The 288,358-nt window shown below is 39.9% G+C and overlaps 4 protein-coding genes across 6 annotated transcripts; 2 read left to right on the top strand and 2 right to left on the bottom strand.

Annotated features, from left to right (window-relative positions):
- The first annotated feature begins 42,965 nt into the window (after positions 1–42,965).
- On the top strand, positions 42,966–216,682 carry LOC124166040 (mucin-4-like). Its single transcript, XM_046543624.1, has 7 exons — positions 42,966–43,170; positions 156,675–156,731; positions 182,002–182,078; positions 203,738–203,843; positions 207,512–207,544; positions 208,586–208,704; positions 211,969–216,682. The coding sequence occupies exons 2-7, from the start codon at positions 156,701–156,703 to the stop codon at positions 216,217–216,219; spliced, it is 4,617 nt and encodes a 1,538-aa protein (XP_046399580.1). The 5' UTR covers positions 42,966–43,170; positions 156,675–156,700; the 3' UTR covers positions 216,220–216,682.
- A 48-nt stretch (positions 216,683–216,730) lies between these two features.
- Positions 216,731–220,795, bottom strand: LOC124166041 (dehydrodolichyl diphosphate synthase complex subunit nus1). Its single transcript, XM_046543625.1, has 4 exons — positions 220,340–220,795; positions 219,990–220,115; positions 219,558–219,849; positions 216,731–217,196 (listed from the first exon to the last, which is right to left on the bottom strand). The coding sequence occupies exons 1-4, from the start codon at positions 220,635–220,637 to the stop codon at positions 217,106–217,108; spliced, it is 807 nt and encodes a 268-aa protein (XP_046399581.1). The 5' UTR covers positions 220,638–220,795; the 3' UTR covers positions 216,731–217,105.
- Positions 220,796–220,952: 157 nt separating this feature from the next.
- On the top strand, positions 220,953–240,225 carry LOC124166042. Of its 2 annotated transcripts, none has more exons than XM_046543626.1 (5): positions 220,953–221,041; positions 221,358–221,442; positions 221,967–222,102; positions 222,206–222,261; positions 239,993–240,225. In XM_046543626.1, the coding sequence occupies exons 2-5, from the start codon at positions 221,368–221,370 to the stop codon at positions 240,116–240,118; spliced, it is 393 nt and encodes a 130-aa protein (XP_046399582.1). In that variant the 5' UTR covers positions 220,953–221,041; positions 221,358–221,367; the 3' UTR covers positions 240,119–240,225. The 2 variants fall into 2 exon arrangements, with proteins under 2 accessions (XP_046399582.1, XP_046399583.1); XM_046543627.1 differs by having other exon boundaries at positions 221,039–221,281.
- A 6,340-nt stretch (positions 240,226–246,565) lies between these two features.
- On the bottom strand, positions 246,566–249,319 carry LOC124165758. Of its 2 annotated transcripts, XM_046543247.1 has the most exons (3): positions 249,142–249,319; positions 248,647–248,805; positions 246,566–248,506 (listed from the first exon to the last, which is right to left on the bottom strand). In XM_046543247.1, the coding sequence occupies exons 2-3, from the start codon at positions 248,787–248,789 to the stop codon at positions 246,685–246,687; spliced, it is 1,965 nt and encodes a 654-aa protein (XP_046399203.1). In that variant the 5' UTR covers positions 248,790–248,805; positions 249,142–249,319; the 3' UTR covers positions 246,566–246,684. The 2 variants fall into 2 exon arrangements, with proteins under 2 accessions (XP_046399203.1, XP_046399204.1); XM_046543248.1 differs by lacking the exon at positions 249,142–249,319 and having other exon boundaries at positions 246,566–248,517; positions 248,647–248,737.
- Between the last annotated feature and the right edge of the window lie 39,039 nt (positions 249,320–288,358).

A 288,358-nucleotide genomic window follows, 5' to 3' on the forward strand; every position in this document is an offset into this window, starting at 1 on the left:
CTATTGTTGCCATATCCACTCATGAATCTGAACTAATGGCACGATGTGAAGCATGCAGTGAATTTTTGCGGGTTGGTTCAATGCTAAGGGACCTTTTTATTCTTCCTTAATATCAATTCTCTATCTACGAAGACAATCAGGCATGCATCCATTCCATTCAAAAGGGTAAAAAGAAAAAGGTAAAACGTGTTGATATCAGGTATCATTTTGTAAGCGATTTTTTTCCGAAGAATGCCATTGGTGTAAGATATATTTCTAGCGAATACCAAAATGCTGGCATATTGTCTAAAGTTTTAACTACTCCTGTATTTATATTTCTTAGAAAACTTTTGAGTATTTAGTAAAATTCAATATTATGCCTATTATATTGAGAAATTGAGGCACAGTTTTAAGTGAAACATTAAAGCATTAGGATGGCCGCTTTGAACCATTTGAAAGATCAAATACTTTCGATGTTTTCTTGATGATGGGGGGCGTCCCTTTGCAATTTTACCGGCCTTAGAGAAAATTCTTTCACAAGGGTCGGATTACTTTATCATAGGCCAAGAGTAACGCTGCTGAGATCAAAAGAAATGGTCAATATTGAAGTCGAAAAATCCAGTTTTGATCGAAACTCGATCTCAATTTCCTTGATATTTGACATTTAAAACTCGATTTCCGATTTTAATCGTAATCGATTTTTGCATCTCTGTTCACGATATACCCCGCTGAATTTTTCCATGAATTCCCTATACACGACTGATTTGCCGTGGATGTAAAGTCAGGGAAATTGGATTGGAAAAGTTATGGAAATCGAAAATTGGGAAAGGTGGGAAGGGGCCTGTTGTAGTGGTCATTGACGGCGACCGTTTGTCAGTTCTACGTGTGTACAAGTTGTTGTTTATTATCGGACGCTGGTCAATGCCTCCTCGCGGCTCAGCGCTGTACTTCTAGTGTGCATTTTTTAAATAGAAATTCATTTGAGACGAAACGCTCTTCTCATTTTTATTCTTTCTTGTGAGCTGACGAGATTCACCCGAGTGTTTTGGATTATAATATTTTTCGGTCAATAAATTCTGGCAGTGACTTTTTATCGCAAATCTCAGGGTTTTTTATTTTGAGACCCTTCTTAATCCTTTCCATTTTCGGTTGTGCCTTTAGGGTCGGGGCCTCAATTCACTCCTCTCTCACTACCCATTGTCCTTTCCACCTTTTAATATTTTATTTTGACCCGAGCCATGGGGTTTGGGTGACTCCTATCCAATTTTTTAATTCGCGCAAGTTTTTTGAAATCCCGGATTTGCTTCTTTCACAGAACTTGTAGCATCTAACACCTAGCTTACGTTGCATCGAATGAGTGACTGTATATATTTCGTTCACCAAGTACGTGTCTCTCACCCAGTGTACATGCAATAAAGATGTAGCGATATCCCACAAAGAAAAAAAACATTTCCTCGTCTTTGGCCTCGAATCGTAATGCTTCGAGGCTTCTCTAGATGCTGCGCTGGGCCTTTGTAGTTTGCGTGGATTGGCTGAGTGTATTGATGAAGCAAGGGGTCGTGACCACATAGAAGTGGCCTCACTTGAAGCTTGATTTATGCTGACGGCAGTTCGGCCCTATTTTAATCGGTTTTCAAAAGTTTCCTCAGAGCGGCCATGAGAACAGAGGTATGCATTCTAAAAAAAATTAATATTTTCAATCCTGATAATTAGCCCTAAAAAATTAGGAATTTAATGGATGAAAGCGCCATGAATATAACTTTTCGTCGGCTTCGCTTTTAACAGCCTATATTTAACCTTTATTTAGCTGAAAAATTCGGATCCCTTTGCCCGTCAGAGACACGAGTTGCGACTTTTGTAAACCCATTTCAATGCGCGTAGAGGCCGATTGGTGAATCCTCTATCGCAGCATCCGCATTTGGAAAGCTCTGTTTTGGAATACAGGAGGAAGATGATTATCTCGCCGATGATTTTCAAAGAGCTCGTGCATATATTTATGAAGCGTGTATGTCAATTGTTTTCGTCACACATCAGTTGCGCGTATTGCTCGATTTCATTATGCTCCTTGTTTCGTGAATTTTGACGTAGCCATCTTATCTTTTTTGTCCCATTGCTGCTCGAGATCCGTTTGATTACCTTTTGATGAAATCGAACCGCGGAGGAGTTCTATGAAATTTTCTGCGTCATCGTTTTTCTTCTCCGCAGATGTCCGTTCAACTGGAACCAAAACAAGCCGTCGAGTTTGACCTATGGACGAGTTGCAAAATAATTTAGAATACGGTGTTGTAACGTGTTAACCTTAAGTTTGGGATTTAAAATTATTCTGCTCCTTTGAATTCGTATTGTTCTTTTGTTTTGAGCGTGAACATTTACGAAAGGGAAAGAAAAAATCTCATTTGGTCCCCGCAAGTGGTTGGACAGATCAGTGAGAATTCCATTGAGAGGTTGTGTGGGAGGATTAGCGAGAACATTTGGCGTTGTTCGCCTCGTCACACTCTGTCTTTGACGGGACAATTCCTCGGCCCAGTCTTCTGCGGATGAGGCCAGAAATTATTCGTTCGACTACTTTTCCCTCTCGTGATCTGTGTTTCCTAATACCTGGAAATTCATTCCTTCTCCAATAGGGTGGTTTCCTATTCTTTTTTTACTGCCGAAATCGAAAGATTATTACTCCTGGAGTACGAATTTCAAGCTTTTAGATTTTTAAATGACGATATCTTATTTTTCGCAATTAAATGAAAAGTGAAAATTTTCAAGCGCGCGAAAACGCGACGGCTAAGTATGAATGCTGGGAAAAGCCCGGTTCTGGTTCTGGTAATTCTGGTTCCCGCTGCCGTCATGTGAGGTGACCTTGGGGCGAGGATATGTGCTTCGCTGCGATGCAGGCTGCTAACAGGAAGCAGAGTACCCAGCTAGCAGGTAGCACTTGGCTAAAATAAGGATTATTTATACCTTATCAAAGGAATGAAACTTTCCGACCTTAGGCAGTTTTAATAGGTGATTATTAAGAGATGTTTCGCTGAGCTCTGTGCCTCATGCATGCATTGGTAATCTCAGACGATGTAAAACTCCTACCTACTCGTATAGAAACTAGGTCCCTGTGACGTCACGTGGAGTGGCATCGCATGGGCGCCAATCTGGCGAAAGATTATTACTCCTGGAGTGCGCATTTCACGCTCTTAGATGTTCGAATGACGATATCTATTTTTCACGATCAAACGAAAAGTGAAAATTTCAAGCGTGCGAAAACGCGACGGCTAAGTACGAATGATGGGAAAAGTCCGTGTGACGTATTTCTGGTTCCCGACGTCAAGAGGAGTGGAATCGCATGGGCGCCAATCTGGCCTTTTTCAAATGAGATTAAAATTGACCATTAACATTCGTCTAAACTGGGATTTCTAAAACCAAATAATTTCTGTATAATGAATACACTAATGGTGGATAACGAATCTCAATCAATGCCTTTCGTTTTCTTTGATGAAGGAAACTACCCTATTCTAAGATGGGTACGCATACTGCAGCACATCGTTTTCCTAGCTAGTTCCTTCAATTCCCCCATGATCTTATTGCTTATTTTCTTCTCTATCTGCCCTCAATTCGATAATCAAAAATAATTGGTATCTAACCCTGTTCCGATCACTTGATCGTTCGAATTATCCGAAATAATGGTAAAGTAGCTGGTTTGAAACGGCAAGCGTTCGCAGTGCATAGGATTTCTTAACTGGAGGAGATTGTAACTCGCCCAACCCCGTCTCCGGCCCACCCCACTCACGCCGACTATTCATGGGCGCGGCTGGATAGTTCGGCTGAAGTCTCTCCCCTTCATTGTAATACTTCACATAAAGTACTATTGAGTATTGTGCGTGGTTCACGGTTTATATTTTAAACTCCATGAAGGAATTATATTAGTGTGTTTAAGGCTTAGTCATTAAAGAAAAGAACTGCACTGTAAATAACAAATGGTTAATTTTCTTTTAAAACAATTTCGTCCCGGAGCTGTTGGGATTGAGACGCGTTTGGATCAGATTGATTTTGTCCTTTGCGCATTGGTCTCTTCCTCCCCGTGGACAATCCTTGGTGGCCTCCATCCCTCTTCTCTTCATCACATTTCATACGCTACCTTAACATTGTGCCCCATGAGATGACCTCAGGCCCGGAAGTAGGGTGGGGCAGGGGGGGCACGTTCCCCGGGTGGCAGATTTCAAGGGGGCGGCAATATTTGAAGTTTTTTTTTAATTACGTAACTTTAGTAATTAAAATTTTAACAATAATTATTAATTTATAAATTATTAAACGATAGTATTAATAAAACTCCTTAGTAGTAAACATACAAAGTTTAACGTCAGCTACCGCATCTCAAAAAATAGCTTACGGATGTATTCTATTTTAGTGGTGGGGAGGGAGCAAAGGGTGGGGATGAGGGGAGGGAGACAACGACAAACTGATCTCTGCCCCCCTTGACAACCCTCCTGCATGGCCTATCCACCTCAGGGTCTTTTCCTGGCGCATGGCGCTTCATAGTTTCATGCCTTCTCCTCTGTTCTTCTTAGACACATTTCTCTCGCCCTATCATCCGCCTGTTAAATTTTCGTCTCCCGCCTCCAGATCCGGGTCTCGAAGGCCTCAGCTCTTGTCTGTGTCTTGAAATGTCTTGAAAAGGTGAAGCGTATGCGAAGTATAACTCAAGGAGATAGCATAAGTTATAAGCGAATTAACCGACCCAGAAAAAATTAAGCGATTGAGATGGCGAAGAAATTCCTCCCGTTTCAGTTAACTGCAGGTACATAAATAATATTAAAACTATTGTGTGTATTCCTCCTGTGAAACTACCCGTCGACCAGGGGTTTGCTTATTCCGTAGGGGTGTTCCGCATAAAGAAAAACTTGCCAATTGTTTCTTTACACACTGAAGATGAAACCCATAATTTCCGTGGAGCATGCATAATCAGCGGATTAAATTTTGCAGAGTACAAAGTATTTTAATTTTATTTTGCGTGTTCATGACCAAGTTGCCTACGCCGGAATCCGTGCACTTTATGAACAGTGGTATTAGGTTGTCAGGTGAGTCATTCGCTTTTCGTTGTACCGCTGTTTACGGTTGGCAAAACGCATCGGGCGACGGCTCTTATGTTCGCTAAACCGATGAGGCTCATTTTAAACTGCTACTTATCGGATTGGATAGGGATCACACGTTCCTTAAATTTCTCGGAGAGCAATGCGGTTCGTAAATGCCACCAGCGAACCGTATCCAGAAACTTTATTTTGTTGGGTATCTTTCACAATTACGTTGGAAACAGCTATATCTGGAAATTGAATCTTCGGAATTAGATGTTTAAAATATGATTGCCTTCGAGATACTTGTACACACTTAATCTTTCAGGTTTCATGTATTTATCACAAAACGAGCTCATCTGCGAAGCAAATTTAAAAGTTCGAAAGTAATTCAGCGAAAGCGTGGCACCAATCTTTAGATTGCAAGTCATGACCCGTGCGAAGAACAATAACACGCCCTGTTTCAATTTTGTATCGTCGGAGTCAAACCCTAAGACCGCCATACGTACCCTCAAATGGGGAATTTTTTTGCAAGCTGGGATATTGATTTCAACCATCTATATTTGATTAAAATAGCTTCATAAATCTTATGCTCCATATTTCGTCAATCATTATGACACCAAAGTTGGAAGGAAATTTTGGATTTCTCTTAATAAGGAATACGCTCTGTCATTTGTCGAGGCCGTTTTAAGAATTGATTTTCATAAAAATACTTGCTGGTTCCAGTAGCACTGCCGCTGGTCTTCTATATCATATTACTTACTTCCGTGTGTATAAAATACATAAATACGTATTATAAATCCCAGTGGCGGATACAGACAGTACGCTCTCCCCCCCCCCCTTATGGGGCCGCCCGTATTTCCAAACATTGGAGAACCACAATAGGGTAGTTTCCTTCATCAAAGAAAAAGAAAGGCATTGATTGCGATTCGTTACCCACCATTACTGTATTCATAATATACAAATTATTTGGTTTTAGAAATACCGGTTTAGACGAATGGCAATGGTCCATTTTTATCCTCATTTGAAAAGGGCCAGATTGGCGCCCATGCGATGCCAATCCACATGACGTCACAGGGACTTAGTTTCTATACGAGAAGATAGGAGTTATACATTGTATGAAGTTACCAATGCATGCATGAGGCGCAGAGCACAGGAAAGCCTATCTTAATAATCACTGATTAAAACTGGCTAAGGTCGGAAAGTTTTCTTCATTTGCTAAGGCATTAATAATCCTTATTTAAGCCAAGCGCTACCTGCTAGCTGGGTACTCTGCTACCTGTTAGTAGCCTGCATCGCAGCGAAGCACATATCCTCGTCCCAAGGTCACCTCACATGACGGCAGCGGGAACCAGAATGACGTCACACGGGCTTTTCCCAGCATTCATTCTTAGCCGTCGCGTTTTCGCGCGCTTGAAATTTTTCACTTTTCATTTAATAGCGAAAAATAGATATCGTCATTTAAAAATCTAAAAGCGTGATATTCGTACTCCATGAGTAATAATCTTTCGATTAAGGCAATAAAAAAATAATAGGAAACCACCCTATTGTATTTTTTATACAATAAGATGGCATTGTCTTGTTTTTTTTAATGCAACCACTTTAATTAAAGCATTTAAATTTGCATGTCACATGATTATTTTTTATTACGATAAAATTAAAGGTAACTCAAGGTATCTTATGCGCCCCCCTTGAGTTTTTTTCTGTATCCGCTACTGATAAATCCACGGGTACATACGTGAATATATATTTATTATACATTTTTATGTATAATACATATATATCCGCGTACTAGATTGAAATTTTAGACTAAAATAAATCAATATTGCATACTCGTGCATATATCGAATGTGTAAATATGTTAATAAATCGAGAGTCGTTTTTTGACGACATTTCTTGTAGCATCAAGAGGAAAATCTCTGTAGCCAACCTCAGAATAAGTACTCCTCCGATAAAAAATACTAAGTCGATAGGTGATAGCACCAGCCGTCAGTCTAAACTAGGATACAAATAAACAATAGAAATGTATGGTACTCTTTCACACAATTACAAAACTCAGACGATTTCTGTTCCTGTAGATGTCGCCTCTGCGACGAAACCGGTCGTCTTAGATAAATTTTGTGAAAAAGTACCCTACATTTTTAATTGTTTGCAATGAATTTTAACAGAGTTACGCCTGCAACAATCGAGTTTAGGATACAAATGTATTTACAAAATACCCGAATAGCATTTGTTTGAGGAGTTAATTTTGAGAGGTCTTTAAATAAGTTCGCCCGTGCTGCGTCGGTGATTGCCTGATTCTCTTCTGGGCGGGCGCGTGCCTTTTTGACCCGTGCGCTAGTTCCCACGCCTTCACCCCCGTGCCTGCCAGCTTTCCTTCTTTCCCCTCCCCGCATCGGAAATGACGTTCCGAGCGGTGGGGGGAGGGGAGGGGGAGGGCAGAGGATCCGCCCGTATAATACGGATCGAACTCTCACTTTCCATCTCCACTCCAAGAGCCTCCTCCTCTTGGATCCTCTTATGTTGGTTGGCCTCTCACCCCTCTGCCCAGCGGCGAGATCCCCTAACGGTCCGCCTTTTTACGTCAAAGGTGACGCAACAATGGTTTCCTTCACGCGTGGCGGACCTCCCTGGTCCGGAACATCATCTTCCCATGCACGAGCTGGGCTCCGGGAGAATATAATAGTTCTGCACGTGCGGCTGCTGGGTCTCCACTTGCACGAGACGCAATATTACATACATTAGAAGAATACATTTCCTCCCAATAGCTGGGAGATTTTTCCCTCGACGAAGGCTCGTTTCTCGAGCTGATCAGTTCCAATTCACGCAGAAATGCGGGGCTATAATAATGTATGTGGTAGACCAAAATGCATGATGCACAAATCGACCAGTTTTAATTTTTTATGAGTTATTTTTTCAGGAAGTGACAGCCATTAAAAAACATGAGAAACGGCCGTTCAGGCAAAATAGGGGAAAAAGTCTACTTTCTATAGTTTAAGCAATGATAAGGTAAGAGTCTTGAAAATTTCTTTATGTCGAAGTTATTTCTTATAATATTTGTAAGTCATTAAGATAAAAATCTTTTAGTATAAAATGAAGCGTTATGCAGTTTCACATTTGTTGTAAAATCGCAAAAATGTGTTAACTGTTTGAATTTATATTACAGCCATGGAAAGTGCGACATGAGCAGAAATCGTCTGGATATTTATATATTAATTGCGCATGCTAATACCTACTTATGTTTTAATACCTCACAGATTGTATGATTTTGAAATTGACATTATGACGAAAAAAATAGAAATTTTTGCATAAAACAGTGTAGTCAACACTAGAGGTGTCATTCATGGTGCCGGAACGAGCCGGAACGCCGTTCCGGCACTGGATAACAAACGACATAATAATCGTACGCAGGTTTCTGCGGTGATTACTTGAGTTCAGCATTCTTTCGGGCTGCATCCGCGTCCGTTGTCGAAGAACCACAACAGTTTCGCCAGCTCTCCTGCCAGCGTCCTCAGGTGAAGGGCATAATAATCAAATAACACTTTTATCAATTTTGTTTCCTCAAAATTTCTAATTTATGCATTCGAAACCTTGACAAAAAATTTTGTATTAAAATGTAAATAATAACTTGTAATAAAAACATGCAGAGTAATACCTCACTTCTAAAAAAGTGAAAGAAAGTGCGTTCCTGAAAAAGTGCTCATTTTTCTATGACGTCACTGGTCAACACCTCATAAAACCAATCTTAAAATTTCCTAAATGTGGTCGCGGCATCGTCGTATCCCCTCGGTCAACGCATGAGATGCAATATTACACTATAAGAACTCAATTCCTCCCCTTTCGCGGAACTCCTTTCTTTCATTTTCCAAAATGAATGTTCAAAGAAGGGAGTAGATGCTTAACTCTTTTAAGTAGTAACTTCTAATTTCCTTTCTTGCCTAATTTGCTGAGTGCCCGTTTGAGTCGAAGTGGTATATTTGGCAAAACCGCCGCTAGTGTATGACCAACAAATATAAAGTAAATTCGAGGCGCATCCAGAAAGTTAGCATCATTGTTTTCTTGCGCTGGTTTCCGTTCTCCCTGCACGCATTTCTTGGTTCAGTGGCTTCTGTTAACTCCTCTCCGCACTGTCTTTTCTTGATTGTGTGGTGTAAATTGAGTGACATGGATCCTAAACGCGCCGGCTCTGACATTTGTCATAAGACTCGGTTTGTGAACAGTTAAGGAGAAGACTGGCCAAAGATGTTTTAGGTGAAAATATTGCAGTAATGATGCAATATTGCAGTAAGAGCAATATTTTATCGACTTTTTCCTATCTCTGATCTCAATAAGGTCAGAGCTTGGTGAACTCTAAATCTGCATAGTGCCCCGCAAGCCGCCTTAATTAGTGTCAGGGCGCCAGACGATCACACGCTCGTAAGCGAGTGCATAAGACATGTGAGAGATTTGTTCGCCTGACCTTGACGTAGCATTTATTGGAGTGGTATGATATTCGAAGGAGGCGATCCACAGATTAGGTCCTTTCCGCCATGACGGAAGGATGGAGAGAAACCTTGCGTTTGCATTACCCTGCTAATAAAGGAAGGCACCAAGGGAACCGCGGCTTAACGTCCCATCCGACGGACGGAATGTTGCTCTCTGCATGGGCGCAGCTAGGAATTAAGGCTGGGGGGGGGGGTTTAGATGCAAGTAATACCGGGGTTTGTCGGGGTATGGAATACCCACCAGGAGAAGCGGTAGGTGCAATATGAATAAATTGCGGAATTTTAAGAAATAATTGTTCAAAATGGTGAGTTTTACGGCTTTCTGAGGGATATTTCATTAATCCTTACACTGTTTTATTAGTAATATGAATCCAATTAAGTAAAATGGATTAAACTTAAAATTTATCTGAGCTATGGGGTTTAATTTTAATTAAACCCCATAGCTCAGATAATTAAATTTAATGGGGAGGGTTTAATCCCCCAAACCACTGCGCCATTGGCTCTCTGGCCATGGATCGGGACTCTGAAAAGTCTCTTCCACTGCCAGGAATTTTAACCCGCGCCGGAGAGGTGCGAAGCCAACACACTAACCACCACATCAACCCGTAGCATTTATTTGAGTCCTTTGTTTTTTCATAGGTGTAAGAGAGGAGGAGTGACTGAGGTCCAGGAGTGGTCGAATCGCCACGAGACGCGAATATTACGTCATCAGAATACATTTCTCAACTCCGAAGATGAGAGATTTTTCCTCCGCTGTCCTTTTGAACAATCCGCGTGGAGAATAAAAGGGAGTCAGTCTAATGCCCAACTCTTCTCTTTAATTTCCTCACCCGCATTTTCTCTCGCGTTACGACAGTTTGTGGGCGTGGGTTTTTCTTTTAAGCGGGGATGGTCGCGTTTCTTGCGCAGGTACTCGAGAAACTGGAGCATTCGTGCCTGGAGCATGATTTTGTGACTCCTTCCATTCTCATCGAATTTAACCTCTGCGAAAATGAAGGAGGTTGCACCAAGCCATCAATCAGTTTCTCATTTTTGAGAACTTTTCAAAGTATCCTCTTCTTCATGAATATCTTTCATTTGCGAGGAAAAAATCGGCCTCTCCTTTCTCGAAGTAACTCAGAAGTGTTTGGAAATCCATACGTTTTGTTGGGCTGTATGGTGTCGTCTATCATGTCGTTGATAAATGTAAATAACAGCTAAACGTAATTGCCGTTGTGACGACCATATTGATATTGAGGGGTTAGATGGACGATGGGATTTTCTAGTCCCTATATCGCCCAATAAAGACAAATTATTATTACCATATTGAGGGCCTAATTACATTTGAAATGTGATTGATGAAAGAGAAATGTGGCAAAATCCATGTTTATTTGTGAGTACGGTCACTCGGTTGATTTCGATATGTTAGGGTACAGCTCACCCAAACCTAACCCACAGTCGATTGAATGCCACGTATCACCATTTACTAGGTCATAAAATGTAATTGCACCAAGAAAATGGCACTTAAGGGCAACTTAAGAAAGGGTATTAATTTGCCGGAACATAGGTCGATTTTTATCAGAATTAGAGTGGAGTTTACAATAGGGTAGTTTCCTTCATCAAAGAAAACGAAATGCATTGATTGCGATTCGTTACCCACCATTAGTGTTTTCATAATATACAAATTATTTGGTTTTAGAAATACCGGTTTAGACGAATGGCAATGGTCAATTTTATCCTCATTTGAAAAAGACCAGATTGGCGCCCATTCGATGCCACTCCTCGTGACGTCACAGGCACCAATAGTTATTGTTTCTATACAAGTTGATGGGTGTTTTACATCATCTGAGGTTATCAATGCATGCATGAGGCACAGAGCTCAGCGAAACATCTCTTAATAATCACCTATTAAAACTGCCTAAGGTCGGAAAGTTTCATTCCTTTGATAAGGTAAAAATAATCCTTATTTTAGCCAAGTGCTACCTGCTAGCAGGGTACTCTGCTACCTGCTAGCAGCCTTCATCTCAGCGGCACACATATTCTCGCCCCAAGGTCACCTCACATGACGGCATCGGTAACCAGAATGACGTCACACGGGCTTTTCCCAGCGTTCATGTTTAGCCGTCGCGTTTTCGCGCGCTTGAAAAGTTTCACTTTTCATTTAATGGCGAAAAATAGATATCGTCATTTAAAAATCTAAAAGCGTCAAATGCGTACTCCAGGAGTATTAATCTTTCGATTTAGGCAATAAAAAAATAATAGGGAACCACCCTATTGTGTTCTAATATGAAGATACTAAGATAAAAATACTGCCACTAAATATCGTTGGAGTTAATTACTTAATTAACAGTTATATTTTTTCTGAATCACAAGTATTAAATTTTTCCATCCCAGAAAGTAACGAGGCAAAAGTTTCAATTTTGATAGGGATCGGATGCATATACAGTGATGCGATAATAATAGGGAGACAATATTTCCACCATTTTGGAGGCGCGTGTTTTTGGTTGTCCTGGCTTCAGGTCGATTGATTTTGTGGCATTATTTGTATGACATGATTATTATTTGATTACGCGAATCATAGTTCCCTTCATTTGTTTCCTCCGATTTGTACCGTAACACTTATTAGTATGTATGGTGACATGGTAATTCGAAGATTTTCGCTATTTCCGATCTTATCACCATAGAAATAAGATGAATTTAAAATGAAAACAGCCTTCTAGAGGACACGAAGATAATGAAAAAAAAAACGTGGAGAAATGCTGTTTACGTTGAGTTATATAAATTATGATAAACGAAAGGTATTGTGACTTTACCTCGCGGTTAAACATATTCTTTTCCGGTATATTGTCTACCGAGGAGGTCGCTTTTTACTTCCATGATTATATTTTATATAACTTGACATGAGCAGCATCTCTCTACGCCATTATCTTCGCGCCCTCTGTAAGGCTGTTTTTCATTTTAAATCCATCGAATTTCTACAGTGATAAGATCAGAAACAGCAGTAGGGTAGCTAGATTGCTATTCATTTTTAAGATTTCATCATTCGTTATCTCTCTTTTTCAGGAGAAATAAATTAGCAAAACCTATGACTGCCGAGGTCCAGCCGTTACGTCACTCGACTCCTCAGCTGAAATCGAAGATATCGCACCGTCTAATTTTTTCCCATCATCGGTGGTGATGGGTCGCCTGCCAGACCGTGAGACGCGGGTTCGAGTCCAGCGTGGGTAGGTTGACCCTATCCAAGGAATGGGTGTTTGAGATCGTCTTGCATCGTTATCATTTATATTATCCGCTGTAAAGGCGTTGAAGGCGCTGCTTTTGTGGCGATGAAGAAACATGGCAGAATAAAAACTTTAGCTAATTCATTTGGCATGATGGCATAGCCAAGGTTACCTGCAAAACAAATGTTATACGCTCGACAGTATATTACAGTACATTATATACTACATTATAGTACAGTTAGTATATTGGCTATAATGAAAACGTCATTTAAATATTGAATATATTTTAAAAATGTAAATAAAGAAGTAAAACATTGTATGGTTCACTATTATATTAATATGAGCACGACCCGGGTTTCGTAACGTAGTTATATCTTCAGGTTAGTACCCATATTAAGATAATAGTTAACCTGACAAAGTTTTATTCTTTGTTTCCAATATGGAGAGGTTTCACAAAGTCAAGCCTGAAGTTATCAGTAATATATTTTTAAAATTTGAGTTTAAAAACGGAACCTCGGTGTTTTCTTCTACTGATCTATATCTACATCTACATAATACCCTGCGAGCCACCTCTAGGGTGTTTGGCAGGGGGTGATCAATCACCAGCATGCAGCATGCATTTGGACTCCCACATGCACACCACACCGTCCAAAAAACGTCCCGTATAATAACAAACTATACTACTATATGCTGTTAGAAATAGAATATAGAATAGAAATTCAGAAACATGCTTTAAGTTTTACATAGGTTAGTAGGCTACACTACAAGTCATGCAATCTATTTACGAGGTCTATTGCTGCCGTTATAATCTCTTATTGATCGAGGAAAAAATGACATTCGGAATCTGTCTGTTCTGCAATCTATCTCTCTTATTTTATTTATATGATCTGATCTTCCGTAGTACGTTGGCGTCCGCAAGATATGGTTAACTTCGTCAGAAAAGACACTGCTCTTGAATTTATCTAAAAGGTTTAGTCTATTTTTCAATCTACGGTCCGACAGAGATTCCCATCCGAGTTTATCTAAGAGGTCAGTTACACTAACGAGACTATCGTAACGACATTTCACATACCTGGCAGCTCTTCTTTGCACGCGTTCTAACTCTGTTATTAAGCCTTTTTCATGAGGGTCCCAAACACTGGCAGCGTATTCCAAATGTGGTCTAACGAGGGAAAAGTAGCTAATTTCTCTCACTTTGTCGTCGCACTTTCCTAATATTCTTTTAACAAAACCCATTTTACGATTAGCTTGACCGATTATTTCTCGAATATGTTTATTCCGCGATAGATCATTATTGAGTCTAACCCCTAGATATTTCACGGATTCAACTGCCTTTAACTGGGTGCCCCGAATGATATAGTTACGCTGTAGGGAGTTATTCTTCTTCCAGAAATTCATTACGACGCATTTTTCTAAATTTAATTCTAACTGCCAAGCATCGCACCAAGCTTGGATAGCAGCAAGGTCATTCGTTAGTTCATCTATATCTTTGCTGGAACGGATTTCTCGGTAAACTACAGCGTCGTCTGCAAATAATCGTAACTTACTCTGCACTACTTCGCCAATGTCGTTTATATAAAGAAGGAATAGGAGTGGGCCAATGACACTACCCCGAGGAACGCCAGAAGTGACTCTAACCTCATTGGAGACTGCACCGTCTAATACTACTCTTTGGACGCGGTCGCTCAAAAATTCTCTAATCCAGGAAATGACATCTTGGTCTAGACCATAAGATTTCAGTTTTATCATTAACTTTCCGTGGGATACTTTATCAAATGCCTTTTTGAAATCAAGAAAAATCGCGTCTACTGGAATGTTGTCTTCCCCGGAGACTAAAATATCGTGGGCGAAAAGCGCTAACTGAGTTTCGCACGAGCTGCTTTTCCTGAATCCATGTTGAGTTCCCATTAATAAGTTTTGCGCGTCTAGGTGTTTCATTACCGAGCTGACTACGATGTGTTCAAGGACTTTGCAAGAGATGGACGTTAAAGATATCGGCCTGTAATTAGATGGCTGTTCCTTGTCTCCACTTTTAAATATAGGCGTTACATTAGCGATTTTCCAGTCATTAGGTACTTCGTGTTGCTTGATGGATTTACTGAATATTAACTGCAAGTAATGGGCAATTTCTGAGGCTAGTTCTTTATATACGCGAGAAGGGATTTCGTCTGGACCAGGTGATTTATTTGGACTAAGCGATTTCAATATATTTTCTATTCCGAGCGTACTAATGTCAATAGGTGGCATCTTATGTATACAGGGATTGTCATCGGTCTCGGGTGAGTTTTCGAAAGGCTCCGTGAACACGCTCTTGAAGTAGGAATTTAATAAATTGGCTTTATCGTAACTGCTTGTCAACACATCTCCATTGTCGTTTCTCAGCGAACATACGGTAGATCGTTTACCTTGAACTTCCCTAACATATGACCAAAATGCTTTTGGGTTATCCTGTAACTGCTCTACTAGTGTTTTTCTTTTAAAATTCGTGGACGCATTCCTGAACGCTTCCTTCGTGGCGGCTTTAGTCATCCTATATTTTTTTAATTATTAGCTCGCGTTCATTAGCGGATAAATCCGTGCTGACTTTTTTCATTTTAGCATGACACGCTCTCTGTCGCCTCAATGATTTTCTCACTTCCGCGTCGTATCATCTCGGTTCGCTGCCTTCTTTTACTATTTTACTAGGGATGTAGCTATTTATTCCCGAAGTTACGAGCGAAAGAAAAGCTTTCCAAGTATTCTCTACATTTAACTTTAATACTGATTCTTGAAATTCGGGGAAAGCATTTTTCATATGACTCTTAAACCCATCAAAATTAGCTCTTTTAAAAATGAAAACTTTACGCTCTTTTTTAAAGTTTACAGCGGTATTTAGAGAAAACTTTGCAGTTACTACCCTATGGTCACTTATTCCTTCGACAGTGCCAACGTGTATTACCTGATGTGGTAAATTTGTCGGTAAGAAATCAAGAATATTTTCTCCTCTGTTTGGTGCGGATGCTATTTGAAACAATGAATTAGATGTAAAAGTGTGTAATAAGGCCTCGCAGATCACTTTATCCCTCCCACCAGGAATGAAGCTATAAGTCTCCCAATCTATAGAAGGTACGTTGAAATCTCCACCCACAATCAAGTTTCTTTCAGGATACTTGGATGCTACGCTGTTGATTTGATTTTGAAAATCCAACATTGACGTTATATCTGAGTTAGGTGGTCTGTAATACGAACATAATAAAATAGTTTTGAATTTTGGACATTTAATTGAACACCACGAAGATTCAACGCTGGTCTCAGTTACCGTTATCGCTTGGCTGACGATTGAATTCTTTACAGCTATAAAAACTCCGCCCCCAACTCGATTAATTCTATCTTTCCGATAAACAGTGAACGATTTTGGGAAGAACTCATTGTCTGAATCATCATCTGTTAGCCAAATTTCTGTTCCAAAAATTACGTTACACTTCGTACTATGAATTAAATGGTGGAATTCGGGAATCTTATTTCTTAAACTACGGCAATTAACCACAGCCACGATTAAAACTTCGGAAGTAGTATTATTCCGATTCGGGAATAATTCTGATTTACTTTTGTCGAATAGACTATTCACAGGCTCTATACCGCTGATAAATGGAAATGCATCTCTTATTGTCTCACTATCAAAATGACTTGAGCCTTGACTGCCTTTGAACGTATTGCTCGACTGACGCTTCTCATGCTTAAATGTAATACCTGAAACGCTGATTTTTCTTTCTACTTCTCTATTCTCATTTCTGGAAGAATTTTTGTCTGTGAAAAGTTTTGAACTTACCCCTTTATTTTTCAACCCACTACTATATCTACACTCTGCCCTACTCTCTACTCTAAAAAAGACCTACAGTGCTCAAATATGCTACTCGCTACACGACTAGCCGACTCGGCCGTGTAATGGACTCCCGGTTGAGTTTGATCAGAGCTACATGAAAGTTCTCGGCTTGGGGGGGCAGGGGAGGTTTGGAAGAGTTTTCCAGCCCCCCCCTAAATAATTTTTCATGCGACAATGTTATTCAGACCCATAAGTACCGTCTAATGGTGGTGAGGGTAAAACATTAAAGCAGTAGTAGGACCTTCACCCGAGCGTCATGTCTAAAATAAAATATTACAACTCGTAGGTCATCCGATTCCTCTGCAAGTTCGTGCATTTGTTAACTTTTTCACAAATGTTGCTATTATTGGAATTTATTTTCCTGATCGTTCGTAGAAAATTTGATACTCTGTACTACAATTAGAAGGATAGTTATCGGTCACTTTGACTCATGACCTCTCCCAGCATTCAAATCAACGTACCTCATTTTTCTTCTCCTGCTGACCCCAGAAATTTACTTGTATGAATTATGACATATTTATACGTATTTTTATATCAATATTTGAAACATTTTCATTCTATTAGAATGCTTTTCATCTTTTGAGGTGCGTCCCTTGTTACACTCGTCCGACCGCACCTTGAATATGCGGCGAGAATATGGGATCCGGTGCTGAAAGACTTAATTCGTGAACTGAATAAAATGCAAAGGAAGGCTGCGCGTTTCGTCAAAAACTGCCACGGGCGTACAGACAGCGTTACCCAGATGTTAAGCGAATTAGGCTTAGAGCCGCTGGAGACTCGAAGGCTGCGCGCTAGGCTTAGATTGCCTGGACAATTGAGAATGGATATCTTTAAGAGCGACACAGAGAACATAATATTAGAGCCACACTATATTTCCGGGTCCGACAGAAGCGATAAATTAAGAGAAATGTTGAGATGTTTTGCCGAACGGATAGATACGGGAATTCGTTTTTCCCCCGAACCATAAAGGATTTGAATAAATGAAAGTCGTAATCTCCTTAGAGCACTTCCTTTTTATTTGTAAACGGCTGGTGTCCTAACACCCCCTGCCACACCCCTTTTAGGCGGCTTGCGGAGTATTATGTAGATTTAGATGTAGATTGTTTTCTTGACCACAGTAATTTTCATATTTCTTTTAGCTCAAATAAAACTTTCTTTTCTGAAGAGCATAATTTATGGCATGTATCAGAGACTTAAATTAACAATACATTTAAAAGGTGATGAATTAAATAACATCAGGAAGACTTCATTAAATTTATTTCGTCGCCTGATGAATCGTTATCCGCAGCTGCTCTCGAAGGCTCCCGATACGCATGACTCCTGCTGCGAAAGCCTACGTTTCATCTTATTGTGAGTCATTTTCGTACTATCATGGCGTCAATAATTTTGCTTTGCTAAACTGTGCCGAAAAAGTAAATTTTAATTCCATAAGTACGCATGTATGCACAAAGCTAGGAAACTTCGAAGTAAATGACAATTGCCCAACCGTGAAGGTTGTGCGGAATTCACCTCCACAGAGTGTAAACACTTAATGGACCAGCGTCGATCATACACCTTGATGAACCATGACCTATAATGACCTTGATATCCTTTACATTTATTCACTCCTGGTTGGTCATTAATATTCGTAAAATCTTGCAGCATAAAAGATAGCTGAACTATAGATTGTATATATTCGTTTTAAAATGATGCATTTTCACTTTAAAAGTTTTAAATAAGGAAATGTCGTTTTCAAATAAAAGTGAAATGTATTGTCGGGTATGTTCACACATTTTATGCATATTCATCTGTACTCTCATAATTTTGATCAAAATGTAATGAATTAGATATCTAATTTACTGAATATATCAACATTGCTGTTATAACATAAATTTAATGATTATTAGTACATATTCGTCGGAGTATTTGAGCAAATCAATCAAAAGTCGCACTTTTACGTGTTGAAAATTTTTTATTTTAAATATTATTACCTAGTAAGAATGGATTGAATCGGCAAAAATATTATTATCCTGAAATAAATTGGAACCATGCTAAAAAAATGTGAAGTTTTTTGAGAGTGGTGGCTAATCATTAAAGTGACGGGTTCAGTACTTCTTTTTTTATTTACGTGGTATTTGGCGCGTAGTCTCCGTTAACGGTAGTTTGGTTGCGAGGGCATCAGCGTGACGCAACAGCCCGCTTCTGGCGTGGCACGTCACTGACCGTGGCCGTGTGAAGTGACGCGACCTCCTGGCTCCCTCTAGCCACCAATGTTTTGGATGGATTTTTCCAACACTCGAGCATAAGGTGTGCAGCCTGGAAGTGATTCAGGAACCTGGAAGAGAATACTCTGGTGAAGTCAGCATTTTTTACATTTCGGAATGAAACGGAGGAAATCACCCCTTCCGACACCAAAATCTCCTTATTTGGATGAAGGAAAGGAATAGGGTAGTTTCCTTCATCAAAGAAAACGAAATGCACTGATTGCTATTCGTTACCCACCATTACTGTATTCATAATATACAAATTATTTGGTTTTAGAAATCCCAGAGTAAACGAATGGCAGTGGTCAATTTTTAATCTCATTTGAAAAAGGCCAGATTGGCGCCCATGCGATTCCACTCCTCGTGACGTCGGGAATCAGAAATACGTCACACGGACTTTTCCCATCATTCCTACTTAGTCGTCGCGTTTTCGCACGCTTGAAAATTTTCACTTTTCATTTAATCGAGAAAAACAGATATCGTCAATTAAAAATCTAAAAGCGTGAAACGCGCACTCCAGGAGTGCGCGTTCGATAATCTTTCGATTTAGGAAATAAAAAGAAAATAGGAAACCACCCCATTAGCCCCCGTACCATCGAAGCGTTGGATTCGCTCGCCAGTTGCTGAGTCTGTCTGGGGTGAGCTCTCCCCTCACCTAACCATAACAATCTTCGGGTTGAAGCTCTTATAGAGTGAGCAGTTTAGTTTACTGCACAGAAAAATCAGTGACATGACGTGCAAAAGTTGCGGTGTGATGAACAAAAATAGCATTTCTCTTTAGTTTGAATGATTCTAAATGGCAGAATTAAATGAAATTCAAGGAATTAATAAGAAATAACAGACAGTTGGTTTAATGGTGGTTAATGCTTTCGGTTTTTAACTGAAAGGTCCTGGTTTCAAATCCCGGGGGAAGGCTTCGGAAGCCTCAGTCGATTTTTCTATTCGATCGATAATCCATATTTCCAGGTCCGACAGGAAAGATAAGTAAAGACGGATAATTTGCCAAAGGGATGGTTATATGATTTTCTCGCCCCCAGGGAAAAATACAGGCCTAAATGCACGATGCACTAAGAATACCCATCACTCCCGTTGGAACAGTATTTCTGCTGGACTAATCACTCGTTTATCATTTGCGGTTTCATCTCGAAATTATCAGATTATACCTATAGAGCATACTTTTGCCTGGTATCTCAAATTTGAATAAATGCTGGATCGGAAACGGAAAAAAACTCTCACAAAATTCAAAAATGCCTTTTGCAAAATGCCTTTTTGATTTAAGCCTGAATCACACGAACATTTTTCACAAACTATGATCAATTCAGCCATACTTTTAAGTGATCGGGAAAATGATTGCGTAAGCCATCATTATTATATTTCAAACGGTCAATGGAGGCGTCCTTTACATTTACTATGATCGTTATCATAATGCTCAGTGGCGTCGCCATAATATTTATTTGCCCTAGTGTTGGCTGTTGGTGTATTTTGCCTACGTGTTCAGTGATTGAGGGTGCGACAGTTGCAATTGTTGAAAATAATGGGCGGTGATCCCTATAATTGCTGTCCTCCCTAAAAACGATTACATGCGATAATGATCACTTGGGCTGCCATTGCCGCCATCCCTGAAATTTGTACGTGCAAAATGATCGTTTTGCTCAGGATTTATTTACATTCGGTATCAGCATTTTGCAACCTAAGCTGTTAATACTTGCGGTGGATCAGCCCTACGGCTGAATTTTTTGATTGGCATCTAAGTGCCTAATGGAACCTGCCGTGAGAACGTATACAATGCAGGTTGCATCGGGGCTGATTTGATTTCTGAGGTAAGAGTCGGGAAGGAGAAAAATGAGAGGTTGGTCGCGGAATATTCTAACGCTTTACTCTCGCCGCTAAAAAATCGCCGCAGTGGGAAAAATGGGAGGGAGGCTGGGGAGTGAATCGCTCCTTTCCCGCGGAATGCCTCTCCATCTGAAACACGCCACTCTGCTTGCGGCATTACCCGCCGTTCCGACGTTCTCGCGTCGGGAGAACTTGGGGCGGGGTCCCAAGCCTTCTTCTTCTTCTTCTCAGCCTAATGAAATACTTCCGCCCTCTAGATAATCCGACTCTATCCTCTGATGAAACGCGCACCTACCTACCCCATATCTTTTTTCGTTTCAAAGTGTTACACAAATATTCTCAAAGCATCTCTCATTCCCTCCATCTTTGAATCGGCAGGGAAAGATTATGTGCAAGTTGAGATCACGCGGTCAGGGGGGCGCGGAGCGTAGCTTCTGAGACGCTGCTGGTAGATTCACTAGTAAGAGCATGCCGCCGCAGCCAGTTCATGTCCTCAGGGGGTAGGGCAACCAATTATGTCGGGGACGGGTTGACTTCGTAAATTTATTCGATACTTAAACGGTTAATGTCTACATTATTAATTTTAAAAGGATTTTTTTGGTAAGACGTTTTTTAAAGACGGTTACTTCACGAAAAGAGAAAAAAATCCGGGAGATGGAGAGGCTATGATACGTTGATCCTGTTGAGGAAGCTTCGGTCCAGACCAAGCACTTATTTCCAACTCATTTGTTGTTTCGTCTTCTTATTAAGGTTTTCATGAGGCTTCTCTTCTCTCCTGCTCTTCTTAAGACTTCCGCATTGCTCAGTTGGTCGACCCAATTGATCCTCATCATTATTCTGTAGCACCACATTTCGAAGGCCTCTATCCTTGAATTCTGGGCTGCTATCATTGTGGACGCCTCGCTTCATACTCCGAATTTTAAGTTCTTGTAAATTGCTTCCTTACGTCTGTATTTAAATTTCCCGCTGCAAGTAGATATTTCTTTTGGTGGAATTCTCTCTTCACTTGGTCTCTGATAATTTATTTATATCTTCTTAAATCGGTAGTTGTTATGCTTCCCAAATAACAGAATTAAGGTCGTCACCTTCTTATGGAAAATTGGCAACAAATTTGGCGTCTTTTTAGTCCATGTGTACGAGAGAATGGCTGAGAGAGGAACACTGACACTTTTATTTCGTTCTTATCTCAGTACCGAAATCGTGATAGGGATTGCGATTTTGAATGAATGAACGAACCCCAATTCAGGACTTACTAACTACGGGGACCGCTCCTGCGGTGAAAAGTGGTCCAGAGACCCCGAAAATCAGTCATACTTAGGCCAAAAAAAATGAAATTTTTTCTTAAAAATTTGGCAGATTCAAGAGGTAGTGGTACAATCCCTACTACTCTTAATAAAGGTAGAGCATTTTCCTGTCAGTGCACTAGCCGACGAAGGCCAGACTTAACGTGAGCGCACTCGAGACTGCCGTTGTATTCATAGTGCAAAGCTAATAATCCTTCCACTTAAATTTCCTAATTTTCGTGTTTTAATTAAATTTTAAAGATATATCTAGTACTTGGATTTCAGAAAGTGAAAGCTGGGAAAAGTGTCTTGCCATTTAACCAACATATTCCTGTGCAAAAACAACTATTTTAGGTATTTTCCTGAGTTTAACCTTTAAAATGCATGTTCTTTACCATGCTGTGATTTTCAATGCGAAAGTAATGCTCACAATAAAGCAGCCTTCGACTCTACTCCTGCTGACTGCCTCTGTGTCTTGAGTAAAGGCATAACAAGGAACTTTCAACAAGGTAATTATTCATAAGTACCTGGTAGATATCTATTTTTCAAGAAATCTTGTACACGATATGAACGTAGCTACATTTGTTGCCGCTGCAAGAATGTATTTATCAAATCTTTTAAACTGGATAGAATTTCCAGGTGACAAATTCTGCAAACACAATTTCATATTTTTAGTTTTTGGAAAATTTTGATTTTTGTTGAAGATCCGAGGTGCAATTCCTAATCAGCGACCTCTAAAACTTAAAAGTACTAAATTCTACGGTTTCGTTGAGTCGCGGCGTCGCGCTTTTCATCATTCTGGACCGGTGGTGTATGGGAAAGTTAAACTTGTGCATTCGCGGCGGCGGCATCGTCCGGAGCTCTCTTTTCCGGTGAAGTCTTTTCCGGTGCGTCTTCCCCGCCCCTTCCTCCTTTTCCCAATTTCTTCACCTCGGAACTGCGAACGCCGCTGAGATTACACCCATTGTACCGACACTAGAATGCTCCTGGAAGTGAATCTCCCTCCCGCATCCTCCGCCGGCGTTTGCGAACTCTATTCGCTTTATTAATTGCGGATTTCGCATTAATGCGGCCAAAATGAGTCTCGGCTTATGAAATCACCACCATTTTTAGGAAAAGCTATTTTTTTTACAATCTCGCACTTTTATCCGCCAATTTTATGTTTTTTTTCTACTTAACCACTGCGGCAACTCCGTCGCGTGTTTTCTTATCTTGCTCGTAGCTAGCTAGTAGTTAAGTGAGTTGCACGCCTTTCTCTTTGATGACGGCCTGACATAATGGCAATCATTTTGTTTGAGTGAGTTAGTAGCTGCAATAATACGGAATATTGTCTATCACAGTATTATTGCATAAAATTGGCTTCAAATTCAGAATGGCGGTTTTCGAAGATGAGTTGATGACGTCAGTGGGTAATGCCAAGCCGCTTCTCGGCCTGTGCGCTCGCGTGGTTCGCAGTTGTTTTTATATTTACACGCAGTCTCCCGGGAAACTCACCCTCCCTCGCTCGATAGAAAGTTCACGCGGATGGAGTGAGTGAGAGAGAACTCAAATGACGTCACCGACTCGTGAAAAGTGGGCAGTGGCAACTTATTTTTTACGCTTTAAACTCACGGGAATGGCTGCATGGGGTTGTATTTTTTATTTCGTTGTTTCCCTTCCATTTATTGTGCGTACATGCATCGTTACATGTTATTCTACGTCGTATTCCGGTTGTCAATCGCCATTCACCACCATCCTTCCGCTGTTCTTCATCCAATCCTCTTACTTTCGACCATTTCCTCTCTCTCTCTGCACTCACCATGTAATACGGCCTTTCCTTGGCCTGTCCTCCCCTCTGGGATCCACTCCAGCACTTGCTCCAGTCTTTCATTTCCCATCCGCTCCACGAACCAATTCAATTGCCGAGTTCTTATTTCATCCACCATTATGCTTCTTACATTCACTATTTCCGTGGTTTTCATTATTCGCCGCCTGCCTGTCGCCAGCAGTTCATTTCCGTGATCACTAATAGTAGAATGTTGTCTGATTTATCAGTTAGTGGCCATACTTCACAGCAAGGTACTTTGATTTTCACAATTGTAATGTGCATTCTTCTTCCTTTCATTCCTGTCTAGTTCCATAATGAACTGTAAGCCATCATGATTTTCACTATTGCATTCTCCCAATTTTCATTACACTGTCTGGTCCTATAATACGCTATTAAAAAGTGCTGTTGCCTTTTTTCCCTTTATTTCTCCTTCATTCCCTAATAGCCGCCTCCATCGTTCTGTTTCCTGCACTTTGCAATCCTCGGTACTGATACCCTTCACATTGTCCCGTTTATTTCCCTCCTCCTATAATAAGTTGCTGTTGTATTCTTCACACATATTTTTTTTGTCGATACAAATATCATCATCATCATTAGTCAACAATCCTAAGATTGGTTTCACGCAGCTCTCCATTCTCTCTCTCTCCTATCCGCTAGCCCTTTCAAAGCTAAGCATTTCTTCTCTTTTACATCCTTTATAACCCTTTGTCCTATGTAACTCATTTAGTGCTGTCCATTGCTCTTCTTCCCTTCCACCTGTCCTTCTACGATTGTCTTCATCAGGCCATCATATCTCATATTGTGGCCAACTAATTTGTCCCGTCTTCTGTTTAAGGATTTCAGAAGACTTCTCTTTTCTCCCACTCTTCTTAACACTTCCTCGTTACTTACACGGTCGATCCATTTTATCTTCATCATTCTTCGGTAGCAACACATTTCGAATGCTTCCACACTTTGACTTCTCTGCTGCTTTCTACCTCCAAGCCTCGCTTCCATAGAGAAACATACTCCATGTGTATCATCTAATGAATTGTTTCCTTGCTTAGTTTTACTAACTATGCTTGTAGTCTTATTTGTAACGATACTTTCGTAGTCTTGTGATATAACAACTGTGTCGTTTGCATAGCATTACATTCTCCATTTGCCGGATTATTTTTTTTTCCGATTTGGGTTCGCAGTTGGTGACCCCCATTGACCCCATTGACCCCATTGACCCCCCTTTAGTGCAACCCGGTCGTCGTTCTCTCCTCAGCCTCACGTGACGGCCGAAGAATCTCTCACGTTGTCTGACTGGGAGAGCGTGAACGATGGAAAGTATCGATCCATCGATTGATTGATTGATCGATTCTGCTTTATTTCTTTGTATTTTTTCACGAGCCTTCGCTCGGATCTCTTCCGGCACATAGATCTCAGCCAAATTACTCAACTCCTCCGACAGAAATGGGGTTGCTATTTGTCCCAAAGGGGAAGTTTGCTAGGCAGATTAGAGCACGCTACTAAACTATTTAGGTGCCTATCCGAGTTAATGGCGTGACAGGACGTCGAAACGGTCTCCTTTGTTGAGAATTTCCGGCTCGTTTCTCCATGATTTAAGAAGGCTACGCGATTCAATATAAATTTCCACTTCTTGCAGATGTTATTTATTTTATTATACCATCAATGACGACATCCACAGAGGTTTAAAATAAGGGCAAAATAACGTTACATACGATGTGAATCATTCAATCATCCTACTTGTAATTAACGCCCACTTCACGTATATAGTGCCATTTTATAACGTCAACTGTCTTCCAATTCGGCGTCTTAGTAAATCAGCATGTTCTGCGATATGAGTCTTAATTCTATATTTGTTATTATTTTAAATGCGTTACAAATTTTAAAGCGGTTCTTTTTCAAAACGACTCATAATTTGATCTTTTTCGTATGCTTAGACGATTATATTCAAAATAACCTGTGCGAAAATGTGGATTTTCTGATGCAATTTTGCATAGTATTTGAGCAATTTTCTTTTGCACGCCAAGCCTGTGTGTTGTGGCCTCTATGATTGCAAAAAAAGAGCATATTTTGAACTTTCGTCAAAATAAAATTTGCTTCGTTTCTCGCAACAAACTTCTTCAACAGATTAAATTTCTCTTTGAGTAGGTTGGTCTCAACTAATCCTATCACTACCAGTGTGATGTAATGTCCCTAATAACTTCATTCCTTAACTGCTGAATTAAAAAACGCTTGCGCGTGTTACACTAATTACTTACAACTGCAAAAGTACCTTCAAAGCTAGCGTGATGGCGTTAAGTCTTTAGAAGTAGTTTGATACGTTCTTTTCTAATACTGATATGCGTGTTCTTTAGTAAATGATACGGTGAAATTAGTTCCCAACGCAGGCAGCGTATTTGGAAGTGGTGGAAAACAAGTGAGCAAAAAATTAACGCAAATTTCGGAAAAATTTTATTTAGGATGGCAATAGAAAGTTGAATAATTGTGAAATATCGAAATGATGTCGATGATGGACCGGTACAAATGCTAAATACTGAGCATGTAAATGAAGAACTCGCAAAACATCGAGAAAAAGCATCAACGGATAGAACGGTTCGAGAGAGTTGAGCTCACTGAAAAAAAAGCCACGAGGAAGAAAGTTTAGGAAGAAACAGAGGGCACTTTTGTCGGTGCAGTGAGAACAACTAAGAGCTGCACAGCATGGTTGAAGAAACAGACTTCCGAATGAAGAAGTTCACCCAGTCGTTTGAAAATTAATAATGCTTTCAACTCGATGTCGACGCATGTATGAAAGTTGGCAAAAAATTGACGTAATGAAGTATAGAGAAATTGACGGAATTCGAAACAAGCCTAGCAACAGAAACGCAAAGAGGAAGAGTGGAGGATTTTATGGAATTTATTGGAAAAAATACTAAAGGTGAAAGAATACTGAATACTCATAGTGGATTAAATTGACTTGAGAAATGGATGCCGTCAGCGTTTTCTTATGTCATTGGTAAGAAAATTATAATTGAAAATAAATTACTCGACCTTTCGATATTGCCGTAAAAGGTTTAGATATTACGTTTGAAAGATGTATAGTACTCTCGAGGAAGGCAGAATATAGGCCCCATGTGTCCCAATTTGACCTTTGATCTAACGTTGTCTTGCAAACGGCTTGGAAAATTAGGAATAAACTGTGTCTCGTGTTCAGTGATGTGGAAAAGACAAACGACAGTTTATGTTGTGATACAGAAAAAAGGGAAATGACTATCTATGAATTTCATATCTCGATCACTAATACAGCGAATAAAAATCAATCTTTTACGATCGAAAAACTGCTGAGAAGTCGATTCTAGAGGATTGGCTTACTGAATCTTTACAGGACGTACCATCAGATGCATTATATCATTTCTGTTGATTCGGGTCGAGGCGAGAAAACATATTTATAAAAGTGAATCAGAAATATCAGACTCCTGCAACCAATAACGATGCTATAAAATAATAAATGTCTAATCGTAAATCAAGTAATCCTTAAAGAGATCCTAATTTGAAGTAAACGCCATCCATCGAGCGGTACTGAAGTTATCCAAAGGCAGTAAGTAAATTATATTTCTAAGCCATTCAAAATCATGGTAATTGAAAAATGAAGGAAAAGTCATTACTTATTGTAGTAAAACATAAAATGCATACACCCCTTTTTCCATAATTGAACGACGCGTACCAAAATGGCTTCTACGTATGTGAATTTTACTGGCAACGTGGATCGCAAGATTCTTCTCCATGTTCTGTAGAGAAATAAAAAAATGATAAAGAAAAGTAATTCGTAAAATCATGATTTTACTTTGTGCAATTTTTTCTTGCGTTTGTGCTAGAGAGTAAAAATTGCGTATCCGTTACATGTAATTGGCTGCCTTTCGCACGCAGGCAACCAGGGATGCCGACATAAAAGAATATTGGGGGGGGGGAGGCAAACCGGGGATCTTGCCCCGGGAAATTTCATACGTAGTGAGTTTTAAGTATTTTTTAAGCATTTTAGAAGAGTTATATGATCAGCATTAGAATCCTGATAACTCGAATCTCGATATCTGGACACTCCGGGGAAAATCAAAAAGCCTGTCACATTTTTTCCTCACATCCTTAACGAATGTTTTGAGGGGGCTCGGGCCCCCTCAGGACCCATGGAGTCGGCCCCACTGCACGCAACTTTATTCTGTGTGATTGAATCACTGTGATTGCGGAAATGATGTTATAAATGGGATTCTTTAAAGGTTTTTATCATCGTGCTCATTAAAACTTTAAATGTGATATTTAAAACTATTATTCTTGATTGTATCATTGCAAAGAATGTGCGCGAAAATTTTGAATACTCTATTTAGTTAAATGGTACTATATGAAACGATATTTAATGCTGAATTATGGGAAGGCAGTGAGGACGAAATATCGCCGAAAGAATTAAACAAATGCCTGGTTTACATAATTTTACCCTGCATTATTTTACTTCAGCGTCATTATTGAAATATATAATAGTATGTACACTTCACTGAAGAGTCTTCTTATTAATGTAAATATGCATTTATCAGAAATTGCAGATTTCTGCTAATATCAAAACAATTCAAACTGGCTCATGTTCAGTTTGATTTCGAAATGGCCCAAAATCTCATCAATAGTAGGTATATCCCGTCAGGTAAACAAGAATTAAACCATTTTTGGCGAAAACTAGTCATTTCAATAAATACACTATCCCTCAGAGATATTTCGTTTTTTTAATGAATTTGACGTCGTAATTATTCCGATTTATATTTCCATTCCGCATCTATTATCTGTATATGCGACTCTAACTGCTTTCTTCTTCATAAAACATTCTCCGTACAAATCCACTTGTGAAATGGGCTCCTTTTCCAACATATTATTTGGGTTGATGACATTTTCTTGCTTTCTATCTTGTTTGTGTTTTTTATAGTGCCTAGCGATACGATTTATTCAGTAATTCTGTGCGCAGATGACGTTGAGATTTCTCCCGGCTTAAATATCGAACTTGATGCAAAACATTTGAATTCATTCGCCCACAGTGTATTCTTGCTTGAGGTTTCTACCCATCGTAACTCCCTGGTATTTTCGATTTCAACCATGAAAGATATATCCCGATATAATATTGCATATAGATCGACTCGTGTTATCTGCGTTGCAAATGAGTTTTTTTCCTCTGCATGCACGTTTTTTGTTCTCATCTAGAGAGCATCGGCAACAAAAAAGTGAAATTAGTTTGAAATGGCAGATGAGTTGATGATATCGCATTGTGATAAATGAGGCAATCGAGGCGTAGCTGTGTTCTCGTGGGGTTCTCCCGCTTGCGTACTAGGAATTATAGAAATGCATCGACCTTTCGCATTAAGAGAGATTGCTTTACTCGATCAATCTATTCGTTCGTTGTGAGGAGAGGCAGAAATAAATCAAGGGGCAATGAGGGATAAGATTCGAATCGCGATCATAATTCATTCAAATTTCACGATGGGCTATCAGCTAGGACCGCTTCGTACCCGTTCAAGCCAAACGAACGTCAGCTCATTGGGTCCTAAATGCGATTACATCCATCACATTTTATGGCCCTTTGTTCGATTTCGTTTCATAACGGAAGCCGTTTTCGATTTACGAAGCCTTAAGTCGCTTCGGTTGTTGAGGTCCCTCTCTTTCCTCTGCTACCATTTACCTTTTATGTCTCAATTCCTTCAAATTTTCCTGCGCCATCATTTCCCTCTCCATTGTAATTATTGCTTTTAATAGGGTATCAACTTTTTACGGCCCACAATAATGTATTTTAAGTAAATGAGTTGAGCTACTAATTGGAATAAGTGGATAAGTACGAAGGCAGGAAATGCCAATGGCCATCCACTAAAAACCAAAAGATTTAAGGAAAAATATCTGGGAATCCGATTTTCCTGGGCAGTCGTCAACAGGGAGGACAGGCTTCTATGCGCCCTCCGTGGGTTTACACTTTCATTCCCCCTTTAAGGTGATGATCGATTTAGACAATCGAAAAACCTTTTCAGAGATACTTTCCCTTAAAACTTTAATTGGCACTTACATTCCATGTCATCGGACGCATTCATTCATTTTTAGGACTTCTCCTAAACGTTTTTCTCCCTTTTTATGTCACTTCGTATAAATATTCCAGTTATAATTAATGGATTAATAACATAGCCTGCAAAGGTCGAAACTAGATGTGTGCTGCGACTATGAGCATTCAATGGAAACTGTATCCGAACGTATCGTTGGTAAATTTTTCTCGGGATTACCACCGGGTTACATTCTCCATTTTGGTCTACGTTTGGAGCTTCGTCTCGGGGCTCATCATAAGGGCTGCTGAATTTAGCTTTATTTGTCTTTCTAACAAATAAAACGGCAATTTTTTGAAAACTAAAAATTATCAACTTTTTTTTTAACAAAAAAAATTGTTAAAGAAAAAACAAACGAATAAAACGACATTCAGCCGCCTTGAGGATTTGCTCCGAGTCGGAGCTCCAAACGTCGGCTAAGAGAGTGCTTTTAACCCGGTGGGAATCCCGAGAAATGTTTACCCGCATTATTGGCCGGGAAAGCATCGAATCTGATTTCATTCGGACGCATTGCTCTGAAACGATGGTCTACACGGCGCACATTGGTCACTAACGATTCAAAATTCGGGGAGGAAATCCATGGGATGGCTTCATTTTCTCTGCGCATGATTTCGCTTTTATTTTCCATTTTTTTTCATGGGTTAATTAGTCCAAAACTGAGAGTAAACGTTGATAGTCGTCTAGAACTTTTTTTTCTGTGTCGGCGCTCACATCGATGACAGAGTCCTCTACATTGCGATTTTTTAACCGCTTGGTGGAGACGTCGCAGTCCAATGTTTTCCAATGAAACAATATTCATAGAGAAAATTATTAGTGTGATGCTGTGATTAATTTCTGCTGCTGATTTCATCACGTCCAATTGCCTGAAGTGCAACAAAGATCGCACAACGCCCTGTAATCAAAGATTTCGTTCCCCAATAAAACGAATGAGGACAATTTGCACCGAAAGTAGCCGAGATCGCTATCTCGATCAATGGCTTCCTATGCGACGACTCCACCCTGTGAAGTAGTTTTGTGAGTGGCGTACAGAGGACTCTGATCGAAACACCGTTCCTTCGATACGATGTCTATTGACAGAACTGCACTTGAATAAATACGGACAATTCCCACTAAAAAGGAATTAATACGAACGGTTTCGATTTTTACAGCAACTTTATCAGAAAAATCTTTCATGCACTCAAACACTAATTCGCACGCGTCAATGTAAACAGACCTTTAGGAAGCGTTCTGGTATGATCATTTATTTTGGTACATTTAGGGAATACTTGAGATGCAGATAAGATTTTTTCAATGACAAGGTATCATTTAAAGCAACATCAATTCGGGGAGGAAATCCATGGGATGGCTTCATTTTCTCTGCGCATGATATCGCCTTTATTTTCCATTTTTTTCAATCTGCTCAATGAGTCCAAACGTGAGTAAAAAACTAAACAAGCAGTCAGTATCTCCTTGAAATTTAACTTGGACCTATATATATATATATATAAGGATGTCGTGTGCCCCAAAAACCCGAAAGCCCGATTGTACAAGAGGACGTTGAGTAGAATCTCTTTATCGGCCTAATCGGTGGGATTTCGGCGAAATGCAGTCGTACGTATTCGAGTGGGAGGGGATTAAATCGATGCTTTGCGCAACATCTTTATGTTATTTGCGGTAATAAGGTTTCGATTTGACCTCGCGATTGCAATAAATAGCCCAATTTCAACCCTCGGTGCATAAATGCTGTTTACGTAAGGAAAGCGTGCCAACCTACTGTTGGCGACAAAATGATGTGCCGCTGTACTTTGCAAATTTATAACTGGACTTCAGTGCATGCCATAATAATGAATAGTACGCCATTTTAAAGCCAATTTTATCATCAATTCTAATTTTATTTTTTTTAATGAAAATTTCAAAAATAGAGCAATAAATGACTCCGCGCACCATAAAATTAGCCGTTTTGTCAACTTCATGAACTTTGTAACTCAACGCAGGGAAAACTACAACGTCTACAACATTCATCTTCCACAGCAAGTTGCAAACATTAATGCAGATAAATAAAATGGTTTTGCGTATTTTTGTAACGCATATATTGTTGTAAAATAACGAAAATATTTAAACAGTATCTAGTCTTATAGTTTACCCCGAAAGAAAAAAATAAAATTGATAGAAACACACCTTAATTTATTTGAAATTTTTATATGATTCACAATCTGTAAAAATATTATACTTATATTGATGCCATGTTGCCAAATGGGGCCGCGCCGGGCCTATGCCTGTAACCGGGTAGCTCAGTTTCGCGCGCAAGACGTGGCAACGTGGCATTCGTTCGCTCCGGCGTATTTTTTTAATGCCCATATATAATCTATACTACATACAAATCCTGTATTTTCGGATCATAGAAAAATTGCAAACAAATCAAGAAGTCTTTCTATCAATTTTATTTTTTCTTTCGGGGTAAACTGTAGGACTAGATAATGCTTAAATATTTTCGTTATTTTGCAACAAAATGTGCGTTTTAAAAATAGGCAAAAGCCATTTTATTTATTTGCATTAATGTTTGCAACTTGCTGTGGAAGATGAATGTTGTAGAAGTTGTAATTTTCCCTAGGTTAAGTTACAAAGTTCATGAAGTTGACAAAACGGCTAATTTTATGGTGCGTGGAGTCATTTATTGCATTAGCGTGTCTATATTTTTGAATTTTTCATAAAAAAAACAAATCAGAGTTGGGAAATAAATTTTCTTTAAAGTTACGAATTATTCATTAATATGGCATGCACTGAAGTCCAGACATAAATTTGCAAAGTACAGCGTCACATCCTTTTGACGCCGACATTAGTGGCTAGAGCGCTGGCTTGGCTGCTAATTTTAATGGCCCTGGGTTCAATTCCCAGCTGAAGCCGTCGGAAAATCCCAATATAAAACACAGCGACTGTAAATATTACACGGAGAGGACAGCTCCTTGAAAGTGAGTAATATTCTCGAATAGCCTTCGAATTAATTTGGGATGAGCTCTACCTTCAGCTTTGAAAACCAATACCAACAGAGTAAGCGGTTGCTATGTATAGATCGTTCGTTGTAGTACAAGATAAATGTTGGAAGTATTGCCCACTCTCATAAATTTCAATTGCATTCAAAATTCAACTTCCTTTTTTTCCTTCGTAAGGAGATGAATCATCATTTGAGCTTGAATAAGAATGGGAGATATACAATTATTATTTCAACCATGCATGGTAAAAACATCGCGTATATATTCTCCTCTATTCAGTTAGATGTATTCTCCGATGGTAGCTACCGATGTAAAGGGATATATATTTAACATCGACTCATACAGTTTGTGATTTAGCTGGGTTAAAATATTGCCCATTTATTATCCTGTGCTGTCCTATTATTCTTGAACTCTTATTCAATAAATATGTATAAAAATAATTTTACATAATAATCGCCCTCTAGTGATTTAAAAAATTAAAAAATAATCGTTAAATAAATTAAAAATTATCAAGTCCTGAGGATGTGAGTTATTAATGTCTGAAACATTGGCTAAGAATAGTAACTTCATTAAAGGGCCAGTACTCACTATCAGGAATAATATATTCTTATATACGTTCAATCGATTTAATTTTGATATTGCGCAAGTGCGACATATTACAATAAAGGGTAGTGACACTTTTCCACAAGTATTAATAATGATATTCTCAAATATTCTCCTAGAGTTGACCGAGTAACGTCTAGTTTCTTCAATGTAATTTTAAATGCTTTGATATATTATGTATCATTTGGATACGTATTATTTATATTTTTACTTGGATTGTTGAATGTTTGTTGATGTTTTCACGTGGTAGCCAAGGGGAGGGAGTTTTCAGAAAAAGACGAAGAAGAGGGAGGAAGCAAAACGAGTTGGGTGGCAATTTGGTCGTCAGAAGTTTATTTTATTGTGGAAATAAGAGTGAATCGAAAGCGAGACAAGAGCCTAACGTTACAACGGCAATGACTATATTCACTGTGGGCTCTATCCTCCGAAGTAGGCGTACATATTGACTTCAAAAAAGTGAAGGAAATTGTATGGGAAGCCGTGGGAACTTCTTAACTTTGATGGGCCTAATAGATGGGTATTCTGCCGAAAAGCAGTCATCAGTTGCGTAATGGAAATGCTTTGCGCAACCTTTTTTAATGCTGTTTGCGTTTACCGCTCTTTATCCGTGGGAATTCGGAACGGGAGAGTCAATGAAGAGGAAAGAAAAGGGACCCATCCGAAATCTTCAAAGGAGGATCTTCTCTCGCGAAATCTTTAAAACCGTGAAATCCGTGAAGGACGTTGCGTTGCGAATCCGTCTCCCAGATGGCTCCCCTTGCACGGCAGTCCGTCCTTGACCGCGATGCTCTTTTCATTCGCGCCCGACGATCGTCTCTTTTTTATATCACCTGACTCCTCCCCCCACCCCGAAATCACTCGCGGTGAACATGACTCGCCACGAAAGAGGAAAAAATGCCATCCGGGTAAGCAGGGGGGATATTCCCATCAAAAAGGTCGCCGCTGTCAACTCGATCGGCTGCGTTCCATCCCACCGAATTCTTCACTGAATCACCTCCCACCCGCTGACGTACCCACCCATTGGGGATGAAACTTATACTTAACTTTGATATTCCCCAAGACCAGTTCATACAAAAAATCATTGCAATAAAGAAAACATAGGGTGCTCCTAGAAGTAGATACCGTAGCTATACGCCAATTCATAGATAACATTAGCGTGGGACCTGTCTTAATTAACGGGGAAATTAGCGTAAAACTTTGGAACGCGCATTATCCCAGTCGTTTCTTTATTCATTTTATGTTTGCACAAACCGAGAATCATGGAAGAAGGCATTTCGGAACAAAGAATAACGTGGATATAATTAGGATGAAAGATAACATGAATATGAGATGAAATTAAAAAGTGAACTCCGGAAAAGATAGCGATGCGGCCGAGGAGCAACTCAACACAATCTCAATTAGTTCAACTAGTTTCCACAGTGATTAAATACGTACTAGCCGAAACGCGACTTACGCATTATGTCATTGTGGCTAAATACAACTAGCTTTCCCTGCAACTCATTTTCAATGCCTTGTGTGGGCGATTGTTTGCTGTTGCTGGTAGATGGCGGCGAGTACGCTTTAAACATTTTATATAAACACCCAAAAGCTGTGAAGCTAATTTACTATTCGATGCTTAATTTAAATTTGTTGCTAATTTTTCTATAAATTGGCCTCTCTCGTTTTCGCTGACTTTTACTCATGAAGTTCAACGATGTGCTCTCTAGGGCGGCAGGATTGCTGAATACGCGGTTGACATTTAAGAAAGAGCTTGAGGCTTTCTCAATTCAGTAAAAATTTAATGAAAAATGTCTTTTTTCTATTAATTGCTCCTCGTATGTAGGTAATATTACGAAGAGAATAAAGCTTTTGTTTCTGGAGGACGACCTACATGAGAGCCTTAATTAACTGGTACCTGACTTAAAAGTGCGAATATTACCTCTAATTCTGTGGACATCATTTACTAAATTTTAAATCAATGAGCGCCTCTTGATTTAGGGGAGAATTGATGCTATGGGATGCGATTATTATATGAGATTCTATGTACCCCTATTTATATCCAGATAATACTCTCTTTATCGTTTTTTTTGTTTTATTATTTGCATTCAAATACTAAATTATTTCGAAGTATCAATGTGTTAGTGAATCTATATCACTTGTTCTTTTTTTTGTAATCCCCTGGTATATCATGTATGAGCGACCCCATTACGAATTGATTAATGAAGCGAGTACGGATTTTGTCCACGAATTTATGCGATTGTAAAATTTGCTATCGGAAAACGGTGGTTTCTAGTTTCTGGTGGTACGTAGTACATTTATATATTTAAGCACTAAAATTTCCGACAACCAGAACTTAAAACCGCAGTCATGGTTAACATCGGCCAGGGAAATTTCAGGGATGTGAAAACTGGGACTGGAAGTCATGGAAATGTCATGTAAGTTGATGGAGAGATTATGTATGGTCAGTGAACAATTCTAGCTGCGCAGAAAAAAAACGTAAATTTAAAGGTGGGATGAAGCGATGCTGACTTTGAACATTGAGGTTTTTGTGTTTCATTGCCACTGTCGTTGGCTGGCCGGCATGGATTGGCACTGCTTGAATCTATTTCTGCTACTATTACCACCGCTTAACTTTATTTTACAGTACTCCTTATTGCATTTTTCCATAAAATCTCTAAATATGAGTGATTTGTCCAGGAATAATTCGAAAGAGGATGTTCCAGTTAGTCTGTAGAGATTTTGTCGCCCACCGCTCATTTAAATGCGTTTACAAAAGTCGCCACTCGCGTCGCTGACCCGCAAAACGATTCGAATTTCACGGAGAAATAAGGGTTAATTAGGTCAGTAAAACGAAACTTATATTAGTGATGATACGAACTGTTAAATTGGCAATATTCAATTATGTCGATCGTGGCTGTAAATGTGTATTATGTAGTAAATATTGAGAATAGTAAGCGGATCGCTTTGAAATCATCGCAACGCCGTGAACATTTTTGAAAAGCCATTGTAATGTGCCCACAGTGGCAGCAGCAAAAATCATGCTCCATCGGGAAGGACTTCCACGTAATCCTCTTGGCTTTGCTATTGACATAAAGTGAGAGAAGCTTTGAATACCCTGAATGGATACTTATCATGGAAAAGTCAGGGAAATTGAAAATGGAAATTTGGTGATGGGAAGGGAAATTTGACCACAGATCGGGAACAAGCAGTGAATCCTCTTTGAACTTTGCACTCCAGTGGCTTGGAAAGGAAAAATGCGATCTCATCGATCAAAATTTAAATTTAAAGCATTCAAATTAGCATTTGATGCATTGATAACTGTGGAACCGATACCTATACCGTATTCTGCTCTAAGTTTGTAGTTCGATCCGCTTTCCAGTGCCGCGTCGTTTTCACCTTCATCTGATCTATTCGCTCAACGCTCTTCTGCTTTCATTTGTCCTTTTCCGCTCTCGATATTTAAATATGAAAAGCGCGGATTTGATTGTCATTCTCAAAGGGACTGCATAAGGGAGGTAACACTTCGTCCCGTTGTAGCTTCATTTTTATTGTTTCTTTGGAATCTTTTTGATCGGTTTTGAATGTCCGAAGTACGACGGTGAGTGTAGAACGATCCAATTATTCTCAATATTAATTATGGAATATATAAAATCGCGATGTATAGCACTGAAAATTTATGAATTTGATGGATCACTTCACCTCGAATATACATTCTGGATAAAGCCCAAACTGTGCCTTATTTCTCGGTGGAATTCAGATCGCTCCGCCCTTCAGCGACGGAGGTGGCGACTTTTGTAAACACTTTGAAATGCGCGATGGGTGATAACGAACATGTCTGAAGACCGCGACTGGAGAATCCTTCATTTTAATAATCGCGGATATTCCCAACTAGGCTTTTCTCTCTTTACTCTTTGGTATGTGAGCCGGTAATTCTTGGCAAACCGTCAACGATGAAAATAATTTGAGTGAAAATGAGATTATACAGACGAAGATGGCATGAGATTTATTTTCCCTATACAGCGATAAATTAAAACCTGTGTAATTGAACAGAGTGTAATAGCTGATGTAATTTAAGCAGTTGGTAGCCAGTAGTGACACCTGCATTGATGTGTAACCCCGCCTGACGCCATGTCAGTAGTGTTGCAGGGGGTGACGGAAGCCTAGGAGAATCTTGAATAAAGTTAAGATTCACTTCCCATTTCCCACCAAGCAAAGCCACAGGCTTACTGAAAAAAGAAAATTAAGTTTTCTATTAATGAAATGGGACGCATTCACTTTGGAAAAACATATGCTTGCACCCTTGGGCGTTATATTTTTATATTTGTAAGAGTCATTAATTCAAGCTCTTATATTATTTCCCTGAATGTAGTAAACGTTGTGCAAACATATATTTTTCCGTGATAAAATAACGCCATGCTTATTACATTAACAGGAGAATCTCTGCAAAATCAAAATTTCAGAGTACTGTTAACTTTGATTCCAAAAAGGATCACCAATGATTCATGAAATATTCGGTTTTGTTTGTCGGTGGTATCCTAAGTGTCAGTTATTTTTCGATCAACTCACTTTCCAATGTTTGCAGAAAATACAATACGGGTGACGTAGTTAAATTACGGAAAAAAGTAGTAAAAAGAACGTAGTTATAAAAAAGGCATATGTAAATAAGTTTTTAAGGTTTTAATTTTTCGGTAATATCTGGAAATATCGTGTAGTACCTTAATAATACTCTCCAAATCCTGATCGCAGACAATGAACTACACGGCGTATTCTGATCAGATCGGATCTGATAAAGATCAACGTAACGCTAAATACATAAGTTTTAGCTCCACCACCATTCCCAAAAGAAACAGATAGGATAGTGCTCAGATATTTGACTGAGACCCTCCTTTACCCTTTATTCTTAATAATATTTACAATAACAGGGAAATAGTCGAAATATGTACTTCACTGTTAGCTGATGAACTGTTTAGAATACTGAAGGATTCGCTCTGCATCTTTCTTTTATTTTATCATTTATATAAATTACCGAATTTATTGATTTTTTTGGTGAAGCCCTTACCCGTCTGCTATTTCCTTCATCTATGAATCAACTTTTCTTTTCCATGGATTACAACTTTGCCGGTCTCGGCTGTATCTAGTCCTCGCCTGCCAAACGGAAAGTCGTCCGTCGTCGCCGAATAACGACAAAACAGGATTTTCTTCTCCACCAATGGCTTATTGCTAGCAATTACGACCTCCATCGCATGCTTGGTACAGTCTAGACCTGTGACATCGACACCTTATTCCGGTAAAACCCATCCCGATGTTTGCTCTGAGGAAATAGTGGTGTAACAAGCCTGATCGGCGATCGGGATATCCGGATTCGAATCTCGGCTGAGTCAAATATTTGTTCATGGCGAGCTACATACTTCGTATTTATACGGCAGCGGAAGTTTCAAACGAGTGATACACGATTAAAAATGGCCAGTCGACCGATTACACTGTACTGCATTTATTCACAGTTTGGGGAGCGGTTGCATCAAAACATTGGCAAATTGGAGAGAAGGTTTTCAGAATGCGGGCATGTTGGCTGAGTACTGCTGGTTTTCGCCACGATAAACTTCTATCTCAGGGTATAAAACGAAACCAAATTCCAAATTAAAGTACTTATTCATCGCATATTATTTCACCCTTTATTAATGCGCGCGAGGTATTGAGAGCGCCAGCGTGGTAGCGTATCTTCTGAACTGTTGCTACATATTTTCATCATTGCTGCTATGAATTGTTCCAAAATATTTTAATTATAGCTGATATATATTCTTGATACATATTGATATCATTATGGGATATTTGGTGGAAGGAAAGATGGAATAGCAGCTGAAATGTGAGAGAAATAAATGAACAAAATTGCGAAAAAAGGAAAAATTGATAATTTTTGAACCATTTGTTTAGAATTTACGTAGACTAATCCCCCCAAATCTACCCCACTGGCATGAAATTTCATATTTTAGGACTCTTCACCTCTCTAAACCCTTAGAAGAAATGTAAATGAAAAAAATAATCCGTGTCGTCCCTCCAAATTATCTAAAAGGGATAAAAAATTGGAGGGGGTATCCCTCGAAAATAGTGGGTGATGGGGAAAAACTGATGTCTCATTCGGAATCAGGAGGTCATTTTACATGGGAATCAGCAGGAATGGTGTCGGGGCGGGGCTCGAGAAAAAATACTTTTTTGCCGTTCAGTGTTCCATTGGTTTATACAAAACATTAGCATTGCATTTAAATGCAGCCGTTAATGAAAAGTTTATGGAAACAATTAACGCGCACTCGACCCATGAAAAAATTATGCGACTCTGCCTGTTCCAAAGTTCCACGCTTATTTTCCCCTTAATTCAAAATTTTCTTAGATTCTCGTTCATTTAGCCAGATTACGCGCTTATTTTTCCCATGAACACCGCACATGGAGTAAGGATACTGGAATGTTACCAAAATGTAAGGTAAATTTATTGCTAACTTCCTCTCTAAATCGGTCTTAAGCGTATTAGCTTGCAGGGCAGAGCGGTGGGCAGCTGGTAGACGGGTTCCTACTTCAAACCTGTGGTGGGAGACCCTCAGCGAAACTCCAGTATTAGTGTGAGGTTGTGCGGTTAAAGTATCATTAGCCACCAATTGCCTTGTCTACACTATAGACTTAACTTAAGTGACTTCATTTAAGTCTAATCTTAAGTGTGGTGCGGTAGCTACACTTCAGCTTTAGGTCGACTTCAGCGCCGTGATTGCCTGAATCGGGAAACAGTTACACAGTTATGTTGACAGATGAATATCTAGGAGAGCAATTAGTGATTCTGTGATCCAAAGCCATGGATATTTGATATAAACTTCCAAACTGCGTGAATTAACCATTTTCTATTTAGAAGGTGAAAAGGAAAGACCGATTTCAGTCCCTGAGCAAACGCTATTTGGCGAGAGGTGATGGAGCCAGAGGAATTTAGAACTGCTAATGTTGACTTCGTGGAATCAGTGGAATGGCATATTCATAACGCAAACGAAAACACTTAGAACTAGTCAAATTTCACTCATTTATTAAAACCATTCATGTTAAATTTTAACCTTTAATTGCTTCCACGTGTAATTAAATCGCCATATCTTATCCCCCTCGGCATCCCCAGGACTAAAATTGAAGCCCTATTAAATGGTTTCAATAGCAGTAAGTGGGATTTTATTAAGTGCATCCGTTTACGTTATTTTCGATTATGACACCATGGAAGCTTAAATGCTTCACCGGATACTCTGCCGTTGTCTGAGTCTTAAATTCCTTAAAACGTTTCTAAGTTTTATGAAACGGGTGTCACCGTGAGCAACAGGCATAGCATTTAGTTTTCACGGAAATTAAACCAACAATAAGATGAGAAACTCCACAAAATAAATTCGTCGAATTAATAACCCCAACACTAGAAATTAACTAACGAAATAGAACGCTCAATAACCACGTCATAGAATACAGCACAACTTAGAACATTATCAACGGGATGATTCAGGGGTGGGATGGGTACTATCATGTGCCTTTTATAACACTTGAAGAGCGTCAACCGTGCGGAAACAGTTGCCTACGCAATTTAAGTATGGGTTCCAAATGACTTAAGTGGAGGTGTACTTAAAGGAAGCTGGTGACACCTACACTACCACCTTAAATAGAGAGCTAACTTAAGTGGTCACTTAAGGTACTAGTGTAGACCCCTGCAAATCCCTAGGTACCCTGAATGTGAGAAAATCACTCTGTCGCCCGAGTGCACTACATAGAGCAGGCCCCATTCCATCCTAAAAATATTGTTAATTTCTGTTTCCACTTCGGTCGGTCGCCTTATAATCGGTTTTCAAAAATGCCCGCGGGGCAATGTTGAGTGCGGAGCAATCCACTTTTTCTTATTTCGTATTTTGCAGTGTAGGATTGGCGATTTCGAAGAATAGCATTGAAAAGTTATGATGTTGACTGATCAAATCATTAAGAATATAAATTTTGATTATTAGCCCTAATTTTAGCTTATTTCTGCGTGACATTGCGATCGCTTTGCCCGTCAGCGACACGAGCGGCAAATTTCGTCAACCCATTGAAATATTGTTTAAAATTAAATTGTTGTTGCAATGCTCTTGCCCTCGCCATAGTCTTACTCTGGGGTGAGCGCTGCCCTCACATTCCTTATCTACCCTATGACGCACAAACGTAATCATTCGCTCGGTGTCTTCCTAATCTCCTTAATCTCCAATCTTAAAATATTTCATTTTCAATGCTTTTCCTTTTTCACAATAGTTTAAACCTGTTGTTTGTTCCCACCACCACTGTAAAATTTGTGCTCTTAAGGTCATTATACTCAGAGCTAATATTTTACTATTATTATTTGTTATTATTTGTAACTTTCAGTTGTGCTCTATAATGATCTTAAAATATTAAAGTTCTGTGAGTTTAGGCCAAATGATTCAAAAGTGATTTGCCTACGTTTCAGTTTAATGTAACCCATCCTCAGGGCTTTATATGAAAAAATTTTTTGTAAAATAGTGATACATAAAAAAAGGTTACAAGCAATATATTTTCTACAATAAAATAATATAAATAAATAAAAAGAGGGAAGAGACAAGAATTTTGACCTACCTTATTTTCACAGAATTGATTATTTATAGTAACTAACAACTAGTTGTATGTCATTGTAACTAATTGTAAGTTATTACCTAATTTAGTTACCATCAATTTCCATTAATTAAATGGGAATACATTTTACTTAAATTCTCTATGCCTGATCTTTTATTACAGCTGTTCTTGGATTTAGATGCATACTATTTATATAAATATTTTTTATATATTTATTTTTTTGTTCTATATTCAAATCTTTATCGCTGATTTTTTGTCCTCGTTGATTGGCAACCAAACATATTTATTTATGTACTCTCAGCAATAATACGATACCTCCACTGCGTAAACGCTCAACAATCGCGCACCGAAATGAATCCGCCCATCTAGTACTATGAGTAAGGGCTATCCAGATGAGCGGATTTGATTCGGTGGGCGATTGTTGAGCGTTTACGCAGTGGAGGTATCGAATACCTTCTTATGTGCTGGTCTTTAAATGAAGTGTCAATCGATTTGAGTTGAAGACTTATTATTAATTTGCACTGCAACCAGTGTCTTTCAGCGGGAATATAAGTTCACGTCAAGGAACTAACATTATTACCCTAACCAGCCTTAGGGTTGAATTACTGATGGAGAATGAGTGAGCCTTCTTGCTGCATAAAAACATTATTATCCGGTGTGTTTACGTGTAAATCGTGGAATGTTTTATTTGACATGAAAAAGAGAGAGGGAGAGACACGTCTTCATACTTACGAATTCGAATGCCACCTCACACCACACCCGCCTTCCCCAACCGCAGCCCACCCTACACCCATCTCACTCGTACACTCCCACGCGAATTGTTAAATGCGGGGCTCACGCGGGGGGGTTGGGGGGGGAGAGGTGTGGGGTGGGGGAGAGAAGACCTCTGGGAAGAAGACGAAATCCGCACCCCCTCCCAGCGGAGGCGCCTTTCCCTTTCTCGGCGTTTCATCTGCCTCTTCCACGACGCCTCTACCCGCAGTCACTCTCCACATCGCCTCCCGCGAGGATTGCTACCAACAGCCCCACGCTTCGCATCCGTCCGCACAGAGGAGAGTTCAACCGCTGCGTCCGCGAGAAGAAGACCTCTCTCCCGAGGATATATTCCCCGCGTCCTCCCAGGGATTCCCTTGGTCCGTCAGGAGCTCAAGTTCCCGTTCGTGGTGAGTGAGCCGCCGGACTCCGCTGTTCCTCTCTCATACCTCTTTAGCCCAGTGCAGTGAAGGGATGGTTGAATCTTTCGAGTGCTTCTGGCGACGCATCGCAAAGAATTCCGAGCGTTTGGTTATCCTTATTAAGAAGCTAGGATTTCTCCTCGAAACTCGATTTTGGTGTGGTACACACTGTGCTGTCAATGGAAACGCGTCGAAATGCCATCGAGGTTCAACGGAAATTATTTTATTCTTATTGCTGCTCATTACCATAAAATAAAAACCTGTGCTTTATTCATATCGCACCCTCAACAAAATTCGCCCCGATCTGGTGGTGGTGGTGGTGGTGTATGGTAATTGGTACCCCTGATGTAGTGCAGTTTCTACCGATTCCTATTGTTGTTGCGAACGACTTCTGCCTTTGTTGAAGATGTTTGTCTAGTCTCGTTGAAGCAGTGGAAACTGAAGCTTTTTCATCGGGAATCAGTGTCTTTTCGATGGTGTATGAGGACTGGTGTTGCGTTTTAGATTTGACCGTCACCTCCCGCTGTTGAACAGACACTGCCAACATTGAAATCTTAGGTCCTCTTGCTGTCATCGAAGCATTCCGCGATTCCACTGGGGAAAAGTTGTGCGAGTAGTTGCGCGGGAACTGTGGGTATATTTGAAGTTGTTTTGTCGCAGATCGGAAATCGACCAATGCTACAATAATTTCGCCAAATTGTTCTATTTTTGCAAATGAAGAGCTTGAAGTATTCTCCCCAAAAACATCCTTACAGAGGTCAGGGGATGAAGGTTTTTCAATATTCTGGAATGGTTTATCTGTCTTTATCAAAGGCTTGTATTTATCCTTAGTTTTTCTCCAATAATAGCGGCTGAAGTCAAATGTTTACTTCTTCGAAAAATATCTGTCTAGCTGTGGTGCACAGTGGCGTAACTATGATGATAGATCCCCCCCAAAGCCTCAGAGAAAAAAAATGTAATCTATTGTCTAGTTCTGACATATAATAACTGCATCTACTCAAAGTTAAATTTTAAGCGCCAAAACGATGTAAAATGTATTTCCAGGCATGTAATTTTCCAAATATTTTCCCGGACCCCCTGTTGCTCGAAGGGGGGGCCACAACCCCAGACCCTCCCATCCCTCCCCAAAGAATATTCCTAGTTACGCCACTGGTGGCGCATGTAACCACACTGCATATTTAAGAGTATTCACCATAAATACGGGTTCGTCGTTCGCCCGAAAATTACCGAACGTGTGGTTTATTTTTTCATGTGTTGCGCACCCTGCTCTCTCTGTCTCAGAGTTGCAATTATGTATTTCGGAATGGCTATTTCCCACAGTTGAATCGCATATTTCGAAGTAATAATTGAATATAGTAGTTCTGTCATCGGCCACACTTTAAAAGGTATTTTCCACAATCAAGTAATAGAAGTAATTCCCGTTAGAGAGACTATTGTGGTGGTGGCGCGCGAGTCCTAGGTTTGAGTGAGTTCGATGCCTCTAAAAAATAAGGCAGGTATACTTGAATTCAGCGTTGAGTGTTGGGTTTGGCAACTGGCGCCCTTTCATTGTGAAGATTTTCCGTCGAATGAATGGGGAGGTTCCCGAGCCAAGGGCGGAGGGAAAATTTGGACGATGGTATCTGGAGGAAGGCGCTTTGCCTTGTTCACAGAAGCTACGCCAGTGACTGTTCAAATGAACAGGCTGTCCCAATGGCACAAATGCGAAACTTATTTCTCAGCTGATTTTTCATGTATCCCATGCTAATGCCAAGTACAGTTCTAGGAATTTTATTAAATTTGCCTCGCTATTTTATATAAAGTACACCAAACATATTCTCCTTATTAAGAGCTTATTTCTTAAACAAGCAGTCACCCGTGAGCAGTATAAAAAATATCATGTGAAATGGAGGACATAAATGTGGCCTAAAATGTCAAGACTTGGGGGCAAAGGGATGATGCTTAATATTGGCAAAAAACCTAAACTCTACGTGTAGGTATAGTAAAAGTTGGATTGGGAAATTATTATTTTTTTAATTTGTGGTATGCTTACGGATTATGTGGGGTGTTCAGGTAGTTTCGTAGCCACCGAGTGGAAATCTAAAACTGTGCTCTGTCCTGTTGGTGTTCCAGATGATACCCATTTCACAGGCATTCAAGTCAGGTATATTAAGGTGTATTGAGGTCCGTGGAGGTAGATAAAACTCATACATATTCTCAATGACCATATTTTATAGAATCTTGTGGTTATCAGTCCGGAAACTGCTTGGGAACCTTAATTATCTAATGGGAGAATTTAAAAATACCGTATCTCAGATAATATTTAATGTCATTTACCTTTTCCTCTCTCAAAATTTCTCTCACTTATCAATATTCACTCTCACTCAAGTTTTCTTTTGATTTTCTTAGCCATACACTCATTTAGATCCTCTCAGACACAATTATCCGCGAGGTTATTTGGTGATTCTTCGATATCTATCCTATCAAACTAACCGCTTATTCGTACCTTGATAAATACCCTTTAAGAAGATACAAGCAGCAGTAGTAATTCTCGTACCACGAATGTTGTATCTTATAGGAATAAATTTCCACTGACAATGAGTGAACTCGTCGGCAGTCAATCTGCACCCTCTAAGACACATTGTCGACGAGTGAAAATTCCTTCAGATGTGCTGAGTCCCAAACTCTACTCATTCCACGAGCGTTCAAGTCTCCAAGGGAGAATTTAAAAATAGCATAACGTACTATTATAAGGTAGCTTGCTTAGTATACGATTGTCATTAGAATGAAAGTTTTCTCCTTCTTTTCTCGCTTTTTTCTCATTTGGACGCTCACACCAAAACAATTCCTCGCATTGAAATAAAATTGCCCCCCGTCCTGAATGTGTGCACTTCAAGCTCTTGCGGCTTAGTCTTGGGCGAGCTAAGATTTGGCATAGTTGAAGAACCTGCTCCATTTCAACACGAATGATATTGCCGCTACTGCTTTGCCTCAATGCCGTCCTCTGCACGTGAACTTGAACTTCTCTCGAAAATGGCAATAAAGCGCGTTACACTGGTTGTAATGCAATAAATGTTATGTCAAAAAATAATTAGTTACTTGCATGAATTTTGCAAATGTATTGCATATTCTGTCATGGCCTACTATTTCAATGCAATTATTTATACTTTACTGCAAAATCCGTGCCTTCGACTTTCCAAACTAACCTTCACGTTGAAGTACTGGTTGAGCCTCCATTTTAAATTCTGGTAACCTTCATTTTTGGTTCATCTGGAAGTTGATGGATAAAAGTAGCAAAGTTGGTATGCAGAAAACATTGCCGTTGGAAGTGGGTTGCGAATGCGAAGAAATTTAATTTCATTAATCTCTTATTTAATCGGAGGTGATTTTTAATAAGGTTAAGTTCAATCAGTAATTTATTAAGATTTGAGCAATTTTTTGGGTCCGTAGAAAACTAGAAAGTGAATTCACAAGAATACGTAAAACTTTTGGGCGGGGCCACCGAAAATGAGAATAAATGCGTGTTATTGTTCCTTACATTTTTAAGCATTGGCAGTCAGCTGACATCGCTTCAACTTAACGTGCCTGATGGGAATGGTTTTCTTATTAAAAATTCATATCCACATTCATTCCGATTTGGTGACTGAAGGAAATCTTTAAATCGTTGGCTAATCTCTGGGATCGTAGAAAATATCGAATGGATAATTTCATCAGAAACATGGAAGCTCGTGTCAAGCTTGGATTGATGGAGGAGCTAAGAACATATATCGTATAAATTTTAGAATATAGTTATCTTTCTAGAACCAATTGGAACGAGAAATGTTTTCAAAATGGATCGGTATTGGAATTCGTTTTTTCCTCAAACAATGAAATACTTCAATAAATGTCAGGTGAGGTCCAGGGTGCCCGTTTCCTTCATTTTTTTTTCGTTTTCTTGTCGATGGAATTTTTCCTAACATCCTTCGCCACACGTCTTTAAGTGCAGTTCAGTATGTAGATCTCACGGGACTTAGTAAACCAAGAAACGTCACTCGTGGAAAGACCACTCTTTGTGTGAAGGATAATCACTCGACAACACATTTACATCGTGAAATATGCATAGCTTCGTAACATCCACCTCTTTTTTTCCTGAAATATATTTACGGGTAATTTCAAAACGATCTTGGAATCGTTCGACGCTATTAATTTTTCTGATCGACTTCATGTCGTCATGTTTTTGTGAATTTACGTCGAAAATTTCAGCATAGCGTGGGAACTGGGTTGTAATGCAATATATGTTGTGTAAAAGTATCAAAGCTTCAGTTGTCACGTCTTGCTTTTTCAGAGTCACTGCACCGACTATGATCTTTTTGATATGATTGACTATTATGATTGACTATTTACAATATTTGTTTGATTTTTATCTGTATCTCAATGCAAAATACATAGAGTTAGTCGTATTAAACGATTTATTGGTCTCACGTCTATTCTTCGCGCCATATAAATTATAGCTGAAGCAAACACTGGCGTGTTCGTCATGTGTGTGCTATTTATAGGTACAGTATGTATTTCATTGAATTCTCTGTTGGAATTTGTGGTTTATGATGGCTCAACAACGGCATTTGAATTTTCTGCCAGTCCGGATATTTATATGATTCTGTACAGCGGCATCTTACCTTGGCCTTGAAGATGATATAAAATAACACCAGCGAAATGTCGGCCCTCGTGAACCATCTGACCCGGTGTATAACCCGATAAGAAGCCAACCACCGGGAGAGCGTGAAATCTTTTATAGGATTTCACCGTTTTGATTGTGGCTCGGTTTTGCCACCGGTTGGTTGTCGCTCTTGTGTACATTTGCTCTTTTGGGGTAGGCCAACTTGCTAATTCGACATCACTGCTTCGTCGCCCACATGGTACGTTGATCCATCTTTCATCAAGAGCATAAAATCGCCGGATTTCTCTCCTCCGTTTCTTCCCTTCCCTGGATAACCTGGTGGTCTTCCTTCTGCTAAAAACAACCAGCCATCCAAAAAAGACCCTACATCAGACTGAAAATAATACTTTCGTGGCATAGCATGCTCTGACGAGTTGATGCACTTCAAGCATTTAGAAACAGAAAATAATCGAAAAAAAACGTCGCAAGTGATCAAGTACATTGGATTCACTCCGTCTTTGAACTCAGTCACCTAATAATGAATCATTTATTATTGTGCCTCTTAATTTTCAAGATTATCTCCGGAATTAGTGAGAAAATGAGCCCAACTTTGCATTAGAAAGTTGTTTGGGAGGGGAGAGATTGTTTCCTTCTCGTGAGCGAATCCCCGTCCTCCCCCAAACTCATTCATTCATTCATTCATTCATTACCTTCGCGCGCGCGCTTCTCTCCCCACGTGCTTATTTCGCTCAAGACAACCGAACCCGCTCTGAAATTAGTTTTCGAATATGCTTTGAATTGAGCTCAGGAATTCAGTGGGTCTTTTGAAGAACATTTTTAATAGTTGGACCGAATAGATGTGTTAATCAATATTCTCATTTTTGGAGCATGGGACGTAACACAAAAATAAGAATAAATGGAATACTCGGGCGCTTAGCCACGAAATTTTCTTCTGGAGGTGCTTTGGTGATAAGCTGCTTGCCTCCTCGTATGCTTCATTGTCAATTCGCACGAAATGGAAAACCATACACTTCTATGAGTCAGCTGTACATTTCGTTTGCTTAATTCCGATAGTGAAATTCATCGGTCGTTACTGCTAGAAATTATGAAATGTAACAATATCGGGAAATGGAGTGTCATAGCGGTTGGATGCCCTTGGGGTAATGGTCTCCCCAGCCGATATATCGCTGGTAGTGGCCACAAGGGAAAGAAATTCGGGGGGGGAGGGGTCGCGTTCTTCCAGTCCCCTTGGCTGCTCACATGACAGAAAGGGAGTCTCACGTTCGGAAATTTCTCAGACCGACAGCGAACCCTTCTTCACGCCGAACCAGCGTAGAAAAGGATTTGATTTTGTGACGGTTATTTCTTGAAGATGAGTCCGTCACTAGCACGATATTTTGCGAAAACGAGTCTCCCTTTTATTATTTGTCTTCTTAAGCTTTTCATCAAGCATTGTCTGTCTTCATGTTGATCTTATTGCCCAATTTAATCTTCCTGAAATTTAAATCAATCATTATTACGGCATTTAATAACCAAAATAACATGGCGGATAACTGTTAAAAATGGCTCTCTGTTACGAGAACGGATTTTTTTTACATTAATGATTATTAGTATGTATTTTCGGTTCCAGATAAATTTGTGTATCGTTCAGATCATTACTTCATCTCTCATCCTTGGATGTATAATTATTTGCTTTCCCCATTCTCCGTCTGAATATGGCAATTCTTCAAAGATATAGTAGGTCGTGTTTTTCTGTAAACCCTTGTGGAATGGTACCGTAGATTTATTTAGGGTAGATTTCCACTCTTGTGCTCTGAAGAAGGTCTAATCTGTCGTAAATGTTGACCTCGCTCGAGTGTCTCCCAGAGTACGTTGTACGTTCCGTTTTGCTCAACCCTTTGGCGTACGGAGCGGGGCGTTGGGGTGCGGGTGGAAGGAAGGGTTCCGCTTCAATCGCGGACTGAAGCCAACGGATGCCCTTGGCAAAGATCCTCATAAGTTGGGGAGCTGGTACATATCAGCACACCAACTGCCCAGGAAGATTCAATGTCGCCCATTGGAAATACTAATAAGCGTGCTCCCCTGACATATCCCAAATGATACTCATCTTGCAGGCGTTCAATTCACCAACCAAGACGGAGACAAATTTCGCATTTTAAGGATCACATTTGAGGGAAATTGCATTGAATTTGATCGTTTTTATGCGGGAATTCGTAATGTTCGATCAGAGATTTTAAAAATCTATATTATTTTTCTTTGTGTTATTTTTTCGCTAGCACTCCACTTTTCTCATTCTTGTTTTTTTCTCTATTGGTCTCATTTGAACGCCCCCACAAAACAATTCCTCGTAGAACTTGCCCTCAACCCGAAATTTGTGAAATTTACACTGCCTTGGATTAGTCTGGTGTGAGATTTACCCTATAATATCTAAAATAGCCATTGGATTAAAATTCTGAGTGAGTTTGCGCACTGGCAGTGAAAGCCGTATGAGAACACACAACGAACAAAAACATTCGTATGTATTTAACCAAAACTTTGATTTTACATACTCCAATGGTGTATACATTTCACATTGCAAGCTATGAGTATGTAACAGTAGTTAAATGAGATAAAAAAACAATCTCTAGATTACTAGTGAACAAGACAGATGATTTAATTTATCTTACCTTTCAATAATACGGCTTCTTAACTCTGGGCCGAGGAAACCCTCATTCCCGCAGAAGAAATCAGCGACCATGAATGAATCTACCTTAGGAATATTACCAGAATGCGCCTTTACGAAGTCGGAGTCTGGTATTTACTCTGTGGGTACACCGTAAAACCTTTAAAACTATTCACAATTGTTTTTTATGTAACCTTCAGGTCATGAGTCACAGTATCGCCGTTACTATTTGTTATTGCCATGGAGCGAATCTGCTTAATAGCATTCGGACGTCATAACAGTCATAGGACGTTATTGTAGAGCGATTTTTTTATTTTGGGGAGCTCTGAAGCTTTGTAGCTACATATTGAAACTTATGAAGTCATATTTTGCGTACGGTAATGACTTTAACTTATCTCCTATCAATACATTAAAAATATTAATATTCCAATTTTATGAGAGCGTATGGCGTTGATTAGACATGCTCTTACGTGCTAAAAATTTCTTCTGTTACGTCTGAATCTATTATTTTTATCGGGGTAAGATGGGGAACATATAAAGTCGTGGAAGGTTACTGGGGAATATAAAGGTCAAAGAGTAGGATACTTCTTACAATCGCACAGCAAATCATTCAGCACTCTTGGCGTTTCAACATGCAGATTGGTTTCGAAGGGCGAGTGCATAGAATTATTCACCCCGGATCAATCCACATACTTACCTGTCCTAAAATCCTCGGCAAGTCAGTAAATGAAAAAGTAAATCCTTGCAACGAAAACCTCTAATAACACGAAAATCACATGCCTACATCTAGGAAGTTACGTTCACTCTGTCAATTTAAAAATTTAAAAAATCTACCGATTCGATCGATGGATTTTTCTTCCTCATAGGAAAATCCACTAGGATTGGTAGAACATTAATAGCTCACGCTTGGTTTCGCTAATTAGTAGGGCCCCCTCCGCTTCTATAGCGTTGGGGTGTTTTTCCCTCGTCCCGTCCCTTCCGCTCCTGTCCTTTCCCAGAGGCGTCGGCGGGCTCCCATCGCGGCGGCGCCTCTTTCCTTTTCCCTTCCTCTCCTCCCCCTCCCCGGGTGATCGGGCGTATAAGCCACTGGCTTGGTTCCCGGCCCCGGTGCGTTGTGACCTTCGAAGGGTTCGCCTTGAACCCTCAAACTCTTTGTCAATTTTAAAGAGAACGCTTTTGGACATAAAAGTGCAGTGGAAAAAGAAAGAAATACGACATTTAAAAAATTCAAAATCGACACTTCAGTACCTTCTCGTGCATGTGTGTGTGTGTGGGCTGTCGTGATTGATTTCCTACATTACCCTGCCTTAGCAACTGGGATTGCAGCCTAAAATGAGTCCTGAGTCATTCCACTCCATAAGTATCTCTAGCGACAGCAGTGGCGTAACTAAGAAAATGCCTTTGGGGGGGGGGGGGGTAAAATCTGGTAAATATAAAAAAAAATGACATGCCTGGAAATACATTTTACATCATTTTGGCACTAAAAATTTCACTTCAAGCGAATGAAGTAATTACATGCCAAAGCTAGACAATAGTTTTATGTATTTTTTTATTCCTCTGAGGCTTTTGGGGGGGGGTCACGGATCCGGGGGTCTATCCCCCCATAGTTACGCCACTGATTGACAGCATCTCCTCACTCCAGTTTGTTTCCGATCACCTCCCAAATCAATCAGCCACCTTTTTCGCGGTCGCCTCTCAAGTCTCCCCCTCTCCGACCTCTTGGCTAAATGTACGCCGTATTTCCAGGCATTCTTTTCAGATGACCGAACCACCTCAGTCTGGCACATTTGATTTCATTCATCAGACTAGGTTCTTCTTACAGTCTGTTTAGCTCAGCAATAGTTTGTATTCGCCATTCCAGTTGAGTTGTTCGCGTGGATGGGTCCGTATATTCTTGATTCAGGATCTTGCTCTCTAATCTGTTGAGTATACGTTCATCCCGGCTTTTCATAGCCCAGGATTCCCTGGCATGAACGGAACGCAGCTCGGAGAGGAACCATTCCACACGCGTACCATGCAGTAACGTTATGTAACGAAGTAAAAGTAATAGAATTATTGTATCTGTTTGCGTGAATTTTAGATTTATCAGTGATAAATTCTAATAAATAGTAATTTTTATTCATAATCTTTTTCAAAGGTTGTGAGTGTTCGTTACATTTTAGTAAAAAAGTAAAAATTATAATTCGACGCGTGATGATCAAGTTACATTGAGCTCATCCACTGGTGTAAATTTTGTAGAACATGTTTACTTATGCTTAAAGGGCATGAATTACGTGTATTAATTATTATTTTAAGCAATAACATTTACGTCCTGGTTTACGTATTAGTACCCCGTGTTTGAGAAAGTGTTTAAATTGATTGCGTAATGTTTAGGGACAAAATAAAAATAATTTTAATCCGGATGATAACATTTTCAAAGAGTAATTTCAAAATGTAATTTATTAAAAATTTGCAGTGTAATTGTAATTGAGGCTGATTAATTTTTTTAATTCTTTTCTCATTATTTGTGACAAATGAATACATTTAGGGTCGGAGGAGGAATTACTTTCATGATCCTTTTACCACTAACAGTAAGTGGAATATTTCGTCGTGTCCAAAACCATCATTAAGTAACTATTTGAGCTGGGAACACTTCGTTCAATAGTCTCACATACTGCTCATTTGGCCACAATGTTGGCATGATAAATTTTTGTTCGTGTTAAAAAATATCCAAGGAGCGGAAAGATGGCTGTAGTGGGTACTCCCTCCCCCCAAACGTTTTTGGGAGATAGTTTGAAGATGCTCCCCCCGAAATGAATCGCTCGGAAATGCGTTCCCCCTTTCACAAAACCCCGCCAAAATTTCCTGGCCACAGCTTTGTGTATATCCTCTAAGGATGAATGCATATTACAGAAAAGAAATCAACCCAAATTAAATAATGCTCAAAAATTTTCGAAAAATGCTCAATGAATAAAACTGAAAATGTCTTTTGTAACTTAATGTAAATCGATTAAAATAGCAAATTCCACATGAAAAGTAATAACGCCTAAAATGAACAGGTTAACGGGTCGGAAAGGACACATTGTTTGGACGCAAAAACCTGAATCATGCTTTAATATAATTTCAGTTAATTAACGTTTTGCCGGGATGAATTATCTGTAAATTGTTACCTTCGAATTTCTTAAATGTGCACATGAAGAAACTCACACAAGTATTTTCTAATGCTACATTTTTAGCTAGGAATTGTGGGAAATATGAGGGGATTTGGCGAATGTCCAGGAAAATCAAGTTTTTGTCGCATTCAGTGAAGCTTCTCTCTCTGTATCATTCATAGTCTACTCTGCAGTAAAAGTGTCACGTGCAAGTATGATCGAAGCACGAAAATTCCGCTGTTGAAAAGTCATTCACCTTGACCTGACCTCGACCGAGGACCCTCTCAAAATGCGCACACAGTACTTAAACGTCTAAAACGACTGACTAGATAAAAAGAGGCTAATGTAGGCACATAATGCATATGTATTTATTATATTTTCCATGTGCTCTTAGCTTTGAATCAGAAAAATCACTTTTTTAGTGGAATCATTTCGTTTCTTTGTTGGAGCGTGTATAGAAGGATCAGCACTTGGCTGCTGATGATAGAGGCCGCTCTTCAAACATTTCTCATGAAGCCTTTGCCAAAACCCGCGGAAAAAAACTTCGGAGCGTGAGATGGCCTAGAGTAATATATCCCCTCCATTTTACCATAAATATGTATAAATATGTAAAAAATAATTCATGTGATTCTGGCTAAGTCTGGGGTGAGCTCTACCCAAACCAACCACCGTATTGAAACTCCGAGAAAGGAATTTCTTCCGAGGACTCCTATTTGGAGAGATAACGGTATTCTGCATAATATCATCTCAATCTAACAAGTTGACCCAGAATATAGGTATGACTATAATTCACTTTTTGGTTCGTCATTGTGTAGGATTATGAATCATCCGCCTTGCCCTGGCCCGGAGCCGCGATCTCAGCAGTGATTTAGCTAAATAGACTACCAAAGGTCGTTTTTTTTTCTTGTACAATTTCCTCACTGATTGGACTTCACTTTATTTTATTGTTTTTTATGTAAGTCGCCGTAACTTGTTTCACCTAGCCCGTCCCGTATTCATGCGAGAGAATGCTGATTTTTTAGTTAAAACTTTGAAGTCTACACTATGGGTCAAAAAATAATTCCTCCTCGACGTAAATATTACCGTTCTTGCGTAGGAAATACAGGTGAGGCCGACAGAGAAACATCGTTAGTTTGGAAAAATAAAGGTGTTAGGATAGAACATTGGATAATTTAGAAAAGAGAACCTTAAATTGTCCAAAAACCTTAGCGTCTCTTTCTATTTGGAAAAATACGCTCTAATGGGATGGAACTTCTAATCAACAGTTTTCCCTAGATTATCCGTATAGTACGCGATGCTTTAAGTTCGATGTCGCCTTGGCCTAGCCTAGAATTCCCCGGAGTCTCATCTGGTAATTCAGCTGCCGAGAAGTAAGCCTACGCATTTTAAAATTTCCCCTGCGGATTCAATTCAACATGTGCGATTTATTTTTCGAATACAACTCGTCGCAAGCGGCGTTCATCCTTTTGCACCACGCATCCCCCTGTCGAAACACTCACCCTCAGAGGAGGATGTTTAGAGATTCTCTGCTTTGAGGCGCCGACGCGTTCCAGCCGTTGGTGGCGGAGGATTTTTTCGTAATGCAGAGGGGGGGGGGAGGCGGTTTCTTCGCTCCGAGATTTCTCCTCCGCTCCTTCGGCCATCGCCTCCACAACATCCCCTTCCGTACACACAAACACTCTCGCGCCACCCCACCCCCAGCAGCACTCCACCCACCCACCCGTCCTCATCGTCTCCCATTGCGCTGCTGAAACGACGAGATTATCTCGTCATGAACTTCCAATGCCAAATCGCGTAATGACGATTCTAGCTCGTCATCAGATTTCCATAAGTTTATCACTATTTACGGGAACAACTTATATATTTTGAAAGTTAAACGATGTTAAAACATCCATAATGTAAATAAAGAACTTGAATTTCATTAAACTTGATGTATTGGAAGGAATAAATGACTTTATACTACGTAGAAGCGACATCTGTGATATCGATGTATTTAATTGGATACTTAACAGTATGAAATAATAATAATTTTTTATTTCACTGTTCTGCGTTAATTACAAACTACAATGTACAATTCCCTTGCCTACCATCTCATATAAAAAGAACTACAGAAAAAATAAATAGAGGATAGGAGAATGACATTCAGAAAATGAATGGAGTTGGAAGGGGTTAATCCCTCCCTACTCCCTTGTGGATCATCCCTCCTGCACTTTTCCTTCAACGCACGCCCAGCCACAGTCACACCGTCAGCGCCTTCACGCCCTCATCCCGAATAGTCACAGCCACAACTGTTCATATTGCTCCCCAATAGGGTAGTTTCCTATTATTTTTTATTGCCTAAATCGAAAGATGAACTCCTGGAGTCCGTATTTCACGCATTTAGATTTTTGAATGACAATATCTATTTTTCGCGATTAAATGGAAAGTGAAAATTTTCAATCGCGGGAAAACGCGACGACTAAGTATGAATGCTGGGAAAACTCCGTGTGACGTCGTTCTGGTTCCCGCTGCCGCAAGTGAGGTGACCTTGGAGCGAGACTTTGAGCGCTGATACGACGCAGGATGCTAGCAGGTAGCAGAGTACCCTGCTAGCTGGAAGCGCTTGGCTAAAATAAGGAGTTTTAATACCTTATCAAACGAAGGAAAATTTCCGATCATAGACAATTTTAATAGGTGATTATTAAGACATGTTTCCCTGAGCCCTGTGCCTCATGCATGCATTGGTAATCTCAGACGATGTAAATCTCCTATCTACTCGTATAGAAACTAGGTCCCTGTGACGTCACGTGGAATGGCATCGCATGGGCGACAGTCTGGCCTTTTTCAAATGAGGATAAAATTGACCATTGCCATTCGTCTAATCTGGTATTTCTAAAACCAAATAATTTGTACATTATGAATACATAAATGGTGGGTAAGGAATCGCAATCAATGACTTTCGTTTTCTTTGATGAAGGAAACTGCCCTATTCGGTCCGCCCCGTCTTATCTAAAGGCTGTTTTACACGGGGCACGCAATTGCGCAGGTTAGAGCTGCATTAATTATAAAATGGCGTGGAAATGCACGAATGCATGAGCTAAATTAGAACAGGGGCTATTTTGCCGTCTCGCATCCACGCATTCTCGCATGTGTTCTAGCAATTCACCGCATTACACGACGCAATTTTGATTGCGCCTTCGCACGTACGTCAGATTGCGCAATTCCGTGTACCGTGTAAAAAGGCCTTAAGATACTTTGATTACTTCCCTCACTTCGTTGCCAAAATAGTCAGACGTAGAGTCCCACATTGACGCAATATGACCTCTGATACTGTGCTGTCTTATCTTTTCTTATCTAGCCTTCAGAACCTTAGACTTAAAACGGATGTAAAATTTCTTCATAATACCCTAAACTCGACTTCCGACTGCCCTGAACTCCTTTTTCTGTTGAATTCTAGAACTCCATCGACTCGATCCCCCCACTCGCTCTCCTTATTCTGTCATCTGCCCAATCTGCCATTCGGATCTCCCCAACCAAGCGCTCTTCACCTTCTTCGTGTCGCCTCTCCTCCCTTCTAAACTCACTCACATCCGTCCTTCTTACTCATAATGCAACAATTCACCCGACAAACTTTGTCCCGTCTGTCAACTAGTTAAATATTCTCCCCTCTTCTATTGTTTATTATTTGTTAGTGTTTATATTGTTATTGTATTTTGTATCATTTCATTATTTTTTTAAATTATAATATATTTTGATGTTCTTTAAAGAAACGACGGACTTGCATCTACAATTGGTAGGCACTGACACCGCAACTTGCTTGCGCACCATGACCACGGGATATACGGCGAAGACAGTGGCCACCCCGTAGTATCAAATGGACGTGGTCGTTGCTCACCCCCTCCTAATCTCTACTCCGCACATTTTACATTCCCCAGCAGATGAAAAAAAATTCGTTTTCCGCACAGTTCTCAAAGCTGCCTTGTCCACATTCCTCACAGTACCCCTAACCCAACTTTCCTAACTGCGAGACTACAAACTTCGCATATTGCTGCTATAACAACGTCAATATGTCGTCTCTCGGGTCTTAAATAGGTATACACATTGTTACGAATGTTTGGCCACTATAGAAAACATCTTTATTTGTGGTGAAAAGAAGTTGACTGTTAGCTGGTCGAGGCATACATATCAGACATGACTTACCAAACCTAAAACCAACTGCAGGGGCACCAGCTCGTTGATTAAGCGTGATTATCTCGTGAGGATCCCATATGCCGGCAGCGCACTATAAATGAGGTCTCGCTAGGGAAAAATAGCCCGTTTAAAAAATATAAATAAAAAATAGCAAGGGAAAAATACGTACTTTGCCCTAATTATTCTTTATACTTAAAATTAACTTAATTTTTTTCGTACGATCGTTATCTCACAATTAAGAAATGGGTAAATAGCAATTCGTTTCAATATTCTCTGCTCGCGAATGTAACACAACATTGACAATTGCGATGCATAGGCAATCGTGGGGTCCTGCTGAGATCAACATGTTGCCAATGGAAAATGGATTCGTAAAATCTTGAAAGTGAATTTATTTTCATACGCTATTATTGAACGGCTATGGCAGTCAACTTCGAAGTGTGAACCTGTGTGTCTTTACGGAATGGAACAATAATTAAGGGGCGTTTTGTTTATAATAACTTAGCAATGCATTTAAATTAGCACTTGACGAAACATTAGCTTTACTGCTTAGTGGCGTCATAGAAAAAGATTGTCTAGACTATAAGCTATAAATAATTCTACGGCAGAAGTTTAACTGCCGCACTAACTGTTTTCCAATTGAATTGAACGGTCCATATCCATGTTAACTTTCATGCCAACATGTCTTCTTACGCGATTCTCGGTGTGAATGAGCGATGCATGATTTTTTTCTGTATAGAAGCCTTGACGCTGTGGCTGTTCCCGTCTACTTGACCGCCCTTGGCCGCCAAGCGCAATTCCTCTGCTCTAGATTGCCAGCGAATTGGGTTTGCATTAAAGATTCAATCAGGATGTTGCTTTTCACAGGTGAGGGTACAACTCACCGAGACTGCACACAATGTGCCAGGAATTCTTCCGTGTTTCTTGTTATTTGGCTTGAAGAGGCATCAGTCACACTCGACGGGTCTTCATTTCAAAGGAGACTCAACATATTAGTACCTCCCCGCTGGAGACGAATCATCTTCAATAGGGTAGTTTCCTTCATCAAAGAAAACGGAAGGCATTGATTGCGATTAGTTACCCACCATTAGTGTATTCACAAATACAAATTATTTGGTTTTATATATACCTACCGCTTTAGATGAATGGCAATGGACAATTTTATCCTCATTTGAAAAAGGCCAGATTGGCGCCCATGCGATGTCACTCCATGTGACGTCACAGTGGCCTAGTATCTACACGAATAGATAGGAGTTTTACATTGTCTGAGATTATTAATGCATGCATGAGGCACAGAGCTCAGGGAAACTTCTCTTAGTAATCTCCTATTAAAACTGCCTATGCTCGGAAAGTTTCCTTCGTTTGATAGGGTAAAAATAATCCTTATTTGAGCCGAGCGCTACCTGCTAGCAGGGTACTGTGCTACCTGCTGGCAGCCGGCATCGTATCAGCGCTCAAAGCCTCGTCCCAAGGTCACCTCACACGGCGACAGCGGGAACCAGAATGACGCCACACGGTGTTTTCCCAGCAGTCATATACTTAGCCGTCACGTTTTCGCGCGCTTGAAAATTTTCACTTTTCATTTAATCACGAAAAATAAATATCGTCATTTGAAAATCAAAGAATGTGAAATGTGTACTCCAGGAATAATAATCTTTCGATTTAGGCAATAAAAAAATAATAGGAAACCACCCTATTCCCACATCTATCCTTTGCAACATAATCTATCAAAAAATCTACTGTTACTGAAGGTTCACACATTCTCGCCCCAAGGTCACCTCACTTTGCAGCAGCGGGAACCAGAATGACGTCACACGGGCTTTTCCCAGCGTTCATACTTAGCCGTCGCGATTACGCATGCTTGAAATTTTTCACTTTTCGTTTAATCGCAAAAAATAAATATCGTCATTTGAAAATCAAAGAATGTGAAATGTGTACTCCAGGAATAATAATCTTTCGATTTAGGCAATAAAAAAATAATAGGAAACCACCCTATTCCCACATCTATCCTTTGCAACATAATCTATCAAAAAATCTACTGTTACTGAAGGTTCACACATTCTCGCCCCAAGGTCACCTCACTTTGCAGCAGCGGGAACCAGAATGACGTCACACGGGCTTTTCCCAGCGTTCATACTTAGCCGTCGCGTTTACGCATGCTTGAAATTTTTCACTTTTCGTTTAATCGCAAAAAATAAATATCGTCATTTGAAAATCAAAGAATGTGAAATGTGTACTCCAGGAATAATAATCTTTCGATTTAGGCAATAAAAAAATAATAGGAAACCACCCTATTCCCACATCTATCCTTTGCAACATAATCTATCAAAAAATCTACTGTTACTGAAGGTTCACACATTCTCGCCCCAAGGTCACCTCACTTTGCAGTAGCGGGAACCAGAATGACGTCACACGGGCTTTTCCCAGCGTTCATACTTAGCCGTCGCGTTTACGCATGCTTGAAATTTTTCACTTTTCGTTTAATCGCAAAAAATAAATATCGTCATTTGAAAATCAAAGAATGTGAAATGTGTACTCCAGGAATAATAATCTTTCGATTTAGGCAATAAAAAAATAATAGGAAACCACCCTATTCCCACATCTATCCTTTGCAACATAATCTATCAAAAAATCTACTGTTACTGAAGGTTCACACATTCTCGCCCCAAGGTCACCTCACTTTGCAGCAGCGGGAACCAGAATGACGTCACACGGGCTTTTCCCAGCGTTCATACTTAGCCGTCGCGTTTACGCATGCTTGAAATTTTTCACTTTCCAATTAATCGAAAAAAATAGATATCGTCATTTAAAAATATAAAAGCGTGAAATTCGTACTCCAGAATTAATAATCTTTCGATCTAGGCAATAAAAAATGATAGGAAACAACCCTATTCCCCTATCAATTGTGCCTTCAATGCTTCTGCTTTCGATCGTCGCAGTTTATGGAAAGTATATTATAAATGAATTAGCGTAAGATTCCGTTCCCCATTGAGGCACGCGTTGGACTCAACCGAAAGTATCACTGCATGGTTTGATAGCATGTGATGCACCTATGTATTAACTTTGTTCGTAATCCACGAAGCCGTGTGGAAACGCATAGCGGACAGACAAACAGGCATCCTCTTATATAATATACTAGCTGACCCGGCGAACTTCGTACCGCCTAACAATCAATGAACTTACAGTTTACTTACACCATTTATTAATCAAGAGCGGCTGTATCGTTTTTAATCATGTTTAATTTATTATAATAAAATAAGGATACAAATTCAATAAAACTACGTAAATGAGTACCAAAATTGCTTGTCAGAAAGACATTTTCTTTATTGAATCTACATAGGGTGGATCGGAGCACGTTTACGCGGATTTTTTTCAACAAATTTTCTTACGTTTTAGCTTAAGAAATTTTGGGCATTGTGGTTTAATAAAGCAGTTCATGAAATAAAAAAATTATACGCATTCAGTTGTTGGCTATTTGCGTTATTAGCTGTAAAAAAATGTTTTTAGGTCCAAGTCTGTTGCATACACTTGGCCCATCCAGGGGGCAGGTTGACACAACCCCAGACCGACGCTTGATTGACGCTTGACTGACGCTCAAAATCGTGCATGAAAAGCCCCTATGAAGCAGCATTCGCATTAAATGACTTAAGGCGCGCCAGTTTTAGCATCTCTGTTTGGAAAAATGCACTGCGTAAACGTGCTGCATGCGTAAACGCACCACGGTGAGCCCTACACATTCGGGTTTAATGTCTTGCGTCAAGCACCTTCTGATAAACAACAGTTTTTGTTTTGTTATCAGGCGCAAGATGAAGCGGATGAAGCTAAATAAATATAGCGAAGCAAAGCAGTGACGCAGTGAGGGGGGCTTTTGGGGGATAAACCCCTCCCCCCCAAGAGCTCAGAGAATTTTTTAATGAAAGATTTTGTTATTAATATTAGGGGGACGGATGACTAACAAACAAAACATATTTAACTATTCACACAGCCACAAAACCCACTATTTTGAACCATTTATCTTAAAAAATGTCTGGGGGAAGTGCCCCCACACTTCCCGCTTACCTTAGCGAGTTTTCTATACCCTTCAGACCCGTAGTATTAGCTGCGCCCAAAACCCCCTATCCTAGCTGCGCACTTGAAGCGAAGGAAGAAATACAGAGGATGGTTTATCGACTCGTGAACATAGCACGTTAAATTGACCATGAGAAAATCATGGGTTTTCATTAGCACATGAGCACAAACAACACAAAAACTGAAAGACTGACCATGCGATTTTTTAATCGTTATCACGAATGCAACACGAATTGGAAATTGAATACGTTTAAGATCAAAAAGGCATAGAGTTGAGATCATGGAATCTTCGGAATGAGGACTTCCTCACCTTTGAATTTTACTTTGAGTAAAGTTGCGTGAATCACATTCATAACCAATTTTTTTAATCACCAAACACGTTCCGTTGGATAGCTATGGTTGGTTTTGGCTCCGAAAGAACATGAACACAGAAACTACATTTTGCTGTAAATCGTGCCTTGGTAAGCCAGGTACGTCCAGGGACTTAAAATATTCAGATAGATAGTTGGTGATCTCGTCTTCGTTTGTTACACATTTAAAAGATTCGAATTCATGCAGAGTACGAACTATTTGAATTTACCTCGTTTTAGTCATCCACATCTTCGTTCTTGCTCGCTAAATCAACCATCTTTGATTCTTTTGGTGATCAATCATATTCTGGAACTCTTTGTTGATGAGCTCACTGAAACTAATTTGCAATCATTCCAAGGAAATGAGTTAAAACTACTCGATTCCTCGACAGGAACACGGACATTACCGTTTGTCAACAATTGCTTGGAGATTTGTTTACAAACACGGTAGTGAAGTGTCAACTCGAGCTGGACCACGGCTGGGCTTACAATTAGCTCGAATTAAATTTTTTAAATGTAATTTCAATTTAATTAATATTTTGAATATATTTAGTAATTAAAATGTTATATTGTTACGACATTCAGTTATTTAAGTGGTAAAAACAAAACAAATTATTTAATTTGTAGTTTTGACCGACTTATCAATTTTTGTGTTACTATAACTCCTAAAAGCATGTCCATAGGTCCCAGGAGACAGCTGCAAAGCTGGGAACTGCGGAAAACAACAACGAGAAATATACTTGGACTTGGACTTGGATGTCCATAGGAAAGAGATGAATTTTTTTGTGAAATTATCCTTTTTTAATGGCCTATATGTTATCCGGGCCTGAGACGAATCCAAAGAACCAAATCTCATTGAAATCGGTGCAGCCGTTCTCGAGTTATAAGTGTTCTAACTAACACGATTTTCGACTTTCTTTTATATATATATATATATATATAGATAGATATATGTTTATAGAGATTTTCCAGTAAATCGGCCTTGACTCGTTTAAAAATTACGGCATCATTTGAATTGTCAATTTTAGAGTCATCGCCACGAATGCGCGATGCAATGTTGAATCGGTGAGGCCAAAGTTCACTCCAACCAGTCAATTGACGATGGAATTGAATTTTTTGTGCATGTGCTTGCGTTGATTGTAGGTATAAGTGAAATATTTGCGTGGAATAAGTAAATATTTGAAGACATTTTATAGGAGTATTTAAATTGGCAACAGAAATACTAAATTAAATAACGTTCTTTTTAACTTATATTTTTTACTATTTTTTCCCCTAAAATCATATTTTTTCACTTCTTTCGTTCCTTTTTTGCATTTTATTTGCCTTTCGTTATAAAATGTCACTACTTAATAAGACTGAAGTGGCAAGACACCAGAAAGGTATGGGGAGGGCTCACAAACGAGTGACTTACATATATAGACTCTGGTGAAGTTTTTAACATCAGTTTTCTATATAAAGAGAAAAAAAAACCTTTACCGTTTGCCGGGACATCTTTATAGAACAGAGGGAGACCGTGGAATGGAGAATCAAAAGTCGGATTTATATTTTTTTTCATCATTTAGAGAATGAGGAGAAGGAATTTTTCAAATTTTCAGTGTTAATAGCACTGCCAGGAACGTATGCGTTAACTCGAACATCCTTATTTTAGCCGAGAAGAAGTTTTCTGATGAAATATTCTTATTTTGTCTCAAAATATTCATATTTGAAATATATGTTATGCCAGCCGAAGTCTACGTTACAAATCCTGAAAATCTTCAAAATTAAAGCGATATAAAAATGTCGAGAAGGTAAAACGTAAGGAAATAAAGATGAAAGAGGGCCGTCGAACGGACCCAAAGCGAATGGTCTTCTTGTGATATGGGCGATGATTGTGCCAGTCGGTGCTCAAGGTGAACTGGTTGAAGGAAGGGCATGCCTTCGCTGTACATCAGTCGCATCCTTAAGAGGACGCGATGCATCGCCGTTCATTTGTGATCCCCAATCGTCCATTACTATTAGACTGCAATTATGGTTCCACCAACGAATTAGATCTAATGGACTTATGACCAATTAAAAGCACTAGTTTTTTAGTTCCTTCGGCGGAGTGGGATGAGTAGCTCCAAACAATAATATTCACTGTTGTTTTTCACATTTTCATGAAACCTCAGTTCAAAGGAAGCAAAAACAAGTTATTATGTCTTTAATTTCAGCTGTCAAACCAGAAAAGAATTCGTATACGTATGTCATTGCAATCAAATGCCACACGGTGTACGATTATGGGCGAAGTTTATGGGAATTATTATTTTCAGCCTCAATTATGTCAAGAAAAGAACTTGTATATCCAATAAATCTGAACTCTTAATTACTAGTGATAATTTCAGTGAAATGGTGCAAGTGCACGAGCTATTTCTCAAATTCTACCCCCCAGGTCTACCGTTCTTCCTCGTTGTCATCCTCTGACCGGATCGGGAAACTAAAACTGTCGTCAAACATCATTTCTTACTCTTATTTCTTACACCATTACTTACTCGGCAGACATTATTACTTACGTATACGAATTCGTAAAGTTATATCTCTATGGTATTTATATATGTTATTTAACGATTGATATTGATTACCATCGCTAATAAAAGCTCACGTTTCCATATACTTAATAGCAGCGGGCGTAACTTGAAGGAAATACTTAACAGTAGGAGTTGAAGGAATTGAATACGTGGTGATTTATTGCGACCGACCATGGTTTCGTTACAGCGTAACAGTTTCAAGGTGAGGAGTACAGGTTAATTTAGCAGTGTATGTTTATAGCGCAAAAAGGTGGAGTGGGAAATTTTCGGTTGCTGTTGGTTAGGGTGAGGTGGCGGTTTGAGATGTGGACACCAGTCACCCGTCCATGAAATAACTGACTGCTAAAGTACAGCTAACAAAATTAAATTGTAATTTAATCAACACATGAAAATGGATAATTTTAATGCTGTAAGAAATCACCTTCAAATGATGGCAATCACCTGTGGCTTGCGCTTCTGTCGAAACTAATGCATTCTGACCAGTTTATCACCCGCACAAGTTATTGTGACTCAGCCTCTATAAAATGAAATTTTCTTAGAATTACAAATTCACTAAAAATATTTATATGGTGAAGAATCCATCATATATGCAGCTCATGTTTTATTTCTACTTAAATCGCCTCTACGAGGCACTATTTCCGTTTTCTTCTGGTATATTTCGAATGCTTTGTCGGACTTGTTGCACAATGAAGCAAAATAGGTATAAATAGTGTGGGTTTGTATGTTCCAATTTTAACGTTGTCGACAAAAACCATTTAAGATGTAATTTAAATACGTTAGAGTATTAGAATGATATCCATTCAATCGAAAGTGAGTGCCTTTATACTTACGAAAATGTGAAGAACAAAGTGCGAGTGAAAAGGAAATTCATACTGCAACGAGGAATATGAGCACCAACAAAAGAGCAAAAACAGTTGATAAATACGTTCAAAAATAAAAAATAAATGAAATTACATTCCAAAGGCCGGTGTCTGAAGATTATATGAATGGAAATGTAAAAGTAGTCGTGTAAAGGTCGCAGAATTATGCAAGGTTTCCTCGGAAATTTTATGTATCAAATAAATATTGACGGCATCTGCTCGCATCTCGATACCTCACTCCACTTTATCCAACCGGCATCTATAGTCTTCACCGATTGGGTGTTTTTTAATGGCCAAACGATCTAATCCCCTGGAAAATTCTATAAAGAAAAGTTAAAAAATTTAGGGGAAAATATGCAGAATTAATGTTTATCAAACGGTCCGTTCCAACTCCGCCTACGAAAGAGCTTTTGTGTTTGAATTTCCAGTGCTCGTGATTCTTCCGTTATAAAAATTGACAGCTACTTAGATGAATGCATGCGACCTCTGAGATCGTCTTTTAAAGCATTGCCTTTGATTCACCCTCTTCTCCTGCGGTCGTAAAGTCACTCAGAATGTCGGGGTCGTGTCAGTGCATACCGGTGAAACCCAGGCGTGCGCGCGCTTTTGTGCGGATCGGATGATGGCGTTAACTCTTTATTCGTAGATTAAGTGGAGAGAGAGTAAGGATGGCTTGCTGAGTGTGTCGCGGCGGCCGGGAACATTGAATATGCACCGGGAGCGATGAGAAAGTTACATAAATCACAATCACTCCGTCGAGGCCTTCTGTCTACGCGAGAGGATGATATGTTCTGTAGAGGCATGGTATAGCACGGAAGGGAATGTAGCTATGAAGAATTTCATCCAACGGTATTCAATTTACCTAGTTGAATTCGAACATATTTTATGAATAAAAGCACTGCTTTGATGTTCTAAGATTTGACCCTATGGTTGGTTATTGCCATGAATTACGGATCACTGATTTGTGTGGCTGAATCGCAATATATTATTTGAGTATTTATCTTTTAGTTAGACCTTCAGTGCATGCTAGCAAAAAATAGCGCATAATAGGAGCATTATAGGATCTCGCATTGAGACATTTTGCGATGATGCACGTAGATGTAGCATTTAAAAAATTGATTTTTATTATGCTGTAAAAGTTATCACATGAGAACTTTCTAAAAATGCTCCTCACATGAAGTACTTTTAAAAATGCCAACCATAGTTTTGATCCGCGTGGCTATGGTAGCTTCCAAGATATTTCAGTCATGACTTTTCAAATCCTTTTCCAAAATTTACGCTATGGTTACTTTCAGCCATTTTCAAATCACTTGCAACACTTTGAAAAGATGAGTAATGAAAGACTAACATATATATGCAAGTGCCATTATCGGGATGGCGTTTCGTGGTGAAACCACGTTTTCTTTATCAAAGTATGTCTACTTTTAGTGATGAAACAGTGCTGACAGTTTCTATGGTGCTGATTTTCTCTCTATAGACCAATAAATTTTTCCACCTAATCAAGACTGGTGTGGTGTTGAATGTTCACGTTTAGACATTGAAATGGAAACCCCAGACCTCAATGGGTTGAAATGCTCGATTTTTTCTGTTTCCTTGGTGGTGTAATGCTCTAAAAAACGCAATCAATTTACGGCAAATAATTAAGGTAGTACTACGAACTCATACAAAACCCCACTGTTTATTGAATTCCCAATTCTAGGAATTTGAGCAATGTTTTTCGCAATGTCAGGGCTTTTTCCCTGAAAATCGTGCGTTCTGTTTGGTTGTGCTTTGGGAAACCGCCCCAATTTTAGCTCGGCCCTGTGTGTGAAAGATGAAATTCCGTCGAGCACAGAAACGAGAGCAATCTCACCACCGCCATTCTTTCGCACTATTCTTTCGTTTGGAATTCTGAGAATGAAATTTTCTTCTCTGCTCACGCTCATTTTGAGATTTTTCGCGACGGCGGCGATTTTCCCGGGAGAAGGCACACAATCACTTGGTCCACTCCAGCCCCCGTCATCACTCGTGAAAACATTCCGACGCCAACAAATTTTTCCGGAATATCGTCAGAGGAGGGTATTGCCAATCTGTCTTTGAGACATAACTGAGACGCATATTAGAAGGGTCCTTAGAATTTGATTAAGAATATTAGCCCGGAATACGAACGCCAAAATTCAACTTGAATTACAAATCTGACAGCGACATCTACCGTATTTTCTTCTAAGCAACATAGAATGTATATTTGTTACAAAAAATATCCTTTACGTAGCAACAATATAAAAATGATTGGATATAAAATTATAAAATAATGAAGTTAGAAATATTAGCTAAATATAAATGAAGCTAGAATTGTGTGTATTACATTGCTATAATTAGGTAATATTAACGGGTTTGCGATGGTCTTTTGGCCCGGGATGTTAGTCGTGGTGTCTGAGTGAGTAAAGAAATTGGCTGCTTATACGAGGGACCTTGGTTTGATTCCCGGGTGAAGCTGCCATACGTGCCTTCAAAATAATCCACCAAGTGCTTCTTTTATTTTTCTCGAAATTTCGACGTCTGGTTGTGTTGTGAGCTAACGCTCCAGTTACAGAAAGTCGGTAAAAGGATCTAACCCCCGACCCTAAACTGAATACGTGATATTCACACTCATGGGGGTACGTTTAGGGTGAGCTCTACCCTCACCTATACAAAAAAAACCTTCGGTCGTATCACTGCGTGAGTGATTGCTTGGCCATAATCTGAGATAAATTTCTCCGTGCCCTCTTGCAGGATTGCTTGCCGAATGAGCTTTTCAATATGTAGGTACATATATACATGCAGAGAACGGATAATTGCGGGATTTATTTCGTGAAAACCTGCGCGACCGCTTTGAAAATAAGAGCCCGGTCGAGTTCATGTCGTCTGATTTACAATTTTAATGCTTTCGCTGTTCCAATATCTCGTACCATATGAATAGGCTATACCAAGTTTCTGATGGATCTCTGACTCATGCTCTAGAATGTATTATATATGTTTCTCACTTGAAAATATAACTCGATATGGGAATGCGAATTCTCGTTCTTGGGGTAAATCCAGTGCTGAATGGCGAGTGGTAATGTTCAATGTATCTGGTATGAATGCTTGTTCTTCAAAAGGTGGAATGCCTAAATGTATTCAACGTTCGTTAGTTTTATTTTATTCATATCATTTGCTGCTAAGTGTTTTGTATATCATTCTGGAATTTGCCGCATGGTATATATGTGACCATCTAAAAAGCCATGCGTCTCTCAGAGGGACCGTGTATGCTAAACGCAATAAATGGATATAGTTAGTTAATACTTCAAATTATCTGCGTGAAAGCAATTTCTATGCACGTCAAATTTGTTTTTGGTTAACAATCACTTTTTGCTTCCCAACATTTAGGTTGGAATATTGAAGCCACTGGTGAGGGAACACCTCGTGGTCAGCTGAGCCTCAGCACCTCCTTATTGAAAGGGAAAAAAACCTCGCCTGAGAACGAAAACAATCCGCTTCGGAAGTCTTATACGCTTTGATTTCGCATGCTGACAACAAAATCTCTCCGTTGGATTTTAGGGTGAAGGTTGAGTCGCGCGCGTTCCGTGTGTGCAGTTGTTCTCGTGCACCCTCGGCCTATCTTCCGTAAATCACCTCCCCTACACGCGACACATTACTCTCAATCCACGAATTTATATTATTATAAACAGACTGTTGAACACAATACATTGAAAAGGATTAATTTCAGCCTTGAAGTATTTTATTGCCTTCGACAAATTTTTACTTACCACTCCGACTCGACTGCGCAATTTCAACTTTATGAGGAGCTTTTATGAAATGAATCGCGGAAAATATTTAAAATTTTAAAAATAAATTAAGTTATTAAAAAAATCCATATTATCGTAGGAATTTACATCATTAGTCATTGGAATAGGTTCTCCGAGAATACCAGGTGGTGTGTTCATATTTTAGGAAACTGTGTGAAGTAATTTGATTGAAAAATGTTGCTAATCTCGTCACAAGTATTTTAGCGTATTTGCGTAAAATGGTGTGAATTTTGTGCTCTACGTTTGAAACTCTTCTAGTTTTTCTTGGGAGTTATTTCCCAAACAAAGGTGTGAAAATGATCGCTGTAGTATCATCCATCTAACCAATGTTAAACTAGAATTATTTGCATTTCTCCCGGTTATTTATTTACTCATTCCAAGCAGAGTTTTAGAAATGGGATGTGGTTCAAGGAAAGGGGTGTAAGTAAGCAGAAGTAAAACTGTGCGACGATCCTACTTTCATACCTATCTGCACAAAATAATGATGGTTAAAAAAGAATATATTGTAAACGAAGTTCAAACTACATCTTTCTTCCCTTGGGTGCGATTTTATTCTACATAATTCTCTGCGAGCCACCTCTAGGGTGTTAGGCAGGGGGAGTTTTGACTATCCTCGCCAATCTGTCTGATCTGGCTCCAAAACTTCATCATTCACGTACTTTAAAATTTTGCAGTGTTATGAATTTTCCTGTTGGAAGTGCTGCGGTTATTAGAATCTCGTTGATGGCACAAATCTTTGTAAACACTCCATTCAAATCCTCATCCGAAACAAGTTCGCCAAAAATGATAAATGAATTCAAGGAAAGGGTGTGGTAAATGGGATAAATTATCCGCGAAGATTAATCAGATGTTGAGGTTGGAAAGGAAAGTACTGTTGACAAAATGAGTCTTCATTGCGTTTTTTTCCACGAGTCCATTTTCCGAATCAATCTCTCTATTTCGGCTCTAAACACCTACGATTTGGAAATTGGCTGTTGTGTAATTTTTACAATCGTTTTTCGACAATTTTTAGAATCTATTTGATGCAAAGATTTCTGTAAATATCCCATTAAAATCCTCATCCGTGACTGGTTGTTTGCGAAAAAAGCTCATTCGCTGATGGAAAATAACACGCTGGCGGTGGAGCAGAGGCGACATGATTGCGGTTATTTACTTTTGCACTCCTCGTGGTGGGGAGGGCCTTATCTGATTTCCTACGGGAAAGTTACGAAATGTCCGGCGGTCGGAACACGTTAAACGGCGACCTTTTTATGAATTCTCGTTTTTGGTCATCAGATTAGGATCCAATTAGGCCGTTGCTCAACTCGGCTGTGCGTGCGTTCGTGCTTACTCGAGCGCCTCTCGTCCAAGGGCAAAGGCCGGCTCAATCCATCCATACTCCCCGCATCATCTGCGACTACTAAAGGCCGCTTTACACGGTGAATGATCATTGGAAAGATCATTCGAATGACCATCAATCACCGTGTATAACGGAAATTTCCTGCACTCTAATGAAATTGCAGGCCTGTTCTAATTTGCTTGAATGATTTCCATGAATGATATGAGCGCACGGCGTCCATCTTGCAATTGGCATCCACCTCGGAATTTTAATATCGCATATAAAAACTTTGGAAGCATTGTAATCCATGAAATAGCTCAAATAAATAATATTTTCTTTGAGAGAACATAAATTCACAAACGTCAATTGTCTAAAGTGGGTAATTCGGAGACTTCAATGCTTTTGCTTTCGATTGCCGCAGTTTATAGAAAGTATAGTAGAAATGAATAATCCATACGAAGCGCTTAGCCTGCGATCGCAGTACCCATTCGTTCGTGGAAAAAATTATCGTGAAGGGGTTTGGTCGATTTTGAATTAATTGAAAATTAGCGTTACATATTGGGAAGGTGCAGTGCTGTAGTCATTTGTTCAAATATTTCATGCGAATTTTACCATGCGCGTGTTTTGATAGTTAGAATCGCACTCATAAATCAGGCCGTACAACTATTCCGTTCATTCAATGCATTCGTATGTTTCTTCTTTGCACAATGCAAAGTCCTCAAATTTCTTCACGATTGTGCAGCTCAAAATTCAAAATATTACACTGGTGTCTACTTTCACTTCAGACCTAACGTTAATTACTCATTAAAGAAATTACTATTTGACTCTTGAACTAGAGAAACATTATTTGATTCGTTTTATATGATGTAAGTATAAGAATATTGTTATATACCATATTTTTTCTGTTTGGGGCATAAGTAGGAGACTCGACGACTAGAAAAAATTTTTTCACTCATGACATGACAGGAGTCGTGAGCGAAAATCCCTATGGTGCTCTCTTGTCATCATATAAAAAACTGGTGCAAAATCATTACATTTTTTGAAAATCCGATAATGTGAGAATTCAAAATTTTCCATGGGTTTATTTCCATGATAAAAATTTTTTTTCCATGCTTAGAAAAAAAGGTTTTTAAACGAAACAGTTTTAATTCGTTGTACACTTGGTGCAAGCAGATTTTCTCATTTCCTTTCATTGCCGTTTGTTCGAACTTTGGATTGGTTAGTATTATTTTGCGTCTGGCAGCCGGGTTCGCCAGGATTTTAGGTGCATAAACTTTATAATAATTTACCAAAGTATGCAATTGAAGAGCGTTCATTTGAAATTAATAATCAGAGTAACTACTCGTTTCCTACGCAACAGACCGATATGGCAAGGAAACTGGTTCGTAACTGTTATCGTTAGAAACAAGCAATTTATAACAATTTACCTACTAAATAAATTTAATATTATCAAACCAATGCATAAAAGATAGCAGCGGAATAAAGTCCTCGCCCTCGCCTCACCTGGTTCGATTCCCACCTGGGTCTTTTGTCACTCCATTCAACCCCTAATGTAAGGTGCGACAATTTTTTGGCGACAATTCAATGTTTCCATGGATGTGGGAAATAAAAATCAAATAATTAGGGCAGAACAAAAAAGCGTTTAAAATGAATAAATATTTTTTAAATTTGAATCTTCGCCTATATTTTCCTCCATCGCAGACTTAAATAGGTGTGCCCCTTTGAGGTCATAACTATTGAAAAATTTGGTCCCAACAAAAATGCAGACTAAAACACGATCTTGGGAAACTTTGTGGTATTCCATCGCATACCTCTTAGGTGAGGAAACTTTTACTAAACCACACAAAGAAAAACTAGAACACGACCCAGGATTCAACGTCTTAGCGTCATCATATCATGATATCACCAATTACCTATTATGTACGTATCACCACCTGATGATGACGCTAAAACCTTGAAACCCGGGTCGTGTTCTAGTTTTTATTTATGTGGTTTAGTAAAAGTTTTCCCACCTAATAAAAAATTCCGTACCATCAAGTCACCCCATTTATATTTTCACCTGGGGAACCCAATCATTACATGAATTGCTGTTTCTGGTTTCGCATTCTCAGCACGGCTCACGAGGTGATTAACGCTAGTAATCCACGAGAAGCTCCGCATGACTCCTCAAGAAAAGTTTTTGATGCTGAGACCAATGATTAACCCAGTAACATATGTACCGGAAATGGACCATATATATTATATTACGGCATTTACCGGAAATGGAATATTTTGACAGGGGAGCATTAAGAGCCGCATTTCAGAACCTTTCGCTGAAATAGTAGGAGACTGAGGTCTAAGCCATCGACTGGCGACTCAACATTGATTCAGGCTCTGGAATACGGACCTAGAGTCGCATTTTCTCCTTCCCTCGGATTGATAGCTCGAGCGATAGCTTTCCAGGGACCAAAACAGACATCGCTCGACATGTTCAGTCACTTTCAAAAGTTTTAGGACAAAGACTGTGGTGCCACTTCTGCTTCTCGAGAAGTTTTAGCTTCCCTTTCTCTTTTTGTTTTCCTTGGTACTCACCGAAAGTATTACGTTTGCGGGTGAAGATATATTCCCTCGGAGGGGGATGCTTCTAGGAAATCGATCATTCTGTTTGGATTCATGTCGGATTTAACGATTATTTCGTATCCACTGTCCATTTATCCCGTACTTTCCCCGCTTTTCACTGTCGTTTAGTATTGTAAGTAATATAAAACCTTCAATGAAAGCAGTTGCGTTTGCCAAGAGAAGTCAACGTCCGATTGTGACGCTGGGGATTATAATATATCTTCTATATTATAATCCCTTGGATTTATTATTCCGTCACTTTCCGTATTTACGACTGTCGTTAAATTAAAAGCAAGTCGTGGCGTAACAATCGCTGTTAGCGGCCGTGCGATTTGATTGGCCGAGAGACCGTGCCAGAGATGCTTTTGCGACAGAAAAATGGATGTGGTGGGTGTTGTAAAAGGGATGGTATTCTCATCCTTGGAACCATCGCGGAAAATGATAATTTATCGTTTGAGGAAAATTGCTCGATGGGAATGGAAAAAAATAACAGTGTGATTTCAGTATCACTTTCAACAATCGCGACACCATCCGAGGCGAGAAATTTTTATGAATAATCGCCCAAGCGTTACTGCGCGATGAACTTCCCTCAGGAGACACGAGTTAAGATGAGTGCATGCGTATCGTAGGAGACGAAGCGCTGAGAGCTTTCTGCGCGCGTCACGAGGAAAGGGTTTGTCACGCGGCGAAGATGCATTGCGAGGCCATAAATTGATGGGCTAGGGTTGCTGCGGGGAAAGGAGGCAGGCCACTCGACGTCCCCTCCACGACTAATGAGGAATTCCTCGCCAAGGACGCTCTCCCGGTCACGACTTGATAACCCGGTCACAGGCATTTTCCCTCGCTCCGGCACGCGATTCCATTCTCGCGGATCTCAACCGCTATCAATTCGTCGGCAGAAGAACGCTGCGTCACCATGGACGGAATGAACTGTCGCTTTTAACTTCAAACCAATGGTTAGTTTGGGAAGGTGAGGGTATAGCAGAACTGCGTCATTTGTGCTGGCTAATTAGTATTTGGGTCGTCTAATCAAAAATTAGGTTTGGTGAAAATAAAGACAATATTTTCCGGAATGAGGTCGTGGAACAACATATCGAATGAAAACGAAAACATCGCACTATCCACCAGGGGCGTAGCTAGGAATTAAGGCCGGGGGGGGGGGGGTGTTAGGTGCAACTATACCGGGGTGTGTGGGGGTATGGTATACCCACCAGGATAAGCGATAGTTGCGAGATTAATAAATTGCGGAATTGTAAGATAAATAATAATATATAATAATAATATATAACTTTATTCCATTTACAATCAAATATATTACATTTTAGAACATACTTTAATAATTATGGAATATATAGGTACCCCTTTGAATAGTTTTGGGGCTACCATCTTAAACATTTTACATAGGTCTGGTGCTAGCACACATGAGAAGTAAAATTTCTTTGCATTCAGTTATTTGTTCTCTTGCCGATTGCATTCATTTTTACAAAATGTATTTCAAATATTTGCACAAGGATAACTATTTTTATTGTATAAACGCATAATTACATACTTACATAGAATATACAATATACCTTTTATTGTAAACTTTTTAACCCACCTTTCTTAGTAGAAACTCCACTTCCTCACATCTCATAAGCCATTTCAAAATGTTGAGTTTTACGGCTTTCTTAGGCATTATGTATTAATTCTTACACTATTCTATTAGTTATATCAATCCAATTAAGTAAAATGGATTAAACTTAAAAATTTCTCCGAGCTCTGGGGTGGAGGGGTTTATCTCCCAAACCTTCCCCCCGCCCCCCGCTGCGCCACTACTGCCCACTACTTTTATTTGACATATTACCTGATGATGATGCAAGGCCATTGAAACACGTGTTGTAATCTGTTAAATAAAGGCAGTGGGCAGCAGGAGATATTTGTTTATCAATCATTGGTGAAGAGAATTATTGGGAAGTTCGGTAACAAAGTCAAAGAAACGGGCCACTTCGTCTCTCTTGTGAGACTTCATTTGGAGTGCGCACGACACCAGTACATACAATCTCCACGAGTTAAAAATTGATCAATGAAGTGGAACGCAAGGAGCAGAGGTCGACAGGGCTTGTTTAGGGTCGATATGATACCTTAACGATCGTTACGATTAATCCAATACAACAAGGTTGGTTAAACCTCGTCTGAAATCGTAGGATAAATATTTTGAATAAGGTCCAGGGTGAAATATTTGAAGACGAAGTCAATGATATTTTGAAAGACCCCCCTAAAATCGGGTGAATCGAAAAGACTAGTTGACGCTCTATTACTAGATTTTAAGAAAGCTTTCGACACGGTACGTCACAGCAAACTTTTATACAAATTACAGTCATGCAGATTAAACGAAACAGTGGTAAACTGGATACGCGACTTTCTCAGTGATCGTAAATAAAAAGTAGTTCTTGACGGAATTAGCTCTGATGTTGTGAAACTTACATCAGGTGTTCTACAAGGAAGCGTAATCGGCCCCCTGTTGTTCGTTATATACATTAATGATCTCAGATGCGGATACTTTATTTACTATGTGAGCACCTGAATAGCTCAATGAATACTACACAGTCATCTGGATGAAGAGCGCTCTAACTCAATTTTTTTTTCTCGGTACTGAAGTCCGTAAACGTGCACATGAATCCTTGAGTTCCGGCAGACGAATGCCGCGTCACGAAGGGGCGGAGACTGGTCACAGCTGCCAAGTTTCTTAGTTTGAAGTTTTGTTTCGAATACGCGCGGGTACAATGTGCACCAAATGTACTGGATTGCAGGTATCCGATTTCTCAGATAGTGTTAGAGTGCCCACATAGGTATTGGTGTTCTCAAGTATAGTATTATATGCTACCCTTGTATACTTCTGCGAATGCGAAGACCCAGGAGATTACCAGAATATCCAGGCGATTACATTAATGTCTCCGACCTAAGATAGAGGCCTAACTGCTCCTTAGTCAGAAGTCTCTTGTGATATTATTTTATCATCATAAGAGATAAAAATATGCTTCTTAACTTTTCGACTGTCATATTTATGTCAGTTATATTTTCGTTGGTTATTGAATGCGAATCTCCAAAATCTCCTTAATGATATTGACGCCCTCATCCTATATAATACTGTTTTCGCTGTATAATTAGAAACTGCAATAATGTTGATGTAAAAAAAGGCATTCACAGCGAATTAATCTCAAAATATGGATTACTTGTAGTGTTATCCGAGTTCAGAATTGATTTATTTTTCGCCTGAATGAATTCGTGTGTGAAATTAAATGCCAAAATTGCTAAATTGCGAAAAGGAAATACCCAAATATTATAATGGACACTCGTCGTCATAAAACTGTTTTGAGGGAGGGGGTTCTGAGGGAATGAATCCATTCAGGAAATGGGTGTTGAATAACCGCTCCAAAAATGTTCGAAGGATTGCTGAAGTTCTCCGTTACACATTTCGTAAGTGATCTTTCCTCACCGCGTGGCATCCTGCCTTTGAATGAGTGGATGAGCTGCACGGACAAAGGCCTTCTTCACGCTCCTCGCGTCTGAAGGTGAATGAAAGTGCTTTTCCATATGATGCATATGATTGAGATGGATTATGTGAAAATTAAAGCACTAGGCCTATTATTCTGACATCACTGTAGAAAAGGTGAAATTGAACGAATCGTGTGGTGTAATATTTTGTATCTAAATGGATGAGTGCACCCGAATGAAATAATGGGTGCAGCAGGGAATAGGAGCGAACCGATGAATTTATTTCTCAAATACATGCACTTATAGAAAACACGAGTATCACCTAATTTTACCACGGTACCCATTAAAGTCTTTAAATTACTTCCTTTTAAGAATGAAATGCTAAGTTATTAGTGGCAGCGATTGTGGCACAAATCGTGGGAAACCTCAGCCCTTGACGAGGTAATTACATACTCGAGAATAAATCTTTTCTAATCCTATTGAGATTTGTGTGCCTCCGCCAATTATTTCCTGTTTCGGAAAACTTTCGCTCAATAAAGTGGAATTTAAAGTTGTTTTTTTTAGCAGAAATGCTTAGAGTCAAATCTGGTGGCAACTGAAATAGTAAGTTACATAATAGATCTCAGCTTAAAAGGCAAGCGCCTAATTTGATCTTCAAGACGAGTTCCACTGTCAAACGCAATCCGATATTATCAAAACGATCGCTGTCATAAAGAAGGAGGTCAAGGTCACTCACAGCCAAAAATAATGCGGTCAAAGTCAGTGTTAACCGAAAAGATAATTTTCGAATAGGAACGTTGAAATAACGGCAGGTGTCAAAGTTGATCATAAAAGAAGAAAATGTAGTAGCTCAAATAACCGCATCGAAATAAACATGCATTTAGTCGATTAAGAGTCCATCAAAATCGAAAAGATCAGCACAAACACGAATTTAGGCAAAACGACTGGTGTTAAAGTAGATCATAATATAATAAATTGGTCAACCCTACCCTGTTTTACCCTATGGTTTACCGAGGGATGCTGTTAGCTAAATCCTTTTTTATGTATGTTTTTAAATACGGGATGCAGAGAAATTAATGGGAAATAATCCAAAAGCCCGTTAAGACATAAAAATCTATTGTTTCTCACCTCTATGCTAGCAGCCGTTGTTAGCGAAGACTTTGTCTTTCGGAGAAAACCTTTGACAGTAACTAAAAGTATCTATCCAATTTGCAAGCTAATGCTAAGTTTTTTAACGCGGCGATAACCACATGATGTCTTATCCGTTGGAGTTCGTTCGAAGTCTCTTATATGTGCAGCATATCAATCGGACCCCGAAGACGGTGATCACATATACTGAGGCCTTGTTTTTTTGCGTATTTAAAAATTTTCGCGAGTCATTCATGTTTGCATTTTTTGCTCTATTTTTAGGGTTGACGGCGTTTTATACGATTTTGTTCTCACACGAGGAAAGTACGTAGGTCTCACGTAAAAGCTATAAACAGATGTGAAATCGAGGAAATTCGCATTCGCGAAGATCAAGTAAGTGGCGGAATAAAGGCTCGTTTAAAATCTCTCGAAGGGGCGATAGGAATAAAGTCCGATCAATAGAAAAAAATAGCGAGAAATTAAAAAGAGCTTACAACGAAAAATTTGGTTTGCTGCTATGGGGCGTTTGTAAACAAAATTAATGCGTACTGGACGTCATCTATAATTCTTCTGAAGAACTAGCAGCAAACTGTTGCACATTTGATATTGGAATTGAGTTGTTTCTTAACTGTCTCGATGTCTTTCCCGGAGTTAACCCTATCATCCCAGATTATATTCATGTTTTACTTCATCGAGGCATCTCTTCTTTCATCATTCACGCCTTGAGTTAACAAAGCAAGAGCGAAAAGCCCGTGAAACAAATGACTGCGACACTGCCTGTTCCTCAAATATCATTCTAATTTTGTCTTTAATTCAAAATCATCTTAAGCCCACGCTAATTTTGTCATGTAATCTCCGCGCTCATTTTTTTCTGTGAACACATTCATGACATCACCCCATAGCAACAAAGCAAATTTTTCGTTAAAGGTTCTATTTGATTTTTCGTTATTATTTATTTCTATAAAACATTCACATATTCATATCACACCACTTCGGGAGATTTTAAACGATCCCCCCCCCCCCCTATCCATTGAGGTGCGGGCACTGGAATCCATCGCGCAGCGGTTGATTCCTTCGGTTGATTCATTGATAATTATTCTCTAAAGCGCCGTTTAATCCTTTCCAAATGGGTTGGAATTCTTCCTCTGCCGTCCTCTTCATTCCCGCCATTTATTTCATGAATTATTGCTCTAAAGTGTCTGATTACGTGTGCAATATATATTTTAATTTTCTTTGTTTTTTGCGTGCGCGTCAGCACCTTTTTCTCTCCCCCTGCTAATTCGCTGGTCCGGCCTGTGTGAGGTTCGGGCGTGTAGCGATCCCCTCGGAACTGCAAAAGGAAGCCATTGCTCTTCGGCTCGCTTCACCTCTTCCCCGGGGAGAAATGCGCCGTCCACTGCTCTCCCCCCCTTCGCCCTGGTCTCCAAGAGCCCGTGTTTCCCTTGCACGCCTTTTAGGCCCTTTGAACTTCCACTTGCGCAATGGCCCCCAGGATGCGTTGGTTGGTCCGCTGCCGTTGCCTCACTTCCGCGCCCATAGGGCAATATTCGGGGATCATCCGGGCGTCCGCTACACTGTCCGCTTTTGTGTGTATTAAGGCGAATCCGCAAAGGTGTTCTGGATGGGGAGCTTCCCTGCCAACCTCTCCTCCACGGCACTCTTCGGCTTTAGACTATTAAATTTTCGTGAGCACGGCAATGAATGCAGAGTGGCCACAATTCTGGCAAACTTGGAAAGTCAGGGATATTTTTTGTGACTTTAAAGTCCTGAAATTTCGGGTGCATTGAAAAATAAATGTGAAAAAAACGAGTTATTTTTAGGAGTAAAATTTTTCTCATCCACGTACGGATTTTGAAAATCACTTCTCCAGCGCAACAGATCGTGTGATGCTACATAGTTGTCAAAATACCTTTTATACGGTTATTTTGCATATTTTTTCATAGGGTTTATCATTAACGTCATTAGGTCATATTTTTATCATCGGAAAAGGTGAGAATTTTGACTAATTGTGTAACTATTTGTGAAATATGTGAAAATTCTGAAACTTAACTGAAAAAGTGATGAAATGTCTGTTTGATGCTAGAGTTGCCGCCTGGGAGATCTAGATTTTCATTGTAAGATGGCGCCACTCGCGAATGACTGATTCCCCATTCATTTCCACTCTTACGCGTAATTTGTAACAATTGGCAGGACATTTTTTTAGAGTGTAGTTGTACTCAAGTTTCTGTCGGTCATTACATAATAATTTCAACTGCCGTAGGTATGACAAGTAGCCATAAATTTTCTTCGGGGGAGCATGGGTAGTGCGTGGGTTACCTTTATACATATCTTGCTGTCAATTCCCACGCCTCGGGAAGCTTTTAATTTCATTAAACCATCTATATCAGTGGTGTCATGGTGCCGGAACGCACTGGTTAGCAAAAGACATAATAGTCAAAAAACATTTTTACCAATTTTGTAGCAACAAAATTTCTATTATATACGTTCGTAACCAAAATTTAAAAAAATTGTAATATAATGTAAATAATATCTTGTGAAAAAAACACACAGAGTAATATTTCACTTCTAAAAAAAAGTTAAGGAAAGTGCCTTTGGGCACTGCTAGTTTTGCAATGACGTCACTGATCGGTATGAAATGCGCTGAAAGTCAAAATCGTCATTGGTTATTGCCAGACATCATGAAATGTCACCATTTCGAAAAATAGAGTGTCGCGGGGGAGTTGTTCATAGGCTAGGGATCCACCCTCAGCACATGCGTCGTGGGTTATCTCCATAAGGGAAGACATTTCGGGGAGCCCCCCCCCCCCCCCCGGCTACGCGCCTGTCGTAGGGATTGCAAATTTGTATGAAAATGGCTTAGTTGTAAAGTCTAGTTAAAAGTTAAAATTTGAAAAAGTGTAATATTCTGTTGACTTCAGCAGTGGGTTTCCTTAGAAATGAGTAAACTCAGCGCCCATCAGTTTCACGAGGACGACCGAAGGAAAGAATATCCGTTTTGATTTTTCTAGGTGAGTTCTTCCGAATGACGAGCGAGAAAGTTTTCGTAGTATTTTTCTCGGAATGGGAAAAGGCGAAGAGGAGATCCAACATTTTCGGGCTATTGTCTATGGGAGTTTAGAAACGGAGATGATGGTGCCGCCTTCTTTGTCTCCCTGCCCCTGTCTTTCTCACCCAAACGTCCAAATTTTTTGTTGATGTCTCCAGTATGGCAGCAGTCCCGTGTTTTTGGGAGTCCTACTGTCTTTTGTCTTGGTAGCCGTATGGCGCCTACAATTTACACGAAACAATGCCTAGTATCGTTTTCTCCGCGAATCCCTTTCCACTTTACTAACTTTGCCTTGGAGAGGAGTAATTTTGCTTTTGCTTATCGGACTGTCGCTGGAAAATAGTTATCACGACTTCACTTCCAGGACGTGATTCGCCCTGGGTTATCGCGAAACCAAACGAAGTGCTTGCCACCTTGCGGCCAAATATCGAAGCTTGGAATAGGTGATCGCGCGAATATGACTTTTTGAGCGCGTGATGTGTTTTTCGGGATTTTTTGACGGTGTCCTTGAAGACGGCAATTTATGTTATCTAATTTCATTGAGATGGGTTCCAATTACTATGCTCTCATAGATGATTGTTGTCGGAAATAAATTTTTATCGACTAAGGTTACGTCTGAAGAGCATTCGATATGGGTGCACTTTCGGGGACCGCCTGGAGACAACATTTTTTCACAGTCTCGCACCAGAATTACGCGGCAGAGTTTCAGAAGATATCGCCAACAAGATCGACAATCAATGTAAAAAAAACTCCTCATAGGTAAATTCATTAGGGAACGTCGTGTGGTGTCCTGATGAATTTACCTATGTGGAGTTAATGTTTGTAAAATTAGTCCCCCTATAGCTTAACTTAACTTGAAGAGGCGCATATTTTGAGTTGTGAACAGGCTTAATCTAAGGAAATCCTAGCATATTTGTCAATTTAAATTTTACGGAAATTTTCCACAAATACTGTACTCTTTACTTCACGACCGGTTTCAATACATTTTGTAAGAATTGATCTCGTGAAGATAACAATAGCATAGCGAGGATTTTGAAATGTGGGGGGGGGAGGGAGTTTACCGGAGATTTCGGTTCCCTTCCGGGGTGTATGGAAACACCTCCCCTTCGCCCCTTTGGGAAATTTTCGGGATTAATGTAATAAAGTAATTAATCCTCGTGGGTGTAACCCGGGAAAACCTCCCCCGTGGCTGCGCCACTGAAAGGTAATGTAACATGTATTGGAGCCGGTTTTGAGGTAAAATGAAAATAAGCGTGGAAAATTGCTAATAGTAAGTTTTAATTTACAAACATTTAAAGAGGCACGATAAAACTAGGAAAACCCTTTTTAAATGATATGAAGTAAAATTAAAGCATAAGTGGAAAATTTCCAGTTAATTTTAATTTGCTGACATGGTAAGAAGCGCGAAAATGCTAGGAAAACCCTTTATAAATGATAAAACCGAAAAGGAACACAATGTAAACTATACCCTTTATTTTTATCACAGTTTATCTTGAGGATAAACTATAGTATTCCACTTTTCATATCGACGGCGATTCCCCGTGATTTACCGCAGAAGCACACGATGCAATGATCACGCTTAAAGCTACAGTGGTAAAACCACGAAAACATTCTACAAATATTTCCTCCGGTTTGGTTGAGAATCGTGAAATCTAATCAAGTTTGCATTTCGAGCCGTCACGAATGGAGTTGCGGCTCCGAAAAATGAATAGCGGTAATGATGAGGGCGTAAAAAAATGAGACACCTCGATTAACCGGTTCATAACAAAAACAATTTTTGTCTGAGGCAAGCTTTTCATTTTGATCGCTGAGCGAGGCGGCGTAGAAAGTAATCACTTCTGTAAGCACAACTCCAACCACCCGGAAATTCCATGACCTTCCACCCCGTCATCACATTCGTGAGTTTCATTTCGCAATAGTATCTGGTCGCTAATCACCGCTTGGGGAAGATCATCTTCGCTCCGCGTTGCCATGGCTGCAATAATTCGGAGGAAACAAGAAAGTGTATTTTGGAGAGGGCTAAGAGGTGCCGGAGGAAAAAGTGTATTTTTGCGGAGGTGAGGAGTCGACAGGATTTGCTTCCTCCTTTCGCTTCTCGTCGCTGAGATGTTGCTGCCTCACCTCTCTCACGTACGGCCCTCGAGATCTTGATCCCGATGCGATGAGCTCCTTCTCATCACAAATGGGACGGCTAATCCTCAAACTCATCGCCCGTCCTCAAATTTTCCAATTAGCGCTCCTATTGAGTGATTGATTGAAAGGTTATCAACAGAATAATATCGGCTATGAGCACGGTGAGGGAATCAATGGGAGTTTGTGGCGAAAGTGCAGACGGGAATGAGTTTCGACATGAAAAAATCATTTGGCTTAGCCTGGATTCAAACTCGGATCTCCTGAATAGCGGTGAGGAATGCTGCTAATTGCATTGCAGAGTCGTCTTCCTCCAAGGAGAATTTCAGATTGGGTTTAACGAACTAAGAGTTGACGTGTAATGTCCACAGGAGACAAAGGTCGTGCTTGCTAAGCCAAAGATCTTGCAAAGCCGTGGTTACTGTCGGAAGGAAATACCATACCGACTTACTCCCCGAGATCAGGTTAGTCTCTCTGGCTACTCACTTCTAAGATCCGAGTTCGAATCCAGGTTAAGACAAATGATTGTATCATGGTGATTACACCCCTACATGGCGTACAGAGTTACTTGTGAAATTCAGTGCTTTACACACCCTTGAATTGGGATAAATGATCTTGAAGTTCCTGATAACACAAAAACGACGATCAAGGCGATACATGATCTGGATTCTGTGTTCCGTAGTGAAATGTGTCTTCGGTTTAATAGGAAATATAATTTTAAAAAGAATTCATGGGCTTTTAATATATCTGTGGACTATTTTATGGAGTTTAGGTCTCTTGGTATTTTTTTTATTTAAAAGATATGCAAGTTGAACTTTTCCGGAACTAAATTCCAAGTTCTAAAATTGTGTCCATATTCCAATTGCCTTTCTGTTTAATTACTGGTATATTGCCTCGCCTGTTTACTTTTCTTGATTTTTTTGCACTCTAAATTATTTTGAGAGATGATTACAGTCTTGTGAAAAAAAAACTAAATCACTAAATATTTAAATATTTTTATTCAAGAGGTGATAATGGTGCAATTATGTCCCGCAAAGTTGGATGCTTTTAAATTTAAAAAATAATAAAATGAGACCTATACCACTAGAAATAGCCTACATATATTATATTTCTCTGACAGCAGAGGGAAAATGTCTATATTTGCCTTTGTTAAATTAATACCATATTCATTTCGGTGCATTTTACTCCAAGCCTCGCATCGGCGTATCCCCAGCGTAAAATTGTAAACCCAAAAGGGTAGGAGTGCAGCAGGTCTTGAGCACAACATCATTTCACAGAGAGATATAGAGTGAGAAGAAGCTTGGGAAAAATTTACTTTTGATCCCAATCGCACTCCGCTCAAATTATTCAGCATTATCTTTGTTAGCCAAATCTTTTGCCACATAAAACCTACATTAACCACAGTAAACTCGGCACAGAGCGTCAAAAATTTCAATTCCATTCGAAGAACAATCCATCTCACGTTCCACGTTCCCCTGATCGTGATCCAGACGCGGTCGATTCACTTTCAGAGAAGAGTCATTGTGCGAAGACGAGACGGCTAATCCCACGACTCATCGCCTTTCCTCAAATCTTCAAATCAGCGCTCGTTTCAAGTGATAAGTAGAAAAGGCCATCGAAAAGTAACCTCTAGAGACAGCGATGGAAAGATAAGCATGTGATCGTGGAGAAAGTACAATAGATATGTAAGGGGACACTCAAATTTCCTAGTTCATTTCATTTCTCAGAAATTTCCCTCCCGACGATGCGTGTGTACCTGATCATTAATGGCATCATCTTTTTACATGGTAAGAATAATATTATTCTGTGAATGATCAATTTTAGCTGCTCTCCTTGATATCATGTCACCACCATTTATTTGCTAAGCCGGAAGAGTCATTTTCAAACAGCACTTAGAAATAGTACCATTGCGATCAAAGTGATACTGTAAAAAGATGATGCAGCCCTTAATAAATGATTGCATTTCATAGTAATAGTATTTCCACACACAAGATGTCGGGCGTGTTCGAAAGTGCCAAAAATCAAGACGAGTCGATTTTAATTTTACTTGATGACGAGGGACAACGATCTCATGTAACAAATGAAGAACTATCTCCGACGGCAGAGACATCTAGCTGCCTTAGCCGCGTAAATCACTTCGATACTATTGCCGGGTCTACACTAGTAACTTAAGTGACTACTTAAGTTGGCTCTGTATTTAAGTTGGTAGTGTAGGTGTCACCAGCTTCATTTAAGTACACCTCCACTTAAGTCATCTTAGAACCCAACTTAAATTGCGTAGGCAACTGTTTCCGCACGGTTGAAGCTCTTCATGTGTTGTAAATGGCACATAAATACCCATCTCACATCATCCCGTTGATTATGTTCTAAGTTGTGCTGTATTGTATGATGTGGCTATTGAGCGTTCTATTTCGTTAGTTAATTTCTAGTGTTGGGGATATTAATTCGACGAATTTATTTTGTAGTGTTTCTCATCTTATTGTTGGTTTTATTTCCGTGAAAACTAATTGCTATGCCTGTTGCTCACGGTGAAACTCGATTTATAAAACTTAGAAACGTTTTAAGGAATTTTAAGACTGACAATGAGACGACGGCAGAGGATCCGGTAAAACAGTTTATTTTCCGTGGTGTCATAATCGAAAATAACGTAAACGAATGCACTCAGTAACTTCCCACACACTGTTATTGAAACTATTGCATAGGGCTTTAATGTTAGTCCTAGGGATGCCGAGGGAGATAAGATGTGGCGATTTCATTGGACGTGGGAGGAATTAATGGTTGAAATTGAACATCAATGGTTTTGATAAAGCAGTGGAATTTGACTAGCAATAAGTGTTTTTGTTTACGTTATGAATATGTCATTCCACGAAGTCACGCTCAGTAATTCTAAATTCCTCTGGCTCCATCACCTCTCGCCATATAGCGTTCCCTCAGGAACTGAAATCGGTCTTTCCTTTTAACCTTCTGAATCCAAAATGGTTAATTCACGGAGTTTGGAAGTTTATTTCAAATAACAGTCGCTTTGGATCAAAGATTCACTAATTGCTCTCCTAGACCTTCATCTGTCAACATAACTGTTTCCCGATATAGACAATCACGGTGCTCAAGTCGACTTAAAGCTCAAGTGTAGCTACCGCACCACATTTAAGATTATATTTAAGTGAAGTCACTTAAGTTAAGTGTGTAGTGTAGACAAGGCATAGGAGTACCTTTGGAAATTTAATGCTCATTTGTTTTATTAACTCGGTGACGGGCGCTAGATGTCTCGTGCGTTGGAGATAATTCGTGCATTTTCATTTGAGATCGTTGTCCTTTGTCATCAAGTGAATTCTACATCGAAGTACTTGATTGTCTATTGCTGCTTTAAGCTTTAATTATCTCAGTCACATACTAAGTTGTCTAATTAACTAATATGGGGTATTTGAAGGGAAAATTATATACATTGGGAAAATTCTCTTTCTATTCGTGTCACAGCATATCTCAAGTATCGCGCTCAAGATCTTGATCCCGATGCGATGTGTTGCGTGTGGATAATTCCGATGGGATGGGTTATTTGCTGATTCATCGCCTTTCCTCATGCATCCTGATAAGCTCATGTATCCAGTGACTGGTTGATAGGCCGCCTACAAATACGAACTGTGATCCAAATGTGGAATGGACGTGCAGGTCGTGACGGAAATGCACTGCGAATGAAAGGCGGGGGTTGTGCTTTTTTAAATTCGTGTGAAATCGAAAACCTCGAGCCAGGTGATCTACGAGGCCGTCGTCCCCGTACTGTTAAATTTTTCAAATGTAACATCAAGAGGACAAAACAATCATCTCCTGCTCGACTGCTATTTTTTGGTTCAGTCGGATAATTCGCCTTAAAATTAAGGTATCATCTTGAAATTTTCATGGTACCTAAATGTAGTGGGCAACATTTTTCCGAGTGTCTAATTCGACAAATAAAACTTTAATCTTTTATAGATCTTCTCAAATGTAATTATTTAAATATTTGTGATTCAGGTAAACGCTGAAGGTAGTTTACTCTGCTTACTCTGAATATTACTAGATGAAAGTATAAATGTCATCCGAGCAATACGTCAGCAAAAAGGTAATAACATAGGGGAGTACAAGACTCATCTTTAATCTTACACGCGACGCGCTTGCGGAAATAGTTATTTCTGAATCGGGATGATTTGAGCCGTGTTTGGAATGTGGTATCGCTATTATAAGTGTCTCAGCTTTGGATGGTGATCTTGTTGGAATAACAATTTCATTTGACAATTTTCGGTCCTATCAACTGTCATAACAGGTTCATAGTTATGAGTTAATTTTATATCACATCTGATAAGCCGTAAGATACCTTTGTTTTTTATCGCATTCAGTCGAATTTATCCGCTTAAAATAAAGTTCCAATTCTAGAATTATGTCTGCTCTTGTATATCTCTTTAATGTACGATAGCGAAATATCAGAACCGGCGCGCCGGATTCATTATCGTCGTTTTTCTAACGTTCCTTTTGTTTTCGTTACATATCAACATCTATGTATACATTCTACCGCGCAAGCCGTCTAAAAGGCGTGTGTCAAGGGGTGTTAGGACACCACCCAAGGACGAAACGCGCAGCCTTCCTTTGTATTTTATTCAGTTCGCCGATTAATTCTTTCTGCAACGGATCCCATACGCTCGCTGCATATTCAAGGTGCGGTCGGACGAGAGCGAAATAGCACCTTTCTTTTACTTTCTCATCCGAAAATCTTTCCACAATGCGCTTGACGAATCCTAATTTCATATGGGCTATGCTACAGATATTCCTTATATACGTCCCCCAAGAGAGGTTAGAGGTATCTTATCTCCAAGGTTACTCACTTATTCTGTTGCCTTTATGTTATTACTATTCACAGCATAAACATGGTTATAATTAGACGAACTCTAAAAAATGCACCGACACGCCTTTTCTCAGTGTACCCACTCTTGGCTCCACAGATGAACGTTGTTAAAACCCGACCATGGGATTTCATAGTCAAAGTGATCACTAATTTCACGATAGATGACAGCGTCCTCAGCAAATAAACGTATCTTTTTGCTAATTCGGGAGCAGAGGTCATTAATCTATATGATGAATAAAAGGGGGCCGATTGCGCTTACTTGTGAAACACCTGATGTCACTTTTACTACATCAGAGCAAATTCCGTCAGGAACTACTTTTTGTTTACGATCACTCGAAATGTTCGTCGCGTATCCAGTTTACGACTGTTTCCTTTAACCCTCAGGACTGTAATTTGTAGGCACACAGTTGGCAAATCCGTGTCAAATATCGAATCTTCGGTCGAAGATTTTCCCTAGAGCTCTCTCGCATACGATCAAAAAGATTTCCTTCGAGTAATTCACCGAGTACTTTTTTCTTGAACTTACGCAATGCAGTTTGCGTTGATTTTTTGGTTATTGAACGTTATGCATTTTAACTTTCTTTTGCTTCAAGTTCCTTCGATTTATTACCTAAAGTAATGGACTTTTTGTACAAGTTGTGTAGTTTTCTTTGTTTCCTTAGGTCCCTTATGACATCATCGTAGTACCAACGTGGTTCTTTATTATCACGTTTCAGTTTTCCGAAATGTGTTCATTGATTCCTTGGCGCAGAATTTCAAATAAGTGTTTCCATGTTAAATCTGTGCTTTTATCCTGTGTTTTAGCCACGAATTTTGTGTAAGAGTCATGGACCATCTCGCCAAATTTAATTGAAGTTGCAGTAATCAAATAAGTAAATATTGCGATTTTTTTTACAGCTGACACTACATCAATTTTTAACGTTGAAAAAATTACTCTGCGGTCATTCATACCGTCAATAATATCGACTTGTTTTATCAACTAAGGATGGCTTACTGCGAAAAAGGTCTAATATCTTATTTCCTCTCGAAGGCTTGTCACCTACTTGGGCGAGAGTGTAATTTGAAAGTGCGTCGAGCAAGATCTCGCTAATTTCTCTATTCCTTGACTTCGGTTTCACAGTATAAGTATCCCAATTTATAGATGGAAGATTAAGATCTCCCCTAATAACTATTACGCTTTTACTGTCTCTCTGAGTAAATTCAGATACTTGATTTTCTAGAAGGTACATAATATCGACTTCGGAGTTCGGCGGTCTATAAAAAAAGCAAACATGAAAAATCCTTTTGTTTTGTTGTTTAATTGTTCAGCATACGCTTTCTATTTCGTTCACGAGAATGAAATAAAATGGTAAATTTCCACACAATTTTATTTACAATTGTGTGGAAATTTACCATTTTATTTTATTCTCATGGATATAAAACATTTCCACCAGATATCGCCGGACACTATGAATTATGTTCTATTTCGTTGTCAATTCTTTCGTGAGCAGCGCTTTGTAAATGTGATTAAACTGATATAAATACTCCGCCACCTGTTCTATTGAGTCGATCGCATCTGTAAATTATATATCTATCCTGGAGGAAAAACTTCGCTGTCGCTACATCTTCCGTAAGCCAGCTCCCTGTCTCCATGACCACGTCTGCGTCCTGAAGGATATGCTCGATTTCGGCGCGCTTGCTTTTTACGCTACGGAAATTAACTACAACAAGGTTAATGTCACATTTTGTAGATTTTTTCGGTTGGTTCTTTAACAAGCTTTTGTGTACTGGGTGGGTGAAATTTGCTGATAGTGCTATTTATATTTAGTACGTTTTCTTTCTCTGGAACACGCGTTTTGGGAGTATTAACGCTATTGTCCGGTGTTACCGCTCCCAGGTTTTCTTTTTTGTGAACATTTTTGCAGTGCGATTTCCTCGGAGGTTACTTTTAGTTAAATAATTAATAATCACACTAGATGACCTTCCCTTTAGTCTAAAAAATAGCCTCAGAGCTCAAAATTCCTACGAGCACATGTTACGAATACGAATGCGTACTGAGAAAAATCTGGTAGTTTCACGCGTTTTTACTACAATTTGGCGGAATCGTCATTTCTCAGCGGAATTAAAACCAAAAGGAGTTACATCTTCCGTAAGCCAGCTCTCTGTCCCCATGACCACGTCTGCGTCCTGAAAAATATGCTCGATTTCGGCGCGCTTGTTTTTGTGTGTTATCACTAGTGTTAAAACTTTTTTTTCAGGTTACCATCACGGTGCGAAGGGAAATAATGAAATCCTTGTGCGCGCAATTCGATTTCTATCATCATTCTGTAATTTCGTGAGCGAAATGAAAGGAAAGCCGTGAAAACCGAGCTGCCCTCTGTGCTGTGGCTGTCCAATTAAAAAGACCGCAGCTGCTGCAGCTCTGAGACAAGTGCAGACTGGCTTGAATCTAGTGCTTAATCTGAGACGAAGGGAAATTGATGGAACGGCAAAGATAGGAAATTGAATCCCCTTATCACATCTCACTTCTCTCTTATGATAGAATCTCAAGGACTATACGCACGCTTGCGTTTCATTTTTCTCGTATTTTTCTAATGCTTGACCTTTCAAGCTTCTCATACAATGCATTTCCTCGAGTACTCACACCCGACTTTAAATTATGAAGGTACCGAATAATCATGAAAAGAACTTCCCTTATTTATATCCAGTGCGAGTATTCCCTTTATTCCCACGGTATATTCCCTCGTATTTCAGCCAGTGAGATAAGGCGACCAAGAGGATTGAACAGGTGTACTTGCAGATACCAGGATCGATTTTAATCAACTGTGTGATTTATAGGAATTAATTTTTTTAACCTGGATTTAATATTATTTTTAACTCTATACATATATCATATATCTCATGAAATAAGGCGGGTTTAAGATTTTTTAATGGGATTTCGCAGATTTTGAAGTAATATTTCTGCCCGTTAAATATATAAATAGTCTAACTCCATATCACACTATTTATTTATTACAATATTTATTTCTAGTTTAAAGAGTATCTACCAGAACATTGCTATTTTATCACCTTTCTATGCTCTTTTTTGTAAACGACATGAGCTTATGACACCAGCTTTTTTATTTAAGTTTTCGTCTGGCTTCTGTCGGCCGGTTCCGTGACTCGCACATTTCTTCCGCTGTGGACATTTTTATTCCTCTGCGTAGGGCTATAAGCTTGATTTTGTGGCTTTAATCAGAAGCCTTGAATTATGCTTAACTCAACAGTTGAATTACCTGTGATGGCAGTGATTATGATATGAAGGATTCCTTTGTTCAGCAACTTCCATGTAGTAAAGTAGCCACCAAAGTCGATTCTCTACGAAATGACTAGCATTGAAGTCGATGGCAATCGAAATGGCAATGGCAAATGGCAAATCTGAAGGCAGGTTCGCTCGCTGAAGGAGACTTCTATGGCTCAGGAACGATATCTCACTGCTATTATCCGCGGAGGAGTGTCCCAACAGCGCCAATACGCTTTATGTTATCGTGAGTATGAAAACAAAAGCAGTAAATTAGATAAATAATTTCATTTGTGGGAAAATAAAACCAATTTTTGGCTTACATTTGATTCCTTATACGTAATGAATTGAAACAAAGCCATCTGCGATCATGAATTTACTTTTCCCGCGTAGTTACATCAATAATTGCCGCTTGAGAGATACATTCGAAGCCATCGACTTCAACTGCATTCATATTAATCGATTCGATCAATTAGCGAAGATTAGATATTTGCAGTCGCTGACCACAAGTACGACTCGACTGCTATTACAGTCAACAGTCCAGATTAAAAGTTAATTTCTCGATTAAACTGAGCTGCCTTTAGCTTGGTGACACTCTGGGATTACAAATGTCCGTGTGCTCTACGAGAAATCAAGAGTTTGATATGAATCTGGAGCTTTTTGCGGAGACGAAGGAAAGTTGGTGGAAAGGGGATGATGGGAACGCCGCCTCGCCTCCTGCTTTTCAGGCGAGCGCACTTTCTTCTCCGCGAAAGAGTGACTGACTGTTTTTTGTTTTTGGCGAAGCAGCTGCAGTTTGGCCTGGAACCATGGAAACCAGGCACTGCATTCAAATTCTTTTGACGCGGGATCTACCTGTCGGATCTAGACGGTGTCGTGAGTTCATACATGACCGAGAAACCTCATCAAGGCACGAAAATGAAAGACAGGAAGGAGGCGTTGAGGTTATCACACGGATCTATCTATCAATTGGGGACTTTCGTCTCCGGAGATTTACTGCAAGATTATCCCATTGTGTCCCAGCAGGCAGTAATGAAACTGAGTGAGAAAGGATAATGCACACGAATATAGACACCTGCAGAGGATCTTTTTCCGGAATGGATGACACTGAACATCCCCAGTTTTTCCCACAAACGTTCAAAGCTGTCTTTTCGTAGACATTTTCATGCTACTTTGATCTATTTACGAGTCCTCCCATTTGTGCATTAGTCATTCATATCCTGTTGTATATTTTTGAGAAAGCATTTCTGTTACAATTTCTCAAGCGCATTGAATTGACGTTGTATTCGTATGTAAATACTTAATAAAAAATGTACAGTGGGTATTTATTGGATTGTTTAAAGCTGTTCAAATTTCTAATTCCTGACTGATATTCAACGTATGCCCAAGGATAAGCTGGAAGAAGGGATTTCAAGTATCGAAGTCGCATTAGTAGTGACGTTTCATTATTGTTATTACGAATGATTTTAGACCAAACTTAATTGGTAATCCAAAACATTACGCAACAATTCACGCTCAATCATATGTGAAATTCAGCCATTGTAGCACCTCGTATACGAGATCTTGGTAGCTGCGTTTTATCAAAATATGGCTACTAGCGTGAGGATCATTAAAATCTCTTATTGCTTACTGTGCTGCATTTTTCCTTTGTGGAGTCTCATTTCTCCCTTTTGAAAACTAAGCTCATTTGCCGATTGGTGTGACGACAAAGAGGGTGAGTCAAAGCGGAAAATAGGACTTTATCGTGAAAAAAATTGCTGCAGAGAAAAAAATTAGCAATATGAAATACTTCATGTGATTATTCAATAACTACCCAGTGCATTGTGTAATATTTCTAAACCTGCCGCGTGAACGGCGGTGTGGTTTTTTTCTCATGGCAATTGTTGTATACCCAGTGCATTGTTGAAATCATAACTGTGAACGAGGGTTGTTTATAAGGGAGGAACAGGGCCCTTTAATCCTCGCAATGACGACAATTTGTGGCGTTTAAGCTGTCTACCACACTCGCTTACAAATATCTTGGAGTTTCCTATCCATATTTTAGTACCATACTCTTCGTTCTTAGTAATTTTAATTCTAAATCCATTTTTAATATAAAATATCATTGGGTGTCTTTATTTAAATTGCTTAAACTGAACCTATATCGATGGTGTTATCGCCCTCACCCAAGGCAATAATCGATTTTACGCTAATGCTGCGAACCCATATTTTCTATAAAATAACTTCTTAATCTCGTCACTACGAAGATGATCGTAAACACTCCTCCATCCTGTAATGTGGCAATAATATCTCGTCTGTCTTCTGGTTCGAATGTCCGCGTAGTCATCGATAGCCACGAAAACATTTCTCTTTCATCATCGCAGTCGGTTTGTGGCATTCTTTATGGACGCAATTTTTATCTCAATGAAAACATTTCGGTTTCATTTGAATTCATGTTCAGTCATAGATACCTCGGTAGTCTCGATTGTAATTTCGCTTCGAAGCACTGTGGCTTGGTACCATACATTCTGGTGTATCTAACAACCATTTGGGGGATATAGGTCAAGTTAAATGTGTCAGAGAATGTCTTTCATTGGTGTTAATCGACACAAAGGTTGACTTGAAATGGGTTGGCAGTGGTTTTAGTTCTGCATACGTATGTGTAGCCCCACCGACTGCAAGGCAGGTATCGGACAGTAATTATTTTGATCTAAGCACTCGCGTCGTTTCATCGCTACCGAAAAAAGCCCTTGCGGTGGGAGTGGAAGAGCTAAAGAACTTTGTGAAAAACTGCAGTTCCCGCAGTGAAAGTAACTGACTCTCATTTAACGAGAGTGTGTGTGTGTGAAATTCTCACGCCTTTGAGCTGACAATTGCCGTGAGGCGAGGTCTTCCCTCGTAAATTATACCCAACTTTTGGAGTTAGAGGCTAAATGAAGCGCACTTTAGAAAGTATCGCTCTCCTTTGCTTTCCCATTTTTACTTTTTCTTCGGAACTAACCAACAAAGCATTCTGTAAATATATATTCAGATACCTGGCAGTTAAAAATGGGTTTTGTGGAATATTTTCCTCATCAATTACGTATCCTTAATCAACTTGTATGGTGACCCATCTCTATTACCCCGGATGACAAACGCCTACACTTTGTAGACGACTTACGCCTACGTTATCTCCACCATTCCTTTTCTGAAGACAGATTTCGAGATTTCCCGGCGAATAGACTTAGTGAAGAGTTCTCGGGATCGCCACCGGGTCAGGAACTCCATAACTGCCGACGTTTCGATGTCCGACTCGGTCATTGTCGCCATGGCTGTGAGTGCCGAGTGAGAATTTTAACTTGCTTACATACAGTCGCTCTGGTGGTCAGGTGACTACTGATTGGCCGTCGTAAGCGGCACGCTCTGATTGGCTGGCGTGATGTTTTTGCCTAGCCTTTTCTATAGTCTTGAGCACAGGTTTCCCAGTGTTGCTCAATGCATATCCGGAATCTTTGTTGACGGTATTCTTGGCCAGTCTAATTTCAATAGGATCATTGATGAGTCGATCCCAAAAGCCATTGGATCGGCAGAGCATCTTGGTGTCGTCAAGCTTAACACTATTTCTGCATTCCATCCAATGCTCTGCGATGGCTGACTTTTCGGGCTGTCCTAGGCGTCGGTGGCGCTTGTGTTCTTTGAGCCGTGTATCTAATCTATAGTGCGGCCCGTCTCACCAATGTATATCTTCCCCCACCCTCATGGCACTTGGTAAACGCCAGGTGTCTTCAATCCTACCAGATCTTTTGCTTTGACGAGCATGTCCTGGATCTTTTTTGGTGGTTTGTGGATGGCCTGCATGTTGAATCTCTTCGGAATTCTCTCCACTTTCCCTGACACTGAAGAGATGTATGGTAGACACGCCTTCGCAGCTGGTTCTCCTCTTTCTCCATCTTCTCTCCTTGAGTTGGTCTTGGATAAAGACCTTTTCAGGGCCTTGGAAATTTGTCTCTCGTCATATCCATTCTGTTGGAAGGTTTTTCGCAGGCGCTTTGGTACTGGTGCTAGGCTATATTATTCCTTCTCTCCCATGGTGGTACGTTTGACGGGTGGTAGCTGAATGAGTTGAGGGGTTGATTGTGGTTGAAATGTTCGGATCACGGGTCTACATCTACATCAACATAATACTCCATAATACATATTGGATGTTGAGGGAACGATGAAAAAACCCACCCCAACCCTCCTCCCAGGAAGCGATCCTCTTCAAATGCCTCTTATCATTGCTTAATTAATGTTATTCGTGGTGATAAACTGGTTTACCTTTGGTCTCCAATCTAGATATTTAAACTGTTCAGTGAGAATACCGATGACATTCATACCATCTGCTGTCAGAAATATTTGGATTCCCCTGTAGTTATTCAGACCAGGATGTAATCCATCCGGGATTATTATTTCAATGGAAATTTAACACAGGTTCATTCTGATATCTGGTGATTTTTCCGGGTATTCTTCCGCGTTCATCCATTTTGTAGGACAATATTTCGCCAACGTTCCAGTTGGCTTCCTCAGGTCCACTGAAGTGACCTCTACAAAATGGATAAACGCGGAATAATACCCGGAAAAATCACCAGATATCATCATAATCTCCGCGGAAGCCTACTTGGAAACAGGTTCATTCTGCCAAATGTTTCGCCTCCATCGTTCACCAAAGTACCTAAAATTACCTTGAAAACAATGTGGCTGTAGTGTTGTCTTTATAATGTACAGATTTATGTGAAACTTTCCACACTTAATTATTTTTTATTACCTCAGGGTGAAAGCGAAAATATATTATGCTTAACTGAGTTAGTATGGGCCAAGCATCTGCCCAAAAAGCAGGTCGGCGGTTCGATTCCCGGTCGAGGTGAAAATTTTCTGTGTGTTTTCGCCTATCATTCCATCTCTACGCCAACACTATATATATATATACTCTTAAAACTCTCTTTTTCAATTTAAACAGGCAGTCTCTTGGAGTACGATAAAAATTACTCCATATATCAATTGTGGACGTACAGATAATTTTCTAAGGAGTTAACATTAGTTAGAATATGATTGTAAAGGGTATGTGGAAAATCAAGGAACCTTGTATAAATAAATGTAATTACATGTATCGAGAAAAGAAAACCGGTTTTTTACCATTTTTGCCGACATTTCGGGCCAGTAGTGAGTGAAACATATTAGATAAAAAGATTATAAAAGTCAAATATAACATTTATGAATCCGCGATAGTTTTTCATCTATTCTTCCATGTAATACAGGCTGAAACAAAAACTTACCACTCTGGTTGCAGTACACTTTCCTGACGCGAAAACGAAGACGTATTGTTGCATATGACCAGGCTTTGCGGGGCTGGCATAGATTACTCGAACAATTGAGAATAGATGTCTTTTATGGCGACACGGAAAACATAATATTAGAGCCGCACTATATTTCCTGGTCCGACCAAAGCGATAAATTAAGAGAGATGTTTTGCCGAACGGATATATATGCGAATTCGTTTTCCCCCGAACCACAAAGGACTTTAATAAATGCTAATCGTAATTTTGCTTGAACATTTGTTTTTCAAACGTAGACGGCTGGTGTCATAGCACCCCCTGCCACCCGCCTTTTTAGGTGGGTTGCGCGGTAGAATGTAGATGTAGACTTTGGGTGAATAAACGATTTGTTTCCATTTTACACGCCATTTTCTTCAACGACGTAATCAGGAGAAACTCGCAAGAACCGAACGTACCAGCATATCACGTGCAAATTCTCTCTCACATGAGATGGTCAGTATGCCCTCCGTGACAGTGGCGAAACTATCTGGGGGTGATGGAGATATAACCCCCAGTGTAGTGGAGTAAGAGACTTTATGATGTGTTTTCCACTTCTTTCTTTATCGTTTGCGGCCACCGATCCAAGCCTAGTTTTGCCAGTGCATTCCATTCAGCCAAACGTGTATTTCTGCCTGATCCTTTCCTTTGAAATCCTTTACGATTACGTCTCTGTGTTCCATCCTTTCCATATATAATATTTCCTCTTCCATTATTATTTTTCTCAAGAGGCTGTTGCGTTGAAAAGTGTACGCAATAAGTTTGCCTCATCCAGTTCACAGTTTCATCAAGCAGCGTGTCTTTCACACTCTTCGTCGGGTTTCTTCATTTGACTCTTGGTCCATTTGATTTTCATCACTCTTCGATAAGTTTACCCATCCATTGTTCCCCATCTCGTCGCATGAACTCTTCCAGCTCTCACTCACTGCGCTTACAAGAGCGCCCTTCAAATCGGGAATGAGGGCACTGTCACGCGTGCAACTTCTGGTGTGGGTACATATATCTATGCACAGGCGCGGACGTTTCTTCTCGTTTAAGCCACTTCGGCGCACGCCCCTCGTGGCTCAAGATCGCTCCAGCCAACTCACTCATTTGCCCGCGGGGCTGCATGCGTAAGCACCTACAACATGGATAAAATTTGTTCATCATGCTACTAAGTCTCATTGAATAGACAGTTTTTTTTACGAGTCCAAATATATTAGACAAAACTCTCCTAGTACTTCACTAACGTAGTAAAATGCTAATTAAAAGTTCTGGAATATCGCTTGAAGACACGTGACCTGAAGCGATTTCTGACGTCATCGCACGGTATACCATTCACTTCGCCAGCAGAGTAGGGCCTTGATTGCAAGAGATCGAAGTAAAAATCATCGTCGACCTCTGTATTATTTTTTCTAAGGTGAAATTGAATTAAGAGGGATTTAAAAAGACACAATACCTCAGTTTACCTTTAGCCGTCTCCCTTACGGCGCGGCGGCTGATTTCTTGAAAAACAGTGATTGTTTCGTCACTTCCGCGATGCGTGGACTAGAAGCAAGAAGGTAAATAATTATGCGATTAATTAAAACGATATTACGATTTTTTAAAGTAATTATTTATTTATTGCCCAGTAGGATTTAATGGATTCATTGCTGGCTGAAAATATATCTTATATATTTAATTAGTAATCTACCAATCGGAAAATAGATAGTTCTCCCCAATCGGCCGGAATCGACATCGTTAAAAGGTAATGAAAAAGTATTTGATCGGCATTGAAATAAGTTTCAAGGGCTGTTTACCCTGCATTTACTCGAGTTCTGTTTTGAACCCGAACCTCGAGAAAATGTTTTGAACCCACTGCAAAAGTGAGTCGAAATTTCAAGTTTCACGTTGACATACAGCGAACGATATGGGTATCACAGTAGCAAATATTGAGTTTACTTCCCTAAAAGCCTCATATTACTCGTGTATTCCTTACATTCTCCCTTGGATTAATCGCAATCAATATATATATATTCTCTTGAATAGCCACCTTTCTTTATATTTAATCCTACATTAAGTAAACTAATAGGTACATTTCTAGGGCTGTTCACAAAGTGAAATAAGTGATACATCCAAAATTTGGAGGCCATGCGAGAAAAACTGACGACTCGATAAAACCGTAAGGTAATCCTAATTCAAGAGTGTACTTACGTTGAGAAATATACGTTGACAATGTAAATAAAGTATTTAACTCCATTCTGTAGGTCATCAACCACTTTCTTCTCTTATTTTTATCCTTTTATCCGCTAATGCAAAATTGCGTGTCCAGAATATAAACTCCGTTATAATTTCGTGCACGCATTTATCCAGCTACGTAATTGCATGGGAAAATGCATAAAAGTGTAAACACGGCTTCATCATAGAAATATTGGAGAAAGATGTCCCCAGGAGAATATCTGTGCGTTCACAAATGAATTTTTGTTTCATGCATCATGCTCAATGCTGAATGTTTCAACTGCATTATGTTTTTATGAAACTAACTCAGTGAATCTTATCTTTTTGCTTTTATCCTGGAATATCACAGAATGTTTTGAATGTGCGAAGTTTCGCAAAATATGCATATTATATAGAAAACACCCTAGGCTCCTTAAGACTTGATATGATTTTTTGTTGATGAAACATTAGATTTTAGTCAGAGATATTAGAATTATAAGTGCATAGAGTAACTAATTTTTGACCGATATTAATGTGAACTCACGTAGTGAAATTTAAATTTTTAGTCAGTCTTTTCTTACCATACGTATTAAAATTAAACTTATGCATCATGAAATACGTAAACATCTACAAATGTACAATAGGTGGGTAATGCTGCTGTGAAAAGGGCAAATATAAATATTTTCAGAACGTAATATTGTTATTGCCGGACGAGTACCTAAGTATTGGAATATTTTTACATGTTTCGGTTATTTTATTTTTGAACCTAAATACTGACATTTCGAGTTTGTCGCCATCGTATATAATTTTGTATATCTTGCCACAAGTCCACAATAAATTGAGTTGAGGTTTTGACATTGGAATTTATTTAGGTTCAGTTTCTTAATTAATTGTTTTTGATGATTCATTCTTAACTAGCATCAGAGAGAGAAAAGTATACGCATGCCATACGTAAACGCTTTGGAATAATGGAAATATTCGTGCACTTACCATCGAGATCGTAAACTTATGAAAACGCAAGATCGAAGGACGTACAAAATCCAGCATCGTTTTTTTCATCTTAGTCCTATCTTTTTGAAGCCCTCAACTTCTTCCTGTTTTTGTGCCACATTAAAAATTACCCAAAAAACAGCTTTCATCCGTAGCGATAGAAAAAATGTGGGATTTTTTTTGACTTCGTGAAGTCGGTTCTCCGTGACTGAATGTTCATGCTTTGCTTCCGCCTCGGGCACCCGGTTTTTAAAACTCGTTACAGTCCGACGGGGAAAAGAGAATTATGTTCGTGACGGTGAAGAGGATAAAGTGCACTATATGGGATGCAAAGAAAAAATATGTCTCGTCTGCTCCTTGTTGTTTTGGAAATGGACAGGACTAATTTTTTTCACGAATGTTTTAAATTAGATTTCTATTTATCTCTCAGAGAAATTAAAGAAATTCAGTTATAACTTTTATAGCATGGGTGCGAATATTTCTGAAGAAAAGGATAATAGCAAAACCATACTCCAGCTTCGTAGTTTCCGTAATCTGAGGGTGGCTTTTTTCCTGAAGGTACATGGTCGCAGTTTGATAATACCTAATGACTTTATACATCTCGATGAACTGGCTGCGTGTATTGGCGGAAAAGGCGATGCTAGTGTTGAAAGTACCTACCACTTGAGCAAACAGACTTGAGGAATATTTTTGATTGCTCTGCGCGAGTTAAACTTGACAAACTGTGATTTTGCCGTTGGTTCGAAGGAATCATTGTTTTTCATTCGGGAACTTCAAATATCTCCTTTTTCTCAGATGAAATGGCAATCCTCCTTTAGTCCATATCATTGTTGCACTGTTGTTGATCTGCAATGTATCAGTCGTCGAATGCGATGGGAAAGAGAAAGTGAAGGCACCAATTAAAGTTTCGGTCGTATGCGTTACTTCCTGGTGAGCATCGGTGCCATATGGGGCAAGCGCTAAATAGGATGTTCTAGCCAATCCCAGATTATGACCACCTCGTCTAGTGGTGGCATTTCACGGGAGAACTTGATGGAGACTTGATAGTGGGTATGATCTAGCATGCGTGAAGGAGTTCAAAGAGGCCTTCATTAGCAGACAATGGGACAATGCAAAACTATGCATTTATCTCAATCACATAGCTATGTACCTACATCTCGCAATAATTCTCTCACTCCGCAGATCTCGACCTTTGTTCCTCAAGCATTGTTAGTTACTCGCTACTTGGCAATGATTGCTATTTCAATTCCAGCCATTCACTAATGTTCGGAATATAGAATTAGTTGTAGCCCACAATTAGGGGGGAAGTTCACCACCACTCGACCGGTTGTAGTTTGTCTTATTCGATGGTGCATAGTGATCGTTAAAAATTTACGATTTCATTTTGCAATTTTCAGAGTGTTCAGAGTAGCCCTTGAGGTAACATATATTTCGTAATGTTTACGTTAATTTACGAAAGAACTGACTTACATTTGAATGGTAATGTAATTTATAGTATTTTAATTCTGCTAGCTTTCTTGGTAGGTAAATTAATTTCTAATTTCCGATAATTTCTACAAAAGTTATGTTTAAATAATAATAGTTTGTGTCAAAATAACAGGATACGGTCGAAATATCGGTCAAGGTACATCGAAGTTGTAATCGATTTTATCACGACGTTCTCAGAGTCGGACACTTTTTTAAGCTCCCAAGACGTGGATGCATTAGGCGATTTACTCGTAAGCAATAACTGAAAAGTGGTTCTTCAAAAAGCCAACAATTACAACTGATCGTTAAAATATTTTTATGTGAACCATTTCTATTAACATGTTTGAATACGATAATTAGTATAATCAGCCCGTAAGTGAGGAATAAATAGCTGTTGTTAGAGTCAGTGCCTTGACCACTTTCTCACACTGCAGAAAGAGAGAAACCTTGCGATCCATTATCTTGAAATACGCAGCAGAGAACGCAAAAATGTGTCATTCCTATTATGAAAATCGCTTAAATTTTCTTCAAACTGATACGAATATGTGGACTAACTATAAATTAATTAAAATGACTGACGCATTGGAAACAGTAAAAAAAATAACCTTCTGTGCATAAAATTCTAAATCCCCATCCCGAAGAGATCTGTTAGATTTTCAGTTTTTGTTTTAAACGAGGAAATATTTCCAGTATTTCGTGAAAGGAAAATGAATAAGTCAAATCCAGAAAACGTTTTTAGAGGTGTTATTTTTCTACTTTTTTAAGCGATGTTTTCATATTTTTTATTTCCATGCGGCCGATTTTGGATGAAGATGAAATATTAAGATGATGTATTTTAAAAAAAGCAATGAAAATATTAATGCATTATAGCTATGGGATTTTGTGGAAGGTATGTTAAAAATGGCTGGAAAGAGAAATGGAAAACTATTGAATTGCTATCCTTAAAAGTGCAGTGACTTGGCTTTTTTGTTCCTGAAGTAACTGCTGCCATTGAAGAAATGCCTATTATGAATCCTGCAAGATTCTCCAACGTTTTTCACGTCTGCATATATTATAGCCATACGTATCTCTTCTCAAAGTCGTAAACTCTTTTCCGATGTCAAGCGCGACAGGGAAAAGCGATTTGAGAGAGGTTGTAATTAAAATAAGAGGAGGTCAAGGTAAGCCCTCAGGCTGTTCATAGCAATGCTTTGACGTCGGCAAATATTGTCAGTTTCAAAAGAGTAGCTGAAAAGCCATCAAAATGTTATGAGTAGTTTTCTTGGCTTATTGTGCATTGATTAGAAAGAAATACCGCATCATATTATTCTTTCATTTCCCACGTTTTGTGGCGTACGATTTGATGTCGATTGCTGGTTATTTTCGAATCTCAAAACCTTGACATTTTACCACGCGTATCAATCTGCAACAAACATGCCTCGAATACGCAAGGTGCTGTTTCTCTTGAGAAGAATTAATACAAGCAGCTCGCTGTGTCCTTCGCTTCATGATTGGCCACTCGCCGAATGTTGTCGACAGTTGGAATCAAATTTGTTTTTAGCCTTTAGCATATCCTCTCCGTGTTACCTCAAACGGCCTTAAAATATTTTCATCACGCGGACCGTCCGAGCATTTTCCCATAAACGGATGGATCCAATGTTTTTTTTGGTACTCATCAATTCATTTCTCATAATCATCCTGGCTCATTATTTAACTGAATATTTTATTATACTCCCGTCTTTTAGTTTTTATTTTGTCAGCTATCTGTACTCTAGTTTTGGCTTCTGGAGTTGGTTTATAAAATAACCTGTTCAATGAAATAAGTGCCGTAATACTTACTGTATTTGCGTTTTGTAGCCCTCGAAAAGGTTTTGGAACTAACTGTGTGCTAGCCAACGATAAATATCAACGGGAACACGTGTACTGTCAAGAGTTCCACGGAGAAATAAATGGTATGCCCCCGCTTAGACTCGAGCGAGGATCTCAGGATACGCAGCGATTTATTAAAGAAAGGCCTTTCCATTTTTTACTGATTTTTTTACGGGCCACAAAATGAGTGTTCACTCAATTATCAATGTTGAAAAGACGATGCATTTCTGATTTACCACTCTGTTTTCGTGGCGTATTACTCGTTTAAAATCTGATGTTACAATTCAATATTTACGCAGAACCATCATATTATAAAACTATGTTACCAAATATATTACCAAACTTTCGGTAATTCTAAAAGCATATAAATTAGACCCTTTTCAAAATTTGGCTGTCTCTCAAATTTGAAAATTTCATAATTCCTGTATTTTCTATAATTCCTGAGATGCCAAGTATTCATATTTGAGATACCAATATGCGTGGTCGAACGCCGTTTCTTCTATTCTGTACCTTTCCAGACGTGAGTTTTAAACGATTAATTGGTTGTGATAAAAGACAGGATACGACCGGACGAGGGACGTTATTGCGTCCTTTTAAATGAAGAAAATAAATGACATCCATCCCCTCGGTGATTTTTATCTATTCATGAACATTTTCACTTCAAATGATAATACTATCCAGTTAGTGGGGGGGGGGGGTTAAATATTAATTCGATGGCGGTGGCTGATATGTTTGCTTATTATGAGTTAACCCAATGTTGCTTCTAAGCAACATCAAGAATGTTTAAACTTTAAGCTCTATTAAGGAAGTATTTAAACTACCCGTTATTTTGCAGAGTAAATTTTAATGCCGAAATATTTAGCTGCCACGATAATTGTAATTGAGTGTTAAATTTTCAGGTTTTCAAAATGAAAAATCTTCATGTTTGATTTCTCCCATAATCAGCTCTGGGTTAGAAAGGGTTAAAGATGTCGAGTGTGAATGCTGGGAGTTGGAAGTCTTTTGGAATAAGCTCTGCGGTCACTTCTCTTCAATTACCTTTCCCACGGAAAAAGCGATGATCTCTGTGACCCAGTCTTCGCTTTAAAACTCAACTGCGTCGTTTTTGCCGCCAAATACGTAATGCTTAGTGCAATATCGGTTCGCATGGTTGTGAGAGCAATGAAGAAAGCAATGCAATGGTTGGGCAATCGAGAGAGTCATTCAAAACTGGGACAGAGCTATACTTTGAAAAACTGATCCTTTTCTTTCCTGTGAGCACAATTGAAGTATTGTTTACGAGGGGAACTTTCACCGTGAAAAAATATTTTCAATGAAAAATCCTTTTTTCAGCTGGAAATCCATTCGAAAAAATCTTGCGAATTATTATAATTTGAAAAGAGGGATGCTTACATTTGAATCTACCATAGCATAAATGGTTGGAAAGAGAGAGGTTAGACAATACAAAGGGTCATCAGGAAAGTTATCCACTGGAAAACACCAAAGTCGCCCAGTAAATTTAGTTTTCCCTGTTTTGCTTTCTGTTCTGAATTTATAGTGAATTATGAGTTTAGTAACATATAAAATTATAAATATCTTATTTGTTAATTTCGATTCTATTTATTGATTAATATTCTTGATTTCTCTTTTCAGGTAAGTGCCATCCATGAGTCTTCCCCTTGTTGATTGAAGATATCCACCTCTAAGGATAAGGTGAAATAAGTGAGTAAAAAGTGGCATTCATTGATAGAGACGTGCAATAGACGTCTCCATCTTCTTTGCTCTTTCATCTTCCACTGGACTAACTATGCTTCGCAGTGACAGATTATTGTTCTAGCTAATAGCATAAAGGGTTTTGTGATGAAAAGCAATACTGTTCTCATCGAAACAAAGTTTTCACTCCTAGACGTTTTCATTGCCCAAGTGAATTCAAGCCCTTAGACATGTTTCTCCGAGCGTAGGACTCGGCAAATTATTTTTTTAGTTCAGTTGATGATGATCCATCTCATTATATCAAATATACGATCACCGTAGTACCGAAATTCTGAATTCTTTCAAATAAGCTGATATTCGTCCTTTGATTTCCAATTTAACTGGTATTTTTAAGTTAAGCCCTGCGCACAATTTGAATGCATCAACGGGGGACACTTTTTATATGGACCGTTTTATATGGATTTTAATTTACTTGATGAAGGAAACTGCTCTATCAAAAATATCCTGTCGAAATAGTAAATAATGTTCCCGAGTTGTGACATCTTATCCCTCCGAAAATATTAGTTCATTTGAACCCTTTCTTTTTATGTGAAATTTAATCGAGTTATTATTAAGACTGAGTGATTTAGGATAGCTTTTATTCGTCTCCAAAGTTATGATGGGCATAATATAGAGCAAACACTATGGAACGCAAAGACGGATCTGATGGGAGCCATTGCGGATACTACATTTTTCCTATTTTTGAAAAGCGTATAGCAAATGTCCTTTTGAATTTTGCGAAAAAGGTAATTGTGTTATTCAATGATTTGCAATAAGTTACTTTTCATACAAGTTCGCATTTATCCGAAATTAAAATTGGCTTAGTAAAATCCTTGCAATCGCTACTACGGACGGGATGAACTCAATAACGACTCAAATGGCCCGTTGACATAGAATATCATTGCTTATGCCATCAATGAAAATCGTAGCTCAAATGATTCCTGAAATCCAGCAGGAAAAAACGATGTTGTTATTCAGGCTCAGCGATAAGTTCTTCTTTGTATCATTCAATCAGAAGATGATGTAACCGCCGATAGTAAGGGCCATATATTTGTGCAAGTCACTACTGGGTTATCAATCACTCAAAACTTCCACCCTATTGAAGCGAAATCTTTTGACGTGATCATAAACATGGTACATAATGAAAATTTATTGTTATATTTGTTTGGTTTGTTTTTCGGTGCAAAGAGTCCGCAAACATCTTGTTCGTGGTTCGTTTATTTGTCCACGGGATTATTTGGCGTAGGGATTTTTATACAGTAGTTTTCGTAGTTATTTGTATTTTCACCATTCAAGTAACTAAGAAAGCCACTTTTAATAAAAATGAAAGCCCCCATGTGGTATCGAAACCCACCATAACGGGAATTATTATTTGATCAAGATATTACTCAAATCAATATTTCCGAAGGCGTTACTCAATGTATCCGCGGCACTATTAGTAGATAATGTAATTACTTTATAAGAATTTCTGTTGATCTGAAAATGGTGAGACGCAGGTGATTTTATTTGCTAAATCGGAAAAAAATCGTACTATTTAAGTTATAAAGGTCTTACAAATATGAAATTTTATCGGAAAGAGTTCATTCGTTCGCGTTTCATAAATGAGCGCTGCTTGAGTAAGCTGGAAAATATAAATCTATGATTATATTTTTTGTAATGTAGCTCCGTCTATGTTGAAGCATTTCAGTTTTACTGACAAGTTGAATAGTTCTGAGACTATCTTCCGTGCTTAATTGTTAGCCTTTTTCATTAAGCGATATTTTGCAGGCTTCAAGTCTTTTAATTTTCCTTTGAAGAAAATTGCTTAGAAATGTTGGCTCCTGTGTAAGATCGGGTGTTTAAAAGGGCTTGACCTGTAATAAGTTAATTTGGGAGAGGGTTTAAGGGAATTGAGTTTAAGGCATGAATTATGCATGCATATCGGAGACATTTGAAAAACCGGAGACTTGCTTTTGTCTCTTTTTTTCATGATGACGGGGGATCTTCATGAATGTTTCCCGAGATGAAAGTGGAGCCACATTAGAAACTTCGTCCTAAGTAAACTTTTTTTCAGGGTAATATTTTAGCTATGAATAAGCATCTTTTCAAATGAGTATATTTCAATTTATTCTTTCATTCTTGCTCGGTTCTATCCTTTTCTTCGAATGATTATTATGATATTGGAAATATACCATTCAATTTTTCTCGAACGCAAATTCAAAGAGAAAATTATTCTGAAATTGCGGAAAGCCGTCACGGGAAGCTTTGGGGTCTCAGAATTGGAGTGTTAAGTAACCAACATTTACAATGAGGCATCCGAAAGCGTTAGGATATATATTATTTTCTGAAAATTACTTTTGAATGCAGTAATGAGGAGTTACCGGGTATACATTAACCATACTTATATTAAATTTATCTGCATATATCAATTCTACGTGAATTATATTTTATAGCAATCTACTACATTAATTTTTGTTCTCAAAAACCCCTCTCGGCTCCATGTTTTCCATGGCGTTCACAATTGAATTTCGTGATACTGGGGCGTACATTTAGGGAGAGGGGAGGGCCCAAACCCCCCTCCCCAACCCCCTCCACAATGAGGAAAATTTAGAGTTTCAGCTTATATCACATTCTGTTAGGAGCTGTCGTTGTACTTCGTAATAGTAGTTAGCTGGGGTCTGGGTGTGTCGACGACTAAGCTCATTTTGCACCTATCAATTCCTTGAATTGAATAAAGAATGAGTAATTGATTGGAAACGTAATGAAAAGGGTCGTTATTTCATTTTCTACTGCTTTGTATCTATGTACTAGTAATATTCTATTTCTTTAATTTACCTATAAAATTCCACATTCATTTTAGTGGTAAATAACAAGAAGTGTCCTGATTAAAAATTACTTTCCCTCGCCTTGAATTTGAAGAAGCACACCACCCCTATATAATCCATATTTGCTACTGTTGTAATGAATAGTCAGCCTGAGCCTAAGGGACGATGCTCGCTGTCTATCGCTTGCACAACTCGCAGTGAAGCAAGCCCTCGTTGCCATTATCGCAGTGCTTTTTCTTACATTTGTATCTTTCTCGTCCCGTTTGAACGATGCGAGATTAGCGTGCCGAGATGTTGTTCTCTTTCACTCGATTGGGAAGGTGCAGTGGCTGTGGCCTCGTGACATACCGTCGCGGAGAGAAGAAATGAGGATGGCTGCGTGCTTACACCTCTGACGGGTGGAGAGAAAGTGAAAGAGCGGGAGTGAATGTGCACTGCGCTGCGGAGGATGTGGAATGAGCGGGGGCGGGTAGATGAGGACGTAAAAGGACGATTTTTGTGCGAATCAGACACTCGAAGCAACAATTTTCACTTACTACATAATACCCCGCAAGCCGCCAAAAAAGGTGTGTGGCAGGAGGTGTTAGGACAGCAGGCTTTTGCACATAAAAAATGAAGTGCTCTAACGAAATTACGACCGGCATTTATTAAAGTCCTTTATGGTTTGGGGGAAAAACGAATTCGCATACCAATCCTTTCGGCAAAATATCTCTTTTAATTTATCGATTCTGTCGGACCTGGAAATGTAGTGGGGCTCTAATATTATGTTCTCCATGTCACTCTTAAGGTGCGTTTACACTCTGTAACATGTTATATAAAACAAATTCCATATAAAATGTTTTACGAAAAAGAGTTAAATCCGTGTAACATATTGTAACATAATATATCCGTGTAACACTGTGATTTAAAACATAACACGAATTAATTTTTTAGAATACAATGCTTTATGAAATATGTTACATTGATTTGTAACTTTTTCGTAAAACATGTTATATTTAACTTGTTTTATGTAGCATGTTACACAGTGTAAACGCACATTTAAGGATATCTATTCTCAGTTTCTCAACCAATGTAATCCTAGCGCACAGTCATACCGGGAAATAGTAAACGGAATCAAGAAACTGCTAGAATTCGTTAATTATTCAAACAAGTTATTATTTGAGTAAATTAGAGAGGCCAAATTATTTCAAACATTTAATTACTACAGTTTTTCAAACAAATGAAAGTGCTATGTTGCGAATATTTTTAAATTTATTTGTAATGTTCTGGAATGGGATTTATCCATTTCTCACCCCCCAATTGCTACGCCATGGATTTGGTGTTCAAAAGCGACGTAAGGTCTCACCATTTTCGTAAATTGGTCGTTAACAATAATTTTTCCTGCGTAAGACTTAATGTAAATATTTTGATTTCTAAATTCAATTTCCTGAAAATATAACATAATAGGTCCATTTGTTTAACGATTCTCAATAAAATACAGTTAGAGAAGAATAGTAACCATGTTTCGTGATTTTATTTTTTATTAATGCTTTGCATTAATATGTAATTAATATTTCTATTATTACCTTTGAAAATGTATGCATCATTTACAATCGCTTATGAAATGCGTTACGCACAGAATATATCGTTCCTTCATTCATTGGGTACTTTTTTTGCTAAATGTATACAATATGCAGGTTAGTGTGCATATTTTTAAAAGACTATATTTATGCATTTAATTCACAAGATATTAAATGAATTTGAGACTTAAGTAATGAAAATAAAATGTCACCGGTTGAATGAAAGTTGAATGAGAAAAGAATGGATTTAAAATACGTGGAATGCGATCATTTGATTGGTGTTAGCCGAAGATGGTGTCACGGAATATGACACTGTGGACTTAATTAGTATCACCTCTTCTGATTTTTCATTTATTCATAATCAAGTCAAATAACCAAGCCATCATTATCCCCGAGACTAACGAACTGAAGAAGTAATCATTGTGAAAAAATGGCGTATAAAATCTCTGACGAAGGTGGGCCTTACCATGTTAGCTATGACTGAGATAGTTGATGTCTCCTCAAAAGAAAGATTTCGGAAAAACAAAAAGAAATGAGTGATTAGGCCTTAACCATCTATCCAAAGTAAGGCCATTTAAAACCCATCAATCATGAGCTCAAGTAAATATTTCGTTAAAATTATATTTCCACTACTTTTATCTTGATATCGAGTCAACGTGACTCGTGAAGAAAGATTCGCAGGCTTCCTTTACTGCCGGTGTTTAACTCTATGCTCATTGCATCTGATTCCTGCTGCTACCATCTTTAGCCTCACCTTTTAGATACGTGTTTCTGGAGCTTTTTATGGCACCTTCTAAGGTTAATGCGCTGTGGGAACTCACGCCATCTGTAAGAAGGTACACGTTTTTTTACATATTTAAATTGTCCTGTAAAAAACGTTAATCTAGGTGCATCTTAAGCGCATTGGTGAAAGTTCGCAAATTAATAAGGGGTTGATTTGCGAACTTGCGGTGTCTTTAAGGGCGTTGTGGTAAAACGGACATAGAAATCATGTTTTAAGATTTGAAAATTATTTGCCGACGAGACGTTTTCCGCGCTCGCTAAATTATAAAACATAGTCTCATATATATGCAACTGTTGTATTGAGAACTATTCGTATATTTCCCTATCTTTTTCGGTTAATTTGACTTTATTAGCAAAATTTCACCATGCAAAGTGGTAAAAATTTCCAGGGGATCCTATTCTTCTCTCTCCTACTCGCATTTATGCATTTTTAATGAATCAGATGTATCCTCTGCGATCTCTCTCTTAAATTGATTATATTATCCCTTACGCGTAAATTTTACTATTACCAATGAGCATGATATATGATCAATGCGTCAAAAAAACACTACCAAGTACACCAGTTTCATGAGCCTTTGTTGCCATGTTTAACTTAGTACCGAAGCGTCCGTAATCTATATCATGAAAATTCCGACATATATTTTTAAACGTTAGCTTTTGTTCCAATTTATGCCAAAAATGACGTAAAATTAGCGTTTTAAACTTAGCTTCTACTTTGTTTTGTACGTGCATCTAAACTCTGTTCAAAATATTTCCAACTAAGCTCAAATACAGAAAATTTAATTTTAAAGAAATTTAAATAAAGTTGTTTATACCGTTGAAATATTCCGATAGCATCATCTGGTGCTTAATCTTTATTTTTTTGAAAGAAATTTGTAAAGCCCCTTTCCTTAATTAGTTTTCTAAGTTAGCGTGCCAACGACAACGGCTAATTAACTTAGAATTCCACAACCCCCTTTTTGTGATTGACAGCAATTTTTTTAATATTGTTGAAATTTTTGAGGATCCTGCCTCAAAAAACGTCGTTTAATATTTTCGTGTACATTTTTTCGATTCCATCCCATCTGTGCGTCGTAGGTTATAAAGGGATTCTCATTTACTGTGAGTCACTCGCGTTGAGCCTTGCTCGACTTGGCGCAGATGTGTATCGGCCCTTCGTGGACCACGGCGCTCCGTGTATTATGTGGATTGGATTTTAATCTGCTCACTTTCCAAGTGCTTTCCGTGCCACATTATTCGTGAGGAATCCCCTCTTCACTTTCTCCGGTCCAAGATCAGGATGCTGGGTCGACGGAGAGTGCTGTATTGGAGGGAACGCAGTCGCTTGCATCCGGAGAAAAGCAGTCGGGTCGTGATTGACTGACGCTAACCATATTCGTCTCGTAGTGAGAGCATCACCCCGTGTCGTCGTTTATTGCTCCATGAACGTACACTTAAACTGGATGCCATCTATTCTTTAAGCCATTTCTTCCCGATCGCCCGCTGCGTCTGATAGAGCTCATCGTTCACCGACCTTCGTCTCTCCTCAAATGACTCCCGTGAGTGGGCGTTCGCCGATTCATCGCTTTCCTTGAGTTCACCCTCAAGATACGTCTCCCTTGCCGTAACGGTCTTCTTCCCTTATGTAGCGCATGTTTTCGCGAGGGAAAGGCAGGCCTCGGATGACACACAGCGAGTGGCAGTGGTATTATTTCATTGAACACTCGGGGTACAGGCACAGAGCAGCAAAAATGCAAGAAATGGAAACTGCACAGCAATATAAAATATATAAATTATTACCAACGCACAGTCATGGGTACATTTTGCTGTAAAAATGGTGGAGTGATGATAGTTGAGCAAAACCCAGAGAGTATCTCTCCATTCAGGGACTTATCACGGGTTTTCAGCCGCGTAAATTTTTCCATGTCCTCCAACCTTTCGACTCCTGTCCCGAATACCGGCTTCAGGGAAATGAGTGTCGAGAGTGAATCGCTATTGGAACGTCCTCGTCTTACCCAGGTGATCACTCAATTCACTTTCTACGTCATATTCCCTGAAGCGAGTGCCTGTATCGGGAGCCGAATTTGTTTCTTTGAAACTTGATTTTTTGGTAAAAAAAAAAATTGCGTGACACTGCTTTCTCACCCACCCCACTCAACAGATCTCACATTTATTGAGCTCCTTTTGTTCAACCAGATGAAAATGGTGATGAATGGGAAACGTTCTCATCACATTATGGAGGTGAAAAGGGAATCGAAGGCGGTCCTGCAAGGCATCGGTAACAACGAGAACCAAAGGTGTTTTGCGCAGTGGAAAAAACGCTGTTACCAATGTATCAGTTTAAACGGAGAGTACTTCGAAGGTGACTAACGTTTGTAACACAAAACAATTAATTTAGAATTTCTTTTAAAATTGTGCCCCCCCCCTCTTATGTATCATTTATAATTTTTTAAATAATGAATTGCTATTTGCAAAATTGAAATTTAAGAGATTATTTGAAGAGCTGAGCTAAGAATCATCTATAGGAAAAAATCCATATGTACATACGACTGCTTTGCCATAGATAGAGGTAAAGTCAGGGAAATTAATCATTATATATTAGGTATTGTATATTGTCAACAACTTGAGCGGACCAATCCCTTTCCTCTTGGAGTGATTTTATCTCTTTCTGATAGCAGGAGTTCCATGTGCTATTTTTTATAAAAAGGGCCCCCAAATTTTTTGAAGTAATTACTTTGAAGTGATAATCACTGTTTTATCTAATATCTGAATAAATGAAGCAGCGAAGCGGTGCAATTCACGAATGCGACCCGGAATCTGTTTGCTGCTATCAAGGCGCATACCAGCCCTTTCACTTGCTCACTGCGAGAACGATGAGTCTGGCTTCCCATTTTGTTACAGGAAACCGAAACAGTGGAAAGGCACACCAATCAGACGTCGTGATGAAAACAATGGTGCGATTTTTATGGGAAGGGATGGATGCCAACCTTTTTGCAAAAAGATCTCACATCTGATGGCTGTTTTTTTAAATCTAGGAACCTTTAAATTTCTCGTTGGTGAACGGTATATGTATTTTTATATAAAAGCATTTAATGCCGTGGCCCTCCGATTCTCGATGCTTAAGAACCCCACCACCGGGACCAATCCGCGCTTCGTAAAATCTAGATATGATTATGCCAGGTGAAAAAGGCCAGCGCAGTAGGTTTTCACTTTTTGGGAACTGAAAAACTCGTCTACATCAGCTGGTTCGTCTTGGTCAGAGAAATCATGAAAATGTCAGGGAAATAAAAATTGGTACGGGAAGTCATAAAAATGCCGGGAAATTTAGGTAATTGTCAGGGAAAAACTCAATAGGTGCCGCGAGAAGATGAAATTCGTTGCTGGGCGCTGGGTTTGCAATGTCGATGTGGGAATTTTATTGTCATTGTAGGATGGGCGGAACGGGATAGCGTCAGCTTGTTACTGCTTGACTTCATTCGTGGCCGAGAGTCCGAGTTCTGAATTATATTTTAGAAGGTTGAAACACGTGGCTAGATGGTTAGATAGGTGAGGGAAGTGGTGCGTACAACAAATGATAAGAAAATTGATATTTGTGAAGAATATTTTCATGTGAAGTAAATTAATTTTATGTAGCGCGAAATTCCAGCACGTTTTTAGCGTTCAAATTGCTCAATTCATCGATGTGCTGCGCCAGAATATGGTCAGATCGGAAATATGGTGCTTTTGGAAATATCAAGTGCGCATCACATATCACTCTTATGCAACGATAGCGTATAACATTAATTTAGATGAATGTTCAGAATGGATAAAGAAACGGTGTACAATTAATTTTATCAAAAAATTCGCCCATAAATCACGCAACGTGATTGCGGCAAAAGTGGTAATAAAATTCGGTATGGTTAAAAAAAAAAAGCAAGTGACCATTAAGTACCAAGCTTTTTGTTTCGATTGAATTTTTTTTCGTTTGGTTTGTCTTTGCATCCAAGTTTGTGAGTTGCAATACGAATTTCAATGTTGGTGGTTGTTTTCGGGTATTGCTGTGTAGAAAACATTTTAACTCGACGTTTCACTCCTCCTAATGAGAGCGTTTTCAAGAGAATGGGAGGGAAACAGTTCTCGTCCCGAGATTATATAGGTTTCGTTAACCCATTGTTGACCCGATTTTGAATTTTCAGGGAAGGCGATAGCCGTTGGTCATTATATTGGGCCAGGAACCCTCTCCACATGCGGCTGAGGTTATATTCATCCTCCCGACGGATTCACGTATAAGACGCGGATGATATTCTTCCGTCTTCGCCAATACCCCTGTAGCGTTAAACATTATTTTATGCCCAGGGCTGGAGGCGTAATATTCAGCAACCGCTGATGCATCCCACTGATGTAGTGTCAACGCTCTAAAGCTTATTACTATTAATGCTAGTGCCTACGCAGAAAACAACACCAACATTGATAAAAGAAGCTGTGAAAATCTTCATAAGAAAAATACGAATTTCACTGGCCAAAATTTGCGTGGAAATTTCGTTGCGTGGAAAATAATTTTGGCAAAGTGACCATGGTGCTTCACACTGCGTGGCGTCTAAAATCCATCCAATGTCTTCCACCGTAGTATCGCATATCATTCACATCTACATGTTGGGTGAAGAATCGTTGCGGATTGTGAACGGCTTTTATTCGCTCCGGCCACTCTTCCCGCTTTCGTTTGTGCGAGTGACATAATGGCTCCCTCCTCAAAGAAACGCTGTATTATGTCCACCCATAATGGCGCTAATGCGTGAAGGTCATTGTCTGTTGTTTCTTTCGCGGCGGCCGGCCGAGCGTCTTTGATTCCCCTTCACGCTTCGTCGACAGCTAACTGTTCATTTAGACCTCTCACAGCTCGTCATGCGCGCTACCTAGCGGCAGGAATGGGCATTGACTGTTTCCCTAATCGCTTTGCCGATGTCCATGGACACCAGGAAAATTTGTAAAATATTTTACGGAGGTCGACAATAGGTGTTGCCAACAGTTGATATATTTAGCGCTATCATTGATGTGCCCACGGATAATAAAACGCAGGATTCTCCAGTCGTACCTTAGATATCTTGTACACCACGGCGCATTTAAGTGAGTTAATAGAGGACCCAATTCGCGTTTCTGACCAGCTAAACGATCCCAATTCTGCCGTGAATTAGGGGCTAAAATAGGGTCAATCTCCAAAAAAGTACATTTTCTACAGGAAAAATTAAAAAAAACTAATTTTAGCTTATATTAGAATCAAAATTGAGTAATTACAGTTTGTCAATAATACAATCTAATGACGTAAGTAGCAGAGATCGCCAGTATGATTTACACTGTTTTTATTTTATTTTTACTTTTCTGTTGTCTACGGACATGATATACAGGGTGTCCCATTTATATATTTTATTTATCCCCTATATGACCACCCGAAGTAATTTTATGTCCAGATGCAAAGTCAAAAATATGTGTCAAGCAAATGTTCATTAGCCGTCAGGGGGGCATTAATCAGCATGACTGTCTTCCTTGTAGCTTTGTTATTTACAAAGATATGAACAGCGGTATGTCTTTTTTAAATGGAGGAAATGAATTGCCGAATAAAAAGTAAATGGTGCCATTTAAAAAGAAATACCGCTGTTCATATCTTTGTAAATAACAAAGCTACAAGGAAGGAAATCGTGGTAATGAATGTCCCCCTGACGGCTAATGGACATTTGCTTGACACATTTTTGAATTTACATGTGGACAACAAGTTATTTCGGGTGGTCAAGATAAATGGGACACCCTGTATATGTCCACGGACACAGCAAGAGAGGAATAGTGTGTATGTTCACGAGAAAAAGTTTGTTTTATTTGTCGTTGGATATTCTGTAGCTGGTCATAGTGTGTCATCATGTCCGTTTCCATCTGCCATGTCTATGGACTGCAGAGTTCGCGATCATGATGTCCACGGACATGATCATTTCCTCTAAATTAAGTTATAGTTGGTACTGACAATAAGTTAGGACAATGTCCTTGCTGCATGGAACTTGCATTTTATAGCTGTAAGAAACATGTCAATTGTAAGTAGTATTAAAAGATTTCACTTTTACTAATTTTTACTTATCCACGGACATGATTGATGATCTTGGCTCTTTCAAAAAACTGAACTAAAATTTTTCTTCCAGCATTAAAACATTCACTAATACAAGTGTAAACTCAAGCAACCCAATATAGCTTACAATCTCTTTCTCTACACACTGGTTGTTCAGGGCTGCCACCATCTCCTATAAATAATTCCCCCTTCTCCCTGTGTCCACGGACATCGCTTTCTTGGGTAGGACAATTTTATTTTATTTTATGATAAATATAATGAAATGAAAGCAACCAAAAAAGACTATTTTGGATGTTTATATTATTGTAACTTGTTTAATGATAGATTTTATAATAAGTTATTTAGTAAAGGATGTTAATACAATAAACACCTATTTGAAAATCTATGTGAGACATGTCCACGGACATGACGAATCATTGTCTGGGGACATTAAATTTGGAGAATGTAATTATTTTTCTTTACTAATGTGTCACTAAAATTAGTAACAAAAAATAGTATGCCAGTTTAGTTTTGGTTTTTTTATAGCAGTCCATGGACATAATTTTGTACGATTATTATTGGGAGGATGACCCAATTACGGCTGTTAACTGACATTTATGCTCGTGATGGTGTGATCAATCGAATCCGTGACTTTTCAAAGCTATTTCCCGCGATTGCAAATATTATATTGTGAATATTGAGAATAAATGGATGGCTCTGCACTTATGAAAGCCGGTTAAAATGCGTACAAAGTGGCAGCCGCATAAATCAAGCCTCAAACGGAACGGATAGTAACCCCTTAACGTCCATGAGACATTTATGTCCCAAATAGGACTTCAGTCACACGAAAAGAATAACGTTTTGTATCTTGAATTTTTTGACATAGTAGTTTATTATTATTTTTTATGGATAAAGTATGTTCCTTGATAATAGCAGCGAAAACAATATACAGTAAAATATTATTATGACCGACGTTGAATGATGATCTGAAAAAATTGAAAAATTTTCAGTTATATTTGTTTAATTATTATTTTTATTAATTTCTGGGCATTCCATACGTTACCATGTGCTTGGAAGTTTAAGATTTTAAAAATACCTTGCGACCATATTCATTGGCCCAACTGATAGTAATAAAAACGCTATAATTAGCACATACGATTTTCTTATTCTGAATGAATTTTACCCTTAACGTCAAACCGGGACATATTTGTCCCCATGGACTTTACCTGAGAAACTGTTAGAGATGTCACTTTTATTTAAATGTATTTGGAATCTACGCATCAATATTAGTCTAGAAACGCATGTATTTTGTTGTGCAATTGAATGGCTGCAATCCTTACGGACCTTAAAGGGGTAAATGCGGAACTTCGTTAGGGCGTCTCCTTTTTATTTGTCAACGGCTGGAGTCGTACAACATCGCACCCTTTCGGCTTACGTCTGTCATTGTGGACCAGCCGCGCTAATCGGTCACAGCGTCGTGGTCAATGGAAATGATCGGTTCAGAGGAAACCTCGAATGGACAATTTTCAACGTTCAAAGTCATCTTTTGCGTGACTGACGAGGGCGAAAATGAAAAGAATAGTATTGTTCTCCGAGTGGAGACTGCTATCATTTTCATACTTCTTTTCATTTGTTCACAAGGGACAGCTTTCGGTAAGGCACACGTTCCGCCTGAGAAACGAAAGCTCACGAATACGTACGTCCCACAAATCCACTTGGAGGGCCAACGAGATAAGGTCGACTAATTATCCGAGGAAAAGAATGAACCCCGAGATGCCCTTGCTCCAATCTCTCGCCATTCCCACCCGTTATTATGCGACGCCTCGCGGCCATTTGCGCGTTGCGTTCGGACAGAAAAATGTGATATCCGTCTCTCTCGCGCGCGCGCACGGGTTTTCGGGAACAATGCCTCTTTTGGATGGCCACGATTTCAATCACGCACCACCGATGAACATGTCTTTGTTTAAGGAACGTTCATATTTAGTTGTGGACATTAAAAAAAAAAGATTCTCTCCTCATTAGATGGGGTTGAGCCGTATATTCTATGTGTTGGCTGTTTTAATATTGTTATTTTCATAATAATATTAAATTATTATATAAATATTCTCCGTTAATATTGTTCTAAAAATTAAACTCATTATCAGTTGGCCTACTCTTATAGGTGGAAACTTTTTGCTGAACGAATGAAAATTTTGCGAAATGTGATTGCTCATTGGACAGTCAACACATTATTATATAGAAAAGTTTCCCTGGTTTTCCACCAGTTGATGTCGTCCATGTCTCCAGACGTTTCGAGCAGCGACTTGCTGATCATCCTCAGGGCTTTTTTTACGGACAGCAGAGGCGATTACGCCGGAAAATGGCGACTGCATTCCCAAAGCGCGTGCTCCAGAGAAAGAAACTATAATAAGTGTAATTAGCACTTCCGGTGAACATCGATCTAACACACATAAGCTTGGAAAATAACCAATTGTTAATTAATAACCTATGCTCCCGAACAAGCAATAAAATATGCTCATTTGCAGACGACTCTGTCATCTATCCCGAAATTAAGGTTGACTAGTTTTAATACACTTCATCATAGTCAATCCTAGCTCAAAAAAAATCCAACAAGACATTACCAAAAAATTCTAATATGGTGGAAAAATTCCATTATTCCCTCATGTATAATATTTTGGCCATGCAAACCCTACCGTGTGCTGATTATGGTATTTCGGCATAGGAAAATATAGATACCAATAGACACTGGAGTTTAGATAATTCAATTCGTGAAAAACATGGTCAACTTATTTACCCATTCAGGATTAAGTGGTTCAAACATGTATTTTCTCTGCGGTGTTCATTGCTTCGCTAATTTCGGTGTTTCGTCATCACACATCTCTCTCACCGCTTAATTGGTTGCATTAATGTAATTCAGAATAAATTGAGGAGGAATAGGAACTGATTTATAATTTTAAATCAATTTAAATTTTCTCTCTCCTTCATGTATGCTCATCATAAGTATCAGTCAATATTTGCAAGTAAATTAGGATTTGCCGTCATTTACGCATTTTAACCAGTGGAAATTCTGATTCTACTAATTAAACTTATTGCGTAGCATAAAAAAGTTCTTTTCCAAGTAAGTGAATGCCAGGATTCATTTTATTAGCTCTTATAGAAATGTATTTAAGGGTGTGAGCTTGCCCAGTAGTCTCCACTAACAATGGAAACAACTGTGGCGTCTTTTCGTTTCGTTCATTCTCATAAACTCAGCGGCTTACTTACAGTGAGTGCGAAAAGTATTCGGACAGCACCTGTTCCCAGCCAATATTACTATTTCGACTCCTTTGCACTTTTTCCTTGTTCTTCGGGTTCAACATTAATGTAATATTATCCTTCACTGCTGCTGTAAAGGTTGAAAAATTGAAATAACGAGAATTTTATGTTACTTTGCTATAATTTGAGTCCAATAGACGATATGCAAAACTTTCGCCCGCAAAAAGTATTCGGACACTCGGTGCACGTCGATTTAAACGCGTTTATAGGGGATTCCACCGGTGTCACTGCTGTCCAGCTGTGGGCGCACTTGCTTCCACTTGGCTGTGGCGAGGCGAAACGCATCTTTTACCGAACGGCGACCTGAAGTGTTGACAGGCAAGGGACGAAAGGCAATTAAGAAGGTGAAAGTTGAGCGAAATCTCATTATTAGACACTATAATCAATGCAAGTCACCGAATCAAATATCTAGACTTGCCGGACGACAAAGGTCAATTGTGTACGACATTGTAGATCGGTTCGGGAAGGCCAAGACTGTTCTAAACAGGCCACGGAAATTGACTGATAGTGACAACCGATTCATCGTGCGGGAGATCAAGAAGGACCCAAAAACCAGCGTTCCTAAGGTAACTGTTGACCTACAGAAGTGTGGTGTTTACGCATACGTAGATACCATCCGGAATGTGTGGAAGCAAAACGGTTACCACGGCCGAGTAGCAAGGAGGATGCCGTGTATCAGCGTGGTCAATCGCAAGAAGCGGGTAGATTTCACGCGGAACATCAATCTGAGCCTCTTAGAGTTGTGGAAAAGTGTGATTTTCTCTGACGAGAGCAAGTACAACGTATTCTGATTCGATTGTCATCAAATGGTGTGGCGTCAGAACAATACCGAGCGTGATCCCATGAACTTGAAAGCAACAGTGAAACATGGGGTTGGTGCTGTGATGGTGTGAGGGTGCATTGGGTCGTTTGGAGTGGGTAATTTGCACTTCGTGAAAGGGATTATGGACCACAAGGCGTGCATTGCCACTCTGAAGCAAAAGTTAATACTGAGAAGATGGGACTGAAAAACAAATATTTATTACAACAAGACAATTATTCTAAAGGCACGGCAAAGAAAACAAAGCTGTGGATCGTGTTTAACACATTCAAACAGTCTAAAATCCCTCTTCAATCACCAGACATAAAATTGATAGCGCATCTGTTGAGTATTCTGGAGACAAAAATTAGGGAATGGCATTTATCAAACAAGAATGAACCCAAGACTACTTTGCTAAAATAACGGACAACATGCCCCCTATTGTCACATCAAGATTGGTTCCAAAGAATACCAAATCGCCTTCAGGTAGTCCTGCAAGGCGATAGAAATGCCACAAAATACTAATTGTAAGTATTGCGTGAAGTGTGCCGAATGACTTCATTTAATTTTTGAAAATTCAGGTGTCCGAATACTTTTTAAACGACACATTTGAAGTTATTATTCTATTTCATTTAAGTTTCGAAAGATTATTATTTGTTACTGTTTACGCAGTTTATACATGAATAAAGAGTGTGTATGGTACACACTGAGAATCATTTCAGGTCAGAAACATACGCACAACGCAGAGAAAATGGAAATTTTAGCAAGGAACAAGAGCTGTCCGATTTCTTTTTTGCACTCACTGTACGTGTAGGATGAGATCCAAAGCGGTAAAATATGCTAAGATGTTTTTTTTTCCCATAGTGATGTTTCGCACGTAATCCATCCTTCTCCAATCGACGTGTTATTTCCCACTCAGGCTATTCGTTTCACTCCTTGGATTTCCTTCCCGAAGGGCGATCCGTGGGAAATGTAATAGTTCTGAATGTTTTACGGGCAAATACTGAATGGAGGGACCGAAAATGACACGCGAATGATAGTGAGAGTTTTCACCGTTTTATTATTCAGGAGAGTCCCCCACTGTTATTGCCCCTACGTCCGGACCCCCGCAATCCGCCGATTAATCCGAACTGTCTCTCTCTCCGCCGGCGATCTTCTTTCCCATCGAAATGCTTTGTGATGCTCGGATACTTTTTCGAGCGGAGTCCACGGTTTCCAAATGCGATATCTTGCGGAGTGTTTGGAGTCTCCTTTTTCATTGTTCATCGCCAAGGAATTCCACTTTCCCTCCAGCAATTGAACATCCCCCCTCCTCCCTTGCTTTCCATGACCAGTTCCCCTCCCCCCCCCCCCCACTCAACCAATTCCCCCTTCCACCCTTTGATCTTCGGCGCTGCGATCGGGTGATTTATGGGGAAACTGCGAGGAGCCTCCTTGCATCTTTAACCCCTCTCTCTCTTTCTCCTCCACCACGGCTGCTTCCTCATCATCCTTCTCCAGGCGCAACCTCATTTCATCCCGTTTTGGAGCTATATGATCAATATTGTTTCGAGGTTCAAGCGAATTAAAAAGTAAATGAGTTTATTTTCAAAACAAAAAAACGACATGGCCCTGAATATAACGCACTTTAAAGTATGCCGTTCCAAATTATTGGGTTTTCTGCTTAATGTTTTTCTTAAGGCCGTTTTACACGGTACACGGAATTGCGCAATTTGACGTACGTGCGAAGGCGCAATCAAAATTGCGTCCTGTAAAGCGGTGAATTGCTAAAACGCATGCGAGAATGCGTGAATGCGAGACGGCAAAATAGCCCCTGTTCTAATTTCGTTCATGCATTCGCGCAATTCCACGCCATTTTAGAAATGAATGCAGCTCTAACCTGCGCAATTCCGTGCCCCGTGTAAAACGGCCTTTACAAAGGAAGCATTTCAAATTTTAAAAGTGTGATATGCAGTGACCCCCCCCCCCGCCACCCCTCTTCGATGACTACTTTCGTGAGCTGTCTCCTTTCTTTGGAACTGAACGCATTTCCCGTACATACGATGTATATTACACCTCTTTTAGGACTCCACTATTATGGCTCCATTCAGCCAAATACCTCCTCCAACCGGCACACGCTTCTTTTCGGCTAGCATACAGTCCTCTGGCGACCAGCACCCGAACTTTACTTCCACAAAATACTCGTCGTCAGAGAATCGTCGGCGTGTCTTCAAATACGGGTCATGTAAAAAGTAGAGTTTATTGCTCGAAGTTACCTTCTTCTTTAGTCCGAGAGTGAGTGTGGTTGTGGAATCAGTGCCGTATGTAGTGCGTTAAACCCTGGGAATCCCTGTTAATTTGGCGGCGGCCATGACCTAATCGTGCGCCCCCACTGAAAACTGCGATTGACCGCCTCTCCGCGTCTTAAATGAAGTCTAAATACGTTTAATGAAAATGCAAAAGTCGATTCAACCCGCTAAAATAGTTTATAGATGCACTAGGTACTTAAAAATAAACATTGATGATTTCATGGATGAAAACACATAATACACAATTGCCCACATTCGTGATTTGTCCAAATTTTCTTTCTTATTTATTATAAAATAAATACTTGTGGCTTGTCATTATGTTTGTGCCTGGGGAATGCGCGAATAGGAAACGTAAACACGGCGTGACGTCAACAGCGAGGCTACTCACGAAACGAATGCGATGATATTATCTCCCTGGGCAACTGATCGTAAGACCCGTATCTATTGACTTGGATGATGGACGGGGGGAGAATCACCGATCGCGTTTGTAGATGGGCGTTGCGAACACACCCACTGGCGGCATTTCGTGGCTCATCCGCGAGGCGAAAGGGAAAGGCGAGCGAGGGTGCTGCCATCTCCAGGCTGCGTAACGAGGCACGCGTCCCCGCCTCAGGAAGATGGGTCGTGTGGCTTCGCAAAGCTTCTTCGTGTTCCGGGATGAGTGAGACTGGTTTTTTTGGGGGGTGCGCTTGTAATTCAGCCATGGAGAAGAGGAGGTGAGATGGGCTTATACTCAAAATTAGCTTTAAATTAAGGACTAAGGGAAAAATTACATTTGGGGTGGTTATGGAAAAAATTGCGTGAATTGAACGCTACTTATTATTCTTCCGCTTCCGCAAAATGCAGCGCACACTGCATGGAGTGGTTTCTCGGCGGCACCGATGTCTTTTCAGGGGATAGCTTCTCCATCCTGTTTCATATCCATGTTATTTTAATGCCAAGATGTCTTCTTCCATGTTTCAAGGTTTGAATTAACAAAACAAAGCGCACGCAACACTTAAATAAAGGTAAACTAAAGTTTCACGCTAACTTTCCCTTTAAAAATTCAAAATTGACCAAACCTTTCAGTGATTTTCGCGTTCTTTTTCACGAATTGCCGTGCTGATTATTTCTATGAACGCCGACATTAATGCATCGATGCATACTGTAATCTTACAGACGAAGTGTACTCTGCGGATAATTCATTGTTTATTATTACTACAACCTGACCTGTGCGCCCTCTTCAAAAGTGCGTCGCTTGTATGTACTCGAGCATAAGTATCCGAGTACTTTCGTTGACGTCAAATCTCGGGTCAAAAGGGAAGTGTAGGTAAAGAAAGGTGTTCGTTTTTCCTCCTCAAAGGACAGAAATGACTTTATTAAATGATACGTCGAAAGAGGCCAATCAAATCTCGCTCGACGCGCGCCTAATTTTTTGCATTATCTGAAGAGGTGTCTCGGCTAACGGTGCCCCATTAATACCTGCTACATGCCTATTGGGGTGGTATGGAGGTTTGTGTAAGGCCATTACAGCCACCATAAGGGAGATTCCAACAACCACATTTCGCTCCGAGGAGAGCTATACGTGCGAAGTGCTGCGCTGAGAACAAAAACAAACTCTTTCATCAAATTAGGAGTGGTAGCGTTTTTGGCCTTAAATCAATACGCACTCAAAATATAGATGAGGTGATACTTGTTGGGGACGATTTCCCGCATATATTCCTCAAATTTTCAAATTTCCGATAGTTTGAAGAGATAATCTAAGCATTACATTATCTCTTCAGAGTGGTTTCTGAACTTCAAGAACTGAACTTCAAAGATTAAAGGCAATTCTGTTCGATATAACAGAATCTTTCCTTTAATCTTTCCATAACAGAATTGTTCTCCTCCATTTAATTTTAAAAATTGGAAGTGAGCTTCAGCTGAAAAATGTGCGAGACCTGAGATATTAACAGAATTTTCCCGGGTCATGTTGTTATTTCGTCCATGACGCTTATTCCGCGGCCGCTGCCCTCCGTGAAGCAATGTGTCGCAATGCGCTGAGGCCCAGGTGCGTGGGAAGTAGCACACTTGGCTTCGCGTTCTCAGAGTGAGCTTCAGTTCGATAACTGCCGCGCTCAGAGCCTCCCGTTAATCCGCACTTCCATGCGCTAAAAATAATTCCCAGTGGAAACTACGCTTCTAGATGATGACTTAATGACCTCACTAAAGGTCGCTTATAATTGACCTGTCTCGTTCCTATTTGCTCACTCATCAAATGCGTGCTTCAGAACACATTCATAATCGTATCGCAATATTATTTTTAAAGTGCTGTCCAAACTTTTGGCATCATGTTGAGAAGTATATTTATGCTACATGGCGTGCATATTATTCCGGAATATTTAGCGTCTAAATAAGTCTTTTCTGTTGTTCCATTAATAATGGTATGGAAATCCACATTTCTAAAAAGGCTATTTGGGCTTCCTGCCGGGTGGTCTCTCTCCATTCTGCCCGGATGGAAGCCCGAATAGCCTTTTCCGAATATATTCGCCGGCAAAGCATCATAAATCCACAATGTTTGCTAAAAGATTGGTGATAACATTAGATTTTTTAATTTTTGAATAATCGTAAAAATGGCATTCACTGACGAAGTTTAAAGCTTATTAAATTATATTAGCTTAAAATTTCTTGATGATATCAAATTATGTTTTTGTTCTCTGCAGCAGATTGCTGTTCAAGATTCAATTGAAGTTTTCATGCAAATACGTTATCCAAATTTCACTTAAAATACGAATCTTTAAGCCTTATGGGGATTCTTCAAAACATTTAAAGGATAATTAGAGAGTAATAATCATTTTGAAAAAACATCATATAATATGTTTCTGAGGTATGTATCATAACTTTTATGTTATATGTGAATTTGAAACGCGTTAATTTCATGAAAATGACAATAAAATCATCTGGAACATAAAATTCTACTCTTTTATCACCTCGGGATCGTTGTCTTATCGCAACATCATTGGTGCTCCATCCTCGGGTTAGCGTGCTCCAAAGAAAATTTTGTTTGATACTTGATTGTACGGATTTCCAATATATATTTTTTGTACAAATATTATAAACTTTACCCAAAATTTCTTGGCAAAATTCGTTTTTATGAAATTACTGCTGGAAGTAGGAAAACTTTTCAAATACAACATTGAAAAATAAAAATTCATTGGAGCATGCAATTTTCACAACACTGCATCATCATCAGTCATTCCATCCCCACTGGTCTTTCCTCAATGCAAAGAACATGCATAATCCAATTAAGGTTTTTTTAAAAGTGGAATTTGAAAAGTTTTCTTACTTCCTGCTATAATGGAGTTCCTCAGAGTAACGGTCGCAACCTTAACTTTCATCAATTTAATTACACCTTTTATACTCTTTTCACTATTCATGTACGGTCGGAGAGTGTATTAATTTCTTGCACACGTCAGATTATCAAAAAATATCATGCGAAATAATATAATGCATGCGCTTGTACATATATTTAATCATGAAAAATTATTTACCCGGAAGGTTGGTTTGGATGATCAAGTTACAAATAATAATAATATATACGTGAGTTTAGAGATAATGAAACTGAATAGACATGTGTGCATGAATTATATCTTGCTTAGAAATTGCAGGCAATGTTTCCGTCAGGGCACGAATAGCAAGCAAACAGCTGATGATGGAAGCGAGCCCTCTTATACTTACGTCGCTGACTCACCTCTCGCGAACTCTGCACGGCCGAGGGCCTTCATCATGTTTTCGCTTTCGATTTGACCCACCGCCCCACCCGACAAAGGCAATCTTCCGGCGTGAGAAAAATAGGTCGTAAAATCAATCCAGTTTAACAAACGGGAGATCTCAACGCTCGCACGCACGCGGGGAAGTGCCCTCAGACTCCATCTCGCTGGAAAGTTACTCACACCCATATTCATGCCCCCCATCTCTCTCTTTGACCCCCCCTAAAACCATCTGAGGTCCCGAAGATTTATCCTTTGCCCCAACGAAGCGATCTCGATCCACCAAGAGATTATGATGGCGTGCTTTATATATTGTTCCTATAGCCAATGGATGGGTTCCAAGTATCTGAAGATGCTGGTAATATTGGTTTCCAGCCGTGGGCTCCTTATATGCAAAGAGGACACTATAGAAGTACTTTTATATTTTATTTTCGAGTTCCTAAAATAATACCTACAATGCGCTTTAATTTTACGTTAACTAATTTATTAAAAGTTATTTAACGCAAATTAATTGAAACTTAGGTAGGCCACTAACTCCGCTCTTCAGAATTACCATAATTAGCGAATGAGGAGAAAAAAACATGTAATTACCTAGAGTAAATGATTCACTTATATTTTATCGTTATAACCTTTTAGCGCTGTATTAGTATTTGTTAGTAAGTTGTATATATGTTGTATTAGTAAGTGTTAGTATTATGACTTTTTTATTTATTTTATGCAGTTATTTTACAACTGATTTAGAAGTTGCTTGCATGTCATTTTCATATTAAGTCTTATGACTTGAAAATGGTATAAACTATTATTGGTTCTCGTACTTTATCAGTGGAGAATTACTTGCTTTTTCCCATGGAGTTATCACTTACAACAAGTCCCATGCGTGAAATCTATATGATGTAACCATGATTTGGTATAGCCTGTGTTTTATGATCGTATCAGAAATAGGAATACAATCATTCGCAATTCACTTATTTTAATCGCGGCATAGAAACATAATATTGTGTAAACATGATTTGGTCCAACCATCGTAAAGGTCTCCCTACGCGCTTCAATACCCGTTACTCGGATTTCCAAATGCATGAACCATTTTTTTTACCGGAACGGCGCATGTACGAATACATGAACGAAATTAGAAATTAGTTTCATTTTCGGTTCATTCATTCGTACAATTTGGGTGGTTATACGGTGCATACGTGGTGTTCATTCCCGCTGCCATTCCGTTACCAACCATGATTCTGATACTCGGATACGGAACATATGCCTAAATAATGATGATGATAGCAGTGCCTTCAGTACCGTATTCCATCTCCGTTATGGTCTTTCCCTCACTTGCCAAGACTCCCAAACTTTGGAGGGAGTTCCGAGGCAGCTTATCAGACTGGCGGTGAGAGTGTTAGGTTGGGGGGTTGGGGGGGAGGGGTGGGAAAAGGAATGAAAAGAGAAAGAAGGAGGACATTGCTCCCTGTGGGAGAATGCAAAGGTCAGAGAGTGCGGGAGTGAGGCCGTCGCGGGAGAAGAGAGTGGGTCCAGGCGACCGAGATCATTCCGACGACGTCCGGGGTCGCGAAATTTATGTGAATCCAAAACACGGAACTCATAAGTGGTGGGTACTAACATAAGAGTCAATATACGCAACAGAACTCGATGTGATGGCTGCGAAGTATCCAAAATCTGAGGCCAAAATTCAGGACAAACTTAATGGGAAAAATAAAAAGATGCTAAAATGAAATATTACGACTGAAAATGTATTTTTTCTATAGTAAGGCGTCCTTTCCCAGGGTGTCCACTCTTCCAATAAACCTGAGCAGTCAAGAAAGTAATGGGATATCAGTGTGTCTAGAAAGTCAAGGAATTTCGGAGAAAATTACAAACTAAAAACTATTCAGAGCTCAAGTACACTTTCTTCCATTAAAAATAAAAAAAACTATAAAATAAAATCCTTTGCTTCTCATGCAAGAACGAAATGAATGGACTTTCAATTATTAAACTAACAAAAATAATACATTAGTCGTGCTGGTTTTTCGTAAATCTCTCACGCTTGGATGTACCTATCTTCGACGTCTATATAATCCAATTTCCAACATTTATTCAGGTGGTGATCCATCGCATTTTTCCAATTCTTTTGATACCGAGAACGTTCTTAGTAATTTGATATTAAGTTATATTTTACTGCACTCAAACATAGTTTTATATTCCTTTGAATACTTACTATAATAGGGTCTGAAAATTGCTTGTATGGAAAGAGTGGAGAAATATTTGCTAGCCACCCTAGTTACATACGAATCGGTCCTCCGTGGGAAATTTTAATTTACCTAACGTGGAAAAATGTCCATGAATTGTATACTCTGAATTTTCGTTCGTCAATTTCTTTCTTTAAATAATTCGTAAGGTAATTGTTACGGCTAGGAAATAAAACGTCTTTGAAATGGATCCACGCTTGCAGACGATGCAGTTCCACATTTTTTCCTCGCAAAATAAAGCTGATAAACTTCCGCTAAAAATAGTTCTTCATCCCCTTGTCTACATTGGTTGTTCAAAAACTTGTTAATTCACCAGTATCTAGTTGTGAAAAGATGCAAGAAAAATAAGCAGGTCAGCGCGATCATTCTGCTTCATGCCTCAGGCTATGCTATATGGCACTGACACGGGTTGCCGTATATTTGTATTCTATTATTGACCAATCATTAACGAGACTGAAATTTGACTTTACTTACGGAAGATATCTTTCTTTCGGAAATTAAAAAAGGGCATTTATTTAGTGCTGGTACAATGTCAGTAGAAAAATCTGCAGGTGCAGCTATCAGCTAACTTGTATGACTTCAAATTTTGTGCAAAGTATCAACTTGCTTTTTTGTGTTGATAATATGCTAAGACATGTAGCGAGGTGCGAGTTTTTTTTACGTAAGATGAAGATGAGATTGTATAATAGTGCCGTGGATGGTGTGTTTTCTTTTAAGGGCGTTCGCCGAGTGTTCCATTTCTTCATGTCTTGACTCAGCCTCGTGCCCATAATTGCCTTCCTTGATTGACTGGTAATCCTTACTTTTCCGGGTCGCGGGGTCTTCGATGATGCAATTTGTGGATCCACAATACCCCAGGCGACGTGAGATTTGGTTTCCGGCCTCCGAGGCATCACCTAATGGTTAAATGTTGTCCAGAGGTTTTGGGTATTACGAAAGTGCGGTGCCAATGTGCGTCATTAACAAATTATGCATAAAAAATAAGAAAATCATTAATAAGATGTTTTCAGAAATGTTTTCCCAGATTTCATGTGCATGAAGCTTGCCAAAATCATGAAAACAAAATCAGTAAAAAGGGTCTCATATTTTTTTTAATGTACAAGGCTTGGGGTAAAAAATCATTGTTATGACATGAATTGTGATTTAAACCTTAGTATGAGTTGCTGCTCAAGTCATTTTGATTTACTCTATTAATAGTTATATCATCATCATTAGTCAGCAATCCTAAGATTGGTTTCACGCAGCTCTCCATTCTCTCTCTCTCCTATCCGCTAGCCCTTTCAAAGCTACGCATTTCTTCTCTTTTGCATCCTTTATAACTCATTGTCCTATGTAACTCATTTAGTGCTGTCCCTTCCTTGCCCTTCTTCTTTTCCACATGTCCTTCAACGATTATCTTCATCAAGCCAAAATGCCTCAAAATGTGTCCGACTAAGTTGTTCCGTCTTCTATTTAAGGTTTTCAGGAGGCTTCACTTTTCTCCCACTCTTATTAGCACTTCCTCGTTACTTACACGGTCAATCCATTTTACCTTCATCATTCTTCGGTAGCAACACATTTCCAATGCCTCCACTTTTTGACTTCTCTGCTGGTGTCAACGTCCAAGCCTCGCTTCCATAGAGAAACATGCTCCATATTATGCATCTGTTGAATTGTCCTTACTTCTATGCTTGTATTCTCAGCTGTAAGAAGATTCTCCTATTGAAAGAAAGCTGAACCCGTGAAACTATTAACTCTTGGACCGATTCGTGAATTTTAATATTAGGAGCAATGTTTTTTTTTGTAATACAGGCACAACACGTTTCAATTTCTCGTTGCAATTCTGAGAACTTAAAAAACTTAAAACGTATTTTAGCATTTGATTTTAATTTTGACGACTTTCTATTGTACTTCTTAATTCCACATTTGTTGTGTTCCAAATCTTCAATCCAGTGTTTGATTTTGAGTGCATTTGAAGAGGATTGATATTTTAACGGATGGAATCTGCGTAGTATGTGGATGTGCCCATTTTGTGGTCGTACTTATTAAATTTAGAGGTAGAGCTTCTTCATCATTTCCTAGACTTATTTTTAGATAGGTTTGATATAATTATCGACTTTTTAAGAAAATTTTATCAATATTGTTGTTACTAATGTGATAAAACTTATATTTCAACTCTCCTGAAGATTGCTTGCTCCTTTAATTTAAAGCATAAGCCAACTAATTGGGAGAATTGCTGTCGTAGCACACCTCAGTGTCATCCGAAGTGTGTTTATTACAAGTTAGAGATTTTTGGGTCCTGGCAGTCTAATATTTATGAAAAATATAATACTCCCTTTTATTCCTTGATGAAAACACGCTGTAGAACCCATCTCTATTGAATTTTAAGTTGATGGATCGTAAGGGTAGCGGTGGTCGTGCTCCGTTTCCTTACACCCGTTCAATAAATTCGAAGTTTCAGAGAAGGCATTCCTATTTTCCATTTTATGCCTCCCCAGGTCAGCAAAAAAAATTGCAACCCAGTTAAAATTCCTACCATTATATAACGATTCTTTTAAATTCGTCATCGGATGCTCTTTCATACCTACGCTATAGTATTCAGGAAATATTCTGCTTGGCATTTCCGATATAATTCATTGATGATATCTGAAGTGAAACTATTGCTATTTTTGAGCGATTCGTGATTTGTTATACTATGTGCACCTTTAAATTTTCGATTCAGGAAAAATATATGTGCATAATATGCGTCTGAATTTCTCGTTGCAATGCTGAGGACTTAATGGTAATTTATCAGGTCAATTTGGAACTTAGAACGTAAGGTATTTGTGCCGACTAATTGTTTCTTATGGCTTCGAATCGACGTTTCATCCAATTGTTGTCATTTTTATTTATAGTCACTCAATCCAGAAGAGATTTAAATGTATTCGTGACAATGGTTAAACCCCAATATCAATGGGAATCATGTCTTGAAAGACATTTTCACACGAGTAATTCCTTTCCTAGTCCTCTGAAGTTCCAGATTACAGAGGCCTCACTTATGACCAGTCACTTTGGATTCATAACTATATACTTGGTACACTTCTTCTTCTCAGGTTACGTTTTAGTTAATACTTCCTGCCATGAGATCTGGTTTTATCTTCGGTATAGGTATAATTTTCTGGTTTAGTTAGTAAAATTGAATTTTATAAGGTCTCCGGCTTATATTTATAGGTATTAAATTTACTGGTCTTTAAAAAAAAAAACTTGTGACGCCTGCTGCCTTTCTTGGATGTGGTAGCCGTTTCTCAGGCTCCCTCTCCGGGATCGAACCCTGATTCCCCGTCACCCGTTACAACCATGGTAGGCGCAGAACCTACCATCGAAAGTTGACAAGGCAGACTTTTGAAAGATGCGTCGCCAATGCCAGGACCGTGCGATTGGCCAAAAGTTATTCAGAGTCACCAAGGCAACGGACGAGCCGATTGGTTTTGTTCAAATAAAAGCACCCCACCCATCACTTGTCAGTGCACGAGGTCCATGTATTAGCTCTAGAATTGCCACAGTTATCCATGTAAGCGTGGGTAAGATCCAAGGAACCGTAACTGATTTAATGAGCCATTCGCGGTTTCGCCTTAAAGCGGATTGTACTGAGACATGCATGGCTTAATCATTGAGACAAGCATATGACTACTGGCAGGATCAACCAGGGATCATTATCACGTGGATAAGCCCGTGAACAAAAACCAACAAAACATTGACATATGTCTTTGGTTGAAATTCATAATCTATTTGGTTGTAAAAGTTGCTTACACAACAAATCACCATTTCAGGGATTAGCACCTCTTAGCAAATCCCTATCCCTTTTAACATTTTACATTTACAAATTTTTTCAATAATTCATGCAAAACATCTCTGTCTAAATGTTTCATCACACTGGACTAGGAAATCGTATCCCCTCAAATATACTGTGGATGCACAATATATATCATTAATTCATTCTAAATAAATTTCCTCAATCACGAAAAATGACAGAACAAAAACACATACAAATGGGGTGAACAGTTAACACAAAATTTTATTTTCCTCTTTGAAAAATAATCCACAGACTAAATAAACTCCTTTTACATTTGAAAAAAAGCCACTGGAATATTAAATAATAAAAATTTGTTCAGGAGAGCAAAAAGAATATAGCTTAAGTGCCCTGTAAAGGGCAAAGGCTTCTATGAGGTGGAACAACTGAGTTGAATCACCAATTATTCCCTTTGTAAGTCAGCATCATATTAGGATCATTTATTTATTCGCATTTACCGCAGTTATTGGGGCTGGAAGGATTTCTTTGGGTCTTTGGTCAAAACTGATAAACCTCTGAGCTGCTCAAACGAAGCAGAGATAAAATTTACTTTTTATTTTAACTAATGATAGTTTATGTCCGATAAAAATGATGAATTCGGGTGTGACTTATTGAACAATTTGAGCGGTCATGGAGCACGGAAAATACGAAGTATTTTTCACATAAATTTATTTAAATCACACAATGTGTACATTTGGAAATGATTATGCCGAAGAGCGGTGAATCGCGCTGTGCGATCGAATTAATTTTTTATGGAAACTATAAAGTTTTGTCGTTTAATTATTTGTTACTGTCCTGCATTTTGCATTAGACTCGCTGTAATTGAGCGTCGTCGTCTGAAAATAAATTACCTCTGAGCTTACTGAAGTTTTTATCTGCGATCCTAAGGGTTATCTTCCTAGTATTGCGACAGACTTATGAAATTTAAGGGGGGGAATTAAACTTAATACAAGAGAGATTCTTGAGACTATCGATGATAATTGGATATTCTTTGTAATATGGGTGACTTGAAAACCATGCAAACTGCGGAAAAATCTCTATCGGAACCAGTGAAGCTATGTCAGTTAAGAAAAGCAAGATACCAGATTGGGTTAGAGAAGCTCTATCGTCCCAATGAATTGATCTATTTCAACGCAATAAAAATATTAAGAGAGACATTCTCTACATTTGATGAAGTAATCCGGAAAATCCTCCGCTGCCTATTATGTAGGACACTCAATTTTTTCTCGAGAGAGTACTCGTTTTTTGGGCGTAAAATGTTGTCTCTCAGCTTTGAGCCTTTAGTGTTCCCATACATTTGGTTTTCTTGATTAGTAATTTTGGTACATGGAAACTATCTCTTTGCGTAACTGATGAGAAAATCAATTGTTTTTGCCGCTAAATTTAAATACGTATTAGTGATAAAAGTAAACATCCTCGTAATGTAGTAATTAGTAATTGAGTGCGAATTAGTGTTGATGATAGCTTATCCTTCTTTATTTCGCTTCAATTTGCCTCGTGGGGTCTGTGCGCTTCATGCAGAGTGAGAAAGTTGGATTGGAAAAGTCAGGAAAATGGAAATGAAGAGATATTGGTGGCTGGATAGAAGTTCTTCAGTTGGCCCGGGAGACTCATAAGTTGTTAATAACAAAATAAAATAAGAAAACTTCCGACACATGGCTCTATACTGATGAAATTAGAAATAAATGAAGGGAAGACGCGCAGCTAATGTATTTGCACATATTTGTGCGATCAATTTTTTATCTTGGCATTGCATGAATCAATGATTATGTACCCAGTCACACGCCATCGTTGTATACTCGAAGGATGGAGTGCGCTTGGAGAAGGTAAGTTGAATTGATCGGTGTTCGAACGTGGATCTCCGAAGTGATCGTTAGGTATTCCGCGAGATACACGACTCAGTGGCCACCATCTAGTCACACAACCGACGATCAGCTCCAAGGATGTCGGGAAGTCCCATCCCTTTTTCGAACACTCGGCACGACCATTTTTCCTTCGCTGAAACCGCATCACTACAACCATCACACTCACTTATAGCACCGTATTTCAGCCAATCAGAACGCTCGGCCGCCAACAGCGATCGTTACGCTACGTTTGGTTTTCAATCAGACAATAGGGTGGTTTCCTATTATTTTTTATTGCCTAAATAGAAAGATTATTACTCCTGGAGTACGTATTTCACGCTCTTAGATTTTCGAATGACGATATCTATTTTTCGCGATTAAATGAAAAGTGAAAATTTTCAAGCGCGCGAAAACGCGACGGCTAAGTATGAATGCTGGGAAATGTCCTTGTGACGTCGTTCTGGTTCCCGCTGCCGCCCTGTGAGGTGACCTTGGGGCGAGGCTCTGAGCGCTGATACGACGCAGGATGCTAGCAGGTAGCAGAGTACCCTGCTAGCTGGTAGCGCTTGGCTTAAATTAGGATTATTATTACCTTATCAAACGAAGAAAACTATCCGACCTTAGCCAGTTTTAATAGGTGATTATTAAGACATGTTTCCCTGAGCTCTGTGCCTCATGCATGCATTGGTAACCTCAGACGATGTAAAACTTCTATCTACTCGTATATAAACTAGGCCCCTGTGACGTCACGTGGAGTGGCATCGCATGGGCGCCAATCTGGCCTTTTTCAAATGAGGATAAAATTGACCAATGCCATTCGTCTTAACCAGTATTTCTAAAACCAAAAAAATTGTATATTATGAATACAGTAATGGTGGGTAACGAATCGCAATCAATGCCTTTCGTTTTCTTTGATGAAGGAAACTACCCTTTTGGAAAAGACAGGGAAACTTTTGAGAATCTTTTTAGAACTTGGGAATTAATGACAATAAGTTAAGGCCAAATAGCACAAGGTTGCTCTTCTCCGACGTTCCCCATACCCAGTACGACATAGAAGAGATTAATGCATAACAGTCCCCTCTGCCACACTCTCTAATCGAATGAAAAGAATATCGGTGTCATTCCAAGGAATTATATCCCGAGTGCAATACTTTTGCAAACAGCTATCAAAGCTCGCTGTTAAGTAAGAGAACTCAAGGAATTTGTTAGCAGTAAAAATGTTCTCTCATTTTTTAAATTTTCAATTCTTGTGAGAATGTATTTTCATAGAAATAAAATTCTGGTACTATTAGAAAAGTGTGAATTATTAGGTGAATTTTGAAGGTGTGAAAGGTTAAAGAGGTGTGAATTTCGAAGAATTTTTTCCATAAAAATATGAATCTATTATAATGAGAAGTGTAGGTACTTATTTTTGTCCAACTCACCGAAATTTTTAGGTACGTTCCGGGTTATATTAAAAACTTGTAGTTAGCAATATCTTTAGGAATTCGTGGGGGAAACTGCCCTCGAAAACACATCTGCATAATCAGTACGAATAAAACTTTCTTGACCTTTGCATGTGACTTGATAATTTTTCATTACGATAAAAGAAAAGGTAGCGCAAGATATCCATAAAAGGTAGCCCATTTGAGTTTTTTTATATCGGCTACTGGGCTTGCAAGAGTGTGAGAAGCTGAGGAGCGTTTATCCGCGAGCCATGACTTCGTGACGTCATTAACTTATCGCCGTGTGGGTCAATAGTGTCGATTATCCGCAGCGATTATTTCGAGAAGTAGGCTACGCATTGATAAACGGACAAGTACGGGCTTAATAATGATGCCAACATCTATGAATATCGAAAATAAAAAGAGATTGGTGGATTCAACTCTTGGGCTGCGTATCCCAGGAGTGCTCGCTCTTCCCACCGAAATTTTATCGCCAGGACAACCAATGGAAATAGATGATGGCACAGGGCCCTCATTATACTCGCAACAGTCCCTCAATCAAATAACGCCTTTCTCTTTGGGGATGCATGCCCATGGAGGACCCTGATTCTCCGTGGGTGACTGCGTCCTTGACTTTTCGAAAAAAATGAATTGATTTTTTCGTGTTGTAATCGGAGTCGTGAGATCGGAATCGTCTGGAATCATCGGGAGGGATGGAGGGAGGTGAAGGATAATTTTCACGTGGCTATAATTAGCATTTATGTTGTGTATGCGTAAGGGAAACGAGGAGTCATCAACACTCTCAATGTCTTTCTCTCGCGATTTTCCACGCCGGAATTCGAGAATTTGACGATGAGCGCGTGGGAAATCCCGTTACGGAGCGACTTCACGATTCAAAATAAATTCTTTTTACCTGTGTGGTCCTAAAAATATTTTTTCACCCAAGGGGGTAGCCATCGAGGTTAAACATCGAAATGAGATTACATAATTTTAGTATGTCATTAGTATTTATTCTTATATTTTTAAATACTTTTTCCAGCTATTTGTGTCCTCGGTAGCGCCATGTTCATTTGCCAAAAGTGACTTTAAAGCATTCATTGAAAATAGTGCGGTGATTCGCCTAAGTTTAATTTTTTTATTTACTCCAAACATTTAACGAAAATGATACATGTGTTGGTCGAAACGACATATATTTTAGCAGCAATAAACATTTTTCTTATGCTTACTGAGAGAAAAACTGCGACTTGAAAAAATGTCTAATGTCACTTCCAGGTAATTGTAGCTCGGGAAGCCTTTTCGGAGGCCTTCAGTCGATGCGTTTCAGTAAAGAGACATTATTCCTAATTTTTCATAAAAGTGACTTCCAGATTGTCACTCTCATCAAACCCTCTTGATTTCTGTTCCCATTACGGTAGCGCTCAAACTCAGGCATACAAAAAAATATGTGTGTATAAATAGTTCAATTGACTATCACTAAAACATGGACATAATTAGAATAAACTCCCACGGGAAAAATACAACGCGGAGCTTTCGAGGTTGTCACTTCTTTCTCAGCCTGAGATGAAAAAAATCGATGTATAAATATGCATCGAAACTAATATGTTTCACAATATCCTACGCTTCGCCATGAAGCGAGAAAGGAAAAAAAAAAACAAAAAATGAAACAACTTCGGTGAGTCTTAGAGATGAAAATTTGAGATGAAATGTTTTTTCATTACTATTTCACGTTTGCCCTTCGCGGCCTTGTGCCCAAACGATTTGAGGTTTGAGGAGGATGCTGGTGGCTGCTATTGTCCCTTTCACCACGTGAGCACGCTTCATTAGACTCAAGAGTGTTTCGTTGTGTGTGGTTAGAGCGTAGTGGGAGAGGTTCTGGAGGAGCCAGCCCTTCACCTCAGCGGCGGGTGTCTTTTTCGCTGAAGGAAAAAATATGCTGCGGTACAGTTTGTGAGCTATTGCAGCGAAAAAATGGGGACGCACGCAGATGGAATCAGAGATGCCTGGAATGCGAGACTAGTGCACAAGTGTACCTACACTGTATACAGCGTTTTGCATCTCAAAGAAGAGTTTGTAAAAGAACTGTCAACACCTCTTTCGTCAAATACCTCTAAGTATATCTTTGTGTAGTCCTTTAAGTGTGGGGTCGGGAACCCACGAGCCGTGAGTGGCCCCGTTTGGAATTTAATGCTGGAGTGGTGCGGGTGTTTGGAGGAGGCGACCCACATGTGGTGTCATTTGCACCAAGAGGGGAGGGTATGTTAAGGAAGGGTGGAGAGAAATCCGGTGATGGCACCAGCCTGCTCACCCAGAAAGGCACCCAGAGGACCACGGTTTAACGTCCCATCCGACGGACGGAGTGTTGTGTAAGGAGCGTCCTCCTCAATGAATTAATGGATTGGGAAACCTCTTCAACAGCCGGGATTGGAACTCAGGCCACCAGGGCGGAAAAAGGGCCCGTCTCGGAATCAGATCTAACCCGCCCGCAAAAGTAATCTATTAATATTTTAATGCCTACGTTACTCAGATTATCTCTTGAGATTTAAATAAATGCACAGTCACTAACTGCTTTAATTTTATTTATTAACTTGTCACTATCTTAATAATTTTATAAAAATATCACAGGAGAATTTGAATATGTGACCCGCGAGAAAAAAGTCGTCAATCCCTCCATCAGGCTCCCTCCGAGTCGTCTACGTCTCCATACTCCCACCCACGCCTTTCGTGATAATCACCCTCTACAATTCCGTCTTTCTCTCTCTCAGAGATCACCTTTTTACATACCCCTTACCTCCTTCAATACCATTTCGACTACTCATCCTTCCCTGGATCTTTCAATGCCCATCAGATCATTCAAGTAGCAGCTTCAAAAAGCTATCTTCCGAATCTTTTTTTTTTCTTTAATATCCTTTTTATAGTTTTTTTTATAGTTTATATATGTTAAAGCTGCAGATTTTAAGTTGTCCATTCGATGTAAAGGCCGTTTTGGCTATTTTTGAATGATTCAATAAATAAATACTCGGCCTCTTTGTCGGCCTTGGTGGCGGCATATTTCCTCGCCTATACCGAAGGTCTCGGGTTTGAGTCCCGCCTGGATAGGTTTCCTCTTCCAGGACATGGGTGTGTGTGATCGTTTGTTGTTGATTGTTTAAACTCCCGATGTAAAGCCTCAATGTGCTGTTCTCGGGGGTGATTGAAATAAATAAATACCCCCACGCAATCTGCCTATAAAGGAGTGTGGCAGGGGGTGTTAAGACACTACCCGTTTACATATGAAAAGCAAATGCTCAAACGAAAGTACGATTAGCATTTATTAAAGTCCTTTATGGTTCGGGGAAAAAACGAATTCCCATATTTATCCGTTCGTCTAAATATCCGTCTCTCAAATTGTCGCTTCTGTCGGACCTGGAAATATAGTGGTGCTCTAACAATAAGATGATGTTCTCTGTGTCGCTTCTAAATATATTATATCTATTCCCAATTTTTCGAGCAATCTTAGCCTAGCGCCCAGCCTCCGAGTCTGTTAACGGCTCCCGACTTGCTGGATGAAGGCGAGATGTTTCAAAATAAGCATATGTAGCACTATTTCTCAAAACCAAACTTTTAATCTTGACTATAAATAACATCAGTTTATTCAGATGTGAGTGTTTGGACAAAGAAATTTCTGTATTATTAAAATGCAATTTCCATATTAGAGGCGTGAGAAGCAGGAGTTATTTTCCGAGTAATAGAGCGCAATAAGATGAACGCTTACAGTGTTAGTTGCGTGAGAGTGGTATTTTCTTCGCTTCGCGATGCAACCAGGGCCTTCCAGGGCCCGTGCACGAGTTTTTTACCGCGTCGCTTTCTCGATTTCTGTCAACACGACCAAAACTGAACTGCTTGATGAAAACACGGCAACGATGAAACGGGTAGGGTTTTAATCAATATTAAAAGTGGAAAATAGCAAGTGTTTCATTTCTCCGAGTTTCACGACTTTGGTATTCCACTAAATTGTTCGAGCTACAATTGAATCGATAGTAAATAGATAATTTGATGTGCCATTTCCGCCGACTTAGTGCACCCACTTTGTAGGACGCATCACCCCTGTATTAGCGTTCGTATTTCCTGACTTATTTGTCCAAAACTTACTAAGGTATCGCCTTTTAATTATTTTGGAATACGGAGTGTGTTTTTCAAGTACTCAGGATAAATTGAATAAAATTCTATGAAATATCAATAATAAATTAATTTTTTCTCTTTTAAATTTCTTTTCTTTTTATCGCTACAAAACTTAAGTAGCCTCCAAATTACGTCCCTTGACCATCAACACACTTTTGAAAGCGATTTCTCCGTGGTTCGCACGCTCCCTGGAAGTGAACAGCCGTAGCATCCTTCAGAACATGCGTCCTGGCCGCTTTGACAATATCCACGCTTCGTGGTTACCGAGCAACTGGCAAAAAATTGCATCTTAACGATTCCCCAATCTCCCCCAAAGCCCCAATCTTGCCGCAGCAGACTTTTCACTCTTCCCCAAAGTGAACACCAAAAACTCCCATGTCGCCAACTTGGAACCCTGGATACTGCCAAAGTATGCTCTGAACGATGTCTCGGTTGTTCACCACCAGGGAGCGTGGAAAACTCGCATACACAAGTGTGTTGAGGATAAGGGAGCATACTTTGGAGATTACGAGAGTTTTGTTGCGATACCTCTAATAAATTTATTTAAATTCTTATCACTTAAACTTCACACTTTGAGTGTAGCTGACATGTGCCAACATTTCTCTGTATCTCAAATTTTTTGTACTTTTTGTTCTCGAAGGTAAAGCTTTTTAATTCGAAATATCGGTAAATGTTGAAAAGAGACCGCTCCGTACGCCCAGAAATTTTCAGGTTGCTTGCGTAAATTTAAACCAGTCATTCGTCGTGGAAAAATAAACAAAACACGTCCGTTTGAGCGTGAGTGATGCATCGTCTTGAAGATCGCAGTGGAATGACCGTCTACTTTAGGTTGCACTCATATTTCTCTCGAGTGTGGACGTCTGCTCCCGTTTCTGCGGGTGCCTGGTGTCGGCGACCGTGAAGGATTCAGCCGTAGCCGTTGTATTGGAAGGGCCACTTTAGATTCCAAATGAAGCTCGACTCCTCTCCACTTTCACTTATTAGCGTTTGGAGTTATGCGCACGCCCCCCGAGGCATCGGCGGCTGTGCGTGGGACTATCTGGAAATGAGGCTGCCGTGGTGCTTCACCAATAAGCGATGGCCTAATCGTTCCCGATAGGCAATGCAGCCAACGTATCTTCGCTTCACCGTAGAGAAGACCCTAAAAATATTCATAAATAAATGCAATATAAAATTCGAGGAATCAAGCGAGATGGAGTGGAATTGATTCATAATGAAACACTTACTTGCAATTTTCCACAAAAATAAAATTTTTACTACGACTTAAGTTTCGATGATACTACATCATTTTCAAGTAACAACTGAGAGAGGAGAAATGGGGTGGAAGGTCCTCAAGGAGCTGCAGCTCATCATCATATTATTCATCGTGTAATGACCGTAATTACGACCAGCATCCTTCTAAAACGGTATCAGTGCAATAATCATTTTATATCGCCTAGCAGCCGTGACATACATTTTTTTAGATTATTTGAATCCCCTCAGAGACTAAAAGAGCGTCGTGTAGTGATTTTAAGTGTAGTAACCTCTTGGTGAATGTATTTAGGGTAAGTCATGTCATGGCGAAGTCTTTTCATGGAGGGAGGCCATTCAGAGGATTTCAATTCGTGGCAACGTCACTCGAGCAAAGACAATCGTGCGAGTGAAATCCACTTGAAGAGTGTCTTCCAAATATCAACCCTCGTGTGATTGCCCTCCCCATCTCTCCATGTGATCCCCTCCTCCCCACGATGTCACCCTTTGCCTGTAGGTGTGCACTGTCGAATTTCCGGGTTTTATTTGGCCAAGATCCAACCGAACGAGGCGAGAGTGGATCTTTGAGATCCGTTCACTCCCCAGTTCGGGAAGGCACGGCCGTGACTTGCGCTTCTTCGTCCGCAATTGTTCGTTCATTCCAATGCAATGCCTTGATTGCTGCTGCTGGGATCCCCCCAAGATGTTTAAGACCACGCAAAACTCCCTCTCCAGTGGTCTTTTTTTAGTGGTAGGTGAATAGCTTAAAAATTAATTAGATGGTATGTGGCGAAATTTTGTGGAATCCAGAATTCATGTTGAACCAACTAGAAAAAAATTGAAAACTTCCTCAGAATGACTTGCTTCACGACCAATGTTTTTGTCAAACAGTCGAAAAAACAAATGGTCGTGAAGTTAGACATGTGAAGTTTACATATTTTTTTCTCGTCGATTCGACATATATTTATGAATTACCGTCTAAGTTTCAGCATACATAAAGTAGTCCCTGGTGAACATTTGCCTGCATACACTTCTCAGATGCTACATTTTTCAATTCGAGACACAGGAAAATGGTCTACTCTATTTGCTATGAAAAATTCAAGGTGTCAGTGTTAGTTAAAATGCATTATGAGACACCTAAGACGACAAAATGCTAGCTGATAAGAGGAAATTATGCATTTTAGGAGGGAGATTGGCGACTTCGCAATCCAAAGCAAATACTTCGCGCAAAGGTTTTCCGTCATTGACGACACATACCGCGATTAAAAAACAAAGCTAGGGCACATAGAATGTAGATAATTCAATATTTATATCTTTCCATTCATACGATATTTAGCTATTTTAGCCGACCGCAGCGTCGTTTTACATAAAACAAACGTGATTTGATACAGCCTTCAGTTGGTAATAATGCGAAAAGGAACGCGGTAATGGGCTTAAATTTTACGTTTGTAATGATTCAACGATCATTTTTTGTCAACATGACAAATATATTCTGAAAGCAATCAGCATTTTTTATATGCGCTGACAAATACGGCCGGTTGAACACTGCCGACTGTTATTTAAATGCAAGAGTTTTTCTGTTATTTTGGATGTTCACGTGCAATTTACAGAAATTTTAGCCTACTTTTACTTCTTATCTACTTTATGAAATCCCCGTTATAAATACTTCTCTGGTTTTTCGTTTCGGTCGATATTGAACGGATTTTCCTTAATTCTTTATTTTTATTGTTCATTCTTGGAAAATTATGATCTAACAATTAGTGTTGTAGTAGGTAAGGTAGGTGAAAGTGGTGTTTTGAGTTGGGTTGACTCTCATCTGCTCACAATGAGACTTGCTCCGTTGCAATCGATCAATGAATCCTACTGGGTAACCCATGCGAAAATTTCACGCTATCAGGGAATACGAATAGAATCAGGGAATAAGTATGTAAAGGACACGGAGTACGTAGGTTGTGAGGTTATCATGAAGTCCTTTCTTTATATTTGTTTTCTTTTAAAAATATACAAAACATACGTTCAGCGTGTTCCTTTTGAGGTGGGTACCCCCTTAAGCACTATGAGATGGGGCCTAATGTGGTAGGCATCCAAAATGTTTCCCATGGAGCCATCCTTAGAAAATGCCCTCCTAAACAAGGGCCACGACTCTACTTTTTCCCGCGATGGAAATTACGATGACGGCTGATATTCGTGGACGAATGAAAAAAAAACTCTTCGGAGAAAGTTGTTTGGGCGTTCTGGGATTCGTGGAATTCAAATTAGGGTACTTCCCCACTCCACGACTTAACTCCTATGAATGGGCGCATAAATTACGAAAGCCATCCCTTTTTTTTGAGACTCGCAATTTTTCCGTGATTACGCCATTTGAGGCATTCCATCAAGCTTTTCCACGTGAATGGGTGTTAACGTGAAGAACTACGGAATAGTTACTCGGCCCATCTTACGACGAGTCCGCTCCTGCGGCCTCAATACGCCCCTCATCTCGCGGAGATGTATCGACACTAGCCGATGGACCACGGAAATGATCCACATAATAACGGGGAAACATTTATGCGAGTATTGGAATGATAAAGCTCTCCGTCCAATTCCTCTCCTAAGTAGCTCTCCGATTTTACCCTTCATATTTATTGAACTGAATTATCCTACTCACACACACACCAGTAAAAAATTGAGAGATTTTATTGTGTAAGTTTCACGGCTGCATCCTTTATTTTCGATGATCCGGATTTCATGTAGAAATATGCGATATTAAGAGCCGTTTGCTGAAATTTGTTTTCGTGATGATGTGATCTTGCGAATTCATATCTTTCAATACTGTTCCTTGCTAGCAGAAATATTGAATTGCAAATTTTGAGAATAAATAGATCGCTTTGCATGCATCGCCACGCTTCGGACATTTTTGAACACGGGTAAAGAACGCGCCCTCAGTGGCACAACACACAAGTCAAGATTCAACGGTGCCTCCGTCTCTCTGTAATCTCCTCGAGCACCCATAGCAACCCATAGTATCGAAGTCATTAACGCAGCGATTACCGCTAGATGTCTCCTGCGTTGGAGGTAGTTCTTAAATTGCCATATGATATCGTTGTCCTTCGTCAACAAGTAAACTCTAAATCAAGGTAATTCAATTATGAATTTTCGCTTTCGGAAACCCCCTTATGTTATCTCTGCACAGAATCCTCACATTGAGTGTGAAGCTTTGAAACACATTTTTATCTTAGAGCTCATTTTTATTTACTTATTACGTATCACATTTCGAGATAACTTGATGACGAAGGGCAAAGAATGATCTCCAATGACTCCAATGAAATTATTTCGATCGGTTGTTTATCATTCCGAACGGGTCGATTCCGATTGGTTGCTACGCGATGGGAATTGTAGTATTTAATTCCAACGGCTAACTACGAGTGTTCACGACCTTCGCCGGAATAAAGATTTTCGATCACAAAAAATTCCGATCGCGTCGCTCACCAATCGGAATCAACCGATTTTTCGTAATCAGAGCCTACTTTGAAAATTTTCAATCAACGTAAAGCATCCCCCCTCCTGGAAAAGTTATCGTTGGTAAAAGTGCATCCCTTGCTTACGACCTTAATCGATGGATTTAATGCATATTTTGGTTTAGCCTGGGGCAGCCCCCGGCGTCCGCGGCTCCACGTACGTTCCCTTACTGTCCGATTAGTTCCCATACCGGCCGTCAAGCGCTAGCAGTACACTCGTCCGGTCGTTCCGGGCGTATTACATGGGTTGATATGGCTGTGAGGTAACTTGATGCACTATATTTATAAAAATTTTGTAAGCCGTGCTTCGCGCATGTACTCACTCTTACGCGCTTCAGTTTTAAAGAATATAAAATAGCTTTATTCGTGAAAACTGGTGCAGTAGCTTCCGTAAACGGTCATAAAATAGTCTACGAAATCGGGTGTTTGAATGCTTAATCCAGCGGGGATAAATAATAAAGGTGTGTTTTTTGTAGATCCCATTTCCGCGAGCCATTTAAGACAAATAGGACGATGGTGTGAAGATAATATACCCACCTGAAAAGGACATCGGTCGAAATTACCTTGCAATGGAAGCAAAACTGCGAAGTGTTAACGGAGAATATCGGTAAGGTACTCAATAGCATGGACAGAAGTATTAGGCTGAAAACTTAGTAAATGAAGCGGCAATAAAGAAGCAATGGCAATCTCCCTTTGCTATTCCTAGATAGTTGAGGAGAAACGAGTGCCGACCTAGCCAAAAAGCTTTCGCGTAACTTTGCCGCTACAGCTTTCACATTGATTATTTGTAACAAGCGTAACTGCTAAGTAAGTCCTCTCAACAGTAAAACTTAAGACCGAATATTTACCTCTCGAGTTCCATAGCTCAGACCAATTAATTTTCTTTTCCAATACCCACCGAAAATCATCTTTTTTTCTACTTTTCATTAATTTTTTTCCTATCTATCTCCTCACGCCTCCCCCATTGTTTCGCCACTGCTGTATTAGCTGCTCCATTCCTTGGATAGATACCAATATGAATTCCTATAAACTGAAAATATTAATCCTTATGATAACTGTAATTGTAGATTCAGCATCTGGAAAGCAACACACGGCATACTTATACTTACATGCACTACAAGCAAAGGAATGGTTAAACAATATAATGGTGTGAACGATCAAAAAAGATATTTCTACAAGGCTAAAATGAATAGCATTTATTTTTTCAAAAACTTTAAGTTTCTCCTTCTGGAGGCATACTCTCGGTCAACCTCGGCATTCTCCACCCGTGCAGCTTGCCTCATCCTTGAATTCAAAAACTGGACAATGATGGCAGCAAGCATCATTTCTCGATGCTCACTGCACGGGAAGGAAAGGTCGTTCCTTTCGAGGATATCACTAAGAATAAGTTCGCTGGCATTCCAGCATTTGCCATATTTTTTAAATCGCACTTGAAGCGGAATTGCACTTGGTTGGACAAAATTGTTGATTTTCCTGATATTGCATTTCGCAACCTTCAAAGCACCTCAGGTTCGTATTTTCCTTGTATAGGGAACTTGCATATATTTCAGATATAATCAATAGCCCCAAAATTATATAAAAATATATGTTTGCATACCTCGGTGAAAGTTTTTTTATTATTTTATGACGTGGTTTGCGATATTTAATGCATCAAAGTTTACGAGAATTTTCAAATGCAAGTGAGAAGCGAAAACGCCCGATGATTGGCTGGTAGAAAAGTGACGTCATAGTTCAGTACGAGGCACGGCGGCACGGCCATAGTATAGGTTGCATACTTGAATACATGCGACGGCGTGGTTATGATTCATTTATTGAAGTGCAGACTTATCGGAGTTGTTCATTGTGACTTCAGGGCTATTATTTGATCTATTTCTCCTCCATTGAAAGCGATGGATTGCGTAAAGATGAAGGCATATGGTTATTCTTAGGCTGATCCAAACAAGCTTCCTGTTACTGATTCCATCATGATAACAGGGTATTTTAGTGAAACTGTAGACTTCGTCGGCTCGGAAAGTCGATGCCGAGAAATGGAAAGGTAGCTGATGTGCATCTGCAATGTTTTATAGTTTATAACAAAGTGAGACTTGCGTATAATATTGGCGAAAGCGTATACTCATATGAAATGTGTATTCTTTTGGCAGTCCGGTAGAGTCTTATGGTGAACTTATTTCCGCCTCGAAGCTGTCGATGATACTTTCAACTTAAAAATACCTTGCCTGGAGGGAGACAGGAAGCTTTGAGGAAGCCAGACTATTAATGTTTCAATTAAGTAGCGATAATATAGACGAACTTCCAACACAATCTACCATCTTGTGACTAAAAACCCCGAAGCCACTTCCTATTCTTCAGAAAGAATCGGTCAATCGCACTTCGATCAATATAATAAACACAACGTCTTCAGGTGTTAATAAGTTACTTTTGAAATGAAATACTTCCTAAATTAGCATTAAAATGTGAATGTTTTCCAAACAGAGTCTTTAATACATTTGGGAGCTTTTCTCACGATATATCTGAAACCTTCTCTAAAGGCGAGCTCATCGTCATTGCGATCGGTTGTCACTTAAAAATTCCGTATCGGAAATCCTAGAGGGATGACTTTCGACGATGACCGTGATCACCTGCACTCTCACTATCACTGGAACCCGTGGTGAAAATATCATCCCAATCCAATATCTATTTGGTTTTAACTGGGGAAAGAGCAACATAGAACTGCACATTCTTTGGGCAACTTTGGGTTTGACTTTCCCTCAAACACACCATTTCCCCTGTGGTGCACATCAGTCCTATCTTTATACGATGGCCTGACAACCTTTAAATGGATCCGTGGTTTTTCCTGACAACCATCTAAATGGAAATTGCTGATCCACACATGTCCATTCTTATCTCCATAATTTCCAAAGGCTGCGGAACATTCCTCTTGTGACTCAACTTTTTTTTGAAAAGCAAGCAACGGCGCAGAATAAAATCAAAGAATGCTGCGATTCATTTTTTGTGACCACCTCTGGATTCCATATTCTTTTTCCATCTACAACTTCCTTTATCTTTCGGGGTAAACTATGGGACAAGATGTTTAAATATTTTCATTAATTTATAACAAAATATAAGTTCTAAAAATACCCTAAAGCCATTTTATTAATCCGCACTGAGTGTAAATTAATGTGGAAGATGAATGCTGTAGACGTAGTAGTTTTCCTTAGGTTGAGTTGCAAAGTTCATGAAGTTGACAAAACGGCTATTTTTTCGGTGCGCGGAGTCATTTATTGCACTGACCGTGTCTACATTTTTCAATTTTTTTGTAATAAAATAAATCAGAATTTAGGATAAAATTTCCTTTAAAATGACGTATAGTTCATTATTATAGCATGTAGTGAAGCCAGGATATAAATTTGCAAAGTACAGCGGCACATCATTTTGACGCCGACAGTAGAAGAAAACGCTGTCTTCTTGGCTGGCACTCGAATGCATGAGGATCAACGTTGCTCTATATTTTCATATTTCCTCCCTTGATTTTAAACATCATGGAATTTTCTATGTCCTTCCGTAACTGAAATTGAACAAGTGCCTTAATAATTTGAGTCCATCGTAACCATCGAGAAACACCTATCCCGATTTTTGTTCGGAAGTTGAGTTTTTATTCTACGGCGGCCGAATTATCAAAAAATCTCAGTTTCAAGTTATTCAGTCAATGAAATATGGAAATATTATTTATATTAATGTTATCTTCGCTCACATAGCACACGGGTTTATCATTCCGTTTATCATACTCTTATTTTTCCGTAACGCTCATCCCGACAGACGGCTTGAATCGAGGCTTTTCTTTTAATTTCCTCCGTGGGAATGCACACGAAAATTTTTTCTGGGGTGTTATTGCACAGAGGAACAATGCACCACTTGTAATTTTTACTTACTTCACCCATGTTCTCCTTTAAACGCAACGTGGCTCTTCCAAACCTGCAGTTTGGGCTTGAATCTTGGACTCGTACTGAACTATGACGTCACAGCCAAAGATTAGTGGGGGCGGTATTTTTTAGCCCGCGAAACTCGGGCGACTTTTGGGAGTCATTTTCTCGGGTATAAACTGAATTTTAAGCGGAAAAAAGTATATTGCGGTACTAAGTGTTTACTGTAGTATATCAGCATACTGTTTATAAAAAGTATGCAATTTCCCTATTCTAATGGTGATATGGGGTCCCCTGGGATATTGTCCTAGTAGTCTTATTTTTTAATTGGTACCTACGAATTTAAAAAGAGAATGGGCCTTTTAGTTGATGTGCCGAAGCCAAAATATGGTACATCCAGTGATGAAAACTCAGCTAGGGGCTTTTTCAAAAATTCTCGCCTATCGGCTGAGCCTACTGGCGAGGGTCAATATTTTTGAATGCTTTCTTTTCATTGTTGCAATATAACATCTTTTTATTATTGCTTCATGCCGTATTTTTCACATGATATAACATAGTTAATTAATTTTCAGGAGTAGAGGAAGAGTTAATCTTTCACTTCTCAACAATTTTAAGGTCTATGTCTTGCGGATTTTTGATTGATTCAGTAAAATTTAAAAAGTTCTGTATGGATACAGCGGAAAATTTTGTGAGACATTATGGTTGGTTTTACATGCCACCCACTGTGCACAAAGTGGTGCAGATGACATCGAGTCGGCTCTTCTTCGTATTGGAGAACTGTCGGAGGAGGCCCAGGAATCTCGCAATAAAGACATTAGAATATATCGTGAGCATCACGCGATAAAAATATCTCGACTTCAAACTAATGAGGATATTTTCCGGAGACTGATCCTAATATCGGATCCTTTTATTAGCACATTAGGAACTGAACTAAACAAATGCCGGGGCCTTAAATATCTTCCGCAGGAGGTTCGTGATCTCTTGGTCTTGCAAGAGTCTCAAAATTCTTCGAGTGAATGAGAAGAGGAGGATGGGAGGGATTCAGAAGAATCTGATGCCGAACAATTGTAATACATGATTGTAAATTTATGAGGAATTAACCATGCTTTTATGAGAATAAAAGAGTCACTTAAATACTATTTTGACACTAATTTATTAATTACTTTTTAGTCCATACAGAAGAATCTCTCGAAATCTGGAAATCGTACCTCTTTAACGTAAGTCAATGCACCAAAAAACCCTACTTTTAGCCTTTTTTTTGTTTATTGACTAATTTGAAAGAATATTAACTCATTCTATACAACTAATTATCATTTATTTTCATATTTTATCATGATTACCGTTTTTCTATGCAGTCAGCGTTACAATTAGCCAGTTAATAAGTTAAAGTTCCACGATATCGCATGAAATAATAGTTTTTTCGTAAAAATAACTGCAGAAATGAAAATAGCTCGCCAAATAACATGTAGGGAGCAATTTTTCAAAACATCCAACGAAAATCTGATTTTTGTCTGACTTTTTCGCGATCCGGACCACTGTGCGACGTTTCCCTCGTTGTCCGTGATAATCTTCTCACGGAGAATATCGGATTCAATAAAGTGTTTTTCACAAACAACTTGCGGATACTTGACGATAAAATTATCACGAGGAATGCACCTCTGCCACTCAGCTCGTAGTCTTTCTTCCCTTGACACCAAAAAGATATGCACCTTTTCTAAGTTAGAGTCATACCCAGAGGTACATACAACCTGGCACGATACATCTTTTGCCCACCATTTTCCTTTTAAACTGAAATAGAGAGTTTTTCCAACTCCTAAACACTCGATCAACGATATACCATAAGTAAAACTGGCCTCCGTTGCAGGAAAAGACAGTAAAAAAACGTGGTTTATCGCAATGAATCACCAAGACACATTACTTCCCATGCAATCGCAAGGCTGACGTCGGACGAGTGCACAAGTAGCGCCAGCGGTGAAAATGACGAACTAATCGGACAGTAAGGGTCGCATGAGCCAGCAGGGGAGAGGTAGGGAGAAGCCGGGGGCTGGCCTGGGGTGAACTCTACCCTCACCCATCCGAGCCGACCTTTGAGTTAAGGCGCTGATTTTGCGTGATCCAGCCTAGCGCTCTACCCTCAAGGTTATTACCCCTTTAATTTTCCATAATGAGTGCACGACATTTTAAAATGACACAAATGCGTGAGAATACTTTTTTATTCCTTTGGCTGAAAAGTTAATGCTGGATTTCTACGGTGTGGGGTTTGCTCGAGTTTTAATTAACGGGAGTGTTGGCGAGGAATTTTGGAAGTGTCCTAGTCATTTCTTTCGTGTGATGTTCATCCTTTTTTTGTTGGGTCTAACGGGTCTAACCGTGGCTCATGGCAGAAGACATCTCGCGATGAAAAATGACATACGAGCACACAGAATGGATTAAAGAAGTTGGCTTCGGAAAAGACTTCAAATCGGACGAGAAACGACTCAACTCGGTTTCGATGCGCTGTGCGCGGCGGCGACGGCAGTTTTCGGTTCTATGTTGTTTTGCATAAGAGTGATAGACAGCGTCGAGTGCCTATGCGCTAATTTCTTCCTGTAAAGGTCTCATGCTGTTACGATAAATTTTCGTTGAGTGCTTAATTTAGATGTGTCGCCAGTTTTTCTATTAACCATCTCAATGCTTATTCCACACTATTATTCCACGTAAAGGTTTCACTTTAACGTGGCCATCTAAAAAAGAGCCGCCTTCTCCACTGCTTAAATTGACTGCAGAGACACGAGTTTTCAGGACAGAAACTAAAAAATAAAACTGGGAAGGAAACAGTTGCATATTTAAAGACGATAAATTAAATTTCTAATCTCACTTTTCCAAACTGTTCTAACACTTTAAATTCCCTATAAATATGAATCTCTCATGAGGATATAGTTAATTAAAATTTAGTCGATAATTGACGTAGAGGGTTATATCAACTCTATTGTCCTTTTGAAAAATTGGTTGAGGAAAGTCCAAAATTCATATACTTTATTCCTAGTACATTTTTTCTGTGAAATTTACGTCGATTCTCTAGGTGGCAAGGGGATTATCGTAGACTTTATCGGTGAACTGTTTGCAGCAATTCTGCTCGGGTTCTGCGATGCGTCAGATTTTCCGCAGCCGACGTTTCAATGCTCGACTCGCGCTTCATCATCAGGGCAGATGAGTGGTCTGTGTCATCACGATTCGCGCATCGAAACATCGGAATTAAAATACTAGACCTGATGGAGAACCCGAGACGAACTCCTACTCCATATGACCATATATTTCCCGCCTTTATCTTTACCAATGAGGTCCACTGTGGGTTATTTACTGGCCTTAGGCAATGAAATTTTAATTGTAAGTATTTTTATGATCTCACGTGGCTTAAATATTGGCCTCATCTATCTCTCCCAAACGCTCGAAACAGGGGTCAAAGTGGCTGCTGCCAAGGGCCCAGGGTGGTAAATCAAATCCCAAATTAAAAAAAGCAAATCCCACACTTGAAAAAGTGAAAAAAATTATTTACGTGATTGTTTCACCATAACTCAAGCTAACCAGTTCAATTTAGAATTTAAAATTAGAGTGAAATTCAATTTTTGATCTCCGAATAAGCATCTCCTAAATTTTATCCTTTTCTACCTACAAGCCTTTCAGCCCTCTTCAAAACTAAGTGCTCAAATATTTGCTTAGGCAAAAAGTTTTTGCAATCTGGCCGTATTTATCGGGCATTCACTTGTTCATGAGATACTTGGGTGCGGGCACGGACACTCAGCATGACGGACGGTTTATCCAAAAAATTATCATTAAATATAAAGTAATATTTAGCGAAAAAATTGATTTCACAGCTTCGGAGATAAGTAGAAAAAATTGTGTGGACTGGATGCCATCTATGAGTCTTCCTCAGAACTCTAACAGCAATCGTCCGCAAATATTGCATTGACATTCAGTTGAGCTCTTTCTTCGCCAAATCGATTTCTTTTCCGAAGTTTACTTCACAATACCATCATACATCTATTACGTTATTTTTGATTCCGAGGTATCTTCCTCCACGATTCACAACTAGAACTAACAAAAACAGTTGAAAAGCGCATGATAAAAAATGACTTTGGAACTTCGTGTTCAAAAGTCTCACGTTAATTTTTTCGCTGATTGCACCAGGTAATATCCGCGATAATTTTTTATATGAATTCCGCCATTGAATTGGTTCTGGAATCTCACGCTTAGGTGCCGTACGGAAAATTTAATGGTGATTATTTGACTGTGAACCGGTCTCAACCACGCAGGCAGAGGCCCTGGAGATTCCAGCCAGTCCGCCCCTGGCTCAAAGCTCTAGTTCATCGAATCAATTCTGAAATAAATCCACGCGCGTGTGAGCCGGAGGCCTTGAAATGATGTCACGAAGTACACGCTTCAATGCGCATTGAGTCTTCTCTCTCTCCGGAGCATCAATGGAAGCAGCGCAGTCCCAGTGCAATAAATCTGCACCAATGTCACCATGCTCGAGCCGTTGAACTTGAGGCTTGGAAGGTTGGGCTCGTGCCTTCTCAGCACAACCATCATCGTCTGCCTTAGTCACGAGCATCATCCTCGTCGGTCTCTATTTCTTTCTGCTGGTGCCATTAGTTTGTTTTTCATTTTGAGTGTACACTTTTGCACATGTAGGAAATAATTAGAGCAATAGATTTTATTCTACCTCAACAAAATACAAAATTTCAGGTGGTAAGGATTGATCGAATTTTTAAGGGGAACTATAGTTGCACCCATGGATATCATTTTTTGAGTTCCCATCATCTTATATTATTAGACAGTCGTTGGCGCCGGTGCATTCTATTGTTTTCCTCCAGCCATTGATTAAAGACCATTTTTCATTTTCACGGCATTGTGCTCAAAAAACTAAAAGCCAAGCATTGCAACGGCTGTAACAAGGATCTGAAGAAATACAAATATCACACGATAAGCTTTTACAATTTCAGCAAATGTGAACGGTCATGAAAGGAGATAGGATCATCATAGTTTTTCTTCTGTTAGTTTCGTGTAAAATTAAATATTATAAAAATAATTTCTCCTCATTAATTTCGATAAGAAAAAAATTCCCCTGCACCGGGATTCGAACCACGGACTTTCCCGGTCACTGCGCAGACCACTACGCTATGCAGGAACTAGCGCCGTCGAATCTCAGTAAAGTTGCCATGGGAATAAAGTTACTCCGGACGAATGGCGTGCTCTAACGTTACACCAAATGGAAGTTTTCTAAGTCACATCTGATACATAAACTTAAGGAGTTACCCTAGTTACCACATGCATCTCAAGTGAATCAACATTTGGTAGTAATTACATTAGGTTAATACTATTATATTCCCATAAAATTCCTGAACATGTACATTTTTACCCAGCAGAGCTTTCGATAAAAAGAGTGCGAGTGTTACATCCGGTTCGAAAAGAGTGGCTACGTACCATTGCCGATATAAATGAGGAAAGTGAACAAATGTAACGACCGAGAGGGGTGTAATGGACTTTTTAAAATGGTCGTGGCGAAGTTTTCTGCCGATAACCAAAGGTTCGTGTTACGTTGTCTGATTCGCGACAATTTTTTGTGTACGGTATTCCTTGCATTCAAAATATCGTAATTTATCAATGTTGTTGAATAAACTTTTCTCTCATTTCAGAGAGCAATGTCTGATGAACACCAAATATGTTCTCACGGGAATCCTTCTTATTCAGTCTATTCATTGAAAGAAAAAAAATCTGGGCATTCACGCCCGTGAGGCATTAAAATTAATGAAACTATGCTCTCCTACAGGAGGAAAGCAAACAAATTGAAAAATGAACTCCAAATTACCATAGGCGTAATTAGTAAGCATATTGTAATCGTCCATATTTGTATGTATTATATGTGCATCAATAGTTCATGTATACTACACGATTAAGATGTGTGTGTTATGTCGGTGGGTACATTTTTGTTATTACTGTTGGAGGGATACTGGTTGTCGTGCTGGCTACACACCGTGTGGACCCGGGTTCAAATCCCGACGATGGTTGGGAATTTTCTGAGATCAATTGCCCTTGACTGCTGTGTGGTGGACAGTTTCAAGCACTAACTATGATCTCCCATTGGAGAGGAGCGTATGAATTGAAAAAGACACTACAAGCATTTAAGCGGCGTAATTTAGTACCGTATTTTCTTATGTAGTACGCGCATTGATTTCTCCTTATTAGTGGCGTCAGACAGAAGGTTCGAATCATACACGAGGATCAGTGGTCAAAACAATAACGAACAATACACGAAGTGACTGTACCTACCAGATCATTAAATCACATTGTTACGATGCGCTTTCCTAATTATGTCTATGGGAATTTGGAGTTCTTTTTTCAATTTGTTTGCTTTCCTTCTATAGGGGAGCATAGTTTAATTAACCTCAATGCCTCACCTGCGTGAATGCCCAGATTATTTTCTTTTCGATGAATAGACTGAATCAAAAGGATTCCCGTGAGAACATATTTGACGTTCATCAGACACTGCTCTCTTAATTGAGAGACAAGTTTATTCAACAACATTGGCACATTGTTCAGCTACGATATTTTCAATGCGAGGAATTCCTAGCACAAAAAGAATGCCGCGGATCAGTAACCGCAGCACAAGCCTTTGGTTATCTGCAGAAAGATTCGCCACGGCAATTTTAAAACGTCCATTACACCACTCTCTGTCGTTTCATATGTTCATTTTGGTGATTTTTGTTTTTTTTTGTGATGGTACCTTCATCGTCAATATTGCTGCCAAATAGTGATGCGAGCAGGATTATGATGGAGATAGTTGGAGAAAAATTGATGTGATGAACGTGATCTCATTTACCAATCTCCGCGTATAAATATGACGATCAGCAATGCACTTCAATGCGAGTTTTGAAGATGGCAGCACGATATAAATGCAACGATAATTTATAATTTCACTTTAAAATCGTCATTTTTCACGCTATTTCCAGAGGAAAACAGCAAAATATTGATTGTAATATTGCAACATCTCGCAGTTTTTTTACCATTTAATTTTTAATTTTTTCCACTTTTAACTTTAAATAATTTCCATTTAATAGCCGATTTTTCCTACATCGTGTTTCCCCCAAAATTGTTGGGAAAAAAATTATGTGCGCTTCTAAGAGGAAGGCGCGAGGTGCGTGCGTGTGTACATGAGAATAAATGTTCACGTGGCGGTGAGTGCGTGGTAATCGTCCTTATAGCAATGATGAGAGGACCCTACGAAAGTGAAAGCATCTCCGAAAGTGAAATAAAAAGCAGAGATCAGCGTCGTAAATCAATCGGTGGGAGAACAAAAGGAGGAAGATCTCCGTCTCTCTGCGGATCCAGAACACATCCCTCCCTCCCTCCCTTCGAAGGCGGAGGAAAATCTTCGGCAAAAAGCGGAGCAGTGGGGGAGGGGGTGGGAAAAAGCCACGAGGTGGGGGTGCTTTGGTATAGACGTCTTCATGAGAGGAATCCTACTGGCTACGAAAGAGCGGCCTCGCCTTCTCTTTGCTGCGATCATTTTGCCTTCATCATGTGTGCAAACGGTTGCTGAGGCAACATGTCTGATATTTATTGTGAATCGACTCTTTCGCCACTGAGGGCGTTTTCGAAAGCACGCAGTTAAGTTGATTTGAAGTTCACTTGATCACGAAGGAAAACGATCGACTATGACAATTTACGAAATAACTCCAACGGAGGAGAAATTTAGAGCTCATCGCCGCGTCCATGACGTCGGTATCGTGTCTCCTATCGGAAATTCGATGCTCATTTTTTTCTTAAATCGGCGATGACCGCTTGATATCTCCTCAGTTGGAGGTAGTTAGCATATTGTCATGAGCTATAAAGTGTTGTTTTATCAGCAGCATTAGGTAAACATTAATCAACGTAAATGTTGACGACTACATGTTAGCCAAAGAACAACCCAACTTAACTTTGAATGCCCTAATACATGTTTTTTTTTTCGATTTTGTGAGATTTGCCTCATCTATTGGCGGAAGGGTGGGTGGCGCGGGGCTCCTCAAGCCCCCCTTTTCATCCGGCGCCGAGCAGCCTTGCCTTCCTTGTGATGCGATCTCACTTGAACCATGGGTGAAGGAGAAATGGGCTAGATATTGCATATTTAATAAATGCGCTTAGTGACCACCTTTCGAAAGCGCCAACAACCAAGTTAACTTGATACTGAGTTTCCTCGATGACGACGGACGACGATGAAATGTGGCATCTAGCGCTCATCGCAAATAAAAATGCCCCATAAATGCAGTGGGCTTCCCCATTCCATCCAAAGGAAGGTTGATTTATGTCCGTGCCACTTCGATCGCTTTTTTTATTTCCCCGAAACTGTTCGTCCCAACATTTACCCAGACCACTAACGTCACACTCTTAATATTTTCTATGGAGGAGGATATGGCTCTCAGCTGAAAATCTGATTGTTTTGACTTATGGTGAATGAATGTACTGAGACGGCACGGTTATTCGCTCTCTCATATTGTCTTTCTTGTTCTTTTCAGGGACCTGTGAAGCAGATGAGGACAGGATGGAGTCAAGAATATTGATTCTAATCCTAGGTAAGTGCACTGAACTATACAAGTCGTTTCCGTTTCATTCATTTATCTGACACGTATTTAATATATCTCGTATTTAATGACACTTAAATGAATAAGAATTTTTTCTCTTTAAGATTTTCTTGCTTTGTATTTAGTTTTATTTAAATAGGTATAAGTTTTATTTTGTCATTTTTTTATTCATCCCAAATAATTTACAATTATATACATGGTATACGGTCGTATACACCTATTAATATTTCTAACCTTTCAGACTCCACCTTTTTTCTTATCTATCTTTTTTTATGATTAATATTGTACTTTGGTACATCATAGTATACGTATATGTCATACAATATGTGTAGTCGTTCACCGATTTTATCCGTAGCTTTGCCGAATAAGATATTTATTTATTTTATTTATTTCCATTACCCCATAAACAGCACATTTACGGCCTTTACAATGGGGAATTAACAATTAACAATGAAGGACATTCACACACGCCCATACCCTGGATAAGGGTAACTTACCCAGGCGGGACTCGAATCCGCGACCTTCGGTTTGGCAGTCGAGGACTTTACCCCGACGCCACCGAGGCCGGCATAATCATATGCAACGCACTTCGATATCAAAAGTAACGCTTTGCCGCGCAGCTTGTGTGCTACTCAAGGAATATATATTCCTCTAATATCCTACAAGCTGCTCCTCTAACTTCCTCGTTACATTTATCATTTGTAGTCACTTAACTTACCACGTTATTTATGTTGCTAATTTCGTGGAAACTCAATCAGTCAAAGCGAAGTTCCATGTGTATCGAAGGTCCAAAAAAACCCTCTATACCGACATCCACCGATCACTTGTCATCTCGTGGACTTACTCTTTGGACTGACGTGCCCACGTGCAAGCTCACGTGTAGCAATGGCCGCTGGATGCTACACCGGAACCCTAATTCAAGTGGAGGCCATGGCGACTGATTTTCAATTGAATGAAAAAAATTGAAAATTTTAATTCCATTTGAATGAAACAAACGAAAGGAAATTGGGAAGATTTTGAGGGCGCATGCATAATATGAATTGCAAAACCTATTGCTTGAACAATCTATTTTGGTTCAGACGGATTGAAACGTATGCTGTCATCTTGAAACTTAGGATACATAAAATAGACCATGGCCAACATTTGACTGATCTTAGAATTGGATAATTTTTCCTTTAAACTTTTGATAATTTCCCAGATGAATTTTTCGATGCAATGTACGTACATTCCAGTGTTCAACAGGTCGCACTCCGCTTACTCCGAAAATTTCGAGACGATAGTTCAAGTTCGACGCGATTAATCCGTCGGCCCAAACGAGAGGGCATCTGTCATCACACCGTCCACTTTTGGTGGGGCGGTACAGTGTGGAATGATGCCTATTGAGTCTGCAGAGGGAGCGGTTGTAGTGACAGAGCTTTGGACTAATACCTCGTTCACATTACGATTGTCCGAGCGATCGTCCAAACGTAGTTGGCCGAACTAGTCGTGTGAATGTATGTCCTGACAATAGTTCACGTAGGCATTCGATAGGACATTAGGTAGGCATTCGTAGGTGATTCGATAGATTCATTCTGCTAAATATGTGGGGAATTGATTTTCAAGGGACAAAGTAGGCCATTGTCACCGTTCCTGAAGACAGCCTACCATCTGTACTTCGGGTGTAAAATTGGCAACCAGGATCGCGTTTAGGCTCCGAAACAAAGTTTAACTCGTGTGCACGTTCTCTCACAGGATGGTTGAAAGATACACATACATCGATGCCGTTCGTCGCACCTATGGTTTGGCGCGAGCCCCGTGATCATGTTTCAGACTGTTACTTCTGCCTGACTAGTATGAAAGGTTTCTCAAAAAACATGAAGCATAAAATACGGTATCCTAACTTGGATTCCGCGAGGAGACCTGTGAATCATGCTGTTTGTGTGCCTGTACCCGTACCACCAGACTCATACACCCTACGAAGTGTTTCATCCGAAGAAGAACCTGCTGCTTGTGAGGATGTAGCACAATCTTCGAGTGCACAGTCAGACCCCAATTACGCTCTAGTGCTTGACATTAATGAACCACATGTGATAAGTCAGGAAGTGCTGAATAATCTGATCAGAGACTTCTACGACGACGAGACGACAATGGAATCTACTAAATCTAAATGTCAATATATCGATGTACAGGAAAAGAGAGGTGAGCTTATTTCCTAATTTTACAAAGGATCGTGATTTGGTGCGTTGCAGTGACATTCCATCGCTTATGGGTAACTGAAGTTGAACCACAACACTGAAGATTGGAGGCTATTCGTAGATTCCTCTAGGATAAGTCTCAAGGCAGTGTTACTACACAATTGCAATTAAAAGGCATCCATCCCTATCGCTCATGCTGTACATATGAAAGACACATATGAGAACATGCGAAACCTGTTGCAGGCAATGAAGTACGAACAGTTCCAGTGGTCTGTATGCGCTGACCTTAAGGTTATTGCATCCTCACCGGTTTACAAGGAGGTTACACAAAGCACTGCTGTTTCCTGTGTCACTGGGATAGTCGAGCCAAAGATCAGTACACCATCACAAAATGGTCGCCAAGGAAGCAACTGGTCCCAGGGGAGATGAACGTGGCAAATGAACGTTTTGTGGATCTGGAGAAAATATTCTTACCACCCCTTCACATCAAATTAGGGCTCATGAAGGTCTTCGTTAAGGCCCTGAGCCGGAATGGTGAAGCATTTAATCATCTCAGAAAACCATTTCCAAGACTCAGCGAGGCCAAGGTGAAAGAAGGTGTTTTTACGGGACCTCAAATCAGAGACGTGTTTAAGGATTACACATTTGCTTCTAAGCTTAATGGAGTGGAAAGTTAGGCTTGGGAGGCCTTTCGAGAAGTGTGCAGTAACTTTCTAGGAAAATCATAAGCCACCTGATTACAAAAACATTGTGGACAGGTTAATTAATTCATTTCGTCAGATGGGATATAATATGTCCCTAATGTTACATTTCCTGCATTGCCACCTGGACTTCTTCCCTGAAATGTATAGCTTGGGGGAGGTCCCTGAGGAACACGGAGAAAGGTTTCACCAGCAAATAGCTACCATGGAGAGGAGCTACAGTGGTAAATGGAGTGTGAATATGTTGGCAGACTTCTGTTGGAATGTAACACGCGAGACACCCTGTAGTAATTATAAGATGAGTAGAAACACCAAGTGACACGTAAGATTTAAAGTTTAACTTTTTATGTAATTTTATTTGCATAATTTATATTGATTTATAATGATAACGTGACAAATATAATGGATGGAGAATAGCATCTTTGGGCGGATATTGAAACACCCCACCCTCCTCCCTGCAAACTGGTACGTCCTGGAGAAAAACGGGTTACGGGTTCGAACTCAGGAGCTCGAATCCTATGGGAATCACCTATTTTCGTTCGTGGGAGCGAAAAAAAGTTTCATTTTGCCGACCAGTGTTATAGCCTCGAGGGACGAGGTGGTCGGTTCGTTCGCCCACAAATGTGACCCCTTATGCACACTCGGTAATAGTTCAGCCCCCGTTGGGAACATGTAAAACCTCTTCAATGTTTTTGATTGTGAATTTAATGCGCTATAAAGGAACAAATCTACATCTACATAATACCCTGAGAGCCACCTCTAGGGTGTTTGGTAGGGGGTGACAAATCACCAACATGCAGCATGCAAGAGGACCGCCACATGCACACTGCACGGTCATAGAAATAATACGCATGCTATCAAAATATACATCCTTATTCATAAAAAAAACTTGCTGATGGTTAGTAATTCCTAGAGCAAATACATGCAAGGTTAGAAATATGAAAAAAAACATGCAATAAGTCCTCCTAGCGAGCGACGCCATTAATCCTATCAATTGAGACAACGTCGCTATCCTTAACAGTACGAGGGAAGAATGACATTTTAAAACTCTCTATTTTGCAGTCTATTTCTTTTATTTTATTTTCTTCTTCTCCTTCGCTGACGCTACGACTTTAAGGGACCAGCATTATCTTTCCAGTGCAAGGGAAGGAGAAGATGGGAAACAGACCACTGATGAGCGCGTGAAATGAGCACTTAGATACTCAAAGAAGAGAGCGAAAACTAACCGGTGACTTGCATCGGGGAAATAGTCTGAGTGGACAACAACAATTTAAACGTACAATTCTCATCCCAGGGGAAGGAAAATACCCATGGGCCATCTACCGTGGATAATGGAAGATCACGCGACTGTGGATGTTTGTGAACTGTGCCATCTTCTACGCAAACTAATGGCGGGCGACAGCGAAAAATGGGGTGGATGAGGGTTGAGTGGTGGCCAGAGTGTTGGCTTCGCACCCCGTGGGCCTAGAAAACCCCCCTACATCTCAGGCAAATTTTTGAGTTAAATCCATTTTACTTTATTGCATTAATATTTTCTATAAAATAATGAAAGGATTTGTAAAATATCCCTAAGAAAGCCGTAAAACTCACTATTTATCCAGAAAATTTTCTGGGGTGGACCCCCGCACCTCCCAATTACCCTGGCGGGTATGCCATACCCCCAGACACCCCAGGTTTAGTTGCGCCTAAAACCCTCCCTAGCCTTAATTCCTAGCTGCGCCCCTGAATAGGGTAGTTTCCTTCATCAAAGAAAACGAAAGGCATTGATTGCGATTCATTACCCACCATTACTGTATTCATAATATACAAATTATTTGGTTTTAGAAATCCCAGTTAAGACGAATGGCAATGACCTTTTTTAACCTCATTTGAAAAAGGTGAGATTGGCGCCCAAGCTACTCCACTCCACGTGACATCACAGGGACCTAATTTCTACACGAGAAGTTAGGAGTTTTACATTGTCTGAGATTACCAATGCATACATGATTCACAGAGCTTAGGGAAACATCTCTTAATAATCACTTATTAAAATTGTCTAAGGTCGGAAAGTTTCCTTCGTTTGATAGGGGAATAATAATCCTTATTTAAGCCAAGAGGTACCTGCTAGCATGGTAATCTGCTACCTGCTAGCAGCCTGCGTCGTATCAGCGCTCAAGCCTCGCCTCAAGGTCACCTTACAGGGCGGCAGCGGGAACCAGAAATACGTCACACGGACTTTTCCCATCAGTCATACTCAGCCGTCGAGTTTTCGCGCGTTTGAAATTTTCACTTTTCGTTTAATCGCGAAAAATAGATGTTGTCGTTCGAAAATCTTTGAGCTTGAAATGCGCACTCCAGGAGTAATAATGTTTCGATTTAGGCAATTAAAAAATAAAAGGAACCACCCTATTCCCTAGAGAATTTTCGGAGTTCACCCGATCCCTGCTTGGATGTCGTGCCAAGCTCAACACTCCGTGTGACGTATTAAGCCGTGGACACCTGGCGCATTTCGTTCGGAGAATGCCGACGCCGGGTTTCTCTCCTCCCTTCCTTCCTTCCTTGCCTATCCATGCCACAAATGAAGTTAGCTGTCGGTCGCTTCCTCCAAACACCGCATCGCACCTTTAAGTAGTCTGCATCGCGGTTTTAAATTATTTTTAACGGCTTTCAAACTCTAATTCAACAATATTTTTCGTCACCAGAAGGCTAAAAGGAGTGGATATTCATTTTTCAAGACCTCAAACCAACTTCACAACTACCTTCAAGGTATTTCTGTCATTAACTAGCTTCCCTGTTTAAATTAATAGATATAAACTAATCGTATCTTTGCAGCATAATTCCGGCTTGAAAATTTTATTTACCCATGGGGTGCAGGTGACCGTATGACTGTCAGAATATTTTTCTTCCCATTTTTATCTTATACCATGGATCACCCTAAATAAGTATCATTAAGATACATCTTGGGACAAAATTTGCAACCACGTACATGGAGGTTGGCAAGCTTTTTTCTACGTTCGCCTGCTGCGCGCCACTACAAATACCCCTCCCTTATTCGACATTGAATTGTGCTCCAAATGTCTCGTCGAAATCAACCTCCGAGTTGAAGCGCAGGAGGCTTAAGGAGTGACACCACCCTCCCATAACATGAACATAAATGCGCACAATTAAGGCCTGATTGATTTTGAAAAAAATAGCATTAAATTAGATTTAAGGAGCACCTTACGTGAGTGTACGAATAGATCCACGAAGCGGCGCTACCGTAAGTAATAGGGTGGCATCATATTATTTTTTTTATGCCGAAATCGAAAGATTATTACTCCTGGAGTACATATTTTACGCTTTTAGATTTTTTTAAATGACGATATCTATTTTTCGCGATTAAATGAAAAGTGAAAATTTTCAAGCATGCGAAAACGCGACGGCAAAGTGTGAATGCTGGGAAAAGCCCGTGTTACTTCTGGTTGCCGCTGTGAGAGGCCACCTGGGTGCGAGGCTATGAACGCCGCTACGATGCAGGCTGCTTGCTGCCGAGTTTGGCGGTAGCGTAGAGTAATCTGCTAGCAGGTAGCGCTTGGCTTAAATAAAGATTATTAATACCCTGTAAAACTAAGGAAACTTTCCGACCATAGGCAGTTTTAATAGGTGATTATTAAGACATGTTTCCCTGAGTTCTGTGTCTCATGCATACATTGGTAATCTCAGACTATGTAAAACTCCTATCCACTCGTTTAGAAACTAGGTCCCCGTGACGTCACGTGGAGTGGAATCGCATGGGCGCCAATCTGGGCTTTTTCAAATGAGGTTAAAATTTACCATTGCCATTCGTCTAATCTGGGATTTCCAAAACCAAATAATTTGTATATTATGAATACACTAATGGTGGGTAATGAATCTCAATCAATGCGTTTCGTTTTCTTTGATGAAGGAAACTACCCTATTATCGGAGGGCCTGTCTAAATTATCGTCAAGGGGTTTGGTCAATTTTTAATTAACGGGAATATTATCACCTAATTTTGGAACGCGAGTTGTCGTAGCCATTTTTTTTCGCTTTTCATCCGCGTTTTGTTGGGTCTTACCGCGAATCGTGCAAAGAGGAATCTCACGATGAAATACTATATTATGCTTATAATGTGGAATGAAAAAATCAAATCCGGAAAAGACATCCATGCTAAGGCTGAGAAACAACCTTGCTGTTTTAGTTCAGCAAAAGACTGATAGATGGCGTCGACTACGCTTTAATCATTTTATATCAACGCCCAAAAGCTGTGAAGGTAATTTTGCTTCCAATCTATAGTTAAAGGGGCCTATTACGTAACTTTGACTCGGACCTAGAGCTATCTGTAACTCCGCCCGGATTTGTTTTGATTTTTAGCTCCAGCCCTATTACGTACCGGCTGGAGTTACGCGAAGTCGCCGAAAGAATGCGGAGCAACAGTGGCTATGAAAAATTCGGAAAGCAAATATCTAGAAATGAGTCAACCAATAGGAGCTTAGGTATCCGATAGTCAATTTTTCTGAGCAGGCGGATGTAACGTGAATTTCGGAATGGAGTCCCAAACTTGTATTTCGTAAGTTAACGTAAAATAATTAATATAAACTACATTGTTGAAATGTTTACACTTTAAAGCTTATTCGTATATATAGTTATATGTCATCCATTGTATACAGTCATTTCTTTATCGTCGAATTCAAACCTATTCTCTACCCATGTTGCTATTATGGCAATGAATACGGTTTTAGATACTGGCAAAGGTCGGAGAGAATGAGCAGGGAGCAGTGCGTGTTGCTCACTAATGAGGAACTTGCATGGGTCGTAGATTGCTCTAAAAACTATTTTGAATAAGTCAAATGGATACATTAGCTCGCAAAAATACCTTCAGTTTCTCCATTCAACATCAAAAGAAATAAAAAAATTGCAGTTAAAATCGAGAAAAATTTCTCTGAGCCGACCACTGCGCGAAGACACCCGAGCGTTGCCGAGGCCAGGCGTGACGTCATAGGTGCCTAAACAACCGTAGGGAGTAGGGAAATACGCGGAGCGCATGGTGTAAAATTTGTTTTGAGGGAGTATTTAGCCGCTCATCGTCACTTTATTTTGTTCTGTTATTCTTGGGCAAGTTTTCCTATTGCTATTGTGCCTAGATTATTACTTGGGATATTAATAATGCGGCATCGGGATGATGAAGTACAAGCGTTTCACTTCGTGTGTTTTGGTTATCAGAAAAATGGATGATAACGTTGCCACTCGTTCGAATAGTACACCTGAAATTCATCTACGTCTACATAATACCCCGCAAGCCGCCTAAAAGGCGTGTGGCATGGGGTGTTAGGACACCAGCCTTTTTTTAGGACACCAAAAATTGATGCCACGACCCTCATGGAATTTGTTAAGACAAATTATTGCTATACGTCGGCGGCAAATCGAGTTGTAAAAGAAACTTGTAATACTGGAGGATAACGATCGTAAGCTGTGCTGTTGACATTAGAGTAAGCTGTGCTGTTGAATTTGGCAACGCCGGATTAACGGAGAAGGTAGTCCTATCCGTCCTACGGTACGAATTCACAGCAAAACAGTCTGCACACAATCCACATGTGAGATAGCGAATCGGTTCCAAAGCTATAACCTATTTCAATAATATAGGTAAATCCATAAACAATATACTAGCATATACCATAATAATATAGTGGGAAATAGGCAAATACTCTCATCAAAAACTGGATGTCACTATCACATTCTTATATTCATCACGTGCAACTTACAATAACAGAACTCGTTATGATGAATACAACTATTTATTCACTGATTTAAACCCTTAAATTATCCCACACAAGTGACACAGGTGGCATTTCTCACTACTATTCGTTGAAATAATAGAATAACAAACTTCACACACAGTTTTTATTTCAATAGCGTGATCGTGAAATGTCATATCTACGGTGAACAACGGAGATTAGCACGCCACTGACAATTTTTACACTACTGTTAGACATTTATCAATAGCGTTATATTTAGCACTTTTTACAATTCAATCACGATGGAACACTGATAACTCTTGGCCGATATTTTTCAACCTTGTCAAACTTTGTGCATTACAACCACTGGCACTGTGATTATTAGCAGTTGCTTAACGGGAGATGTCACGTTGAAAATAACACTATTTTGGCACAAAAATGTTCCTAGATGTCTCCAATCAGCGAGCAAAAGTTGCATTGACTGGAATTCACCCCATAATACAAGCACAGACGGTCCTAAACGACGAATTCTCCGGTACCTACGAATAAACGGATGAAGTTATTGTATATAAAAGCTAAGCGGACATTAGTAAACATCAAAATCGTTCTAATTACATACTTAAATGAATGATATGCCGTCGATAACATCAACTTACAATCAACGTATCCCCTTTCCAATGGCCATGGCTCAGACTCCTACAACGATGTTATTTAGGTATTATCAAATTTTTGGTTTAACTGCTCCAGTTTTATATTTTATGCCCTTACTCAGATATTAATATTATAAATAATGCAAAATACGAGGGCTTCCAAGCCTCTATCGTCGGATATTTATCTCTAAATATAAAATAATCAACACGTCTAACAAACTAAGCTCTCACAACTGCTGGCAACTATTACAAACAATCACAACAATAGCTTCGCGTGATGTTTAGGCACCTTTGACGTCATCGAGGCTTCGTCGGCAGTGGCTTGGGGGGTGAGGGAGTTTTTCCCGCGCTTTAAAATTCGATATATTTATCATTAAATATCTCGCGAAGGAAAACTCAGATTTACATGCGGTTTTCTTTGTTGTATTCAGAAAATAATTTTCTGTCCGCCTATGAAATAAAAAAAATTCATGCAAGTTCCCCATTTTATGAGTGACCACAGAAGCTTTGCGCTTGGCGTATTCCAAGGAATAAACGGGAAGGCAACAATGAATAAAATGTGGGGTGAAGTTACAAACCTCCTTAATATTTTATCGACAATTAAAAAAATGTGCAAGTGAGATTGACAGATGCCAACACTATTGTCTGCACATTCGCAAATGAGGCAATCATGCAAACAGAACGAAGATATTTGAACACTCATCGACACATATATTTAATACCAATAATGAAAATAAAAATGTCCAATATAATATCAAACGTCGAATTTCCTTCTCTTCCGTTAGCATGGAAGATTCAACATTACACACGTCCATAGTGATATAATGAAAAATATTTAATAATATTTATCTGTTTTTCCACGCTTAGTCCAGATATTCTGCGTTTCCTTAGTGACGGTTCCAGAGACCGGAAGAGATATTGAAAAATGTCTTTCGACACTCTGAAAAACATTCGAAAATGGTTTTCATTTAATTCGATCGGATTATGGGAATCCCTTATTCGTCTCCTTTCTAGTGTCAGATGCCTCCTCCTTCTTACATACTCCGCAAACACCCTCATCATCCTTCCCCAATGTATGTTTAATGGTCGATCCATTGCCAATTCCTTCAGATTCCGACGGCAGACATCAACAAATGACAGTTGAGAAGCGAAGGAAATCGGGCTGGAGTTATCATTAGGACGGGTCTGAAGCCAGCGTTATTCCAGGCCCGAGATAGCTCCAGTTCGCAACTCCTATCGGAGTTATTTTGACTACTATAATCGCAAATTGAGCTATGGCAGCCATCATAACTCTTATAGCTCCATAGCTCCGGAGTTATGACTTACATAATAAGCCCCAAAGAGTCGTGATTGGAGTGTCTTGGCGTGCATTGGAGGGCTGTGTAGAAATTGGGGTTTCGCTTCCGCCGAGGGAAGTTGTTGGAGTCATCCGCATTCTTCCGAATGTGCAGCCCCAAATCGATGTAGAGTAATAAATGGAAATACGGTCGGGATTATAAATAAGAGTGACGTGGAATTAATCGGAGGTGGGGATTGCAGTCGAGTGAAGAAATTCCGTCGAGTCAAAATGCCCCAATCTCCCACAATTCCAAGCTGATTAATTTACAGATTATGATCTCACGGCTCCTGGTTTTCCGAATGATGTTGCGGCACTGCCCTTGGTTCATTGTTGCGCAATAATGCTCCCTCGATTACTGCTCGCTGTTATGACTATAACATCCAGGATTTTAGTCTTAGCGCGGATGGTTGGATTTTGGAAGAGTTTGTAAGAATTCCTTTCTTTGTTTATATGCGATCAAAACACTTGTAAATTACATTGCGATATTTTGCATTGCATATTCAATCACGATTACGATTAACGAGTGAAAAATGTTGACTGGTATACGGGTAAATCGTCGTTGCAACACTATGCGAATAAATGAAATTTGAGGTACATTTTGCGGTGGAGAGCAGGAAACATCAATTAGAGCGAACTATTTCACTGTCTAGTTTTTATTCAGAAGCGCGCAATTTTTGTGCGTGAACGTGTCAGATGTAAGATGCAATACGTGCGAATGACCAACTTAGCCGTTCCGCCGCAGTGCAAAGATGACCGAATTGACTTTCGCTGAATCGTATTCATTACTGCATTTTGATTTGTTTTCATTTATGTCTAGCACTTATAACGCTGATAAATTTATGGTAATTGGTGCTATACTATGCAAATTTTAATTATATTTCCGCCACAAAAACTTGTGCCTAATCAGTGCTCTGCTTATGTCCATCATTCTTTCACTATCAGCAACGGTCTGAACTCCGAAGATTGCTTTGTCGCCCATTTCGGCTCAAATCTCTTTTAATTTCAAATTTAAGACTTGCGTAAATACGAGATGCATTCAAGTTCCAAGGCCTCCGATTTTTTTCTGTCTGGCTATTCATCCGAATGCAAGGAAACTGGAGTCACTTCTCGAATTAACTTCCCTGCAGGCGAACACATTTTTCACAATGTTGACGCCATGATTCCATGGCCGCAGCGACGCGACGGCTTCTTTAGGAGTCTGTTTTGACCACTGGAAAATCGTCTCTAGATAGTTCTGCTTTGTTGTCATTCAATTTTCTGCCTTCATTAAAGTGCCACACCCATGGACACGCACTTTCGACACTTCCATATAACGCCATCACCACATGCCTCCTTCAACTGTCATCTACATCTACACCATACCCTGCGACCCACCTCTAGGGTGTTTGGCAGGGGGTGATCAATCACCAGCATGCAGCATGCAATTGGACTCCCACATGCACACCACACAGTGCAAAAACGTCACGCATACTAACAAATTATAGTACCATATGCTGTTAGAAATAATAATAAAATTAAGAAACATGGATTAAGTTTTACATAGGTTAGTGGGCTACACTACAAGTCATGCAATCTATTTATGAGTTCTATCGCTGCCGTTATAATCTCTTATTGATTGTGGAAAAAAAGGCATTCTGAACCTGTTTGTTCTACAATATATCTCCCTTATTTTATTTATATTATCTGATCTTCCATAGTATGTAGGCGTCCGTTAGATATTGCTAACTTCGTTAGAAAAGACACTGCTCTTGAATTTATCTAAAAGGTTTAGTCTATTTTTCAATCTATGGTCCGACAGAGATTCCCATCCGAGTTTATCTAAGAGTTATCAGTTACACTAACAAGACTATCGTAATGACCTTTCACGTACCTGGCAGCTCTTCTTTGCACGCGTGCTAACTCTGTTATTAAGCCTTTTTCATGAGGGTCCCAAACACTGGCAGCGTATTCCAAATGTGGTCTAACGAGGGAAAAGTAGCTAATTTCTCTCACTTTGTCGTCGCACTTTCCCAATATTCTTTTAACAAAACCCATTTTACGATTAGCTTGACCGGTTATTTCTCGAATATGTTTATTCCATTATTGAGCCTAACTCCTAGATATTTCACGGATTCTACAGTCTCTAATTGGATTTCTCTTTTTATTCTTTGTCGATCAGTTTCAAATAGTTTCACGCCATGAAAATTCTGAAACGGAATGATTACACGCTGTCCATGTTAGGACAGCGTCGTCATTTCAAGTATCTAAAACAGTCCTCGTTCAAGACGTTGCCGAAAGAGATCTGTCCTACAGTTCAGCCATCTCTGTCACGTATTGACTAAGAGTGCGCGATCATTGCAAAATAATACGCATGTCTCTAACTGTTCCCAGTCCGAAGAAAAAAATGGAGGCCTAAGAACTTGAATGCACCTCTCACTCTAATTTTCCTTTTCTCTCTCTCTCTCTCACTGCTTCGTGCATCTAGTCCACTCTTCTCATCCTTCTTGTTATTCTTTGGTCGTTTCTCCATTCCTATTCTTCTTCAACGATTGTCTCATAAGTTAAGGTTTCCCAAAGACTTTTAAAATTGCTAAAACGGTCGATCCATTCGATCTTAATCGTTCTTCTGAAATATCGCATTTTGAATACTTAAGCCCTTGACTTCTCCGCTGATTTCGCTATCCATTCCTCTCCAAGACAAATAAGATTGCTCTAAATTTAAGTCTAATCAAGAATTGCGACCTAATTTCGATACTTAATTCCAGGATGTGAGTACACTCCTCTTTTTTTAGGAATTCCTTTATAATCTGTGATATTCTTCTGACAATTTCTTTCTTTGTAGCTTCATCCATCGCTGGTTACTCGACCACCCACGTCCCAGATCTCATTAAACTCTGCGATTTTTTGGTTTTCTAGTTTAACATTGGGCTTATCATCTTCTCTTCCACTGCACACTAATATTTCAGTTCTTTTCCTATTTGTTTTTCTTCTCATACTTTGCCATTTTCTGCCAGTTTTTGCCATAATTCTCTTCATATCCATATTGTTCGTCTCTGCTTTGACTATCGCCATTGTGCTCATTTTTTCGCCATGCAATAAATCACTCCTGTCGCTCCTTCAATGATTTCATTTTCAGCTCTCTCTCTCTCTCTCAACGGAAACATTCAATTCCAAGGGTAAGCAACGCAATATTGTCTCTCTCCTATCTTTGTCTTGGCTTTCAATCATTAATCTTTACATCGCATATTATTTAACTCATAAATTCTGGATACTCAGTGCACAGAATTTTAGCTTTGATGGAAACAATAATAAATAAAATGATTCGGCTACAAACCTCTGCAGTGACATAGGAAGAAAAAATACACATCAATTGCCGACTGTTTGCTAATAACTTCATTACGCAATGCTGGGCCTTCAATCTCGTATTCGATTTTATCAATTCTGCTGATTGTGAAATCGCATTATCAGTTCTACAGTCATCAGTTAGTCAATAATATTCTCCTGATTATGCCGGTAACATTAGGACATTGTAATGTATATTAAAGCTAATTCGTTCATGACGTCCCATGAAAATACCTAGGTACTTTAGTGTATCTTAAAAATAATAAAAACACGTGAAATTATTCAGAAATGCCTCGGTGATAGCTTTTAAATTATGATATTTGCACAAGTTATATTCCCCTCAGTTAACACAGGCCAACGACGAAAAACCTTTTTACTGAAAATGCCTTATTATAATGTGTTTTAGGTTGCTGAATCCAAATATGATGCTTAAAAATTTGTATCACCCACCATTTATTCATATTTTATAGTTCAATTTATGAAATCAAGCAATAGTTTTAGAATTTAGCATTTAATTTTTATTAATTTAATTTTTATAGTTAAAATAAAATTGAAAAAGTAGGTCTAATGAAGGAAGATGATGTAATAATATGATAAGTAATTTAATCGTAAATACAAACCATTTTTTAAAGTAACACAGTGTTTCATTGATTTCCGTATAGGGGTATTAGACTATGTAATAAAATATATATTGATTAGAAACTATGGGTGATGCAAAAAATCTAAGGCCAGGTTTGGATTCGGCACATAAAAATCTATAAAGATCAGCTATTAGAATAAAAAAGTTTTCAAACAAAAATTTTTTTGGCCTGTGTAATTTAAGTGTTCATAAGTACTTCCATTCCCCCTTGGGAAGAAGACATAGGGATGGGATCAACGCTTTTGAAATGGGGGTGGAGAGTGTGAAGTGGGAGGATGTTGCGAGGAGTGAGGAGCTGTGATGGATAAAGAGTTGGGGAGGAGAGATCACTATTGGGAACTGCAATGTATAGAATAGGGAATTGGATAGGGCATATTTTAAGAGGGAAGGGGATTTTGAATGCAGCAGTCGAGGGAGTAGTGGAAGGATAAAAGAGAAGAGGAAGAAGATGTCTGAAGATGACAGACACAGTGAGATCATGAGGCTAGGATTAAGCTTTAAGGAAACCTCGGAAAGGTGTAGGGTGGAGGCCTTTGGTGTTTGGGACAGTTGTCGTTGAAAGGCAGAAAACCAGTTGATGATGATGATGAAGTACTTCCCTGCGGTCAAACATAAGGCCTTAGGGCCAGTGTTGTAAAGGCCGATTAGAATATCTTTATATTATTCCAATAAACCGCCTTTTTATGAAAAACGAAAGCGAAGAGATGAAGAGAGCTTTGACATAGAAAGTAAAGTGGCCAAGTTTGGAAAGTATTGATAGCCCATTTAGGTTAACCAGCATGCATGTGGAGTGGGCGGTTTATTTTTTTCAAAATATTGCCTCTGTATTACAAAAAAAAGTTGCTTGGAGGTCGCGTTCAAGGTTTTCACTTATTTTCAGTCACATAGCGATTAATGAGACGAGGAATGTTTTTGGAAGCCGAGTCTTAGATGTCTCAACTTATAACGAAAAAAAAAACCATTGTCCCAGCCATTGGATCAGAAGGTGGGGCTAGTATGAGAATAAATTTACTGTGGCATTATCATATCCATTCGTCACTATTTTAGCACCCATAGCCCACATTTTTCTGTGAAATCACCTTATTAGTGAAACATAACTAAAATAGCTGTGGGAAATAGCCCATGATAAATAAGTAGCGGTTTTTTCCTTGCTTCCATAATTTTTTCGAAAAATAACGTAGTTATAAATATTAACGAGATGAAATATTTCAGACTGGTTCAGACACTGTCCCAATGTTATCGGTTATGAGTAATTATTCATTTGACATGTAAATATAATGATTCTAAATCGGAACATCATTCGTAAATTCGCGCAATTCACGCAATTTCCATGTTTTTTATTTTATTTTTTAGGCCTTGAATTCGAAGCTGTTATTCTTTTTAATTTGAATGACTGTTTATGAATACTCTTGAGTAACTTGTATGTGGAAAGATAAATAATTACACAAAGTATTCTGTCCAGAAATAATTAAATATCATTTTAACAAAATATTCAATACCTGTGATGCAAAAAATATCATTATTATGGTTTTAAATAAACCGTAAGAAACACTCTCAACAATTGAATATTTTGACAACACCAAAAAATATAAATGGAAAGCAAACTTAAGCGCGGGTCTTCAAGTAGCCATATAGTCTTTCTTTAAATCATTGAAGGGATTTGGTGTTTATCAGTTAGGAGTCTCAGAATCTGGAAGCGGTAATTTGAAAAGAGTTGAAATATATTTCGGTGTGGGCCTGGCGAATCTCGAGGTCGTCATAATAGGGTGGTTTTCCATTTTTTATAGCTTAAATCAAAAGATTATTACTCCTGGAGTGCGTATTTGACGCTTTTAGATTTTTAAATGACGAGATCTATTTTTCGTGATTAAATAGGAAGTGAAAATTTTTAAGCGCGCGAAAACGCGACGGCTAAGTCTGAATGCTGGGAGAAGCCCGTGTGACGTCATTCTGGTTCCGGCTGCCGCCGCGTGAGGCCACCTTGGTGCGAAGCTATGAGCACCGCTACGATGCAGGCTACTAGCAGGTAGCAGAATACCCTGCTAGCAGGTAGTGCTTGGCTTAAATAAGGATTATTTATACCCCCTTTAAAATGAAGAAAACTTTCCGACCATAGGCAATTTTTATTGGTGATTATTAAGAGATATTTCCCTGAGCGCTGTGCCTCATGCATGCATTGGTAATCTCATACGATGTACAAATCCTATCTACTCGTATAGCATCTAGGTCCCAGTGACATAACGTGGAGTGGCATCGCATGGGCGCCAATCTGGCCTTTTTTCAAATGCGGTTAAAATTGGCCATTAACATTCGTCTAAACTGGGATTTCTAAAACAAAATAATTGGTATATTATGATTGCAATAATAGCGGGTAACGAATCGCAATCAACGCCTTCCGTTTACTTTAATGAAGGAAACTACCCTATTGTATATGTTGGACATGGCTGTAACTCTTTGCCGGGGGATGTATAGATCACAAAGGTGTGCAGGAGTCTGGTTTTGGAATATGGAGATAAGAAATGATTCCAGGAAGTAAACCTTAGGCAATGTAAGGGTAGTTAATTCAAATAAATGTAAAGAAAGGACAAATTTCATCATACGTTAGTCAAAAATCAATCGTACCCATGAGTGAGTTAGCCGTAGCAAACACTTTTCAAACACACTAAGTAAGTCTCTCTAATATATAGTAAGAAATAATTGGGAGGGTAATACAACATAAAGTCGTAATTATAGTAGGTAGTCACAGGAAGATTTTTCTTTTGCAGTTTCAATAAATAAAGATGCTTATACAAGTGATCTCTTGTTGTTAATGTTACTATTCAGGCTATCCAATTTTCGGATGCTTTTGACCCATTTATTTTCCCCTTATATATGGATCTTGTTGGAAATGTTATTCATTAAATTCACTCCGATCCGCTATTGTTGTACTTCAATTTATAAGAAAGCTCGAGAACCCGAGATTTTGAGATAAAAAGTGTAAATTGTTGTTTTTTTCTGGTTTCGCTGACTTTTTGAAAAATAATTTTGTGATGAATAATAGCATAATGAAATAATTCAGATGCTGTCCCAATTTTTTCTGTTGGGTGGACCAATTGTTTTTTCCACGTGAATCTGAATTTATTGGGATTATTATTCATGAAATTCACTCTAACCCAAACTGCTCATGATAATCAAATAGTAGTTTTTTCTTGTTTTCATGACTTTTTTAAAATGAATCTTGTGATTTTATGATTCAGACGGAATTTTGTCGGTTCGTGTGTCCTTCATTTGCCACACAAAGATGAATTTATTGGAAAATATTATTCATAACATTAACGCCAATTCACTAGTTTGGTTCTTTAATTCATTACTTTTGATTAAAATCGTAAATTCGAAGCTATCATTTTGAGTGTTCCTTTTAAGCACTGTATTATACCGGCTTGGAGTCAGCGTTTACCACTGATAAGCTACCTTAATTTACGCAACAAATTATTTTAAAGATAGACCTTTTTCTGCCTCTACCCATCATGATTTCTTATTATGATGCATGTTATATATCTATGTGTGTGGTAGTAAGTAGTTGTAGATAAAACCGAGACGTGGCTATATTATCGACAACGCCAATTTAAATCAAATTCTCAGGAAAGTAATACAAATCATCAAAACAATTTTCAAATATTGATTTAGGCGTCAAATCATGCTTCGTCCACTCTCTGGCTCTGATCTTTTTATGCCTCTCCCCTGGCAGACGAAGGAACTGCAGCCATTGCCTTCGGAATGGTGAGCATGTTTGCACCGTGGCGATATTATTTACTCATTATTGCTCACTATTCTCGCATCGCTAGCCTTCATTTTTCTCTGAAACCTTCGCATTTGTGAAAATTAATCCACACAGCTGTGGGAAACTGTCCACGAGAAATAATTAAGGGGATTTTTCCGGGTTTCCGCTGTTTTTATTTCTTTCATCGCCCTCATTACCTCCCCATCCAGCTCCCCCCTCCCACAACTACCCTCCACCCCCCCCCCCATCGCCTTGGCTACGCCTCGTGTGGCCTGAGAGATGAATGAAAGAAAACGACCATTGTTGCGAGCCATTGTTTTACCCGTTGGAGCGTTCCCTCTCGTTTTTTTTTATTTTTAAATTCCTCGCATTTTTTTCCTCGCCTTCATTCTCTCAACCAGCAGCGCCTCAATGAGCCGACGACGTAAAAATCTCCCATGATGCGCTTCTGTGTACATTTATGCATTAGTGTGAGCCCCGTGTGTTCGCGCCGTGCTTTCCAGATGATAATTAGCTCTCCGCTAAGAGGGAAAGGGGTTTCGCCGTAGCAGTGGAGGAATAAAGGATGGCATCGCTGTGATGACGCAGATAAGGCGAGGCCTCCTGCTCATTTGTGGTTGGGACACTCCGAGTGGATTATATATTCCCATGATTGATGGACGGAGGGATCTCCTCTCAGGAAGACGGAGTAGTTAGTCAGTTGGTTGGCTTGGGAAAGAAATTATAATGCGCTCTCGGGAATCCGAGAAATAAATACATATTTCGTTTTTTTTACTTTATAACTCAACTGAAGACATTTGCGTTTGAAACCTTTCATTGAGAATCTTCTAGTTTCTAGGAAACAAATTAATAACTTTTACTTTATTTATCCAACAAAGGTGTGAATTGAAATCAATAAGGGAGATTGCTGCGTCGATGAATTAGTTTGAAATGCAAATTTGAATTAAGATAGGAAACAATATTAATTAGAGTCGCTAAGAAGGTCAAGTTTGGTTACTAGATTCGTGTGTCTCTCCATCTTCCGGGTTTTTCGCCGCGTTGGTTGTAAGTGGTTGATGACAGTTTCGCAGGGATTCCACCAGGCACCTTGAGGTCGAAGTAAAAACTGGCGGAACTGTCGTGAATCCCTGGGAACCAACGCAGCGAAAACCCCGAAGGTGTTTTCCCCGAAGGAAGAATCCACGAATCCTGAACGCCACTAAACTACGAGATAACTTTGTTTGCTAGAGGCTGAAGTATTCTGAAGCATATTAGGAATGGAATTTTAGCTAATGAGAATATTTTTGTCAACCTCTTGGAAATTCCCCTGAAGTTGAGTGACGCTCCAACCCAACCTTAACCATCACACTGGTCCCAGAACTTTCTCAAAAACCCGTTACCCAACCCAATCCGCAATCCTCCCCTACCAACGCGTAATAACAGCCAAATAAACAGCAAAATAACAACCCTGTACCTGAAGATGTCGCCTTTGCGACGTTACATTTTTAATTCTTTTCTATGGATTTTCACAACGTTAAGTCTGAAACCATCGAGTTTAACCGTGACATAGTTGGATTATCGAAAACGCCGTATAAATGGAATGTACTAGAAACTAATGCAAGAAAAATTCGAGTGTTCGCGGAGTATGTTGCTGAGAAATAGTTTTCGCGTTTGCAGCCGAGTCAGGCTGTCCATTGTTGCCGACTTTTCGATGGCCTGGTCGTCCTGCAATCTAGACTATGGCAATAATGTGTTAATATTTAATCTAATCTTGCCGTGAGGACGATGGACAATTCGGCCATAGGAACGTCGGCGATGATAGACCAGGCTAAAAAGCCGGCAACGATTTATCAAAACTAGTATAATTCATCACAATGCATTTTAAAGTTTTAATTTAGAAATCAAACGTGCTTCGGGTATGAAGCGTAACCGATATTCATCCAGACTCTTCGCGTTTCTAGAAAAGCAGAGGCAACGATCGGTTCTTTATCTTTGTATAAAAGTAGCATCCCGTACTGCATTAATTGATATCTTCGGTATTGATGAGATTATTAGTCGTTTTTTTCGTTAGAATCAGCACTGAAGTGATCGCTATATCTGTAGCAGAGGCGGTTCAACAATTCAGTCATTCTTAGAAGTGGCGAATTACTCCTGGCCGAATTTTGTCTTTTTTTCGTCACGTATTGAGACAGGCTTACAGAAAAATATTGTGAAAAATTAAATTATTATTCGCCAAAAAAATGATTTCAAAGAAAATGGGCCTCGATAATTGCCACTAAGGATTCTCCGGTCGCCCCGCAGATGGTGCTACCCACCGCGTATTTAAATGGATTTACAAAAGCCGCCACTAGCGTCGCTGGCGGACAGTGCGATCCGAATTACACCAAGAAATGAGCTGTTATTTGGGCTGTTCCCCGATTCATAATTCATATTTCAAATTAAATTCATAATTCAATGAATTATTCAATATTTCGCATCCCGCTCGTCTTCGAACGAGATATTGACGACAATAATCGTCCTCTCGAAGGGAAGGATCAGTTCCGCAAATAAGGAGTCACTCTGACCCAAAATTACATTGTGACAATTATTCCCCAATGTACGTTCCTCAGCACTCGGCCGTGACCGGTGGCCGCTACACACACCAGGCGGTCGCTAACCAGATACTCCGTCACCACCCAAGCTACTGTCGGCGTCAAAATGATGTGCCGCTGTACTTTGCAAATTTATATCTGGACTTGTTCTTTATATCTCTTAATAATCACCTATTAAAACTGCCTATGGCCGGAAAATTCCTTCGTTTGATAAGGTATCCATAATCCTTATTTAAGCCAACCGCTACCAGCTAGCATGGTACTCAGCTACCTGTTAGCATCCTGCGTCGTATCAGCGCTCCGAGCCTCGCTCCAAGGTCACCTCACACGGTGACAGTGGGAACCAGAATGACGTCACACGGCGTTTTCCCAGCATTCATACTTACAATTAGCCGTCGCGTTTTCGCGCTCTCGAAATTTTTCCTTTTCATTAAATCGCGAAAAATAGATATCGTCATTAAAATATCTAAAAGCGTGAAATATGTACTCCATGTGTAATAATTTTTCGATTTAGGCAAGAAAAAATAATAGGAAAGCACTCTATTGTGGTGCCAACTAAATGTTGCCGAGTGCATGTTGAGGAGAAAGATTCACCCGATTCACCCCCTGCAACACACTACTGTCGTCGTCAAAATGATGTGCCGCTGTACTTTGAAAATTTATATCTGGACTTTAGTGCATGCCATAGCAATAAGTAATACGTCATTTCAAAGGAAAGTTTATTCTAAATCCTGATTTATTTTTTGTTTTATGAAAATTTTAAAAATAAAGACACGCGAGTGCAATAAATGACTCCGCGCACCATGCAATTAGCCGTTTTGTCAACTTCATGGACTTTGTAACTCAACGCAGAGAAAACTGCCTCGTCTACAACATTCATCTTCCACAATAAGTTGCAAACATTAATGTAGATTAATAAAATGGATTTTGTGTATTTTTAAACGCATATTTTGTAGTAAAATAACGAAAATGTTCAAACATTATCTAGCCCTACAGTTTACCCCGAAAGAAAAAATAAAATTGATACAAACACAACTTAATTTATTTGAAATTTTTCTATCATCTGAAAATACATGATTTTTATGTAGTACATATTGTATATTTGGGCATTATTATTGCACTCGCGTGTCTACATTTTTGAATTGTTCATAAAATAAAAAATAAATAAGAATTGAGAATAAAATTTCCTTTAAAATGACGTATTATTATGGCATGCACTGGAGTCAAGATATAAATTTACAAAGTACAGCGGCACATCATTTTGACGCCGACAGTAGGCATGTCCTTTTAATCTTCCCTAGGGGAAGTTCCAAAAAACCCTTTTATCATGCTACAAATCTCCTATGCTATACATCACGATTGTAGATATTATGTAGCACAATAAATGGATCGCTCTGCTCTCAACGCCGCGCTTCGGACATTTTCAAAAACAAATTAAAATGCGCCCACGGCGGCAGCAGCATAAATCAAGCTTCAACGGGACGTTCTGGTGACTCCTCTATACATTTAGTTCCTTTGCTTTGCGCTTTAATAGCAAAATTAACTAAAGCTCTGACTAAAACTTGACGTGTAGAGGACGAAATCTGTCTTTATTACAGGAACGCAAAGCAAATTGCATCACACTTCGCATTAAAATTTATTAACTTTGCTCCCTAGCTGGCTTTATAGTGTGACCTTAGTTTTATTATAATACGTGTATAAAAATGTTATTTTTCATCCCAATATGTTTTCTTTGACGATCGGTTCGAATGGCCAAAAGCGCCAAAAGGCAGAAGAGAAGCGCTGAAACAAATGACAACGGCACCCTGCAATGAAGGAATTTCAATCAAGTTGGCTCGTAGTTTTGCGCGCGGCGCAGATGGCTTCTCCATGGCTTAACTGCATTTAATTTTCGGTTGGGATACAGGGGAAACCTGGGGTGCCGAGTTATAAAAAATGTTGGGGGAACCACACATAAATTCCTTGAATAAGGAGTTTTTTTAAAGCATTTTAGAAGAGTCATATGATCAACATTCGAACCCTGAAAACTCGACTCTCGATAACACGACACTCCGGGGAAAATCGACAAGCATGGCACATATTTTCCTCACCCACATAACGAATTTTTTAGGGGGCGCGGGCCCCCTCAGGCCCCATGTGCCTTGTCTACACTACACACTTAACTTAAGTGACTTCACTTAAATATAATCTTAAATGTGGTGCGGTAGCTACATTTGAGCTTTAAGTCGACTTCAGCACCGTGATTGTCTATATCGGGAAACAGTTATGTTGACAGATGAAGGTCTAGGAGAGCAATTAGTGATTCTTTGATCCAAAGCGACTGTTATTTGAAATAAACTTCCAAACTCCGTGAATTAACCATTTTGGATTCAGAAGGTTAAAAGGAAAGACCGATTTCAGTTCCTGAGGGAACGCTATATGGCGAGAGGTGATGGAGCCACAGGAATTTAGAATTACTAAGCGTGACTTCGTGGAATGACATATTCATAACGTAAACAAAAACACTTATTGCTAGTCAAATTCCACTGCTTTATTAAAACCATTGATGTTAAATTTCAACCATTAATTCCTCCCACGTCCAATGAAATCGCCACATCTTATCTCCCTCGGCATCCCTAGGACTAACATTAAAGCCCTATGCAATAGTTTCAATAACAGTGTGTGGGAAGTTACTGAGTGCATTCGTTTACGTTATTTTCGATTATGACACCATGGAAAATAAACTTTTTTACCGGATCCTCTGCCGTCGTCTCATTGTCAGTATTAAAATTCCTTAAAACGTTTCTAAGTTTTATAAATCGAGTTTCACCGTGAGCAACAGGCATAGCAATTAGTTTTCACGGAAATAAAACCAACAATAAGATGAGAAGCACTACAAAATAAATTCGTCGAATTAATATCTCCAACACTAGAAATTAACTAACGAAATAGAACGCTCAATAACCACATCATACAATACAGCACAACTTAGAACATAATCAACGGGATGATGTGAGATGGGTATTATGTGCCATTTACAGCACATGAAGAGCTTCAACCAGGCTTCAACCGTGCGGAAACAGTTGCCTACGCAATTTAAGTTGGGTTCTAAGATGACTTAAGTGGAGGTATACTTAAATGAAGCTGGTGACACCTACACTACCAACTTAAATACAGAGCCAACTTAAGTAGTCACTTAAGTAACTAGTGTAGACCCGGCAATGGAGTCGGTGCCACTTGGTGAAACTATCGCCACCAACAAATTCCACGTGCTGGAACCATGGAGACAAATTTCAAACTAATTCAAAATCGACCTAACCTTATGCTAGAATATCCATAAATATTTCTAGCTATCTGGCTATTTTTTCTGTCAACGCTGCAACTTACTCTACGTTGCTGTATTCTCACGCTAAATACTTCCCTAGGTTAAATTGGTGGAAAATATATATTTTTAACCTGGCTTTTACTTGGTTAAAACGTCAGTTATCATCCTAATATTTAAAGTTTACATAGAACGGACCTTATCCAACATTTTCCTGCAAGGTTATTCCACCAATCGTATGGCTAAAGTCGAAATCGACCATAACTACTGCCTCGGGACATACGTATGGCTTCCAGCGATTCTCCTCTGAGCCTGTAGCATTGGGTAGAGCGGTTGGCTTCTGATGAAAGTGTCCTGGATTCTAATCCCGGGTTGAGCCTTTGAGCACCCATGACGCAAATCCACAAAGTTCGAGATGTGCCAGGGCAAGAAACTGATCTCCCGACCCTGAGCGAGTGAAAGTCACTCGCATGAGACTTGGTCCCGTGGTATTTAGAGGAGGCTGATGTCATTTGCGCCATGAGAGAAACCCGGCGTCGGCATTAATGTGCTCTTAGCGAAAGGCGCCAAGGGGACAAAGGCTTTACGACGGAGTACTGCGTTTTAAAGTGCCCTCCTAAGGCCCCTTGAATACACACCAATTTTGGACGGCCGGTAAAATATCGGCCGATTTTTTTACCGGCGAAGCGATGCATGCACACACGCCGGATTTTTACCGGTCAAACGATAAGTTGCTATGTTTTTGAGCCGGTGATCCACAGTGACAATGGCCGGCAGCTAACCGGCATTTTGCCGGCGCGTGGTCGGTGTGTGTGTGTGCAAGCTCAAATGCCATCCAATCGTTCACTATTGGAATTTGGACGGCCGATCGGTGTGTGTGCAAGGGAACTAAAAGCAGAAGCAAAGCACAATGTGACTCTTCGGGAACCAGTGGGCCCTCACTCGAGTGGCGTTGAGTTAAAATAATCTTAGTAATTGATAGTCATTAGGAAAGGGATAATTGCTGATCTTTATTGTATTTTTTCATAGTTTTTGGAGAAACTCCTTCCACAGCAAACACAGAATGTGACAGACGTCTCTCTCTCTTTTCCAGGTTCTGTTCTTCTCTCGCTGGTGTGCCCAACATTCCAAGTGTCAAAGGTACGTGACACGACAGCAACACGACGTCAGGTGAGAGATGTGATCCTGCGAATGTAAAGGGAAAGAGTTCCCCTGAACTCGGTAACTCTAACTTAATGCGTTTTATGCGTGTGTATGTATATCGAGGTGAACTCTTCTCGTATATTGCTCTCATTGAAGAGGCATACCGTTTAAGGCCCTAATCACATGATCATTTTTCACGTAAAATTTTCAGGGATGGCGAAATGATAGCTTAAATTATTGCTATTACACGTCATAATTTTCAAGGATGGCAGCAATGATAGGGACCGCCGTCCCTTTTCCCATCATTTCTAGTTGTCGCGTTGAACACGGAGGCCAAACAGCCAATCAGCGCACGGGTCCAAATGCATATTGTGGCGACGCCACTGAGCTTTCTGATAACTAACATATTAAACATGAAGGACGCCTCTATCGACGGCGAGATAGAAAAATGATGGATTGATCATTCCTTTTCACTACCATTGACAATCATGAATGAAATTATCACCGCAATTCTACGTGAAAAAATGAACTTGTGATTAAACCTTGAGGTTAACTTTTCGGCCTTTTGCGAGTGGGATATTTCCAGTTTTGTGTTATCGTCAATTTTGATGAAAAATAGAGAGACGTGCATTTTTCCGTTTTTTATTCGTCGCCTATTTCTAGAGTCCTGAATAAGAGATGAAAATGCGACGGCCTATACTTTTTAGTAGGCAAGTTGATGACGTCACGAACTCATGCCGAGTGGGTCGTCATTGCATCTCTGCACTTCTCCTCGGCCTTGTGAAAGGGTCTATGTGGTTCGTGGTTTTTCACTCTCTCATGGGTGTATCCTTTCCACAACGAAAGATTCTGCCTGAAAGAGATGTCGAACCCAAATTCTAATGACGTCACTGACTCGTGAAAAGTAGGCGGCAACTTTCGCGTTTACACGTAATTCATACTTACAAGAGAATTGCTGAATTGGGAAGATATTTTGTCTTTCCCTTTTATATATCACCCCCTGCAAAACATCCTAGAGGTGGCTCGCAGGGTATTACGTAGATGTAGATGTATATCTACCGAAAAGTCTCTTTTGAATTGTGGTTTTTGGGTCTATGTGTAGTACCCCAATACCTCGGTCCGTTTCCCTTCATAAATCCGGCTCCCCTTCGGCAAACTCACAATTATAGCCAATCCCTTTCATTAAATCCTATTCTCATCCTTTCTCTCTCTCTCTCGCTTATCCGTATTCTTCCCTCTTAACACTATCACTCGAAATTTAATAAATAGTTGATGAACTGGGGAAAGCCAGTGCCACTCTAACCCCAATTGGCCCTGAACAACAACTTGTATTTGTGTGCCAGTTGCACCTTCAACGGGGATAGCCTTGTAGCCTTGCGCGACACTCAAGGATCTGGAATAAAACTCTTCATTGCGGAGCCTCGTCTACTAATGACTAGAAGACTGCTGCTTGTGAATGGAAGTCAATTTCGTACGGTCGTGGACTTACTCAGTGGACGTCACCAAACAGTGAGACGTCTGCACGTCCTGGGTATTTCGGACTCGGCCGGTTGAAGATGTTGGGGACGAAACAACCTGCTGCCCATTTGCTGCGCGAAGGTCCCGCAGTTGTGAGGAATAGTAATGGCCACGTGGGCTCACCAAGCACACATGGTGGACATGCTCGAATATAGCAAGGACATCGGTCTCCATGGGTCTACCCCATTGATTAGACCTCCCAGTCTAATCAATGGAGTAGTTTCCTTCATTAAAGAAAACGAAATACATTGATTGCGATTCTTTACCCACTATTAGTGTATTCATAATGTACAAATTATTTGGTTTTAGAATTCCCAGTTTAGACGAATGGCAATAGAGTGTTTGCATGGGTGAGGAATAAGCATGAAACCCTTTCCATTTAGTGCATACATGTTTGAAGTTCACATATGTTTAATGAAAATTCCATGTGTTACGTTATTAATTTATTATTTAAGTTTTAATAACCTTTGTTTTAGCATCGAAATTCAGGAGGGTAAAACGACCTGTAATTGGCTATTCGTTACGTGACGTCATCTCCCATAGTATAGTTGCAAGCGGACGGGAGCATTGATGAATAACTTATATTTCACGTATTTTACGTGACATTTCTTCATTTTTCTGCAAGTAAATTTGCAAAATGGAACCTGGTTTCGTTAATGCTTGTTCAAATAACCTCCCAGACGTAGACCCCTTCGTGATCGGTGTATACCTAGGGCCTATCTTCGTTTTTGCAAGGTCTGTAACTTCGTTTTCTCCCGAGTTGGGAGAAAATAGACTCCAACACTTAAGTCTCTAACTCGATTGCATATAGACGATGAAGTAAAGAGTGAAGTGAGTTGTGAATGTAACATCTTCGAGGAAATTATTTCTTCCATGCTGGTGTAACCAACCGTATACATTTCGATCAAAGGTATCTGACGATTGCGAAGGGGATATGTTTCATATTTGAACTAGTTGTGCTTTAGGGATACATCGAACGCGTATTAATTTTCATTCGTTTGTTCACTCCTAAGTTCTGTTTGATTTTATTACGTATTGAACCTATTGCCAATTCATTGTGAGCTTTCGCCAGTATGTACATTTCACGCATTTCGTTGCGCTGTTGTTCGTTTTTGTTTTGGTCATATTTTGGTTACGGTAGGAGTGATAGTGAAATTCGAAGTTTTTTAATGTTACAATAACTGGTTTAGCAATTTGTTTCAGCCTATTCATTTAATTGTCTTCGCAATGTTAACGTGAAATAACGTAAACTGATTCTAAGTCGTTAGTGATGTGTGAGATGTGAAGAATCCTTACGAATTTCAAGGAGTGCAAATTCTTTTAGTGTGGTGTGCAGAGTGATTGGAAAACCGATAATTATGCTTTATTAGTGTTACATAATAGTGTTTTATATTTATTGTGAGCCAAGTTCTTCATTGAAACAGTTGATTCGGCATATACTGATTATAACTATCAAAAAGACAGCTCGTGGAATGTGTGCGTGGTAGTGCTATTTGTGATATGATGAGCAATAAATATGTACAAGTAAGGGTAATTTAGCCTTGTTTTTTATACATTAACACCTCTAGTAAACTATTTTTCCCCATGTTTCCGCACTTCTATGCTGTCAATATTTGAAAATTTAAATGTAGCGAGGCAGGTTGTTGTGTTTCCTCAACTATAACATTTTAGGAGTTGCAAACATATGTTACTAATTGCTCGCATGTAGGTATTTGCAATGCATCAAATTTGTACCATTCATACAATTACCGTAACGTTATTTTCTTTATGATTCTTTACTGCATTGTAAAATTTTTAAATTTCCCTTTTCCACTCCAACATTGTGTATATCTGCTTTACGGGTTTAAATGCTTACAATACTGACGTTGCTAATTATGTTTTTCCATAGTCATCAAGCATACATAATGAAAGTAAGCATCCGAAGTGAAAAAAATATGAAATGTATATCATCAATGAATACACGGCCGTTTGTATACAAGAATAACTGCATCTCAAACATACATATGCTTCAGTATTACGCATAAGTCTCTCCTTTCTGAATGGAATAATGTAATAATGGCATCGACTTAAGATCCCTCCGGGCTGCCAATAACCATTTCCGACGTAGTTCAGGCTTATCGGGAACATCCACAAAAATCTTGTTCGGTGTAGAAACACGGGTGCTCCCACATATCGGAACAAAACAATATTCATTCCGGAATTTTGTCCTACAAGCCGTTATTCTATCTTCGCTCATGGCTACGAGCTTAAATAATTATTGTACGAAATATACCACTAATTTATAGCAGGAGAGATGGTTTATTCCGTCAGATTCACCTCAATGTTCCTAAACAACAATAAACAAGGTTTCCATCAATCGCAGGTGATCGGAGGAACTGCAGTCAGTTGAGAATGGGGATTAACGTCACAAGCCGTCTGACATGGCGGCGGAGTGTTTTAAGCGCAACATTGATTTTGGAATGTTTATTTGTTAATAACAAATTCACCCATGGTCGTACGACTGTAGGAATTGGAATTTTGCTTAATTAAACCAAACTGATATTTTTAACAGACCTCACCAAAAACGTGCAAATACTCTATGGTCAATTTTAGCCCCATTTGAAAAAGGCCAGATTGGCGCCCATGCGATTCCACTCCACGTGACGTCACAGGGACGTAGTTTCTATACGAGTAGATAGGATTTTTACATCGTGTGAGATTACCAATACATGCATGAGGCACAGAGCTCAGGGAAACATCTCTTAATAATCACCTATTAAAACTGGCTGAGGTCGGAAAGTTTTCTTCGTTTGATAAGGTATTAATAATCCTAATTTAAGCCAAGCGCTACCAGCTAGCAGGGTACTCTGCTACCTGCTAGCATCCTGCGTCATTTTAGCGCTCTAAGCCTCGCCCCAAGGTCACCTCACTTGCGGCAGCGGGAACCAGAACGACGTCACACTGGATTTTCCCAGCATTCAAACTTAGCCGTCGCGTTTTCGCGCGCTTGAAAATTTTCACTTTTCATTTAATCGCGAAAAATAGATACCGTCATTTAAAAATCTGAAAGCGTGAAATACGTTCTCCAGGAGTAATAATCTTTCGATTTAGACAATAAAAAATAATAGGAAACCACCCTATTACACGAAGGTGTTAAACGAACTAAGTTGGAAGCTTCGGAGACTCGGAGGCTACGCGCTGGACTTAGATTGCTTGAGAAATTGAGAATGGATATCCTTAATAGCGACGCGGAGAACATAATATTAGAACTCCTCTACATTTCCATGTCCGATAGAAACGATAAATTTAGAGAGATATTTTGACGAACGGATGAGTGAAATTTTCGCTATTTTATAAAAGTTACTCTATATGTTCTCCCTAGCTTATCTAAATTTACATCAAGTGGAAATTGCAATTTTAACACGTAGGAATTAACGCATTGTTTTAAGCGAAAAACAGTCACAACAAGAAATCCTCAGCTAAGTTAATAGTCGATTGCGAGTTTTAAAACCAATAAGTATGCATGCATCAAGTCTTAAATTACCGAATAATAATGACTAAAACAGGAGTCGTCGTAAGGCGTCGCCTGCGGCAAGGTGGTACTATAGAAGGACTCGATCGCTCGACGGGGAGGCAGCGGAAGCAAGGCAAGGCGAGGGGTCGGGTAGGGGAAGGAGCGCCTTCCCTCTTTCTTCGAAGCTTTGAGGTGCTTGATGGACTTGAGGGGAGGTAACGAACGACTCAGGAACGCACGGGGTAAGCAGTAGCATCTTGCAGTCGTGTGATCTTGTCGCTTCTAGACAACTCCGAGAGAGTTATCAAGTTTATCAATGCCAGCCGTAATTTCGTTGGAACATTTCCTTCTTTGTGTAAATGGCTGGTGTCCCAACACCCCCTACCATACGTCTATTACAGGTGGCTTGCGGGTAGTATGTAGACGCAGTTGAAGCGTACATGTTTCCGCATCATTAATCTCTACCCTATAACAGGCTATTTACTGTTTAGTCTTTTTCTGTGAGCTTGTACATGAAGGTTCCCCCGTCACTACTTTCGTCTTCATGAACATATACTTTTCTAACGCTCTTCTTTTCCTGATGATCTTTCTGTTGCGTCTTTTTTCCTCTAATGTACTACTCAAAGAGTTGAACTGCCCCACCTCCGCAAGTTAGTGACCACCTACTTTATGCTTGAGCTCCACATTTCTTGCTCGAATATCTTTTCAAAACCGGTTAAATTTGGTCTCTATGTGAGTGATCTTCATGTCATATTCCTCGCAGATGTAACCTATTGAGGGAAGTTGAACTGGGTATTGTTCAAATTTAATTGAATATAGTATAATTTTATAATTGATTATAGTGAATAAACCGACCTAGGTGTCTACTGTTATTCGCTCATTACGAAGAGTGCCACAGTTGATTCAAAAGAACCTCAGGTCGGTCACGACAGTGGAGTTGACAGGAAGTTCCTTTCGGGTGGACGGTCCAAAACCAGGGTGGAAATTAAAAAAAAATAGGATACTAAGTAGGGGATTTAAACTAATTTTAACACTTTTCATAATCGAAACAACTTCATTTGTTAAAGAAATATTTTCTAAATCAATGATTTTTCAATATTTTGTTTTCTTTTGTGAAAAAATAAGTGAGTTTTTATATCTCAGGGGGGGGGGGTCCTCCTCCTTGGGCCTACGCCTCTGGCTCACGAGTCCAGCACGAGAATCTTGTTGAAGGAGGGTTTGCTCGCCCAAGTAGGCTGTCGATGCAGTGGCTCAATAACGACATCTCACTGCATGTAAGAAAAAATAGTATCCCAAGTGTGCTGATGCACTTCTTGATGATGTAGGTAGAAAACAAAAGAAGCATTAGCAGCGAATAAGAAATAACTTCATCTCTTCTTCTTTGTGAGAAAATTAAATCAATTTTTGGCTTACACTTGAGCCGTAATATATAAGTAGTAAGTGATAACAAAGCAATTAGTTAACATATTCTTTGCCTGCATTGTTAGATGGCTGGCGATGTATCCATAATAGCCAGACCCTTCGGCCGTCGAAGTTTCATTGCTTCAGCTACACTAATAGATCGACGATTATACATGCAATCTCGAATACTTGGTCGAATACGAAAATATATCGGTGGAAACTACCAAGTTAAATTTTTATCTGAGTTAAAACGATCTTTTCGCGCTAACTATTGCCGCAAAATCTATTTGTCATTTAATACATTCAATGCGGGCCCGATTTTTATGATGTGGTCAGAATCCGCTCATTAAAAAATATTTTTCCCTAAATGTGTATTTAGTACATGTTCATAAATGATTTTAGCAAAATTTTTAATTATTTTTGCAAAAATCGCTTCCACAGCAATTGACATGATCTGTATTTCACGAATGCCGAAATATTTTTAGAATACCCATTTTTACGCATTTTGGAGCCTAAAAATTAATTTTAATTGTTAACAACAGAATGAAATCAAAAGGGTACGAAACCGTATTTTTCAATAACGTCAGGCTAAAAAATGATCGTGTTGACTAGATTTCAGGATAATCTCAAATTTTCACAAAGTTTGTAGTAAAGCTATTTGTATCACTTTGGCGCGGGGCTTTTGTCCGTGAGATAGCCAGGAATTTCGTTCAGGGGGGTCCAAAACCAGGGGGGTAATTTTTTGAAAAAAAAAAGTGTTCTAAGTGATGGGCTTTAAATTAATTTAAACACTTTTCATTATCGAAAACACTTAATTTGTTAAATAAATATTTTGTAAATTCATGATTTTTCAATATTTTGTTTTCTTTTGTGAAGGAAAATAATTGTGTTTTTATATTTCGGGGGTGGGGTTCCGGACCCTCCCCTGGCTACGCCACTGGCTTTTGTTATTGTTGTCGGGGATACGTAATATAAAGGACGTCGACTGTGCGATGATGGGCAGTTCTGCTCTGAATTATGAGACGATAATGATGATGATGATATCAATATACGAAGACGCGTTCGGCATCGAGTGAAACGAAATTTTTTCAGCGAGTGCAAATGTTATTAAGCATAAACAGATTGGGCATGAATAGTAAATCAAAATGAAATCTGCTAGCTCACGCGTGTTTCATTTGGGTACCGCAAGGGTCTCACCTGGGACCAATCCTTTTCCTGGTATTCACTAGTGATATAAACGATATAAAACGTGCAGCAGACTCCCGATTATCCGACTGCGGTTTATCTGGGTTGCGGATTATCCGTGCATGATTGTCAATCTCTATTATTAAAACGGACGCAAAATCATCGGAATCACGGCATTAATACTAGGATACACCTGGATTTCCGTTAGAATCCCCTTCGTAAAACGGAAGCGATCACGCGCTAGCTGCATTCACGGAAGCACTGTCTTCCTGTTTTCCAAGCCTCGCAGTGTACGACCGCGCTCCTTAATCACGGATACACGTCGCGCAGATATTTCAATCCGGGCAACTTATGCGAGACGCGCCTACGTGGCGTGGTGCCTGACAGTGTAGTTTCCGACGTCGAGCAGTGTTTTTTAAGCATTCGTGCAAACCACTTTTCTGTATCCGTGATCACACAGCCACGGATGTGTGGTTTTCGAAACCAGGCCTTACATGGAGCCTATAGTTATTAAATAACAGAATAAATGCATAAATAATAATATATTGTTTGTTTTACGTAAATTATGAACATTACAAAACATTTAAGAGAAAGTTTTGATTATCCGTGTTTTCCGATTATTCTTGCCGTATCTCCCCATCATTAATCCGGATAATCGGGAGTGTACTATATCTCCTGTTTCACATCTAATGTATGCTGATGATATTAAAATATTCAACTAGGTCCACGACTCAACTCACTGCCACGAACTTAGCAATTGCCTGCTGAGAATATCTCACCAGCGTGTTCTTAATTTTAATATCTTAAAAAATACAAAAATTCAATGATATCTCTTTCGACCATAAGAAAGTACCCACTTCCTTCAAATACTCCATTCACGGTGAATTTATAACAATAAAATCTATAGTTAATGAATTAAGAGTTTTTATTGATGGATCTTTGTGCTATGGTAACTTCTCGTTCATCTCCTGTGTTGTCACTAAGACTTTCACATTTTCGGTTTTACAACTAGAATCACTAAAAATTGAAAGATATTCACATGTTAAAAAATCATAATTTCCTCCTATTTTATAATATGACTCCGTTATTTAGAATCCAAATGATGTAAGTAGCATTGAAAAGGCCCAAAACAAATTTCTTAGAATTGTACATTTTTATGCTGGATTCTCATGCATGATGTGCCGTAAACTGAGACAATACAAATACTAAATTTATATCCACAACATGTCCAACGCCAGCTCAATGAATTGATATTTTAGTACGAATCACGTAATAGTATTATCAATTGCCCATAATTTCTTGAATAAATGATCCTAGAAATTCCCCCTTAAGAATAATAAAATGGATGATACCTAATTGGTAAATATTTCTAAGCCCCTTTATATTATATATTAGTGAAAATGGGATAAAAACTTTACTCCTCAATTCACTTCGATAACTACTTAACATTAAATATTAATTAGTTCATCGTGTATCTGCAAGATTTTTTAATGGGGAATTTAAGATGTGAGGCTGGCGTACCGGAGACGTTGAAGTTGCTGGGCTGAAGATCATAAGACTCGAGGATAAAGAGGGTACTCATCCGGAGTATGTAAGAAGCATTCGCTGGTGATCTTGCGTGGACGGAACTATGAATCAGGTTAAGAGGGTCTATAGTGTAAAGGATCAAAACTGTAAGATAGAGACTCAGAGTCAGCTCCCAAATATTCAAATATATTCCTTCTCCGGCTTATCCGAGGAAATGTTTGAGCCCTTCCCAATTAATGATCAGGTATCTATGACGACTTCGAAACAATTGAATTATAAGGCCTTTTTATATTTTTTATCTTATCGTTCTTTATTTTGATATTTATATGTTTTGTGTTTTGAATATTATCTCCCGGTCACATACGTTTTAAAGATTTGCGTTGAAATAGTAACGACGTTTACCGTCAGCGTATAGCAAGGAATGAACTGCGGTAGATACCAATGGAGAGGGTGGGGGTAGGGTGGTAAAAGGGGTGGGGGGACTAAACAACCTACAGGGGGTAACGAGTGGGGGATGGCTCACTAAGGGGAGAATGCGCCTGTTTATGTCTGCGCTAATAAATATCGATAAATATGATGAATATATTATATATCGATGTAAATTAGGCAGGCATTTGGGGACTAGTACCGGTCTTTTGAAGTTAAATGTAGACCTTGGAAGCAATGGTCTACAGATTTATGGAATATCTATATATATATTAAGATTGTTGCGTGTGAGTCTGTTTGCATTTTTCGCAGTCACACAAGGGCGTACCCAGGATCAAAAATAGTGGGGGCGACGTTCAAGTTATAGTACAGAAAAGGTTAAGAAACCAAAATTTCAAGAAAATTATGGCAGCACTTTAAATTGGAGGAAGAGTTCTCGGGTGCTGAAAAACCCTTGGACCCGGCTGGAAACCCGAGAACTCTTCCTCCAGTCCATACGCCGGGAAAACCTTAGATCCTTCAGCACTTTAAATTACATATTTTTTTACAAATGTCACTTTCAATTTAAAGAACATTTTTTCAAAAATTTCGTTTTCGACAAAGTTTACTTATGCTTCTGGGGGGGGGGACGGCTGTCCCCCCCCCCTCCGCTGGGTACACCCATGCAGTCACACTCCGCTACACTAGGGATGGGGTTTGGTGCGTTAGAAGCATAATCTCCGCACGCACGTTTTAGACTTGGTCCCAACGCTGTAGCTCGACATTGCGTGTAGTTGCGGGCAAAAACGGACCGAAAACAGCCTGACCTCAAAACGGGTACAAACAGTGTCAAGCCAGAATTACATCTACATCTACATAATGCTCTGCGAGCCACCTCTAGGGTGTTTGGCAGGGGGTGATCAATCACCAGCATGCATTTGGACTCCCACATGCACACCACACCGTCCAAAAAACGTCCCGTATAATAACAAACTATACTTCTATATGCTGTTAGAAATAATAATTGAATTAAGAAACATGCATTAATTTTTACATAGGTTAGTAGGCTACACTACAAGTCATGCAATCTATTTATGAGTTCTATCGCTGCAGTTATAATCTCTCATTGATCGTGGAAAAAAAGACATTCCGAACCTGTCTGTTCTACAGTCTTATCTCTCTGATTTTATTTATATGATCTGATCTTCCGTAGTATGTTGGCGTCCGTAAGATATGGTTAACTTCGTTAGAAAAGACACTGCTCTTGAATTTACCTAAAAGTTTTAGTCTACTTTTCAATCTACGGTCCGACAGAGATTCCCATCCGAGTTTATCTAAGAGGTCAGTTACACTAACAAGACTATCGTAACGACCTTTCACGTACCTGGGAGCTCTTCTTTGCACGCGTTCTAACTCTTTTATTAAGCCTTTTTCATGAGGGTCCCAAACACTGGCAGCGTATTCTAAATGTGGTCTAAAATTAATTACTGTATCCCTGCCTAAATGGTTCTCATTTGCAAAGCTCTATCTACCATCAATAGGTGCAGCAAAAGTGTTTTAGTAAACAATATATTATCTTTGCCGGAAAATCGTCAATATTTTATTTATCAGTTATGGCATAAGTAAACCCGTAAAGGAAGTCATGCTAGCTGGCTTTCAACTCGAATTCTCAGTTAAGCTTTGCTATTAATTTCACCTCAGGTATTTTGTTCAAGGTACCTAGGCTTTTCTATAAAACTGTTTCTTTTTCATTTTATGCATCATTTATAGCTGTTGTTAGGTAGGTATGTCTGGATAGTATTGCTGATTTTTGGCCTGTTCAGAGGATGGTATTTGAGAAGTTAATTTACAATTTTAGCATATTAAATTTGTGTACAATGAAATGGAATAAAATCAATTCCATTGATATGAAACGTCTTAAGCAAAGTTTACTTTCAAAGTCATGGCCATCTACCATAGGGTGCAGAGAAGTAAAGAGCTGTATGATTTAAGGCAAGCGTATTTGGGAAAAATGTGAAGAAATTAGTATTCGCATAAATATCATAAAAATACACTCTTATTTGATTCATATTGAACATTGAATTAAATTCGTGTTGTATAAATATTTCTAATTGGGATGCAATATTTCTCCGCACATAAATGCTCATCAAAATCAGAGACTCTTAGCGTAAGTTGGTTAGTTTTTGAAGGAAAATATGAGCCTATAATTTTACCTTGATAGACGTCGCCAGGGTAAAAAATCGAAGAAAATTAGATTCCATAGCGTATTGCACAAAATATGAGGGTGATATTTGGGCCAGAAAGAAATACTTTCCATAAATGCCATTCGTGGAGGTGTGAAGATGCCGTGGGAATCGCAGAGGAACACAATGGCCGGCATTGCTTACCCCCGTGTCAAATAAGAGAGGATGTCACTCATTGTATTTCTATTGCGAGGAACTATAACCTACTCATAGAGACTGCGAGAGACACTATGGAGAAAGTGGGGGACTCAGGAGAATGATCTACGTCACAGATTAGCCATTTTTCGGAAAAGAAAGGAGAAGGTGAGCGTGGGAAGATCGTAAGATTACCAAAATGTATGATTGTGCTACCTGTCCCCCTTTTTTTCTATACTAATGCGGCGATGAATTAATGTACTGCTACTCACTAGCATCTGAGAAAACCTAAGGGCGCTGAGTGTCTATGCGAATTGAATGTATGAAAAAAACTCTTGAGATTGATAATTACGCGAAGGAAAATAGTTTTGTCTCACCAGGGGGGTGTTTCAGAGTCTCGTAGGATTGGCGGCGTCGGAAACGGATTCATTCCGAGTCGATCGGGAACCTATCCTACGCTCGTCTTCCGTGCGTTTCACACATACTATCGGAAAGCGTTCCGCTTTTGGTATGACGTCAACAGTCATCCTCCTCCGGGAAACCAGAAAACGTCACAATTTTCAAGTGACAAGTGAGCAGCGAAAATAACCTCCCGCAAGATTTGATACTTGACAAGGGAGGCGAAAGGTATGTACGGGCATAAATAAGTGCTAATTGATACATTGTCACATAATTGACGTTGTTGCCGGGTAAAATTATTTTAGAATTGTTCGTATGTAGTTTTTTTAACGTAATACCCTGTCGTTTTGAGCAAATTACGGGAATGAAGGAAAATTTTGAACGAGTTTGTTCTGTCATTCTCGTGAGAGCATAGTTGATTGTTCTTAAGAACTAAATTACAGGCAGTCACGAAATCCATAATTTTTTCCAACAACATATGGTTTACTTACTCAATTGTTTAACCAAATAGTCATATTTTCATTCAGTATCTCAATTAAATATGAATATTGACCATCATAAATAATGTTATGGCCTTCATGATATGCCGTAAACGTCTTAAAAATTTTCCGTGAAAGTGGAGGTACGCTGGAAGAAAATATAGCGATTACATTAGGTTGAATAGTGTACATTAATAGTAATGGCTCGAGTTATGTACGTTAAAATAACGCAAAATAATTTTGTTAGTTGGTTATCTGTTTTGCACGTTCTCGGTTATTTCTATAACACCATTTTATTTGGTACGAAAATGACAAATTGTTGCTACTGATGCAACTTGAAATACATCTTCTAAATTATATTTCAGTGAGCGATAATTCCACAAAGAAAAAAATATTCGCTGCAAAAGGGAATCGAACCTATAACCTTTACCTCGCTGCGTACTGCCTTAACCCGCTGCGCCACCGTCAATTGTTACAAAAAGGACGAAATTTGTAACCTATAAATAGAAGGATGGTATGAGGGAGCTTCGGTGTAGTTGTTATCGTGGCTATTCCCGTTATGCTTGAACTAGTATTTCATATTAAAATGAATATTTAGAATGTACATGGAATGTACTGAAACCATGTACCACGTAATCAGCTGAATTAGGTACATAACCACGTCTAATTTCGATGTGACTACGATGTCAAGCCACACACACAATCATTTCAAACTATACAAATTGTTATACTTCCTAACCCACGGACACGTATTCAATGCATTATGCTACCTGCATATTTGTAAGTCGTTACGCCATGCATTCCAACTTGTTTCACGTTCTTTTTGCCAAATTACTCGTCCAAATAACAACGCAAACGAACTTGTACCGTCAATGATACAGTCTGCCTATTTATCGCCTAATTTGCACGAGAATTAAAGTCACTTGCACTTATATTACTCTATCAGAATATCCGCATATATCAGCACTCATGAAATAAAGTGGTATGATTTTATTATAGCCAAATACTTAATAAAAAACAGCAATATAACATATCTCCACTCGCCACGGGAATGAGTTTCCGGCACCTCTAGCCCACTCGACTTCTATCCGATAGGAAAGCCGGCCTTGAGTCGATAGGAAGCCAGTCTGAAACGCACGGATTGCCTGGCCGATAGTAAGTGACGCAGAATCCGCGTCAAGTCTCCCGATCCGCTCGGAAAGGGAGACTCTGAAACACCCCCCAGGATAGGAATGCTGACCTGACGGATTAGCTGCGGCACTTAGGGCATTTTCTTCTAATAATAGAAATAGTTTTTATTCTCCGAACTGGCAACATGCATTGCATGGTCTCGTCACACAAGAAAATCAAAGTGAATAGATAAATTACAATAATACAAATTACATAGATTCATTTAAATAGTCGCTAATATCATAATAGGCTTTACCTGCTAAACAAGTTGCCTAATTTAACCTCGAAAAGGGAAGGGGGACAACTTGTAAATTCAGACGGAAGCAGTGGCGGCTCGTGAGTCAAATGCTGGGAGGGGCACACTCCAACGGGGGTCAAATTTTTGAATGTTTTTTGTATTTTAGTGAGTTTTTCAGGCAATCTAGAGACCACTAATACACAAAACAATCACTAACAATCACTAACACTAAAACACTAACAGTCACTAACTCGATTAACTCAACTACAACTAGGCCTGTTTACATTAAAACAATTTACACATAATTAATCAACTGGTCACCAAAAAAAAGGTATTCTGCAACGCTGCAACACCAAGTTTATGCGGCCGCCGGGCGGCGCGGTGATGTCAACGCACTAGATAGGTCGTCGCTCTGCGCACGCTCGGGCGGCGTCCCAAGACTTCCATAAGGCACAAGCTTAGACGCGTCATAGCACCAGCAGCCCCCGCAACTACCACTCTTCATATAATTGTATGGTGATGGATTGGGACGTTATGGACAGCGCCCCGCGGCTATAAATGCGAACTTCTCGCGCTATTTTTGCGTGTTTTTCCTACATTTTCGTTGCATGCGATTGAAAAAAGACTTTGGTTAATAGATGTATAATTACAGTTGAATGGGTATTTAATTTTTTTCCTTTTTCAAATCTTTGGGAGGGGCGGCGTCCGAGAGTCCTTATGGGCAAGCCACCACTGGACGGAAGTTTATTGAAAATAATAGGAGTGTGATTAGGTCCCTTGAGAGCTAGAGATAGATGGTGACTTTTGAGGTGAACGTCACCTTTTGAGCGAGTGCAGTGGTCATGCCATTCATGATTCCTTGGAAAATTCTTAGCAAAAGTGACACAGTCCAAGATAAAAATGGAAGGAACTTCTTCTGTGGGGTTTTCGAAAGAGTATTTTCTCCGCGAAATTTTCACACTTCACGCGCACTTATTGGTTTAGGCCAATAGGGTAGATTCCTTCATCAAATAAAACGAAATGCAATGATTGCGATTCCGTACCCACCATTAGTGTATTTATAATATACAAATTATTTGGTATGCCACTCCACGTGACGTCACAGGGACTAGTTTCTACACGAGAGGATAGAAGTTTTACATCGTCTGAGATTACTAATGCATGTATGAGGTACAGAGCTCAGGGAAACATCTCTTAAAATCACACATTAAAAATACCTAAGTTCGGAAAGTTTCCTTCGTTTGATAGGGGTATAATAATCCTTATTTAAGCCAAGCGCTATCAGCTAGCAGGGTACTCAGCTACCTGCTAGTAGCCTGCGTCGTATCAGCGCTCAAGCCTCGCCCCAAGGTCACCTCACAAGGCGGCAGGGGGAACCAGAAACACGTCACACGGACTTTTTCCATCATTCCTACTTAGCCGTCGCGTTTTCGCGCGCTTGAAATTTTTCACTTTTCGTTTAATCGCGAAAAATAGATATCGTCATTTAAAAATCTAAAAGCGTGAAATTCGTACTCCAGGAGTAATAATCTTTCGATTTAGGCAATAAAAAATAATAGGAAACCACTCTATTAATGGGAGATAATTGGCGGTAGACTAGCGATCTGTGGGGCGCATGATATTCCCGTACCCACCCATACGCCAATGACGGAGAACGTAGCATTGTTACCGGTGCGGACCATTCTACTACTGGTATCAACTGTCGCTTCTGGTTAATATTTGTGAAGCAATATGCGCCTTTACTAATAAAAGCCGCTCTGAATTTCAATGTTTTCATTGGCGCTATGTTTTATAAAACAGATTCGCTCAGTTTCCTAATGTAGAGGGAAAGGTAATGAAGAAATAGAAAAAAAAGGTATTGCGGTGAAATGATTGGAAAAAAACCTGAACAATCAAGCAATCATCACAGCCGGTTCTCACATGGCAATCAATGACTATAGATTCAGTTATAAATGATCCGTACATACCAGTACCGCAACGAGGGGGATAAACACCCTCCCCCCAGAGCTCAGAGAAATTTTTAAGATTAATTCATTTTACTTAATTGGATTGATATTACTAATAGAATAGCGTGAATATTAATAAAATATCCCTCAGAAAGCCGTAAAACACACCATTTTGAACCATTTATCTTAAAATTCCGCAATTTATTAATGTCGCACCTACCGCTTATCCTAGTGGGTATTCCATACCCCCATACATCCCGGTATTACTTTACACCCCTCCACAGTGGCCCCGACTCCATGGGGCCTAAGGGGGCCCGAGCCCGCCAAAAATTCGTTACAGATGTGAGGAAAAAATGTGTAAGGCTTGTCTATTTTCCCCGGAGTGTCCTGATATCGAGATTCAAGTGATCAGGGTTCTAATGTTGATCATATGACTCTTCTAAGATGCTTAAAACCTTAAAATTCACTACTTATAAAATTTATCGGGGCAAGGTCCCCGGTTCGGGCCCCCCCCCCAATATTTTTTGTGAGTCGGCACCCTTGCCCCCCAACCTTAATTCCTAGCTGCACCCCTGGTGTGTACTGAATCGAAACTTGAAGCATGTATATCTACATAATACCCTGCGTGCCACCTCTAGGGTGTTTGGTTTTGTCACAAATCACCACTTGGAGGAAAGGCTCCATATTAATAACGAAAGACAATATGTTTCTTCCACAAGTTCATAAAAATTTATATTTTATTACCGGTTTCGGCTATTACACCATTAGGTATCAAACATAGAAAATATGTGGTGGAAGCAGGTTTATAGATATATACAATGGTTGCCAAGGGGGGGGGAAGGTTTAGTTTCGGAAATTCGCAGAGTTACCCAGTGAATCACCTCGTGGACACATTTGAATAGGTGACGGTAGAGCTTACCTGGAGTTAGCCCATTGCGAGTAAAATTTTCAGATCCATGGCAGGGGGAAGGTTTGGGAAATCCGGGAGATATCTACAAATGGAAACATGGTTAATTACATGGCCTTTCCCAACCCATCCCCCTTATTACTCATAACCCTCCCTAATCCCCCACCCCCACAGCACACTTGACAAACTGTGTCCTCCCCCCCTGTTCTCCTCCAGTAATTACCAATCCCAGCTTGAAACCAAACCTCTTCCCCCCCCCACCCCACATTAGCAACCATAGTATATAGAAACCTGCTCCCACCATATACAGGGTGTCCCATTTATCTTGACCAACCGAAATAACGTTTTGTCCAGATGCAAATTCAAAAATTCAAACTCAAAAATGCGTCAAGCAAATGTTCATTAGCCGTCAGGGGGACATTAATCAGCATGATTGCCTTCCTTGTAGCTTTGTTATTTACAAAGATATGAACAGGAGGAGTTATAGGAGAGGAAATGAATTGCCGAATAAAAAATATAGGGTGCCATTTAAAAAAGACATACCGCTGTTCATATCTTTGTCAACAGCAAAGCTACAAGGAAGGCAACCATGCTGATTAATGTCCCCCTGACAGCTAATGAACATTTGCTTGACACATTTTTGAATTTGCATCTGAACAAAAAGTTATTTCGGGTGGGCAAGATAAATGGGACACCCTGTATTATACAGTATTTGATAATGGTGTAATAGCCGAAACCGGTAATAAAATAGAAATTTTTATAAACCTGTGGAAGAAACAAAGTGTCTTTCATTGTTAATCCGTGTATACAGTGTTTGCCCTTGCAGATACTTAAATCTCAAGAATCTCGCCATCTCTGCATTCTTTCTAACCCTCCCTATCAAGGGCAGCGATAACGGGACCGTATAAGAGAATCTTGCCTATTTTTAAGGGGCACCTGAACCCGCCTATGCCACCCATTGATTCTAGTTCGCTCTATGGACAAACTTTCGGTCAGCCGCACTCTGTTTAAATTAAAAGTGGGCTGAGGAAGGGCTTGCCGGTAAGCCAATTAAGATCGTGTCTTCACCTCCGCTTGCCCAACGAACCATCAACCGAGCAGTAGGAAAACATAACGAGAGAGGATTGAGGAAAAACAGATAGAATTCAGGAAAACGAGAAGAATAGGTAGCAGATGGTGCTCGCGCTCTCAGAATCGGAGACTGTTTTCATCGCTTGCCCAAGGTTCTTTTTTTTTATTTTTCGTGCAGGATTCACGCGCCACAGGTGGATTGCGAGAAAGAATCGCGGCCCGCACGCGGGTGGGGAGGCGAAAACAAAAGAAGGTTGAATATAAAAGCGGCGCGAGTGCTTCCTCGTGATCAAAACGGGCGGCGGTGGCGTAATGGAGGCTGCCTGCTTCTTGTGCTGCCCGCGTGTGTGATGCAGCAGGGAGGAAGTTGTCTGCTCGTTGCTTCTTCTTCTTAGCGCCTCGCCTGCCGTTTCGTAATTGTCTGACTGAGGTGACGTCAGGTGGGAAGGAAGGTGATTTGAGGAGGCCACCGACAGCGCTTGAACGTCACCTGTACCCATGGCAACTAGGATGCTATCAACGCTCCCCAACGCTCCTGTTTTACAAGCACCCGATAACCCTCTCCACAATCTCTTCAATCAGGGTCCGATTCAACATCAAATCGGGGGAGAAGGTCATGACGTGGGTCCGGGTATAATGGAATACCCCTCGGGAGAAAGGGGCGTCAACCCCTCGTGTAAAATTTTTAGAAAACCTATCGTTACGCATTTATGAGCCAAAAATTTCATTTTAAATCTTTAAAACAACTGAAATTGAACAATTTTAGACATTTTAGGGTACAAAAACTATTAAACCAATAAAAATTAAGAATTTTTGCCAAAATTTGGGGGTCTATGACCCCTTGTTAGCCCCCCTAAATCCGCCACTGCCGTGTATTATCGTTTCCGAAAGTCTGTGGGCATGTAGGTAGCTCCACTCATTGGTTCAATGTATGCGTGCCGGATTCAGAACGTTGAGGCCCAAAAGTAAGATAGGCAACAGACAAACCTTCCCTTCCCTCCGTCCTGCCAAATTTCTCCTCCCCCATCCTGTGTTCCCAGATTACTTATAGGGGAAATTTTAAGTCTGACACTGGAAAACTTGAATATGACACTGTACTATTTTTTTGCAAACTCATGCAATAAGACGTGAGGGTGAAGGTGGGTCTTCGACGCTCAGCCGGAAATAGTTTACAAACTGTGCAGCCGCTCCGCCACACCACACTTACCGGAACTTGATATACAGGTGTACAGTTGCTTCAATAAAACGGCACTGCACTAGCAACCCTCTGTAATGTCTCAACCTTCGCCAGTGGCATAGCCAGGAATTTCTTTTGTGGGGGGGGGGGGGTCCAAAACCAGGGGGGAATTTTTTTGACAAAAAAATTCCCCCGTGGGGCACTAAGTAGAGGGTTTTAAACTAATTTTAACACTAATCATAATTGAAAAAATTCATTTGTTAAAGAAATATTTTGTAAATTCATGATTTTTTAATACTTGGCTTTCTTCTATGTAGGAAAATAATTTTGTTTTTGTATTTTGTGGGGGGGGGGTCCGGACCCCCCGGACCCCCTCTGACCATCACAAATATTATGCTTTATAATTTGTCCTGCCCCCTCATTAATCCAAGTTGTGGCTTGGGACAGTTGAAAACTCACATTGACAATGAAATTTCTTAATATTTCAAATTGAATTTCAATGTTTTTTCTTGAGCCCACAATGCAGAGGGTTGGCACAAAATCCACTTTAGTGGCAACCTTAAAAATAGTGTGCACGCATTTTGTGTCCCTTTGTCAGAGCTAGAATTTCTCCAGTCAAATAGCAAGACAAGGATACCAGCGGAAGGAATTTAGAGCTGAGGAATTTTGTGTCCACGCCCGCAGCGATAGGGGTTCCCCAAGTCCCCAAGATGCCCAACCCTTCCCCTCAAGATTCAGTTTTAAGGCTACCTTTTTTACTACTGCATATTTTTCTTTCAGCAAGGCTCTCCAATTTCTTCAACATTTTTAAGGGTGTTAAGCCTCACCTATACATTCACAGAGTACTAAAAACTTTTGAGTTGAAAACTGTAGTGTGTTGTGATTTTGGATCTGAGTGAGAAACCCAATTGTGTGCGTTTGCCGATTATGAGGCCCAGATAGCATTTGGAGTATAAATCTGTGTAGAATTGTTTGTAGAGAATTTGAATTCATACAAAATGGCTTTATAAAGCTCAATTGGACTATATTTCAGCTATGATGCCTCTTTTCTGATATTTAAAGTATGGTATTTACAATTTTTTTGTGCAGATTTTTGCAAAATTATTGTTAGTTTGTTGTTCTTTTTGTTTGTTCAGGGCTGGGATTTGTTGAGCTGGGAGGGGTAAGGAGTGGGCGGAACAAAGTTTGTCATTGGGTCGTGGGAGGGTGATGTGTACTGTGAAGGGGAATAGGAGAGGTTGTTCCCCACACCCCTGACCCCCCTCTCTGCTTAACCAATCCCAGCTCTGAACTCATCCCTCTAATAAACCCCCATAACGTATAAAAAACCTGTCCCTGCCATATTTTTTCATTGTTTTTTAGGTATTTAATAATGGCTTGATAGCCGAAGCCAGTCGTAATTTTTTAGATAAATTGTGGAAGTCACCAAGTCTTATCAATATGTACTAATAAGGAAAGAAGAGTTATGGTACCTGGTGAAGCCTGTTTGATACAGCATATTGACTTTTTGACGTTGGATTTATGCAGAATCTCCCTGAGACTCTGACGTTCATGTACTCATTCATGGTGAAATTTTCACCATTAGGGAAGGAATCGCTCTCTAGAGAGTAAATAGCAATCAGTGGCATGTACTCAGATGAAGCGCTGCTTCGGTGACTACAATCACATACTTATATTTTACGCTGAAATTGTGGAATGAATACAATACAGCTTGTGCAAAATGCATGACCATTACCTACCTATGCATAATTCCCATTCATAAGCCATGCTTGCCCTCTGAGACTTTGACGACAACCAATAGGAAGTCAACTGAAGCTATGAGTCTAGGATGCTTCGCCTAAACCCTGGTGATAGCATGAGATCCACAAGGCCACTCTCTTTACACCCTCAAACAAGGGCGTACCCGGGATCAAAACTGGGGGGTGGGGGAAGAGCAATGGCCGTTCAAGTTGTAACACCTAAGCATTGAAAAGGTGAATGAAACCAATATTTGAAGAAGCAGCAGCATTTATAGCAGCATTTTATTTGTTTTTAAAATTATTTGCTTGTAAATAAATATTTTAATTTTGGCTACAAGTCTTTTACTAAATTCATTTTTCGTGGGTTTAAAGAAAGTTTGTTGAAAAATTTTGCTTCAATCCAGTCCTGAATTTCCTTAAAGACTTTTGCAAGTTTTGCTTCTGGGGGGATTTTTTTGAATGAAGCTGCCCCCTCCTGCCTCTCGCTGGGCCATTTCTGTTGATAATTATTTATGGATAGATGGCTGGGCCTTAATTCATTTAAATGTGATAAATTAGTTGCCAAATAATGAATTTTCAATTGGTGAGTGGCATTTATTAAATTTTATTTTGAAGTCGCTAAGAGCTAATGTTTTGATTTCCATGATATGAAGAACAACAAATATCAGGACCAGTCTGCCGCAGCAACATCCTTTGACGAGAGCTCGGAGCCCAACCCAAATCAGCACGAAGAAGATGACTACTACCAGGAGTTTTTAGGTGACTTCTCTTTTCTATGCACAGGGCACATGTAAATAATATGGCACAGTTGTAGATAATTTCACTTTTGGATCATTGCAAAGCACTGCACGTCATTATAAAAGGTTATGCATATACCATGGGTTTAACGTTTAAATTTCTACATGTATTCTTTTATGAATGAATCAACTGTGTACATAAAATGAAAGGAAATGTAAATTATTGCAAAAAAGAGGAGTATATAAAATGCATTTAGATTGTATTTAATTTTCCTGAGTGCTTGATTTATATCTTTAATATGCATGGTAATTAAGGTCATATCTTGAGCAAAACTTGCTTTGAGGCTGCACAACTGAACCATTCAACACTATGTATATATCCCATGCATTTTCACTACCACTCAGGCTCCAGGGGCAAAAGTTATTTTTTCACAAAATTAAAATATTTCTCTTCAGCTTTGGGAAACACATATGCACAAGTGTACCAGTGACTGGGTTAAAACATTAGAGGAAGTTTCCTTGTATTTCCATTGGCGTTTATGTCAAATACAGTGAAAACTTTAAACATAAGCACCACATAATATTTGCTCTGTCCCTCCCAACATAAAATATGCTCCTTGGAAAATTTTATCTCACGGAGAGTTTAGGACTTGCTATGTAGCTACAGTAGCTGAAGGATAAATCAGGACCTGAAATGAAATTCTTGTTTCAGTGTTTTTAGAATTACTTGAGCCTATAACCAAAATGATCTGAAGTTGCTGAGAGTTCTTTTGCACAGGGGATGCATTTGGTGAAAGAGGTTCGATCTAGAGTGCATCGATAAAGTTTTAGGTTAAAGTCCGGGGGCTTGGTCTGATGGGCCTATCAGCTGGCTATGTCATTGTAATTAGGTACAAATGCTCTTACCTTCTGTGATGTTGGTACATATCAGGGTAGTGAAAAGACCACTTTGAGGGCTAACAGGAGACTGCCAAGATGGTGGCAACCCCACATTTTATTGTGAAGTGGCGGGCAGCAAATGATGTACAATAATAGCGTAATACATACACTACACCTTCCTTCTTTTGCTATTCAAACTGAAGAAGGATTTTCTATCCTTCTAAAAAATTCAGCTTCATCCTCTTCTGTCTTCTTCCTGTGTCTCATAGTCATTCTCTCAATATCTTCGCCCAGCTGGTCTTGCCTATTCAATCCTGGTCTTCCGTGTGAATGTTGCACCTTCGGCTCCCCCCACATTTTAGTCAGTGCGTCTTGACTCCTCGTGACACACACATGCTGTAGGGGCGGATTAAGGCCATTATATACTTGAGAGAGCTCATTGCTTTCCCTGGCCCCTTGGTCGTATGTGATACCTCTCAGCAATAATGCATCTATGAGCTCTATTAAACATAGACAGGTGGCTTTTTGATATTTATTTATTGCCCCTTAAAAACTTTAAAATATCAGAGATGCAAAACCAAATATTCATCAGTTATTTTTAAACCTTGTTTGTTCCAGTGGTGAAATAAAAATTTTCATTGGAGAGCCGCCTCAATGATTACCATCTTTCCAATTTTTCCAGAAATTTAAGGGCTGCCCTCCCAGACCCTCCTCAAACATCTGCCCCTGGAGTCCTGTTTCCATCAGAGTCCCTTTGCTTGCTTTTAATTATTCCTAAGACAGCTAAGAACTTCAATTCTCTATTCTTCTTGACACTCCATACTCCTCTCCCCTCTGTTGGGCCTACTATTCTTCTTAGCAATTTGTATAAAACATTCCCACGAACAAAATTCTTTTCCATGTCCTCTCTAATACCCCATTAAATATGCCCTACATGATATTATTCACCAATTCATTGTTCAAGTATAGATTTTCATTCTTTCCGAGGCTCATTATATTTGTGATTCCTTTATAAGGGCTTTCATTGCATACTTGGGTTACACAACCATGCAGGTATATGACTACAATTTTCTGGAATCTCGGGAGGGGGGGTTGGGGGGGTTTGTTTCTCTTTCCCTGTCTTCAATATGCTGCTGATATCGTCCCACTGCATTGCAGTTCCAAGGGAAACGAAAAGCTTGAGAATACTAATGAGCCACCCAATCTGTTTTTTTACTGAGGTTTCCAGGTGAGTTGAGTCATTATGTATTTATTTTTATCATTGCCAAGGATAAATCATAGTTTCTAATCAAGCAGAATGGATTTTATAGAGCTATCACTAGCAAATTTTGTGGCACTAAGTGGGTGGAAAGTAGCAATCTCGCCCCCCCCCCACCAAATCCTGAATAAAAATATTTTCAATGTGAAAAGAAGTAGAGAGCAATTTCCCACTACTTAAGAAAAGAGCCTTTGCATTGACCTGGTTTTCATTCATCATGAGATGAGGTGCCTATGGCATCTAAAGTGCTCTGAAGTGCAGCAGGTAAGGATTGAGAATAGGTTGAATAGGGAAAGGGATGGAACGTGGCATTTGGTTTGGTGGGGAAGGAGCGCGAGTGGCAGGTGCTTGGGAACACTAGGGGAGGAGGGGGTCGTTGAAAACAATCCCAACCTCAATGTTGGTTCACTCTTACAAGGGGAATACACGACCTTCAGGTCGCCGATCGAGCTCACATTTTGCGATTCAGTAGATTATGGCTATAGATGTAATATGCTGAAGCGAGACGACGCACTTCTTGTAAAATTGCGAGAAAAAAGCAATTAAAAATCGTAAAAAATGAAGCTACGCTATATAATCTGTTTTGAACGCCGTCATCACCAGGTCGGCGGCAGCCCAGTGGATATGGCGTCCGACTGTGGATGTGAAGGTAGCGAGTTATATTCAAGGTCTATGGAATATTACGATTCGGCATATTACATTTATAGCCATGATATACCGAATCGCAAAATTTGAGCTCGATCGGCGACCCGAAGGTCGTGTATTCCCCTTGTTAGAGAAGGATCAATTTATACCAGAAACATACTATAATTTAAATTATTCCAAATCAATGTTGTGTGCCTACTGTGATTAGTTCCACATGGCATATTTGGAAAACCCTGAAGAAATTTAAAGGGTTGCTGAAGGGGTGGCTCCCTCAGACTTAGAAAACCTATGTTTCTGTATAATGGATAAAAATTATCCCAAAAAAATTATTGAGACTAAAATTCAAGAAATGTTTGTTCGATTCTAACATACCGAGTTAAAAATTCCCCATTGAATTCTCAGGGGGGAATCAGCTGTTGAATAATTATACAAAGTAATGATATACACTAAAGCTTTTATGCTAGTTTTCTTACTGGTTGTTAATATTAAAACAATTACTTGGTATAATCCTCACTTGTTTAATACAGCTGATCCATATTTTAGCAACCCAGAGGTATTTTTGGGTTACAAAATTTTCTTGGGCAAGAATGCACATGTACGTACATTATAAAGAATAAAAGAGGGAAAATGAGTGTGGTGATCAAGAAACAGGATGCTGTGCTTTAACAATGGTAATGGGTTTACGTTACTGTCAGGGGACAGATACCTACCTATATATCAACTTTTCTCTTTTTCTCAGGGACTTTTCATAACCCATTGTACCTACCTATAGTGCAATGGGGAAAAATGATTCCCATAGTTTTATTTCTTTTTATTCAAAGGGGAATTTATAACAGGGCAATCTCATTTTTAACCTCATTGAAGATTCATGCCACTTCTATGTACGACAAGATTGATTTCTTTTGCAGGTGTTCCCATGCCATCACCAACAGATGATTTCGGTAGGTTGAAGAAATCCAATTGTGAAGTGCTTCATTTAATTATTGATTCTTATTCTGCAATTCCATTGTTTGCTGTACTTCCAAACTTGAGTCTGGATTAGCCTTATTGCTGTATATATGGATGCACATGTCATCAAGAAACAAATGTAAAATTGATAATTTCAACTGGCAATTCCTCAATTTTTTGTTCAAGAAAAGCAAAATGTACATATAAATTATTTTGGATGTTATATATTTATTCTGGAAATGCATGCCTATGGAAAATTTATGTACTCAGACATTCAAATTCATGAGAAGGTATGTATGTACATATTTTTGACCATTTTCATTTGGATTTCTCAAAATCATTGGATTAATTTAAGTGCATGAATTCAGCATAAATATAACCACTCCATACGTAGATATGAGTCGCACAATTTATGCTAATTTTGACATTATAGAGACGAATGAAAGCATGAATGGGATTTAGTTCACCTTTTACATATGGAATGGGAAGGTCATGTAAAACTCCCTACCAATGTACAATTACATTTCAGAATGAGAATGATTGCACAATAAATGGCATGCATCTAGCAGTTTACCTTTTTTAAATTCCTATAAGTGTTCTACTTGAAAATGTTTACTACTATTATTTCCATTATTTGATTTGCATGCCTACAATCCTACATACTTTTTCTGCTGATAGAATTTCATTTTTTGTTAAGAATTATGGTGTAACATATGTGTCAGACTTGAAAAATTACTGTGCCCGGTTACATGCCCCTGATTATTGAAAATATTTTTGGGTTTTGCAGCTTGGTATGGCTTTAAAGGAAGGAGGGAAAGAGAAACCTTTATTTTAAGGAAGAAAAGAAATCGGAGGGTATTAGGCTGTAGCAAGAAAAATTTTGGGTTTCTCATGATATAGGGAGCTCATTTGGGAGTTCTGGACTCGATGCCTGTCATGATCATGAAGGATGAAAAAAGAACACACAAATAGCAATTATACATGTGTTTAATATGTTATTCTACTTGACGCTAATTAAATCTATTGGTTCACAGGTGTGAAAGGAAGGCCTGGGATTGACTTCCCGAATTTAGCTGCAATTCCCATTACTAGTTTCACATGCCGTAATGTTAAGGAATCTGGGTACTTTGCTGACATGGAAACTAAGTGCCAGGTAAATTGGTAATATATGGTCTGTTGGAAGTCATTATGGAAGTCTCTAAGTAAGAGGAAAATGGTGATACAAATGTATTGACCTTTGTGATGTTATCCAAGTGAAATTTGTCAATGTTACTCAGGGCTCACTTTCTCTTGTTTTAATCAAGCATGGGTTCAATTTTTTTGTCATACCTGAACCCAATGGCAGATCCAGCATTTTTTTCTGGGGGGGAACAGAGTTCCAGAGTTTTAAGTTACACTCAATGTTATAACCCAAAGGCTGGTTTGGAGATGCGAGGGTTGATACTATGCCACTCAAAATTACATATACATATGTAGTTCTGATTAATTAGCTGTTCCCTTATCATTTGCAAATATTTATATACAGTTGAGGACCTCAAATCCAGAAACCCGGAAAACTATAAATCTAGAATGGCTCACGGCTTACTTTGCTACATAAGCATCTATGTATGTGTGTCGTGAGTGACAGCATGCACACCCTTCACTATAGAAAAATACGAGTAATGAAACAAGTCATCAGCTTCACTCTCCTTGATTATTATATGACTTCTATGAGAAATGGAGAATTCACCTGTCCTACTTTAAATCAAAGAGGAGTTAATAAAAATGGGAAATACCTTTGGGAAGGCCCTGGAGACCAGAAATCCAGAAAAACCGGAAATCCAGAAACCCTTTGGTCCAAGGCTTTCTGGATTTGAGGTCCTCAACTGTATATATTTACTTCCCTTTTGGAGAAATGTGCTGTAGGATAAATAGCTGCTGAAGCATATGTACCCAATTTGTGATTTTATGTGAAAATATCACAGAGAAAAAAACATTTGCCTTGACCAGGATTCGACCCAGATTATCGTTCGGGTGCTTTAACCAGTTAAGCTACTTAGGTGTCATTCCTCCTTGTGGAAATTGGAAATTCCTGTGCATATGATGCTGCTAGCAGTCCTAGTCGTGTGCACTGTGCCATGTGTGAGGGTAATATGATGTATTGCCTGCCTGCCATGGCTCTCGGCAACGTGTGGTAGATTAAAGTTAAAGTTTTGTGGGAGTTGGTTCATTACTTTTCACGGTGCCTTGGTGGCACACAATGCATATAAGCAATAATGCATCAGAAGTCTGATATAGGTGGTAGAAGTTACCACTTATTGAGATATTTATCAATTATGTATTTTTAAAGATTGCTCGTTGAGGCTAATTTGGATAGGAGAAGGCCGAGCTCACCTCAGACTAGGCCACAGGCATGTGAAATTCACAAATTAAGGGTTGGGGGTCCATTTCCTTTCCTCAGCACATGCTGAGGATTTTCATTCTTTGCGACCGAAGGCTTCACCCACGCTCAATTGAACCCTATTGCACGAGCAGCCAAGCACTCTGTACCCTGCGCTCCCATCGAAACCAAACTTTTGGGTCCAATCACTGACAAGGAGAGAGTGAATTACACATCCGCTCATGTCTTAAACGATTGTTGAGCTGGTGAAATACAAACTTTAATTGGAGAGCCACATTCAAGATTACCACCTTTCTGGAAATGATAAGGGGAGTGGAGGGTCCCACTCAAAGTGGAGAATGGAGTATTGGTCAATCAGAATTTTCATTTGCTTTTACGCCAGTATTTAACACGTCAACGCCCACGGGTGCCATATGGCACCCAGTGCTGTGCTCAGCCAATACTCCTGCAATGCATTTTATGTGAATTTTAGTGTACATTTCGGTGCTCATACGTAGGAGAAGGATTCCTCTATTATTCAGTCAGTTTGAATTGTGTTCACCGTGTTGAGCTCATATGTATCATATTTTTAAAAAGTGAAATATGTGTGCATTTAAAAAAACTTTGGGCGCTGACGGATTAATATTTTCTTCACCATAGCCAGATAGTATTCAGTGTTACATGTGCTAACAATTTATATATTGATGAATACTTAAAAAAATTAATTTACTAATGACTTTCACTTTAGTACCCAACAGAAATCTTTTGTCAATGGCAATCACATGAAATCACTAAGGAAACATAAATACATAGTAAAAAATATATACATAGTTTATGTAGTACACAGCAAATATGTATTGTTTAAGTGCACCTCCCCCTTAATCCACCACTGATTAGATGATGAAGTTAAGTTTAAATTAAGTACTGTTAATACCTCTTCTTGGCAGTGTAGTGCTCATAATAGAAAACTGAGCCTTGTGAAATCTCCTGTGCCATCACGACTTTATAGCAGAGTAACAGACATTTGAAAATTAATGGCAGGCAACCCAAACAGCACATTTTTAAGAGCCGCAATTAGCCACAAGCCGGTCATCATCAGAACTGCTCCATGACCATACAGCCTTGGTTATAATGTGTAATTATGGCTGCCTACCAATTTATATATAATGCGCATGACACCCACAGAATCTTGACAGCTGTTACTCTGGGAACCATTGAAACTCACAAGCATTATCGTCATATTACTGATTTTATATTTAAATGCAGAAAGATATTTTTCAAAGAGTACCTACCTAGTAATATATATGCATTATGTGAACTCTAATACCCTATGTAAAATGTGCATCAAATACCAGACATAAAAAGTTTAACAAAAACCATTTGTAGCGTGTTATACTTGAGAATTTAGGGTACACTATGCTCTATCTGGGAATTTTGTTTTACACACATAGAAAAAAATTAACTTAGAGCTGAAAAACCTTCCAAACACTCAGCTTGTCCACTACTCCCTTGTTTAATTGAGAGGATCTTCCTGTCTTAAGTGAGCAATACAGTGTGACAACCCCTTCCTCAGCTAAAGTAAGCTCACTTGTTTTGCTTCTCAAGGAGTTCTTACTTCACCCTTGAATGTCCCTCTAACTAATTATTATTAAGGAGGAAGTGAAATAATAATCAGAAAAAATGTGTGTATATAACCATTTGTCTAATTAACTGAGTTGGTTATTTTATTCATAATGATAGTAAGTTCTTCTTGATTTGAGTGAATGCAAATTTTACCTTAAATTAGTAAATGCAAAGTTTTTGAATGTGGTAATAAGGCCTGAATACCATCCTGAACTGTGAAATCAATCATAAGTAACACTATGAATACAAAAAATTGTGTAAAACGTATGAAATATGAAGCCACACACATTTTTATTCTTGAAAATCAAGGAGCCCTAATCATAGTCTTTCAATCAGATGTCAGTTTATCATCATACTACATTTTTAACTGTTTGACGTATGCTCTTGTTGACAATAATCTCTAATTAATACACTTTGTGTTTCTTACTTACCCAGGTCTTCCACATTTGTGATGGCGGTAGGAAGATGTCATTCCTGTGCCCCAACGGAACAATCTTCCGGCAGTCTCACTTAATCTGTGACTGGTGGTTCCGAGTAGACTGTGAAGATTCCCAAAATTACTATGAGCCAAGTGCCGACACACTGAGGAGGGATAGAGAGAAGTCTAGATATGACAGACTTGCATCTGAGTCCAGGGACAGCATGAGCATCACCACTAACTTTCGACCTCACCCACAAACACAGCATTATGTTGAGCCGCATCCATACGACCAGAGAAATATCTATGAGCCAGGACAACCCCTCCATCTCATTAATCGTAGAATCTCCACAGTCGAGGAAAAAATTGGAAGCAGTGACGAAAGAAACACCAGAAACAATGAGAACAGAAAAAGAATTAACGTAAATCCACCTTCCTACCAGCAGAAACAACAGCAGGTTCAGGAGCCTCCTAATTTCCAAATGTCTCACAAAAAGATTGTAGCCAATTTCAGGAGCATAGCAGATAATGGCTACAGCACAGTTATCGAAGGAAGCCCAAAACTTGTGATTGAGGATGGTATTATTAGAGCAGTCAAACAATCAGAGGATGACGTAAGGACCAGAGTTTACTTTGAGCCAGAAGATGCAATCAAACCAATGTTACAGCCTTCAAACACACATGCCGAGACAGTTGGGTCTCAAGGGACAACGTGGAATAGTAACGATGATGACCCTGACGTAAGAAGAGCAGACAAAATGAGAAGGGTAATACGACTCAAAGTCAAAAGTGGCAAAAATACACCAAATGAAGGCCAAATTCTAGCAGAGACCTCGTCATATGCCAGCAGCCATCGCAGAGGATTGACACAGGATAGGAGATCAGAGACTGTGACTTTCAGTCAAGTAACAGAAGGTGTCCCTTTTGTCGATATCAATGCCAGTAAACAAGCATCACCCTCTACGACAACAACAAGCACTCCACCAAGTTCTACCACCATTCCTACAAGCATCAAGGCAGCCACGGAACAAATTGGAGGTCCTACAACAAGATCACCACAAAAGGGAGCTCCATTGATTCTCAGTCCCCAATACCTCGAAGAGGATTTAGTGATAACCTACAGACCACCGAGCCAAAATGATGATTCTGATGGTAAACAGTCAGTGAAGAATGATAGCAATGGTTCTATTCTACCAGACAATACAAATAATTCTGAAGATAAGGACTCGGACGGAATCACCCAGCCTTCAGTAGATGAAGACGAAGTGGTGACATACCGGCCTGTGATGGACTTGGAGAAGTTTCTTCACCAACGGCGTGAAATGCTGACAAAGAACGACGACAAGAGGGATGGGAAGCCTTACAATGGGACCAGAACTCCACCCATTCTTCCGCTGTCATCAGGCCCAGGGGCAGTGCGATCATTGGCTCTTTACATAGAATCCCTTGGAGATGACTCAACGGAGAGCACTCCCAGAAGGATACAAGGAAGTTTAAGGGGTATAGTTCCGACTGATCCTTCCCCTACACAGAAGCCTGGATCATCACTGCATGTGGAAAGGGAGAGTATTTACTCTACACAAAAACAATCAAGACAACAAGAGACATCAAAGCCAAACAATGGCTACGAGACAGTGACCTTTGTTAAATATAATGACCAGAGGCCAGGTATCAAATCCAAAGATGGTAGTAAGGAAACTTACCCTTACACTAAGACTGAAGGAAATGCATATGTTGTGAATGGGCCAATATTTCATGATCCTGAATGGAATTCTAAAGATTCTGCAACAACTGGGAATAAAGTCCACAGCTCAAAATTGGACATCAAAAAGACTGATACTCCATCAAAGAAAATGAAAGATTTTCTACTTGGAAACTTTACCTCTGAGGACTCGGGTTTATTTCAACATATCAACAAAGCACTCTCACAGTCAAATTCTTCATTGACCAAATACTCTATGGAAACACTATTTAAAAATGCAATTGAGCCAGTTTTAAAAGAGGCTATGTCACTTGGATCAATCACAGAATCAGAACTTTCTGAAATTTTGACCACAACTGAGAACTCATTGTCTAGTGCAAACACGGAAAATCCAAGCTATGCAGAAAAATCACGTGATAGGGAAACTATTCAAATAACTCCATTCTTTAAAGTAGAAAATGGTAAGGTAACAAGTACTTCGAGCAAGTTTCCAAAAGACGATGATCTCTCAAAGACTCCCAGTGATCTGAGAGAGCTTGCACAAGTTTTTAGCCGTGCCCTCTCAGCATACCTTGAAGATCCTGACACATTTAGAGACGCACTCGCTTCAGTCAGCCACCCTCGTAACCCAGTGCCACCTATTCGTTTGGGTTCATCCGAGAATGAAAACTCATCAAATACTTCTAAATTCAAAGAAGATGAGGATGAAGTCCTCGATTTCTCAGATGTCCAGACTCCCACAACCACTGGTCAACCTCTCTTCAAAATTCCAACAACACCCAACACACTCAGAACAACCTCATCCCATCTGGATGACTCTTCCTCGCCTAAAATTCAAACTGGGTTCTATATAACAATTCCATTCATCACTCCAACCCAAAAAATACCAGAGCGGGATGCATCCAGTGACAAAGTGAACAATCTCTCCAATCAGGATGCTGAAGGACCTGGCTCGGACAATGTCCAAACTGCCACTACAGCAAGACCAGAGATCAAAAGTGCTGAAAGCATAGGCAGTGCAAATGGAAACCAACTAAACTCGGACAACAAGCTAGACAACAAAGACTCACGCAAAGAGCACGGAGGTGATTTGCTGGAGGAAAACCTTCCCCCTCTGGAGACGAAGATCTTGCCACCATTCCAGGACCCCATTCCTGGCCAAGAAGGACTAACTTCACCAGATGAGGAAAATGGCTTCACTGACATAAATATTCCCACAGCAGCTCTGGATGAAATTTTGAATGAGTTTGTGCCTGAAGAATTAAATCGTTTGGCAATGACTGCCATCCAGACAGATGAAATCCCAGACCACAATAAATATTTGTCCTCATACACAGATTCTTTAGAAACAAATACCTTCAGCACAACTGATTTGCTCAGGGAAAACTTGACAACTACAACACCATCCAGCCCCACTACCACAACCATCACCCCCACTACAGACGTCGCATCTCAGACTGTCAATTCCATTGTCTCAAGAATTACAGCAAAGCTCCCACAAATGACCAGCCCAAACAGAAAAAGTGCCGTGAACCCTCCCATTAGCTCTGTCTCCTATGATACTTACTCAAATCATCTCCTCAAAGCCCTAAACCATCCCGTCACAGAAAAAGACGAGTCATTGGTCCATGCTCAGAGTGCTAGTTTCCTTCCCGCCCAGCCAAGTTCCAACAACCCCAAACATTCCTCTAAACTGGTCCCTGACCAAGCAATTCCTCCCAAGGTAGATTTCAGTTTGTCATCAGAAAAATATGATGTGAACAGAGAAACAACTACACTTCCTGATGTAAAGTCAGAGTATGAATTTATTACCGGTTCTACAACAGCAGCACCAGCTCAGGTGAATCCTTCTGAGGATCGAACAAAAATATTCAATGCCACAGAAGTGTTAAGCTTGAATGGAGGAGGAGACGATAGTGATGGACCTAGGCACGGGAATCCCAGGCTGGTGCTCCTGTTCGTTAATGATCACAATGCCAAGGGAATCGGACTGAATGAGAAAAATGCTCGCCTCCTCAAAGCTCTGTTACGGAAGGATGATCATCAGATTCTCAGAAGTGTGGGCCTCATCCCCGAAGATGAGGGAACTCGTGAGCCCACAACATCGACAACAGCAAGTAGTCACCTCGACACTACTTCTTCAATTCCACCATCCCGCATTATTCTGGATACTCCATCATCCACCGTGCAACCAACCAGAACAGAGCCAAAAAGGCAAAAAATTAGTGCTGCATTGGAAAGGACTGAACCACCTATCACCACCTATGCCCCCAAATTCACCATTCCTTGGTACCCCATCAAAAAGTTAACATCTCAAAGCAGAAATTCAACTGCGAGAGCTGAAAAGCTGCAAGCGACTGATCCACCCGAGCCCATTTTCGAAACGACCACCTCGATAAACACGGCCACATCTAAGGCCCCGCGATACCTTCCAGAGAAGCAGACATCAACCAGTTTATCTAATTCCACGGAACTCTTAAGTGAGGACAGAAGCAGCACTGTATCTGATGGACGTGCTTTTGACCTTCTTAGGTCACTGTACTCTCTAACGGCCAGGTGGGGATAACTGTGCTTGCAATGTAAAGTGGGACAATATGAGTTTTTTTATAATGAGTGATATGTTTCCTAGTGAGTGAACATGTATTATATTTTTGTTTGATGAAGACTTATTAAGGACAACTGTGAGTACGTCTGAAGTCAGTTGAGAGATCCAAAAGTCGCGGCCCTTTACCAGACAAGTGTGTGGACTCCCTTGGTAAGGTGATCTTGATTATAAGTTCCTTTTGTAAAGATGAACTCGCCTTGAAACCTGCCATGAGCAGACTTGATCAGTCAGTATCATTGACTAGTATTAACATCCATGTATGTATTGCCATTGTTATGTTTTAAAGTTAACCCTGTCTCATGAGCAAAGTTTGCTACGTATATTTTTGTACCAACTTGTTATGCAAATAATTGTTTCCAGCGTTGAAAACTTTTGGAATCAGGTTGACGTTTACAGTCAGGAATAAATTTTAAACCTATGCGAATGGCTTATTTTATTTTTGTTTCCAAGATGAAATGAGTTAGAACATACATACTCAACAAAAAATTTATTCCTTAATTTTATGCTTTTGAAAAAAATTAGGTCTTCCATCTGTAACGATGATAACATAAGTACAACATTATATTTTTAACATAAATTAGCACTGGAATAAAATATACAACAGAAATGATGTGATGTCTTCCATTCATGATAACAGCAGGTGTTATCAACTCGATAACCCAATCTTACGGGTTCACCACTAAGAATTCTCAAAAAGGTTGACACTTATATACAAATGCCAATGTCAGGCATTGAAGCATTTACATCAGTCATTACTGAAGGAAGAAGAAAGTGTTAAAAAATAGAGCACCTTGGAAAAATTCGCATATTTAATTACTTTCACTTTCCCATGAAAATGCAAGAAGAATCACTTCCCAAACCTTTGTTCGCACTTGGAATATTTTTCTAAAAGGGAGAAGAAGTCCTCTATCCTGACATCATGATGGGTATTCAGGTGCCTATAAACAAAGCAGAAAGATTTGGGTTAGACACACATTCACATTAACCCTGCAGTAAGAACTAATTATAACTAGGATAGGTACACTGGCCACATTTAAAGCCTAAACTAAGACTAAATTGAACTTTAAAGACTAAATTGATTTCTAAAATGCTTTTCAGCTTTTGTCAATTAAACATAATTTTTTAGCTTTAGATTTTGCTTATGTTACATATTTTGTCAGTTATGTGTCCCAGAAATTATGTAGTACCCCATCTAATGCAGTGAGGGACCCTAAATCATAATCCAGTTCATAGCAGACAGGAAATTGAAAAGGGAGGGGAGGCGGAATACTCACTAAATGGGTTTTACCACAGCAGACGAGGAGAGAAAGGGAACACACTTTTACATATGTGTATGCATCACCTCAATACAGTAGAGGGCAACCATCAAAATCAGTGATGGAAGGGATTCCAAAGAATAGGAATGCACATATTGGGTATTTTTAATGCAAAATCACTTAAAATTTCAGTTTCATTTAGCAATGGAGCTATGCACAAAATAACTTCCCTATGAGAAGATGACTTAATAATACTACATCATGGCTATCCAAAACAGAAAGAAAATTCTGGAAAGACATTATTATCTCTATTATTAATCTGGCCACACAAATCAACATCATCTCTCTTCCAATACTAAACCCATGATAGTCATTCATTCAGAAAATCAGCCTCACGAGCAAACAGTTAAATTGCCCGAAAAAATTTACTGATATGGGCCATCAATTGTGGGTTCCAGCTGATCACTTCGCAGTGACAGAAAATGTATTCATACCATGACTGAGAAAGAATCAACAATGAAGTATCAGGTCCTTACTGTATCAGCTTGGGTCCAACTCAATCTTGACCACAGAACTCTAGCTCAAACCTTAATCCTCACTACCACTGATTTCAAACAAAATTTCTAGGAGGAGAACAACTAATGATTCTTCATTTAAGTATTAATTTAGCCCTGAAAGGTGTACAATTCATCTGGGACATCACAACATTTTTTCTCATAGCTTCTCTAGTGTTCTAGGCACATAGAAATTAAGATTCGCTTGAGTCTTATACCATTTTGTTCACAGAAACTATAAATCTAAATTCATATTCAACTTGTACACTGTGACGTTTTTGGTCACTTGAATCTTGGCTCTGAGTACATGCACATTAAGAATGATTGAGTAAAACAAGACAGGTGAGCCCAGAATTATGCTGAGCCTGAACAAAGGAAATAATTGCATCAAGATCAAAGGTAAGCATCACAACAAAGGATAGAAATAATTCACAATATTTTGGGATTTAAGACTATCACTATGGGCGCATTCAGCCACACTAAGCGCCCACCTTTGTTTGCTCACCGAGCAAGTGAGCACTCTGACTCCATTGGACTGAGCAGCCCCCATTTTGGTGAATATAGGAGCAAATCACTCACTCCCAATCACCAAAGATCATTCGGGAGAAAAAGAAGTGAGAGTCATACATAATACTGTACTGTTGCATGTCATACCCTCTCTCTAAGTAAACATGATATCTTAATCAACTGATCACTGATCAAAGTGAGGCTGAACGCACCCTCTGGCTTAAGACAACTGAAAATGTGATACAGTTGGATACGAGATGTAGATGGGGTTTCAAGCCAATGTTACTTCAACTCGAAACAGATTTTTGTAAATAATAGCAGTGAAATTATGTATAGGAGTGAACTGAAGACTTGAGCATAGAGACTATTCAACTTCAATTATAATTACATTATAGGTGAATAGATTATTGGGAGCACGAAAATATGTATAACAGATGAAGAAACTTATACATGGATTGTATGCACCCTTTATGCCATTCCTTCACTATAAGTGAGTAGTCATCCTCAGAATCAGTAGAGTAACTATGGGTGAGGGGGAGATGAGGGGACAGATCCCCCCCAAATCCTCAGAGAAATAAAAAGATATTGAAAACTACTGCCTAGTTTTGACATGTAATAACTGAATCCACTAAAAGTTAAATATTTGGCACCAAAATTATGTAAAATGTATTTCCAGCTTGATATTTTTCAAAACCTTTTTCCGGACGCCTGTTGTCTGGGGGGAACACCACCCCTGGCCATACCATCTCCCCCCCCATGCATATTCCTAGTTACGCCACTACTCAGAATAATCATTCAACCATTACACTTAGAGATGAGGGACATACTGATAGTTTGGAAAAGAATGAGTAGTCCACCTCTAAAGCAAAGTCCACAAGAAGCAGTACAATGGAGAACCAAGATGGAGATCAATATTTACTACACCTAAGTCATGCACAGCTAAGTAAATGACTCGTGAGAGGAATTTAATGAGAGAACTTACAGGAACTGAGTAACACGTATGTGCCAAGGCAGGAAACCACAGTTACAACAATATTTTCCACACCAAACAGCAAGTTCTGGGTCAAAAATGGGCTTCTCCTTGGTTCCCAAACGCAGTTCTTCCTCAAAAAATTCTTCATTTATACTAGATACCTTTAACACACCAGACAGCACACTATCACATATATGGCGAGTTGCTGTGGTAAACGCCTCTCGGCCTTCATTAGGTGCTAAAAGCAACACCTGTAGCGCAAAGTGCTCCTTAATATTTCTATCAGCATTTGATGATACGCCTGCAATGGTTGCATTCTGAATTAAAGTAACACCAAGTAATTTTTCAGAAGTAAATAAAAAGTATAAAGCATTCCATAGCGAAATGTTCACATTAGAACATCCCTTGAGCAGGATTGTATGACATGTAGAGGGTAGTTACCATTAGAATATCCGTTTCCTTTACTGATTCCATTTTTAAGTGGGGCCTTTCCCCAAATGACAGGAGGTTCTTTCCATTTCTCTAACAAGGCTGCATGAAGTTTCACTTCATTTTTCTTAAGAACACCTGCACACACAAAGGTCTATATGTAACCAACTACTGATCAGGCATTGAGTATGCATGCGAAATATAATTATCCCTAATGCGCAAATTAAAAAATCAACAGACTCTATACAAAAGCATGAAGGCAAGATAGTTGTGACGTAGAGACATATGACTTCGATTAGCATCTTAATTGGTTCTGAAATAGATTTTATACCATAAAGGGCAAAATAATTAAATTATCTTACCCGTATGATCATAGAGGCTTAGACATGATATTCTAGCTGCAATACACCATATTACAATGTTTGCTAGGTCATTATAAGATATCTTTTCATTCACTATGATGATGGCAAGATGAGCCGGTATTTTATTAAGCCTCTTCACAGAATTTAAAATTTGATTCAACTCTTCTTTACCACTATAATTATTCACAGCACTCTTGTACTGGCGAACTACAAAAATCCATGAATGTTTCATCATAGTCCAAGCCGAATACAATAGATGTATCGCCGACAAGATAAGAGCAAATACCGAGTGCAGCATGTTACTCAGGCTAACGAAAACACTTGTACATAATAAGTTCACGTCCGAGAGGATGTCCCAAGGGATCCTTTCACTGGTACTAACATAAATCCATTCATAATATGACGACACGTGCAGCAATTACAAAACTTGTGTACGACAGCATCGGACAACATATCATAAACTACCTTCGCCCGTGATGCCTCATTTTTTTCTTGTTAACTACGATAGTTAAATAAAAACAAAATTACAATTATAATGGATTTGGGCATTAAATTTTAGCTAAAATAAAAAAATTAAAAATTTTAACTCTAAATTCTTCATTTTAGGGAAGATATTGGATAAAAAATTATTTTATAATACAGTAACAGTAATTCAGTTGACTTCCGGGTGAGCTCTTCCGTTTGCGTAGAAGTGTGATCGAGGTAAGTGTGAGAGATCAGTTTCATGCCCTTATTGTTGGCCATTTCGTTGGAGATTGTGGTTAAACTATTCCACGATGTCCAAAATTCTAGTGCACCTATGTAACATTTTATTTATGATATGTCTGACGCTTCTAATGCTATAAGTGTAACGTAAAGCTCACGCGGTTCTTTGCGTAACACGTGTTGTTTTAATCTGTTGTGCGTTTTATTGACTTTTTCGTTAGTATTATATTTTAAATTGTAAGTATAGCTTTAATTTAGAATTTTTATTGCATTTTTTATTATTTTTACTAAGCAATACGTATTCTTTCTATAGATCCATCAACATGCAGCTCCTTATCCGCGGACTCGAGACGTTCGTCATCGAATGTGAGGAGACGGAAAGCATTTCTCAGATCAAGGCAAGTGATTTATCTTTTAGAAATTGGCGAATAATGTAGTACTTAAGCATTAAATACATGAAAATTTGACGTGCAGTGGGTAGTCGTTAAGCTCCAGAAGTTGGCGTCTTTAGTTGGTAGTCAACATACAAGGAGAAGAAGCACTCCCATTGGGTAAATACTGTGAGAAAAGTGTTTGAAGTTAATGCATTTCATTTGTAGCTCACACTAGCTTTGAGCACGCTGAAAGTAGTTCATTTATTTGGGAATGGTACATATATTATGGGAGGTCTTTTATCTCACGTTTCCGACTTAATTTGATAGCTTCCGAGGACAATGACGACTTCTTACTGAGGTTAGAAGACTTGTGTATTTAATTTTTCTCTCTTTGAGGAAAAAGTTCAAAATTAGTAGTGCCATTTTGGGGCGAGGTAGTTAGTGGTAGATTAATTTGATGCTGGGGGACTTTGTTTTAAGCTGTCTGTTAAGTGTTACTGTTTTAGGCGCCTGTAATTTCTTCAGAGTGATGAAGTTTTCATTTGCAGGAAAAAGTCCTTTCGCGGCTCAATGTAGAAGAAGGTGAAGTCCTTCTCTACAGCCAAGGTAAGCCGGCTGAAGATGAGGATTTAGTGTCTTCGTTGCCATCGCCTATGCTGGACTTAAATGTTCCCCTGAAGGGAGGTACGTATGCATCTAGAATGGTTGTACTAAGCTTCATTCAGTAGTTATGTCAGGCTGTGAATGTTTATCGCGTCATCTTACGAGTATTTACTGTTTATTTCAGGAAAAGTCCATGGCTCCTTAGCTCGTGCTGGTAAAGTGAAGAATCAAACTCCTAAGGTAAGTGTCGCGGCTTTGCCGATTTCCACCTCTAGGTTAACTTTCACTCGTGTGGAGTATTTCTCTCGGTTATGAAATTGAAAGGTAGTTATTTATATGCAACGTATTCACGAATGGGTTTGTGATGAGTGCTTACATGAGGGAATTGAACAACTATAATAAGAATGCCTCTTCCTGAGGTGATAAATGGTATGTCATTAGGTGTGGTTTGTACTAAGACTTCCGTAATCGAGATGGCACGCACAACATTGGGAATCCGCACAATGTGTGCTTAAGTTAGTCTGGTATTTTGATCTTAAAGCTTCACTGAACGGTCAAGAATAAGTGTGGCAATTCCATGGGGGTTTAATTTTTGCATGAGACCTACAGTGGGAGACTTTGTCTGGCATTTGATTTTAGTTCTGCAGCAAAGGTGGAATACTACATCCACCTAAAGACTTATTTTTCATGAGAATAACGGATTCTAGTTATGTACTTATAATCGATTAATTTAACTATGTAAATGGTGCCCAAATTAAAGGCACGGGGAAGTGGTGCACTAAACCATACTACTACACTGTGTCGAGCGATCGGTAAAATCGGGAATTGTGCGCAAATTTTTAGTCCTTGGAATTATGCATGAATTTTTGCTCCGGCCGGGAATTTCAAAACTTTGAAATTTTGCCATGTCAACACCCATTTTCTGGCCCTTAAATGCGTTTTTCGTGTAAGATAAGACGATAGAATCGAAATCACTCTTGCCTCGAGCAAGAGTCTAAAACCACAAACAATAGAACGCCAGGTGACGTCAACATGTACTTCGAAGGTTGAAGCAGCTTCTTGGCTTGCATGGGACAAAGTAAACTTTTACATACAGTGTGTGCTAACCAACCTATTCCTTGTCCTTTTAAATATATGAAGACAATATTACATAAAGGTATTGAAGGACATAATTTTGGGCGTTTAAAAAATTCTTATCCATCGCAGTAAGCACTTCCGATTAATGTGGAATTTTGTAACAAGGAATCATGCATGAATTTTCTACCTTGACTGGCTGGTCACCTTTCGTATCTAAATCAATGATCCCAAGAATGAGCATGAAAAATGCACTGATATCCCATCAGAGTAAATGAGCAAAATAGAACCTGTTCTGATTTCTTTAATGCAATTTTTCACATTGGTCCACCATTATCGTTCATGCTTTTAGATATCAACTTGTGTGGGTGAATTTGCAGTGGTTCAAAAAATTTATTCAAAGCTTATTGGCATCTGAATATAGCCAACTCTGGAACTGTTTAAAGACTTAATTGTCCAAAGTTGTGTCCTTGAAATGTTCTCATGTAAACTTGAATTTTCAAACTACATACCCCTTGAACCTGGGAAATTCAATCACATGCGTTGCAGTATGCCACTTCGCAAGATATGCAACTATGAATTCTTCCTCAAGTTTTCTGAATAATGCTTTTGGCTAGAATGTAGTATGTACTCATGTCAGGTATCTCCGAGCACGACCCCCAAATTGAGTCTATACTGCTAGAGAGCACATCACTTCATTGTTGTGGTGGGTGAATTATCTTGCCGAGGGGTTAAGCTTCTATTGGTCAAACATTGTTGATGGATTATCTAGGGCTGCACACCATGTGGACATTTTTCTTATCTTAAAAAACTTTGCTGAGCTTAGTTTTGCGGTCCTGAAGTTGTCACTTCGGTATCGAATTCTTGTATGTAGAATCTGAGTTTTTCCCGGCGTATGCTCTGCAGGAATATTTGTACAACCCGATACGACACCCGGTGGGAAACCCGAGAAATATTCCAGCAGAATTCTTGTATGTTTATTTGTTGAAATTAGTCTCCCAGCATTCATAACCAAAAGGGCAGTTAACTAGAGTAAATTTTGACTTTTTCGTGTTGCCCCGCTTGAATGCCCTTGTGTGCTAGCGGAAACCCTGAGTTTTAAGTATTGAAATTTTGAATATCTATGTATGTATTTCATTTGAAACATTGAGAATATGATAGAGTGAACAGGATTACTTATAAAAATACTTGCACTTAAAACTTGGGACAAAATGTGTACACCCATGCCTCGCTTAGCACAATTTTTCAATATACACCCATGTCTCGTATAGCGCAAGGGATGCATTCCTTGGGGTCTTTGCGCTATACAAATTTGCGTTATACGAGAGCGTTTTAACATAGGGAAGATAGGGATGCGTTCCTGGTAGCATAGGTCTTTGGTATTGAATTTCCTCTAAAACATCTATATTCCCATAAAAAGCCTTAGAAAACATTATTTCTATAAATATTTATAGTTTAAAACATCTTTAAAGATAGTATTCACGCATTCAAAGACTTTTATTCACGTTAAAAAAAATTCTTACGTGCTTTCGAAATTCCATCCTGTCGTGCGGGTGGGCTAACATCTGCTATCTCAGGGGATCGTAATGCGTTGCCGGCAGTTGACGATTTTTCAAACTAGTCTAAAAACAACCGTTGTGTCACCCAGGCCCGTTTGTAGCTCATCGAAATGACAGGAAAATGCTACTTTAAATGCCATTTCATAGCTAGCGGAGTTTATGAATGATAAATCATTTTAATTTGAAGTCCTCCGAGTCATTAGCAGCTACGTGAAACAGTCTTTAAATGCCTTGAAACCTGACCCAGGGTTTCCTTCCCTGAAAATGAATGAACGAGAATGCATTCTTTTCCAAAAGAATATCGTCTCGTCAACACTAGATTTACTGTCTGTAAAAAAAAGCAAGATACTCGAGTTTGAGGAGCTCTAGCGTCTAAATGAAGCAATCAATTTCAATGCAATAAAAAGCATACGAAAGATAATTTAGTTCTTCGTTATATCATGTACTTTAAAAATTCTGCGGCTCAATAGTATTTCCTGTACTTAATTTTTTCTCGAAAAAGTACCCGTTTTTTGCGCGTAAAATCAAGGTGCCCAACTTTGAGCGCTTGGCATTCCCGTAGTTTTCGTTCCTATGACTTGCAATTTTTATATAAAGAAGCCACATCTATTACTAGCAGTTTTCCGAAAACAAATTGTTTATACCACAAAAATTAACGGAGTTGTTGTAAACAACGCAAACCTCTGCTAACTTCGAAACCAGTGAGTCAATTGAAAATTGATTGGTACTGTTGTCTTCCGTAGAATGTTAGTAATGTATATACGTAGATCATACACGTTAAATGTCAGCAGTGTATTCAATATCTTTTCATATTTATTTTTGTTTTTAGCTCTTGTTGTCGCCTTCTTCCTGCCTGACGGGATTGGCCTAAACAAAGCAACAGAAAAGAGAAAGTCTCTCGAAGTCGTGCGCAGTTGCCACATAGCGCATCGAGACTCACAGTACCCTAGCAGTTAATGAATCATTCGTTGGTTGCTTCAAAACGTTTACCTTTAGGGATGATTCGCCTATTGTTAGTGCAGATTCCCTCGGTGAATCGTGCGTCCAAGAACGGGTTTTTCGGAGACGGAAGTCCAAATGGTATTGAGTTTAATTTGCTTTTTCCGCTGCGAAGCAGAAAAAAGTATGGACAAAAGATATCCTGTGTATCAAACTGTGTCTGATTGTCTTGGCATCAGCTTGATATCAGTGAGAGGAGTCACGGCTAAACAGAAGGATTGTGAAAAGGAGAACACAAGTGGTGACCTTCCTACGGCACAGAAGAGGGTTCGTCTTTTGGGAAGGCCGAAGATCTTCATCGACGACTTCATGATTGGAGTATTAAGGAGGACAGTGCACGGTTTCTATTTGAGGAATATGTTTCCTACGTTACGCAGAATGATGGATCACCTGCTAGAGAATGTTCCCGATTGCCCACGTTTCTCCCTCCCAAAGTTAAGATCCATTCTGTTAGACATTGGATTTAGGTACAAAAAGTTTTTACCATCCGATAAAATTTACGCTATTATGGCTTATAATTTACGTCGTAGAAAAGCATTTTGATGAAAGCTCAGCCCAACCTGACCTTAAGTTTACCTGAACGGTGCTACAACGATACTTTCATCGTGCGAGTCGGTCATTTAAAGGAAGCGCGCCCTCTGCTGAGTCGGTGGCAACCACGCGCCTCTTTTCGCCTCCCCCTCCCACGACGGAGCTGCCGGTACGCGCATAGAAACATCTAGATAAATAATAAGTGATATTGACGTCATTATTGATATTTAAGATACATTTCATATGTGCTTGCATTACTAACATTCTACGGAAGACAACAGTACCAATCAATTTTCGATTGACTCACTGGTTTCGAAGTTAGCAGAGGTTTGCGTTGTTTACAACAACTCCATTAATTTTTGTGGTATAAACAATTTGTTTTCGGGAAACTGCTAGTAATAGATGTGGCTTCTTTATATAAAAATTGCAAGTCATAGAAACGAAAACTACGGGAATGCTAAGCGCTCAAAGTTGGGCACCTTGATTTTACGCGCAAAAAACGGGTACTTTTTAGAGAAAAAAGTAAGTACAGGAAATACTATTGAGCCGCAGAATTTTTAAAGTACACGATATAACGTAGAACTAAATTATCTTTCGTATGCTTTTTATTGCATTGAAATCGATTGCTTCATTTAGACGCTAGAGCTCCTCAAACTCGAGTATCTTGCTTTTTTTTACAGACAGTAGTTGAGGGGGTAAGGAGCCACTTTCAATAACAGCTTGGAGTTCATCAGAAAATGTTGTGGTGGCTGCGCTATCAACACTTGCAGATTCACCTGATATCGCCGCACTGAAAATACCTGCTTGCCGTTTAAATTCTGCTACCAACCGCTTTCACTAAATGTCGTGGAGCGATTACCACTCTCGTCTTTTTGTACTGATTCACCATGAACTTTCCGTATGTGTAGACCGCTTGGTTGAAGTTGGTGCGGCTGAGGTCACTGATATTTTAGCTTCGTCTTTATTCAGAATAAGGCATCGTGAGTTTAAACTTCCACGCAATATCGCTTTGACGCTCTCCATTTTCAAAGCAATCATTTTATATCATCAAAGCAATTTATATTAATTTCTCTTCTAGGTTTATGGTTATTCTTGATAAATTCTTGATTTTTCTACCCGCATTCCTATTTTTTGCCATTTTCTCTTGGTTTTTACTCTGCATGGCTCTATCGAAATCACCTTCTGCTGCTGAACTGTATTCCTGAGACGCAGAAGGCCTATGACTGCGGGGAGGGAACGAAGCCATTGTGTTTGAGACTCTATAGCGGACCCTTGTATGTGTTGATGCTATTCATGCGCAACTCGGCCACCGCTCCATTTCTCCCCCGTGAATACCGATGACCTTGAAGGCTTTAGCGTAGACCCTCTACCTGGAAGTCAATCGCCCGGTAACCTACGACGGCAAAAATACGTCTCAAACCGTATTGCTGAAAAAAAAACTCATTTCCACTAGCCCCACGCTTAATTAACGATCTAAATTATTTATTATCATTCTGTTAAGGAGACGAGATAAATCTTCGGTAGGCCGGCTTTCTGGACCCAATGACGAGTAATACTTTTGGCAATTGCACAGCAATGAATTTCGATTAATATATAAACAAAAAAGAAGATTTGAGGCAAGAAATAATATTAATATGCGAAAATTGATAGAAATTACGTGTGCACTTAGCGCAAGTTCACGTTTTATCACGAGAGCGTTTAAAATTTTTGATTAGGCTACACTGCGTTGCAATGTTTCCCCGAGGAACGAATTTGCGCTATATCGAAATTGCGCTAATCGAAATTGCGCTATACGAGACATGGGTGTAGTGCAAATTCACTCCTTGGGGAAACTTCCCTGCGCTTGTTTGCCTAATCAAATAACTTCAACAATTTCTTGATAAAGTTTAAACTTGCACTACTTACACATGATATAGGTTTTGTGGCAATTATATATAAAGTAGGCAATTATATATAAAATATATTAAGAGAATTTATATTTGCAATTTAATTAATGACCTTTCTTTGTGATGATTCCTTTATTTTATAGCTTAATTTCCTATGTTCCCTATCTAATGAAGTACTTATTGAGAGGTGTTTTCTTATCACGTTCATGAATAGTGCTTGGTTGAATCTTGCCGTTGTCTTTGCAAAAAATATTTCCTCTAAGCAGTTGTGTGTGTTAAATAATTTGCTTCTTGTATATTGCGTAGCAGAACATCCGATCCTCTTTTGAGGCATTTACTTGTGTGATTGGTGCTTAATTTAAATGTGCGTTGCAGAGGTTTTGGTGAAACAGAGTAGGCAGATGGAGAATAGGCAATTGAGTTAAAATGTGGATGAGAAATGATTCAGGACGATGCGGGAAATGATTTGGACAGTATGCCAAAGCGTATGCACGGTAGGGAAAGGACTAAGTAACTATGCCGGATTTGAAAAAGAAATCTGGCATTGAAGATCAGGTCTGATTTAGAAAACTTTTCACTTGAATAAGAGGAAATTCGTCCACCAATCAATAAATTATGGCTAACATTTATGCCATAAATGTATCGGTCATTGAGATTCATCCAAGCCTTGCTATGCAAATATTATTTATACCCTATTTACTTGTGTAATCCGCACCCTCATGTATTCCGTACACCCCCATTTTTGGGCTGACCCATGAGAAGAAATAACTATTTTACCATATAATCAATTTTTAGCCCTCAATCCTGCATAATTTTGTCATATCTTAAATGTACAGTCTTTTAATCGAAATTATTTGCCGAAGTTAATGTTTATGTAAGTCTCTCACATGGATTTACAGGCATCCACCGAGTTACGTACGTCCCGACTAACGTAAATCCGTACTTAAGTAAGTGATAACCATATTTCAAGTGATTACGTTAATTTTCGAATGCGAGTGCGAAGAAGTAGATATTCGCTCGTATACCCAATGGAAGAAAAAATATCGAATAGTTATCAAGTTCTTTACGTGATAAACAAAACAAAGTGACCCATTTTTATCAATCCTCGAAGGTATTTGTATTAATTTCTGTAGAAAAATCTCTTATAAATCCCAAGTCACCAATCAATGTGAAAATTAGCAGTTCTTGCAATGAAAGTGGTTGCCCTCACTCCTGTACGATACAGCTTGCTACACAGCATACAAACTCGAACTTCGACTTTCAAACATTAGAAATTGTACCCTTAAGTTTAGCCATTTCCGTCTATTGATTTAAAAGAAAATGAAGTTCGAGCAGAAGTATGTATTGCAGAAAAGAAATGGCAAGAACCCTACATGAGAATTGGTTAGAACCCATGTAATTTATATTATTAATTGCGCACTTGTTTACATGTTCCTGGCGACTGGGTTACTGTGTTGTATTTTGCAAAGATTTTATTGGGCTGCATTTTCTTGTTTTTCCATATTGCATGAAAATGTAAAGGAACACTGCTTGATTGAAAGCTTTTCCCCACTAACTTTGTTGCACGTTAATGGCTGAGTTGGCTGAATAAAAGCTCACTTTTAATTAGCTTCGTGCATTGGAAATACTCTTCGATGTTTCCAGCAAAGTAAATATTCAAAGGATGATATTTTCACGTCATTTTTTTGAGATATGAGACTAATGAAAATGTCTGCGTGCGTGAAAGATTGTGTGTATGCGCGTGTGAGTATGTATCTAAGAATATAGTGTTTTACTGGTATTTGTTGTGTGTAATTTGCTCGTAATCCTCGACACCCCTCCTACGTGTTTTTACTGTGACAGTGAAACCACCAGATTCATCAATCAGCGTAAAAAATATAAAAGGCAGAAGATATAATGATTACCCTTAGATTGCAGAATATCATATTGAACAGGGTTCCCACTCAACCATGAAAACCTTAAAACCGTGAATAAGCCGTGAATTTCGTCTACCGTGAAAAAACCTGGAAATAGCCGTGAATTTTGCCATAATACCTTAAAAATATCTCAAACTTGATTGGAGAACTACGATAGACAGATAAAAAGAAAAATCGATATTTCGATAATGTTTCAAGGCCGAGTCGTGTGCAGATATTGTCGACGCATTTATTTGCACATGAGTGTTCGAAGCGCAATTATTAATTGGTCTGTGTGCCATGACAAAAGATTGACCTTAAGCCTGCGATTAGAAGACATTAACCTTGACAAAAAATCAGGCACTTGTTCACTTCCATGCCACCCTGCTCTCGCCATTTTCCCACTCACACCCTTTTAGCCGGACATGAATTTTGCTAGCGATAGGTGAAGTAATTAGAAATAGCACTTTCATTGCTGCATTTGCATTCAAGGCGTCTCTTGTGTTTGTCATATTTTTGGTTAACGTGTGGCCGGTGATTGTTTCATGATCCATATTTCTGTCTAAATGCCTAGAGGCTACTTGGCTTGCATTGAATAAATAATAAAAAATTTACATACAATTTGTTGGTTAACCTAATATGTACTTGACTTCATGAATACGTAATTATAATATAATTTAAATGTATTGAAGTAATTTAGGGCGTTTTAAAATTCTTATCCATTGCAGTAATCACGTCAAATTTATGTTCGGAATGGAATGGTGGAATTATCGATAATTCGGTGGAAACAGTCCACAATGACTTTCAGAGTTGGAATTTGTTTAAAGTTATATTTAATTTATATATGGTTGTAATACAGTGGAACTTGGTTAGTACGTTTCTGAAGGGACCACGAAAAATGAACGTACTAACCAGGAAAACGTACTAACGAGGAAAGTAAATAATAGCAGTCGGGGTTATTGCAATCAGTGAAAAAGTCGTCATAATTACAATTACTATCGGTAGTTCTCATAGGATCGCCTTCCTGAACTCTTTTCACATTTAAAATCAAGAAAATGAGCGCTACATTGAAAAACAATACCATGTGAATAAAAATCGCAATTTTTCATAGATTTCCGAAGACGATTCCATGATTACGGCGTCTATCTCCCGTGATTTATCCTATATACATTTACAGAACGAGGACGAGTGAAGCTCAGACAAGCGAAGACAAGTCATTTTTCTTTCTCACAGCGTACTCGGAGAATATAACAACAACCCGGAGTAAGTCAACTGGTTTTTTAAACATCATAAAAATTGGGCAAAATTATATTGACTTTCAAATTACGGCAACAGCCGTAGACATTCGCTTCTGGAATGATACCATTTCGATTGTAAAATCGATCGATATATCGACTGATGACACGCAAGATTATAAGATTACGACGTAATTTCAAGAAAATTTTATATTAGACAGTTGAAATTTACTTTCAAAATTTGTCTAATGTCGTCTGCTTTCGTTCCGAGATCAAGTATTTTTAAGCTAAGCTTCGCGTGGAGATCCAGAGCATCGTCTGCTCCCGCAACAGTAGTCAAGTAAATACGCACGACGTCGAGTTTATGGAGCAGTACTGCTTTAGATAATGTGGGAATTGTCTAATACCGTTAAGACTCATTTCTTCATCATGATAACTCGTGCAATAGCAACAATTGCCCACTCACGAACTTTGTGCGCAGCAGTAGGCACCAGCGGGCACTCCCAAGCGCTCCAAAGGCAACAGAAGGTGAGGAGCTCGGGGTGGGGAAAATTGGGGCTTCTTATTGGCTGTAGTTTTTCGTAGTCAGACATTCCTGAAAAATGGGCGCATTTTATTTTTCATCACGTCACAAGAATTCAGAAATGCATTTGGATAAATTACGGTAGAAGAAAGAGATGTGGAATGAATGGAAGAATGTTAATGGCTAATAATAATAAATTAAATCATGAATTCAGACGTTTGCGACCCTTAAGAAGACACTAGAGAACGAATTGCGGGTTGCGTCACGGCAAGCAATTGAGCGTACTAACCAGGAAAGCGCAATTTTTTCAAACGTACTAACCAAATTCTTTTACCTGTATTTTGTTCGGATGGTACCGGGACCGAGGGAAATCGCCGTACTAAGGAGGAAAACGTACTAAGGAGGAACGTACTAACCAAGTTCCACTGTAATTCAGTAAAAATATTCTCAAATGGTTAATTTTACTTCCCATATTTTTGGCTGGTTAGTAAAATGTTTTCTCAGACGTTGTGGAAGAGGGGAATTTGATGGAATTCTTTTGCTGAATGTGACACTTTTATTGATTTTATTTTTTTTCATGTTCAAACCTGTTCAAATCATTATTTACCTAGAGTTAAAAAAATAGCAGGTCCTCATTTGTGTTAGGAAACTTTGTCTCACCTCAAAAGCCATAAATCAGGTTTCTATGGCATTAGTTGAAGTATCTTTCATTCATAACCTTTTATAGTAACATTCAAATTGGGACAATTTTATAAGACTTAAATGATTTATCACCTTACTTCCCCCATTACGGTTGTAGGGTTCAGAGGCATAGTCGATTCGGCAATCTGTTTGGTGTTTCAGTCACCCGTTCTGAGCGGATTGGCAGACTTGACTTGGATTCTACATCACTTACTTTCAGCAAGACAATCCATGCGTTTCAAACTGCTTCCTATCGACTCAAGGAAGGCTTTCCGATAGGATAGAGGCCTCGGAAAGTCATTTCGGTTGTGCAGGCTGACCTGTTATATTGTATTTCATTAATTATTTGCGTCTGGTAAAGTAACACCACTTTACCCCCATGCCTCGTATAGCGCAAGGGATGCGTTCCTTAAGGTCTTTGTACTATACGAATTTGCATGATACGAGAGTATTTTAACATTGGGAAGATAGGGATGTATTCCTGCAACTCGATTCTGTAAATGTTATATGGCCGTCTGAAACGGATTTTGTTAATGTTTTCACGGCTTTGACGCTGGAGCGAATCTGAAACTTTTTAGTGACGTCACTCTCACTGCCGCATCCGTGAAAGTATTCACACCAAGAGGGCCCGTGGTAGCTTCGTCGTGGCAATGCGCTCTAATTTTTCATTATGAATTTACGCTGTGATTGATAATTAATGGCACATTATTCATTAATTACGATGGTGGCTATTTTATATTGTCACTTCCCATAAATACTATGTATTAAAAACAAATAAAAGAAATGCGTAAAGTTAAATTTACATCTGCATACTATTTAAATTGATTAGCCTTTATTGCGATTGAAGTTGGTGAGAATTTAAACTTTGCGCTGAGGGTTTGACAGTTATCTTATATTTGTGCATCTGCTAGAATATACAAGTCAAATACTCAAAACTTAATGTTCATAATAATTTGGAGTAGAACCAATGGTAAAAGTATTGTGCGGTATTGAATGTTAACAGATTTATTTAATATTTGTTTCGTAAATTCAAGCCTTCGATTTGTTTTTATTAAGGAGAATGGAGGCTCTTTACATAGCTCTGCTATTGTTGCATGAGCATCAATGTCGACGGAGGCAATAGATGCACATACTTCGGCGGCAGATGTGCGATATCAACAATCCCTTTGAGATGCGGGAAGAGGATTTAAGAGGTTTGTCCCGCGTATCTTGAGGATTGGCGATGGATATTTTCACTGAGCTCACACCACGATTAATTCTTAGGCGTTTAGGTGGCTTGCCGGGGCATGATTTAGTACGTTAAGGTAAACATTAATCATCCATTCCATCTCTTCCATGCATTATTGCTGCCGTTCAGTAACACGACTAATATGATTCTTTTTTCTGTTGACATAATAGAAATACTAAGACATGTAAACATCTCGTCCTGTAGCAGGAACTGTTAATAATCAACTCTTTATCTGCGCCAGAAACATTTTCACCAGTATAAATAGTGAATAGTGGCATGTGCTTGCACAATCAGGCATATAAATATGCACCACAGCACATTTTAAATCATGTACTGAAATGATGAGAACAGCTCAAATGCATACGAGAATGAACCATTATCAAATAATAAAATAACACTTGTTCTCATTCCGCGTAAGCATTTGCTCCATATTATGAGAAAATTAGTGCTAATTGTGCAATTACGAGCCTGCTACATGATGACTGGCTTTGATATGCAGCACTTGACAACACATGAAAGAGGTAATATACAGTTAATAGCTATAAACTAATTAAGCAATCATAACTTATCATTAATAGGTACTTTTAAAAGAAAAGACTTTACTCAACTTCGAGTAAAGAAGTCTTATTTCCTTAGGGAATGAATCTACCACGGCATTGTATATGTTGCTCTATGGTAACTGAAGTTGCAGTTGGCCGCTGAATGCAGTTTGTGTTCAGATTCTGATTCGTTCTTCGGATCCGCACTGCTACCAACATAAGAAACTCAAGTGATCATTCGCAATCTGTCAAGCATCTCACGACTCCGGCTTTCAGAATCGCTCGAACGTCTTTCACGGTGAGAGGCGTGAGAACGCCACTGTGGATTGAAGCACGCGAAACGTAGATATCACATTTACAGAATCGAGCTGGTGGTGGCATAGGTGTTAGGTATCTATATTCCTCTAAATCTTATATTTTCCCATAAATAGCCTCTAACCCTTATTTATGTATTTTTTATAGTTTAAATATCTTGAAAGGTAGTAGGCAGGCATTCAAAGACTTTTATTCACGTAAAGAAAATTTGCACGTGCTTTTGAAATTCCCTCCTGTCGCGTGGGTGGGCTAACATCTGCTATCTCAGGGATTTGTAAGGCATAAGGTTGACGATTTTTCAAACCCGTCTAAAAACAATTATTGTTTCACCCAGGCCCCTTTGTCGCTCATCGAAATGAAAGGCTAGTGCTACTTTGAACGCCATTTCATAGCTAGCGGAGTTCATGAATGATAAATCATTTTAATTTGAAGTCTCCGAGGCATTAGCAGCTACGTGAAACAGTCTTTAAATGCCTTGAAACCTGACCCAGGGTTTCCTTCCCTGAAAATGAATGAATGAGATTGCATTCTTTTCCAAAACAACATCATCTCGTCAACATTATAAACTAGTTGAGGGAGAAAGGAGCCACTTTCAATCACAGCTTGGAATTCATCAGAAAATGTTGCGGTGACGGCACTATCAATACTTTACAATACAATACAGATTCACCTGATATTGCCGCATGAAAATACCCGGTTGCCGTTTAAAACTCTGGAACCAACTGGAGCTTTCACTGAATGTCTCTGAGCGATTATCATCCTCGTCTTTCTGTACAGATTCACAATGAACTTTCCGTATGTGTTGACCGCTTGGTTGAAGTTGGTGGGGCTGAGGTCACTGGTGTTTAACTTCGTCTTTATTCAGAATAAGGCATCATGAGTTTAAACTTCTGTGCACTATCGCTTTGACGCTCTACATTTTCAAAGGAATTGACCTCTTTCATTTTCTCTTCTTGGTTTATGGTTTTCCTTGATAACTTCTTGATTTTTCTATCCGCATTCCTATTTTTTGCCATTGTTCTCTTGGTTTTTACACTTTATGGCTCTATCGAAACAACTGCTGGGCAACTGCTGCACTGTATACTTGAGATGCAGAGGGTCTACGACTGCTGGGAGGGAATGAAGTCATTGTGTTTGAGACTCTGTAGCGGACCTTTTTATGTGTTGATACTATTCATACGCAACTCGGCTCCATTTCTCCGCCGTGAATACCGATAACCTATGACGGGAAAAATTACGTCTCAAAACGTATTGCTTCAAAAAAACTCATTTCCACCAGCTCCATGGGTAATTAAAGATTTAAATTACATTATTTATTAAATTAAGTAGACGAGATAAATTACTTCGGTAGGCCGGCTATCTGGACCCAATGACTAGTAATGCATTTGGCCATAGCACAGCAATGGATTTTGATTAATGTATAAACAAAAAGATTTGAGGTAAGCTGTACAATTAATATGCATAAAATGATAGCAATTTCGTGGTTACTTAGTGCAAGTTCATGTGTTATCATGAGTGTGTTAACTTTTTTTGATTAGGCTACACTGTTGCGATGTTTCCCAGAGGAATGAATTTGTGCTATATCGAAATTGTGCTAATCGAAATTTCGCTATGCGAGGCATGGGTGTATTTCGTGAGTGCTGATATAAGTTTGTTCTGCTGGAGTGCTATAGATGTAAGTGAATTTAATTATTGTGTAAGTTAGACACTATATGTGCAGACTGTATCACTTTCAGTCATGTTATTTGGATGAGCAAATTGGCAAAAGGAAGGTGAAACAAGTTCGAATGCATGGCGTAGTGACTTAAAAATATGTAGGTAGCATTATGAATTGGAAACGGGTTCTGGATTAGGAAGTATAAAAATTTGTCTAGTTTGAAATGATTGTGCACATGACTTGGTATCGTAGTTCCATCAAAATTAGATGTGGTTACATACTTAATTCGGTTGATTCCGTAGTGTGCATCCTAAATATAATATTAATTTTATGTATACTGGGATCAGCGATGGTTAAAACTATATGTAGGACACCATCTTGTCAGGTTTAGTCAACAATAAGGTGGTTTCCTATTATTTTTTTATTTCCTAAATCGAAAGATTATTACTCCTGGAGTACGTATTTCACGCTTTTAGATTTTTAAATGACGATATCTATTTTTCGCGATTAAATGAAAAGTAAAAATTTTCAAGCACATGAAAATGCGACGGGTCAGTATAATTAATATAAAAATAATATATAATAATATGTATATTATTCACAAACATCAAAAAAGATCATTTATATTAACATGGGATAACAACCAACCTTTGGCCTTTTTACAAAACTTATTTATACTCTTGAACCCTTTGATCAAACAAGGTAATTTATTAAAAATCTTCGGCCCCAAATAAAGAAATGATCTTTTAAATAAAGAAAGATTAGGCTTAGGAACTAGAAAATTAACATTCCCATGTAAGTTATAACCATGCTCGGTTCCAGAAATTGCTGGAAAAATACCACTTCGCAAAAAAATAACTTTAAAGTTTTATAAACAAACATGTACCTTTAATGGCAATAACTTAAGACTAACAAATAGGGGGTAAGAAGGCTCAAAACGATTTTTGTTGGCAATTATTCTAATTAACTTTTTTTGAAGTAACTTAACTTAGTGCCAACCAAAGCGTTGTACAATATTACTTGAAAATAGTAAGGACACTTCTGTCGAATAAAATAAAGCTTCGATACATTATATCGTAAGACTCTTACTAAATCATTTATATGGTGATACCATTTCAAGTATTTATGAAATGTTACTCCTAAATATTTTTTGCTGCTGACCTGATCAATTATTAGACAACTACAGTTCTGCATTAGGCAGTCTACATTATGGTAATATAATTTAAGATTGATTGCATAGCAGTTGCTAGGATCAAAAAACATAAATTTGGTTTTTTCACTTAGTTCAAGCCCATTATAATCAAACCATTTACGTATGAAGTACAAGTCATTTTGAGCATCATTTGCAATGCTTATTAGGTCATAACCACTGTAACTTAAGGCGACATCATCAGCAAAAGCTGTCAAAAGACCATTAAATTTAAAACTACACAAATCATTTATATACATTAGGAATAATATTGGTCCTAGTACAGAACCCTGAGGCACACCAGTGTCCACTTTTTTAAATTCACTATACTTTAGGCCCACTCTAACACACTGAGTACGTTCACACAAATAGGATTTAAACCAATTTGATGTTACACCACGGATACCAGCATCATGCATCTTTTGTAATAAAATGCCATGGTCCAGCGTATCAAAGGCTTTCTTTATATCAATAAATAATCCTCCAGTGCATTTATTTCGTTATATATATTAGTCATAAATTTTGTCAAGGCATCTTCAGTTCCCATATTACGTCTGAGCCTGTACTGATCAATACTAAAATAGTTGCCCGAATTAAGAAAGGTAAGCAGCCAGTGCTTAACTAACTTTTCCAAAACTTGTGAGAAGGTTGAAAGCATTGAAATTGGCCGATAGTTTTGGATTTTTGTTCGATCACCTTTTTTAAAAAGAGGTATCGTATCTGCTTTTTTAAATATGTTTGGAAATTCGCCTGAGGTGAAACTTACGTTAAATGCATGAGTAAGTACAGGAGGTATATCATGAATAATCAATTTTAAAACATTGCTATTTATTCCATCAAAGCCACATGATGAACTAGAGCGAAGAGAATTTACCAAATTAATTATTTCCCTTGGGACAATAGGATCGAAATAGAACGAGTCACACCGACTTTTGGAAAAACATGGATCTTTCATTGGAATACTTTTTCGTGCTTGTTGCCTGATTTTTGCTGATTCAAAAACACTAATAAAATAATTATTAAATTCCTTGGCCAATGTCATGTATTCATTTCTTAAACCAACGTTATTTGGATGATGCCTACTTTTGTTAAATAAATAATTTTTTCTGGCAATCTGTGATAACAGGCTATTAGTCATCCAGGGCTTTAATTTTTTGGAGTCTTTAGTAGTGCTGTAAGAAAATCTTGAAAATTCTAAACCAGAAGTAAGCTTCTCAATAATCAATTCGAAAGCTTTGGAAGTGTTATTTTCATTAAACACCACAGTCCAATCAACTCCTGCTACACAATGTTTTAGATAATTGTAATTTATACCATACTAAAGGGGCTCACTCTCACAACCACTTCTGTTTTGACTATGATGATGAATAGGTGCAATAGAAAACACAGTCATAGAATGATCACTTATATCTGGGTGGAGTACTTCAGTGAGTAATTGAAATTTATACACATTCGCAATTCTGGCAAACACATGATCTAAACAAGTCAAAGATGATCTTGTTATTCTTGTTGGAAGTTTCAGCAGACATTGTTAACCTTGGGAGCACATTAAATTAATATCATCCTTAGATACCTGATTATTATCTAAAATATTTATGTTAATATCACCAACAATAACCAGGTTACCACTAACTTTGTGAAAGACCCCTTGTATTTCATTTAAGAAATGATTAGGCTGAATACGGTGATGCCTATGCTGTTACTTAGCATTAATAAGATAAGCACACTCCACACATGGCATTTCACCAATCTCTTCCTCAATTCTAATTCCAGTGCCTTGTTACACAAGCCTCTCTTCTTCTTCTTCTTGAAAACTTATTTCACCATTCCTATCCTTCTTTCTATTTCCCCTATACTTTTCCAGTCTTCAGTTAACAAAGTTTCCAAGTAGCTGTAGCTTCTCACATTCTGTATTTCACCTTCTTTTGTCTTCACCCTAATACCATCTACATTTCTCACTTCCATTACTTTAGTCTTCTCAACGTTTATTTTCATTCCATATGTTTCCATTCCTTCCTCCAACGCTGTTACCAATATCTGCAATGACTCTGTGTCCTCTGTTGTCGTCCTGGCTGTGTGGCAAAGGATCGTGTCGAAATGATTCTGATTTACTTCTGCAACTGCTTAAACTGTTTGACTTTGATGAAAAATTTCTTGGGATTCCCACCGGGTATGGTATTCGGTTAATTCACCGAACGTTTCAATGGCTGAGTCTGCCATCGTCTTCGGGGGTTTACTCTTAATGGTATTTTTTTATGGTTCTTATTTATTTATTCATATCCCTGGTTGCCGTTATTGTCGTGTGCGGATGTAGCAATTAATTATGGCATTCCAGGCACTGTTCAACATAGAATTAACCCAATACCACATCCGGTGGGAATCCTGAGAAATTTTTCATCAATCTAAATGCCGGGAAAACCTAAAATTTTACATCTGCATGACTTTATTTCAAAATATATCTACCTTGCTACATTTTTCCATGAAATCTCCTTGTGCAACTGCTTTGCCCATGATTTAAAGCCAGGGAAATAAAAAATCAGGCAGTTAATCAAGGGAAAGTCAGGAAATTTTTAATTAAAAGTATGCACGAGCCCTGCAATTTTATTTACATGATGTTAAGTTTTTTGCCGACACTGATGGTTGTTCTCTTGTGTTTGCAGGTGGAGAAACAGGAGAAGAAGAAAAAGAAGACGGGGCGAGCCAAGAGACGCATTCAGTACAATCGTAGATTTGTAAACATTGTGCAAGGATTTGGCCGCAGACGTGGACCAAATGCCAACTCATAAGTTAATGAAGCTGTGCTGTTAATATAAAAGTAAAAAAATGGACTGCAATGTTTCCGGAACCCAACATTGATTTCAAGTGTGGTGATGATTAAATGTTGTTCACATAACTTTGACTTGTATTTATCTTTATTAATTTTGACCTAATTGGACAAGCTGGCTAATGGTGGCATTATTCTTAACACCAGATGTTTTTGGTATTCATATACACTGAGGCAACTTAATCAAGTAATGAATAGTTCCTTATTTTTTTGCCATTTACATTTCATTGCATTTCAATTATGTGTTGGTGTATAGGGTTTTGGGATTTTTGACTAAAAAGCTGTTTTTTTCAGTCTTTTGCATAAAGAGATTTTTTTATTTTTGAACTTGTGATTAATTTTTTACTTTGGGATAAATTTTGTTAACACCAGCATTTTAATTATATATTAGAACTAATCCAGTTCTTATGGAAATATTTTGTGATTGTTACTTGATTCTACTTGAGTAATGATGCTTTTAGCTTAAAAAGTTTCATGAACTGGTGTGTATTTAAAATATCTGTTATATATCGGCACTATTTGCAAGACTGCAATGATTTTTTTTACTGGTTGCTTATGTGTGTTTTAAAATATCTGGATGAATGGGAAATGCATATCTTAGTATTTGCAATGAGGTAATTGAAATTTTATCTTTGCCTTAGCATTGAAATGTATCTGGCATCTGATGGCATAGGCCCAGGTCATCACGTAAATATTCATTTATTGTTAGAGATTGTTTTAAATGAATTTAAAGTGAACTCATGAAAATAGGAGATGAGTCAGAAAATCTGTCTTGAAAGGGTTTTAACGTGCTATCCCTTGGTGCTATCTTATTGTACTCTCCATTGCATATCTTTCACTGTAGGATACTTATTGGAGCCTTTCCAAATGTCAGCGACCATGAGCAAATAGTGTTGTGTGATGTATTTTTCCATAATGAGGTTGCTCAAATGAGATCTGAAATGGCAACTAAACAAGATAGATAATTTGGCAGATAGATGCTATGCATTAGTTATTATGAAAGCATGACTTCTTTTAAGTGTAATAATGCCTAGGTTATTGTCTATTTTCTATGAGTTAGTGATGTCATTAAATTGCTGGTTCAATTAGTCAATCAGGGAGGCCCAATCCTAGACGGACAGAATCGCTCATTAGTGTTAATGACAATTAACTGCCATAGACAGATGCACAAGGTTGAGAGGTGTTGATCCACTCCGCAAGAGTCTGACATGAGCACGTCAGCGGAAGGGGTAAGCGAGTCAATACTTCTGCTGTGAATAGCTTTAGAAGTAGGAGACTGATTGGAAACATGGAAAGATACAAGACTTTTTAATTTTTTTAACGGTGTACCGCAATCAATCAGAATTTAAAAGAATGGTGAATGAACCCATTGAGATTTTTCATAACCAGTAACAATTGGTGGTGACTATGAGTTTTAGGTAAGTTACAGTGCTTGAGACATGTTTTGCGGTTGGGGCCTCATTACTTTGTAACCTCAATCTTTTGGTCTACATTTATTCAAGGAGATTAGTATACTTGTGTGATTAGTAATAAATGGGCAACAATATTAGCTTCTCTGCCAAATGGGAATGAGAGAAGAGAAACTATTTTGCGGAAACGGTAAGTTCAACAGTTTCATTGCCCCAAGTTGAAGAATCTGGTACTTTTGAAATCTTCTGTATACACGATGCAGTACCCATGCAAGTACATGGCTGAGCCAATGCTCTCAAGAATAGATGTAATCAGTAGGGGCTATTTCCTGCTCAAGTTAAATATGCTCACTTTTATGTCATTTTTTGTGTGATATTGTAAAACAAAAGAATTAGGCACACAAATTGACTATTATGCTCTTAACTTCCATGTTAAAAAGATTTGGTTGTTATAAGCCAAAAGGTGTGTGAACGGAAATTGCGGAGAGGTTGAAGATGGTTTCGACACATCTTTTTAATGTAGATGGTGTGCTCTGTTTTGTATGTTGTGTTTATGGATGGTGTCATTCGGTTGTATTCCCCTGTGGGTTGGGGGCTATAGAATACTCCCTCAGTATCCCTGCTTGTCGTAAAAGTCGACTAAAAGGGTGCACTAATTTGGTCAATGACTGTGGGGAAAGGGAAAAGTTCCAGTGGTTGACGAGGTTAATATTTTTAGCTAGATAGCATGAACCTGCAACCAACTCTTCAAGCTTCCTGCTGAATGTGACCTATTTCTAGTAGGGATTAGCAGGATAGATTTGTGATACTTGGCTAGATGTTGTAGGATGAAGAGGAATGCGTGAAGATTTGGTTCAATTTAAGAGAGTACTGTTGAATTATAGCTTAACTGCTGGTAGCATTATGCCGATCCCTGGGTTCAGAGAATGGCTGGCATTTTTTCAATGGCAATGAGTTAACAGATTGTGGAGAGTTACATGCAACAGGGTGGGGAGGTGTGTTCACTTCCAGAGTGTAATAAATTTGCTTGGAGCAAAAATAATTACAACTTTCCTGCCCCTTACATGTTTAATATTGCAGTATGTGCTCATTCCAGGCTATTAAATATAGCTTACTAAGTTGAAGTGGGCATATTCGCGGCTTAGAATAACATATGATTCTTATGTAGGACTGTTCATTGTAAAGGGGCATGAGTAGAGCTACAGAACTCACAAAATTACCCTTCCCCTCATGTTTTGCGCTAACTCTCCACAAGGGATCCTGGGTGGCACTTCAATTTCATGTCAACTTTTGAAATGGGTTATAAGAGAGTGTAAGTGAAGATTAGTGGAGGCCCTAAATAATTCCTTGTTCCAAGATTTTTGTATCAAAATATTCTAAGATCATTTTTGAATGCTATGTGATGTCAGAGGGTCGACTCGTATTCAGAATCGTATATTCATATCTATGTGCGTTGTAGTCGCAACTGCGTCTGCATGTGCACTATAGTCGGTTCACTTTATCTCTGTGGGTGAACTTAGTGAGATCCCGGACACACTCGGAGGGCCTCACTGAAGGAGGTACAGTCAGTTTTTGCTCCATTTTTGAGTATTTGATTTCATTATTTTACAAAAACACCCCTTTTTGCCACTTAAATTCAGGGATAAATATTGATATGTACTCTACACTAATGTGAAAGTGTAGTGCTACCCTCAAAAAACATGAAAATCAACTTTATTGTTTTTTTTTTTAATTTTTAAAGTGGGACAAAGTAACCCATAGGAGCGGGTTACTCTTCTCCACCTAAATAAATCCTCAATATTATTATTTGTAATGGCAGTGGGTCAAAGTTAAACGTGCTGATTTTGTAGAGAATTTATCTCTGAACAGGATGGATCATATCATTGGACCAAAAAATAAATGATACAGGTAAATTATTGAAAAAAAACAAAAGAAGTAAAAGAATTATATTTTTTTTAACTAAATCAACGAAGGAAAGTGAACAGCTGTAAATTAACACTACTTAGATGTCTTGTTAAGTTCATTAAAATATGCTGCCTCTAAGGGAATCTCTAAAGTGTTCATCTTAAAAAAAAATACCTGAGCTGAAAACTTTAAAAAAATTCACTTAAAGACAGTTTAGAACAAATCGTGGAGCTCGGGCACAGCAAAAACACCTCTTTTGTGCAACATTTTTGGAGGTTCTATACATCCGAGTACATCCTCCCAGTTGTAGTACAGTGCATCTTTGTTCTCGGGCCATTTCCAGTTGTTCACAGACATTTTCATAGGGCTTATAGAAACTCCTTCGTCATCAAGCGATTCAATTACGCCTGGAAATATGTTGTCCTCATACTTAAAAACAACAGAAGATCCAATTTTTTTGTTAATTTTGTTGAAGGTCTGTAGAAATTCTGAAGACACCGGATCAAGTTCATCTTCTTGATCTTGTTCCATTTTTTTCTAAGAGTTTCCTTTTTGCTGTTTCCCAGTTATCATCGAAGCTAGAATTGTAGATTTCGATTTCTTCTCCGCAGTCTTTACCCTTCTTTTTTAATTTCTGTAGTCCGTGCATGGTTGAGGAAATCGTTTTCTTACATTTCTCCTGATGTTGATTGACCGTTCCACTTGTGCTAGGCTGCGGTTCTGGTGGTTGAGCACTTCAGCTAGTTCGGCATGAGAAAGTAACTTTCCTGCAGGCAAATTGATCTTTTTCTTCTTAACCAGTTTTATGGGTTGAACATATGCTTCCCTAGACATCTGAAGGTGTTCAAGGAATGCTTCACTCACTGCGGAAGGTTCTACTTCTTTTCTGGCAATCCTGTCGAGAAGAGGCTGAAAACACCACCTATTACCTGATGAGTGATGTCTTCAAGGTCTTTCGTCTTGAACGTGGTGTTCCTTTCAGCCACCTGTCTTTTTACTTGCACCACACCATTTCAACAGGATTATATTGGCAATGATATGGGGGAAGTCGTACAACAGTATGTCCTGCGTTTGCAGCTATCATATCCAGCTCAAATTCTTTTTTTCACTTTCTTACTCGCACCGATTACAAGAATTCCGCCTGGCTCAGTCTGGCAACAGGTGTACGGTATATTCTTTCTCGTAAGCCAGTCCTTAATATCGGACTTCCTCGTTGAGGTCGTGGGCGGCTTATCCCTCACAACGGAGTGGTGGGTAGCTGCTCATCACAATGACAGAATTTTTTATTTCTCGCTGCTCCAAGGCACTTAAAAAGTTTTGGAACCAGTGAATGAGTTCGGAAGAAGCACGTAATTAGCAATAAACATCAAATTGCCTGAAGAAGTTTGTATATTTTTTTAATTTAATGATTTAAAAAAATAATAGTGTGAAATTAATCAGTGTTAGACTAACCATTTCGTACAGACGATCGCATTCATGTCGGAATGGTAATCCGTAATTTTTTTGCTTTTATTCCGTGAGACCAGCTTGCATTCATTGAGGAAGCCCGTTACCGCCGATCCCACATGACAGATTATCAGTCTTGATCCCTTCCCGATGGGAACTTCAGCCCTCCGTCTTCATTCGGCCCTATCCAACAAGCTCCTAAAGAGTAATTTTGATTTACCCAAGTTTCATCAAGGTAAGTAATTGGCCTTGGTCCACTGCTCTGCAAGGTTTTCCATTTTTCTTACGAAAGAAATTCTGGCAGCGACAATTGTCATTTTCGACACGATCAAGGAGGGAGACTCGAGTGGCTTCGTCTCCCGGAATAGGGTTTAGGGCACCAAAGAATTGAAATCCACGCGAATCAGATCTCAGAGACGTTTAATGAATGAGGTTGGTGATGAGTTTACAAATGTAACTGCGACGGGCAGCACACCCCGTCGCTCGCGTGTCTACCCACAGACTCCCCCGAATTCCCGCGCTCGTGTCGTCAGGGCACAGGTCAACACCTCCAAGACCAGGGGAAGGGTGGCTTCACTCGACCCATCCTAGGAAGTGAGCAACTTATCTTCGTCAGCGAGACAATGACCATATGTCCAGAAAATTTAGACGTTTATGACTGGTCGAGGAGACGCTGACTACATAAGCCTCGAAGACCGATGACCCAAATTTATGAGTGGGAACCCTTGCCTTCGACGAATATGGTGACGAGACGACAGAAATGTGCTCAAAGGATCGTCTCGCAACCTTGGGACGAAAACATACCATGCACATTGAAAATATCTGACCCTTCGTCATGCACATTACAAAAATAAATGCACAATATGACACAGTCATAACACAATGTCTCCCCTCTCCATAAGGAATTTCCTCCCATCCACTGTTCTTTTGTAGCGGAAGTCAATCTCCCTCATAGCTTTACGCAGTGATGTTGCGGCCACCGGAAAATTCACCCGATTCCCTCGTTTTCCTATGGACCTCCGTAATTTTTGGGAATTTTCCCTGATCATGAAAATGGAGGATACTCCTCCACAAAATTTTTTTGAAATTCGTCAAGCTGTGGATCTGTCTTTTTCCTTGACTTCCTCGCTTTATAAGGGGATTTAAATGTCGGAGATCCTCCACTTACGGGACAGGTATTCAGCAACTAATAGAAAGGAAATAGGGACCAAATGAGGGAAGTGATAGTCGTTGAATTTTCAATGCATTTATTCATGAAAGCATAAGCACTACAGAGAAGAGCTGTAAGTATTAATGTCGTGGTGGCGAGTCGCGTCGTGATTAGGTTGGGGAGCACGTAAGAAATAAGTAGGAGGGTGGGAGGGGAGGGTGAGGGGAGGGTGGGGCACAGTGAAACAAAAATTATTATTTTGCCTATAAAAACATTGCTTTTGAAAATAAAATAACAATGAAAATATATAAATGGTGCTTGTCATTTTCTTCACTATTCCTACTTTAAAAAATGGAATTATTTAAAAAAGCAATGGATTTACATCAATTTTTGTAGTGATATGTCAATTGTTTCACTGTGCCCCATGTGTGGGGCACAGTGAAACAGGGCCTTTTTTACTTATGGGGCACAGTGAAACACATTTTTTCAGATTTTATAATACCATTTATTTTTACCTTTGGCAATATTTTCACTAGAATGAAACTCACAATGCATGAATACAGTAATGGATTAAAAAACATGAAACAAACTGCACCTTAGTCAGTGATAATTAGAAGCTTAACGAACATCTAAATTGGCAAATGAAATTTTAAATGAAATAAACCTTTTCATTCTTGCAGTTCCTTTGCGATAAGAAGGAGGTGGTAAAACTAATTTAATGTCTTTCATGCTGACAGATGCTATATCTTCAATATGTGGGAAAAAAAATGAATTTGGCACTTTGGAACTTTTTCGTAAATATGTAACTTCAGCGCCATTGTGTTTTCTTGCTTCTTTAATTATTCTACCTACATAGTAGAATTTTTTCTTCGATGAAAACTCAATCAAAACATAATCACCAACTTTTACTGTACCTACTTTATTTCCAAAACCTTCTAAAATATCCTCATTACCTTCCAAGGGGTTTGAAAGTCCTCCCTCTGACGTGGTGTCTGAATTTTGATGGGGCCCCTCACAGTTATCAATGGCAACATTGGCATTAAATAAACTTCTGCATGATTTAGTTGCCTCAGAAGTTTTTTTTCCTATAGCTGTATTTTTCTTTTCCATCATACGGATTTTTTCTGGTGTGTCTGTTATGATCATACTTTTGCCTGGTTCTCTTTTCCTGGTTGAATTTTTCCTTGGAGCGGCTTTAGGATAGCCCTTGAACTGAGCAGGACTTTGAAAAGTTCTTTTATCTTCACCTTGACCATTGTTTAAACTGGAAGTACTTGCAGTTGCTCTTAATTCTTGGCTCAATAAGTCACACTCTTCAGTTTCAGGAGAAGGCTGGTCTGTTACAGAACTACTCAAGAAATCTGCCTCGGTGAAAATGTGCCTATTATATGGATATATTCCAGTTTTTTTGAATCCATTAATAATAGTAGCTGGAGTCATAGCCTTTTGATGGGCAAAATTGACGCATCCTGCAATATGGTAGATGGAAAGAGCTTTACCTGGATTGCTTTTGTTCCAGGAATCAACTGCTGCGGCATAATAGGTCTTAAATGGAGCATAACAGGAAACATCCAAGGGCTGTAATTTGGCACTGCAATGAGGTGGAAGAGTCACAATCATTATGCCATACTCTTTTGCCAAATCTATTACTTGTATACTAATATGGCTTTGGTGATTATCCATTATTAGCAGTGTAGGGTCTTCTTTACTTGTTTTTGTATGTTTGATGAAGTGCTTAATAACTTCAGGAAATATTTCTGCTGTCATCCAACCACTTTTCGATGTCAGTCCAAGAGAGCCAGGAGGGGCATTGATCAACATATGATCACTGAACTTGACCCTTGGGAAAACAAATGCAGGGGGTATGGTGTTTCCGGATGCACTCACAAAACAGCATGTAGTAACTAGAGTTCCCCTTTCACCTGCTGTTACATTATTTACCCCTTTGGATCCCTTTTCTGCAATCACCTTGGCAGACTTATTTACGACTGTTGAGGTACCAGTTTCATCTAGATTCCATATTCTGGAACCATCACCAAAACATTCTGAACGTCTTAAGGCTGCACCAAGATTGTCAAAAAATGTTTTCACTGTGTGTGCATTAAATGATGTGCAACGAGAAAGAGAACAGTTTTCAGGCTGCCGAATGCTTAAATTTGGATTTCGCTTCAAGAACAATCGTAGCCAGTCTAAACCTGCAGCAGAGTCATCATGCCAGTTTTTTGGCACTTGTATAGAGTTCACCACTGCCATTTCATAAGCTAGCTCTCGAGTGTTACGAGTCGACTGACCATAACAGAGTTTTGAGCATGTTATCAAATAGTCAGCCAAGCACTTTTCTTGTTCAGCTGTAAAAATCAATCTGGATTGATATTTTGGTGTCATGCGAACATGTTCACCAGTCCCTTCATCACTAGCCTTTTTTTGCTTACTCACATACCTGAAAAGAATCTTTTCAAAATTATTATTTGGAAAATTTGAATGTCAGTTTACGTTTACTGTTTATTTGAAATTTAAAAAAATTTTCAGAAAACTTTCAATGTTACAAGATGTTCACATGCAAAAAACAAATAAACATACCGACTGAGTGTTACATAATTGACATTACATTCTTTGGCTGCTTTCCTGATTGAATAGTTTTCATGCAGAACAAGATGAACTGCAGCGCGCATTTCACCATCTGTGAAGGATCCAATATGGCTCTTTCTTATTCTATTCCTCATTTTTGGAATCTTTATTCTGAAAATAATGAAATTCCATCAGAATAACAATAATAATTACTATAGTAATCCACACTGCATATTTCAAGTCAAATAGTTCTTCCTAAATGAGACATGGGGCACAGTGAAACATGTTTCACTGTGCCCCATTTATCTTGTTTCAGTGTGCCCCACCAGGCCATCTTGAATAAATAAACTTACTGCATGAAAACAAATGAAGATATAGAAATATGTTTGGTGGTCTCCAAAACTTAAGAAATGGTAACAGTAAATACAATGATAAGTTAAGATTTCCCATGAAAAGGAAAAGTTTGTCAGTGTGAAATAATTCTTTGGAATTATTTACTTTTCTCACCTTAAAATAGGTTTTGATCCATCAACAGGAGACTAGAAGAGCACAAGCCATGAGACTGCAGCAGCTGTTGTGGTGTTAGTTCCTTAATATAACACAGAGAGCACTAATTCATAGAATTGTCAGGAGGAGGGAAATTTGAATTGTTTCACCCTGCCCCATGTTTCACTGTGCCCCACCCTCCCCTACAGGTATATAGGGAGCGAACACAGTTTATTGCTGCTCAATGAAATTATTAGTATAGAGGGTGTGAACATACCAATCCAATCAAAGCGTAAGGCCTAACGGGGGGGTGTAGCGAAGGAGGGGGGTGGAGGTACTCACTCTGCGAGGGTGGCGGTGACCCAACTGGAGGTCTCCCGAGGAAGCGTGGTGACCCGGCAAAGAGGTCTCCCGACGCGGGGAATGGTGACCCGGCGATGAGGTCTCCCGAGGAAGGTAATGGTGACCCAGCGAGGGGGTCTCCCGAGGAAGGCGAGGTGCAGAGTCAGCGACCGGCAAGGGTGTATTGGCCGAAGGGAGCGCCTCGACGACCCAGCAAGGGGTTCTGCCGTGAGCGAGGAAAAGGCGTAGGCGGGAATGGCCCTGATGCGTCTTCGATGCTCGCTTAAATATTGTTTTTGCCGGGCATCAATGACGCAGGGAGTCGCCCGAAAACCGCTACTCGCGGTTCGTTGACCGGGGTATTCCCTAGGAACAGGTGCACATGAGCGGGTGGGGAAAGACCAAAGGGGACAAAAGGCGAAGGCGACAAAGTTTCGGGGTATGTTCACCCAAATCCTTCAGGGGTGGACCCCGGCACGCGGGAAAGGCCCAAACGCAGAAGGCGTCGAACGGAATCGTGCCTCTGTGCCGGTCGCTGGGAAAGGGTGAAGGGAGGGGGTGAGCGCATGAGGGGGGTAGGTGGAGGTTCCCTCCCACATAAAGACAGGTAGGAAGAAGGAAGCATTTTAAATGAAAATAACCCTATAAGTTAATGAAGTGTTAAGGGCCTTCCAGGATTGAGACTGCACCTCTTCCATCAAAGGATAGGGAGATGAATAACTCCCTAGGAATGGAAATTTAAAAAAAATAGGCAAAGATACGTAGATTTGAAATACTAGCAATTGCAATCCCAGGTCATTTCCATAAATAAAAACGAATGGCATGGTAGGTGCACCATGAAAAAAACCCGCAGTTCACAAATAATGACTTCATGCGAGGTAACATCACACAATAAATGTGAAGCCCCAAGGCAAAAGAAAATAATCATCATGAAAGTGTGGGGCCCTTAAAAGGGTGGTGATGAATACCTAGATTGTGGGAGGAAATATGTTAGAATGTACATGCTAAATACAACGATGCAGAAATCTCATACACTAAAGTGGAGTAGGAAACCCTAGTTGTATGTTGGGAGTATGATTATAGCGGCTGTGTTTGCTTATGTTGTTAAAAAGTTAGCTGAAAAATTAAAGCCAGAAATGAAATGCAATTTACAAAAAATACTAGCTAAAACAAATCCATTACAGCATGAGGTCTAGACTCCCAGTCTCTGAAATTTGTAATCCCACCAATGCTAGGTGTAACAAAAGTAAAAACTACTCACAACAATGTTAATGTCAATGGTTTGCAATGCATCATTGGGAAATATACTACCATTTTTCATCTACTAATATCGACAACTATCAAATTATCCCTTTTTATTCCGAAAATAACCTCCTTTTACGTCACATAAATTCACCCCTTGACTCCCCTCCTCATTCCAACTGACAACCCCTGCACCGAGTCAGCAAAAACATCTTGGCTATATTTTATATATTGGCAGAAACATCCTGGCTGCACTATTGTTAAGTAAAAAACAATGTATAAACTACAGTGGCTACAGACCTATGAACTAGGAAAATGCACACTACAAAGTATGAAAAATATGTAAAAATGTCATGTTGTCTGTAAAAAAATCACTATTTACATAGATGATTCACCATATGGTAGTAAATACTCTAACATTGCACAACATCACTCTTTGAAAAAAATGAACATGCATGCAAGCGTAAATGAATCAACACAAATGAACCTCACGATAAACCTACTCCTACCAGCTAACATAGCTAATTATAAAGTCATTGTCATTAAGTCCTAAAACTAGAATAACACGCACATAAACACTGTCACCTCTGTTATCGCCTCACTAATTCACTATGCCCAAACTTATAAAATCACACTAACAACCACATTCCAAATGAGTCACTAACTCAAAAAGTGGAATCGCCTTTTGGAGTCCCGGCAGCCGATGTACCAGCTAGGGAAAAGAAATCCTTGTAAAAACAATTTTAGACAACTGTACTGGTTTAGTTAAACATACCCTCTCACAACAGCTTCCCTTTCTTTCTTTGTAGCCTGGTGTATTCCTTCCGCGTGTTATTGGCTTGTCTGCAAGCAAAATGCACCCGAGTGCATACAAAGATCCTCATAATAGCTTTAGTGTGGGCATGGCAGTGAGAGTCACAACCGACCAGCGGTAATGACTGCTCCTTGATAGCTGTGGCTATTTGGAAAATTATATCAACACTCAGCTCCTCCGTCGTCAGTAATGATACAGTGACTTCCTCCATCATACTGCCTAGGGAAAGAAGGCGCTCTGTGGAAAAGATCTGATTACCTTCACTTTGCCATGCGATAAATTGCTCATGCTGCTCTGTCCCTGATTTTTGGGAGAGCAGAAGGCAAGCCTCACTCTTAGTGAGCCTCATAGCTTTGCTGGCAACATAACCGAAAAAGTATGAAAGTACAAACGACGGAGTGGTCACACGGCAGTACGTGTGATCAGTGGCTGAGCTGGAGGATGGATACAAGCTTCCGGGAGGGATTCCTTTCTCTATAATCACTCTGAAAGGATCTGGAACTGGTCAGAGCGGTTCTCTGGCATTCCAACTCCATGAGTACGCATAAGAGTGGTGAGCACTTCTGAATCAGACACTGAACTCCCTGATATTGGCTTCACCAGAGAGTTGGTGCTCATGAGCCGGAAAATATAAGCAAACAAATTTGAGTCGGCATGGTCACTGCAACCGCAGGGCGACCTCATCATGCCAAAGAACCTATGAAAAAATGGATCTACTATAAAAATGTTCCCCCACCATTAATTATTACAAATTTCGTACAGGACCGTTATTTCTTTGAACATGAGATGCCTTCAACGCATCCTGGTTAAGCCTCAGGAGTCATCAGACATGTGAAACCACATTCTGACTCAAGAAAATGGAATAACGCCAAAGTGGTTGTCAGTGTAACTTTAAAGCCAAGGGCAGTGTTTTATGACAGAAAATAGAATTTTCTATCTGCCCCAGCTTCCCACAGTTGCAAATAATCATGGAATTCAGTAATAGCTTAAAATAAGAAATAGAAATCCAAAATATATGCCTCAAACAGCATTAAACTTAAATGCCAGAAATAATTAACCTCCACCGAACTGAATCCCTCGTCAGTGCATCCTGTGGCAACCTAAAGTTCATAGCAATGATAAACCCCCTCGTACGTTCATTCAATTCTATGGAAGGGTCGCAATCCTCGAGATCAGAGTGGCAATTTCTGTAACACTGTGTGCCAGTTGCAACGTTACCACCGAAAAACTGTAAAGTAAACAAACTAGAAGTAATTGCATTTTCAAGATATCAAAGATGTAGCACAGAAAAGTATATCACCATTATTGGGAATGAAATTGGGTACTGTAAGTGTACTACCTAGAAGGCCTTCGCCACATTCATCTTTTGGTAAGCCTTCGGACGAATGTGGTCGCTCGTTAGTTTAGGACAAGTCTTAAACTGGAATTTCTGCCATTGATCTAATAAAACAACAGCATCCCAGTGCTTGAGCTTAACGCACCGTCCGGGGTCTGTAAGACAGAAATAAATGTATAAAAATTTCATTTCATTTATTTACGGAATAACTTATTAACCATAGTCTTACAAATAATTTCACAGATACTTAAAAATGGATAAAAAACAACTAAAAGTAAATTTTCTGATGCCATTCCAATTTTGAAATTCTACTTACCCATGTTTCTTCGTGAGATGTTAAGAAATTCCTCATATTTTTCATGAGATGAGGAAAGTCTGACATAAACCAAAGTCGTCTAGAGGGACATGTGGTTCTCACAGCTAACAGTGGATGAATGAGTCAATGCCGAACTGCTTCCACGCACTCCTATTCCACTGAGCACCATCACAAGTGACAACATCGAGATAGAAATTGGCGTGCTCAAGTAGAACAATGCACTCCGTGACGAGGTGGTGTAATATATTTTCAGTGGCACATCCTCTGCTCAGAAAGCAAGCTAGAGCTTATACCCTATCGACCTCTGAAGGGCTGGAACATCATTACAAGCGCATGATCACCAGTTTGATGTTCTTGGTGGTCAGTAGTGTGAGCACCAAGATCAGTGAAGCCGTTCACCTGAAGAGTTTTTATCAAAGGTGACACCTGATGTTAGCTTCATCTCGTCCAGGAGCAAAGTTCCCAAAGAGAACGAACCAAAAAATCAGCGAATGAGGGCCCATGGAGGGCTCTTTCAAGGATACAACACACCTGGGCCGAGACCCAGTATTTCAACTGATACGCCCGGACACCCGGGGAGGGGAATGGAATGGGAAGGTGAAATGAAAGGAGGTGCCGCCGCGATAAGGAGCCCGTCGATGGCTCCAGGAGAGGTAGGGATGGAAGGGAAGGATAGGGAATAGGTCGCTATGGAATCGACCGGGGCCCACTACTAGCGAACCCATTACTTGCTTTACCAACGAAATAGGATGATTTTTCTATGAAGAGAAACATCCGTGCATTATCTCGTTGGATAACCAAAAGGTCAGTCGAAAGTTTATTTTCATATACTGAAAAATGAATGGAAAATTCATGAAATTCAAACATACTACCTCTTCTGTCCTCAGCGGCCATATATTAGATTTCTCTTTCAGACAGTCAAAAGTAGCCTGCTGAAATCCATATGATCCTTAGATGTTCTGAATGTAGCGCCTAAGTGTGTTGATGCTGGGCAGAGGAAGGATGTTGTGAGCCCTAAGATGGTCATACACTTTTGGGCCCTTTATTCGCAGCAGGAGGCACTCTTAGATGAAATTCAAAGGGTAACGCCTACCCTTGTTGCCCTAAACCCGAGAGGCAGCAAAACAAGTCCTGACGGCATCCTGCTGAGTGGAGGGCAACATCTTGATGCTCTCTTCCACGCCCTGTGGTGATGCAGCAGCAGACTTCCGCTGGAGATCAAGCATCTTCGACTCATCATTATGAATCTAAAATGAGAAAGATACATGTGAAACTGAAATACAATCCTCCTCCACACACTTCACACCATCAATCCGTATGCTGATCTCTTTGGTGTAAAGCATGACCTAGAAAATAAGGCAAGTTTGTAATCGGGCAATCACAGTAAAATAACCACTTATCCCATAAAAGTTTTGGCTCTCAACAGATATTAATGCCCAAGAAAAAATTACATTTCTGTGCAAAGTATATTAGTGACTCTTGAAAATAAATTGTAGTGCATAAATGTATATACGGAATGAAAGCCAATGAAATAGGTAAATTGCTATCACGTGAATGACTATGTCATAAAAACATGTATAAATATTCAAACAATTATGAATGCCAATAATGAAAAAAAATAGAAAGACAAATTATATTGTTCCATGTCTTACCTTGACCTTCAGATCACTCAATATTATAATATTCCTCTCAGTTATAAATGAGTGACCTACACTCATAAATACCAGGCAACTATTAACAACCGCAGTACCCCAATAGCGCCCAGGCAGGGATATCGACTCTGTCCTCTCTATCAGGTAGTCCACACTGAAACTAGGTCCAGCTATTTCCTCATCCCACATCTGCGATGCAACTTCAGCCAATATACTCATACTTCCAACGCCCTCATGCTCAAGGTTGCAGGCCCCACTAGCAGCTACCTCCGCACTTGCTCCCCTCAAGGAGCCTGGACTAGTGTTCAGCACTCTCGCTTTCGGCGCCTTCCTTTCCCTTACCACCTTACTGAGGTACTTCGGCAAGTTGGGGAAAATGGTGGGAACTGCATCTTTTTTAACTCTTGGGGCATGACTCTCTAATCTAAAGACAGTTCCATCACTTAAGGAGGTCTCAAATTCCCGAATGATATCCTCCTCCCTAAAGTGCAGTTCAAAAACCGTATCGGATTCCCTACGCACCCTGTCCTGGCGAGGAATGACTCGTCTCCGCCTCCTCAAATTGGTTCTTATCCTTAGAAGCATAAAATTCATTAACCCTTTCACTCCCAAGCATTTTTCAATATCCGTACCCAAAATTCCCAAGGGTTTTTTTATGAAATTGTTAGTACTTTTTGTAAAAATTCTTATGGATTTATTTTAGGCTTTATAGACATGAAAAAAATCACACATATGTAGAAATAAATGATGTGTTCAGAAATGTTAATTATCATTATATATAATTTTCAGTTTTGCAATAATAAATTTATAAACTTAATACTTTTAAAAATGTTTACGAAAAACACAACTTTATGGCTTATTTATTCGTAGTATTGTTTTTATTTTGCAATTATTGAAAACTGTATTTAATTAAGAATTTAGTTTATGACAGATCTACTTAATTTTTTATGCATAAACAGAAAAAATGTTGCCATAAAAATTTAATTGTTTAAATCTTTCTCAATCACTTTCGACCAGTGCCTAAGCCAGTCTTCTGTAAAAAAACAATGAAATATGTATATAGTCATATATATAGGCCTTAATTAATACAAATTATTGTTAGTTTAAATTATAGCTAAAGGAATTGTTTAAATGTTAACATTGCATTTATTTATACATATGAATGAATTAAATATGCAATGCTTTTTCTATAAAAACGAAGGATAACATATATGATGAAAATTGTTTCACGGAGGATTTTTCATTATTTGTTCAAGTTATTTATGTAATAAGTACATAGGTACACTTTCGATTAGTTTATAAAAATATCACTTAGGAATAAATTTTTCCTTTTGTTCACAGTCACTCTTTCAGCACTTATGCTTATGCAAACGCTCCCCATGCGAACCCCTGTTGTATCTGACGCACACTGTTCTGGATCTTCTTCTTTGTTCCTTTGTGCTGCAGACACAGCATCTGTATTCTAATGTCCCACCCAGTTTCCTTATTCTTTCTCCTTATTCTTTTCCTTTCATCTAAATATACATAGAGCATCAAGTCTGAAGAGTCCATACCTCCCATATACTTGTTATATTCCAAAATTACTTCAGTTTTCACAGTTTTTTTCTCGCAGCCTTGTCTCAATTTTGTCACTTCACTATGCTTTGTAGTCGCCTTGCTTGAAAGAAGGATCACAGGTCCTCATTGAGAATTTTTTTCCCTAAATGCACAGGCTAGAATACACCCGGAACGGCAAAACATTTTTTCCCCGATGGTGAACTTCTTTTTGAAAAATACGGGCAGAAATTTTCGGTTTTTTGTGATAGTTCCTGTAATATATGTTCCCATTTGGTAAAGTTTGTTCACGAAGGGAACTGACATAAAAAAAATTGTCCACAAAAACATGGTAGCCTTAGTATAAATAATTGTTCATCTGAAGGAGTTTCAATACCACTGTATACCCCAGCCCATGTTCCAGCCATTATGGGTGATATTTTCGGGAAAAATATCACACACCACTCAAGAAAGGCGCTAGACTTTTATGTGCAGATTTCGCAGCAATGATGAACTTTGACGAAAATTCAACTGACTCAATGCACAGAAAACACAACGCGAAGAAACGTATCCAAACCTCTGATACGCGCGAGCTGATGCAAACATAAGCCGTCGGGACTCCGCATGCAAACCATTAGATTAGTAACGCATGACGTTAGATGACGCATTCTCAGGAGTTGCCCACAAAGTAGGTGTTAGCAAAGCAGTGATACAATGAATCACTTACGTAGATAAGGAAGATTAGGATAAAAAACTGTGAAGCCATCACTTTCACGGCGACTATTCGGCGACGTTATCGGCCACTTGCTGAGGTTCGCTGAAAACATTTTATTCCCGCGCTACGCACGATAATCTTACTGTGTACTCTTCCTATAAACAAGAAGTATTGTTTCCGTGTGAATAAAATTTAGTAATTTGATTCGGATAAGAAGATTCCTTTGAAATGTATGTCGATACCGAAGAAGGATTTGATTGTAATGAGGAGACGCCAAAATATAATTGCAGCGGGCGAGAGATTAGAGGTTGGATAAAATGTTACGTCGTGGAGAGTACGAAGTCATAGGTACCAATGTATTACATGAATAAAGACGCACGTGATGTAGTCAAGTGAATACAATAAATCGCGCGTAAAAGCGTGCATAAGCTTGTTGAGAATATCATAAGGTCATAAGTCAGCCGCCGCGGCAATTTACGAGAGGAAAAAAAGAAGTTCAATAAGCTGTAAGTGTACATAAAAAATTATTGTCAAAGAACATTTAAATTAGAAAATTATTAAAATTTATCCTCTATATCACTTATAAACGAAAATTATAAACGAAAACTAGCATCAACGACGGACAAATTTTCTAATTTCGCATTGTTATAAAGTGGCGTAAGAATTTCGAAATACGAGTTACATTTTACAAGGAGTTGCCGAAATAACGGCCATTAAAATGTTAAAAGTATAAATTAAATTATATTAAAAATACTTAAGGATAGAAAAATATGTATACATTCATAATAAAAATAAATTAAATAATTAAACATTATAGTTTATGTGAAATATTGTTCTAAGCAAGCGGCCGATATATCGGCCGCTTGGGCGTATTGGGTAGGAAGGCCACGGCCGATATATCGGCCGCTTGGGAGTGAAAGGGTTAATTAATGAAACTGGCTGAACAAGCGTTCTAAACACGGTGGAAAACATTAACATCTCTCTTGACTCTAGCACAGTACGGAGTCACAGGGATGACCGGGTCTTTGGCGCGAACTGTTCAGCTGCTCCTGTGAGTGCAGTATTAACCCCAACCAGTCAGTTAACCTAACAAGATATTAATAATGGCGTGAGTGTATCGTTGTCGGTGTGGTGTAATATTTGTGAGAAAATTGAAGCTAAAAATTAGGAAGCAAACATGACATTAAAATTTGACGAAGAGTTTGTATACAATTAAAACATTTAAATAATGGCATTACAATTGAGCAGCACAAGTTGAAGTTATGTGGAATACAATATTAAATAAGTTGTTGAAAGACAAATAGAAATGAAATTTTTAAATATATTATTAGTATTTTTTTCTCAGTATTTTCAAGTTTATATATTTTGTTTTTCCCCGCACGGGGGGAAAAGGTGATCTCTTCCTTTGGGGAGCCGCGCCCCCACGGACTCGAGCCCACCGAGGAGACAACCTCGTTAATAAACCCCGTCGCTCGCTCGGATAGTGTCCAGACAGCATGTGACTCTGCTATCTCATCCGTTCCGATGACTAGCATTTGGGATATGTCACCGAGGAAACTGGACAAGAGACTAAGAAAAGTGCCAAAGATATTAAAGCGGGAGGCGAATTTATGTAGCAGAAGTTTATGTTTAAGGGTGTCTAAGGCTTTGGAAAAATCAAGAAAGATGGCGTCGAGTTGAGACTTTTCGGCCATCGATTGTACGGCATGTTGTTGAAATAATGATAGGTTTATTATAAACGGGAACCCGGAAGGAAGCCGTGCTAATCAGGGGAAAGAAAGGGGGAAGTGAAGTAGAAAAGTCAGTTTTTGAATGATCCTTTAACAGACCAAAGAAAGAACGGGAAGTATCGAGATGGGCCGATAGTTAGAGACGTCGTTTTTAGAGCCATATTTATCTATAGGAATAACATTTTGTATTATTCATTAAGAAGGAAATATGCCATAGTGGAAGAAGCGATTTAGGAGGAGGGCAATGAGAACAGAGAGACGAAGCACAGTTGCGTACGAATACGGGACTGAGACCATCAGGGCCACGTGAGCAGCGAAGCATCTTTGACTGATATTTAGCAACTCCCTTGGGATCTGCCTGAATTTCTGAGATGCAGTGACTGTTGACAGGGAAAAGTCCAATCTGAGTGAGAAATTTGACGTCGGCGATTGACTTCTGGTGAAGTATTCGAGGAAGAAGTTCGGTCTGTTTGTTCGTACAGGACAAGAATTATTAAGTGACAGCATCGGGAATTTGAGGGATATTACGGCGGTTATTGACATAGGTTATTCCAGAATTTTTTAGGATCTGAGGTTATGGAGGAAGACAGTTCAGAGATGTTCTCCTTGAAGTCACGGCGTATAAGGGATTTAGATAGGCGACGTAGGTCGGAAAACCCATGATGTAATCCACAAGAGCAATGGCCTTCCAGGAAAATGGTGGGTTGTTGCAGAACCCACTCCCACCCTCGATGTACGGTTTGATCAAATTAGAAACGGTTAAATTCCCAAAGAAGGCTCTCGTTTCCTCACCCACTAACCTCGCCACCCTCTCCCCTGCTCTATCCACCAACACAGGGAAATCCCTCCACCAAAACTGAGGCCACTTCTCTCCTAAAGCCACTCCTCCACCCCACAAATCTTCTCGCCCCTTTCCGACAGTTGGATACTATTAATTTGTTATATAAAGAGATGAATGCATGATCAATGACCTTAGGTAATTTTTAGTACAGAGAAACTATTACAGGATCAGAAATAAGTTTCCATGATATGATAAAATGAAGTACACCTTTGCTAATCGCATAGCATGTGAAATTTACTTGACAGTTCTGGTGGTTCCTATAATAGAATTAACTGCTGGCTGGAACAAGGCCTCCCGCTTCTCAATCTTGCTCCCGAGGCAGTTGGATCTACTGTTGGATCTGTTAGAGCAATCCTTGAGAGAGCATCCCTTGTGAATATTCGGTGCATTTAGCCTCTTGCCAACATGGTTGCAGATGTGGAGGACTTGCACGTCATCTTCAAGTTTGCAATATTCACGTAAATATCTGCCTTCCCCAAAGGAATAGTCTGTAAAAAAAAACATTTAGTTTCACCACATTCACAAGCATCACTTTAAACGGCTTTATCAAGCATGAAACAGGCATTGGTTTGAACGTGAACTTAATGTGAGGAAAAGTTGGAACCCGCGGGCGCTCCACTAATGGGATATCGCGGTTTTATTCTCGCGCCTCCGTTTCTAGTCCTATTTGTAATCGCCTTCTTCCTCCTTCCTCCGATTTTATGACAAACAGGGCTGCTTGCGCCTCTTCCTCTGTCTTGCAACAAACCCCGTTCTTCGTGGCATATTTTGCTAATGGCCTCTCCATTTTGAAGCCATTAAAAAAGCACTATATTAAAAAAATAGTTCAATAAACCATGTCAGGTGGTGGTAAAGAAGGTAGGTATAGGTAGCAGCGTAAGGGGAACGGCGTGGGTCAGCATCAAAGGAATGTTCACAGTTTTAATGTGTATTGGAATGTCCAGGAGGGGAGAAAGGAACGGGACAAGGTGGTTATTAGTGGTAGGTTCTTACTTCTTAACCATTTTAAGATTTCTAGCTGTTCCCTGATATCCAGCTGCGTCCCTTTCTTTTATCGGTTTTACTCCATCGTTTGTATGTATGTGGCCGATCGAGGAGAACGGACAAAAATAACGCTTAGAAAAACACAGAAACACATAAAGAGGGACTCTCACAAAAAAGTTTTCAGACGTTTCAGCGGGTTGACCCGCTATCTTCGGTGCCGAAGGTGAATTAAGTCAATATCAATAAATACAGAAACAGAAAAAAGAAACACTTACACGGGAAATTAACTAGAATCTTTCGAAGCACTACTGACTTCTTTCTCAACCATATATACACACACGTTTGAAATAAACTCACACGAGCATTATAAATAATATAGATAAACTTCTTCTTGCCCTGGGGTGGGCACACAGAAAAACTTAGAGATGGATAGAAAAACGAAATATAAAAGTGGGTAACTTACGAGGAAAGGTTGTTTCTTACAAATTTTCAATGGGACGCTGCCCATCTTTCTCAAGTGAGAAGAGGAGGAAAAGTGAGGGTGGAAGAAAGGGTGCAAAGCAAAGGGTAAAGATAGAGGGAGGAAAAACGGTTGACGGGGATTGGTTGTGTTCTAGTGGGCGCGGTTGATTCCTGGTCCAGAAAACGCACGGATGTCGTGGTGGCGAGTCGCGTCGTGATTAGGTTGGGGAGCACGTAAGAAATAAGTACAGATATATAGGGAGCGAACACAGTTTATTGCTGCTCAATGAAATTATTAGTATAGAGGGTGTGAACATACCAATCCAATCAAAGCGTAAGGCCTAACGGGGGGGTGTAGCGAAGGAGGGGGGTGGAGGTACTCACTCTGCGAGGGTGGCGGTGACCCAACTGGAGGTCTCCCGAGGAAGCGTGGTGACCCGGCAAAGAGGTCTCCCGACGCGGGAAATGGTGACCCGGCGATGAGGTCTCCCGAGGAAGAGGATGGTGACCCGGCGATGAGGTCTCCCGAGGAAGGTAATGGTGACCCAGCGATGAGGTCTCCCGAGGAAGGTAATGGTGACCCAGCGAGGGGGTCTCCCGAGGAAGGCGAGGTGCAGAGTCAGCGACCGGCAAGGGTGTATTGGCCGAAGGGAGCGCCTCGACGACCCAGCAAGGGGTTCTGCCGTGAGCGAGGAAAAGGCGTAGGCGGGAATGGCCCTGATGCGTCTTCGATGCTCGCTTAAATATTGTTTTTGCCGGGCATCAATGACGCAGGGAGTCGCCCGAAAACCGCTACTCGCGGTTCGTTGACCGGGGTATTCCCTAGGAACAGGTGCACATGAGCGGGCGGGGAAAGACCAAAGGGGACAAAAGGCGAAGGCGACACAGTGTCGGGGTATGTTCACCCAAATCCTTCAGGGGTGGACCCCGGCACGCGGGAAAGGCCCAAACGCAGAAGGCGTCGAACGGAATCGTGCCTCTGTGCCGGTCGGTCTATGTCGCCGTGAGATTGGCATTTAGAGAAGGCATTTAGTTAAGCTTTGGATATTGTTTATGTTTACCATTGATATTTACGCTTACCTTTCAGTATTTAAAAGTGAAATTACACTAGGTATGCCAACGTAAAATTAGGCGATTTCGCTACGTACGAATAAAACCAATGCTGTGAGAATTATCCAGTATAGTTACCTGCGACCTAAAACAATAATATTTATTAAAAATAAATATATTTTCACTTACCTCCTCCGCGTTCCATTTTCAAATGTATGATAAACAATTGCCGGGCGATAATCAGCCATTGGCTCCGAGTGGATACGTCATTCTATGTGTGACGAAACTCTTCGTAACTTCGGCAATCTCCGACTCTTCTGCCCAACAAGGGGGGAGGGCACGGTATAGATTCCGAGAAGCATAGTGGATAGCATAACAACGCTTCCGAGTGACGGAATCGGACGCGGAAACGGAAAGTTCTATTCCGAAATCACGGAAACGAGGAGACTTAGTTACTGAATAGGGCTCCTGGTGCCTCGGCCTCGGGGATTCTCCCAAAGAGGAGTACCGACTCTACCTCCTCCCGGGCGTTGTAGCGGAGGTAGAAGTTCGCCCCCTGCTCATCGCCGACCTGGTTTCCCTCAATGGGTTTGGCCGCGTACTCCACGTCTCGCATCCACTGCTCCTGATCCGTCGCCCAGAAGACCTTCCCCAGTCCCTTCTCCGCATCTCCCTCCACGAGTTTTGGCCTCGACGAGTCTCATCTTTAAAACAAATTAAATTACTATAAATGAAGATAAGAGAAGAGTGAGGAATGAGTACACATTTTTAACGAAACCCCAAAAAATATATATAAATAAGGATAACGTACCACCTTCAATTGAGGCGGAAGATTTAGGGAATGCCATGAGGGGTATGATTAGACAAAATTGGAAGAATGGCTCGAAATCCAAAATAACAAACTTCGGGAAATAAAGCCCGTAATAACTGCGTGGCAGACCTCTATAAGAAATGTCCGCAGGGAGGAAGTGGTTTTAACACGCTTAAGAATTGGTCACTGCTTATTAACCCATTCATACCTCTTCACCGAAGAGAGAATACAGCCCCAATGCTTAAATTGCAATTGTCCACTAACGGTGCGACTTATCCTGACGGACTGTGCAAGATATCGTACTGCACGGGTGAATCACAACCTCGGAGTCAACCTAGCTGAGGTACTATGAGACACTCCAGAAAACATTTCCCGACTGATAGCATTCCTACACTCAACTCGACTTTTCAATAAAATATAAATGATACCTCTTGTAAATTATTGACACGTTAATTTCAGAACGGGCCTAATCCCCTTTATCAATACCAGTCAGTGAGTGGTGCAAAATGGCCTTAGCCGCCGACGCACCCTATAAAAGAAACACTACTACTACTTCAATTGAGGTCGTACTGGGATAATTGCTCCGCAAACCAATAAAACCTTTGCTGCATACTCCCCAAAATCGATGAGGTCTTTGTATGTTATGCTCTTTGAGCACACTGAAATACTCTCCCTCAGGTGGATATCATCAATGTAGAGTATCCCATGCACCTCCCTCGGTCTTATTTCCTTGACGCTAAGCTGCATAAGCTGAAAAAAGTGTAGGTCAAAACCACATCTTTAGTCAACCATTGAGAGATAATTCCTTACCATTTTTGTGCACGGCAGAGAAAGTATTTGGTGTTCACGCAAGGAAGTATAGCCACTTAGACACTTAATGCGCAGGAGAAAGCACATCAGCACCCAATCCTCGGAATATCGGCGTCCGATTTTAATTCTGCTCTTTGCTGCATCCAATATCTTCTTCACAACATCTCGCTGAGTCTTGGGGATTTCTCTGTCCTGAAGTTTTTCCTCCAGCTCTCTCCTGCTCAAGGCCTGCATTTCGTAGAATTTTTCGTAGATTTTGGAGAATATCGCAGCAGCCAGGGGAGCGGAGAGCGGTGACTCGGAGCGGGAGACGAGCGGCTGTTAGGCACGGAGCGTGACGCTTCGAGGTCATTTTCCTGACCAAATTGGGTATTCGGTTGCTCCGATCCGATCGCAGGTTTTGGAGGCGTAGCCGTAGGGGCCCGGTTATTTTCCTTCTGCCGACAGGTGTCGCGGGCGGAGGAGCGGAACAGAGAATGCGATGGTACCTCTACGGGGCAAATTGGCGGCAGAACGACTGTCGAAGCACATCATTAAAATGGGACATTGCAATATTTCCACTGTGTTTTATTATTACACTACGCGTTTCGTCGTTACAAACAACATTCTCAATTGTGACAAGTCTTAGAAAGTTCCTCCTTATATATGTCTTGGTCGTTTTTTCTTCTTATTTATTTAAAAAAAAACTATACCCTTTCTGAACATAGTCAATTACATAAAAAAAAGTTTTAACTTAAAAAGCGAACTAAAAACATTCGAATGAAAAACTTTTATCCCAATGCATTTTTTCCGCATGCTTAACACACTTTATCCAATCTTCCTTTCTTATCGATGCTAATGCCACGAGTGTCAATCGCTCAGCATCAATCATTTTAAAAGTAGTGTTCCTCTGTGCGACAAACCTCTTCGCTTTCGCCCAAATTAACTCTATCGGATTATAATTGCAGTGGAAGGGAGGAAGACGTACCACTAAATGGCCCATTGAAAGAGCTAAACCGTACAAGTTATACGATGACGTGATTTCATTTTTCACCACGTAGTCTTTCACCTTATCGTGTAGTTCCTTCACTGCGTTCCTATCACTAAATAGTTCGTTTTCCCCGCACGGGGGGAAGAGGGTGATCTCTTCCTTTGGGGAGTCGCGCCCCCACGGACCCGAGCCCACCGGGGAGACAACCTCGTCAAAAAACCCTTCGTACGCTAGGATAGCGTCCAGACAGCATGTGACTCTGCTGTGCTGAATAGCCGAAACATCTGGCGTCCAGATTCACCCACGTGTTTGCCGTGCGTGGAGACCCGTACAAGGGGGAGAAGGGGATCCTGGTGGGTGAGTTCTCCGGCTCCCAGCTGGGCGTCGGAAACCCGGTATGGGCCGGAGTTCAATACCCCACTTCGGCCCTGGATTCCCCGAAAAACGGGCGGCTGAGAAGAGCCCAGCTCGGTCAATCGGCTCCTGGCGGCTGGGGAGCTTGGCGGCTGGGGAGCTTGGCGGCTCCTTCCGAGCGTACGCCAGGACGGGTTAGTGCTGGAGATATGGGGTCTCCGTAGGGCGGCCGAAGGCGTGTGGGTTCGGAGGGCCCCCGCGCTGGAGGTTCTAACCCAAAAGAGACCCCCTATCGAAAGTTCCTATATCCCTTGGGTAGCCCTGGCGACCATACCGGATCTCGGTGTGGCGTCCCCAATGTGTGGCTCCGTGGTGGGTGGGGAGCCCAGGGGATGAATTTTTCTTTACGCATTCATGGAGACAATCAATCTTCCTCCAACCAAAAGATCCCGTCCGGAAACGGACGGGGGAGTAAATATAGCTTCCGCTTGCCGCAGATTTCTTGTGATGAAATGTGTAAACGAAGGGGAGACCCTTACTAAGGTGTCACCTTTCTTAATACGCAGAGTCCTTTCAGCAACAGTGACGGGTGACCTAAAATCCGCCAAAAAATTAAGAGACGGAACGCTCCTAATACAGACAACAAACGAAGCACAAAGTGAAAAATTACTCGCATTAGAGAAATTTAATAATATCCCTGTCAAGGTCCAAGTGCACCGCACCCTTAACACTTGCCGGGGTGTAATCAGCAACTATGACCTCCTCTACGTGTCCGATGATGAAAGTAAGACGGAGATGGCTCCACAAGGCGTAATAGACTGTCGCCGATTAAAAATTAAAAGGAACGGCGAGCTGATAAATAGCACATCCGTAATCCTAACATTCTCACGCGACACACTTCCCGAAAAGGTATATGTGGGCTACGAATCTGTGTCAGTCCGACCATTCATCCCAAGTCCTATGAGATGCTTCCAATGCCAGCGTTTCGGCCACATTGCTACAAGATGCCAGGGCAAGGCCACCTGCCCACGCTGTGGCAAAGATAAACATGACGGCGATTCCTGCACCTCAGATCCATCCTGCGTCAATTGCGAGGGTACACACCCAGTGTACGCCCGTGATTGTCCAAAAATGATGGAAGAGAAGAAAATCATGGAAATCAAGACTGTGGAGAAGTTACCCTATTTTGAAGCCCGCAAAAAATTCAGAACGTTAATGGCACCTACCTTTTCAAGATCGTACGCTGCAGTAGTAGACACCTCAGTTAATAATAATAATAACAATGTAAGCCAAGGAAACAAAAAGAACGTGAAAGAGAGCAAAGCAACGGACAACAGCAACAACCAAGCCAAACCGGATAAGGCTACTAAACCGGTAACAAAGAACATTCCGACCGGAAAAAATGACGCCGTGTTGGATTCTTCGAAGAAGAACGCCAACTCAGGCACCACCGGGACCACGCAAAACAAGCGTGGGAAGTCCCAGTCCCCCGGTCCATCTGGTAAGGCTATATATAGCCTACCAGAATCCATGGATGAAGATGATATCTCGGAGTCAGAGATAAACCGGGCGAAGGCTAAGGAGAAGAGACGCTTTAAGCGTTAAGTCTCCCTCTAGCCTAGTGATCGAGTTTTAGTTTATTTATTTAACTTATTCCCTATTTTAATGGCTTTTATCATCCAGGGAACTGTAATGGCTTTTACCGACACAGGGAGGAGCTTACCATTTTAATTCGTGATTTTAACCCTAGTTGTGTTTGTCTCCAAGAGACGCATTTTAAAGCTACAGATAAAGGAATTTTAAAGGGTTTTAATGTTTTTAGACATGACGACACCAGTGGTCAAAGAGCCCATGGTGGAGTGGCAATTGCTATTCGGGAGACCCTTTACACCTCCCAATTGCACTTGACCACTCCATTTCAAGCAGTAGCGGTGACAATCCATGCTCCGGAGACTATAACGTTATGCAACATTTACCTACCGGAGGGTGCGCCGGTCACAAGGTGCAACTTGGAGAACCTTACCCGCCAACTACCTAAGCCCTTTATATTGCTTGGAGATTTCAACGCGCATGACGCCTTGTGTGGTAGCACAAGGACCCAGCCCCGCACGGGGGGAGGAGAGTTATCTCTTCCTTTGGGGAGCCGCGCCCCCACGGACCCGAGCCCACCGAGGAGAAAAGCTCGTTAAAAAACCCCGTCGCTCGCTTGGATAGTGTCCAGACAGCATGTGACTCTGCTGCTCTGAGTAGCCGTAAGATCTGGCGTCCAGAATCACCCACGTGTTTGCCGTGCGTGGAGACCCGTACGTGGGGGAGAAGGGGATCCTGGTGGGTGAGCTCTCCGGCACCCAGCTGGGCGTCGGATACCCGGTATGGGCCGGAGTTCAACACCCCACTTCGGCCCTGGATTCCCCGCAAAACGGGCGGCCGAGAAGAGCCCAGCTCGGTCAATCGGCTCCTGGCGGCTGGGGAGCTTGGCGGCTCCTTCCGAGCGTACGCCAGGACGGGTTAGTGCTGGAGATATGGGGGTCTCCGTAGGGCGGCTGAAGGCGTGTGGGTTCGGAGGGCCCCCGCGCTGGAGGTTCTAACCCGAAAGAGACCCCCTTTCGAAGGTTCCTATGTCCCTTGGGTAGCCCTGGCGACCACACCGAATCTCGGTGTGGCGTCCCGAATGTGTGGCTCCGTGGTGGGTGGGGAGCCCAGGGGATGAAATATAACGTAGCATGGAGTCTGAAATTCTTCCTCCACCAAAGAGATCCCGCCCGGACACGGGCGGAGGAGAACAGTTATTCGAAAGAGCAAAACGGTTTCTGTCATTGAAATGCTCCAAGGACGGCGAAAATTTGAAAAAGGTTTCTCCCTTCTTCATTAAAAAAGCACTTCAAGCCATCATTCCAGGAGAGCCAAACTCAGTAAAGAAACTTAGAGATGGTTCCCTATTAATCGAAACAGCCAATAACGTACAAGCCGAAAAATTGTTAAAAGTAGAAAAGTTGCACGATATACCAATCAATGTCGAGATCCACCGTACTCTAAATACATCTAGGGGTGTGATAAGCCACTACGACCTACTATATGTCGAACCAGACGAAATTAAGAAGGAGATGGCTTCCCAGGGTGTCATTGACTGTCGACGACTTACAACGAAGCGTAACGGTGAAGTGATTAATACTACCTCGGTAATCCTCACGTTCGGTTTGGATAAAATCCCGAGCAAAGTCTACCTAGGCTATGAATCGGTACCTGTGAGACCTTTCTTTCCCAACCCGATGCGTTGCTTTCAATGCCAAAAATTCGGCCACATCGCACCGCGATGTGAGGGCAAGAACACCTGCCCGCGCTGTGGCAAGGACAAGCATGACGGTGAGAAATGTTCATCGGAGCCTTACTGCGTCAACTGCGAGGGCACGCATCCATCGTACTCCCGAGATTGTCCCGTCATGAAAGATGAAAGGAGGATAATGGAAATAAAGACCCTGGAAAGAATCCCCTACTCCGAGGCACGAATGAAATACCGGTCACAGATGGCCCCAACATTTTCAAAATCGTATTCGCAAATAGTCGCAACCACCACTAAAAAAACTACATGTACCATATCTACTCAGACTTATAATGATTTTCGCATTGAGAGCACGAAGATGCCCACACGAGAACAAAAAAACACAGAAAAGCAAATTAATAAAGTCACAGACAGGAAAAGTCATTCTAAGGCGGTTTCCCCTAAGAAAAACCCAAAATCTACTTCTGAGGATGCTGGGAATAAGCGGGATAAAACACCCCCACCCACATCCTCTAAAGATGCACAATATGATGCCATGGAAGAAGACCTCTGTGTCTCGGACACAGAAGTGTTCCAGGCCAGGATAAAGCAGAGGAAACAGCGGTTAAAACGTTGATCCTCCGCTCACTGTGTACATACGTACATTTCCAGATTTTAACCTATTTATTTATTTATTTTAACAATTTAAACCATGAATTTTATTCTACAATGGAATATGAATGGTTTTTATAGGCACAAGGAGGAGCTGGTTGTTTTAATTAGAGACTATAACCCCGTCTGCATATGCCTGCAAGAGACGCATTTTAAGCTGACAGACAAGACCGTTTTAAAAGGTTTTAAATTTTTTAGACTTGACGACACCAGTGGTCAGCGAGCCCAGGGTGGAGTGGCAATTGCTATTCGGGAGGCCCTATACACCTCACGAGTGCAATTGGACACTCCGCTGCAGGCAATTGCAGTGACAGTACACGCACCCGAGGCAATTACTCTCTGCAACGTATATCTGCCGGAAGGTGCACCTGTGAGTCGAGTTAATTTAGAATCCCTCGTTCGTCAGTTACCTCGGCCCTATGTTTTAATGGGTGACTTCAACGCACACGACACCCTATGGGGTAGCTCAAGAACTCAGTGCAATCAAAGGGGACACATAGTCACAAATTTTATCAATGACCTTAACTTGTTTTTACTAAACACCGGTGAAAAAACTCGATTCAACAGCTTCAACGGTACCTTCTCGTGTATCGACTTAAGTATTTCGACAGGTGGCCTAATGCGTAGGCTTGAGTGGTCCGTACATAAAGATTTATGCGGTAGCGACCACTACCCTATTTTAATAACTAAAGGTGGCGGTTTTATCCACCGTCCGACTCAACCAAGCAATTGGGTTGTCCGCAAGGCCAATTGGTCTCTTTTTAAAAGAAATTTTTATTTTAACCACGACGACAATGTGAATGGTGTGGGGAACATAAAAGTACTCACAGATAACATTCTAGAAGCCGCAAATTCCACCGTACCCCGTTCTAAATGCAAATCTCACTGGCCCACAGTTCCTTGGTGGAACGAGGAGTGCGCAAAAGCTATACAGGTGCGAAAGAGGGCACTCCGAATCTTTAGCAAATATCCTACGGCGACAAATCTCACCGCCTTCCGGCGCCTCAGAGCGAAAGCTCGGCAAGTGGTTAAGGAGGCCAAGAAAGCTTCGTGGGAGGAGTTTGTGTGTTCTATAAACCACAGGACTCCCATATCCAACATCTGGAGGAAGATTAAAAGCATCTCTGGCTCTAACCACAACCCTGCAATTTCATCCCTGAAGGAGACTGACCGAGTTCTGACGACACCTCCCGAAATAAGCGAGTGCTTTGGACGTCGACTTGCGGAGACGAGTCGTAACGGCAGCTACGACGAACCATTTAGAACACTGAAAGAGCAGAATGAGACGATACCTCTTACCTTTAACCCGAGAGACTCTGGCGAGGTTTACAACGACCCCTTTTCTCTGTGGGAGTTGACCTCCGCCATCCTCGAATCCCGTGACGGCTCACCAGGAATAGATAAGGTGCATAACGCTTTTCTAAGAAATCTTCCCAAAGAAGCACTCCCCCATATGCTGCGATCCCTTAACCAAATTTGGTCAGAGGGTAGTTTTCCAGACCCTTGGAGGGAGTCCATAGTCGTACCCATCCTTAAACAAGGAAAAGATGGATCGGACCCAAACAACTATAGACCGATATCTCTCACCAGCTGCGTATGCAAGGTGATGGAAAGAATGGTCAACCGTCGTCTCGTTTGGTGGTTGGAGCGGCGGAACCTTCTTTCGGATATCCAGTGCGGCTTTCGACGGGGTAGGTCAACCTCCGACCATCTCGTCAGGACTGACAGTTTCATTCAGGAAGCATTTCTCTTGCGGCAAAACGTAATTGGCGTGTTCTTCGACTTAGAGAAAGCGTATGACCGTGTTTGGCGGTACAAAATTCTGAAGACACTTGATAAATGGGGGTTTAAAGGAAATCTACCTATTTTCATTAAAAATTTTCTGTATGCCCGAGTTTTTAAAGTTAGAATAGATGAATATCTATCTACCTTATATCCACAAGAAAATGGAGTACCCCAGGGGTCAGTACTGAGCGTGACCCTATTTGCCATTGCGATAAACGATGTGACCGAGTGTATCCGCTCCCCAGTTATGGGCTCCTTGTTTGTTGATGACCTCGCTATTTTCTGCAGGTCATCAAAATTAACGAATGCCTCTAGGCTGATCCAGCTGACTCTGAATAAGCTCTCCGTTTGGTCTCAGAGGAATGGATTCCGTTTCTCTACTGAGAAAACGAAATGCATTCACTTTTACCGAGGACGGGGTGTACAAGCCCCACCGTCCCTATATCTCAATGGTAATGAGCTTCCTTACGTTGAGAACGCCCGATTTCTGGGTATGACATTGGACCGGCGCCTGAATTGGCGCGAACATTTCCGAACTCTAAGAGACAATTGCTTCAAAGTTCTGAACATTTTACGGTTTCTGTCACATTCGACATGGGGCGCGGATCGTACCTCAATGCTTATGCTGTATCGAGCATTAGTACGTTCAAGGCTAGACTACGGATCGATTGTGTACTCATCCGCCCGTGAGACCTACATGAAACCGCTCTCGACGGTTCATAATACGGGACTGCGTTTAGCAACCGGTGCCTTCAGGACCTCCCCTGTCTTGAGCATTTACGCCGATACAGGAGAGCCTCCCCTAGTCAATCGCAGAGAGACGTTGATGTGCAATTATGCCACAAAAATTTTATCCGCGCCGAACCACCCCTGTTTTAACATTATTTCTCACCCACTGCTTTTAGACCTTTTTAACCGAAAGACAAGATCCACTAAACCTCTAAGTGTTCGCTTCAGAAACCTAATCGCAGAACGCAATTTTACCTTGCCCGCCACGTACCCCACTGGGTACAGCAACGTGCCGCCGTGGTTAATTCCCCGGCCAGCTTTGAGACTTGATCTTACTCGCTGCTCTAAATCTACTACTATGCCGGGAGAATACCAACAACTTTTCAAGAAATTCCGCGCCGAAAACTCCGAATCTACGTTCGTATACACTGACGGTTCGAAATCGGATACCGCCTGTGGGTGCGCTGTGGTATCCCCATATCATGGAGTCCTCAAGGCAAAATTGCATCCGTACTGTTCCATTTTTACGGCTGAGCTCACTGCCATTAGGATTGCTCTCCGATCCATTAAAAACAGTGTTGCGTCATTTATGATCTGTACAGATTCTTACAGTGCTCTCCAATCCATATCTCTTTATTCTCCTTGTCACCCCATTGTTCAGGACATACAAAGCACTCTGTTATCCCTGAGTAAAAAAGGGACCACTATAAGCTTCGCTTGGGTCCCTGGACATGTGGGCATACCAGGGAATGAGAAAGCAGACTCTGCAGCCAAAGATGCGCTCAGGTCTCCGGATACAGATTTTCAGTTAATGCCAGCGGAAGATTTAGGGAATGCCATGAGGGGTATGATTAGACAAAATTGGAAGACGCAATGGCTCGAAATCCAAAATAACAAACTTCGGGAAATAAAGCCCGTAATAACTGCGTGGCAGACCTCTATAAGAAATGTCCGCAGGGAGGAAGTGGTTTTAACACGCTTAAGAATTGGTCACTGCTTATTAACCCATTCATACCTCTTCACCGAAGAGAGAATACAGCCCCAATGCTTAAATTGCGATTGTCCACTAACAGTGCGACATATCCTGACGGACTGTGCAAGATATCGTACTGCACGGGTGAATCACAACCTCGGAGTCAACCTAGCTGAGGTACTAGGAGACACTCCCGAAAACATTTCCCGACTGATAGCATTCCTACACTCAACTCGACTTTTCAATAAAATATAAATGATACCTCTTGTAAATTATTGACACGTTAATTTCAGAACGGGCCTAATCCCCTTTATCAATACCAGTCAGTGAGTGGTGCAAAATGGCCTTAGCCGCCGACGCACCCTATAAAATAAACACTACTACTACAAGGACCCAGCAAAACCGGCGAGGTAGAATTTTATCTAATTTTATTATAGATTCTAACCTTATTTTATTGAACAGCAAGGAAAAGACACGTTTTAACAGTTTTAATGGTGAGTACTCCTCCATAGACCTTTGTATTTTATCAAGCAGTCTTATAACGAAGACTAGCGTGGCCGTGAACGACGACCTATGTGGGAGCGATCACTTCCCGCTTTTAATTACAAAAGACCACTGTGTAAATGGCAATTTTAATCGACCGGCTACCTTGCTTCCCCGTAAAGCCGACTGGGACCATTTTAAAGAATGTTTTAAATACTTGCACGATAATAATCGGGACGCTGTACAAAACATCGAGCTCTTAACTTCGGCCATCATAGAAGCTGCAAATGTAAGTGTACCGCGATCTCGAGGTAAGGCAAAACGACCACGGGTACCATGGTGGACCGATGAATGTGCCAGAGCTATCAGTATTCGTAAGAAGGCTCTTCGAATATTTAATAAATACCCCACAGCAACAAACTTGGCCTCTTTCCGCCGCCTGCGATCCAAAGCTCGTCGTGTGGTGAAAGAGGCTAAAAGGATCTCATGGATGGAATTTATTGCAAGTGTTAACTATAAAACGCCACTTGCGCAGGTATGGCGCAAGGTCAAATCCATTTTAGCTTCGGGACAGCCTAACAACGTGTCCTACTTGAAAATTGACGGCAATTTATTGACAACAGCGCCCGCCATTTCGGAAGCTTTTGGGCAGGTCCTAGCCAACACAAGCAGTGACGATAACTTCCACGGCTCCTTTCTCCACCGTAAACGCCAACATGAAGCCTCTCGCCTTTCCTTCTTAGAAGGAGATACAGATGCTCCGTACAACGACCCGTTCACCCTGTGGGAACTCACCTCCGCCATCGAAGACACCAGGAACACCTCGCCAGGGTTGGACGAGGTACATAATGCATTCCTACGTAATATTCCGGAAAAGGCATTGGACGAAGTTCTGCTCACTTTAAACCAACTTTGGGTTGATAGGGATTTTCCATCGTCATGGCGGGAGTCAATAGTGGTACCTATCCCTAAACAAGGAAAAGAAAAAGCTGACCCGAATAATTACAGACCCATTTCCCTCACAAGCTGCCTATGTAAAGTCATGGAGAGAATGATAAATCGGAGACTCATGTGGTGGCTGGAAAAGCAAAAGCTTCTCTCAAACATTCAATGTGGCTTCCGCCGAGGTCGATCCACATTAGATCACCTCGTCCGTGCAGAAAATTTTATTCAGGAAGCCTTCCTCCTTCGACAGCATGTCGTAGCAGTCTTTTTCGACCTAGAAAAGGCGTATGACAGAGTCTGGCGGAGGAGAATTTTAGACAGGCTTCATGCGTGGGGTTTTAGGGGGAACTTGCCGATTTATATTCAAAACTTTTTAACCGACCGAGTTTTTAAGGTACGAACAGGAAGGCATCTGTCACAATTTTATTCACTTGACAATGGCATACCCCAGGGCTCAGTTTTAAGTGTGACTCTCTTCGCCATTGCTATTGACGACGTAGTCGACTGTATTCAGGAACCGGTGATGGGTTCTCTATTTGTAGACGACTTGGCAATATTTTGCCGTTCGTCTAGAGTTGCAACAGCAGGACGGCAGTTGCAAATTACTCTCAACAGGCTGAACGTGTGGTCCAAGCGAAACGGATTTCGATTCTCTGCGGAGAAGACTAATTCCCGTCATTTCCACCGTATGCGTGGGATTCATTTCCCACCAAACCTTCGCCTGGGCAATGCTTTACTCCCTTTCGTAGAGTCATATCGCTTCTTGGGGATGATATTTGACCGACGGCTAAACTGGCGTGAACACACGAAAGACTTGCGGGAGAGATGTCTGAAGATTTTAAATATTTTACGGTTTTTAACTGGAACGACTTGGGGAGCGGATCACTCCTCAATGATTTTATTGTACCGCGCACTAGTACGCTCCAGATTAGATTACGGGTCCATCGTCTATTCGTCTGGACGTGACTCCTACCTGAAACCACTATCAACCGTACACCATGCTGGCCTGCGCTTGGCAACTGGGGCTTTCAGGACGTCACCCATCCTGAGTTTGTGTGCTGAAGCTGGAGAACCACCTCTCGAAACGCGACGGAAGTTTCTAATGTGCAACTACGCTGCAAAAGTTTTAGCGACGAGAAATCACCCAGCGCATAATGTCATTTTCAAACCACGATTTTTAGAAATATTTAACCGACGACGGAAAGCCACCATACCAGTAAGCGTACGACTAAGAAACTTTTTAGACGAATGTCCGTTCAACGTTCCCGTACTATTCTCCGCTACTACTTCTAGACTACCTCCATGGGAGAAGACGAGACCGTTATGCGATACGCAACTCCACAGACGTCTCAAGAGTTCCACCTCGGCCGCCGAGTTCAAGCAGCTCTTCAACGAATTCTTAGCCCTCAATCCAGAGTTAATTCCCGTGTACACGGACGGGTCGAAAACTGATTCGGCGTGTGCATGTGCCGTGGTCTCAAATCACCACGGTGTCATCAAGCGGAAGCTCAGCCCTCTGTGTGGTATTTTCACGGCTGAATTGATTGCTCTGTGGATGGCCCTTCAGGGAATCCATCAAAACGGCACACCTTATGTCATCTGCACTGACTCAATGAGCTCTCTGCAAACCATACTCCGATTCTCTCCGTCGCATCCCATTGCAAACGAAATTCATGTTGCCCTCCACTCCCTCCAAATGAGGGGTGTGAAAATCAGTTTCATGTGGATACCAGGGCATATGGGAATACGCGGAAACGAAAAGGCAGACAGAGCGGCGAAGGAGGCTCTATCCGATATAGAATGCAATACACTCCCAGTACCTGCAGGTGATCTCCAGGTAGCGTGGAAGAGAATCGTTCTAAATCAGTGGAAAGAACGCTGGTGTTCCCAAACGGGGAACAAACTCCGTAGTGTGAAACCTGACGTGTCAGAGTGGGCCTCTTCGGTCAGGAATACTCGGAGAGAGGAGGTAGTCATCACACGACTGAGGATAGGGCACTGCGCCATGACTCACTCCTATCTATTCACAGAAGAGAAAATCCCGCCCCATTGTGAGGAATGTGACTCTATAATCAGTGTGAGACATATCCTGACGGAATGTGACCTATATCGGATATTGCGATATAGGATGAACCTTGCTGGAGGACTAAACGATATGCTTCGTGACGACCCTGAACGTCTTAGTCGGGTAATAAAATTTCTGAAAACTATTGGTCTGCTGAATGAAATCTAACCTCGTTACACAATTTGTATTCATGCACTCAACTTTCTCACCTATTATTTTATATTCCGAGGAAGTAAATATCCAGATTCCTTCAGGTTCAGGTTTATGACGTGATCCTCCCAAAATGAATTTTTACGAATGGAATGATGCGGTGCAAAATGACCTAAGATGTCGACGCACCCTAAAAATAACAATAACTAACTAAATAGTTCGTTTTGCTGTCGCAGCTAGGGCTGAATTTGGGTTTTCCGGTGAGATGTGTTGGGAATTTTATTGGAGATTTTGGAGTGATAACTCGCATTATCCATCACTATAATTGACGGCCGGTCCAACCTCCTCTGCAACTCTTCAAATCGCCAAGTAAAACAATCCGCGTTCATGTCTTCGTGGTAGTCGTATAGAGGATCTCTACTACCTGATCTAAAAACTAATCCCATACCATCGATAAAGCCAACCTCATTAGATTCTGCATTCATCACGATTAATCGCCCACCTTTCCCTGTAGGCACATGCATACCTCCTTCTCCCTAGGAGTTCACCCAAATATGACGCTGGCAGTAATTTTGTTTAACCCAAGTTTCCTTTAAGTACACAATTTGTTCACAAAGTGGGTTCACGCGGTGAGAGTGCTTGATTTTCAGGAATTTCGTCCTGCAATCCCTCGTCACTGCGTTTCGGCAATATTTTTCTGCCGTCATTTCCCAGCACATATCTAAATCCCAGGTTGTTGGATATCTTTCTAAAAGAAGAATATGAGCCACGATATTCTGCAGCTTCTTGGAAAGTAATTCTCACCCCTTCCACTGTTGGATAAATACCTTTATGGTACATATCGAGAAATATTCAGCGCACTAAGTCCTCATCGAATCCGTCAATTTACTCCGATTCGGATATGGCCCTCTCTTCTTCCTCTCCGTTTCTTTCCCGATGTTATTCAGCCGCGAATAAACATAGCGGGTGGTCACGCTACATGCCGCGGCTTTTTTTTCACAGCTTCGCCGTTCTCATTGCGAGAGCATCCAACGTTGACAGCAGCAAATTTACTCCGATGCACCCTTCCACGGTCGGGGACGTTCTGGTCATTTTCACTTAGAGTTGATGCCGTTGTAGATGCTGCGAGAGGGTATAAACTAAATCCAAGGTATCCATAATGCTCGCTGCCCGACACTTCATCCAAACAGTATTTCCCGATCCACGACGGAATTATCGCTGATAGCATCAGGGCGAGTTGACACTATTTCCTTGCAAAAGAATTTGTAGACGCAAATAACGCGTTCCCTTGGCTCTGCGGAAAATTCCTTAGGCATGGTAACACCAGAGAATAATACAGCACCACTGAAGTTGAGATTTGCTCGCAATGTTTCCATGGACTGACACCTGCAGTTGTTTAGCCATAGTTCGACTTTCGAACGCCCAGAAAGCTCATTGACAAATGTCTTAGAATCCAGTAAATCCACTGAATAAAGAAATGACCACCGAAGCGGACAGATTTCCGAAAACTAGGGTCAGCGGGTATCATCTTCATTTTGAAGCGCCCCGCAGCCTTCCTTTCTCGGTCGTACGTGAATATCTCAAGGGTTCAGAAAGATTTCGCGCTTTCCCGGCGAAAAGACTTAGTGAAGAGTTCTCTGGATCGCCACCGGGTCAGGAACTGCATAACTGCCGACGTTTCGATGTCCGACTCAGCCATCGTCCTCTGGGCCATGAGTGTCGAGTGATTTCAATTCAAAAAGAGTTTATTTCCAATGATGCCAGTGTACATGGATATTTACATAGTATTGGTAGTATTTAGGCATATTTACAGCATAAACCCTGTTGTAGGACAATTTTCTTCTTTTGTATTTAGGTTTACAGGTGTTTGTGGGCTTGTAGCATCAATTGTAATACATATTTATCTGGAACTCTTTTCCTCCGAGATGGCTATTGGTCTGACATTCGTCCGAGACGTGAGGGAAACCGGCAAAACGTAGACCGCCGTATAATGGATGATGATGAATGTTGATCTCACTTGATGTTCGCCTCCGAGGTCGATGACTACGCCGCGCACCACAAATGAAAAAGAGGAGGGAGAAGGACGATTAGTTGACCGGTCGAGCGCCGCACGAGTGCGGAGCACGTCTCGCCCAGCCGGTGGCTCAGTTTTTTTAAATCTCCTCCGCATTCTCGAAGAGACTGCCATACGCCGCTGGGATGCGAATCATGACGCTTTTATCTTGCGAGCATACGGAGACCTCTTGCCGCACGGAGAAAAGGGAAGGTCAAGGCGGAGAAGAAGGATTTTTGGGTTACGAATGCGGGAAGGTTGCTAATAAACACTGAAGTGTCATTGGCAGGTGGTTTGGAGGCGGCAGAGGCCGAAGGAGTCGGGCGTCGTTGGGTTGGGGTTTGAGAGGGAAAGGGTTCGGTGTCGGATTGATACGAGGCGCCTGATTCTGCTGCTGACGTGGCTTGGCTGCTGTTGACGTGGCACGAACGGGGTTTGCGGGCTTCTTGTTGACCGCTCCGGTCACGACGGCTTTCTTCTTCCATCGGACTCAAGACACGCCGTCATAGGGGTCCTTATTCCGGTCTTGTCCCGAACTACTCATCGTTGCTATCCTTGGCGTCCTTCCTTCCTGCTACTGCTTAGCTGCTCCTCTGTCCTGAGTGTCGAGTGAGAATTTAACTTGCTTATACGAGGTCTGTTAAAAAGTACCCGGAATTTTCGTTTTCCGAAAAATATTTTACACTCGGTTGGGGAGCCTCGGGTAGCCTTTCACGTACTGTCTTATCGTTTCTGCTATCACAAATTACTCAGGCCTCTAAGAAAAGTAAAGGCCGTAGGTTCATATTGGATGATAAGATATTGGCTCTTTCTCTTATGAAAAGAAGTGGAAGAGCCTACAGATAGTTGTCCAATGTGTTTGCACATCCTTCCAGGCGAACATTATTAAGGCTTATCTGGCTTATCTTTCTCAACGGGCATTAATGATGGAATGTTTGTTCATTTGTCCGTTACCGTGCAAAAAAGGTGAAGGACATAGGTCAGCATTGCATCTTAATGTTCGATGAGATGAGCTAGACTCCACATCTTGATTTTCAAGAGCATATGGATTTCATTGAAGGTTTTGAAGATTTGGGTGGGGAGTTAAGATCACAGAGATTTGCAGATAAGGCCTTAGGTTTCATGCTGAGAGGACTTGGGAGGAACTTCAAGCAGCCTGTTGCCTATGTTTTTCCTGCTGGTTCAATTAAGACCCCTGATTTGTGCAAATCGATTAAGGATGTTATTTCAAACATGCTGGCAGAAAACTGGCCTTACCATCCATGCCACAGTGCGATCAGGGGCCTTCTAATGTGGCTGCAGTGAATAAGTTGTGTGCTGAGACAAGGCAGTCTGTTCTTAGGTGTGGAGGGGAGTATAGAGGTGATTACTTTGATGTCAATGGCATGAAAATAATCCCTCTATTCGACCCTCCTCACTTAATGAAAGGAGTACGTAATGGTCTTCTCGAAAAGGGCCTCAAATATTCTTCAGGCGGGGTCATCAAAGTTGCTTCATCATCCAGGTGTACAACATTGACTGTGGAAGATTCAGGGCTCTCCCGAAATTGACTGATGCTCATGTCTACGCAGACAAAATCCCTAGGATGAAGGTGAAACACTGCACACAGGTGTTTAGTCAGCGGGTGGCTTCTGTGATGGACATGCTATCAAGAAGACGTAAGTTTCTCTGTCCTAGCTTTGTATTTGTACTCCTACTTGCCAGGGGAAAACTGTGGAAAAAAACAATTGTGGATTAAATCTCTCCACATTTCATGTCCGATACTCCTTCACAGCAATCTGGTTTCCATAAAGATTTGTGGTAGGAATAAAGACAAAATAAGTTTGTTCTCCTAGTCAATGTTATGGTATCCTCCCTTAGTCTATGCTTTCCTCAATCACCTTGGTTTAATGCACGTTAGGCGCAATATTGACTGCTGTGATATATTACAAAATGTTCTTAAAATATATAAAAATAATATTTGTATCATATGCATGTATTCATGAGTGTACTGATGAATTTGCAATTGAACTCTGCCCCTAAATATGACCTTATCTCCTCATATCTATTAGATTTTTAGACAGAAATTTCCTTTAATATTTATGGCAATTTCCTTGCTATTTTTTCATTTGCAAATGGAGATCTGGGAGTCAAAGTCGGCGACACGGCTGAGCTCCTAGACTTCTTCGACAGGCTCTTTGATAGCATGAATGGTCGTTCCCTATAGCCACCTGCTGGGAAGCCATTACAGTGTGCAGTGTCACCTTAATCTCAGCACGTGCAATTTTGGGATGAGGCTCAGAAACTCCTGCAGTCAATGGTGTTCATTCATGGACAGAAGGAGAGTAGGACCCCCTCCTTAATTAATTGGGGTAGGTTTATAAGTAATATTAAGGCCCTTTGACTAAACTTACACAGCATTGGATTTAAGAACCTTGCCCTAAGGAATTTATATCAAGATCCACTTGAAAATAAGTTTGGGAGTATTCGATGCATACAAAGCACTGCTTCTAAATGACATGGTGGCTGCTCATTCTTTGGGGTCAAACTGTCAAGAGGATGACTGTGAGATACTTGATAACCTAAGGAGCTATCTTACAACATCCAGGTCATCAAGCACCGCAGCATCTACCCATTATGGTGAGGTTGATAAAACACTTTTGGAGGAGTGTGAAGTTGACTCATCAGAGGGGGTCAGTGACTCACACAGTATGAGTACTATTATGTCATTTGCTGCAGTTTCAGCAGGTGACCTTCTTAAAGTGTTGGGCCCTGTTGAATGTGTTGAGTGCAAGAGGAAACAGTACGCTGTGATTTCTCATGGCAGTGATGCTACTTCTGCTCAAAGAGAACAATGGACTGCTCTCCGATGGTCAAGCCGTCCCTCCGACAGTTTCACTAGGGTCTTCACCACTTGTAGAGATTTAATTTTTAAAGAGTTGTCTCATCAGGCTCATCTGCTAGGTGTTGGCAATCGTTTGAAAAAAAATTATCTCTATGCAGGTAGACTTTAAGGATATAACATGTGATGTGTACCAATGCAGTTTCAGAGACAGGTTTTGCTGAGGTGATGGTGAACCGCACTGTAACTGCCTGGTGCACTAGTGTAAATCTGGAAAACATATAGGAGCAACACAAGCATTGGACACTGCACACCAGGCAGCCCATGAATATTACACCAAGGGACTTAGGCATCTGAAGGGAGTTAAATAATATAATGCACAGTCTATACTTTATTGACGTTTAAATGACGTGGCGGATTGTGTCAAAGCCCCAACGATGAGCTCGCTGTTCGTGGATGACCTGGCAATCTTTTGCCGGTCGTCCAAACTTGTATCGGTAGCCAGACAACTACAGTTAGCTTTAAATAATCTAGGCAACTGGTCACGGAAAAATGGTTTTAAATTTTCAGCGGAAAAGACCAAATGCGTGCATTTTCACCGGAAGAGAGGTTACTTTGCCCCTCCAGTTTTAAAACTGGATGGCAGACCCCTTCCGTACGTGGAGTCGGCTCGGTTCCTAGGTATGACCCTAGACCACCGATTAAATTGGCGGGAACATATTCAGTTTTTAAGAAATAATTGTCTTAGGACCCTAAATATTTTAAAGTTTTTAACCCACTCCTCATGGGGCGCCGACCGCAGCATGATGCTTTTACTATATCGCGCACTTGTTCGATCCAAGCTGGACTATGGGAGTTTTATTTACTCGTCTGGCCGCGAGTCAATTTTAAGAACCTTGACGACGCTGCACAACACAGGGTTGCGGCTCTCAACTGGTGCCTTCCGCACCAGCCCGGTGCTCAGCATTTATGCAGACGCTGGAGAGCCGCCTTTGCAGAGCCGAAGGAACATCCTGATGTTAAACTACGCGGCGAAAATCCTAGCCTCAAGAGGTCACCCGTGTTTTAATATTGTTTTTAATCCAAAGTTTTTAAGAATTTTTATTATAAGAACGAGAGCCACTAAGCCACTATGTGTACGATTGAAAGAGTTCATCGAAGCATCCGGAATTCAACTCCCGGATGTAGCTCCAATCGTTTACCCCGATATCCCGCCATGGATAATTCCACATCCCAAAATTTATGATGCTTTTAAAGGACTCCAGAAAGAATACTCCACTGCCTCAGAGTATCAGTGTCATTTTAATGAATTCGTCAGTCGCCATAAGGGCAGTCGACTCATGTATACAGACGGATCCAAGTCGGAAGCCGCCTGTGCCTGCGCAGTGTCCTCGGCATACCACGGCATCAAGCAGACGAGACTCAGCCCGTTGTGTAGCATATACACAGCGGAGCTTATCGCCATTAAGATGGCGTTGGGGATGGTCGCCGACGATTGCAACCCTTCCACCATAGTATGCACCGACTCAAAGAGCTCGCTGCAATCTATCGCCGCTATTTTCCCGACGCACCCTATTGTGCAAGATATCCAAATCGCTTTATATTATATCTGTAAACGTGGACGCCAAGTGTCGTTCCTATGGGTTCCCGGGCACATGGGAATAACAGGAAACGAAAAAGCAGATGCAGCTGCAAAGGCGGCGCTCACGCTGCCGGCACAGGCTTCGACTTCTGTAACCTATCAAGACCTGCAGATGGCCATGCGCGGAATAGTTCTACGGCAGTGGAGTGAGGTATGGACGAACGTAACGAATAACAAACTGAGAATTATCAAACCGGTTACGTCAATGTGGCCCTCTTCTGTTGGGAGGAATCGTAGGGAGGAGGTCATTATTACTAGACTGAGAATCGGTCATTGCGCCCTGACACATTCCTATCTCTTCACCCAAGACAAGATCCCACCTCGATGTGGCTATTGTGACTGTCCCCTGACTGTGAGACACCTCTTGACGGAGTGTGATGAGCATCATATTACGCGAAGCCGGATAGGCGTCAGGGGCAACCTAGAATTTATTCTGGGCGATGACCCTGGCCGCCTATGCCGCGTCATAGAATTCGTTAAGAAAACTGGTCTTGTGAATTCGATTTGATAGGCTCGAAGTTTACATCAATATTGTCAACAGTGCCGCACCAAACTGAAATTATAGTATATGCTTATGTCGCAATTTGATTGCGCGTGGTGCTAATGACCTTAGCTGTCGACGCACCCTTAACCCCAAACCTACTAAAGCAACCAGACCAGTAAGCGTTCGTTTTAACGATTTTATTCGCGGATGCGAATTCACGCTACCTGAAGTGTATCCTGTTTCATTCTCGGAACACCCCCCTTGGATCACTCCCACTCCGGTGGTGAATATTCTTTCACGATCTCGACCGAAGTCTTCCACAACTCCCTCGGAGTACCAGCGTTTGTTTGCCATGTTCCGATGGAATCACACCAACCTTACCCCCGTTTACACTGACGGTTCGAAAGATAACTCTGCTTGTGCATGTGCAGTGTTCTCCCCTATCCACGGGAACATCAGAGCAAAGCTTCACCCGATGTGCAGTGTGTACACGGCGGAGCTTTATGCCATAAGGACAGCTCTAGAAGCCCTAGATGACCACGGCGGCTCCTTTGTGATATGCACTGACTCCAGGAGCTCGCTACAAGCCATCTCTGGCTTCTCACCCGTGCACCCGATCGTGCAAGAAATACACTCTCTCCTGCTGACCCTTTCGAGAAAGGGTTTGAATATCCATTTTCTGTGGGTACCGGGACATGAGGGGATAGCCGGGAATGAGATAGCAGACGCTATGGCCAAGGAAGCTCTGAATAACGAAGTTCTTGTCTCAACGCTGGTTCCCCACGAGGACTTACGAGCATCTCTAAGAAACGTGGTATTTGGAAAATGGAGGGAGTCATGGAGGATTCTAAATAATAACAAGCTCCGTGGCATCAAAGACATGGTAGCAGCGTGGCCCTCCTCAGCTCGTAGTAATCGGAGAGAGGAAGTAGTACTTACACGATTGAGGATAGGGCACAGCCCCCTGACCCATGCGTATCTCTTTACTGAAGAGAAGGAACCTCCCCAATGTGGGGATTGTAAATGTCCATTAAGTATTAGACACATCATGCTAGATTGTGTTAAGTACCGCGAAGCGCGAAGACGAAATAATCTAGGGGGAGACCTAAAAACCCTTTTAGGAGACCACCCTACCAACTTAATCTGTACATTTCGGTTTCTCAGAGAAATAAACATTTTTAATAAAGTCTAATTATGTACACTTTCAACGAAGACATCAGATGCAGTAGATTACTTAATACATAACTTTTGTAATTAAATCGCACAGTAGTGGTGCAAAATGACCTTGCCGTCGACGCACCCTAAATCCAAATACTACTACTACTACTACTACAATCTGAATGAGCGAATCAAAAACCAATAATAGTAATGATGACCTTAAGAGGTACACTATCAATAATGACATTAAACAATTACATCAGTGTTTCAACCCACTCACAGCCCAAAGGGATTCCTGCCATCTTCCTCGTACAGTTGGTGCCACGAAGCCAAAAGACGCACTTCGTTTCCCGCCAATACCACCGGAACCGAGACATCATGCTGCATAAAAAGGTTCCGGAAGCATTTTAACAAATGTGGGGGGTCAAATATGGTGACAATAGTGTCTCCTTCAAATTGAAATGAAGGATCTTCATATGATGCTCCCATTAGTCGCAGGGCTCGGACATTGTTTGTGCCCATATCACAGACAGTGGCAACCACATTCAATCCAATCCCCTTAAAGTTTAGAAGCACCTACCCCAATATCTCCCTCAATGCCTCCGATGAAGTGGCTGAGGCACTAAAATAATACGCCAGTGGCTGCTTCCAGGCGGAGAATAGGCCTCGAGCCATGAACACCAAGGCTACCTTTGCCAAAGCATTGGAAGTACCCATGGTGCCATGGTCTTCAAAGCCTATAATTTGGTCTCTTAGGCTGTCATATCGCAACCCAGGTCTTATTGCCATTTCATCAAACAAGATGCAGCAGTACCTGTCCCTCACATCCATTCCCTCAACAACAGAAGAAAGAAATTTGAAAATTTCTGGATGAATACCAGGAAGAAAAGTAAATTTGGAAAGATGATGAGACAGAGTTTTGCGACAAGGAAGAGGAATTAACGCCCGAAGTAGAGAGTAGCATTTTGGGCTTCTTTTAAAAATAGAGAGAGCAAGAACTTTCTCCTCGTGGGACCATCGTCTACCTTAGGGTTTACTGCTCCCTTCCCTCAGTAGCATTTTTACTAATGTGACAACAGATGGGGGAAAATTTTGATCTAGGCCATTCAGAAATCTGCTGTCCTGGAGGAGGCGATTTGAATTGCAAGCTGATGTATTGCCATCAGTAACTTTAGTCAACTTCTTCTATTGTCTACGCAGATTCTTCATTCTACTATACATGAGTTTCTTCCTTGGAGTCAAGTCCGAAACTTTTTTCATGCCAATATCATGAAGAATGGAGCGCCGAGCACCTCTCCTAACTGAAGAGCATTTCATAGTCCCAGAGCATGAAGCACTAGAACCAGATATGTCTGCAGATAGAGAAAATGTGATGACCATGGAAGATGTTGCAAGGGAAGGCCTTTCCTCTTCTAATACAGGATTTTGGCAGTGGGAACCAAAGGCATCACCTCTGGCTTCATCACCAAAGGTACTAGGAGAGGCAGATACAGGGGTTAAATTTGTAGCTAAGAGCTGAGGAGCTGAGGTGCCAGGTGTTGATGTAACACCCACGGCAGATGATGATCTTTCAAGGAGAGAAGGTGAGGGATTAATTGGTGAAGGCTGATGGCATGAGAGAGAAGATGAAATAGTGCGAGAGAAGGGTGGATGCAGGACAGGTACCGCATTCCTGTTTAGCTTCAAGCACTCAGGAGTTTGGAAGTCTCCCATCCGGAAATGCTCCCAGCAAATGACCGCCTTATAGAAGAGCTGGTTACCACATTCCCCTTCCAACTCTTCATTGGCACAAAATGCCTTCCACACCTTTGCCCTGAAAATGGTAGATAGTATATACAGATGTCAAATATAAGTGCAAGAAAGTCATTTATTACAAAGGTATTTATATTAAAACAAATATTAAATGTGTAATGGTATGCGTGATTGGGAAACGGGAAGCTTTAGGGAATGACTTATTTGTGAACAATTTTAGGAGAGATGACCTACGTATGCCGCTAGTTTAGAAAAACACAAGCTAGATATTCACTGTAAAATTTATGATGAAACCTTTTCAATAAGGAAAGTAACAGTTACTTATAAAACATACACTCATTATGAGCAGCTAAGATCACTATCCTTTAAATGAACGCAAGCTGATAAATTTAATTGGTAAAACGAAATATTAAAAAATTCACAGTTTTATGACAGAGCATCAAAATTTGGGTGCACTTCAATGGAATTTGAACCGATTGGAAAATGGAACTAACAGCAATAAGCATTCACAGGGGGACATGCGATGCGGACAATACGCAGCATTTCAGCAAGTTAAACATGCGGAAAATATCTCATGTTGCTAAGACTGTATTACATTCGCGTTCATCAATGGTTGCTTCTTTATATTTGACCATATTATTTTAAATGAGGACGGAATAAATTAATTTATAGACACCTTAACTCTATCAATAACTGGATGAAAGTAGGAAAACGCAAAATGGTTATACGAAAGGTACATAAGGGTGAAATATCAGCCAGAGGATTATAGTGAGCCAATTAACATAGATATTAAACACGTCAAGGAAGTTAAATGATTCATAACAATGCTACGAACGAACGATAATATATGCAGAATAAAATATCATTCATAAAATAAACACTTGAGGAAGCAGAAACAAACACTAAGTTCATGCGAGGATATCGTTTGCAAAACTGCGCATGAAAATTGCGTACAAATTCACAAGAAACCATGCATTTTCCTTACCTTTCCACAACTCTCGGTAAGGGAAACAACTTCCCATCCGAAATATGGGTACCACACCCCGAAACACAACAATAGTGCCTCATATTAACAATGAAGATCGCACGGATTACAAATTCGTCTCACTTGCTATTAACACACAGTCAAGATGGCGTTACAGTTAAGTGGGCGGAAATCGAAAAAAGCTTGACAAAACTAATATCTCCGTTATTATTCAACGTAGATCCACGATTTTTTCGATTTTTTATTATTTTCACCTCCTTCATCCGATTATAATGTTATTTTTGCTCTAGAACAATCAGGGGCCTCTCTAAAATAAAATGGCGGAAACAGTAAAAATTCCCTAATTTTAATATTAAAAGCGCTGCATGTTAGATGCTTATTATATTCATACAAGTACTATCACTGACTTAGAAACTTTGATACATAACCCTAAACAACTTAACCGTGATGTATCGATACATCATAGAATGTATAGATGCGTGGTATCTATGTAATATTAAGGATATGGATTTTACCAATCTATTCCACGGAAATTAATGCAAGTATTTTTCGATTATTTTCATGAGAAGTTAAAACCATATTTCTGTTTCTGAAATGAATGACTAATGAAATGGAAATAATGCATACCTGAGTAAATACAGTTATAGGTCTTCGTTACCTGAATCAATCTCGTCTCCATCTGACTCTGCGTTCTCGTCAATCAGGAGGAGGTTCCTAGCTCCCTTAGGTACCTTCACATTTCCGTGACTCGAATCGATTGATGAGGATACTATTGCGTCCGAAGATAGAAGAAGTCTTAGAAAAATAAAATTTTTCTGGAGTGCTGCTCTTTGAACCTCCTAATATCCTTGTGCCTCGATTCAAGGGCCTCCTTCGACAATTGTCCAATGAGTAGCACTGCTGCGTTTACAATACACGCTCCATGTATTAGAATCTTATGCACAGTTGGGGGTATATAATACCATTCAGAGTGCTCCACATAAAGGGCGGCAGTGGAAGAGCAATACTCGCGGAAACGATCTTCATCAATTAGAAGTCGCTGATTTCCCAAAAAATCCTTTGTCTCTGCATCTCCCCCAATACTAACTTTTTTAATAGAAATTTGAATGGCAATAGTTTTTTCGACTCTACCGTCTACACCATTCCTTGGCACATAGCATCGTGCAGTTCTTTTCGAGTCACTTTCCTCCTCTTCATTTTCTCCCCTGTCGGAGATAAAAGCTTCTAAATCTACAAGCCACCAAAAATTGCTACATTTTCTAACGTTGCCTTATCGACATAAAATATTTCTACAACTAGTGGTGTTAATCATACCTGTGA

This window comes from Ischnura elegans, chromosome 9 (assembly GCF_921293095.1).
Source record: "Ischnura elegans chromosome 9, ioIscEleg1.1, whole genome shotgun sequence".
Classification (NCBI taxonomy): Eukaryota; Metazoa; Arthropoda; class Insecta; order Odonata; family Coenagrionidae; genus Ischnura; species Ischnura elegans.

What these genes read in the sequence shown, in the direction of transcription:
- LOC124166040 (XM_046543624.1), top strand. Translation starts at nt 156,701, where the DNA reads ATGGAGTCAAGAATATTGATTCTAATCCTAG. An exon ending in AATATTGATTCTAATCCTAG is followed by an intron (nt 156,732 to 182,001) that starts GTAAGTGCACTG and finishes TCTCTTTTCCAG; the next exon opens with GTTCTGTTCTTCTCTCGCTG. An exon ending in ACATGGAAACTAAGTGCCAG is followed by an intron (nt 208,705 to 211,968) that starts GTAAATTGGTAA and finishes TTACTTACCCAG; the next exon opens with GTCTTCCACATTTGTGATGG.
- LOC124166041 (XM_046543625.1), bottom strand. Translation starts at nt 220,637, where the DNA reads ATGCTGCACTCGGTATTTGCTCTTATCTTGTCGGCGATACATCTATTG. An exon ending in AAGCCTCTATGATCATACGG is followed by an intron (nt 220,116 to 220,339) that starts GTAAGATAATTT and finishes TTGTGTGTGCAG; the next exon opens with GTGTTCTTAAGAAAAATGAA. An exon ending in ATACGTGTTACTCAGTTCCT is followed by an intron (nt 217,197 to 219,557) that starts GTAAGTTCTCTC and finishes CTTTGTTTATAG; the next exon opens with GCACCTGAATACCCATCATG.
- LOC124166042 (XM_046543626.1), top strand. Translation starts at nt 221,368, where the DNA reads ATGCAGCTCCTTATCCGCGGACTCGAGACGTTCGTCATCGAATGTGAG. An exon ending in AAATGTTCCCCTGAAGGGAG is followed by an intron (nt 222,103 to 222,205) that starts GTACGTATGCAT and finishes TGTTTATTTCAG; the next exon opens with GAAAAGTCCATGGCTCCTTA. An exon ending in TGAAGAATCAAACTCCTAAG is followed by an intron (nt 222,262 to 239,992) that starts GTAAGTGTCGCG and finishes TTGTGTTTGCAG; the next exon opens with GTGGAGAAACAGGAGAAGAA.
- LOC124165758 (XM_046543247.1), bottom strand. Translation starts at nt 248,789, where the DNA reads ATGAGGAATAGAATAAGAAAGAGCCATATTGGATCCTTCACAGATGGT. An exon ending in AATTATGTAACACTCAGTCG is followed by an intron (nt 248,507 to 248,646) that starts GTATGTTTATTT and finishes GATTCTTTTCAG; the next exon opens with GTATGTGAGTAAGCAAAAAA.